At 44.9% G+C, this 288,358-nt stretch overlaps 1 protein-coding gene and 4 long non-coding RNA genes across 10 annotated transcripts; 3 read left to right on the forward strand and 2 right to left on the reverse strand.

The window, feature by feature from the left end:
* Positions 1-22,469: 22,469 nt before the first annotated feature.
* Positions 22,470-27,689, reverse strand: LOC137331257 (uncharacterized). The gene is made up of 2 exons (XR_010965407.1): positions 27,082-27,689; positions 22,470-23,574 (listed from the first exon to the last, which is right to left on the reverse strand). It is a non-coding gene; the product is annotated as an uncharacterized lncRNA (long non-coding RNA).
* Positions 27,690-41,402: 13,713 nt separating this feature from the next.
* On the forward strand, positions 41,403-68,436 carry LOC137331262 (uncharacterized). The gene is made up of 3 exons (XR_010965410.1): positions 41,403-41,503; positions 67,109-67,178; positions 67,869-68,436. It is a non-coding gene; the product is annotated as an uncharacterized lncRNA (long non-coding RNA).
* Positions 58,501-221,021, reverse strand: LOC137331258 (neprilysin-like). 3 transcript variants are annotated; one of them, XM_067994920.1, is made up of 23 exons: positions 220,702-221,021; positions 216,990-217,161; positions 212,630-212,665; positions 209,716-209,877; positions 138,926-139,006; positions 138,747-138,842; positions 136,668-136,786; positions 135,476-135,541; positions 117,584-117,718; positions 115,030-115,131; positions 106,896-107,032; positions 106,042-106,135; positions 105,194-105,322; positions 92,375-92,473; positions 89,414-89,491; positions 85,969-86,072; positions 79,612-79,670; positions 73,349-73,468; positions 73,114-73,247; positions 70,623-70,688; positions 68,326-68,421; positions 66,369-66,445; positions 58,501-65,723 (listed from the first exon to the last, which is right to left on the reverse strand). In XM_067994920.1, exons 2-23 carry the CDS (start codon positions 217,150-217,152, stop codon positions 65,624-65,626), a joined length of 2,253 nt encoding a protein of 750 aa, XP_067851021.1. In that variant the 5' UTR covers positions 217,153-217,161; positions 220,702-221,021; the 3' UTR covers positions 58,501-65,623. The 3 variants fall into 3 exon arrangements, with proteins under 3 accessions (XP_067851021.1, XP_067851019.1, XP_067851022.1); XM_067994918.1 differs by lacking the exon at positions 220,702-221,021 and adding an exon at positions 218,505-218,622; XM_067994921.1 differs by lacking the exon at positions 220,702-221,021 and adding an exon at positions 218,403-218,497.
* LOC137331263 (uncharacterized) lies at positions 69,282-88,153 on the forward strand. Of its 3 annotated transcripts, none has more exons than XR_010965412.1 (3): positions 69,282-70,253; positions 72,122-72,190; positions 72,288-72,560. It is a non-coding gene; the product is annotated as an uncharacterized lncRNA (long non-coding RNA). The 3 variants fall into 3 exon arrangements; XR_010965413.1 differs by having other exon boundaries at positions 69,282-69,557; XR_010965411.1 differs by lacking the exon at positions 69,282-70,253 and adding an exon at positions 87,603-88,153 and having other exon boundaries at positions 72,028-72,190; positions 72,288-72,434.
* Positions 218,452-225,371, forward strand: LOC137331261 (uncharacterized). 2 transcript variants are annotated; one of them, XR_010965408.1, is made up of 3 exons: positions 218,452-218,629; positions 219,328-219,372; positions 221,486-225,371. It is a non-coding gene; the product is annotated as an uncharacterized lncRNA (long non-coding RNA). The 2 variants fall into 2 exon arrangements; XR_010965409.1 differs by lacking the exons at positions 218,452-218,629; positions 219,328-219,372 and adding an exon at positions 219,392-219,839.
* The last annotated feature ends 62,987 nt before the right edge of the window (positions 225,372-288,358 follow it).

Genomic DNA, 288,358 nt, shown 5'->3' on the forward strand with positions numbered 1-288,358 from the left:
CCAGGGCTCACAGTTGCAGGATACGGGGTACGCCATTTAGAACCGAGATGAGGAGAAATTTCTTCACTCAGAGGGTGGTGAACCTGTGGAATTCTCTACCACAGAAGGCAGTGGAGGCCAAGTCATTAGATGTATTCAAGAAGGAGATAGATATATTTCTTAATGCTAAAGGGATCAAGGGATGTGGGGAAAAAGCGGGAACAGAGTACTGAGTAAGACGATCAGCCATGATCATTTTGAATGGCGGAGCAAGCCCGAAGGGCCAAATGGCCTACTCTTGCTCCTTTTTTCTATGTTTCTATGTTTCTTGCCAATAGGAGTCAGCCTACATGATACTTGACTTGTTACTTGTTATTCTTCCTCCCCTCTCCTTTTTTTGTATAATTGCATAATGCCGTTACTAATCTCGCAGTTTCCAGATAAAGATCCGGCAGCTGGAATATTAACCTATCTTTCTCTTTCAGATGCTCCTGGATCTGTTGTAGATTTCCAACATTTCCTGTTAATCCTATCAGGGTTTAACTATAAATGCATTTACAGCACCATTAACGTTTTCTCAGCCATAAAAACATGCAAACAACACACTGGGGTTCATTTCTAGAAGAATAGAATTCAAAAACAGAGAAGTTATGTTAAACTTGTATAGGACCACACTTGCAGTACCGTGAACAGTTCTGGTCTCCATATTTTAAAAAGGAAATAGAGGCTCTGGAGAAGTTGCAAAAAAAGATTTAAAAAGATGATACCAGAACTGAGAGGTTATAGCTATCAGGAAAGACTGAACAGGCCAGGGTTCTTTTCTCTCGAAAGGAGAGGCTGAGGGGTGACCTGATAGAGATGCAGAGGAGATGTTTCCACATGTGGGGGAGACCAGAACCAAGGGCTGTAAATATAAGATAGCCACTAATAAACCCACTAGGGAATTCAGGAGACACTTCTTTACCCAAAGAGTGGTAAGAATGTCGAACTCACTACCACAAGGAGTAGTTGAGGTGATTAGCATAGATGCATTTAAGGGGAAGCTAGATAAACACACGAGAGAGAAAGGAATGGAAGGATATGCTGATAGGGTGAGATGAAGTGGGGAGGGAGGAGGCTCATGTGGAGCATAAACATTGGCATGGACCAGTTGGGTCGAATGGCCTGTTTCTGTGCTGCACTTTCTGTGCAATTCTATATAGTTCACTTAACCACGGTAAATTTCACTTTTACTCAAAATTTGTAGTTAGGAGTGAGTTTAATTATGAATATATCTGAAATCACAGTAGTAACACCCTGGTCAGTGGCAATCAAGGAAGGTAAAGGCCGGGTGGGGGAGGGGGGAGGGTGATCGGGGAGGGGGTTGATCGGGGAGGGGGATGATTGAGGGGTTGATCAGTGAGGGGCAATCCGGGGTGGGGTGGGGAGGTGATTGGGGAGGGGGGTGATTGGGGAGGGGGATGATTGGGGGGTGATCAGAGGGGGTGATGGGAGGGAGGGTGATCGGGGAGGGGGTTGATCGGGGAGGGGGATGATTGAGGGGTTGATCAGGGAGGGGACGATCGGGGGTGGGGTGGGGAGGTGATTGGGGATGGGGTGATCAGGGGGGATGGGGGGTGGTGATTGCGGGGGTGGTGATCGGGGGGGGTTGGGGGATGGGGTTAGTGATTGGGGTGGTGGTGATTGGGGGGGTGGTGATTCGGGGGGTGGTGATCGGGGTGGGGTGGTGATTCGGGGGGTGGTGATTGGGAGGGGTGGTGATCGGGGGGGGGTGGTGATTCGGGGAGGGTGGTGATCGGGGGGGGTGGTGATTCGGGGGGTGGTGATTAAGAGGGGTGGTGATTGGGGGGATGGTGATTGGGGGGGTGGTGATTCGGGGGGGGTGGTGATTGGGAGGGGTGGTGATTCGGGGAGGGTGGTGATCGGGGGGGGGTGGTGATTCGGGGGGTGGTGATTAAGAGGGGTGGTGATTGGGGGGGTGGTGATTGGGGGGGTGGTGATTCGGGGGGTGGTGATTCGGGGGGTGGTGATTCGGGGGGTGGTGATCGGGCGGGTGGTGATCGGGGAGGGTGGTGATCGGGGAGGGTGGTGATTGGGGAGGGTGGTGATTGGGGGGGTGGCGATACAGGGGGTGGTGATCGGGGGGGTGGTGATTCGGGGGGTGGTGATCGGGGGGGTGGTGATTCGGGGGGTGGTGATCGGGGGGGTGGTGATTCGGGGGGTGGTGATTCGGGGGGTGGTGATTCGGGGGGTGGTGATCGGGGGGGTGGTGATTCGGGGGGTGGTGATTCGGGGGGTGGTGATCGGGGGGGTGGTGATTCGGGGGGTGGTGATTTGGGGGGTGGTGATTCGGGGGGTGGTGATTCGGGGGGGGGGGTGATTCGGGGGGGTGGTGATCGGGGGGGTGGTGATTCGGGGGGTGGTGATTCGGGGGGGGGGGTGATTCGGGGGGGTGGTGATCGGGGGGGGGTGATTCGGGGAGGGTGGTGATCGGGGAGGGTGGTGATCGGGGGGGTGGTGATCGGGGGGGTGGTGATCGGGGGGGGTGATTCGGGGGGGTGGTGATCGGGGGGGGGGTGATTCGGGGGGAAAGTGGTGATTCGGGGGGGTGGTGATCGGGGTGGGTGGTGATTCGGGGGGGTGGTGATTCGGGGGGGAGGTGGTGATTCGGGGGGGTGATGGTGATTCGGGGGGGAGGGGGTGCCGTGGTGGCCAACAGTGGCCCACCTGGTTTCAATGTGGGGTCAGGAGGAGAACACCTGCACCTCCCGGCTCCACATTCAGGTAAGTATATTTTAAACAATTACCTTGTTGGTAGAGGCCTGCAGCGGTCCCTTTAAGGACCACCTTGGACCACATGTAAACCTGGTTTCCTGAACTCTGTAGACCCTGGCACCAGTTGTGTTCAACAACAACTTGCATTTATATAGCGTATTTAACGAGGTAAAATGTCCCAAGGCGCTTCACAGGAGCGTTATCAAACAAAATTTGACACCCAGCAACATAAGGTGATATTACATAGATTGTACAGCACAGAAACAGGCCATTCGGCCCAACTGGTCTATGCCAGTGTTTATACTCCACACGAGCCTTCTCTCTCCCTACTTCATCTAATCCTATCAGCATATCCTTCTATTCCTTTCTCCCTCATGTACACATCCAGCTTCCCCTTAAATGCATGTATGCTAGTCGCCTCAATTACTCCATGTGGGACCAAGTTCCACAATCTCGCCACTCTCTGGGTAAAGAGGTTTCTCCTGAATTCCCTATTAGATTTATTATTGACTATCTTATATTTATGGTCCCTGGTTCTGGTCTCCCCCACAATTGGAAACATCTTCTCTATGTGTACCCTATCAAACCCTTTCATAATCTTAAATACCTCTATCAGGTCACTACTTAGTCTTCTCTTTTCTCGAGAAAAGAGCCCCAGCCTGCTCAATGTTTCCTGTTAGGTAGAACCTCTCAGTTCTGGTATCAGGTGACCAAAAGCTTGGTCAAAGAGGTAAGTTTTAAGGAACGTCTTAAACGAGGAGGGAGAGGTGGAGAGGCGGAGAGGGTTGGGGGGGGAATTCCAAAGCTTAAGGCCTAAACAGCTGAAGGCACGGTCACCAATGGTGGAGCGATTAAAATCGGGGATGCACAACAGGCCAGAATTGGAGGAGCGCAGAGGTCTCGGAGGGTTGTAGGGCTGGAGGAGGTTACAGAGATAGGGAGAGGGGCGAGGCCATGGAGGGATTTGAAAAACAAGGATGAGAATTTTAAAATCGAGGCGTTGCCGAACCGGGAGCCAATGTAGGTCAGCAAGCCCAGAGGTGATGGGGGAACAGGACTTGGTGTAGGTTAGGATAGGGGCAGCAGAGTTTTGGATGAGCTCAACTGCATGCAGTATGGCAAATGGGGCCGCAAACCGGCATTGGGCCCCTTGTTTGAATATACACTCCCTCATTACTGCACTGAAGTGTCAGCCTAGATTATGTGCTCAAGTCTCTGGAAAGGGGCTTGAACCCACAACCTTCTGACTCACGGGGCAAGAGTGCTCCCACTGAGCCAAGGCTGAAACCACAGCTTGTTAAATTATTCATATCTATTAAGAGCTAGGTTGCAAAAGAGCATTTAATACAGTTGTGTGTTGATGTGAAAAACATATGCACTGAAAATTTGCGAGAGAATTAACAAAAGCTTGGGCACCTTACCTCATTGAAATGCTAATTTCCTCCTCAGATGCCAATCTGAGCCCAGCTGTGACGTGATGTTATGTAAGGAATCTTACAACACCAGCCTGACGAAGGAGATAATCTCCGAAAGCTTGTGATTTTCAAATAAAACTGTTGGACTATAACCTGGTGTTGTAAGATTCCTTACATTTGTCCACCCCAGTCCATCACCGGCATCTCCACATCGTGATGTTATGTCGTGGAGCACATTCACACTTCATCCAATGAGTTCATTTGTTTTGCAGAAACGATCACATCAATAAGAATTCAAATACTTTTCCATCCCATATTCAGTCAGACATAGATCTTCATTCAAAAACAGCAAACTAATCACTATTGCTGTTTTGGATAGATGGACTGTTTGAAGTAATATGTACCCTGCATCTGGTGGTAATTGGTGCTGTTCATCAAGTGCTTTGAATATTAAAAACATGATAGTGGTTTAAATCGTTAGCTGCATAGGCTCTGTACCCTCACCACTGACTCAATCCCCCATCCCTGGCTGCTGTCTCAGGTTCAACCAGACTGTTTGCAACATTGGGACCCTGTTTGATCACAAGCTGAGTTTCTGATCCCGAATCCCCTCCATCGCAAACACAATCTACTTCTACCTCTGTAATATTGCTCACCTCTGCCCGTATCTCAGCCCATCTTCTGCTGAAACCCTCATTCAACCTCCAGACTTGGTTACTCCAATCATCTCCTCGCTGGCCTCCCATCCTCTGCCCTCCGTCCACTTCAGCTCATCCCATCCTCTATCCTACACCGAATCCCACTTGTCCATCTACTGTTTGTATTTCACAGCCTGTCTTGTTCAAAATGGGTAGCCCATCTCAAGGCATCAGAGGGAGATAGATAGATAGTGATTCAATGGATGGTTAGCAACAGACCATGACATAAAGGTAATTCCCTGACATTCAGGGAACTTGTACCTGGTCCGGTTTACAGTGCAGCAGACATGGCAGTTTGTTATTTTCTTTCTTCTGAGGAGGGACAGTTAAACTACTGAAAATCTACAGCATGTGATTGCTTTTGTTCACTTATCCATCTTCTGTTTAATAAAGCTGTCTATTGATGTACCATAGGCAATTGTGGTCCCTAGGAGCTTGTTGGACTCTACAACACTCCGATCCTCAAATTCTGGCCTCTTGCGCATCCTCGATTTTCATCGCTCCACCATTGGCGGCCGTGCCTTCAGCTGCCTAGGCCCCAAGTTCTGGAATTCCCTCCCTAAACCTCTCCGCCTGTCGACCTCTCTCCCCACCCGCCTCCCTTTAAGACGCTCCTTAAAACCTACCACTTTGACCAAGCTTTTGGTCACTTGTCCTAATATCTCCTGATGTGGCTCGGTGTCAACTTTTGTTTGATAATCGCTCCTGTGAATCACCTTGGGACATTTTACTACGTTAAAGGCGCTGTATAAATTCAATTTGTTGCTGTTACCCCCACCCCCCCCAACCCAGCAATTTGTTCTTCCTCCCCAAAAAGCTGGCATTATAAACAGTTGGTGAGGGTCGAGCACGAGGTCTAATGGTCAAGGGGAGGACTGGTGAGTTGAATGGTCTTCTCTAGCCTTCCTTTTTTGCCAGCCTCCATCCAACTGCATTTTAAACTCCCCAAATGGCCTTGACTCCAGCTGGATCATTCCAAACATTTATCAATCTTTCAGGAAATATTTTTTTCTCTCAGATCTCGTCTAAGTTTACTTTTTGTTGAATTACATTTCCTGCGCTGCTGGCCCGACTTTATATTGCAGTAATGTTTCTGACCAAAGGGAGACGAGATTATGTGAGTGAAGAAAAAAAGAGTAACAAATTACCAAAAAAACAACCTTTAAGAAAATGAAGCTATTATTTTCGATCCAACAGTGAGCTTTCGTTGACCTGCATCGACAGAAACTCCTTTGATTTACCTGAACCATATGCTGGAGTGTCGTATATGAAGGCGGATAATGAAACTATTAAACAAACAAGATTTCAAGCTCCCACTGGGGGAAAATTTCTTCCGTATGTGTGTCTGCAAATGCATTTTATAAACGTTCTTTTTTTGTACCGATTGCACAGCGATCCTCCCCCATTGTTGCTGCATGACTTTAAAAAAAATCTCAGGGTGTAAATCTTATGTCACCCGGGTGAAAAACTGGCGTTGCAGATCGGCCCCCCCCCCCATTTTCATTTCCATACAGCACCCAAATAACATCATGAGCCCATTACTGTAAAATCTAGTCGTACTTTCACACGAGTTTCTCACTGCTTCCAAACCTGAAGGTGTGAGGTGTGCAACTTGTTGGTCAATCGTGGTGCCACCTATACCCCAGTGGGTGGCATTCTCACCTCTAAGTCAGGAGGTTGTGGGTTCAAGGACCCACAGCAGAGACTTGAACACATAATCTTGACTGACTCTCCCAGTGCAATATCGAGGGAGTGCTGTACTGCCAAAGATGCCGTCTTTCGGATGAGATGCCCTGTCTTCCCTCTGGCGTGGCTGTAAAAGACCCCATGCCACAATTTTGAACAAGAGCAGGGGAGTTCTTCCATGTGTCCTGTTCAAAATTTATCCCTCAACCAACATCACTAAAACAGATAATCTGGTCATTGTCACATTGCTGTTTGTGGGACCTTGCTGTGCGCAAATTGGCTGACGCGTTCTCTACATTACAACAGTGACTACATTTCAAAAAGTACTTAATTGGCTGCACAGCACTTTGGTATGTCCTGAGGTCATGAAAGGCCAATCGTGTTTGACTAATTTCTTAGAGTTCGTTGAGGAATTAACAAGCAACGTGGATAAAGGGGATCTTGTGGATGTGGTGTACTTGGATTTCCAGAAGGCATTTGACAAGGTGCCACATCAAAGACTACTACACAAAATAAGAGCTCATGGTGTAGGGGGTAACATATTAGCATGGATAAAGGATTGGTTAGCTAACAGGAAACAGAGAGTAGGCATAAATGGGTCATTTTCAGGTTGGCAAGATGTAACGACTGGAGTGCCACAGGGATCAGTGCTGGGGCCTCAACTATTTACAATTTATATCAATGACTTGGATGAAGGGACCGAGTGTATGGTTGCTAAATTTGCTGATGACACAAAGGTAGGTAGGAAAGTAAGTTGTGAAGAGGACATAAGGGCCCTGATATTACAGTGGAGGCGGGATGGCAGTGGGGGGCGGGGGGTGATTGGGCGTGTGAGTAACCCGCCCAATAAAAAATGTTCGTTTTGCACGCCATCGCAAGTCAATTGGAACCATGGCTTCCGGGTTTGCCGTTCGAAAGCTGCGCAGCGGGCGGACTACGCAACCGCATCACAGGCTGTCAGGTGGAGGAGCTCTATTTAAAGGGGCAGTCCTCCAATGGCTTCTCCTGGAGCAAACACCCACACAGCACAGGGGCAAGGCCGCTCCAAGATTCAGTGATGTCTCACTCCAGGTGCTATTGGATGGTGTGATGAGGAGGAGGGATGTGTTTTACCTGGCAGACGGGAGGAAGTGGCCTGCCTCTGCCACCAAGAAGGCCTGGCTCAAAGTGGCAGAGGAGGTCACCAGCAGCAGCAACATTTCCCGCACCTGGATCCAGGGCAGGAAGCACTTCAATGACCTAACTAGGCCAGCCAAAGTGAGTACACTTACTGATTCTTCATCGCCGTCTTCCACATCACTGCCCCCACCCCCTCAACTCATTCTGCACTGCCAACATTACTCTATCACATCACTCCCCTCACCCAATCAAAGCTCATCCTCAACTTACCTGCACTTCATCAGCACTTCCACACCTCCCCATTAGTCACCCCACCACTACCACTCAACCCAATCCTCATACTATGTCATTGCTCTGTCTCATACTCACCCTCTGATGCATCTCTTTCACGGTCAGCCGCACCCAAACCAATGCATTCATCGGTTGGCCACATCACCATCACTCACTCACGCGTCTGTACTTTCTCCCCTTATAGGAGAAGAGAGCTCAGAATGCACAGGAGGGGGGCTAGCCTCTATTGAGCTTCAAGTATGGCTCACAAATTAGTCCATTCAGGCCCTGACAATGGCCCTTCGGACTCATGGTGAACAACATTCTGCCACCTTAAACAGGCAGGCAGATACACAAGCACTGGTCGTACAAGGCTTCACACATGTCCTCCAAACTGTTGTCCAGCAGAGTGGCAGGAGTCATCTGGGCCTGGCCCAGGAGAGGGATGGTGGTGAAAGGGGATATGGAAGTGGGGAAGCCACTCAAGGCGCTCCCACGTCTCACCCGTTGCCCCCCTCTCAACCAGTACCCACAATGCTGCCTCCTCTCCAGGTGGTACAGTCTGCCCCTGCACAAGTGCAGGTGGAGCAGTCTTTGGAGGGGTCCACACAAGCACTAAAACCCAAAGGGCAGAGGCCCAAAGCATCTAATCAGTCAGGGCATGACTAAGAGCAATCTGCCACTACCTTTGCTGCAGCTACAGGGGATGCACCGTGTAATAGTCAGAAGAGAAAGGCAAAGGTTTTATAAGCACGAAGAGTATGCACAAGGGTGTTTGACAGTTGGTCACATTTTTAATTTATATTAGCTTTTTATTAAACTCACATTAAATATTATGATTATCACCACTACTGCCACGTCTTGGTCATTCTTGACTGGCTTGTGCAATAAGTCCCTTTCATGAGGTTCACCATGAACACCCACACTTGATGCCACCCATTGGGCCACTTTACAGTGGGTGTATGTGCAGTTGCAGGACTGTTTCGAGCAGGGGGCAGGAGAGGGGGCTGGTGTGGCCGCTCCTCTGTCCAGGTGGTGCGAGGACTGGACTCTTCACACTTTTTGAAGTTAGGAACCGTTCACACATCAGTGACTCCCTGGCCTCACGGGCAGCCAGGTGAGCCGCTGCTCTGCCCGTGGTTTGCTCCTGCTCCTCCTCCTCCACCTCTTCCTCCTCAATGTGGGTGGCAGATGTGGATGGGGCCTCCTCAAGTGTACCATGTTGTGCAGGTCACAACACACGACTATAATGCGTCCCACTCTGTCTGGTGCGTATTGAAGCGCTCCCCCAGAACGATCAATGCACCTAAATCACATCTTGAGCAACGCTATAGCATGCTCAATTGTAGACCTGGTGGCGATGTGACTGTCATTATATCGATGCTGTTGCTCGGTGATGGGGTTCCTCAGAGGTGTCATAAGCCACCTGTGCAGAGGGTAGCCCTTGTCCCCAAGGAACCAGCCCTTAAGGGTGTTCGTTGCATGGAAGAGGGGCGGGATGTTGGATTCCCGGAGGATGAAGGAATTGTGGCAGCTACCAGGGAATCTGGCGCACACGTGAAGGAATCTTTTGCGATGGTCACAAACGAGCTGAATGTTGATGGAGTGATAGCCCTTCCTGTTGATAAACAGTCCTGGCTCGTGTGGAGGTGCTCGTATTGCTATGTGGGTGCAATCGATTGCACCCTGCACCCGTGGGAAGCCAGCCACGGAGTGGAATCCCACTGCCCTCTCCGTCTGGCTGAGGTCATCCATGGGGAAGTTGACGACTGTGAAGCCCTGCGAAACAAGCCGTCGGTGACCTGCCTTATGCACTTGTGTGCAGATGACTGAGAGATCCCGGCGATGTCCCCGGTGGCACCATGGAATGATCCGGAGGCAAAGAAGTTGAGGGCGGTGGTGTCTTTGACAGCTACAGGTAAGAAGATGCTGCACAGCCCAGCCGGGAGCGCTCGGTATGAAGGAGGTTGCAAGTGTCTGCAACTCCCTGATGACTGACTCTGAGCCTCCGTATGCACTGCTCCTCAGAGAGGTCCAGGAAGCTAAGCCTCGGTCTGTAGACCCTGTGGCGAGGGTAGTGCCTCCTGCGATGTCGCTCTCTCTGTTGTTGCCCTCTGTGTTCTTGTGCAGGGGCCTGCGGCGCAGCACTGTGTTGTGGAGCTCCAAGTGGCGGAGGTGGACACCGCGCCCAACAAGACTGGTGATGTTGCTCGTCCTCGGATGTCGTGGTGAAAGCAGCCATGGCGCCCCCCCCATCCTGACGGTGTGAGTTTGAGGGGGTCCGCAAAGTAGTTAAATATGTTTGAACAGAATAATTTTTGACTCCACATGAAGAGTTCCTTGAAATTGTGACGCACACCACTTTTTTGTAAAGTCATTAAAGCAGCACTGGGCAAGCAATTCAAAGGAATCTTTTATTTAGCAATTGTTTCTTAATTTTACAATGACACTGACATTTGGCTTGAAAACAGATTATGCACTGTTATCAGAAAGTCACTAGAATTCATTGTAATTTAGTATATATTTTGTAGTTTTTAATTTGCATCAGAAAAAGACAGAATTTTCAGCGAAAACACAAAGATCTTGCAGCCAAAACTTGGTCTGAAAGAACTGAGTGCCCTGCTGCAATAAGTGACCTTTTCTCCCCATCTGTCAAATAAGCATTTGATTGTCTGACTGGCTGCTGGCTGAAACACGTCTGTTGCAACATGGAGTGTTTCCCACAGCACGGGAAACACGCTGAGGACGCTTCAAAATCACACCCCTACCAAAATGTGTCGAAAATTAAAGTAGTTCAACTACTTAAACTGTCTCAACAACTGTGTAAAGTATCATCCCGCCGGCTTTAATTGCCGGTGGGACTTCCGCATTCAAGAGATGCGCCATTTGGAGCTGGGCTCCAAACCCAAACGGGATTTCACCGATTTCCGGAGCCCCACGCCCCTAACGCACCTGCAATTTCCCGGGAAAATCGAGCCCAAGGAGTCTGCAAAGGGATACAGATAGGTTAAGTGAGTGGGCAAAAGTTTGGCAGATGTGGGAAAATGTGAACTTGTCCACTTTGGCAGGAGGAATAGAAAAGCAGCATATTATTTAAATGGAGATTGCAGAACTCTGAGGTGCAGAGGGATCCAGGTGTCCTAGTAGATGAATCACAAAAAGTTAGTATGCAGGAACAGCAAGTGATTAGGAAGGCAATTGGAATGTTGTTATTTATTGCAAGGGGAATGGAATGTAAAAGTAGAGATGTTTTGCTACAGTTGTACAGGGCATTGGTGAGACCACATCTAGAATACTGTGTGCAGTTTTGGTCTCCTTATTTAAGAAAGGACTGATTGTTTTAGAGGCGGTTCAGAGAAGGTTCACTTGACTGATTCCTGGGATGAGCGGATTATCTTATGAGGAATGGTTGGACAGATTGGGCCTGTATACATTGGAGTTTAGAAGAATGAGAGGTGATCTTATTGAAACATATCAGATCCTGTTGAGACTTGAAGGTGTAGATGCTGAGAGGATGTTTCCCCTTGTGGGAGAGACTCGAACTAGGGGCCACAGTTTAAAAAAAAGGGGTTTCCCATTTAAGACGGAGATGAGGAGAAATTTCTTCTCTCAGAGGGTCGTGAGTCTGTGGAACTCCCTTCCCCAGAGAGCGGTGGAGAAAGGGTCATTGAATATTTTTAAGGCTGAGTTAGATTCCTGATTAAGAAGGGAGTCAAAGGTTATACTAGGTAGACGGGAAAGTAGGATTGAGGTCACCATCCGATCAGCCATGATCTTATCAAATGGCAGAGCAGGCTCGAGGGGCCGAATGGCCTGCTACTGCTCTTAATTCGTATGTTCGTAAGGCGCTATGTGAATGCATGTTCTTTCTTCCTTTCTTTATATCAAACAATGCAATATGCCAGATTTTATGCTAAACATCTGCAGTACACTTCAAATTTTCCATTGCTGGAATGTTCAACAAAGTTTCAAATATGATTAAAAGAATCTTTCGATTCTTGTATTTCCCTGGCAAGTGTGTGATTTGTCCACTAACTAATTTTTGCAAGTCTCAAAGCGCTTTACAGCCAATGAAGTACTTTTGAAATCTAGTCACTGTTGTAATATAGGAATCGCAGCAGCCAATTTATGCACAGCAAGCTCCCACAAACGGCAATGTGATAATGACCAGATAATCTGTTTTTATGTGTTGGTTGAGGGATAAATATTGGCCAGGATACCGGGTAGAACTCCCCTGCTATTCTTCAAAATACTGCCATGGGATCTTTTACTTCCACCTAAGAGGGCAGAGAGGGCCTCGATTTAACGTCCCATCCAAAAGTTGGCACCGTGCAGCACTCCCTCAGTATTGCACTGTGTCAGCCTGGGTTTTATGCCCAAGTCCCTGAAGTGGGACTTGAACCCACAACTTTCTGATAAAGGTAAAGCAATTACAGCACTTTATACGAAAGACACAGGTGAGACTGAAGAGGATACAAGAAAAATCTGACGATAATCTGAAGAGCATCACATTTAACAGAGCAATTTTGCGAGCTTCAAAATCTGCTGCATCATTGCTGACTTTCTCTAATTTAAGACACAACCATCGTAGCTGTTGTTTTCACGAGAGATTTCCTGTTTGCCGGCATTTTCTACACTGCAATTAGTCAAAACCCTGAGACGGCTTCAACATACTGAGATTTTTCCGATACGACTAACGATATTTATAGGTTCAAACCATTGGACCAAGATAGTTTTGACCATCACAAGGTGTGACTACAGGAGGAACATCTAGTCTTATTTACGTCATCAATTCCCAACAGCAAACCGTGATGTACTCTTCAAGAATTAAGGGGAGTTGCTTGATTTTATTGGGTACAATCAGCAGCATTGTTTGGTTGGGCGCAAGCTAAACTCAGTTCTCGTGGGGGATCAGATTTTCCATCTGTAAAATGGGACGCACCCGCAACTGGCTGATGGGCAGCAGCAGTAAGATGTTAGTTACTGGGTGTTGGTAATCTCTCAAAAAAGAAGTTAATATGTCAAATATGAGTCAGTAGTCCAGCAGCCGCCATATGGCACATATAATCTCTTCCATTCAATCACTGCACACTTTGTGCAGAACTCATTGTGCTTTGATTCTATATCTAGACAAAGTGCTTCCCAAGAGAAAAACAGTTCAAAGTAATCAACTATGAGGAGTCGTCACTGCTTATCTTTTGAATTCCAGACATTTACTAATCATTGATAGGAGCTCAGTGGCATCCTGGATGAGACTGGTGAGCGGAGAATATACACTGAAACCCTTTAGATATGGTACAAGTCCAGTGATTGGACGAGATAAGGCACAAGCAATGGGTGCGAGTGCATGTTATACTTTGTTGGGTCTACGCATTTGTACCCAATAGACCAAAGAATGTTGACGCAACGTCTTTGAAGTTCAAGGGTTCAATAATCTGTGTTTGGAACTCATGGTCTACATTATGGAACTTCTATTTCACTGCCAGTTCCTTTAGTTCCGTACAAAACTGATCAACCGTCTCTCCCACATTTAGTTGAGCCCAACAAAAGGGGACTGTTTCATGCATAATGTTTTTCTTGGCACGAAATAATTGGAAAGTGCTGTTTTGGCACCATTGCAATCATCACTCTCCCCCGTATCAGTCAAAAAAATTGTTGTAATCCCTCCCCACTATGTTATGGGAGTGCAGCCCTGTTCCGCTCAAGTGCAGCGATAGTAAATCAAATCATTGCCCCCTCTCGAACCTGTTAAGCCAGTTTGGCCAATGACTATGGATGCTAACCCTCCAGGATTGTCCCGGAGTCTCCAGGAATTAAAGATTAATCTCCAGGACACTGCTGCGAACAAAACCCGGGAGAAAAAAAAAAATCAAAGGGCCATTGAAAAAATAAATGGTGCGTTCTTCTTCATTCTCTTTGAACACTTTCATTTATTAGTTATAAAAATTTTGAAGATGGGAAAAAAGGCTATTGGACTGGGCGGGCCGGGAGGTCATGTGATGAAACCTTCAAGAGTACATCCAACTCTACCAATGAATTGCAACTGAGGAGGTATCAGAATGCGCACCAAATACAGACAGGATAAGCATAACTGATGGCATTTTGATAGAAACACAGGTAAGAACTTGCATTTATATAGCACCTTTCACAACCTCAGGACATCCTAAAGCACTTTATAACCAATGAAGTACTTTTAAAGTGAAGTCACTGTTGTAAGGTAGGAAACGTGGCAGCCAATTTGCGCACAGCAAGGTCCCACAAACAACAATGAGATAATGACCAGATAATCGTTTTTTTGTGATGTTGGTTGAGGGACACCTGGGAGAACTCCCCTGCTCTTCTTCAAAATAGTGCCCTGGGATCTTTTACGTCCACCTGGGAGGGCAGACGGGGCCTCGATTTAATGTCTTATCCAAAAGACGGCACCTCCGACAGTGCAGCACTCCCTCAGTACTGCACTGGGAGTGTCAGCCTGGGTTAAGTGCTCAAGTAATGGGATGCAGGACCTTGTGACTCCGACGCGACAGTGCTGCCATTGAGCCAGGGCTGATGGCACATATTCAAACAGAATTTTTTTCCACACGGATTTTTTTTTCTCCTCACTAATGGCAGATGCTTTTTGTCAATTCCCATCACCAAATGTTGTATGTAGAATTGGGTTTGAACAATACTAAACAGAAACCACGAGCCACCTACTTACTTGTTGATCCGCTACACTCCAGCCAGGATCTTACCATTCAATAATAGCATTAACTCCAAGATTAGGCTCCCTTTGCTGGATACACATATAATTACATAATAATGTTAAATTCCATTAAAAAGGTCACAAGTTAAATAGAGATGAAGGCAGCCTTTTGGCCTACCCTTGTTCATCCATCCATAAGAAAATAATCCTACAGTCTCCCAGTCACAGCATCCAACTGACTCTTGAATCCCTCTAAGGTTCCCACCTCCAGTAGCCGACCTGGAAGTCTACTCCAAGTGTTGATTACTCTTTGTGGGAAGAAGATCACCTTATCATCTCAACTCACCTTTCACTGGTTTGAACCTACGAACATACAAACAATGACGGACAGGAAAAGACCTCTCAGGTCCATTCAGCCTATCCCACACAACTGCCGTGCCTTGTGCATCACAATATTTACACTCCCTACCCGACCCGGAAGCCATGTGATCTCCTGGGCGAGACAAAAAAAAAACCATATAAAAACCCAGGCCAATTAAGAGGAAAAAAATCTGGAAAATTCCTCTCCGACCCCCTACCTTCGGCGATCAAAACTATTCCAGGAGACCACTCTGGGCCTGATTAATGTCATGCTGTACCTACCTCTTCTATGAGGTGATCTCCACCGCAGCCAGAAACAGGCCCAGCTCTCGCTTGAAGGAATTCAATGAATCGGTGTCCACCGCACGAGCCGGCAGCCTGTTCCACAGGTCCACTCTTCTCTGGGAAAAGCACCACCTCCTGCCATCTAAACTAGATCTGGCCTTATATAACTTGAAATTGTCCTGGTCCTTCTTAACCTATTTAGTGCCATCTGTGGCAGTGTGGTTGCTAGGGGAACATCTGTTGCTTGTCATGTAAAGGAAAGACAGTTGCTGAACCTTAAGTACTGCGTCTGTTCTGTTATGCTTTCATATGAAACAAAATAATGGCTTCTTGAATCCCATTTCTGGTGATTATAATCTCATGGACTGAACAATTCGGCCAATAGAATTTTTCGGCTTGTCATTAATCTTGATGATAGTCTTCAAAAATAGAGAATGGTGGCATTTTCAATGTGGTCAAATTACACAGAAATAAAAGTCTCTGAATAACCTTGAGGTCCTCTTTCGGTGAAACGCTTGTTAAACTAAATCTTTTAAAAGCTTTCATTAATGTCTGAGTGCCAGTATTGTAAATGGAGTGATGCGTCTGCTGCAGGGGGTAGGTATTGTAAATGGAGAGGTAGTTTCACTGACCTGGCACACAGCTTGCAAATTTAAGTTTAGAGAATTAAATGAAAAGGGTACATTCCAAGAAGTAAGAAATTGATGTGGAATGATGCTTTTAATTCCGACTTTCGGAACTCTGGCACAGTTATAGAATCATTGAAATTTCAGCACAGGAGGGGGCCGTCTGACCAATCATGTCTGTGCTAGTACCAGCTCCGAGCCCATTTCCTTGCCGTTTCCTCATACCCTTTTTTTCCTCCTTTGAGTGTTTGTCTAATTCCCTCTTCAATATTTATTTCACGATTTAAAACATTTTCCAATATTCCAAAGGGGGCAATAGTCTGACCTACGTATAATGAGCTCAGAAAACAGTTTGCGTTCAGGGAGCCACCGCAGTGGCTCAGTCGATAAATGCATAGCCCAGTAAAAAAAAAATCTAGAGGTTACAAGCCAGGAGGGCCCAGGTTTTGAACCCCTGTTCATGTTGAGTTAGCTGATCTCAACTAGGGAGGTAGTAAAGATGGTACAATAGCCCTCCATGTAAAGGTTAGTGTAAAGGTTAACATTAGCATGGTCCATGTCATCTCCTGGACTGGATTCGATCACCTGAAGGGGTCGGAGAGGAATTTTCCGTATTTTTTTTTAACCCTTAATCGCCCTGTGTTTTTCTGGTTTTTTTGCCTCTCCCAGGAGGTAACAAACCTGTGGAGTTTGGGAAGTGTCCAGTCAGGATGCACCAGCCATCGTGAGTGTGGGGCAGGCTTGATTGACCAGCTGGTCTTTCCCTGCCCAGCACTTTTGTATGTTCCTAGGAAGGAAATAAATAGACAATGCTCCCACTTTTGATTGCTATCCGGTAAGTCCTATTGTGTGAGGACAAGATTAGATCTGTCTGTGTTATCCTTCCACGGTCAAATAGTCTGCCAACAGTCATTGTCCAGGCTCATATGTGAAGAACAGTCACGCGGCCTGAGATTCCGAAAGGCGACCCATGAAACTGTACCCCAGCGTGAGTTAGCACTGGCAGAAGAGGAGCGAAGTGAACAGGCCCAATGGGCCGAAAGGCCTCCTTCCGTGCTGTATCATCCTAAATGTGGAGATGCCGGTGATGGACTGGGGTGGACAAATGGAAGGAGTCTTACAACACCAGGTTACAGTCCAACAGATTTATTTAAAATCACAAGCTTTCGGAGGCTTCCTCCTTTTTCAGGTGAGTGTGGGATTCCCTGAAAGGTACCGCATATATAGTCAGAGAACAATGCCTGGTGATTACAGATAATCTTTCCAACTGCCCGTTATCAAGGCCATCAAATGAATTGAATAGTGTTCAGACAGAGAAACATTACATACAAGACTACTGAATATACAAACGGTCAGAACCCAAAGACAGAGAGAGAGAGAGAAACATCTGAAAGGTAGAGAAAGAGAGAGAATGACCAGTTGTATTAAAAACAGATAACTTTCTTTCGCAGGTGGGGTTACGTGTAGCGTGACATGAACCCAAGATCCCGGTTGAGGCCGTCCTCATGGGTGCGGAACTTGGCTATCAATTTCTGCTCGACGATTTTGCGTTGTCGTGTGTCTCGAAGGCCGCCTTGGAGAACGCTTACCTGAAGATCGGAGGCTGAATGTCCTTGACTGCTGAAGTGTTCCCCGACTGGGAGGGAACCCTCCTGTCTGGCGATTGTTGCACGGTGTCCGTTCATCCGTTGTCGCAGCGTCTACATGGTCTCACCGATGTACCATGCCCCGGAGCGGGTGGGGAACCTGGAAAAATTTTTGTGCATGGTCCCGAGCGATCGCCAATCAATTGAAGCCGCTTAACTGAAGTTCCGGGTTTCGCGTCCTCAAGCTGCGTAGCGGGCGGTCTGCGCACCAGCATGACGCGTTTAAAGCCCATTATTTAAAGGGCCCCTCCAACAATGCATTTTGAAGGAGAAAGGAGGCAAAAATGAGTAAGGAACGTCCCAGAGCCAAGCCAGCACCCAGGTTCTCAGACACTGCCCTGGAAACATCGCTGGGCACTGTGAGAAACAGAAGGGAGGTCCTATATCCACCGGACAGGAGGAACAAACCTCCTGTCACAAAGAAGGCGTGGCTGGAGGTGGCAGACCAGGTAAACAGCAGGAGCACGGTGTCCCGGTCATGCCTGCAATGCAGGAAGAGATTTAATGACCTAACCAGGTCAGGAAAAGTGAGTACAGTTACTGATTCACCTGCATTCTGTGGTGAACATTATCTCCCCCCTCACACTGCCCTGCGAAGCCTACTCCATCACATCACTCCTAACACCCATTTAAGGCTCAGTCTCAAGTTGTCTTCACTCTCTGTGCATTTCTTCATCCCCCGATTTGTGCAAACACATCTCCCACTCACCCTAATCTTGATCCAACGTGATCAATCTGTCTAATACTCACCCTCTGATGCTGCTTCATTGTCATCATGACCCAAAGCAATGCATCCACTGGTTGACCATGTCACCCTCACTCACTCACACTGACTGAAGATGTGGACGAGGGCGATTCCTCAAAGGAGTTCCCTCTGAGGGTGCACCGTCACATCTTAATGAGCCATACACCAGCGCAGATACTCACACCTCGGTGGGTCCTTTTATTTTGTATTCGTTCATGGGATGTGGGCGTCGCTGGCGAGGCCGTCATTTATTGCCCATCCCTAATTGCCCTTGAGAAGGTGGTGGTGAGCCGCCTTAGAAAGATAGTTGGGTTGTCACCTGGTGAGTACGAGCAGACACTGGTGGCAGGGGCAGCGGTGGAGAGTCCGTGTCGGGGGGCGCAATCCTCTCCAAGCTTTGCTCAGCTTGATACAGATGCTGAACCCTCGGGCCATCCTTGAAAAGGAGAATGATAGAGGTACAGACACAACTTTGCGACGTACTGGAAGACTTTACACACTCAGTTTCCAAATTAACGCAGAGGCTGGAGGAGTCCACCTCCAGCATTAGTGGACTGGTGGCATAGGTAATTGTGCGAATATCTGCGATGAAGAGAAGGCTAGCCTCCATTGAGCTTCAAGAATGGCTCACAAATGAGTCCATTCAAGCCCTGGCAATGGCTGTGCAGACTCAGGGTGAACAACATTCTACCACCTTAAACAGACAGACAGATACGTCAGCACTGGCTTTAGAAGGCATCACACATGTCCTCAAAACTGTTGTCCAGCAGGGTGATGGAGTGATGTGGTCCTGGTCCAGGAGAGGGATGATGGCGAAAGGGGACATGGAAGTGGAGATGCCACTCAAAGCGCTCCCACGTCTCAACCGTTGCCCCTCTCTCAATGCTACTCCTCTTCAGATCGCATGTCTGCCCCTGCACAGGTGCAGGTAGAGCAGTTTTTGGAGGGGCCCTCACGGGCTCCAAAATCCAGAGGTCGTAGACTGAAAGCATCTTAGCAGTCAGGGCATGAATCTGAGCAATCTGCCACTACCTCTGCTGCAGACATAGGGGATGCACCATGTAGAAGCTGTAGAAAGAGGAAGTGGAAGGTTTTGTAATCACCGAGGGTATGACAGACTGTCATATTTTTCATTTATATTCGTTTTTTTTTGTTAAATTCACATTAAATGTTGTGATTCTCACCACCACTGCCATGTCTTGCCCATTGATGAGTCCCTTTTGTGGACGTGCCCTTCCATGTCCTTCATCATTAACGGTGAGACTAGATGCCACCCATTGGGTGCGTTTACAGTGGGTGTATGTGTGGTTGTGTGACTGTTTTGTGGAACCGGAGGGGGGGAGGGGGGGGGGGAGGGGGGTGTTGCTGTGGTCATTACAGGTGGTCTGAGTACTTGGCTGTAGTCACTTTGCAGATCTTCCAATGAGAATCTATCAAATATGAGTGACTCCTTGTTATGACGAGCAGCCAGGTGAGATGCTGCTCTGCCAATGATTCACCCATCATTGTTGTCCTCCTCCTTTTGACCCTCCTCAATATTGATGGCAGTTGCGGCTGCTTCTTGAGTGTATGGGACCTCATCCACCGGTAGCCCTCTCTGTTGAGCGATGTTGTGCAGGAAGCAACACACGAGTATTATTCTGCACACCCTCGCTGGTGAGTACTCAAGTGCTCCCCCAGATCGATCCAGGCACCTGAAGAGCATCTTCAGCATTCCTATGGCTTGTTCAATGACAGACCTGGTGGTGATGTGACTGTCGTTGTACCGCTGCTGTGCCTCACTGATAGGTTTCCTCAGAGGCGTCATGAGCCACGTCTGCAGGGGGTATCCTCTGTCTCCAAGGAGCCGGCCATTAAGTCTGTCTTGTGCGTGGAAGAGGGTCGGGATATTGGATTTGCGCAGAATGAAGGAATCATGGCGGCTGCCACGGGATTTGGCACATGCCTGCAGAAACCTCTTCCGGTGGTCGCAAACCAGCTGTGCGTTGATGGAGTGATATCCCTATCGGTTGACGAACGGTCCTGGCTCATGTGGAGGTCCTCGGATTGCTACATGTGTGCAATCAATTGCGCCCTGTACCTGTGGGAAGCCAGCCAGAGAGTGGAAACCCACTGCCCTCTCAGTCTGGCTGAAATCGTCGATTGGGAAGTTGAGGTAGTCAGATGCCTTGACAAACAAGCCGTCGCTGACCTGTCGTATACACTTATGGACAGACGACTGAGAGATCCTGGTGATGTCCCCGGTGGCACCCTGGAAAGATCCGGAGGCAAAGAAATTGAGGGCATTGGTGACTTTAACTCTGATGGGCAATGCATGGCCACCAGGCCCAGCTGGGAGCAGCTCTGCACAAAGGAGCCTGCAGGTGTCTGCGATCACCTGCCGACTCAATCCGAACCTGTGTAGGCCCTGCTCTCACAGAGAGGTCCAGGAAGCTCAACCTCTGCCTGTAGACCCTCTCACGTGGGTAGTGCCTCCTGCGACGTCGGCCCCTCCGTTGTTCCCATCTCCGCTCTTCTGCAGGTCCTTGTGGCGCACCTCTGTCTTGTGGAGCTGTAACTCTCAGAACTGCATGCCATGCCCGCCGCAAATGTCGATGTGCCTCCTGCTCAGATGTGGTGCTGAATAAATCCATTGCGTCCCCCCATCTTGATGGTGTCAGTTTGAGGGGGTCCAAAATATAGGTAAATATGTGTGAACACAAGAATTCTGAGTGCAAACAAAGCAATCTCAATCTAAACACAAAGAACTTCCAGCCAAAGGTTTGTCCGAGAGAACTGACTGCCCTGCTGCAAAAATTCACCTTTTATTCACGTGTCAATCACTAGTTTAAATGTCCAAATGAGGGCCGACTGCAACTCGCCTCTGATTCCATGGCGTGTTTCAGAGGCCACGGGAGACATGTTCACGTCGAGTTAAAATCGTTAGTCTGCCTCAATCCACAAAAATTTAATTGAGTTAACCACTGGAACGATTTTAATTACCCCTTTAAATGTCATCCACAATTGAAATGCAATTAAAGCAGGCAGGACATCCACGTTTTTGAAGACCGCGCGCGCACCCAGATGCGTCTTGGTGAAACCCGTTTTTCGGCGGGTTGGAGCTGGAATTCGTTCCCGCTGCAAACTATTACAATTTTTACTGCCCGTCCTCCCTCAACCCATCCGTTGTTCCGGGTTAAAATTTAGGCCCATGTCTGAGTAAATTAGCCGATAACTGGACTTGAATAACTGGAGTGAGCAGTCAAGCTCCCCGGGCAATACATTCAACTGAAGCTGCATTACTTATTTTTATGATATCATCAATCAACAATCAACAATTGATACAAGTTTGCATGACAGTGCTGTTTCTCTACTCTTCTAAAAAAAACAAGCAGTCATATAATTCTCTGAAGCAAAGAGGATAAATTTAGCATCTCAACATTTCTTACAAATTGTGTTCAATTATACTTAGTTGATGGCCCAGCCATCGCCAGTGTCAAGTGTAACATTTCTTCAGTTCTGCTTTCCCGGGTTTGCACACAAGTTGGCACCTAAATGCCAAAGCAAAGTATATTATGGCATCAGCTTACGCACATATCTTTTATGTATTGAATAAATTCTAGAATTACATTGAGCAAAATTTGACATCTACCTTACATTAAGACAGAGGGGAAAGAGAAAGTGTATTTAGTTTCTGCTTCTCCAAACCACAATTGGAATGAATTCCTCGTTATAGTCCACACCAATGTTCATTTCAAAAATGTTGTCCAGACATCTCAAATGGACATTAATATTAATTACAAAACATCAATTTAAATTTAATTTGGAAAGGAATATTAGGTAGTTCTTTATAGTTAATGGGGCAATGGTAAGAGCATTTAAAATTCTTTTCTCCCATTTGTTCACAAGCACACAATGGAATAGTTCAAATGAGATCAAAATCAGTTCTGCTCACTGTAACATAAATAGGTCTTCTGGGCTCTAGAGGCAGTGCATGAGGATCCTTCAGCCTCAGAAAGAGACATCCCAAAGAGGACCTTGTAAACAACAACAACAACTAGCATTTATATAGTGCCTTTAATGTAGTAAAACGTCCCAAGGCGCTTCACAGGAGGGACTATCAAACACAATTTGATACCAAGATGTTGATCTGGATTCTTTTCCCTCAGTCTGGTTCAGCAAACACTGACTCAAACACACCTTCAGAATTAAACAGATCTTTATTTTCCATGGGGCTTTACTCTAGTGAGTCCAGCAGAGAAAGGCAAAGTTACATTCAATGTGTTGCATTCTTATACATTTACAGCTAGAACATTAGCATAACAGCAGATTATCAGGAGCCAATCATAAGTGGTACATGTACACATTCTGGTAGTCATGCCCTGGTTCAAAACACTTAAAGGTCAAGGTAATCATTAACCTGTTCCAGCTGCACAATGTCCAGTAAACAACTCAACAAGACAATCATCTCCAAACCACAGAATGTTCCAGTTGCGCAATGTCTTATCAAGTCACCTGCACTGTTAGGACATAACAGGATACTTTATAATGAATGCTATTGTTCTACCCTCAGCATGCTACAATACAGTGGTCGTGAACTATTTAGCAAAGGGTAATGTCAGCATTCTTTTAGGGTCCCTAAGCCTAAGGATTCTCATTCCCCCCCTTTTATCATTCCATGATAACCAATCAGTACATCGGTCCCTGGTCCCCTCTTGGTAGGGCCTCGTACTCGGTCACATCTACTTTATTCAGTCCAATGACACGGCAGACCGCCATCTAATCGACCTCCCAACTCTAGCGTACGGTGGAGCTGCCTCAGGAGCCCGGTACATCCATCTATCCGGGTGACGTCCCACTTTCCGAATCCTTCTGGGTCACCGAAGTACGTCTCCTTGGCATAGATGGTGTATGCGTTCAGGCTGGTCCTGTCGACATGTTCTTTTTCTGGTTACTCCCAGGATCGGCAAGAGTCCAAGGCCGAAGATCCATAGCAAGGCCTTCATGGCTGGTCACGACACACCTGTATAGGGAAGATTTCTTGGAAGAAAAGAGAAGTTAGCATTTCAAGTTTTACTGATAGCTTTACAGTGGTGGAGGTGAACCCAAGCGCTCTTCCCCTCTACTTTAGCAGCAGTCGGGGTGGTGAGTAGGACTTGATAGGGCCCTTCCCAACGAGGTTCCAGTCCTTTCCTTGTCCAATTCCTGATCAATACGTACGTTCCGGGCTCGATTTTAGATGGACTGGCTATAGTAGGAAGTTCGACGTAGGCGGCTCGTACCCAGGAGTGGAGGCTTCTCAATACCTTGATTAGTGACAAAATATAGTTAGTCATTTCTGTTGTCATGTGGTGAAAGTGGACGGTTTTCGGAATGTTCTGGTTCCATGGGGTCTTGAGTGGCCTCCCATATATAATTTCAGCAGGACTTAGCCTTGCTGCACCGGCCGGGGTAGTACGTATCTGGAATAAGGCTACAGGAAGAAGTTTGAGCCAATTAGCACCCGTCTCTGCCTGCAGTTTAGCCAGTTTATTCTTTAACGTCTGATTAGCACGTTCGACCAAACCAGCAGCCTGTAGGCAAAATGTAGCTGTTGTTTGATGCCCATTTGGGTGCAGAATTCCTTGTTTACCTGACCCACAAAGTGAGGGCCATTATCTGAACTTAATTGATTTGGAATTCCATACCTAGGGATGATCTCTTTCATCAGAACTTTTACAACCGTGGAGGCTTTGTTATCCGTAGTCGGATAGGCCTCTATCCATTTACTAAATACATCAACAATGACGAGAACATATTTATAACTCTGACATCTTTCCAACTCAATGTAGTCCATCTGGAGGGTCTCAAAGAGACCTTCAGGCAAAGGGGTTTTACCCCATTCACAAGGCACTCCCTTCCCAGGGTTGTGTTGTTGACAAATGAGGCAATGACTACTGATGCCCTGAGCTAAGGCTTGCAACCTAGGATGCCACCATGTGGCCAGTAACGTGTCACTAGTAGCCTTGGCACCACAATGAGTTGCAAAGTGTACACGTTCAATAACCCAATATGTTAATTCTTCTGACATACAAGTCTGCCCCGCAGGGGTGACCCATAATTTAGATACACAGTCATAAGTACAACCAAGTTGTTTCCACAATTGTTTATCAGTCAGGAGCATCCTCCTGTAATTTAATGACATCTTGGATGGTTGGCATTGGTTTTTCTGAGGGAGACTTGCTTTGGTTTGAGCTTTTAGTCTGACTCATCATTCTAGGGACAACCACCCTCTGTTTCTGGGACACCTCCTTAGCTTCCTGATCAGCATATCTATTCCCTATATCTACTGGGGTTTGTCCTGTCGTATGTGCAGAACATTTCATGACAGAGATCTGTTTTGGTAGCATGAGGGCTTGTAATAAATCTGAGACTAGTTTCTGATGGGAAATCTGCGTGCCTGCAGAAGTCAGAAACCCTCTGTTTTTCCATAATTGTCCGAAGTCGTGAACCACTCCGAAAGCATACCTTGAATCTGTGTACACATTAACCCTTTGGTCTTTCCCAAGGACACAAGCTCTTATCAGGGCAAACAGTTCCGCCTGTTGCGCGGAATAGGGGAGCTCAAAGGCTGCTGATTCTACAGTATTGCCATCATACCCTAAAAGTCTCTCTCCTAGGGGGCCGATAGATGCACTCCCATCTATGTACATGGTTACATCCGGGTCCTTTATTGGGGTGTCAGATAGATCGTCCCTTACTGAGGCATCCTCCCTGATCAGAGATAAACAATCATGTCCTGGATCCGTTTGTTCCTGTGGTGGTTCTGTAAGAAAGCATGCTGGGTTGATGGTAGTACAATGTTTAAAATGCAGTTTTGGGTTGTTCAGTAGATAAATTTCATACTTATTTTGTCGGGCCATGGTAAGGTGTTGGGTCTGCAATTGTCCCAACAGTGCCGTTACCGAGTGCGAACTATATACCGTGATATCTTGCTCGTCCTCGATTCCCTTGCCAACCTCCCTGCTGTTGTCCTTGCATATAGCCCCCTCTTCCTTGTCTACGGGAGGGACATTCCTTGCTCCAATGGCCTTGCTGACCACAGTTGAAACAGGCGTCTGACCCTGCTTGTCTCCCTCCTCCTCTTCTAGTGTTGAAGCTATGTCTCGGGGGAGTGTACGGAGGGCCATAATTAGGGGCAGTTGGTCCGTTAGGATGTCTAACATACCCGTACCCTTGTCCATCAACCCATCCTGGGACACAATACTGGGGTTCCATTTGGTACCCTACTCTATCTGGGGTGGGTTTCCGCTCTTCCTTTTTCATCACGTACTCAGTTTTGATTTTGACATGCGGTTGATTTTCCTGATTCTTACTTTCTTTCCAGTAGTATTTTACTGCCCTAGCCATCTGGCTGGGACTGTTGTCAGACCAGTCCATATTGTTAGTCTTAATTGCTTCAGAGACCTGAGTCGGTAGGCAGCTTATCAGGATAGCACAGTATTGGGGCGAGTTTGCTCCATCCTGATAGTTTGCATCTCCTGACTGACTCCAATATACCTCGGAGAATCTTTCTAGAAATTCCTCTGCTCCCTCACCCCTCTTAGGTTTGGTATCTAGGACCTTGGATATGTCAATCGGCTTTTGTAGGGTGGTGGTTAAGGCGGTAAGTGTAGCCCGTTCGCGAGCATCATTCTGTGCATAATGGTTTGCCAATGCAGCGTGATCTGCAAACTACAAGTTAGCCAAGAATCTTGCGTGCTCAGCAGGGGTTAAAACTTGCTGTACTAATGCCGACAAGTCTCTTGATTCCGCATTATAAACGGAAATGATGGTCCGAAGGAAGTCTACAAATGAGGTAGGTGATTTCTTTCTATCCGGCATCCTGGTTAGAATGGCCATTATTTCGTTGGGTTTCCATGGGCAGTACACATCTATTGTTCGGGGGTTGCCGGCTGCCATGGCGTTAGCTGGGTTAAAAGCGGGGTTAGGCATCTGCCTCATTGGTAACTGCCGAGGGATTGCCTTAGTCCTGACTAATGACTCAGTATCAGAGTCTGGGTCCAATGAGGATAATTCTTCTTCTAAAGTCTCACTACGTCGGTCTCTATAATTGCCCGTTTCCTGATTTGGGGTCAGTTGCCTCTGATTTCTCCGTCTTCTCAGGCCAGGTGGGATGGGTGGGGGGCTAGAGGGTGGGGGTGATGGGTCTCTGGTCTTACTCCGGGTACGCCAGGCAATTGGGTCAGTGGCTTCTGTGACGTTGCCTTATTGCTGGAACAGGCGAGGGGTTGTTAACCTGAGCCGTACTGGTAGGTGCAGGGAAAATAGCCGCCGCGGTCTCGTGAGGGACCGGAGGGGGAATAAACACAGTTGGATCAGGACCTATCTGTGGGTAAATGTTAACGTACGGTGGAGGGGCAATAGGGGCTGGGGGTGCCGTCGGACGCCAACGGGTCCATTCATCTAAATCATCATCGTCTCCCTCAACCAAGGCAAGGCCAGCCATTGCACAAAGTGTCTGCAAGGCACTACCTGGCTCATTAGTGGTATCTAAACAATTACCCATCCTGTCTCTTTAAACAGTTAAACAATTAAGACCGCTGTATATGCGCAACACTTGAGCTCGCTTTTTCCCTCAGACTACGCTGACCCTCAGACTACGCTGACCCTCAGTGATGTATAATCACTGACCTACTTTCTGTTTCTTCCGGTGTTAGCCAGACTGACCTGGATCTCGTAAGGATGCCACACGAGGGTTAGCGATTGGATGATCCATCGTCAGACTTAACAGATTTAGGAAAGCCGAAGTAGTAAAAGAAAGTTTTACTCACATCGGGGCGCCCTTTACTTCCTCCGTGTCCGAGACGATCCGCCTCTTATTCCGCGAACTCTCGGTGATCGACCGTTGAGATCCCACTTCTGACACCAAATGTTGATCTGGATTCTTTTCCCTCAGTCTGGTTTAGCAAACACTGACTTGAACACACCTTCAGAATTAAACAGATCTTTATTTTCCTTGGGGCTTTACTCTAGTGAGTCCAGCAGAGAAAGGCAAAGTTACATTCAATGTGTTGCATTCTTATACATTTACAGCTAGAATATTAGCATAACAGCAGATTATCAGGAGCCAATCATAAGTGGTACATGTACACATTCTGGTAGTCATGCCCTGGTTCAAAACACTTAAAGGTCAAGGTAATCATTAACCTGTTCCAGCTGCACAATGTCCAGTAAACAACTCAACAAGACAATCATCTCCAAACCACAGAATGTTCCAGTTGCGCAATGTCTTATCAAGTCACCTGCACTGTTAGGACATAACAGGATACTTTATAATGAATGCTATTGTTCTACCCTCAGCATGTTGCAATACAGTGGTCGTGAACTGTTTAGCAAGGGGTAATGTCAGCATTCTTTTAGGGTCCCTAAGCCTAAGGATTCTCAAAGACACATAAGGAAATATTAGCTCAGGTAACTAAAATCTTGGTCAAAGAGGTAGGTTTTAAGGAGCGTCTTAAAGGAGGAGAGAGATGTGGAGAGGCAGAGAGTTTTAGGGAGGGAAGTCCAGAGCTTAGGGCCCAGGCTGCTGAATGCACGGCCGCCAATGGTGGAGCGATGAAAATTGGTAGATAAGATACTGAACAGGATAGAGAATGTAAATGTGAAACATAGCTTTCAGTTACATCAATGCAACAAATTAAGAGGTCACTGGTTCTGGGTTGAGAGGGAACACTGAGGACAAATATCAGGGCGTATTTCTATATACATAGGGTAATCAACAGTTGGAATGGATTTCTCAACAAGGGAGGAGACTGGACTAATTTAAGAGACATTAGTTGCTTCAATAGGAAAATGTTATGATTGGATACTCTGGAATGGTGACATCAGCTGGATTGAAGGGCCTTGTTCAACCAAACCTATTTTGCGACTCAATAAATTGAAGACAGTTCCTCTTTAATTATTGTGAAACGTATTTTATACACTGGGCTCCACTATTTAGTGCTTGTGATAAGACCCATGAGATACGAATCTCCTGGAATTATTTTCATTTCATATATGAGCATAACACAGCGTTCTCAAGGTTCAGATTTGTGCAGCTGTGTTCTTCTCACCCACGCGTTAGAGAAAATTGCACGCTAGACAACAAACGTTCCCTTAGCAACTGCAGTACCAGTAATGAATAGGAGAGCTACCAATTAGAATGGTTCCTGCACTCATAGCCATGACAACAGCGACAGAAAAAATAAAAAAATGAAAGAAAGAACTTGCATTTCTATGGCGCCTTTCACAAACACAGGACGTCCCAGAGCGCTTTACAGCCAATGAAGTGCATTTGAAGTGTAGTCGTTGTTGTAATGTAGGAAATGCGGCAGACAATTTGCGCACAGCAAGGTCCCACAAACATCAATGAGATAATGACCAGATAACCTGTTTTGGTGAGGTGGGTTGAGGGATAAATATTAGCCAGGACACCAGGGAGAACCTCCCTGTTCTTCTTCGAAACAATGCCATGGGATCATTTACGTACACCTGAGAGACGGGGCCTTGGCTTAACGTTCCATCCGAAAGACGGTATCTGACAGTGCAGCGCTCCTTCAGTACTGCACTCGGAGTGTCAGCCTAGACTATGTGCTCAAGTCTCTGGAGTGGGACTTGAACCCACAACTTTCTGATTCACAGGCGAGAGTGCTATCACTAAAACACAGATCATCTAGCCAATTATCTCATTGCTGTTTGTGGGACTTTGCTGTGCACAAATTGGCTGCCGCGTTTCCTACATCACAACAGTGACTACATTTCAACAGTAGCTCATTTTCTGCGCAGTGCTTTGGGATGTCCTCAGTTCGTGAAAGCTGTTGTATGAAAGTAAGTTCTTTCTATCTAGAGTTGAGGTACACATTGCCTGAGAGGTGGTATGATTTTTCATATCCTGCCTAGCAAAGAAAGAACTAGCATTTATACCTCTCATTTCCACAAGACATCCCAAAGCACTTTACAGCCAATGAATTTCTTTCAAAGTGCAGTGACTGTTAACATACGCAAACATGGCAGACAACTTACACACAGCAAAATTCCACCATCAGCGAATGACCAGTCAATCTGTTGTGGTGATGTTGGTTGAGGGATGGATTTTGGACAAATAGTGCCATGGGATCTATAACATCCACCTGAACAGCTAGAGAGAGCCTCAGTTTGACATTTTATCTGAAACACTACGACTCAGCCAATGCAGCAGCCTCTCAGCACGATACTGGAATGTCAGCCTACACTATGTGCTCAAATCCAGGACTGAGGCTGTGAGACCTTTTCGTTCAGAGGTGAAAGTGCTACCAATTCGGCCAAATGGGGGCTATATGGGCATGATGAAATGTGAGGTAATTTATTGGTCCAGAACGAAGCAAAACCTCGCTGAGGGTATAATGAATTGTTTCTTCTGGAGTAAGGCTTGAACATATACCTTCTGCAAGAGTTCTACCATCTGAGCCAAACAGGCACTCAGCGGTCAAGGAAGTACATAGGAACAGGAGTAGGCCATTCAGCCCTTGAAGCCCATTTTGCCATTCAATCAGATCATGGCTGATTTGTACCTCATCTCCATTTACCTGCCTTTGATCCCTATCCCTTGCTGCCCTTACCCAACAAAATCTGTCGACCTCAGTCTTGAAAAATTTCAATTGTCCCCCAGCAACCACAACTTTTTTGGGGGGAGAGATTTCCACTCCCCTTTGTGTGAAAAAGTGCTTTCCTGATTTCACTCCTAAATAGCCTAGCTCTAATTTTAAGATCGTGCCCTTTCGGTCTGGATTTTCCCACCAGAGGAAATAGTTCCTCGATTTTTACGCTATTGAATCCCTTTATCATTTTAAACTCTTTGATTAGGTCACCCCTCAACCTCCCTAACTCAAGGGAATGCAAGGCAAGTTTACGCAACATGCCCAAATAATTTAACCCTTTATGCTCTGGTGGATCTGCACTGTCTCCTGTCCAAGGCCGATATATAGAGCTTCTGCAGGTGCAGGGGGAGGTGGGGGGGCCAGTACTTATGCCTTAAATGTGTGTTTTTTCCCCTAACAGAAACCCCTATTCGCCAATAAATTAAGCATTGTTGGTGAAGGCAACTTTCTTGTCCACTGTTCTGATATATTGGGGATAAAATTCAACTTGGGCAGGAATGCAAAATGCCTGGTAACGGATCAGCTGTCTGTTATACATCCTGGCCTGATTTTCCTTCCCACTGACGTCGATGTCGAATTTAACCCCTATCATCTCTGCCTGATGTACTGTACTCTGCAACGACATGCTACTCAAATAAGGTTGACAAGGACTAATTAATCCCATTACAGTGTGACAATGCCCTGCTGCTGTCACCACTGTCCTATGAATTCGTTCTATGAAAGTCACTTCTGCGGAGTTTCATTTAGAAGAAAAATAACCTTTGGATGGATCTAGAGAGAGTTTTGATAATGTGAGAGTACTTTGCAGAGGAAATTAAATTAAATTAAAACAGGCAGATGGCCCATGGTGATAAATAGGATTTTTAAATAAGTTAAGATATTATTAGTTATGCCAGCTAGAAGATTCTTCTCACAAAAATGATTATAATTCAACTGTAATTATAAAACTTTCAAATGTGATAAATTGTGCAATTAGCCTAAAGTCACAGGAACTTGCAACATCATTAAAGATTAAGCTTTTTCCCCAGTTTCTCCAGAATCTTTGCACTGGTTTACATAATGGTGCAGTTGTACTTTTTAGAAGGAAAGAAAGAAAGAAAGAAAGAAAGAAAACCTCATATAAAATGAAATACTTTAGCGTGCAGTATTATGTAGCAACCACTCTGTGTACAGAAAGATCCCACAAACAGCAACGAGATGAATGACCAGTTAATCTGTTTTCAGTCTGCTGAAGACAAATGTTGGCTAGGAAACCAGGAGAGCTCCCTGTTCTTCTTTGAATGGTAACACGGGATCTTTAATATCCACCCGAATAGGCAGACAGGTCATCACCTGTGATACTGGAGTACTCCAGCAGTACTGCACTGTTCTGTCAGCCTGATATGTTAGCTAGAGGTGCGCTCATTGACACAATGGTCCAGATTTTATGTTTCCTGTTGCCCCTTGTAGCTGCGTGGGAGCAGAAAATGTGAGGAAGCACAGCCCTCCCGCCCCCCCCCACAAAAAACCCATTCGGTTTGTACCCTGACGCGGGTGGGGCCAGTGACGGAGGAACCACCTGCCTGAAACAGGCGGGCACTTCATTTAAGTAATACTTTGGTAACTCGGAAATGGTAAGCCACAGAAAAGAAAGAACTTGTATTGATAGGGAATCGTATCACATCCTCAGGGTGCCTCAAGGTGCTTCCAAAACAGTTAATCATGTTTGGAATGCAATCACTGTTGTTATGTAGGCAAAAAGAGCAACTAGTTTGCAATTGTCAGATGTGTTGGCAATTCTAAAATATGCCTTGTTGATACCAAGTATAACCTTGAATGCACCTGCTCTCTGATAGTGCCTTTCTGTGCTCAAATTATGTGTGGCATGATTTCTAATGCATATTTTATCGCTTGATTTCAGTGCTGGAACACCACACTGCTCTTATCAAAATAAAATGTTCCTTTCGTTTCCATTGCTCTTTCTATGCCTTGCCACCTCTGAATAATCAGTTCTCAATAACTGTTCCTTATTAGGTAGACTGGCTCTTATTCTCCTTCCTGTGAGTATCTGCAACCTGCTGCTAATGGGATACTGCAGGAAAGAAAGAAATAAATTAAGAAAGGATGGGAGGAAGGAAGAAGGGAAGGAAGGAAGAAATGCTTGCATTTTTATACCTATATATGATGCCATTGAATCATCTACATGCATTTTGCACAAAGAACTGTTTTTTGGAGTGCAATGATTATTATTATTATTTAGCCAAATGTGACAACCATTCTGTGCCAAGAGCATTGCAAAAATAGCAATGAGATGGCTGATCAACTATTCCATCATCTTTGCTGGAAATGGTTCAAGGAAATATGTTTGCCAGGAGACTGGGAGAATGCTCTGGTCTTATTAGAACCTAGGAGTCTTAATAGGCTTGACGCTCAGCCTGTCAGAACAGCAATCAACAAAGTTCATCTACATACTACAAGGATGTTGAACTGCAAGTCCTAGTACGAAACTGTATAAAGATCTGATCAGAACACACGTTCTGTCTGAATAGTTCCAATCTCCTCGCTACACAACTCTTTAACCTACTCTTTTATTAACTCTGCTGGCCTGCTAATCTGTAGTGGTTTATCTAATGTCAGATTTTGTTCAGCAACCTTTATCTAAGAGAGTTACGCACAAATAATTCTGTCCCTTATTAATAATTTTGCCAGACCATTAACCTCACAGGTTATACCGTGAGTCAATGGTTGAGTTCTGCTCAGTGATTTCTCTCAACTTCGGCATGTGTAAAACATCCGTGTCTTTCATTTCGGATTGCCAGGATCTTTCATTTCTTTATTATTACGACATCCATCGTTACATCAAATATCAGACGCTCTCCCTCCTCAAAACTGAAATTATTTTTTAAAATCTTAAACATCATTCATTGTAACATTTAGGAAAATTATGCTTTTATCTTCTCATCTTTTGGAAGGGACATTAAACCATGGCCTCACCTGCCTGCTCAGGCGAATGTAGAAGATCCCATGGTACTATTCAAAGAAGAGCAGGGACTTCTCCTGTCCTGACCAACATTCCTCCCTCAAGCAAAAGTTCAAATCCATGGGCAGTTTGAGAATTTTATTTCAGTTCAAAAATCAAGAAATAAAAAGATGGTATTAGTATAAGTGTCAGATTATTATAAAAACCCAACTGGTTCACTAATGCCCTTCAGGGAAGGAAACCTGTCGTCCTTACCCGGTCTGGGCCTACACGTGTGACTCCAATCTCACGCCAACGCGATTGACTCTCAACTGCCCTCTGAAGTTTCCGAACAAGCCACTCAGTTGTATCAGGGCAACAAGGGATGGGCAATAAATGCCGGCCTTGCCAGCGATTCCCACACCCCGAGAACGAATTAAAAAATAGAACCTACTGACACTCACTGTGAAGGCACGCTCAAATAATGGACACTTTAATGAGATTCCAGAAAACTGCTGGTAGCTATGGCCAGCATAAGCTGGCACCTTCAACAGATCACAGGAGGAAAGGAGAGTAAATTTGTGAGAAGGGGAAGAAGTGATCCAAGCACCATGCTGAGTTTATCTGCGATATTTTCAGCCATCTGGCACACAGACCTCTGTGGCAGAGAGATAATCATAACCTGCTCGAAAGTATATCCAACCTCATAAAACACTTCAGTGCAACCATAGTATGAAACAACAAGGAACTTAACACTTGTTTGTTTCACAGTTTAGTTTTACTTCAGTGGTGCTTTTAACATAGGAACAGGAGTAGGCCATTCAGCCCCTCGAGCCTGTTCTGCCATTCAATTAGATCTTGGCTTATCTGTACCTTAACTGCATCTACCCGCTCTCCTTCTGTAACCCTTAATACTCTTACCTAACAAAGGATATTAACCCGGGTGAAAGGCCAAGGTCCACGGCCCAGAATCCCATCAAGGTTGAAAAAAGTAGGAGTGCAGATGCACAAAAATAAAGCAGCAGTTAAGGGAAGGCAAATGTGAGTTTTAAAGGCTTTTAGATTGCAGGAGGGAGGCAAAGAACAGAAATCCTGGAAATGAATGAGCTAGCAAGAATTATCATTGCCACTTAGAATCATAGAATCATATAACACAGAAGGAAGCCATTCGGCTCATCATTTTTGACAAATCTATTTGAGTTTTTTGAGGGTGTAACTAACAGGGTAGATAAGGGGGATCGAGTAGATGTGGTATATTTGGATTTTCAAAAGGCATTCGATAAGGTGCCACACAAAAGGTTATTACACAAGATTAGGGCTCATGGGATTCAGGGTAATATAATAGCATGGATTGAGGATTGGTTAAGGAACAGAAAACAGAGAGTAGGAATAACTGGGTCTTTTTGGGATTGGCAGGTTGTAACTAGTGGGGTGCTACAAGGATCAGTGCTTGGGCCTCAGCTATTTACAATCTATATTAATGACTTAGATGAAGGGACTAAGTGTAATGTATCCCAAGTTTGCTGACGATACGAAGCTAGACGGGAAAGTAAGTTGTGAGGAGGACGCAAAGAGTCTGCAAAGGGATATAGACAGGTTAAGTGAGTGGGCGAGAAAGAGGCAGATAGAGTATAATGTGGGGAAATGTGAAATTATCCACTTCGGTAGGAAGAATAGAAAAACAGAATATTTTTTAAAAGGTGAGAAACTAAGAAATGTTGGTATTCAGGGATTTGGGTGTCCTTGTACATGAATCACAGAAAGTTAACATGCAGGTACAGCAAGCAGTTAGGACGGCAAATGATATGTTAGCCTTTATTGCAAGGAGGTTGGAGTATGAGAGTAAGGAGGTCTTGCTGAAATTATATAGGGCTCTGGTGAGATCACACCTGGAGTACTGTGTACAGTTTTGGTCTCCTTACCTAAGGAAGGATATACTTGCCTTAGAGGGGGGGTGCAACGAAGGTTCACTAGATTGATTCCTGGGATAAGAGGGTTGTCCTATGGGGAGAGATTGAGTAGAATTGGTCTACATTCTCCAGAGTTTAGAAGAATGAGAGTTGATCTCATTGAAACGTATAAAATTCTTAGAGGGCTTGACAGGGTAAATGCTGAGAGGCTGTTTCTGCTGGCTGGGGAGTCTAGAACTAGGGGTCATAGTCTCAAGATAAGAGGTCGGCCATTTCGGACCGAGATGAGGAAAAATTTCTTCACTCAGAGGGTTGTGAATCTTTGGAATTCTCTACCCCAGAGGGCTGTCGATGCTCAGTCATTGAATATACTCAAGACTGAGGTCGATAGATTTTTGGACTGTAAGGGAACCTAAGGATATGTGGATAGAATGGGAAAGTGGAGTTGAGGTAAAAGATCAGCCATGATCTTATTGAATGGCGGAGCAGGCTCGAGGAGCCATATGGCCTACTCCTGCTCCTATTTCTTATGATCTTATGTTCTATGTGTCCATGCTGGCTCTTTGAAAGAGCTATCCAATTAGTCCCACTCCCCTGCTCTTTGCCCATAGCCCTGCAAATTTTTCCTTTTCAAGTATTTATCCAATTGCCTTTTGAAAGTTAATATTGAACCTGCTTCCACCACACTTTCAGGTAGTGCATTCCAGATCATAACAACTCACTGCGTAAAAAAAATTCTGTTCATTTCCCCCCATTACAATTCTGGTAAATCTCTTCTGCATCCTCTCCAAGGCCTTAACATCCTTCCTAAAGTGTATTGCCCAGAAGTATATTGCAACAGTCTAACCAGTGATTTATAAAGGCTTAGCATAACTTCCTTGCTTTTGTATTCTATGCCTCTATTTATGAAGCCAAAGAATCCAAATGCTTTCTTAACCCCTTTCTCAACTTGTCCTGCCACCTTCAAAGATTTGTGAACATAAACCCCAAAATCTCTCTGTTCCTGCATCCCCTTTCAAATTGTACCATTCAGTTAATATTGCCTCTCCTCATTCTTCCCACCAAAATGCCTCACTTCTCTGCATTAAATTTCATCTGCCATGTGTCTGCCCCTTTTACCCTGAAGACTGCTTCCATCGTCCTCACTTAATTGAAAGCAAACTTCTCCTTGGCACACTTTCAAAGCGCATCTGGCTTCTGCTGCAATTATCCAGGATTTAGTTCTTTGGGAAACTATGTTCATTATATCAGCCATGATCTTATTGAATGGCGGAGCAGGCTCGAGGGGCCGATTGGCCTACTCCTGCTCCTATTTCTTATGTTCTTATGTTCTTATATTTACATTTAGGGCTCGATTTTTGGATGTCCGAGTCGGCTGATTCGTGGCGGGGAGGCTCCGAAAATCGGGGATTCCCGGGGCGGGTCCGGAGCCCGGCTCCAACCCGCCCACTTCCGGGTTCCCCAATGACGCGCTTAGATGCGCGCGCAGCCCCCGCATGCGGGACTCCCACCGCCAATTAAAGCAGGTGGGATCCTACTTAAAGCAATTAATGTGATAGTTCAGGTCGTTAGCAGACCTGATTTGTAGAATAATTTAGGAGGGGTGGGATTTTCATCTCAACTGAGCGTGTTTCCCGTACTAGGGGAAACACTTCCAGTTGAAGTGGACGTGTTGCAGCCACCAGCCTGTGGCAGCTGCAAAGTTCCATTTGACAGGTTGTGGGGGGAGACCCTCACTCATTGCAGGAGGCCACTCTGTCAATTTGGACAAAGTTTGGCCTCCACCACCCTCCTCCTAACAATAAAATTCACCAACTTGGAACCTCAACCCCAGTGTGCAGACACATTTACCTATCTTGTGGACCCTCTCAAACGTACATCTTCCGGATGGGGGCTGCCATAACTGCAGTCATGACCTCCTCGGAGGATGAACAGCATCACCAGCCTCGCCAGCTATGCCATCCACCTCTGACATGTGGAGCTCCACAACGCAGTACTGTAACACATCCACCTGCACAGCAGAGAGAAATGCGTCGCAGAAGGCACTACCCTCGCCACAGAGTCTACAGACCGATGCTCAGCTTCCTGGACCTCTCTGAGCAGCAGTGCACACATCTGCAGCCTGCTTCATGCCGAGCTGCTCACGGCTGGCCCGAGCACCATCTTCTTACCTGACGCTCTCAAAGTCACCACTGCCCTCAACAACTTCTCCTCCCCATCCTTTCAGGGTGCCACCGGGGACATCGCCGACGTCTCCCAGTCGTCTGCACAAAAGAGCCCTGCAAATACACCTACACCCACTCTGCAGTGACACAATGGGTGGCATCAGGTGTGGGTCTACATGGTGATCCTCAGGAAAGGGAATTATTGCACAAACCAGAGAAGATTTGCAAAGACGTGGCAGTAGTGGTGACAATATAATATGTAATGTGAATTGATCAGAAATCAAATATAAGTAAAAAGCATGACAAACCCTCAAACACCCTTGTGCATCCCCTTCATGCTCATGACACGTTTGCCTTACGCTTCCTGCTGCACATATGTGATGCATGCCCTGTGGCTGCAGCTCAGGTAGTGGCAGGTTGGGTGAGGCTGACCGTGAAAGAGATGCATGAGAGGATGAGTATGAGATGGAGCCATGAGATTGTATGAGGATTGGGTTGAGTGGTAGTGTGGGATGAGCACTGGTGAGGTGAGTAAGTGCAGGTAAGATGAGAATGAGCTTTGAGTGAGTGTGAAGAGTGATGTGATAGAGTAGTGTTGTAATGTAGGAAATGAGGCAGTCAATTTGCGCACAGCAAGATCCCACAAACAGCAATGAGATATTGGGCCAGAAATTGCTTCCGAAATAACGGAGGAGCTCAACAGCACTCTCAGTTTTTACTGGTGAATTGAAGGAGCAAGTTCCTGCGTTTGCACATGTGCAGTGAAACATGGAAATCTGGAACTTGCTCCTATTGGTTCGCCGGTGATATTTCAGCTTTGAATTAAAGGGCCATTGCGCATTGCAATCAGAGAAATCATTGATAAAACGGCAGCTTGCTTATCTACCTAGCTGTAAAGTAACTAATTACGCCACCAAACAGGTACGCTTAAAAATACCAGGTCTAAACTAAGCGTGGTTAGTCTTAATGACTGCCAATCAACTAAAAATTACCTTTTAAAAATGTGGATTCTCACATTACTCCTTATTGCAATAGTTTTTGGTCATTGAAAAAAAAAATGTTTTTAATACTTTTCCTTTCTGTCTCTTTAATTTAATTCAATTATTTCTTTGGCTTTTTATTAAAAAAAATTAAATTTTTATTTACAATGACATACAGAATACTAACTTTAATTGAATGAAGTCTGCTTGCCTGCTTGAGCAATGCAGCCTGAATCTGTAGGCGTTATTTCTCTTCCTGACAGATTTTGTCGGCATGACTTCTGTTCTCACAGACGTTTCCAGCTGCGCGGCAACTCAGGCTGCTCTGAGGCTGGGTCGATAGCGCAAAATTTGTTGAAAGTTTGAATTCAAGCAATTTGACGCCACAGAGACCGCAGTAAGGATTTTCGTTAATTAAATTCACAGGCACTGGAGTAAGTGTTGCCTCACTGCTCTGCGCGTCCGGCCCAATGTATGGATAATCTATCTTTACTGATGCTGGTTGAGGGATAAATATTAGCCAGGACACCCTGCAATTCTTTGAAATAGCGCCATGGGATCTTTTAGGTCCATCCGAGAGAGCAGGCAGGGCCTTTGTTTAACGTCTCATCCAAAAGGCAGCACCTCCGACTGTGCAGCACTCCCTCAGTACTCCACTGAAGTGTCAGCCGAGATTTTGTCCTCACATCCCTGGAGTGGGATTTGAACACATGACCTTCTGACTTAGAGTTGAGAGTGCTTCCCACTGAGCGACTGCTAACCCACAATTTCACTCTGCAATGTGCCACAGCTGAGCCCAATTAAATACTTATCCAACATCAACAAATGAAATGTGTGGGGAGGGGGAGGAACAGGATACTGACTGATTCGTCCACGCCGTTTAGCTCAGTTACTGCGTGTTTTAATTCTGCATCAGTAAGACCCCATAACATTCTTCGACAAAGAGCACGGAGTTCTTCCAGGAGTTCTGGCCAATGTTCCTTTGCCATCCACCACCCAGGAAGATAAGAAAGTGGGAATTCATCTCATCATTGTTTACAGGACTCTGCTGTGTGCAAAGGCTATGGGCCCCGACAACATCCCAGCTGTGGTGCTGAAGGCTTGTGCTCCAGAACTAGCTGCGCCTCTAGCCAAACTGTTCCAGTACAGCTACAACACTGGCATCTACCCGACAAAGTGGAAAATTGCCCAGGTATTTCGTGTCCACAAAAAGCAGGACAAATCCAATCCGGCCAATTACCGCCCCATCAGTCTACTCTCAATCATCAGCAAAGTGATGGAAGGTGTCGTCAACAGTGCTATCAAGCGGCACTTACTCACCAATAACCTGCTCACCGATGCTCAGTTTGGGTTCCACCAGGACCACTCGGCTCCAGACCTCCTTACAACCTTGGTCCAAACATGAACAAAAGAGCTGAATTCCAGAGGTGAGGTGAGAGTGACTGTCCTTGACATCAAGGCAGCATTTGACCGAGTAAAATTGAAGTCAATGGGAATCAGGGGGAAAACTCTCCAGTGGCTGCAGTCACACCTAGCACAAAGGAAGATGGTAGTGGTTGTTGGAGGCCAATCATCCCAGCCCCAGGACATTGCTGCAGGAATTCCTCAGGGCAGTGTCCTAGGCCCAACCATCTTCAGCTGCTTCATCAATGACCTTCCCTCCATCATGAGGTCAGAAATGGGGATGTTCGCTGATGATTGCACAGAGTTCAGTTCCATTCGCAACCCCTCAGATAATGAAGCAGTCCATGCCCGTATGCAGCAAGACCTGGACAACATCCAGGCTTGGGCTGATATGTGGCAAGTAACATTCGCGCCAGACAAGTGCCAGGCAATGACCATCTCTAACAAGAGAGAGTCTAACTATCTCCCATTGACATTCAACGGCATTACCATCGCCAAATCCCCCACCATCAATATCTTGGGGGTCACCATTGACCAGAAACTTAACTGGACCAGCCATACAAATACTGTGGCGACAAGAGCAGGTCAGAGGCTGGGCATTCTGCGGCGAGTGACTCACCTCCTGACTCCCCAAAGCCTTTCCACCATCTACAAGGCACAAGTCAGGAGTGTGATGGAATACTCTCCACTTGCCTGGATGAGTGCAGCTCCAAAAACACTCAAGAAGCTCGACACCATCCAGGACAAAGCAGCCCGCTTGATTGGCACCCCATCCACCACCCTAAACATTCACTCCCTTCACCACCGGCGTACCGTGGCTGCAGTGTGTACCATCCACAGGATGCACTGCAGCAACTCGCCAAGGCTTCTTCGACAGCACCTCCCAAACCCGCGACCTCTACCACCTAGAAGGACAAGGGCAGCAGGCACATGGGAACAACACCACCTGCATGTTCCCCTCCAAGTCACACACCATCCCGACTTGGAAATATATCGCCGTTCCTTCATCGTCGCTGGGTCAAAATCCTGGAACTCCCTTCCTAACAGCACTGTGGGAGCTCCTTCACCACACGGACTGCAGCGGTTCAAGAAGGCGGCTCACCACCACCTTCTCGAGGGCAATTCGGGATGGGCAATAAATGCTGGCCTTGCCAGCGATGCCCACATCCCATGAACGATTAAAAAAATAACGGTGGCTGCATTTGGCTGCATAACAGCAGTGACTGCACTTCAAAGAGCTTTGGGGGTGGGTCTGAGAGATGTGACGAGGCACTATACACATGCTAATCATTCACTAACACCATATATGTCAGCCTCTGCCGAATTTCCATCATGGTTTCCCGCTACTCCCTAGTGGCCAATAAAATAACAAATGATTTTCCGTTTCTCTGCAATTGTTTCTCCTTCTTTCCTGAAGGTTCTGGTTCATGTTGTCCATGATTGAACATATGCCGTCCTCCCTCTGATGCCTTACCCCAGTGGCTGTTCTTTATGTGTAAGCCTCTACAACAAGTTGTTGAACCAAATTTTGTCCTGTTTCCACCTGATATCTACACACATGCACTTTTCCATTAAAACTCACTATATAATGTCCAGGAGTACGAACCCGAGCTGATGGTTCTCCATCTATGTTAGCGATCAAGAGGTAGTTTAGGAATCCATCTTGTACATAAAAGATTCATTCATATTTAGTTCCATTTTATATTAAGCTCTATAGTTAAAAGTTTAAGACTGAAAGACTGTAAAAAAGGCTGACAGTCTGTCTGCACAAAGGTTAGCTACAGCCTTCTTCAAGACCAGCTTGCACATGTTTACATTTAGATTCGCTTTATCACTCCAAACTGGAGACTCAGCTCTCCTTTTTATGTCTCGCTAACCCAAAACTCTGATGTTATCTGTTCCACTGCGGAACCAAGGGCATCAGAATAGAGAGTTAAATGTTTAGGTAGCCGGGAACATCTTGATACCCACTGATACGGACCAGTACTGTAAGTGAGTAAAGGGTTATGGAATGCAGATGCCTAAGAGTGCAGCTATAAAGGGTATGAATGGGGTGAGATCATAGCCATGTGTTAGAAGGAGGAGGAGGAGAGAGAGAAAGAGAGGCAAGATGGTTGGGCTCAACCAGATGCGACATGCGTTCTTCTACAGAAAAGAATATTTATGATCTCGGTGTTGGCGGTGAGAATATTATTTAATCTTTAATAAACAAGAAAAGTGTTTGACTCCGGATCTCAAGCTCATCCTTGGCCTATAGGCACAGGAACTGTAGCCTTTGTCTATAGTATATACATATATATATATACACACAAGGGAATGTTCTCCTTAGAGCAGAGAAGGTTAAAGGGAGATTTAATAGAAGAGTTCAAAATGAAGGGATTTGATAGAGTAAATATGGATAAATTGTTTCTACTGGCAGAAGGGGCAGTAACCAGAGGACACAGATTTAAGGTAATTGGCAGAGGTGTGATGAGGAGAATTTTTTTTATGCAGCGAGTTGATATGATCTGGAACACACTGCCTGAAAGGGTGGTGGAGGCAAATTCAATGGTAACTTTCTAAAGAGAATTGGATAAATACTTGAAGGGGAGAAAATTGTAGGGCTACGGGGAAAGAGCAGGGGAATGGGATTAATTGCATAACTCTATCAAAGAGCCATGATGGGCCAAATGGCCTCCTTCTGTGCTGTAAGATTCTATGATTCTACAAGAATACACATCCCAACATCTTCATCGGCCAGTGAAGGCTCTGGCCTATTGTACTGCCCACTAATCCCCAGCCCGAGATCACCCTGAGGTGTTCCTGCTTTTTTTTTTGTGACTCAGCGGGAGTAAGTTTAACTTTTATCATCGGGCAAAAAACAGGTTTAATGCGAATTGGCCGCTCATTTTACACCAGGCCCAGTTTTATGTCCCACTGACTTCGAAAGAAAGTTGGGCGGAGTGTAAAACTAGCGACCGATCCACTATCGATCGTTTATCGCCCGGCGATCAAAGTTAAAATGACCCCCCAAGCTCGGTAAAGGTATTTACTCATAAAGCCATTGGAGACCTCCTTGTGTGAAATTCCAAAGCAGTGGATACCAATCCAAAAGCAAAAATTAGCATGCCATCACAGTTCTAGAAACTTACTGGGCTGGGTTTTCCACTGAGTGGCGCACGAACGGCCCCTGCACTTGCCCATAGACTTTCCGTGGGCTATTGTATGGCAAGTTCCTGTCACCGGGAGCTCAATACAGCGCGGCATCCTCTACAGAGCAGCTGAGCAGCGTTTGGAATCGTGCAAGAAAAGATCTGATCACATGGGACAATAAACTGCCAGGAGTCTTACAGAGAGCTGAATGGAGTCTTCAAATGACCTCTTAAATATAGAAAATTAGTTTAATTGTAAATAAACTTTTAAAAACTTTTTATAAACAGCGTGATCCCGAGTGGAAAAGGCATTTCTTTACCCCCTCTTTAAATGGGGGCAAGGCAGGCTCCTTGTGTCAGTTGAGACAAGCCCTAACTTTTTCTGGTGAGTTTAGTCTGTTCTGCAACGTCAGTGCAGCAACTTCACACTGTTCAATTCATTTGAATGGAGAGCCGGATGGTGAGGTGACATTTTCGTGCAGTTTAAGGAGGGGCAACGCATCTCCGACAGCAACTTCCCAATTTCCAAGTTTAACTGCACATCTCCGCTCTCCGGAAGCTGTTGTCCATATATAACGGTGAGCGTGTGAGCCTCACCATTAGTTTCACAGCACAATCTGGCCCACTATGTTTACAGCAACAACTTCCATTTATTTAGTGCCTTTAACATAGTAAAACGTCCCAAGGAGCTTCAGAGGAGCATTAGGAAACAAAATTTGACATCGAGCCACATAAGGAGATATTAGGACAGGTGACCAAAAGCTTGGTCAGAAGAGGTAGGTTTTAAGGTGCGCCTTAAATGAGGAGAGGTAGAGAGGTGGAGAGGTTTAGTGAGAGAATTCCAGAGCTTAGGGCCTAGGCAGCTGAAGGCACGGCTGCCAATGGTGGAGCAATGAAAATCGGGGATGCGCAAGAGGTCAGAATTTGGGAGGAGTGCAGAGCTCAGAGGATTGTAGGGCTGGAGGAGGTTACGCAGATAGGGAGGAGCGAGCCGTGTCGGGATTTGAAAACAAGAACCAGAATTTTAAAATTGAGGCTTTGCAAGACCAGGAGCCAATATAGGTCAGCGAGCAGTGGGGTGATGGGTTTACCACAAAATTACCACCATAAGAAACTTAACTGTCCATCGAGAGGCAAACACAGTGCTGTGCGCAACAGGGTAAACGCCTCATAAAAAGAGAATTCGATAGTTCCAATGGTTTCACTGCGAAATGCAAACTTATAGTTAGTCATTGAATTACCAACAATGTTCGAAGTCTTGAAATGTCCTTCAGCTCAAAATGTTTACTGCCACAGCTTTCTAATTAGTTTCTCATCAGTAAATATCAAAGGAAAAGTCTGTCTCACAGTGTCTCTGAAGCATGTAGCAGAAGAGTAATTGCTTGCATATTTATCCTTCCCTGTTTTTACAGACTGCTAATAGATGTGTTCTTAATTGTTTTTAAAGCGTAAGAAGGCATTAATGTTTTGTACAAAATGCATAATTGATCCAGTGTGCTCCTGTCAGTTAATTATGGTCTTTGTGTTGCTTCACTTATATTCCTGTGTAAGCTATTTGTTTTTAATTTCGTGTTGGTTTTCTGCCACAGCAGGAATTAGAAATGATTTATTGAATGACTGAATGAATACCAAGTAGGGAAGAGGAACTATGCTTTGTTTTCCACGACTGTCTTAAAAATTCTGTATTGAAAGATTTTTGTCAAATATCAATAAACCTGAGCTCTGTGATGGCATATTTGGTAAAATTGATGCATAGGGTTGGATAGAACTGAAGCCTACAGACCAGGGAAGTCCCAGGTTCCATCTATGCTGAGTTAGCTGAGCAGAACCAGGGTGGCCATGGGACAGCTGCAATCAGCCACGTTCCCCATAGGGAATTTGCCCGTGATTCCCTCTGCTGATAATTATCCAGTAAATCCTGCTTGAAAGTGTGTGTTTGGCTGTCCGGTCAGGAGAGGATCAGCCTTAGTTCAGATGCTCGCATGGTCAACTGACTTACCCCTGCTCAATGTGCAGGCTTGTACTAGAAGAGTGACCATTTGGGTGAAGTATTGAAGGCGGGGGGAACTGAGACCCAGAAAACTGTACCCCAGAATGAGTCAGCACCCCTCAGGAAAGGAAGGCAAAAAGATAACCTGTATCGGTGAGATGCTCAGGGAATGATCCAACTCAATTAAGCAATTTCCTCTCGTTCGCATTCAATGAATCGCGTTTTGCAGTTTCTTCTTATTACACTTCCCAATTTGCTCTTTAGTTACCTATTCATCTATGATATCATCTCATTCCAGCCTGGTTTTGTCCTCACCCAATGTCTACGACACCCATACCTTCAATGGATGACAATTAGCAATCGGAACCTTGGCTAATTTTTCCTCCCTATCCCAAGGGCTGCAGAGACCACATGTAGCTGTGACTGAGATCAGCCATCCCGGTGCAGACCAGGAATCAAACCTGGGACCTTCCCGGTCTACATGGCTCAGTTACTCACTGGATAGGTTCATTCATCCACGGTTGGAGCCTGGAGGGGTGGGGGTAAAGTCATAAGGGAGGATAGCTGTAGACTCCAAGAAGATATAAATGGGCTGGTGGAGTGGGCGGAAAAGTGGCAAATGGAGTTCAACCCGGAGAAGTGTGAGATAATGCACTTAGGGAGGGCAAATAGTAAAAGGGAATACGCAGTAAACGGGAATATATTGAGAGGGGTAGAGGAAGTGAGAGACCTTGGAGTGCATGTGCACAGGTCCCTGAAGGTGGCAGTACAGGTAGATAAGGTTGTGAAGAAAGCATACGGAATGCTCTCCGTTATTAGCCGAGGTATAGAATACAAAAGCAGGGCTGTAATCATGGAACTGTACAAAATGCTGGTAAGGCCACAGCTGGAATATTGTACGCAGTTCTGGTCACCACATTACAGGAAGGATGTAATTGCTCTGGAGAGAGTGCAGGGAAGATTTAGAAGAATGTTGCCATGGCTTGAAAATTGCAGCTATGAGGAGAGATTGGATCGGCTGGGGTTGTTTTCCTTGGAACAGAGGAGGCTGAGGTGATTGATTGAGGTGTACAAAATTATGAGGGGCCCAGATAGAGTCGACAGGAAGCACCTGTTTCCTCTAGAGGAGAGTTCAAGAACTAGAGGACATCTATTTAAGCTGATTGGTGGAAGGATTAGAGGGGACATGAGGAAAATCTTTTTTACCCAGAGGGTGGTGGGTGTATGGAATTTGCTGCCCGAATTGGTGGTAGAGGCAGGGACCCTCAACTCTTTTAAAAAGTACCTGGTCCTGCACCTAAAGTGCTGTAAGCTGCAGGGCTACGGACCGGGTGCTGGAAGGTGAGATTAGAATGGGCACCTGTTCTTCGAGCTGATGCGGACATGATGGGCCGAATGGCCCCCTTCTGTGCTGTATCTTTTCTATGGTTCTATTTACCCTGGAGCCATCCTTTAAAATTCAGATAAGGATAATAAATTATAATAACTTACCAATTGTATAATTGTGCCCCCATCCATTTACAAAAAGACAGATTGCCATTGATACTCTACCCCTTTAAACACAGTGGGGGCGAAATTGGGCCATGTAGCGCTTATTTTGTAGGTGCTACGTGGACAGCTAAGCCGTGAAAATGGTGTCCGAGATGCGCACGCACACTTCCGATGTGGAGTGCGCAGGGCGCCATCTTGGTAAAGGGGTTTGCGTGCCCGCAGCCGGCAGCATGTAGCGTAGAGAGATTATGACGCAAATCAGTGTGCAAAGCTGATTTGAAGCAGCCGGCGACATTTTGGAACTCCACACTCCAGCCAGCGCCCGGCCTTAACCTCACACGGCTGAACAGGACTTAAACGGCATGAAGGACCCCCCGCAACCCCCTCACTAGCGCTATTTAAAAAGATCAGGCAGGAGTTACAAGTTAGTTGCTGGATTATTTTTTCTGGCTGCTGGTGCGATTGTACAAGTTGTTGGAAGTTTCCTATACTTGGCTGTAGTTGCGATATTCTATAGAGACTGGTCTGGCTGGTCTTGTAGAACTGTTAGTGGCTTTTGAAATAGTGTGCTGAAAAAAGCTGCTTTCAGACACGGGTGGCCTGCTAGGGCTTCCTCTGGGAATTGAACATGTCTGGGAGAATGAAGAGAGGCCACGCAGAGCAGGACAAACTGCTAGAAGAGGGAAGAGGAGGAGGAAGAGACGGAGGAGGAAGTGGAGCAGGATGTGGAGGAAGAGGCAGGGAGGCTACAAGGATCAGATTATTAACGAGCAATACCAGTAACCTTAACAACACCTCCTCATTCACCAACAGTCCCACACTCCTTACCTTTCCTCTCTCACGTGACCATCAAATCATCCTCCTTATGATTACACATTGCTTCCTCCCTCAGCTCATGGCAGAAATAAAAACAAATACAAATTCAAATCCACATTTATAAATTAACACATGAAATGAGGCAAGCAAAATGAGACTATTGACCCTTGTGCATTCCCTTAGTGCCTATCGTTCGTGTCCCTTTAGCTATCCTAGTGCTCCTAAAAGTTGTATCCACAGTGACTGGAGCATGGGTGCTGGAAGGCTGCTGACCTTCAATTGAGGCGAATGCAAATGGCCTAGGAGGAAGTTCTCCAGCAGTTTTAGGCCGAGATGGCCCGGCTTCAGATGGCACCATCTCGGCCTGGGCTGCAGCAGTCTGGCCTGGCTAGCTGACAGGCAACAGCAAGTGCACTGGTGGAGTGGCAGGGGTGGGAGCAGGAATGCTGTCATCCTGAGAGAGGACGGCAGGTTCATCTTTCAAGGTGCCACTGCCATTGTCCTGGGGCGGCACCTCAGCAATCCTGGTGATCTTCTGGAGAACAGATTGCTGGACTGCTTTGACGCCCTTGAAACCCCTTCCAACAGTGGGACCCAGAGCCACGATAGCAGCAGTCTGAGCTCCAAATGCAGCAGTCAGACCTTTGATGGTCGAGGTTTGTGCTGCAATGGAAGCTGTGACAATCGGTCATCAGATGCTGTATCATGGTGGGTTCCACAGGGGTGCTGATGGAGGTGATCACCCATTCCATGTGGGAAAGGATGGACTCCAAGCTCTGCCCTGTGCCAAGCTGGAGCTGGACTCCTCCATGCTCCTTGACATTGTGCGCAGGCTTTCTGGCAGGCTTTCCAGTGCACCAGGCATTTGCTTGTTTATGCCCATCAGCCTTCTTCTGTAGCCTGGCCCATCGAAGTCATCATCTGACTCCTCTGCAGCAGAACTAGTGTGCTGGTGAGCTGGCACCTGCAGTATCTGTTCCCCCCGCCCCGGCTCCTGTGCACTTGTGCCCGGTGTCTCAACACAGGCAGATTCCCCCTCTAACCTAACCTCTAAACTACGCGCTGGTGGAAGCAAGTGTATCTTCATCATCACTGTCTCCTTCCTCTGCCTCTTCTGACCGGGCAGGTTCCAGTTCTTGGGCATCCGAAATGACAAGGGAACACAGGCTGAGTTGTGGTGAGAGGAGAAGAGAGAGTAAGACCTGCGTGCTCACAGCACCTGCAGCATGTGAGTCAGAAAAGATTGTGGGATGAGGGAGAAGTGGGAAGAGAAGAAGAGGATTAGGTCTGCAGAGACCCTCATCATCGATCCCTCCAGCACCGCCAGTGGCCATGGCCTCAGTGATGGCCCTTCCGATGATGTCTCCTCCATGGCCAGAGCCAAGTCCATGGCACCGCAGGTGGCTCAGCTGCACAGGCGGGGAGGAGGAGATAGATCGGGAAAGCAATAGTGATAGGGGATTTAATAGTTAGAGGAGCAGACAGACTGCAGCTCCAGACGTGAGTCCAGGATGGTATGTTGCCTCCCTGGTGTCAGGGTCAAAGATATCACTGAGTGGCTGCAGAACATTCTGAAGGGGGAGGGTGAACAGCCAGAGGTCGTGGTCCATATCAGTACCAATGATATAGGTAGAAAAAGGAATGATGTCCTGCAGGAAGATTTTAGGGAGCTAAGAAAGAGATTAATAAGCAGGACTTCAAAGGTAGTAATCTCCAGATTGCTCCTGGTGCCAAGTGCTGGTGAGTATAGAAATAGAAGGATAAAGCAGATGAATGCGTGGCTGGAGAGAAGGTGCAGGAGGGAGGGCTTCAGATTCCTGGGGCATTGGGACCAGTTCTGGGGCGGGACCTGTACAGGCCGGACGGGTGGCACCTCAACACAGCTGGGACCAATGTCCTTGCGGGGAGATTTACTATTGCTGTGGGGGAGGGTTTAAACTATTTTGGCAGGGGACGGGCACCAGGATGTAGCATTGGAAAGGAGAAACAAGGTGCACAAAGGATTGTGAGAGTCAGATAGCACTGGAGTAAGAAATAGAACGGTATTCAGTGGGATCAGACTAAGAGAGAGTACAAGAAGATCGAAGATAGGTTTACAGTGCACGTGTGTAAACGCACAAAGCGTAGTAAACAAGGTCGGTGAGCTGTAGGCGCAAATAGTCACATGGGAATATGATGTTGGGTGATAACGGAGACCTGGCTCAAAAAAGGGCGGGATTGGGTACTAAATATTCCTGAATACAAGGTGTTCAGGAAAGATAGGGAAGGAAAGAAAGGAGGTGGGTGGCAGTTTTGATTAAGGAGAATATTGCAGTGCTGGAGAGAGAGGATGTCCTGGAGGGGTCATGGACAGAATCTATTTGATTAGAGTTAAGAAACAATAGAGGTGCCATTACACTACTGGGTGTATTCTATAGGCCACCAACTAGTGGGAAGGATATAGTGGAACAAATTTGCTCGGAAATTACAGAGAGGTGCAAGAACCATAGAGTAATCTGGGATAGTAATAGTGTAAACGGCAGAGAATTTCTGAAGTGTGTTCAGGAGAATTTCCTTGATCAGTACGTTTCCGGCCCAACGAGGAAGGAGGCATTGCTGGTTCTGGTTCTGGGGAATGAGGTGGATCAAATGGAGCAAGTGTCAGTAGGGGAACATATAGGGAACAGTGATCATAATATCATTAGGTTTAGATTAGCTATGGAAAAGGACAAGGAGCGATCTAGAGTAAAAATACTTAATTAGAGGAGGGCCAATTTCAGTGGGTTGAGAACGGATCTGGCCCGGGTAAATTGGAATCAAAGATTGGCAGGCAAAACTGTAATCGAACAATAGGCGGCCTTTAATGAGGAGATGGTTTGGATACAGTCTAAGTACATTCCGGGCAACCAATGCCAGAGCTCCCTGGATGACAAAAGAGATAGAGAATAAGATGAAGAAGAAAAAGGGAGCGTATAACAGATGTCAGGTTGATAACACAAGTGAGAACCAGGCTGAATATAGAAAGCTCAGAGGGGAAGTGAAAAAGGAAATGAGAGGGGCAAAAAGAGAGTATGAGAATTGACTGGCGGCTAACATAAAAAAGAATCAAAAAGTCTTCTATAGGTATGTAAATAATAAAGGGGTAGTAAGATGAGGGGTGGGGCCGATTAGGACCAAAATGGAGATCTACTCATGGAGGCAGAGGGCATGGCTGAGGTACTAAATGAGTACTTTGCATCTGTCTTTACCAAGGAAGAAGATGCTGCCAAAGTCACAGTAAAAGAGGAGGTAGTTGAGATACCGGCTGGACCAAAAATTGATTTAAAGGAGGTACTAAAAGAGCTGGCTGTACTCAAAGTAGATAAGTCACCCGGTCCAGTTGGGATGCATCCTAGGTTGCTGAGGGAAGCAAGGGTGGAAATTGCAGAGGTGCTGGCCATAATCTTCCAATCTTCCTTAGATACAGGGGTGGTGTCAGAGGACTGGAGAATTGCAAATGTTATACCCTTGTTCAAAAAAGGGTGTAAGGATAAACCCAGCGACTACAGGCCAGTCAGTTTAACCTCAGTGGTGGGGAAACTTTTAGAAACAATAATCCTGGACAAAATTAACAGTCACTTGGACAAGTGTGGATTAATTAACGAAAACCAGCATGGATTTGTTAAAGGCAAATCGTGTTTAACTAACATAATTGAGTTTTTTGATGAGTCAACAGAAAGGGTTGATGAGGGCAATTCTTTTTTTATTCGTTCATGGGATGTGGGCGTCGCTGGCGAGGCCGGCATTTATTGCTCATCCCTAATTGCCCTTGAGAAGGTGGTGGTGAGCGGCCTTCTTGAACTGCTGCAGTCCGTGTGGTGACGGTTCTCCCACAGTGCTGTTAGGAAGGGAGTTCCAGGATTTTGACGTTGATGTGGTGAATATGGACTTCCAAAATGCGTTTGATAAAGTGTCACATAATAGGCTTATCAGCAAAATTCAAGCCCATGGAATAAAAGGGGCAGTAGCAGCAAGTATAGGAAATTGGCTAAGTGACAGGAAACAGAGGGTAGTGGTGAATGGTTGTTTCTCGGACTGGAGGGTGGTATACAGTGGTGTTCCCCATTGCTCGGTACCGGGACCACTGTTTCTCTTGATATATATTAATGACTTGGACTTGGGTGTACAGGGCACAATTTCCAAATTTGCAGATGACACAAAACTTGGAAGTGTAGTGAACAGTGAGGAGGATAATGATAGACTTTAAGAGGATATAGACAGGCTGGTGGAATGGACAGATGAAATTTAACGCAGAGAAGTGCGAAATTATACATTTTGGTAGGAAGAACGAGGAGAGGCAATATAAACTAAAGGGTACAATTCTAAAGGAGGTGCAGAAACAGAAAGACCTGGGGGTATATGTGCACAGGGCGTTGAAGGTGGGAGGGCAGGTTGAGAAAAAGGTTAAGAAAGCATACAGGGTCCTGGGTTTTATAAATAGAGGCATAGAGTACAAAAGCAAGGCAGATTCAATCGTGGCTTTCAAAAGGGAATTGGATAAGTACTTGAAGGGAAAAAATTTGCAGGGCCACACGGAAAGGGCGGGAGAGTGGGATTAGCTGGATTGCTCTTGCAGAGAGCCTACACGGGCTCAATGGGCTGAATGTCCTCCTTCCGTGCTGTAGCCATTCTATGATTCTATGATTCTATGGGAGTTAGGACGTGTAGGCTCGCTTGTCCTCTTCCAGTTCTTTCTTGCTGCCTACTGTTATGTGCCACCTTCTCCTACAAGAAAGAGGGAAGTGTGTCAGTGAGTTTCCTGCAAAGTGTTTGGGTGATTTGGGAAATTGAGTTTGATAAATCTATTAGAGTTTTTTGAGGATAGATAAAGGGGTAGATAAAGGGGAACCAGTGGGTTTAGTATATTTGGATTTTCAAAAGGCATTCGATGAGGTGCCACATAAAAAGTTGTTACACAAGGTAAGGGTTCATGGGATGGGAGTAATATATTAGCATGGATAGAGGATTGGTTAAAGGACAGAAAACAGAGAGTAGGGATAAACAGGTCATTTTCGGGTTGGCAGGTAGTAACTAGTGGGGTGCTGCAAGGATTAGTGCTTGGGCCTCAGCTATTTACTATCTATACTAATGATTTAGATGAAGGGACCGAGTGTATTGTATCCAAGTTTGCTGATGATACAAAGCTAGGTGGGAAGGTAAGCTGTGAGGAGGACACAAAGAGTCTGCAAAGAGATATAGGCAGGCTAAGTGAGTGGGCAAGAAGGTGGCAGGTGGAGTATAATGTGGCGAAATGTGAGGTTATTCACTTTGGTAGGAAGAATAGAGAAACAAAATATTTTTTAAATGGTGAGAAACTATTAAATGTTGGTGTTCAGAGAGACTTGGGTGCCCTTGTACAAGAAACACAAAAGGTTAGTATGCAGGTACAGCAAGTAATTAGGAAAGCAAATGGCATGTTGGCCTTTATTGCAAGGGGGTTGGAATACAAGAGTAAGGAAGTCTTACTACAGTTTTACAGGGCTTTAGTCAGACCACACCTGGAGTATTGTGTACAGTTTTGGTCTCCTTTTCTAAGGAAGGATATACTTGCCTTGGAGGCGGTGCCACAAAGGTTCACTGGATTAATTCCTGGGATGAGAGGGTTGTCCTATGAAGAAAGGTTGAATAGAATGGGCCCAGACTGTCTGGAGTTTAGAAGAATGAGAGGTGATTTCATTGAAACATATAAGATTATGAGGGGGCTTGACAGGGTAGACGCTGAGAATTAGGGGTGATTTTAAACCCGAACAAAGGGTGGGTTGGGGGCGGGTGGGAGTTGAAAACAGTTGTTTTTTCGGATGGCAACCACAAAACTTTTGGACTTGGTATTCCCAGTGGGAAGCCTGTACTTTTCCGCACCGATGTTAAACACGGAAATAAAGCTGGGTTGCAGTCGCAACCCAAAAAACAACTGTTTTCAACTCCCACCCGCCCCCAACCCACCCGTTCTTGGGGTTTAAAATCACCCCCATTGTTTCCTCTGGCAGGAGAGTCTAGAACTAGGGGACATAGTCGCAGAGTAAGGGGTCGGCCATACAAGACTGAGATGAGGAGGAATTTCTTCAAGCAGAGGGTTGTGAATCTTTGGAATTCTCTACCCCAGAGGGCTGTGGATGCTGAGTCATTGAGTATATTCAAGGCTGAGATAGATAGATTTTTGAACTATAGGGGAATCAAGGGATATAGGGATCGGGCGGGAAAGTGGAGTTGAGGTCGAAGATTAGCCATGATCTGATTGAATGGCGGAGCAGGCTCGAGGGGCCGTATGGCCTACTCCTGCTCCTATTTCGTATGTTCTTATGTGGATGTCATGGTTGACTAGCTGCCAGTGTGTGTGAACTGAGAGTTGAGGGTGTGTGACTTGGATCAATGGTAACGTGTGAGGGTATGATGAAGCAGCTGATTGGAATAGTTGAGTACTGACTGAAAGAGTTTGTTGTTAGGTGGGTGATGGGGGATGTAGTGCGTGGAGCAGTAGATGAGGCCAGTGGTGCAGTCGATAGGATATGCTTCTTGACAGTTGAACTCACTCACCTTGACCACTCGTGTCAAATCATTGAACTTCTTCCTGCACTGCATCCAAGCTCTTGGCCCTATGCTCCTGGCATTGACCTCGTCCGGCACTTCCTCCCACTGCCTCTTGAGCATATGTCTGGAGGTCCTCTTGCCCCACTGTGGATATAGGATGCCCCTCCTTCTGTCCATCTCTTCGACCAAGGCCTCTTGCGCATCATCCGAGAACCTTGGTGCACGCTCTCTCTCGCAGGTGCAGCCATTCCTCAATGTATTGCAGCACAGATTCACTTCAGAACTGACTTCCACCACTTCCTGCAGCCCTTTAAGAGGTGCAGGCTGCCTGTAAGTAGTGCTAGCCGCTCCCGATATTGGGGCCCCCTGCTGATGCGTGCAGCCAATTAACAGCGCAGGTAGCGCTGGCTGCACGCAGCAATCATTTAAATTATCAGGCAGCTCGAATGTTATGAGTGCAGGTTAATCGTGCACCCTGATCTCAGCCCCTGTTGAGAAAGAAAGGACTACTGTTCCCAATTGTTATGTTTACTATGGCACAATGTAATTATAAGAAAAAATTTGTTGGCATATTTAGGATACCTCTCTGAAATACTAACTGTATAAAGAAGCTTAATGATTGATCCAACGTATAATTGTTAGCAGAAATTCTCCTCCCATCTTCTATTAACTAAAAGCAGATATTCAGTACTGGAAGATAATGATATCTAGCTGGAATGTGCTTGGTTTCAAAAAGGATGTATAATATGCTGACTTGGACATACTTATTTATAAGCAGTCTAACCACAGGTCAGTGTAATCGTTCCTTCCTTCTTGGCATAATCAATCCTGGCTGATTAATGTAATCCTGCAGATTTCACTCTAAAATTAGCTTTTTTTTTTCCTTTGAGAAATCTTGGTGAAGGGCCAAGCCCCGTAATGCAGGACACCATCAAAGTCGAAATGAATAGGAAAGAGGAGAAGAGAAATCAAGAAATAATGGCTAGCTAACTCTTGGCTTGAGTTGCCAAAGTTCATAGCTTGTAGGAGGAAGGAAAGAGAGAGAGGATTTCCACAGTTTAGAATGAGCTAGAGAAAGAAATGGTATGATGATTCTTGTGACGATAGGATCTCATCACGGGATACAAGTTGAAAATTGGAAGTAAGAGGGAAGCAGGCAAAACCTATTTTATCCGAAATGGGTTGAATAAGTTACCAGGGACAGCCACTGATGTGGACACTATAGATGGTTTCAAGAACCAATTATTGTAGAGGTGATTCTGGAGGGAGAAACGACTGATGGATATGGTGAGAAGTTGGGTTGCTGGGGTTGATATCTATTACAAAGGGACAGGCTGATGTCCTTTCATATTCCAAATATTATGTCTTTATGCCTTTAATTTTAGGCAGCAACCAATTGCACACAGCAAGATCCCACAAATAGCAAATGAGGTGCATGACCAGTTAATCTGTTTTCAGTGGTGTTAATTGATGGAAGAATGTTGGCTAAGACAACTCTCTGATCTTCTTTGAATCGTGCTTTGAGACAATTAATGTCCAATGGAAACTCTGGGCACACAGGAGCTCAGTTTAACATCTCACCTAAATGATGACACTTTTCTGACTCTGAGGCAAGAGTGCTACCAACTGAGTCAAGCTGACACGATACATTATCCTTCCTATGTATGATGAATGCCTTGTACATACTTAAGCATTCTACTTTGGGCGCAAGTTTTCTATGTAGGTCTGCTCATACGTGAGGTTGCTGTTGGTGAAAGGATGAAATAAGTGGTGTGATCTTGAAGGGTTGTATGACTGGACAATAGCAGTAAGCTCCAAGAAAGGAGCTCCAATCAGGATTCCCAAAGCTATCAAAACTCAAAACAAAGGGGTCAAGACACAAGGGAAGTGATTTAAGTTCACATGGCCCTGATTTTGATGGAGTGGGGCATCTCACAGCAAGCCCCATTAGTTAAATTTTTTCCCCTTACTCTTAAGCTCAATAAGTTGCTGGAAGTGCGAGCTGATTACGACCGCTAGTGCATCATCTGAGAGCCTTGGTGCACGCTCTCTCGCAGGCACAGCCATTCCTCAATATGTTGCAGCACAGATTCACCGCACAATTGAATTCCACCACTTCCTGCAGCCACAGTGCACCTCCCCTTTAAGAGGTGCAGACTGCCTTTAGGTAGTGTTTTCCACTCCTGATATTGGGGTCCCCCTGCTGATGCATGCAGCCAATTAACAGCGCAGGTAGCACTGGCTGCACGCAGCTATCATTGAAATCTTCAGGCAGCTCGAATGTTACGTACTACCTGCATCGCAACCAATGGGTGCGGGTTAATCGTGCACCGCGATCCCAGTGCCTGTTTTCAGGGATTATTCAATATAACCCCCAGAATCTTTTGAGAAAGGATCACTATTCCCAATTGTTATGTTTACTATGGCATAATGTAATTATAAGGAAGAAATTTGTTGGCATATTTAGGATACCTCTGAAATACTAACTGTATAAAAAAGCTTACTGATTGATTCAAGGAATAATTGTTAGTAGAAATTCACCAAATTCTCCTCCCACCTTCTATTAACTAAAAGCAGATATTCAGTATTAGAAGATAATTATATCTAGCTGGAATATGCTTAGTTTCAAAAAGGATGTATAATATGCTGACTTGGATACATTTATTTATAAGTAATTATGGACGGGTAATAAATGCTGGCCTTGCCAGCAACGCCCACATCCTATGAATGAATTTTAAAAAAAGCAGTCTAACCACAGGTCAGTGTAATCACTCCTTCCTTCTTGGCATAATCAATCCTGGCTGATTAATGTAATCCTGCAGATTTCACTCTAAAATTAGCTCTTTTTTTCCTTTTGAGAAACCTTGGTGAAGGGCCAAGCCCCGTAATGCAGGACACCATCAAGGTCAAAATGAATAGGAAAGAGGAGAAGAGAAATCAAGAAATAATGGCTGGCTAACTCTTGGCTTGAGTTGCCAAAGTTCATAGCTTGTAGGAGGAAGGAAAGAGAGAGAGGATTTCCACAGTTTAGAATGAGCTAGAGAAAGAAATGGTATGATGATTCTTGTGATGATAGGATCTCATCACGGGATACAAGTTGAAAATTGGAAGTAAGAAGGGAAGCAGGCAAAATCTTTTTTTAGACCCGAAATGGGTTTAATAATTTACCAGGGACAGCCACTGATGTGGACACTATAGATGGTTTCAAGAACCAATTACTGTAGAGGTGATTCTGGAGAGAGAAATGACTGTTGGATATGGTGAGAAGTTGGGTTGCTGGGGTTGATATCTATTACAAAGGGACAGTCTTGTTGGGTCTAATGTCCTTTCATGTTCCAAATATTACATCTTTATGCTTTCAATTTTAGGCAGCAACCAATTGCACACAGCAGGATCCCACAAAGAGCAGATGATGTTTGTGGGATCTTGCTGTGTGCAGTTGGTTGCTGCAGGGTCATTGAATATTTTTAAGGCTGAGTTAGATAATTTCCTGATTAACAAGGGAGTCAAAGGTTATAGTAGGTAGATGGGAAAGTAGGGTTGAGGTCACATGATCTTATCAAATGGCAGAGCAGGCTCGAGGGGCCGAATGGCCTACTGTGCTCTTAATTCATATGTATGTTCGTATGAGGTGCATGACCAGTTAATCTGTTTTCAGTGGTGTTAATTGATGGAAGAATGTTGGCTAAGACAACTCTCTGATCTTCTTTGAATCGTGCTTTGAGACCATTAATGTCCAATGGAAACTCTGGGCACACAGGAGCTCAGTTTAACATCTCACCTAAATGATGACATATTTCTGACTCTGAGGCAAGAGTGCTACCAACTGAGTCAAGCTGACACGATACATTATCCTTCCTATATTCGATAAATGTCTTGTACATGCTTAAACATTCTACTTTGGGCACAATTTTTCTATATAGGTCTGCTCATATGTGAGGTTGCTCTTGGTGAAAGGATGAAATAAGTGGAGTGCTCTTGAAGGGTTGTATAATTGGACAATAGCAGTAAGTTCCAAGAATGCAGCTCCACTCGGGATTCCCAAAGCTATCAAAACTCAAAACAAAGGGGTCAAGGCACAAGGGAAGTGATTTAAGTTAACGTGGCCCAGATTTTGATGGAGCAGGACATCTCACAGCATGACCCGTTAGTTAGACATTTTCCTTCACCCTTAAGCTCAAATTATTTTGCCCTATAATTTGCTGGAAGTGCGAGCTGATTACGGCATGGCGAGGGCAACAGGGCAACTGGGATCTTGGCGAACGATGGGACCAACAGACTATCTCCTCAACCAATGAGATTTAGGATTGAGAAAGAGACAGAGGAACAATGGAGAAGGAGGGTGAATTAAAGTCACATCAGGTACAAAAAGAGAGGGAAAGATTGGATTAAGAGAGAGAAAAAAGAAACTCAAAGGAACAGTAACAAAAAAATTATTACATTTAAAATTTAAAAAATCTCTAACAACAATTTATTACCTGCAGGAATAAGACGCCATAGTTTAAACTGTTCCCTTTCTGGGACGGAGAGGTTGATTGGTATTGCAGGAACATAAATCTCCTCATTAAGAAGTCACTTAAGTACTGGCCCTAAATTTCTGCGGCGAGTTTAATTGGCAATTAATGCGCAAATGCAGCAACTTCATGAAACTCAGAGGTTGACGGGGCGAGCTGCCATTTTCACGAGGCAAATGGTGGAGTGGCGGAAATCGTACAGCAATTTGTGACGATTCGCAATTCACGGGGTATTGCTTCCTCACCACACAAGTTGCTGGACGATTTACATATTAATAACGGCAAATTCTGGGCCTTTAAGTGAATACATTAAATTTTGCTCTTTCCCATTGGAGCTGAAAGAGGGCTAAAAGTAGTGCACCTCTCAAATTATTTTTCTCTTATATCTGCATCCCGACAATTCTACTACATGTAGTCGGCACAAGTCAGGGTTCATGTGTTTTCACATGAACCCTAACTTACTTGGATCTTTTTCCGTCTGGAAACAGAATTGTCACAGCTTTCAGTACCCTTACCATCTGGCCTCATTTTCCAAGACAGTACTTGGAATGTCGACCTACATGGGAAATAGTCATCGCATCAGGATCTTCCGATTGGAATTCTTCAATCAAATGCTTCCATGATAGTAGTAGTAAAATAAATGATGTGATGTTAGTGTTGTAAATTGGACCAAAAAAAAAAAGAAGCAAATTACATTTTGAAGCATTTTATTGATTTCATAAACAAAACAAATTACAGAAAATGGTGGCTTAATTTTTGATTTCCAAATATTTTAGTCACAACAGGAGAAAAACTAAAAAATAACTAAATATCAAACATACAATGGAGGATTCATTATCAAACCTTTATGTACAGTCTTTTGAAATCTCTTTAATTCTTTAACCTCAGGCAATTCCCTCAATAAAGCTTCATTTTGTTCAAGACTCAGAGGCCTCTCTTTCCAAACTAGAACTGTCCCAAATAAACATGATATTTAAATCAATGTTAATACATAAAGCATGTAGTGTGAAAAAATACAGATAAAAATGATAGTCTCAATTCAAATAACTAATATCCTTTGGGCTCTTTAGGGATATTTTCAATGTATTTTGAACCAAGCATGTTATGTTCCCCAAAAATACAATTATTTAGAAACTATAAAAGTTCTTTCATGGAAATATAAGCAAACCACTCAAGAATGTTTATACAGAACAGGATAAAGGATGTTATTAACTCTCAGTTAGGGCCTCCCTAAGGCAAATGTCCATTGAGCAAAGATGTTGTCTATCCATAAGGCCTATTCTTTCCATTTGTTTTCATGCAATCACCAAATACATATGCTTCGAATTTTCTTATGGATTGGGTGAGAATTGCAACCTATCAGCTCCCTGCGCAAGGGGGGCAATCTCCAAAACTGTTTACAAAAAAAATCCTGGTGGCCTTCAGGGGTCGAGGTCATTTGCCTAACCTGGTCCTCACTGGTGGGGTACACAAATGGCCGTCAGGAGGCTGGTATGTCTCCACTCATCCAGCATACCAGCTGCCGCACAAATGTCGGGTGCCAACTGTGGATCAGGAACGGGAAGTCACCACGCCGATCCGTCATTTACCTTATCAGGAGTGGGCAGAAATCACTGAGGAAACTCCTGGAAACATCTTAAGTGGATCTGCACCGTTTCCCTGGGTGTTCCGCTGGACTGCCGTCAGAGTTAGGGCAGGAGACTAACAGCACCTCCCTGAGCCATTGAATTTCAGCCATATTGCAGTAAAATGCACATCTCCCCATTGTAGTTTCAACCAAATGCCAAACCTTAGCACACAGGCCCTTTTATGCACAGTGGCTTAAAATAGCTACTACATTATGCCACACCATTTTAGTACATTCTGATCTGGTTCTCTCAGTGTTCGGATTGAGTGGCACATTATTGAACACCATCTCAAAACCAAGTCAGATGTCTCCAGTTTCCCCTTTTGCTCGTGGAGAACAAAAATTCCACCGATATGCAAATCCATGGGTTAAAGAGTTAAGGCAGATTACAAACAAGGGTATATTTAAAGCAACATCTTTAACCCTTTCTAGCTTAGCCAAGATCCAATAATTAAATTGCCATCGGGACAAAGCATCTTTGTACCAAGTTGTCCTTCTTGAAGGAGCCAAGACTGTAAGACTGTTAGTCAAGTGATATATTAGTCTTGTCCTTTCCAGTTAGCAGGGACAGATTTCTGTTTGAAACTGGTAATGGCCAACTAATTGTTAATCTCTGGACATGGGAAGCAACAACATGGTTGTAAAGTGGAAGAATAACCTGGCACTGCCAGTATTAATGGGCAGGCTAATGACTGGAAATGGGCATAAGTTAGAAAAGATCAATGAATGATTGGCACGGCAACTGTACATAACCTAGAGGTACTCACTAGAAGTACTCAATAGTTACAGTAGATATGAAAATCTTTGGTGTAGTATATAGCAACAATTATTTAATCAATAACACAGTAGGAAACCATATCTGTTTTCCATGTATCATTTATAAGAAATGTTTAATCTAGAAAATCAGTAACATTCAACGCTTTATTTTGAAATCATTTTTATTACGACTACAAAAAAATGTCTTATTTGTAAATCAGCTAAACATTTTCAGTTTGTTTTTGTTGTAAATAAAATCTCTTAATATACAACTTTGTAGGATGTCCACTGGAACTCTGGGCCAGACTTTGGGTTGACTTTGTGCTCACTTGACTTTCTCCACTGATATGACAGAGTTGGGATTTGCAAACACCCCTGCATTGCTTTGATCTGCTAATCCGATTATTTCTCAGAGTTGGCGTGAACACACCATGTTCTACAATGACCGAAATATATGCAGAATAATCAGGTAAAATGCGAATTTGCTGTGAATTCCCTACGCCAATTGCATCTGCCAGCTGGGAGAGAGTTAAGGAAAACAGCAGAGCAAGTGGCAATTTCACGGAAATCGTGGGTGAAACTGAACATGCCAATTATTAAAAACACAGTCCGCGGAGGAGTGAAGCTACTTTGGTGCCATTCGTTGGACTGAACGGGTACTAGCTGTGAGCTCATGCTGTGAGCTGCATAATGAGTTGCGATGGGGCCAATTTTAGGGACTCCATGGGGGCTCCTATATATCTACATAGCTCAGCGGGTAACTGCATTATGTGATGTAACGCGCAGCTCGCACAGAACAGGAATGGACCCCAGATGTGACCTCTGCTTAGTCAGCCGAAGCAGTGCATTTGGTTTCAGTGGACTTTGAAGCAGGAGAAGGAAACTGAGCTAAAATAACAAAGAAAAGAAATCTGCCTGGCTTCTCACTCCCGATTGATTCTCTATTCTGGAAAGTGTCCCAAGTGTGAATGCGGTGGGGATGGGATTGGGCTTGGCTCTCATGCCCTGCCTATTCAAAAAGTTTGCCTCATTCATCAGCGAGGCTTATGCGTGAAGAACAGCCAGTTGGGCGAAGAACTAGTTGGCTGTCTTGCATTCTTCAGCCTCTAGGGGAGGAGTGTAGGGGATAAAAGCAATTTGCATTTATATAGCACCTTCAACGTAGTGCAATGTTCCAAAGCACTTCACTGGAGTATTATCAAACAAAATTTGACATTGAGCCACATAAGGAGGTATTAGAACAGGTTAAAGAGGTAGGATTTAAGGAGCGTCTTAAAGGACGAGGGAGAGGTAGAGAGGCGGAGAGGTTTAGGGAGGGAATTTCAGAGCTTAGGGCCTAGGCAGCTGAAGGCACAGGGCTAATGGCGGAGTGATGAAAATCGGGGACGCACAAGGAGCAAGAATTGGAGGAACGCAGAGATCTCGGAGGGTTGTCGGGCTGAAGGAGGTTACGGAGATAGGGAGGGGCGAGGCCATGGAGGGGTTTGAAAACACGGATGAGAATTTTAAAACAACATTGGAGAGCAGGGTATTACACTAAATTCTCTCACAGTTATGGTTTGCAGTGACTTTCATTTAATTGTGCACCAAAATGAACATCTTGCGGATGTGTCAAGCCATAGTTTTGGCGCCTCTGGAAAACAGGGCTGACAAAATGATGTATAATAATGAACAGTGGCACAAAGACCTTGAAAATCGGGTCCATAGTTCCTAGCAACAGATTCTTTGGGATCACATAGAGCAAATTCAAGTTCTAGCAAATATTTACCAAAAGGGGGCAAAAAAAAAACCTGTTTTATTTTCCTACACAGCATTAGATGACTTAAATTCAATTTATAAAATCAAATGTTCACAGGGCCCGATTGCTGTTAGTGACCCCCATCATAGAGTTTCATTGAAGAAAAAAAATGACGTTATGAATTCTTAAGGTATGAGGTACAACCCAGAAAATGTCAGCAGTCTCCATCCGTTTGCGAGCGATGGTGAATTTGGTTCGCAGCTGGTCGGGGGAAATCGCAGAATTGCTGGCGTGCTGACTGCAGCTTTCTGGGCGTTCAATTCACTGGAGGAAAAACGTGCGGGTAAAATGCACCCGCGGTTTCTTGAACCCGCCGGTCGCGTGTGAGGCCCTGCTGACGACGGGGGGCCTCCCCGAAATTTAGCCCGCGGAATACGTTGGAAAATTTATTGCCCTTTACTGACTGCATTGCTGTTCCTGTGAGATTTATTAAGAGAAAACTTTCCTCGTCTGTCCCCCCCAAATTAAATTAAATAGCTACATCAGAGAGTAGAAATGATGATCTCCGCTGCTTTTGTGCGAACACTTAACGGCTGGTAGCAAAAATCCACTCCGTGCTGTTTTTGATGCAAATGTTAGTCGGTTTCAAATACTAAACCGGTTAATACATGCACCAGGGTAGCGCAGAGAGGCACTTGGTATCAGCGCGTTAATCATTGTACAAGAACAGCATCCATTGCAATTACTGCCCTCAAACCCATACTGCATGACCCCACAAAGTCAGTGCCATTGCAAGAACAGGTATTCAGCAGAACTAACAGCTTCGAAAAAAAACCCCTATTAAAATAGAGTTTCACTCTTGGTATATTAGTATGCTGAATTTAAAGCATCTACCTTGTGATTTCTTAAATAAAAACAAAAAATGGTGCAAATGCATTTGAAAGAGAAAGAGATTAATGTTTGGGCTGGGACTCTTCATCGGAATGTCACGGTTGTGATGAGAAGTCCCGCTCAAGATATCAACGTATCTTTTTCTTTCAGAAGCTGACTGACTTGCTGTGCATTCTCTGTTTTTTCTTAATTTCAGATTTCTGGTACTTTTCTTTCTATCTATCCTTTTGATTTCTGTTCTACTCGCATCTTAGCTGGTCGGTCGCCATCTTATAGTTTACTAAGAACAGACCATTGTTACTTTTCTAAAGGGCGGAGGGAAAAGTCAAAGAACAGTTCTGGAAACAAGCACTGTGCGAACTGGTATCAGGGTAAGGAGGAGGGCAGGGAGGGGGATTGATATTTGACCCAGTTCAGAAGGTGTCACAACTAATCAAATTACATATAAAATAGACACTTTCAGTACGAAAGTAGGGAAGAGTTGGTGAGATGCAAATGTTATACTTAAATTTTGGAGGGCTTTTTATTTAAAGGCTAGCTTTGGTGAAATGTCTTTAGATTGGCTTCCCTGTAGGCTCCTTGAACAGGTAGCTTCAGGCCATGTATAGGGCAAGTGATTTGTGGTGGGGCAATATCCAGGGGCAAATCCCATGATTCTACGCTTGCCATATGTGGAGTGATTTGTCGTTCCAGGTATTACAATTTTTGCATAAAATGGTCCTGGATGTTGTAAAAATGCTGCGTTCTTAATTGATCTGAAACAGAGCAAATCACTCATTTCAAATAATCACTTGCCCAGTCTCTGGCAAATTGCTGGGGTGAAGAACAATGTTAAAGAAAGATTTGGAAAGAAAGGACTTGCATTTATATAGTGCCTTTCACAAGAAGTTCCAAAGTGCTATGCAGCCAAAGAAGTATTCTTGAAATGTAGTCACTGTTGTAATGTAAGAAACGTAGCAGCCAATTTGCGTACGGCAAGATCCCTCAAACAGCATTGAGATAAATGACCAAATCATCTGTTTTAGTGGTGCTGGCTGGTTCAAAATGGTAGTTTTAAAAAAAGTTTCTGACCATTTGGAGGAGTAGAATGAAATTCTTTCATATTGTAGGGCTAAGTTTACAAATCTCCACTGTTTGTCAGGCAGCCTCACCTGTTGGAAGCTCATGTCAGAAAGCTGTGCACAGGCTGCCCCTGATTTTCGAACCACTTAAGATGGCTATATGGTAAGAAAGGGTTCCACCAACAGTTTAACCTTCTAACATTGTGCCTAATGTATAACGGTCAGCTAACTTTATGTGATATAATACTTATACCCTGAGCTATAACGAGAATGGTTGTATTATATCTCACTAATATGACGGAAAAAAATGAGACTTAATAACAATTTCCGAAAAATTGGATGTTTTTGGCCTTTCCTATACTGAAGAGTCAGATTTAGTAAATACGATCATTCTTTATCAGTGTTTGATTGTGGTTTTCACAACACTCACATTTTTGGGTCCTGGCCAATATTTATCCCTCAACCAACATCACTAAAACAATTTATCTGGTCATTATCACATTGCTGTTTGTGGGATCTTGCTGTGTGTAAATTGGCTGCCACGTTTCCTGCACTTCAAAAGTACTTCTCATTGGCTGTAAAGCATTTTGGGATGTCCTGAAGTTGTGAAAGGCGCTATGGAAATGCAAGACTTTCTTTCTCTTTAACAGAAGCACGAACCATTCTCTCCATATATGTGGACTCTTGGTCAAATGTGACAAGAGTGGAGGAATAAAATGCCAATTGGCTTATCAAGCCCACTCCTGTCAACAGACCAACCACAATTTGCATCAAGAGAGATGAATAACAATGGGTAAAACTTTCAGGAGATCGAACTCTATAAACTTTCTCCCTGATCAGAAACTCCCACCATTACAATTTACATCATTCAGCCCAGGAGCATTGCCTTTCACAGATGCCATTTCCAAGGTCACTCTAAAACTAGCTGCACAAGTAGTTTAGGGACATCTTTCCCTCTGATTTTTCTTCCCATCATTGCAGACAAATGCGCGACCTCTGCTCTACACGTATCGCTCGACAGCACAATGAAGCTCAGGAACTGAGAGAGCACCTTCACGGTCATGTCCCATAGACTATCATCAATTCTATGTTTATCCTTATAACTTTCAATCCTGTTCTTATTCTCTCTTTATTAAAGGTGTTCATTGGCACAGCATTAATTGCTTTTGATGGGAATTCACAATAGGTCTATTACGCTCTGTGGGTGGGGGGGGCTTCTAATCTCTGGTCTTACTTTAGGCTTGTCAATTTTGCATTCATCTCCACTCACTTACCAAGTGCACCTGGTAGCTGGCTAACATTTTCAATCTTAACCAGTATCAAGTGTCAGCAGTTAAAACACGAATATTATCACTGCCTTCCCTTTACCTTCCCTAAACCACCTTTTAAGTCTGTGATTTTAGTTACGTTAGGTGCGCACAGCTAATGAACGTAAGCAATTCTTCATCTTCCATCGGGATTACGTGCTATTGAAGCCACAATGTTAAGGCAGCCAAGGCTTACGATGCGGTCGCTACACTTACCATTATGTTTTTTTTTCCAATTCCAGTTTTTGCTAATCATTTGTTGGGTGTTAGCAGTTTGGGCATTTTGATTGATACAAGGTACCAGCAGAAATGGGCATTGATCTATCCTCAATACAAAGTACAAAGTAATTCATCCCAGCTCAATGTTTCATCCACTTACGAATCCTGGAAGAAGACATTCTAAACAGTTTTAAGTACAGCAGGAACAGTTTGGCTACCAAACACGACATTTCTTTTCAGGGTTCATATACTCATTCTTTATGCAGTGAAAAGCATTACTGAACTCTTCAAAGTTCTGGAGAGATCCTAAAACTCTGTAATATAAGAGAAATAATAAAATCAAGATTTATTTCATATGAACATATAAGGAATGATGGACAGGAAAAGACCGTCTGATCCATCTAACCTGTCCCACATTTCATGGTCCATAACACTTGGATACAAAGACACTGGGGTGAAACTGATCGACGTCACTAGCGCAAAACAGGACATAGCGAATCGGTAGCCTGTCAGGAAAGAGAGGTGGAGAGACGGAGAGGTTTAGGGAGGGAATTCCAGTACTTAGGGCCTAGACAGCTGAAGGCACGGCCGCCAATGTCATGGCGAAGGAAGTCGGGGATGTGCAAGAGGCCAGAATTGGAGGAAAGCAGAGTTCTCGGAGGCTTGTAGCGCTGGAGGTGCTTACAGAGATAGGGAAGGACGAGGCCATGGTGGGGTTTGAATGCAAGGATGAGAATTTTAAATTCAAGGCATTGGTGAACCAGGAGCCACTGTAGGTCAGCAAGCACAGGGGTGATTAGTGAATGGGACTTGGTGCAAGTTAAGATATGGGCAGCAGAGTTTTGGATGAGCTCAAGTTTATGGAGGGTGGACAATGGGAGGCCGGCCAGGAGAGCCTTGGAATAGTTTATGGGTGTTTTTAACAAAATGAAGGAATTTGAAGGGTCAAAAACCCTCACCTGAATTTGCCTGGGCTGTGCACATCAGTTTTAATGGAGTTGACAGCATACTCTGGTCTATATATTCCACACCACACCTGACAAAGCAAAGGGTTATAGTCATTATTATTCACATCATCATAATAACTTTACTGACAACTACAGCACAGTATCCACATAACAATGGTCCAAACAGTGGTTCCTGAGCCTTGGCTGAAGCCCAGGCCACTCAGTCCTATTTGTGCTTATACTTCTCACTCTCATGGAATCATAGAATTAATACAGCACAGAAAGGGGCCATTCAGCCCATCATGCCTGTGCTGGCCCTTGGAAGAACTATCCAATTAGTCCCACTCCCCCCCACTCTTTCCCCATAGCCCTGCAATTTTTTGTCCTTTTCAAGTATTATCCAATTCCCTTTTGAAAATTGCTATTGAATCTGCTTCCACCGCCCTTTCAGGCAGTGAATTCCAGATCATAACAACTCGCTGCCTAAAAAATAATATTCCTCATTTCCCCTCTGGTTCTCTCTTATTCCTTTCTCTCTGATGGTATCCTGCCGAGTGGGACTTTCCCGTTAATATGGGCTTCTCAATATGAAAATAAAGAGCTATCGCAGTCTTAATTGCATGTTTGAAGATCTCTTGAAAGCTAATGAATACCGATTAAAAATGAGTTCTGCATCTTAGTGAGAAATGCAAACTGTGAGAGCTATTAGTAATTAGCTATTACCAATCCCTGTATTTATGTTTGTATTTCAGAGCATAAAGTGGATGCTGTAAATCCCGACATGGATTTTAATGGACTTCAATTTTTGGACTGCAATATGAAGTGAATTCTTAATCACTACGTGTAGATTTTTCCAACGTTGTTCCCTAACCAACAATAAAATGATTATACTGTGGACAGCAATCAGCTGAAACTGCCAGTCAAAGGGCTCTTGGGGAGAGAGGAAGAGAAATAAATATTGAAGTTAAATCCTGTTATTGTAAAGCTAGCCACAATGAAAAATAAATGTATTCTGTGGGTTAAAGTATTGCTTGAGATATAACCCCTGATAACTGAGAGCAATTAATATTCTTTTTTGCTTCGTATTTTTCCCAAGTTTTCACCTCCAAGTCACACACCATCCTGACTTGGACGTATATCGGCCGTTCCTCCATCATCGCTGGGTCAAGATCTTGGAATTCCCTCCTGACAGCACTGTGGGAGAACCTTCACCACACGGACTGCAGCGTTTTTTAAAATTCATTCTTGGGATGTGGGCGTCGCTGGCGAGGCCGGCATTTATTGCCCATCCCTAGTTGCCCTTGAGAAGGTGGTGGTGGGCCTTCTTCTTGAGCGGCTGCAGTCTGTGTGGTGAAGGTGCTCCCACAGTGCCGTTAGGTAGGGAGTAACAGAGCTTTGACCCATCGACCATGATGGAACGGCGGCATTTGTCCCAGTCAGGATGGTGTGTGACTCAGAGGGGAACTTGGAGGTGATGGTGCTCCCATACGACTGCTGCCCTTGTCCTTTCAGGTGGTGAAGTTCACGGGTTTGGGAGGCATTGTCCAAGAAGCCTTGGTGAGTTGCTGCAGCGCATCCTGCAGCCACTGTGCGCCGGCGGTGGAGGGAGTGGACGTTTAGGGCGGTGGCTGGGCTGCAGATCAAGCAGGCTGCTTTGTCCTGGATGGTGTTGAGCTTCTTGTGTGTTGTTGCAGCTGCACCCATTCCAGGCAAGTGGAGATTATTCTATCGCACTCCTGACTTGAGCCTTGTAGTTGGTGAGGCTTTGGGGAGTGAGCCACTCGTAATTAAGTTGCTCATAATTTGCTTGTAGCTGATCTCCTGACACAAGTACTGAAGAAACATAGGAACCGGAGTAGGCCATTAAGCCCCTCGAGCCTGTTCCACATAGGTTGGCACAGTTAAGTTTAAATTCTATTGAGATAGCTTCAAAGCAAAACAAAATTAAGCACAAAATAGTTGGCCTCACCTGGGCAAAGTTCAGGAAGAAGAGCTGATTGTGATTCAGGTCAATCCCAGGGAGCAGGCCGTCCTTCCCGCTTTTCTTCACATGCAATTGATAAGCCTGAAAATATACATTCAATGCAATAGATTAAAAACTGCAGCACAGATTGGGAACGCTGGAAATGCACAGCGAGCCTGTGCCTGAAAGAGAGAGAGATTGATCAAAGTTTCAGGAGAGCGAAGTGTCAGCGAAATTGGAGCCCATGGAATAAAAGTGGCAGTGGCAGCATAGATACAAAATTGGCTAAGTGACAGGAAACAGAGGCTAGTGGTGTGCGGTTGTTTTTTTGGACTGGAGGGAGGTATACAGTGGTGTTCCCCAGGGGTCAGTGCTAGGACCATTGCTTTTTTTTTGATATATATTAATGGCTTGGACTTGGGTGTACAGGGCACAATTTCAAAATTTGCAGATGACACAAAACTTGGAAGTGTAGTGAACAGTGAGGAGGATAGTGATAGACTTCAAGAGGATATAGACAGGCTGGTGGAATGGGCAGACACGTGGTAGATGAAATTTAACGCAAAGAAGTGCAAAGTGTTACATTTTGGCAGGAAGAATGAGGAGGGGCAATATAAACTAAAGGGTACTATTCTAAAGGGGGTGCAGGAACAGAGAGATATGGGGGCATATTTGTACAAATCTTTGAAGGTGGCAGGACAGGTGGAGAAAGCGGTTAAAAAAGCATATGGGATCCTAGGCTTTATAAAGAGGCATAGAGTACAAAAGCAAGGAAGTTATGATGAACCTTTATAAAACACTGGTTCGGCCACAAATGGAGTATTGTGTCCAGTTCTGGGCACTGCACTTTAGGAAGGATGTGAAGGCCTTGGAGAGAGTGCAGAAAAGATTTACTAGAATGGTTCCAGGGATGAGGGATGAGAGACTACAGGGATTTGCAGGGCTACGGGGAAAGAGCGAGGGAATGGGACTAACTGGATTGCTGTTACAAAAAGCAGGCATGGGCTCGGTGGCCGAATGGCCTCCTTCTGTGCTGTAACCATTCTATGATTCGATGAGAGTCCCTGTGACAGAACTCCCGAAAGGTTACACCTGAAACCTTAACTTATCTTTTTCTCTTTCAGCTGCTGACCAACATGGGGAAAGATTTAATTTGATCACCATGCATTACCAGCTTTGTGAACATAGTGGGGAGATAGCAGGACCGATTCCACACTCCTGTCCATTCATTTCAACGGGTGAAAAACCACGGGCTGTGTGCCCACAATTTCCTGCAATGTACTCGCTGATGGAAGTGCAAAATTCATCGACTCATTGGCCTTGATTTTTACGGGGGTGGGGGTTGTGAATTGTGCAAGGGATTCCAGGAGCGAGCAATGAACCAATTAAGGTCGGGGAAGCGGAGGCCCTGTCGATCTTAACAATTATTAACAATTAGCACTTCATTAAAAGGGCAGGGCATTTGCGTTATTAATTATAAACCCTAACTTTCTGCGGTGAGTTTAATGGGCAATTAATGTGCAAATCCAGCAAGGTCTTAAGAATAACGTGGGTGCTAAGGGCAAGATGCCGTTTGTGTGAAGCAAACAGCGAAGTGGCGTAAATCGATCAGCACGTCCTGGAGATTCACAACTCACGGCGTATCTCTTCATCCTCTAAATCTGCCGACCAATTTGCGCGTTAATAACGGCGTGTGTCATTAACACGCCGTTAATTTCAGCCCAGTTAATATTTTTGGAAAAAAAAATGTTAAATTCCCATTTCATTATCTCAAACACAAAGTGAAATGAATCCATTATTTTTTCAAGGAAGTGGCGGAGCTCAGACTGTGTCACGACATGAACGACTATACTGAATAATCCCTCGATCAGTTGACTGCAGCACTTGACAAAGCACCAGCATCCTGCACTGTTAATCAGCCAAAGGACTGCAAGGTGACACCACTGCACAAACCAAACAACTATTCCCGTTTCCACGTTAGGCTGACACAGCTTACATGATTAGCAACAGATACAAATTGAAGAGAGTAATTTAGAGGGAAATGCATTTAAAGCCCAAGGATTCACATTTAACTCCCTCCTTAAACTTCTCTGCCTCTCTCTCCTCCTTTTAGACGCTCCTTAAAACCTACATCCTTGATCAAGCTTTTGGTCACCTGTCCTAATATCTTCTTATTTGGCTCCGTATAAAATTTTGTTTGATAATCGCTCGCATGAAGTGCCTTGGGAAATTTTACCATGTTATAGGCGCTATATAAATGCAAGTTGTTGTAGTTAGAGAAGGGGAAAAAAGCTGATTCTCACCTTGTAGGCTTGTCTGATACCGCCATTATCTGCGATGTTCTCTCCCAGAGTATTGATCCCACTAAGCTGCAATTTGATAAGCAAAAAAAATAAATAAATTAGATTAGCAAATGCTGTGGGATCCAATGACTGTTCATCTCTGGGATGTTTATGAGGCTGCGTCTTTACAAATAGTTCTGCAAGTGTTTGGAGTAATGCAGTTTGCGTTCCTCGGGCGAAATTCCCCTTGACGTGAGATGGAAGCTTTCCTTGTTTGCTCCATGATTAGCGACCTGTAAGTGAATTGGTGGGCATCACACGGCATTGAAATGCACAGGTTCTGACAGCGTGGGAGTGCATTCACAATCCACCGCTGTTCCTGTATATACACCTTGTATGGTCCTCTGCACAATTAGGGGCCAGCAAAGCGGAAGACATAATGTTACAGCTGTACAGATCTCTGGTTAGACCCCATCTGGATACTGCATTCAGTTCTGGGCACCAAACCTAAGGAAAGATATATTGGCCTTGGAGGGGGTGTAGCACAGATTCACCAGAATGATACTGGGGCTAAGAGGGGTTAAATTATGAGGACAGGTTGCATAGACTAGGCTTGCATTCCCACGAGTGTAGAAGATTTAGGGGGTGATCCAATTGAGGTATTTAATATGATTAAATGATTTGATAGGGTAGATAGAGAGAAACTTTTTTCTCTGGTGGGGGGAGTCCAGAACAAGGGGGCATAATCTTAAAATAAGAGCTAGGCCGTTCAGGGGTGATGTCAGGAAGCACTTCTTCACACAAAGGGTGGTGGAAATCTGGAACTCTCTCCCCCAAAAAGCTGTTGAGGCTGGGGGTCAATTGAAAATTTCAAAACTGAGATTGATAAATTTTTGTTAGGTAAATGTATTAAGGGTTATGGAACCAAGGCAGGTAGATTGCGTTAAGATACAGATCAGCCATGATCTACTTGAATGGGGGAACAGGCTTGAGGGGCTGAATGGCCTACTCCTAAAAAAAAAATGCAGAGTAATTAAAGTAAGCGTTTCATATGGGAACAGCACTGGCGAGAAAATATTTTGTTAGCGGGTTGTTCATTACACTGTTTGGGAGGGCAGGAAATCTAGCAGGGTGGAGACTGAAATGGACCTGCCGCAGCATCTTAAAGGGGAGGGCTGAACAGAATTTTTTTTGGGTGGGTGGGCAACAAAGCAGTAGATCGAAGTGGCAGGGAAATGTAAAGAGCACACCAATCAGCTAGGAGTTGAACTTAAGGATGCCTTTAAGGCTAAAAGGCCTCAAAAACAAGGAAGAAAAAGTCATTGCCAGTTCTGTTCCAGCTCTACAACACTGCAATTTATGATCCCTTTAAGTAGCATTGCAAATGGCTGCCTTCCAATCTGTACTGCCCATGGATTGTGGGCAGGTTGAGGAAGCAGTGGTGGTGACATTGATTGACAAGGAAATAGTGTTTGGATCCCAACAACGTCACAGTACCCTCTTTTTAATACATTAATTAGGTCCTTGCTGGTTTCAAGCAGGAGCGCTGACGGCTGAAATCGAGGCCCATCCGAAAATCCCAACGGGCGGTAAGTCTGTAATTTTCATCCCGCTACTGCCGCGTTCGCACTGAGAAATGGCACAGTAGGGAGGCGAAAATCAACCTTCCGTTCACTTCACTTCCAGGGTCAGCGGTTGAGGCAGAAAGTACGGCAGGGAATTTCCTTGCAGTCACTCTGCTCCGCCACACTTCCAGTGACGTTCTGGCTCTGAGGGAATTCCTGACCTATGTCAACATTCGAGATTAGATTGGATAGGTGGACGAAGGAAAAGGTATTGAAGGGGTTTAAGAACAAGGTGGGTAAGTGTGATTAGAACATTTGCTCGCATGGAGGGCAGAAGCTGATACGGACTAGTTGGGCCGGATGGCCTGTTTTTGTGTTGTAATTTCTATGTATTTCTTTCAACACCCCTTCCCTTCTCTTTGATGATGCAGATCCTTGCTAAGATACACTTCCACAGTTGCTGACTGCCCTCTAGTACCTGACCCAAAGTGGGCCAGACATGTCAGTGTAGACAACGAGTATCAGCAGATGATTTGGTCAGTGGGGTGGGGAAGAGGGAGAATCCTGTCCCTTAACTGGTATCCATATGCAAGTAACTTGCAGGAAGAGTCACTAGACAGTGTTCCATCTTTTTCTTCTAACTGCCAGTCTCAGGATAATTGTAGCATCCTTACTGAGATCAGCTATCCCAGCACAGCCACAGAATGAAACCTAGTCCGTCTGGCTCAGTTCACTTACTATTGAGAGGGGCTGCAATTAATAGTTATTGTGTCAATAATTATTGATCCATCAACTCACTGATGCCTTTAGTTGGAATGGAAATGTGCCTTAGAGAGTCTCTGGTATTAGAGCCAACTTGTCAGTGACCTAACCTTCCTCATTTAATCAGAACATCCACTTATTAATAAGAACACAGGAATAAATACAGGAGAGGTTGGTTGACATACATGTTGTCCACCTGCCAGATCCCATGAAAAGTTTCCATACTCGTACACCACGCATTGCGAGAGGTTTTTAAAATTCTTGGCCGACTGTTGAGTCCACCAGTCCAAGAGGTTTCCATCTTTGTCAAAGTTACGACCTGCATCAGATGCACAGACAGGCCTGTTAGAATACCTGCTATGCTGTAAACCCATATTCTCTCCAGTTTATTTTCAGACAACATTAATTTTTCAGTCTTACCGTTGTCATCGAATCCATGAGTGATTTCATGGCCAATAACCATGCCAATAGCACCAAAGTTCAACGCACTCGGCTGTCCTTGTCCAAAGAAAGGGGGTTGAAGAATACCAGCTGGGAAAACTGGCATAAAAACAACATTTAATTAAATAACTGAGAAAAGATTAATTCAAAATCCTTGTCCTTGTCTCAAACTCCCTTTACCCACCTAGTCTTCGTAACCTTCAAAATCACAGCTTGCATCCTCTGCTCTTCTGAGTCTGGGCCTCTGTTTTTTTTGGCCCCACCTCTACCTTGCCAATGGCTCCTGCCCTTTTTCAAACAGTGCCACAGGATCTTTTATATCCACCTGAACAGGCAGACAGGGCCTTGGTTTAAAATCTCAACCAAAAGGTGACACCTCTGACGATGCAGCACTGCCTCTATACTGCACTGAAATATCAGCCTAGGATATGTGCTCAAGTCGTTGGAGTAGGACTCGAACCCACAACCTCCATGACTCCGAGGCAAGAGTGCTGCCAATGAATCAAGGCTGATATTAAGCTCTGGGAGATTAGCTGTCTGCTATCTCCACTGGGGAAATGTGAATTCGGAAGGAAAGAGGACGGGAGAAGAAGGGAGGGAAGCAAAGGAAAGGAAAGAGGGATGGTTGGATTCATTTTAACAACAGATGTGCTGCAATATTGGGATTCCTTTCAATAGTCAATCCAATCTAATGCACGTTACAATAAATAGTTGCTGTCTGTTAGTGGCCAAAATGCAGGTATCTCAAGACCAGAGATGATTGGAACTATAGGGTTAACCAGGAAAAATTAAGTGAGCAGGCTGATAGGGATAATATGGTATATTTTTAAAACTATTTTTCTTGTTCACAAGGAGGGGTCTGAAGTTAATTGGATTGAGGTGAGATCGTATTATAACTCACTTGATGTCTGTAAAATAAAGCATCTTAATAAATTCATACCTGGCCTCGTCTCACTAAAGTGTTTTTGGTCTGCCTGCTGCAAGATTGGAGAGGCACATGTGAACGACATCACATCCAGGGGATTACTATTCATCATGCCTCAGTTTATGCAGTCATATAATTAGATAGTGGTCAGGACAGGGTACACTCCTGAACATAAGACACTCGGACCACTTACAGGAGTGACCAGCACTGCCGAACCCAAGAAAATAACTTAGGCAGACCCGAAACACAAAGTTAGCAAATGGTGTACACTTTTGAGCAGGTCCTATATTAAAGGTTTAAAAACCCACTTGCCCATATTCATCTCCAAATACTAGAGAGATGCATTTTTAAAAAATTGGGCGATATTAGCAGCCAAACACATCTGTGTAATGGGTGCCATGGTGACTGGGATATAATAACTCAATTAGAGGCTAATCTGCTCGAACGGAGCAATTTTTCAATTATTGATTCTTGGAACTTATAGAGAGCTCACTGCAGTTCAATGTTTCACCAGCAACTTCAATTACAGCTGTCCCGTTACCATCATTTCAATAAGCTGCAAAAGACAAGATACATTCAACAGAAATGTGGATTTATTCCATAGCCCCCAGTTGAAAATGCACTTGTGACTGTTGCGTGTACAACAACAACAACTTGCATTTATATAGCGCCTTTAATGTAGTAAAACATTCCAAGGTGCTTCACAGGAGTGTTATCTGACAAAAGTTGACACTGAGCCAAAGAAGGAGACATTAGGACAGGTGACCAAACGCTTGATCAAAGAGGTAGGTTTTAAGGAGCGTCTTAAAGGAGGAGAGAGAGGTAGTCGGAGAGGTTTAGGGAGGGAATTCCAGACATTAGGGCCTAGGCAGCTGAAGGCACGGCCACCAATGGTGGGATGAAGGAAATCGGGGATGCACAAGAGGCCACAATTGGAGGAATGCAGATTCCTCGGAGGGTTGTAGGGCTGCAGGAGGTTACAGGGATGGGGAGCGGGCAAGGCCATGGAGGGATTTGAACATGAGGATAAGAATGTTATATTTGAGGCTTTGGTGGACCGGGAGCCAATGTAGGTCAGCGAGCACAGCAGTGATGGATGAACGGGATTTGGTGCGAGTTAGGATACGGGCACAAACAGGATTGAGTTCAGGTGTTATGTTCGCACCCTTCCCAACTCCTCTGCCAGTCAAATAGCTTGCTGCCTCTCACCGCCCAGGCTCGCACTTAAGAATATTTGGATAGATAGTTTTTTGGCAACCAAAGGTATTAAGGGATATGGGCCAAAGGCAGGTATATGGAGTTAGATCACAGATCAGCCATGATCTTATCAAATGGTGGAGCAGGCACGAGGGGCTGAACGGCCTACTCCTGTTCCTATGTTCCTATACGTGAGGTCAGCAAAGAGTTTAGGAGCTCCTGAACTGTCAGTGTCTACAGGGTATTGAGAGAGAAAAGACAGAAAATAATGAAAAAGAATCAAAAGAATTCCACTGGCCACTATGTGCAGCAATATGAGTGTCAGCCATGGCTCAGTGGGTAGCACTCTCACCTCTGAGGTTGTGGGTTCAAATCCCATGCTAGAAATTTGAGCTCAAAATCCAGGCTGATACTCTGGTGCTGCACTGTCGGAGGTGCCGACTTTCAGATGAGACATTATACCAAGGCTCTATCTGCCCTCTGAGGTGGATATAAAAGTTCCCATGGTGCTATTTCAAAAAAGAGCAGGGGAGTTCTCCCCAGTATCCTAGCCAATATTTATCCCTCAACCAACACCTAAATCAGTTATCTCGTTGCTGTTTCTGGGAGTTTGCTGCGTGCAAATTGGCTGCAGCATTTCCTACATTAGTGGTGACTACACTTCAAGAAATACTTAGTTGGCTGTAAAGGGCTTTGGGACATCCTGAAGTCGTGAAAGGTGTTCCTTCTTTATTTAACATTGTAAATGGGTTTGTGAAAGTTGACTCTGTTTAATCCTAGGCGCTTTCTAATGGAAAAGAACCCCTCCCCTATTGTGTCTTATTTTTTGCTTGAGATTTTGCTGGTGTTGATTCTCTTCAATCAGGCCGCCTGCCACAAAACATCTCGTCTCAGAGACAGGACGATCCAGGCTGTGGTTTTCTTTCTGACTGCCATTAGTGCAATTCCATAATTGGCCAAAAGGTGGAGCAATTTAAGAAGAATAGCCTAGAAATGACTGTTGGACGTTGACTTCAATGGAAATGAAAATGGGGAGAGGTGTAAAACGGGCTGCCAATTCTCTATCGCCCATTTTACACTATGGCCCAAAGTCAAAATTACCTCCCTAAGTGTCCACCTGTTATTGTTGCCAACAGAAATTTCTCGGTTATAAAACTGATAGGATTATACAGAATTTACAGCACAGAAATTGGCCATTCGGCCCAACTGGCCTATGCCAGCGTTTACACTCCACACGAGCCTCCTCCCTCCCTACTTCATCTAACCCTATCAGCATATCCTTCTATTCCTTTCTCCCTTGTGTACTTATCTAGCTTCTTCTAAAATGCATCTATGCTATTTGCCTCGACCACTCGATGTGGTAGCGAGTTCCACATTCTCACCCTCTCTGGATAAGTTCCTCCTGAATTCCTTATCGGGTTTATTAGTGACTATCTTATATTTGGTTTTGGATTCACCCCCACAAGTGGAAACATCATCTCTACGTCTACCCTATCAAACCTCTTCCTAATTTTAAAGAGCTCCATCAGGTCACCCCTCAACCTTCTCTTTTCTTGAGAAAAGTACCCCAGCCTGTTCAGTCTTTCCTGATGGTTATAAACTCTCAGTTCTGGTATCGCCGTTGTAACTCTAAGATAGAAGGAGGTGTAGAAGTCAATGGTAATGAAAATCAGGGGTGCGTGTGAAACGGGTGGCCATTCTGCTACTGCTGATTTTCCGCATAAAGTGAAAATTCACCCCCATGTTTTGTTAATGCAGTTGGAGTCAACAAGCTGTCAGTAACTGCCTTAGGACGTTGAAGTTAACTGCAAGCTGGCTCACAATGGATTTCTGACCAATGATATGGCACAAGTAAGAGCTCGGATAACAAGGCAGAGCTGTTCCAGTTTGATGCTGATGTAAAGGTTTATTTCTTCCACATTCCTGAGCTTAAGTAGAGTTGAGTGACCCTGGCCCCCTCACTGGCACAGGAACTCTGCATTCTGTCATGCCAATTATAAAAATTGTATTTTTGTATGCTGCTTAATAACTCCCGTGTGGCACTGAGTCACACACATTAGGAAAGCCCAAGGTTTGATGCTTGATCTGTGCTGAATTAGCTGATGCCAGATGGACAGTAATAAAGGATATGATTGGCCTTGACGTCCTTATGCTGGGGAAAGAGAAGGACAGCCAAGACTCGAGCTGAATTCCTATCCTGTAACTCCTGCTGGAGGTATGGATGGCTGGTGATTGGGCGTAGTTACTTCTCCAGCACAGAGAAGGCCTGATAGATGTCTTTAAGATTATGAAAGAGTTTGGTAGGGTAGACGTAGAGAAAATGTTTCCGTTTGTGGGGGAGACCAAAACTAGGGGCCATAAATATAAGATAGCCACAAATAAATCCAATAAGGAATTCAGGAGAAACTTCTTTACCCAAAGAGTGGTTAGAATGTGGAACTCGCTACTACAAGTAGTTGAGGCAAATAGCATAGATGCATTTAAGGGGAAGCTAGATAAACACAGGAGGGAGAAAGGAATAGAAGGTTATGATGTTAGGGTTAGATGAAGAGGGGTGGGAGGAGGCTCGTGTGGAGTATAAACACCAGCATGGATCAGTTGGGCAGAGTGGCCTGTTTCTGTGCTCTATATCTTATGTAATTCCATGTGATTCTATGTGACAATCTCCCCTACAGTTAAATGTTGCATTGACAGTCACTGTCCAGGATCACACTTCAAGCCTCTCACTTAGGGAAAGTTGGAGAGGGCCACCAGCACCTGTCGAATTATTGCCCAAGTATTCTGGGAATTACAGGGTGAGCCTTAAAAGGTAGCACCTCTGCATGGTTAAGAACCACATCTAGAAGGGTGGTTTTACGAGCAGTTGGTTCCTGATGAGTGGCTCCAAGCGCCACTCCCACGGGACCTTGCCTCGGTCAGCACGCTAAACCTAGTGAGAGTAGCCAAGGAGTAACGGGCTGTCCTTCAGGTGAGACGTTAAACCATCTGCCCTCTGAGGTGGACGTAAAAGATCCCACGGCACTGTTCGAAGAACAGGGAGAGTTTCTCCCTTGTATCCTGGCCAATATTTATCCATCAACCAACAACACTTAAAAAAACAGATGATCTGGTCATTTATTTCATTGCTGTTGTGGGATCTTACTGTGTGCAAATTGGCTGCCACGTTGCCTACCTTACAACCGTGATTACACTTCAAAAGTATTTCATTGGCTGTAAAGCGCATTGGGATGTCTTGAGGTTGTGAAAAGTGCTGTGTAAATGCAAGCCTTTCTTTCTTTACAGATGCGAAGATGGTTAAAAGATGCCTATATTTGTCACATTTCCTATTTTCTCCTACACTAGACACATTTTTTTTCAGAAAAAGCAGTGCTTATCTGACCATCTGCCCTGAAGCTAGCTACTGCCCATTATAATGCAACCTTTGCCAGAGCATTATCAACAACATATTTGCTTACCTGAGCCTTGTACTCTACCTCCAGTTCAGATTTACAATCTCTGTGTAGCCCTGAGGCAGACTGCAGTAAATCAAACCAGGCCCAGACCATAAAATAATAGTGATAAACATTCTTCACATATATCACTGGGGTGGTTGGGGGCGGTGATTAACTGCCGTAACCAAAGGGCGACATTTATCTCTTCCTTGCTTTTACGAGAGGATCCCGTTTTTACGATAGCCGTTGGGGACTATCTTCAATATCGTAACATGTGGAATTTGTTATGGGAGCGGGCGTGCGTCGGTGAAAGTTTTGAGTTCTGAATTAACCCGGCCTAGCCAGGAATCGCGTGAGCTTCAGAACTGTCGGAAAGTAAGCGAATAAAACCCTAGGATATTTTGTAATTCGGAATCCGAACGCGGACTATTGAAGGGAGAAAGTCAGGCCTGCAGATTCCCAAAAAGTCCATCGTTAAAATAAAACAAACATAATCAGCCAGCATGTTAAACTGGCACCATAGCAACCAATGTCTGGCCATGTGATTGGGTAGTTTACATTCAAATAATATCTGTAGGCATGGTTTGCAGAGGATTGCGTAACACAAATAGTAAGCAAAATATATCTTATTTTCCCTTTTAATGCTGCAAATAGGAAAGCATTATATTTTTAATGAAAAAGCGTTTTACCTATTTGGTTTCTGCTTGATGAATAGAAGGCATTTACTACAGCAGCTCCTGATATCCACCTGCGAAGCAAACCAAAGATAACAATTTACTTGACTTTTCTCCCCCTCTCCTTCGCCCTCCACTATGAACTTTAACCTCCACACAGCCTCCACCCCACTGGAAGAGAGGCCCAGTGCATCACAGGGTTCCAGTAAAGGCTCTTGACCTCAATACCGCCCCTCCCCCACAACTCCACTCACGTCACCACACGGGCTGCAGCAGTTCAAGAAGGCGGCTCACCACCACCTTCTCAAGGGCAATTAGGGATGGGCAATAAATGCCGGCCTCGCCAGCGACGCCCACATCCCATGAACGAATTTTAAAAAAACTGCAGGTAGAGCTGCTGAAGAGGGAGGTGTGGAGTGAGAAATATCAGATCAGAACGTAGGATATGTGGCAAGGCAACTATAGAATGTACAGCACAGCAGGCCATTTGGCCCAACTGGCCTATGCCAGCGTATATGCTCCACACGAGCCTCCCCCCAACCCTCTTCATCTGACCCTATCAGCATATCCATCTATTCCTTTCTCCCTCATGTACTTATCTAGTGTCCACTTAAATGCACCTATGCTATTCGCCTCAACTTCCCCTTATGGTAGCGAGTTCCACATCCTCACCACTCTCTGGGTAAAGAAGTTTCTCCTGAATTCCCTATTGGATTTATCAGTGATTATCTTATATTTATGGCCCCTAGTCTTGGACTCCCCCCCGGCAAGTGAAAACATCTTCTCTATGCCCAAATATTGTACTTGGTTTATGTAAATTTGAAGGCCGACTCCCCCATCAAGGGGGTGAGAGATGTGGTGGGTGGGTGGTAACGAACACTTCTCTCAGGGAGCACTGGTCAGGGAATTGTGGGCCCTGCAGAACCAGCCTTTCACTAGTTTAAATGGACAAAAAAAAAAGAAATCAAGGGCTGCAGGCTTGATATTTCCCACCAGCATTGCTCCTAACCAGGGGAGCCTGGCCGGGGAGTCAGCTCCTCGTTTTAAAAGATGGTAAGCGAATTGTGTTAAATATTCACCGAAACTGGAATATTTCATGTTTAATATGGGACACCAGTTTAAAAAAAGAAAATCCAATCCTCCCCCCTCTCATCTGAAGGTTGTTTGGTCACCCGGTGCAGTGCAGTACCTCAGCTTGGGTGCCCAAATTATGTCTGAGCCTAAACAGTGGGCGCCAATAGGCTACTGGAAGATGGGGGTTCTCGCAGACCTTCTTGTTGTCACTAAACTTACGCAAACACACACACACGCACTTTCTATCAGGCTTCACTGGACAGCATTCAGGAGTAGGAACCCTGGCTGTGGTGCTGCTACTAACTCATGAAAGAGCAAGGGTTGAAACTGCAATGACTCCCGGGTCAGTGCATGACAGTGCATACCCCCAACGAACCACCAAGACCACACAAAGACTGTATCTTTGATACAAATAATTGGCAGCTACTAAATTTTGAAGCTGCATTAATGCTTCAATGTCTCTTGAATACATTATAATCAACCCACAGTTTATTTTAAGCAAGCCTACAACATATTATCATTGACTTTGTAAGGGTACGGTAGCATAGTGGTTATGTTACTGGGCTAGTAATCCAGAGGCCTGGACTAAAAATCCAGAGTCATGAGTTCAAATCCCGCCACGGCAGCTGGCGAATTTAAATTCAATTAATTAATTAAAAAATTCAATTAATTAAATAAAAATCTGGAATTAAAATACTAGTATCAGTAATGATGGCCATGAAACTACTGGATTGTCGTAAAAACCCATCTGGTTCACTAATGTCCTTCAGGGAAGGAAACCTGCCGTCCTTACCCAGTCTGGCCAATATGTGACTCCAGACCCACAGCAATGTGGTTGATTCTGAAATGGCCCAGCAAGCCACTCAGTTGTAAAATCTCGCGACGAAAAGTCATAATAAGAATAAAACCGGACAGACCACCCGGCATCGGACCACTAGGCACCGGACACGACAACGGCAAAACACCAAGCCCAGTCGACCCTGCAAGGTCCTCCTTACGAACATCTGGGGACTTGTGCCAAAATTAAGAGAGCTGTCCCACAGACTAGTCAAGCAACAGCCTGACATAGCCATACTTACAGAATCATATCTTTCAGCCAACGTCCCAGACTCTTCCATCACCATCCCTGGGTATGTCCTGTCCCACCAGAGGTGGCGGTACAGTGATATACAGTCAGGAGGGAGTGGCCCTGGGAGTCCTCAACATTGACTCTGGACCCCATGAAATCTCATGGCATGGGCAAGGAAACCTCCTGCTGATTACCACCTACCGTCCTCCCTCAGCTGATGAATCAGTCCTCCTCCATGTTGAGCACCACTTGGAGGAAGCACTGAGGAAGCAAGGGCACAGAATATACTCTGGGTGGGGGACTTCAATGTCCATCACCAAGAGTGGCTCGGTAGCACCACAGCTGGCCGAGTCCTGAAGGACATAGCTGCCAGACTGGGCCTGCGGCAGGTGGTGAGCGAACCAACACGAGGGAAAAACCTCCTTGACCTCGTCCTCACCAATATACCTGTCGCAAATGCATCTGTCCATGACAGTATTGGTAGGAGTGACCACCGCACAGTCCTCATGGAGATGAAGTCCCGTCCTCGCACTGAGGACACCATCCAACGTGTTGTGTGGCACGACCACTGTGCTAAATGGGATAGATTCAGAATGGATCGAGCAGCTCAAAACTGGGCATCCATGAGGCGCTGTGGGCCATCAGCAGCAGCAGAATTGTATTCCAGCACAATCTGTAACCTCATGGCCCGGCATATTCCTCACTCTACCATTACCAACAAGCCAGGGGATCAACCCTGGTTCAATGAGGAGTGTAGAAGAGCATGCCAGGAGCAGCACCAGGCGTACCTAAAAATGAGCTGCCAACCTGGTGAAGCTACAACACAGGACTACATGCATGCTAAACAGCGGAAGCAACATGCTATAGACAGAGCTAAGCGATTCCACAACCAACGGATCAGATCAAAGTCCTGCCACATCCAGTCGTGAATGGTGGTGGACAATTAAACAACTAACGGGAGGAGGAGGCTCTGCAAACATCCCCATTCTCAATGAAGGCGGAGTCCAGCACGTGAGTGCAAAAGACAAGGCTGAAGCGTTTGCAACCATCTTCAGCCAGAAGTGCCGAGTGGATGATCCATCTCAGCCTCCTCCCGATATCCCCACCATCACGGAAGCCAGTCTTCGGCCAATTCGATTCACTCCACGTGATATCAAGAAACGGCTGAGTGCACTGGATACAGCAAAGGCTATGGGCCCCGACAACATCCCAGCTGTAGTGCTGAAGACTTGTGCTCCAGAACTAGCTGCGCCTCTAGCCAAGCTGTTCCAGTACAGCTACAACACTGGCATCTACCCGACAATGTGGAAAATTGCCCAGGTATGTCCTGTCCACAAAAAGCAGGACAAATCCAATCCGGCCAATTACCGCCCCATCAGCCTACTCTCAATCATCAGCAAAGTGATGGAAGGTGTCGTCGACAGTGCCATCAAGCGGCACTTACTCACCAATAACCTGCTCACCGATGCTCAGTTTGGGTTCCGCCAGGACCACTCGGCTCCAGACCTCATTACAGCCTTGGTCCAAACATGGACAAAAGAGCTGAATTCCAGAGGTGAGGTGAGAGTAACTGCCCTTGACATCAAGGCAGCATTTGACCGAGTGTGGCATCAAGGAGCCCTAGTAAAATTGAAGTCAATGGGAATCAGGGGGAAAACTCTCCAGTGGCTGGAGTCATACCTGGCACAAAAGAAGATGGTAGTGGTTGTTGAAGGCCAATCATCTCAGCCCCAGGGCATTGCTGCAGGAGTTCCTCAGGGCAGTGTCCTTGGCCCAACCATCTTCAGCTGCTTCATCAATGACCTTCCCTCCATCATAAGGTCAGAAATGGGGATGTTCGCTGATGACTGCACAGTGTTCAGTTCCATTCGCAACCCCTCAGATAATGAAGCAGTCCGAGCCCGCATGCAGCAAGACCTGGACAACATCCAGGCTTGGGCTCATAAGTGGCAAGTAACATTCGCGCCAGATAAGTGCCAGGCAATGACCATCTCCAACAAGAGAGAGTCTAACCACCTCCCCTTGACATTCAACGGCATTACCATCGCCGAATCCCCCACCATCAACATCCTGGGGGTCACCATTGACCAGAAACTTAACTGGACCAGCCATATAAATACTGTGGCTACGAGAGCAGGTCAGAGGCTGGGTATTCTGCGGCGAGTGACTCACCTCCTGACTCCCCAAAGCCTTTCCACCATCTACAAGGCACAAGTCAGGAGTGTGATGGAATACTCTCCACTTGCCTGGATGAGTGCAGCTCCAACAACACTCAAGAAGCTCGACACCATCCAAGATAAAGCAGCCCGCTTGATTGGCACCCCATCCACCACCCTAAACATTCACTCCCTTCACCACCGGCGCACAGTGGCTGCAGTGTGCACCATCCACAGGATGCACTGCAGCAACTCGCCAAGGCTTCTTCGACAGCATCTCCCAAACCCGCGACCTCTACCACCTAGAAGGACAAGGGCAGCAGGCGCATGGGAACAACACCACCTGCACGTTCCCCTCCAAGTCACACACCATCCCGACTTGGAAATATATCGCCGTTCCTTCATTGTCGCTGGGTCAAAATCCTGGAACTCCCTTCCTAACAGCACTGTGGGAGAACCGTCACCACACGGACTGCAGCGGTTCAAGAAGGCGGCTCACCACCACCTTCTCGAGGGCAATTAGGGATGGGCAATAAATGCTGGCCTCACCAGCGACGCCCACATCCCGTGAACGAATTTTTAAAAAAAAATCTATTTGTCACAGACTTCGGAGATTTCAATTTGAAGAAGGTCTGATAACTATAATCCTATCAACCAATTACTGATGTTATTATTCCAACAAGCTCATCCCAAATTTCTCCCTGCCATTTGAACAGGAGTGATAAAAAATAACTGGGCTAACCCCTCTGGTGAGGTAATGGGGAGAGGAATTTGACTCAAGCCCAATGGTTTCCAGGTATTTCTTTCTGGAAAGCTGGAATCGTAAATTAAATTATATTTTAATTGCTGCCCACCCTTCATTATCCAGAGATTTGCATGTCTGATGAGATAGTTTAGAGTCGATAACTGGATCTCAGATAGAAAAAGACATTTCCGAGGGGGCAATTTTAACCTAACCAGCCCGTCGGGAAACTGAACAGGATCGGGTGCAATGCTGGTTTCACCCCCTCCCCTCAGCCCCCACCTCCTCCCCCCTGATTTTACTCTCCATTGAAGTCGCGAAGAGCAATGTTGGGTGGGGTGTAAACCTTTGGCTCAGTGGTAGCATTCCTGCCTTTGAGTTAGAAGGTGGACGGTTCAAACCCTGCTCAAGACAGTTCCAGCAAGTGGAGACCAGAGCTAAGTCTCTGAATTCTGGTGTGACATCCAGCAGGATTCTGGCGTCTGGTGGCTGTAGGTGGTTTTCCCCCCCACTCATCGTATGGGTTGTGGGAGCCCATGAAACCCTCCCGCCCTATAGGCAGCCTTCCAATTTTCTCTCCATCGGGGTAAGTGGCTGGAATAAAGATGGTTACGGCCACGGAAAGAGTGTTCGTGTCACGGCCCATCACCCTGCGAATGGCCTCCTCCTCTGCTCTATGATCCTAAGAGGAAGATCCACCTCATGAGATAATCTTAACAACAGAGAGCAGGAGAAACGTCTTTACACAGAGGATTGTGAGTCTGCGGAATGCACTTCAGGAGTTAGCGATTGAAGCATTCAAGACTAGGTTAGATAGATGGTTGAAGGAAAGGGGGATAAAGGGATATGGGAACAGGGTGGGCACATGGGAATAAGACCACTGCTTGTGTCGAAGATAAACACCTCGAGGTAGAACAGCCTGTTTCTGCTTGTAATTCTATGTAAAGTAGTCACCAGGTAACACCAAGCTTGGGTTTCAAAAGCCTGAACTTCATTCTTTCCCAATATCCAATATTGGGAAACTCCTTACCTCCAATTCTGAAGTCTTGGGAGAGAATGAATTTGAGTAGGAGAGTGCGCAACACGGAAGAGGATATAGGAAAACTTGTTAGCATGAGTGGAAAGTTCAAAGGGGCACCGACCATTGCAGTATCGATAGAGCAGAGAATGGGACGGAGACAGGTCGGGAGCTACCCAGACCGGGGGAAGGTTCTTTCTTCAAGAATAACCTCGTTCTGGTCACTTGTGTAAAAATATATGTTATAAGACAGCAAACGTTAGTGCTTAGAAAGAGCTAAAAATGCAGGAGAAAATAATAAAGAACAACTTACACTTCTTTGTTAACCTTTTCTCTGAGTTTTTGCAGATTCTTCTTTTGTCCCCATTGCATATTTTGAAGAATGTTCTCAAAGTATTCGTCAATGATGAAATGCAACTGAATGGAAAAATCGCAGATCAATTATCCTGCAGCTTTATTACACTCCAGATACCACCTTCAGATATACTTAGAACAAGTTCTCTATTTACACAGCAGATAGGAGGCTGTTTTGCTGCTAATGGTCTCCAATACAGAATCAGCACTTTCATATGGCAGCTTTATAGTTTAGTCACAACAACAATTTCCATTGATGTGGGAGGAGAGAGGCGGAGAGGTTGAGGGAGGAAATTCCAGAGCTTAAGGCCTAGGCAGCTAAAGGCATGGCCGCCAATGATGGGGCAATGGAAGTAGAACCAAAGAAGTTTATGGCACGTAAAGAAGCAACAATTAACAACCGGCATTGATATAGCGTGTTTAACATAGGAAAGTTTCAAAAAATTGGCACCGAGATATTGGGATGGGTGACTAAAATCTTGGTCGAAGAGGTAGGTTTTAAGGAGGGTCTTAAAGGAGGAGAGAGGTGGAGAGACGGAGAGGTTTAGGGAGGGAATTCCAGAGCTTAGGGCCTCGACGGCTGAAGTCACTGCCGCCAATGGTGGGGCGAAGAGAATGGGGGATGCATAAGAGGCTAGAGTTGGAGGAACGCAGAGTTCTCAGAGGGTTGCAGGGCTGGAGAAGGAAAAATATCAGCCTCAGTTCCAGTCCTGATTACTATCGAATGATTTCTGCCAGGTGTCGGGTGAGGATAGGAGCACACTTGGCTGTGATGCCTCCACAGTCAAATAGCCTGTCGATATCCACTTACACATGAAGACTGGCCATTGGTGAGATACAAGGTGCCAACTCCCATGTGGTAGTCGCCCATGAGTCAACACTTCCTACTGCAGTCTATCTAATCTTTCAGGTTTCAACTGAATTTAACATATAACACCCTTGGCTCAATCTCAACTAAGATCAGCTAACTCAACACAAACCAGGGATTGATGAAAGCCAGTGTAATCATTATGGAGTTAATAGCAGTAAATAAATCAGTGTTATCTTATGGTACCATTAGATTATGAAATAAAGAGGACACCATACCCTGAGTCATTCACAAGGTCGCAAGACAGGTTCAGATGGAAAGCCCTTTGGCTTTTATTAGATCTCATTCTTCCAGATTACCAATCCTATCGGCTTCTCATTACAGCATCTACCTGTTAACTAAAAGTAGGCTGGTGTCCTGGCATCAACTACCCTCCTTGTCAATCCGTTTGAGCTGTAGATTACCCTCTGTGTAAAAAAAATATTGCCTGGCATCTGTTCTAAACTAGCCCTTCACAAACCTAAACCAGTGGTACCTTTCTCCACCACCTTTGCATATCTCAGATTACTGCCCCTGGTTTATTTCTCTATCCTGTTAAGCATCCTGTATACCTACACGGTGTCAGCCGTGACTCAGTTAGTAGCAATCTCGCCTCTGAGTCAGAATGGCTGTGGGTTCAAGTCTCACCCCAGAGACTTAATGTGGAGATGCCGGTGATGGACTGGGGTTGACAAATGTAAACAATCTTACAACATCAAGTTATAGTCCAACAATTTTGCATGCAGACACTGCGACAACGGATGAACGGACACCGCGCAACAATCACCAGACAGGAGGGTTCCCTCCCAGTCGGGGAACACTTCAGCAGTCAAGGACATTCAGCCACCGATCTTCGGGTAAGCGTACTCCAAGGTGGCCTTCGAGACACCCGACAACGCAAAATCGTCGAGCAGAAATTGATAGCCAAGTTCCGCACCCATGAGGACGGCCTCAACCGGGATCTTGGGTTCATGTCACGCTACACGTAACCCCACCAGCGGATAAAAGTTATCTGTTTTTAATTCAACGGGTCATTTTCTGTCTTTCTCTTCCTTTCGGATGTTTCTCCCTCTCTCTCTCTGTTTTGTGTTCTGGCCGTTTGTATATTCGGTGGTCCTGTAGGTAACACCTCTCTGTCTGAACACCTTGATTGCCTTGACAACGGGCAGTTGGAATGATTATCTGTAATCACCAGGTATTGTTCTCTGAATATAAATGCAAAACGTTCAAGGATTTCCTGACATTCACCTGACGAAGGAGGAAGCCTCCGAAAGCTTGTGATTTTCAAATAAAATTGTTGGACTATAACTTGGTGTTGTAAGATTGTTTACATCCAGAGACTTAAGCGCATAATCCAGGCTGACATGTTAGTGTAGTACTGAGGGAGTGCTGCACTGTCGGAGGTGCTGTCATTTGGATGAGATGGTAAACCAAGGCCTGTCTGCCCTCTCAGATGGACATAAAAGATCCCATGACACTAAAAGCAGGGGCATTCTCCCCGAAGTCCTGGCCAATATTTATCCCTCAACCAACATAGTTAAAATAGATTATCTGATCATTATCTCATTGCTGTCTGTGGGACCTTGCTGTGCGCAAATTGGTTGCTGCGTTTCCTACATTACAATGGTAACTACACTTTACAAGTACTTCATTGGCCGTAAAGCGGTTTGGGACATCCCAAAATTGTGAAAGACGCGATATAAATGCAAGCTTTACTCCAGGTGCAGCTTGACAGGATGATTTCAGCTCAACTGATTCGCAACCGTAGACCAGGAAATGAATATCAATGTGATCTTTTCATTTCTGCTGAGCTTTATTATTTGAATGCAAGGACAGAATTCATTGTATATGTTCGGGGGGTGGGGGTGCAAGAGTGGGAAGGATATTCCAGTGCCTCACAGTGCCCCTCACAATCAGAAACTGGGTGCTACTCATCACAGAAGTTTTGATCCACTAAACCCAGGACCTCACCTGCAACTACCTTGTCGTACCATATGGGCTGTGTTAAACTGATGGCTGATCCCTGTGGATCCCATACCTGCAGATGTCCAGCAGTCTGAATGACATCTTCCGTTCACCTACTTGCAACTCCAGTGTGCTTGAGCAAAGTTCTAAGCGGGGCTCCTAGAAATTTCCCACAGGCCCATCTCGAACAATATGACCTGACGATACCATCCCTGGTCCACCATTCCACCCTTTGGGTCTGCACACTTCATAGCTTTCCAGCCTCTCCTCCCATAGGGCAGCCAGCTGGGTACGTTGCTGCTGGGATTCCACATTGTGTTCCACTCAGGTCAAACTCTGAAGGGCCTCCGGCTCCCAAGAGAATTGGGATAGATTTTCAACTTGCCATCTGGGCGTGAGACTAGCTATACGTCTCTGCCGCCCATTATCGAAACGCTCTGATTTTTATTTCCACTGCAGAAATCGAAGTAGAAAATCTACCCCAATATTATAACTTTGTATCGAAGAGATGAGAGGGAGGAATTCAACCTCCACGAGTTTGCTAACAAAATTATTTACACACAAATAAACTGAAACTGCTGTAATTACTCACATCCTTGTATTCAGCATCCAGTTTGGCGTTATCCTTGAGGTCAGGTGGGTATCCAATTCTCTGTCTGATAGCTCGAGCCTAGAAACAAACAGTTTGTGTTAATCCATCTCGAGTGTAATATGTGACCAGCGTATTCATGCAATTGATGATATGAATTGCATGTTCTATAGTTAATACTGGGTTAGTACTGAGGGAGTGCTGCACTGTCGGAGGTGCCATCTTTTGGATGAGACGTTCAATCCGAGGCCCCGCCTGCCCTCTCAGATGGACATAAAAGGTCCAAAGAAGGGGAGGGAGGGCGTTTCCTTGGTGTCCCGGCCAATATTTATCCCTCACCCAACATCACTAAAAACAGATTATCTGGTCAATATCTCACTGCTGTTTGTGGGATCTTGCTGTGTAGAATTTGGCTGCCGCATTTCCTACATTACAACAGTGACTACACTTCAAAAAGTACTTCATTGGCTGTAAAGCGCTTTGGGAAGTCCGGAGGTTGTGAAAGGCACTATATAAATGCAAGTTCTTTCTTTGATAGGAGAATTTCTATAGAAATATGTCTGTGTTTCACTTTAGGAGTTGAAAGAGTACGGGGGCGGTGGGGAGAGGTAAATTTCACCATCATCGCTCAGGCAGTAATATGGCGGAGCAGATCGCCCGCCAGCTATAGAAAGCACCCCTTTTGCATTCCATTAATTTCAATGGTAATGAAAATCAGGCGGTCTCTACAACAAGCGGCCAATCTGCAAGGCCAGCTTAAGTTGAAAATTTACCCCGACATTTTCTGCTGTTCCTGTATGAACAATTAAAACACCCGTGTTAAACTTCTCTGTCTGCTTTTTTAATGGAACATTGACTCAAACGAAAGGATTTAATGTGTACGTGTTAAGTGATCACACAGGAACAAACACTGCCCCCAAGGTTTATTCACTGTACAAGACGGGACAGGTAAGAGGAGGAAGAGACAGCGAATAACATTTTTAAATGTTCAGAAAAGGAACAAGTTAGGAAGCTATCTATAAAAATAGGCTGAGGAATGCCAAGAAACTGATAAGGGCTTCAAAGAGGGATCATGAGGAAAACATAGCTGGAAACTAAAAGCAGAACAGTGAAGTATTCTTCTTGTATGCCAGGGTGCTGAGAGGGGCTGGCCCACTAAAACATGAGGAATGGGGAGTAGTGTTTGAAGATAGAGAAATTGTTGAAGTACTTCACTGTTATTTTTTCAAAAGCGTACGTGGAAATAAAATAGGGGACAAATGCCAAAATTGAGGGTACAGTTTAACAGTGAATGTATAGGTGAATTTGAGTTTAGAAGGTTTGAGTTTGGAAACTTGGCTTCCATTACAGCCACCTCAATTCAATGTGTTCAGCAAAGAGTGTCAGAGTTTAATTCTTTTTAAAGAGTGCGGCTATCAAATCCTTTTAACATTTTAAACAGCTCAATAAGATCACCCCTCAATCTGCTGTACTCAAGGGAATACAAGCCAAGTTTATGCAACCTGTCCTCATAATTTAACCTTCTGGTATCATTTCTGTCCATCTGAGAGGGCAGGCGGGGCCTCGGATTTAACGTCTCATCCAAAAGATGGCACCTCCGACAGTGCAGCACTCCCTCAGTACTAACTCAGTATTAACTATAGAACATGCAATTCATATCTGGTAACCTGGTATCATTCTGATGAATCTGTGCTGCACCCCCTCCAAGGCCAATATATCCTTATATGAATAGCTCTTTCAAAGAGCGGGCACAGGCTCGATGGCCTCCTTCTGCACTGTATGATTCCAAAAAAAGGATCTTACTCTTTTATTTCTATCCACGTGGATTGTACAAAATCATTTATAAGAACTAGCTCCCTTCAACGCATAAACGTCCTGTAATACCATGGGCTCAATTTTACCATGGTGACGGGATGGCAGCGTGGTGAAGGAAGTGCGTGGCAATCCCGCATGAACCAAACTTACCGTTTCCGATGCGATCGCATGTTGATTGATAGTGGTTAACGTCCTCTCCGGGTTTCGCGCCCGGCAGCTAGCCTGATTGACAGGTCGGCTGCCGTCAGGAGCTGCAATGCGAGGGGTGGGGGGTGGCGGGAAAGAGAAAAGAGAGAGAGCGAGACGTCATCCGGCACTGGACTGGAGGGCTGGGACGGGGGTGGAAGATCTGGCACTGGACTGCAGGACTGGGGCGGTGGGGGTGGAAGATCTGGCACTGGACTCGAGGACTGGGGGGGGGGGAAAGAGGGGAAGGTCGGGGGGGACATCGGGGGTAGATCAGGGGGACATCGGAGAGTGAAGAGGGGGACATCAGAGTGGGAGGCAACGGAGCAGGTTTCAAAAGTAGGTTCATTTAGTGTTTTCACTTCCTTCCATGGTTTTTTATTTAATTTATTTAGTTTCTTTTTCTCTGATCCAGCCCTTCAGAAGCGGTGGGCAAGCCGCCCAGATAAGTTAAAAAATCTTTCTAATCCCTTCATCTGCCACAGGTAAAGTTCCTTAAATACCTCCATGAGGTACATTTGGCTCTTTAACTGTCATCCCGCCGGCTTTAATTACCGGTGGGACTTCTGTTTTCGGGTCGCCCGCGCGCACACAGGTGGGTCCCTGGGAAACTCGGAGGTTGGCGGGTTGGAGCCGGCTTCCGAACCCGAACCGGATTTCCGCGATTTTCGGAGCCCCTCTGCCCCCAACGCCCCCGCAGTTGCCTCCTAAAATCACCCGCCCCGCCCCCCCACCATGTGTTTGCCTCTCCAGCTACTGAGCTTGGAAAATAATTTGAGTTCCCTTTCTATTTACAAGATCAGAAGTAGATATGGATGACTAGAGCCTTTCATCCTATCTTAGCTCAATCGTCCAAAAAAAAAACCCTCCAGTTTCCCCTCAGAGCATCTAATTGTTTCCTAAACAACCCAGGAATTTGGCCTCAAAGTCTTGATAATGGTACAGATGACGATGTAATCTTACTTTGTCTTCTGCTTTCACTTTGGTCTCCTGATCCATCCAACTCAGCTCATGTAAATTCTGTACGAAAACTTCACGGATCTGCTCTATCAGTTCTTCAACCTTGCAGGAGAGAAAGGATAAATAATCGTGTTCTCCATTAAAGGAACCGTTTTATTAAAAAAACATGTGTTGGCTGCCATATTGTTACTTCAAAGGATAATTCTTTTATTCAAAATAAAATATACACTAGTGACTTTGTTTTCTCTGAATCCTTGAACACCTATAATTCCATCATTTGGAAATATATCGTCGTTCCTTCATCGTCGCTGGGTCAAAATCCTGGAACTCCCTTCCTAACAGCACTGTGGGAGAACTGTCACCACACGGACTGCAGCGGTTCAAGAAGGCGTCTCACCACCACCACCTTCTCAAGGGCAATTAGAGATGGGCAATAAATGCCGGCCTTGGCAGCGACGTCCAGATCCCATGAACGAATAAAAAACAATATTTACTCGGTGGTGTCTCCATTCATTTTAGAATATTATAAACTGTTCTCTCCCCATTTCTCATTGCAGTATTGAAATTTCTCAGTTCGTAATCCTGGATTATGCTGGAATACCAACAACAACTTGCATTTATATAGCGCTTTTGATGTATTAAAACGTCCCCAAGGTGATTCACAGGACCGTGATCAGACAAAACTTGACACTGAGCCACATAAGGAGCTATTAGGACAGGTGACCAAAAGCTTGGTCAAAGAGGTAGGTTTTAAAAGGAGGAGAGAGAGGTAGAGAGGTGGAGAGGTTTAGGGAGGGAATTCCAGAGCTTGGGGCCTGGGTAGCTGAAGGCAGGGCCGCCGATGGCGGAGCGATGGAAATCGGGGATGCGTAAGACGCCCAGAATTGGAGCAGCACGGAGATCGCGGAGGGTTGTAAGGGCTGGAGGAGGTTACAGAGATAGACAGAGATAGCGGTATCACACCCGACTGTGCCCTCCAACACTGACCGCGCTGGAGTTTGCAGGAGCAGCGGGTGGGCGCCTCACCTGCATGGTCCAAGGAGGGTACAAGTTCCACTGCGGGCACATCTCCGGCACCAGCCCAGGCATCCACCCAACGGTCCTGCTAATCTGCTTCAACTTAAAAGATATATATAAAATTCTTCGGGATTCAGGCCAGTTGCTGGGCCAGGCCCTCACTGGTGTGGTCCACACATGCCCTTGGAGAGACAGGTATCCTCCACTCACTTGGCATACCAGCTACCACTGATACACTGGTCCCACTTAGACTCATAGGCCCCGATATTACCAGGGAGGCGGGATGGCAACGGGGTGGGGGGCGACTGGGCATGTGGGTAACCCTTCCAGTGAAATTGGTCCGTTCCCCACCTGATCACGGGTAAATTGAAGGCACTTACCTTGGCTTCCGGGTTTCCCGTCGTCTACCTGTGCAGCGGGCTGTCAGCTGGAGGAGCCCTATTTAAAGGGGCAGTCCTCCAATGCTGCTCCTGCAGCAAACAACCAAAAGTACAGAATGGAGCAGACTGGGGAAAGGCTGCTCCCAGATTTAACGATGCCTCACTCCAGGTCCTACTGGATGGGATGAGGAGGAGGAGGGATATTTTCTACCCAGCAGACGGGAGGAAGTGGCCTGCCTCTGCCACCAAGAAGGCGTGGCTCGAGGTGGCAGAGGAGGTCACCAGCAGCAGCAACGTCTCCCGCACCTGGATCCAGTGCAGGAAGTGCTTCAATTACCTAACTAGGTCAGCCAAAGTGAGTAAACTTACTCATTCTCCTAAATTCCGTCTTCCACATCACCGCCCCCACTCCACAACTCCTTCTGCACTGCCAACACTACTCTATCACATCACTCCTCATACCCACTCAAACCTCATCGTCAACTTACCTGCACTTACTCACCTCCCCAGTACTCATCCCACCACTACCACTCAACCTAATCCTCATACAATGTCATGGCTCTGTCTCATACTCACCCTCTGATGCATCTCTTTCACGGTCAGCCTCACCCAAACCAATGCATTCAGATGTTGGCCACGTCACCATCCCTCACTCACGCCTCTCTACTTTCTCCCCTTACAGAAGAGAGCCCAGAATGCGCGGGAGAGGGCAAAGACCGGAAGGGGGGGGCCGCAACATCAGGTTGTCCTCACGGACGCGGAGCAGGAGGCTCTTGAACTGAGCCACACCCTCGAGACGCCGAGACTGTCACCCGACAAACAGCTGGTGACAGCACTTTAACATTCAGCACTCACAATAGCAAATGATGTTAACATGCCTTGCCATCTTCAGCACCTCAAAATCTGTCATCATGCTTAATATTGCCTTCTGTTCTCTTACAGGGCCTCCAGCGACCGCCGTGATGGCAGAGGGCGATTCCTCAGAGGACCTGCCGGCCTCTGAGGGGGCACCGTCACATCTGAGCAAGCCATCCACCAGCGCAGATACACACACCTCGGTGGGTCCCCGTCCTCACTTAGTTGGGGTTGTACATGGTGAGTCACCACACACGTGAGCACGAGCAGATGCTGATGGCAGGGGCAGCTGTGGAGAGTCCGCATCAGTGGGAGCATTCTTCTCCAGGCTCTGCTCAGCTGGACACAGATGCTCAACCCTGGGGGCCATCCTTTAAAAGGAGAATGATTGAGTGGCAGCAGCACATTTGCGAGGTGCTGGAACATGTGCCACGCGCACTCTCCACAATCACGGAGAAGATGGAGGAGTCCAACTCCTGCATGAGTGGAATGGTGGCACCGGTACAGGAGAGGATCGCCGAGATACTGTCACAGGGACGTGAGGGCATCTCTGAGATAGTGTCGTGGTAAGTGCGGGAATGTCTGTGATGAGGGAAGGCTAGCCTCCATCGAGCTTCAAGCACGGCTCACCAATGAGTCCATTGAGGCCCTGACAAAAGTCCTTTGGACTCAGGGTGAGCAATTTTCTGCCGCCTGAAACAGGCAGGCAGATAGATACACTAGCACTGGCCTTACGAGGCTTCACACGTCGTCCAAACTGTCATCCAGCAGGTTGTTGGAGTGAAGTGGGCCTGGCCTAGGAGAGGGATGATGGCGAAAGGGAACATGGAAGTGGGGACGCCACTCAAAGCGCCCCCACGTCTCACCCGTTGACCCCCCCTCAACAAGTACCCGCAATGCTGCCTCCTCTCCAGGTGGTCGAGTCTGCCCCTGCACAGGTGCAGGTGGAGCAGTCTTTGGAGGGGCCCTCACGGGCACCGAAACCCAGAGGGCATTGGCCCAAAGCACCTAATCGGTCAGGACATGAACAAGAGCAACCTGTCACTACCTCTGCTGCAGCCACAGGGGAAGCACCACGTAGAAGTAGTCGGAAGCGTACGGCAAAGGTTTTGTGAGCACAAAGGGGATTCACAAGGGTGTTTGACAGTTTGTCATGTTTTTTATTTACATTTGATTTTTGTTAAGGGCACATTAAATATTATTATTGTCACCACTACTGCCATGTCTTGGCCATTCTTGACTGGCTTGTGTAATAAGTCCCTTTCATGAGGTTCACCATAAACACCCACACTTGATGCCACCCATTGGGTCACTCTATAGTGGGTGTATGTGTAGTTGCACGACTATTTTGTGCAGGGGGCGGGGGAGGGGGCTGGTGTGGCCGCTCCTCTGTCCAGGTGGTGAGGACTGGACTCTTCATAATGTCTGATGTTAGAAGAACCGTTCACATATATCAGTGACTCCCTGGCCTCATGAGCAGCCAGGTGAGCCGCTGTTCTGCCCATGGGTTGCTCCTCCTCCTCAATATGGGTGGCAGATGTGGATGGGGCCTCCTCCAGTGGCACCCTCTCTGTTGTGCCATGTTGTGCAGGGCACAACAGGCGACTATAATGCGTCCCACTCTGTCAGGTGCGTATTGAAGCGTTCCCCCAGAACGATCAGGGCACCTGATGTGCATCTAGAGCAGCCCTATAGCATGCTCAATTGTACACCTGGTGGCTGTCGTTATATCAACGCTGTTGCTCGGTGGCAGGGTTCCTCAGAAGTGTCATGAGCTATGTGTGCAGGGGGTATCCCTTGTCCCTGAGGAGCCAGCCCTTGCGGGTGTTCGGTGCGTGGAAGAGGGGCGGGATGTTGGACTCCTGGAGGATGGTGGAATCGTGGCGGCTGCCAGGGTATCTGGCGCACACGTGAAGGAATCTCTTGCGGTGGTCACAGGTGAGCTGAGTGTTGATGGAGTGATAGCCCTTCCTGTTGATAACAGTCCTGGCTCACGTGGAGATGCTCGTATTGCTATATGGGTGCAATCGATTACACCCTGCACCCGTGGGAAGCCAGCCACAGCGTGGAATCCCACTGCCCTCTCCGTCTGACTGTGGTCGTCCATGGGGAAGTTGATGTAGTGCGAGGCCCTGCGAAACAAGCCGTCGGTGACCTGCCTTATGCAATTGCGTGCAGACACTGAGAGACCCCGGCGATGTCCCCAGTGGTACCCTGGAACGATCCGGCGGCGAAGAAGTTGAGGGCAGTGGTGACTTTGACAGCGACAGCTGCTCGGGTCAGCAGGGAGCAGCTAGGCATGAAGGAGGCTGCAGATCTCCGCGGCTACCTGGTGACTGACTCTGAGCCTCCGTATGCACTGCTCCTCAGAGAGGTCCAGGAAGCTGCCCTCAGTCTGTAGACCCTGTGGCGAGGTTAGTGCCTCCTGCGACGCCACTCTCTCTGCGGTTGCCCTCCCTGCTGGTGTGCAGGTGTCTGTGGCGCAGCACTGTGTTGTGGAGCTGCACGTGGCAGAGGTGGACGGCGTGCCTGGCGAGGCTGGTGATGTTGCTCGTCCTCGGATGAAGTGGTGAATGCAGCTATGGTGCCCCCCCATCCTGATGGTGTGAGTTTGAGGGGGTCTGCAAAGTAGGTAAATGTGTTTGCACAGCAGAGTTTAGGGTATAAATTAAGAATTTTGAGTGGAAAGACAAAGGTGTTGCAGCCAAAACTTTGTCTGAAGTGACAGAGTGCCCTGCTGCAATAAATGAGGTTTTCCCCCCACTTGTCAAATAATCCTTTGCATCTCCCACTGGCTGCTGGCTGAAACACGTCTGCTCCAACAGGGAGTGTTTCCCACAGCACGGGAAACACGCTGAGGATCCTTCAAAATTGCACCCCTGCCAAAATCTCCAGTCAATGAGGTCTGTCAAGTACCTCAAGTAGCTAAATAACTATGTAAAGTAGCATCCCGCCAGCTTTAATTGTCGGTGGGAGTCCCGCATGCGGGAGCTGCGCGCGCACCCGAACGCATCATTGGGGAACCCGGAGGTCAGCGGGCTGGAGCCGGGCTCCGAACCCACTCCGGGATTCCCCTATTTTAGGAGCCCCCCCCACCCCGCCCCCAATGCACCCGCTTGGCCATCTGAAAATCGGCCCCATAGAATCATACAGCACAGAAGGAGGAGGCCATTCACTCCATCGTGCCTGTGCCGGCTCTTTGAAAGAGCTATCCAATTAGTCCCCAGCCCCCTGCCCTTTCCTCATAGCCTTGAAAGTTTTTCTTTTTCAAGTATTTATCCAATTCGCTTTTGAATGTGACTGTTGAATCTGTTTCCACTGCCCTTTCAGATCATAACAACTTGCTGCATAAAAACGTATCTCCCCTCTGTTTTTTTTGCCAATGATCTTAAACCTGTGTCCTCTGATAACCCTCCTGTCAGTGGAAACAGTTTCTCCTTATTTACTCTATCAAAATCCATCATAATTTTGAACACCTCTATTAAATCTCCCCTTAATCTTCTCTGCTCTGAGGAGAACAACCCCACCTTCTCCAGTCTCCTCATATAAGTGAAGTCCCTCATCCCTGGTACTTGAGAAGTAGGAACTCCCACCTTGGGGAATTCCCTACCCCTGGCTCCACCACCCCCTGGTTGTTACTGGCCTTGTCAGGTGTGGACAGAAGTTCCAACTCTTCCAAGGCAAAGAGGGAACATCTGGAAACTACTGGCGTAACATTTCCCTGGGAGTTCCACTGGTCTTCTGCTGGATTAAGACATGATGTGGAGATGCCGGTGATGGACTGGGGTGGACAAATGTAAGGAATCTTACAACACCAGGTTATAGTCCAACAGTTGGACTATAACCTGGTGTTGTAAGATTCCTTGGATTATGACAGGCAGAAACTTGCAGAAACTCAGGACTTTGAACCTTTCTTATGTTGTTCCATCAAATTTCCCACGTGGCTTGGTGAGTAAAGGGTTTGGTGAAGACTCCACTAGAAAAAGGTTAAGTCGTCATTCATCCCATTGTTGCTTATGGGATCTTGCGCATGGAATGGCTGTCACACCTGCCTATGTAACAACAATCATTGAAATTCAAAGTAAATCATTGTGTGTGAAGGGTTTTGAGATATTTCGGAGAGATGCGTTGCAATGCAGTGTAAACCCAAGTCTTTCTTTGAACACCATATCATTGCGCAATATAATCAATTAACCTGTGGGGTCGGCATGTGCTGCGAGGGATAATAAATGCTTTATCAAATCTGTATAAAATTCCTAATGGTTTATGGCCTTAAGAAAACAAACAGAGGAATTCCTACAAGTGGATTAGCGTGTTGATAACTGTTATCATACGCACTGGAATGCGCTACCTGAAAAGTCGGTGAAAGCAGATTCAATAATAACTTTCAAAGGGGAATTGGATAAATACTTGAAAAGGAAAAATTTGCACGGCTATAGGGAAAGAGCAGGTGGGAGTGGGACTAATTGGATGGCTCTTTCAAAGAGCCAGCACAGGCACGATGGGCTGAATGGCCTCCTTCTGTGCTGTATGATTCTAAGGTAATTTCAATCCTCATATTATGCAGGTGATCATCTCAGTAATTTTTGCCTCTTCTAAAGAGGCAAATGCTGCAACAGCGATGAAATATTGGGGTAGATTTTTGTCTTTCCCTCTTGGGTGTTAAGCAATGCCTGGGCGGAGAGCAGAGAGAGAATTCTCGCTGTTATTACAATTATCTCATGAGGAAGTCAGAAAATTATAAGAAACTTTTGAGAAGAGAAGAGAGACCCTTTGGGTGTGCCTGTAATAGGTATAGCATCTGTCAATCGACTACCGGCATGCATTAGGTTTTAATTGCACTATGGCGCTGAAAGTAGCTCTAATATTACAGTAATAAAGATCTTCAAACGTCATGATTAGCTTTTATTACTGCAATATTAATCATGAACGACTAAATTAAATACCTAAAACACGTTACCTAGAAATAAAAAAATTACTCTTTGCCTGTGCTCAAACATTTGTCCTATCTTCCTCCTATTCCCTCTTCTTTCTCTCTCTTTCCTTTTCTTTTAACTTCACTCTTTTATTTCCGCTCTATTGTACCTCTTTAATCTTTTAAGTTTAAATTCTTTCACCTACCTTTTTTGACTGCCTTCCTATTTGAAAGGTGACAGTATTGTTTAAATGTGGTTTCATGGGCTGCAAACTGGCTTTAAAGGCTGGTTTCACAACCAGTGGAAAGCCCGACATCTTGTAGGTTGACCTAGCCGCGTCATAACTGTCACCAGTTCGATCAGATCCAAACAAGCCCCCTCATCCCACAGCCCAATATCATCCGGATAAGGAGATGGAGAAAGAGGAGGAGCAGGAGGAGAACAAGAACAAGAGAGAGCACTGCTAATGTCAAAGATGTCTCAAAGATCAGAGAATGAAATGGACATTGAGCGGGAGCAAAGAATATAGAGTAAATGGAAAGAATAGTTGATATTTGACTTTTGAAAGCAGGAGGAAACAAATAAAGCACCTTGGGATGCTTTTGTGCATTAATTGTGCCGGGGGAGAGAGTTCCAGAGGGTCGAGTGGCTGGGACAGTAGCTGCCCATGGTGGAGTGAAAAGAACATAGGCCTAGGCCAGTACTAGAGGAGATTAGAGTGTAAACAGGGATGTTGGGTTGAAAGAGCTCACTGAAGTAGGGTGGGACAGAGATGGGATTGAATGGGAACATTAAACATCATGAAAACTAAACATTAAACATGATAAGAGTAGATAGGGAGAAACTGTTTCCAATGGCAGAAGGGTCAATAACCATAGAACCATAGAAAAGATACAGCACAGAAGGGGGCCATTCGGCCCATCATGTCCGCGCCGGCTCGAAGAACAACCAGGTGCCCATTCTAATCCCACCTTCCAGCACCCGGTCCGTAGCCCTGCAGCTTACAGCACTTTAGGTGCAGGTCCAGGTACTTTTTAAAAGAGTTGAGGGTCCCTGCCTCTACCACCAATTCGGACAGCAAATTCCATACACCCACCACCCTATGGGTAAAAAGGTTTTCCTCATGTCCCCTCTAATCCTTCCGCCAATCAGCTTAAATAGATGTCCTCTAGTTCTTGAACTCTCCACTAGGGGAAACAGGTACTTTCTGTCTACTCTATCTGGGCCCCTCATAATTTTGTACACCTCAATCAAGTCTCCCCTCAGCCTCCTCTGCTCCAAGGAAAACAACCCCAGCCGATCCATTCTCTCCTCATAGCTGCAATTTTCAAGCCCTGGCAACATTCTTCTAAATCTTCTCTGCAATCTCTCCAGAGCAATTACGTCCTTCCTGTAATGTGGTGACCAGAACTGTGCACAATACTCCAGCTGTGGCCTTACCAGCATTTTATATAGTTCCATCATTACATCCCTGCTTTTGTATTCTATACCTCGGCTAATAACGGAGAACATTCCGTATGACTTCTTCACAACCTTATCTACCTGTACTGCCACCTTCAGGGACCTGCGCACATACACTCCAAGGTCTCTCACTTCCTCTACCCCTCTCAATGTATTCCCGTTTGCTGCGTATTCCCTTTTACTGTTTGCCCTCCCTAAGTGTATAACCGCACACTTCTCCGGGTTGAACTCCATTTGGCACTTTTCCGCCCACTCCACCAACCCATTGATATCTTCTTAGAGTCCACAGCTATCTTCTTCCCTATCAACTACATGGCCAATTTTTGTGTTTAACCAGAGGATACAGATTTAAAATAAATGTTGAAAAAGTCAGAGGGGAGATGAGGAGAATTTTTTTTTAACGCAGCGATCTGTTATGATCCGGAATGCACTGCCTGAAAGGGCGATGGAAGCAGATTCAATAGTAATTTTCAAAAAGCAGGACAAATCCAATCCGGCCAATTACCGCCCCATCAGTCTACTTTCAATCATCAGCAAAGTGATGGAAGGAGTCATCAATAGTGCTATCAAGCGGCACTTACTCACCAATAACCTGCTCACCGATGCTCAGTTTGCGTTCCGCCAGGACCACTCGGCTCCAGACCTCATTACAGCCTTGGTCCAAACATGGACAAAGGAGCTGAATTCCAGAGGTGAGGTGAGAGTGACTGCCATTGACATCAAGGCAGCATTTGACCGAGTGTGGCACCAAGGAGCCCTAGTAAAATTGAAGTCAATGGGAATCAGGGGGAAAACTCTCCAGTGGCTGGAGTCATACCTAGCACAAAGGAAGATGGTAGTGGTTGTTGGAGGCCAATCATCTCAGCCCCAGGACATTGCTGCAGGAGTTCCTCAGGGCAGTGTCCTAGGCCCAACTATCTTCAGCTGCTTCATCAATGACCTTCCCTCCATCATAAGGTCGGAAATGGGGATATTCGCTAATGATTGCACAGTGTTCAGTTCCATTCACAACCCGTCAGATAATGAAGCAGTCCATGCCCGCATGCAGCAAGACCCAGACAACATCCAGGCTTGGGCTGATATATGGCAAGTAACATTTGCGCCACACAAGTGCCAGGCAATGACCATCTCCAACAACAGAGAGTCCAACAATCTCCCCTTAACATTCAACGGCATTACCATTGCCAAATCCTCCACTATCAACATCCAGGGGGTCACCATTGACCAGAAACTTAACTGGACCAGCCACATAAATACTGTGGCTACAAGAGCAGGTCAGAGGCTGGGTATTCTGTGGCGAGTGACTCACCTCCTGACTCCCCAAAGCCTTTCCACCATCTACAAGACACAAATCAGGAGTGTGATGGAATATTCTCCACTTGCCTGGATGAGTGCAACATCACTCAAGAAGCTCGACACCATCCAAGATAAAGCAGCCCGCTTGATTGCCACCCATCCACCACCCTAAACATTCACTCCCTTCACCACCGGCGCACAGTGGCTGCAGTGTGTACCATCCACAGGATGCACTGCAGCAACTCGCCAAGGCTTCTTCGACAGCACCTCCCAAACCCGCGACCTCTACCACCTAGAAAGACAAGGGCCGCAGGCACATGGGAACAACATCACCTGCATGTTCCTCTCCAAGTCACACACCATCCCGACTTGGAAATATATCGCCGTTCCTTCATCGTCGCTGGGTCAAAATCCTGGAACTCCCTTCCTAACAGCACTGTGGGAGAACCTTCACCACACGGACTGCAGCGGTTCAAGAAGGCGGCTCACCACCACCTTCTCAAGGGCAATTAGGAATGGGCAATAAATGCTGGCCTTGCCAGCGATGCCCACATCCCATGAATGAATTTATAAAAAAAAGGGAATTGGATATACACTTAAAAAGGAAAAATATTCAGGGGTACGGGGAAAGAGCAGGGGAGTGGGGCTAATTGTGTAGAATTGGATAATTCAAAGAGCTGGCACAGGCACGATGGGCCAAATGGCCTCCTTCTGAGCTGTATGATTCTATGATCAGAGAATGAGAGAGCGGGTGAGGAAATGCTGAGAATATCGGGATAGATTTTACAAAGTAGTGCTCCAGGCATAGGCAAAGGTTAGCAGATGGAAAATCATGTGGGATGCAACGACTTTGTGCTGAATTACCAGTAAATGCTTCTGTCATGTGAAACTCTGCACCAGGAGTGCGACTTGTAAAGCCCTAGTCCATTTTCTCTCCAGGAACTGATACATTGGAGATCATGGAGAAAATGGAGGCTGTCCTCTCCCCATTAATGAAATCACTGGAATGTGTTACAAAAAGACAAGTATAGAGCATGTAGGATCATTCTACAACCGAGTGGTGTATAACCTCTATTCTAAACAAGTTTGAAGTGTGGGGGCAATTTTAACTTTTACCGATGGTGTACACGATTAATAAGCTAAAGCAGAAGACACGATAAAAACTTCTCAGGACGTTTCTGCCCACACCTACCCCAAATCCACCAAACAATTGGTGGGGGTGCGGCAAAACGAATAGAAAATCTAACCCACTGATCAGAAAATTGGGAGCGCCACGTATCGGGCACAACGACCACCATGCCTGATTCTGTGATCTACGCTCCCGCTGGGCGAAACTCCAAACCAGGAGTGCAGTCTCGCAGCTTTGGTTGATTATGCGCGTCAAGTTCAAATTGCCCATCATTTCGAGCCGAAGTCACGTCAGAAAGGTTGGAATGAAGGAGAACTATTAGTGTGAAGGTGAGGGGTAAACAAATACTTGGGAGAACATTTCATTCAAATATTGTTCGACTGGCTCAGAATTTATCTGATGGGCAGCAAGTTTTGTACTCTGGTGTACTTTCGCTGCTGTATCGCCCCATACCCAGACAGGCAGGCAGGCAAAATATAATTAAACTTTAACTAACTGTACCGGCTATTATGAAGATGCCATGGATCAGTCACTTGTGGGTTGCTAAATCACAATGAAATCATTGATGTGTTTTTTTCCTCTTTCAAATTTACGTATGAGCTCATTATTAGTTATTAAAATACATATTTGCCCAAAGGCTTGTTTGTATCTTTGCAGTTCACAAAGACAGTACGGTGCCTGTAAATTTGTCTTTTTTTTCTGTCCAATCATGCTTCTGTTCCTATTCTAACGTTCCAACAATAACCTTATCGGTCGCTTAATGAGAAATAAAAAGGTCACATTTGAAAGTGTAAGTGGTTCTTCAACTTCTCGAACCTGGGCCTGAACAGCTGTTAAATTATCAGCTTTCAATGATTCTTCAACAGTGGGTCACTTTGCATGATTTTCTCAAGAGACGCCTTCACTGTTTTTACCTACATTTTCACTAAAGTTCCTTAATTCATTTTTTGACCTGGATAACTGTTCAAAGAAGTGCTAAACATTGGCATATAGTCCATCTCCCCACATATTTCAGCAATTTTTTTTTACACAATACATTTATTGACAAAAGGAATGAGCATCCCTAAATTGGCAATCTCACTCCAAGAAGATGGTTTGTGTGGGAAATGGAATTGTCACACTGTTCTAGTAGGGGCTGCTCTTCTGAGGCTTCGGTAGTATGGAAGGAGCTTCACTCTGAATCTGCCAATCTCAGCCAGCGCTCACTGGTATCACTCTCAGCTCTGAGGCAGAAGGTCGTGGGTCCAAGTTCCACTCTAGAGACCTGAGCATGTAATCCACGCTGCCACCCCTGAGGGAGTGCTGCAGTATCAGAGGTGCCGTCTTTCAGATGAGACATTAAACCAAGGCCTTGTCTGCCCTCTCAGGTGGACGTACAAGATTCCATGGCACTATTTAGAAGAACAGCTGGCCAGTATGTATCTCTCAACCAACATCACCAAAAACAGATTATCTGGTCATTATCACATTGATTTTATGGGGCCTTGCTGTGTGCAAATTGGCTGCCGCATTTCCTACATTACAGCAAAGACTATACTTCAAAAGTACTCTCTTGGTTGTTAAGCGCTTTGGGGCATTATGAAAAGCGCTTATATAAATGCTAGTCTTTCTTTCTTTCTATGCTATTGCATGACCTTGGAATGCTTGAGGCCAACACAGGGCCCTTAACATTGGAAAGTGTTGCGTTTCCCAATAGCAAACCCATCACCTTCACATAAGCATAAAAATTCACAACTCTCTTAAAAATATTCTGAATGATAATATTTACCATTTGTTTGCTCTCCCCAGCAAAAGCGGTGTCTACGTAAAGTCGTCCAACAGCTTTATCCATGTTGTTATTGACGTAATTTGCGCACTTTCTCCACACTGTGCTCTCTGATGTGGTGCCATAAAGTGCCTGTGTGAAACAAAACAACAAATCTAAGAGAACTAGCACATTTGAAGGGCTGATTACTTGAGGCCGGGACTGACCTCAACAAAATGGCTGCCAACTCGGCGTAAGAGACCCAAAATGGAGGAGAAATAGATTGAATTTTTAATCACCTTTTTCAGAGTAGTTAGTTGTGTGAAATGCTTTCAGTATAATTTTTCATTTTAAACTCATTGGGGTAGATTTTGACTTTCTGTGATAGCATAAAACAGGTGATAGCAAATCGGCGGCCCACTTTACATCTCTCCCGATTTTTATTTCTGTCCAAAAATTACCTCACACATCTAAATATTATTAAAATATCTTGCTTAGAACGTGCATTTCCTGCCTTCAAAATTTACTTCCTGCTGTCATGATTTTTGGTTACAGTTTTTACGCTGTTAACACTTACCACTATAAATTACTATGTCAACAATTCCATTCTATCCCTATGTTCTTATATGGATAGATTTTTGGACTCTAGCAGAATCAAGGGATATGGGGATCGGGCGGGAAAGTGGAGTTGAGTCGAAGATCAGCCGTGAGCTGATTGAATGGCGGAGTAGACTCGAGGGGCAGTATGGCCTACTTCTGCTCCTATATCTAATGTACTCATTCAGTTTTGTAATGTCAACTGTCATGGTGTAATTGCAGACTCTGGCCAATAGATGGCACTTATGAGTATTTAAAAGAAATATACGACTCACCTTACGGAAAGCTGCTCTTGTCTCCTTGTAGGCAGAGCTCAGACTACCCACGAGATCCATTACTTGTCTCCATATGATATAGTTTTGAATATCCCTGCAGATCACGTAAGCAAATTATGTTATGAGCCAGTTGCTTTAACTTTTTTTCATTATCTTCAATTTTCTCCCCTCCTTTCCTGACCCCTGGCTGGAGTACTGTTCCATAAGTGTCAATAGTCCGTCAGTGCCTCACTCAAGTGGCTTTTCTCCATGTGTGAGCTTAGGCAACGAGTGCTGGCAGGTTATTTTGTGGGGCAAGGCATCACAAATGACCATCACAAAGGAATCCTGTCCTCAAATGACATCCATGCACCACAACACTTTCTGATAGGAGTCCCTACCTCTGTAACCTCCTCCAGCCCTACAACCCTCCAAGAACTCTGCGTTCCTTCAACTCTGGCCTCTAATGCATTTCCCACTTCCTTCGACTCGCCATTGGTGGCCGTGCCTTCAGGTGTCTGAGCCCTGAGCCTCTCTGCCTTTAACATGCTCCTTAAAACCTATCTCTTTGACCAAGCTTTTAGTCACCTGTCCTCATGTCTCCTTTGGCTCAGTGTCAATTTTTGTCTTATTACCCTCCTGTGAAGCGTCTTGGGACCTTTTAACTACTTTAAAGGCGCTATATAAATGCAAGTTGTTGCTGTTGAATAGAAATCAGGAGTGGCTTTTCCTCACTCCTTTAGCCGAGTATCCTGGCCTATTATCTGAAGCCAACTGTAGCACTCCAAGTGCTAAGCCAGTTGAGAAAGGTTCAGTTCCATTAGTGCTCTTTCTCACACATACACTGAGCCAATCATTGCTTTTTCCATACATACCTGGGCTTATATTTAGCGAGAATAGGTGCCAGTTTCTTAAGATAATCTGGTGCATAAACAATGACTGGTTCTGAACCCGTCACCTCCAGAGACACAGTGGAGAGGATTTGATTGACGAAACCAATCCAGTTGAATAGCTAAATCAAGAAAAAAAATTGTAAACATAACTTGTCATGCACAAATTTGTTAGAAAAATATTACAACTGCATCCTTTCACTCAGCACAGACTTAACAAACCTTTACACTCTAACATTTTTTCTAAAGATTGGATGTCAAGTGAAAAAAAAAAATCAGGAAATAAAAAGCCGGTGTCAGTAAAAGTGACCACGAAGCTGTCGGATTGTCGTAAATAAACCCCAACTGGTTCACTAATGTCCTTTAGGGAAGGAAACCTGCCTTCCTTACCCGGTCTGGCCTAACGTGGTTGACTCTTAACTGCCCTCTGAAGTGGCCTTGCAAACATTCTCACCAACACCTTCTCAGGGCTTGTAGTGATGGGGCAATAAGTGTTGGCCTAGCCCACGACGCCAATATCCCGAGAACGAATAGAGAAAAAAAAAGGCTGACCCAAACTCCAAGTTTACAGCTCTTTGCACTTTTTATGGGTTCCTGTTACTTACAGACTACAATAACCTGAATTCACATCTTATAATTTCCTTGGAATAATTCCAGTCCTAATAAACATTATACACAAAACAGTATGTATTCCCATAAAGGCAACAATGAGAAATGTTTTGAAAAGAAAAGATAGAATTGAAAAGCAAAGAAGTTATGTTAAACTTGTATAGAACCTTGGTTAGACCACACTTGGAGTACTGTGAACAGTTCTGGTCTCCATATTATAGAAAGGATGTAGAGGCACTGGAGAGGGTGCAAAAAAGATTCACAAGGATGATACTAGAACTGAGAAGATATCCTTATCAGGAAAGGCTGAACAGGTTGGGGCTCTTTTCTCTAGAAAAGGGAAGGCTGAGGGGTGACCTGATAGAAGTCTTTAAGATGATGAAAGGGTTTGATAGGGTAGACGTAGAGAAAATGTTTCCACTTGCGGGGGAGACCAAAACTAGAGGTCACAAATATAAAATAGTCGCTAATAAATCCAATAGGGAATTCAGGAGAAAGTTCTTTACCTAAAGAGTGGTAAGAATGTGGAACTCGCTACCGCAAGGGGTAGTTGAGGCAAACAGCATGGATGCATTTAAGAGGAAGCTAGACAAGCAAATGAGGAAGAAAGGATTAGAAAGATATGCTGATAGGGTTAGATGAAATAGGGAGGGAGGAGGCTCATGTGGAGCATAAACAATGGCATGGGTCAGTTGGGCCGAATGGCCTGTTTCCATGTTGTATTTTCGATATAAATCCATGTTTTGTAAATATACTGGGCGGGGGTGGAGGGAGCAAGAGGGTAAATATCTATTGGCCAGAAGTTACTATTGGTAGCATATAACTATAAGATTGTCTGTCCATTATTTTAACGCAAGTGTTCAGCCATTTACTGCAAACAGGTCAACAAAAGCTAAGAGGTAAATTGAAGCCAATAGAAATGAAAATAGGGAGAAATGTAACAGTGTAGTTGCAGGCTCTATCCAGAGGGTGTTGGTGTGGAGCAAGTTGATTGAGTCTCTCTCCCAATTTTGTCGCCATCTTGTATACAAAGAAACTTATATTCATCAAGTGACCGTAGGCGACATCATAGGCAATTTACCAGTAGAATCACAGAATTTTACAGCATGGAAGGATACCATTTAGCCCATCGTGGCTGTGCTGGCTCTTCGAAAGAACTATCCACTTAGTCTCCTTCTACTGTCCTTTTTACATTTTTCTTTTCCAATTATTATCCTCTTCCTTTGAAAAAATGATTCTGGATTCTGGTAAGCCATTCCATGTCCTAACACTCCTCTGCATAAAAAAAACCTCCTAATCTCTCCCTTTGTTGCAATTGGTGATAATCTTTAAATGTATATTAGCATACAGACATTAAAGCTTAAATTGATTACTGCCTTTCTTAAAATGTTGTCTACAGAATATCATATTAAGTGTTTGGCTACTAATATCGCACATTGAAATTTTGAGGTCAGACATCTATGACAAATTATGACAAAAAAATCCTTTTCTTTCGCTTCATTTCAATATTATTTGAATACTTCTATGGAAACAACGAGTATTGGACGGGTTGAAATTTCTACTCACACTATTTTGTAGTAGGTTCAAAATGTTAAAATAACACACACACAGAAATTTGACTTGAGTATGTTAATTGGTCTGCCAAAAGTAGCACACAGAGGAATTTCAACCTCCCAGGGGTGTTGGCTTGGAATTATTAATTAAACGCAACAACAGGAGCTAATTAACAGCCACAGTTTCAATTTTTAACCCGGAATACTCCAGTACAACCTTGTAATTTCAACCATGCAATGCACATTAAAGTTGGTTACGCTGCTGAGCAGTTTAAAAAGTTAATCTCAATTCTTTGCTAGCTTTTCATTTTTAAATGGAGTCACGTCTTTTAAAAACATAGAATTACATAGAATGTACAGCACAGAAATAGGCCATTCGGCCCAACATACAAGTCATTAATGCTGGCCAACACTGATCAGTGCACAGATACAGCATGCTGCTTTCGCCAATGCATCTGGTAAACTTTTCAACTTCCTCGGGACAACATAGTCTCTGGAATTACTGGTTGGCGATGTTAGCTCAATATGTTTGTAGGACATTCCTTTGTCTGATTTTTTAAACAGACATAAAGGGGGCAATTTTAACCTAACTCGACTGTTGGGATCGGGTGGAATGCCGGTTTTACACACACCCAGTGACTTCAACGGATAATAAAATTGGGCGGGGTGTAAATCTCGCATTGTACCCGATCCTGTCAGTTTCCCGACGGGTGGGTTAGGTTAAGATTGCCCCCAATAATTCATCTAAAACAAACAGACTATTGCCTGCACTATAATAGCAATGTCGTGCGAACTCCTTAAATGTTCATCTGCTAAAATTGCCAGTAGCAATTTTTAAGGCTCAAATCTGCATTTCATGCATTAGGCGGTCAAGTGAGATGCAGCATTATTCGAAACGCGGACCTTGCTGACTAATGGGACGATCCCAGAGAGCTCTGTGACATCGGAATCCGAACGGGCTGATCCAATGCACTCGTGCCCTCTGACAATGGAACATTTCCGCTCCGTCACTTTCCCCTGTGCTACCCCTGCCCGTGGCACAGCTGGATTGCTGCAGCGGGAAGCCATGAGGTCACCAGCTGATGGAGGCCTCCTGCCAATTGTGGGGCTCCTGCAGCCATGTAGTTCACTGGCCCCTCAAAACTGAAACTTTTCTGACACCTTTCCCTCTCACAGACTCTCGTAGGCTCCATAAAAGTCCTTAACAGGATTGAGTCTGAACTGTACTGTACTGCATTCAGTTCTGGGCACCGCACCTCAGGAAGGATATATTGGCCTTGGAGGGGGTGCAGCACAGATTCGCCAAAATAATACCGATGATAAAAGGAGTAAGTTATAAGGACAGGTTGCATAAACTAGGCTTGTATTCCCTTGAATATAGAAGATTAAGGGGTGATCTAATTGAGGTGTTTAAGATGATTAAAGGCGTTGATAGGGTAGATAGAGAGAAACTATTTCCTCTGGTGGGGGAGTCCAGAACAAGGGGGCTAAAATTAGAGCTAGGTCATTCAGGGGTGATGTCAGGAAGCACTTCTTCACACAAAGGGGAGTGGAAATCTGGAACTCCCCCTTCCCAAAAAGCTCTTGAGGCTGGGGGGTCATAGAAATATAGAAAACAGGAGCAGGAGTAGGCCATTCGGCCCTTCGAGCCTGCTCCGCCATTCAATATGATCATGGCTGATCCTCTATCTCAATACCATATTCCCGCTCTCTCCCCATTCCCCTTGATGCCTTTTGTGTCTAGAAATCTATCGAGCTCCTTCTTAAATATATTCAGTGACTTGGCCTCCACAGCCTTCTGTGGTAGAGAATTCCACAGGTTCACCACCCTCTGAGTGAAGAAACTTCTCCTCATCTCAGTCCTAAATGTCCTACCCCGTATCCTGAGACTGTGACCCCTCGTTCTGGACCCCCCAGCCGGGGAAACATCCTCCCTGCATCCAAGTCTGTCTATCCTTATCAGAATTTTATATGTTTCAATGAGATCCCCTCTCATTCTTCTAAACTCCAGTGAATACAGGCCGAGTTGACCCAATCTCTCCTCACACGACAATATGTCAATTGAAAATTTCAAAACTGAGACTGATAGATTTTTGTTAGGCAAGGGTATTAAGGGTTACAGAAGCAAGGCGGGTAGATGGAGTTAAGATACAGATCAGCCATGATCTCATTGAATGACAGAACAGGCTCAAGGGACTGAATGGCCTACTCCTGTTCCTATTTTCCTACGAACAGACTCAATATGGTTCCAAGAGCGTTTAAGTCCACAGCACAAAACTGATTGAGAAAGAATTTGGCAGTCTTACTGAATGAGACAAGAGCACAAACCCTGTAGGCTGTGGTTAGAGAGGTGCAGTCCAGTCAGTGTTAAATGCTGGTTTTAGCCGAAAGCGTATATTGGGACTGGAAGTGCTGAGTTACTTTCGCGTTGTAAAACCTCAGCTAATAGCAAACGCACGGTTAGTTCGCCATTGGCTGCATTTGAAATATCTTCTCAGCAGGAAAGGAATCCCACATTTTCAAGAGTGTTGTGAACTGTTGTTTTTCAATTTTTTTTTAGTTTTCCTGATGGACAAAAGCCATTGGATAGAAAGATAAATGAGGGAGAACGTAGGAATTGCTAGACGAAATGAGACCAAGGTCCATCTAGTTCATCTTCGACCATCCTGCTAGTCGCATAATACAATGATAATGGAGTTGTTGACTAATCATAGCAATCTTGTTACGCAAGATAAGGGCTCACGAGGTTGGGGGTAATATATTAGCATGGATAAAGGATTGGTTAGCAGAGAGAAAACAGAGAGTAGGAATAAACAAGTCATTTTCATGTTGGCAGACTGTAACTAGGGGAGTGCCGCAAGTATCAGTGCTTGGGCCTCAGCTATTTACAATCTATATTAACGACTTAGATGAAGAGATTGAGAGTAATGGAGCCAAGTTTGCTGATGATACAAAGCTAGTTGGGAAAGTAAGCTGTGAGGAGGACACAAAGGCCCCGATAATACCAGGGAGGCGGGTTGGCAGCGGGGGGTCGACTGGGCGCGTGGGTAACCCGCCCAGTAAAATGGCGGGTTCCCAATGCGATTGCGAATAAATTGAAGTTACTTACCTTGGCTTCTGGGTTTCCCATTGGAGACCTGCGCAGTGGGTGGACTGTGCACCCGCATCACAGGCTGTCAGCTGGAGGAGCCCTATTTAAAGGGGCAGTCCTCCAATGCTGCTCCTGCAGCAAACAGCCAAAATTACAGCATGGAGCAGCCCAGGGGAAAGGCTGCTCCCAGGTATAATGATGCCCCAACTCCAGGTCTTACTGGATGGGGTGAGGAGGAGGAGGGTGATCTTCTATCCGGCGGACAGGAGGAAGTGGCCTGCCTCTGCCACCAAGAAGGCCTGGCTCGAGGTGGCAGAAGAGGTCAGCAGCACCAGCAACATATCCTGCACCTGGATACGGTGCAGGAAGTGCTTCAATTACCTAACTAGGTCAGCCACAGTGATCACACTTACTCATTCTCCTACACTCTGTCTTCCACATTCCCGCCCCCACCCCACAACTCCTTCTGCGCTGCCAACACTACTCTATCACATCACTCCTCACGCCCACTCAAACCTCATCCTCAACTTACCTGCACTTACTCACCTCCCCAGTACTCATCCCACCACTACCACTCAACCCAATCCTCATATAATCTCATGGCTCTGTCTCATACTCACCCTCTGATGCATCTCTTTCACGGTCACCCTCACCCAACCTGCCACTACCTCTGCTGCAGCCACAGGGGATGAATCACGTATGAGTAGTAGGAAGTGTAAGGCAAAGGTTGTGAGCACAAAAGGGATGCACAAGGGTGTTTGACGGTTTGTCATGTTTTTTATTTATATTTGATTTTGGTTCAACTCACATTAAATATTATGTTGTCACCACTACTGCCACGTCTTGGCCATTCTTGACTGGCTTGTGCAATAAATCCCTTTCATGAGTTTCTCCATGAGCATCCACACTTGATGCCGCCCATTGGATCACCCTACAGTGAGTGTATGTGTAGTTGCACGATTATGTTGTGCAGGTGCCTGTGGCGCAGCACTGTGTTCTGGAGCTCCACGTGGCGGAGGTGGACGGCATGCCTGGCGAGGCTGGTGATGTTGCTCATCCTCAGATGAAGTGATGAATACAGCCTTGGCACCCCCCTATCCTGACGGTGTGAGTTTGAGGGGGTCCACAAAGTAGGTAAATGTGTTTGCACAGCAGAGTTTAGGGTATAAATTAATACTTTTCAGTGAAGAGACAAAGGTGCTGCAGCCAAAACTTTGTCTGAAGTGACAGAGTGCCCTGCTGCAATAAATGAGGTATTCCCCCCAACTGTTGAAAAATCCTTTGCATCGCCCACTGGCTGCTGACTGAAACACGTCTGCTCCAACAGGGAGTGTTTCCCACATCACGGGAAACACGCTGAGGATCCATGAAAATTGTACCCCTGCCAAAATCTCCAGTCAATGAGGTCTGTCAAGTACCTCAACTAGGTAAGCAAGTATTTAAATTGTCATCCCGCCGGCTTTAATTGCCGGTGAGAGTCCCGCATATGGGAGCTGTGCGCGCACCCAAACGTGTCACTGGGGAACCCGGAAGTGGGCGAGTTGGAGCCGGGCTCCGGACCCGCTCCGGGATTCCCCGATTTTACAAGCCACCCCGCCCCCAACGCACCCGCTCGGCCATCCTAAAATCGACCCCAAAGAATCTGCAAAGGGATATAGACAGGTAAAGTGATGGACAAGAAGGTGGCAGATGGAGTATAATGTGGGGAAATCTGAGGTTATTCACTTTGGTAGGAAGAATAGAAAAACAAAATATTTTTTAAATGGTGAGAAACTATTAAATGTTAGTGTTCAGGGAGATTTGGGTGTCCTTGTTCAAGAAACACAATAAGTTAGCATGCAGGTACAGTAAGCAATTAGGAAGGCAAATAGCATGTTGGCCTTTATTGCAAGGGGGTTGGAGTACAAGAGTAAGGAAGTCTTACTACAATTGTACAGGACTTTGGTAAGACCTCACCTGGAGTACTGTGTACAGTTTTGGTCTCCTTATCTGAGAAAGAATTTACTTGCCTTAGAGGCGGTGTAAAAAAAGGTTCACTAGATTGATTCCTGGGATGTGAGGATTGTCCTATGAGGAGAGAGATTGAGTAGAATGGGCCTATACTCTCTGGAGTTTAGAAGAATGATCTCATTGAAACATACAAGATCTTCTGAGGGGGCTTAACAGGGTAGATTCTGAGAGGTTGTTTCCTCTGGCTGAAGAGTCTAGGACTAGGAGTCATAGTCTCATGATAAGGGGTCGGCCATTTAAGCCTGAGACGAGGAGGAATTTCTTCACTCAGACAGTTGTGAACCTTTGGAATTCTCTACCCCAGAGGGCTGTGACTTCTGAGTAGTTGAGTATGTTCAAGGTTGAGATGGAGAGATTTTTGGGGTCTAGAGGAATCAAGGGATATGGTGATAGGGCTGGAAAGTGGAGTTGAGGTCGAAGATCAGCCATGACCTTATTGAATGTTGGAGCAGGCTTGACGGGGCCGTAGGACCTACTCCGAAACCTATTTCTTGTGTTCTTATCAATCTCTATCAATCAGTCTACAACAGATCCAGACATGACGCAAGGAAAACCCCCAGTCCTGGACAGCTTTGGGAACCACAAGTCCAAAGTCCCCTTTTTCCTCCCAAGCATGTCACACTTACCACATGTCATGTCTCAAATAACTCAGATACTGTATCCCGAAATGTTATTTTCTGAAAGAAATCTTAACTAATTTACATTAGAAAGCGATACCAGGATGCTGGTCTAACGCAGCATAAAAGCACCTCTTGATGCTGACACTGGGTACCAATGTGGGAAAGTCTATACTCCCTACCCACTGGCATCTGTGACTTTGACAAAGCACACAATTTCATTCAAGAAAGCAACTTACCGTAGCATTGACTTCTAGAGAGAAGTTATTGGCCACTTGGGACAAAATCATTTTGTTGTAGAGTTGATTGGGATCAGTTCTGTCTTCAGATTTAGTTGTTGCCTATCAAATAAAATATTTAAGTATGAATATTCCTTTTATTCACTTTCAAAATTACCATCAATCTTGGAGTATAATACTCATTTTCTTCAACCAATAATTGTCCAAAAGTGGACAGTGCCTATTATTGGATGTCAGCTGTGGCTCACTGTGTAGCACTCTCACCTCTGAGTCAGAAGGTTGTGGGTTCAAGTCCAACTCCAGAGACTTGAACACATAATCTGACAAAGACAGCGCAGTACCGAGGGAGTGCTGCACTGTTGGAGGTACTGTCTTTCGGATAAAACGTTCAATCGAGGTCCCATCTGCCCTCTCAAGTGGATATAAAAGATCCCATGGCACTATTTCGAAGAAGAGCAGGGGAGTTCTCCTCAGTGTCCTGGGCAATAGTTATCCCTCCACCAACATCACTAAAACAGATTATCTGATCATTACCTCATTGCTGTTTGTGGGATTTGCTATGCGCAAACTGGCAGCTGGGTTCCCTACATTCCAATAGTGACTACACTTCAAAAGTACTTAATTGGCTGTAAAGCGCTTTCAGACATTCTGAGGTCATGAAAGGTGCTATACAAATGCAAGTCTTTTTTTCTTAAAAATGGACATTTGCAAGAGATTCAAGTACAGAATGATGTACCGATTTTTTTTCGGAACACCCCCAAAACTTTCACAGTAGCTTCATTCATCTGGAACTCTATTGCCTACAGCTCACTCAACCAGCTGAAGCCTCTCTGTTACTCCATATCTCTTGTGGGGGCACACAGCTGAGTACTTTATGCTAACAGTTCGGTAGGCAAAGGTGGGCGGCGTATTATACACCGATGCATTTTTCCTCAAATTTGTGGTCGCAATTATAAACAAAGACTAATGGTAATCAAACCTGCAGGTCATTTCATTTTACAAATTCTATCTTGAGCATGCAGAGCACTGTTGAGAAATTGTACTACAGAGCTGAAGTACACTTAAGGGATGCCTTTATCACAGATCGATTGAAGAGGCTTTCCGTATTTTAAAAATTTAATTTCACCCCTCCGTCGCTGTAGCAACGCTGGGTGCCAGGAATGAAACAGGCAAAACCCGTCGGGTAACACATGTCTCTCATTCGAATATCATTTCAATATGCCCGTCCCAATGTGGTACTAAAGGCCACCTGTCCCCTCTGGGTGTGGAAATGGGGTGGGGATGTGTTGGAGTGCACTCTTCACCCCATCCACCCCAGCTCCGCTCAGAAACCTGCGGAGAGAGGACAAAAAATCACAGCCATGGTTTATACATACAACATACCACCAGGGGTTTATATGATATGTGCTACCGTAAAAGAATTATCAACATATTTAAATTAATTAATATTTTACAGGCATATCATTGCATTTAATGAACTTCTACTAGCCACTCCAAGGTTTCATTGTTGAGTCATGATAAACCTCTACTAACCTTTCATAAAACCGCCTTAGAAAATTCCTTTGTTTATCACCTACAATGATTTTAGGTGCCAGGCATAATGATCAGATAATCTGTTTTAGCAATGTTGGTTGATGGATAAATATTGACAAAGGCACCAGGGAGAACTCCCACGCTCTTTTCCAAATAGTGCCATGGGATCTTTTACATCCACCTGAGAGGGCAGACGGAGCCTCAGTTTAACATCTCATCCAAAAGACAGCACCTCCAACATTGCAGCCCTCCCTCAGTACTGCACTGCAGGGTCAGCTTTGATTTTGTGCTCAAGTCTCTGGAGTAAGGAATTGAACCCACAACCTTCTGACTCAGAAGCAAGAGTGCTACCCACTACGCCACAGGATCAGGAGTATAGACCTTATTTTTCCTCCTTCCCAGCCTAGAAGTTAAGGCCGATAACAGCAACGCTACCACCCCCTATCCCCTGCCTCCCCCTAACTCAGGTCTGTTGGCTTCTTGCTTTGTATGGCTTCGTTGCCCACTGGGGAATGCACTTGCAGCCCAGGGTTTCTTATCTGGATGTGTGAGGAGCATAATCACTAGAGTCCTATATTTACTAGAGTTTAGAAGAATAAGAGGTGATCTCATCGAAACATATAAAATTCTAACAGGACTAGACAGACTAGATGCAGGGAGGATGTTCCTGATGGATGGGGAGTCCAGAACCAGGGGTCACAGTCTCAGGATACGGGGAATGCCATTTAGAACCGAGATGAGGAGAAATTTCTTCACTCAGAGGGTGGTGAACCTGTGGAATTCTCTACCACAGAAGGCAGTGGAGGCCAAGTCATTAAATATATTCAAGAAGGAGATAGATATATTTCTTAATGCTAAAGGGATCAAGGGATATGGGGAAAAAACAGGAACAGGGTACTGAGTTAGACGATCAGCCATGATCACTCTGAATGGCGTGGCAGGCCCGAAGGGCCGAATGGCCTACTCTTGCTCCTATTTTCTATGATTCTATAAGTGACAGTAAAAAAATAACAGAACTTACATTGGCTATATCTTTCTCCAGCTGCAGGACGGTATTCATTTCATTCTTGATTTCGGTATGAGACACGTTCAAACCTCTGTCCTTACGAACCAATGTAACCACATTGGCCATGAACACGGTGTAAGCTTCACATGCCTGTAGGGAAACAAAAGAAACAAATGAATACGGTCTTCCCTTCAAAAAATCCCGGGATCCTATCAGCTTTGTTAAAATAGTGGATCGTAATGCCTCGTAGTCTTTTCTTTTCTAGAGCAAACAGCCCCAGTCTGTTCAGTCTTTCCTGATAGTTATAATCTCTCAGTACTGGTGTCATCCTGATAAATCTTCTTTGCACCTTCTCCAGTGCCTCTATATCCTTTTCATAATATGGAGACCAGAGCTGTACATGGCACTCCAAGTGTGATCTATCCAAGCTTCTATATAAGTTTTAACATAACTTCTCTGGTTTTAAATTCCATCCCTCTAAAGAAATCAACCCTAGTGCTTTGTTTGCATTTCTTATGACTTTGTTAACCTACATTGCTACTTTTAATGATTTGTGTACCTCTAGATACCTTTGCTTTTCTACCCCATTTAAACTCTTATTTTCCAAGGAGTAGGAGGCCTCCTTTGTCCTCCTACCAAAATGCACCATCTCACACTTATATTGAAATTCATTTGCCATTTACACGACCATTCTGCAAGTGAGTTAATGTCTTCTTGTATTTTGTCACAGTGTTCCACATGATTAATATACTCCCCAATTTGGTGTCATCCACAAATTTTGATATTGTACTTCCGATACATGAGGGAGAAAGGAATAAAAGGATATGTTGATAGGGTGAGATGAAGTAAGGCAGGAGGAGGCTTGTGTGGAGCATAAATATAGAGGCGTTGGGGCAAATGGCCTTTCTCCGTGCTGTAAAGTTCTACGTAAACCTATGGATAGGAAGCTCACACAACCCCTGATTTCATCTCCTACGGAAACGGCTTAAAGTAATTTTATGAGCATTTTCTTTCCACAAACTGGATTCTCAACGCCATCTCTCGACATCCTGAACTCTTCCTTCTCATTTGTCCTTTTGATCACTGAATGCTTTCTAAATTGATTGCTTGCTGAATTTATGTGCTCATCAAGGTGAGGCACGAGAAAACTTTCCCACTTTAGGCACCCAGTGTCAGGTCTGGCACATTTCGATGCCGAGTAAAGCTTCTTCTGCTCTGGTCCAGCAATGTGCCTCGGCCCCAATGTAGAAATGCATAAAGAGATACTTGACCATATTAATGTAGAAATGCATGAACAGTTACTTGACCACAGTAAAGAAGAAATGCATGATGGATATTTGACCATGTTAACTCCTTGGCTCACATAATGGGGTAGCTACAGCACACACACACAGAAAGACACAGTTGTGTAATTATGTTTAAGCCATGGTATGTTGATAATTAAGTTGGCTGTGCAGGTGCTTAGTACTGTCTGGCCCCCCAGGCAGATAAGGGTATTGCTGACTATAAAATATAATGAGAATACAGTTTCTTGAGAGGCCATGTGGCCTTGAGACTGACTTCAGTCCTACTGATATCCTCCCTACATTCTTGAGCTGGTTAAGTGTGCTCAGGCCTACGAGGCATACGTGCCAATATAGGAATGAGCTATGGATGTCCAGAGGGGGCAGGCTCACTACTTGATTGACCAACTACCTGAACCAATAAAGAATGTACATGTACGCCCATATTCTATGACAACTGGGCATTGCTAATTAAACTGTATAAATGTGAACTGTTTCCTTTGTTCAGTGAAGAGGTTGTTCTGACCATGTTTTCAGAATACAGCTTCCCTTGTATACAAGTCAATTAAAGTAAAACTTTTCCCTTTGTGATACTGGTCTGAGTGTGTTAGTGCATTGATATAGTGTTAAATTTCGACACCAACTTCAGGAGAGCACCACTTGCTGAATGCGCCCACTGGGAACCAGGTTGACGCTGCATGAAGTTACTTCATGGACAGCCAACAGGTAGGGAAGGCTTCTTTCCCATCAGTCAGAGGTGGATTTAAACTTAGGTGCAAATATCTGGTGTCACCACTGCTTAATATCTCATCCTTTGTGCGTGTTTCAAAAAATGTATTATGTCAATTTGAAAGCAGCCTCCTACGCACTCAGATATCAGGATAATGTTGTGCGATAGAAAGTGCTAACTAGCCACAGATGTGGACAATGGTGACGCTGTGTTAGCCGCCTGCACTAATCTTAGTAGAAAACACCTTACATACAATACACGTGAAAGGACTTCACACGTGTATATTGATTTAACATTCTCCACCATACAGTGACCAAGGAAGTAAAGCACTTACAGCCATCAAAAAAAACACTCACACTCTGCTTTTCATCGTGACATTTCACCAACAAACGCACAGAAAAGGTTATAGTTCACACGCACAAGCTGTGCAAATACGAGTATTGAGATTACATTCCCAACGATGGTGTCCGTTATTCACTTGTTATTTGGGGACCAGTCGGGCAATTAGACACATCTGGAGTCCCATACGGCTAGCGTATTGGGCAACGCTGCATTAGGAGTGGTAGCAGCCTTGGGGAAAAGTGAAGATAGCGGGGGAGAAATTCGATAGGGCCTATTATTGGGCATAGGTAGCGCGTGATCCGCTATTGACCCGTGCCAAATGGCCCTTGCGCAGGCAGGACGAGAACTTCCTCCTGCCTCAGTACTCTACTGCAAACTGCATTCAAATCCAGGCCTTGCATGTCGATTCAATGCAATTTGCACTTTCAACCAGCAATCTCTTAAAGGCAGGCTGTCTCTTAAAATCTCTTAAAGGTAGCTGGTACTTGTTATTTGCTAAAAGTAACAGACTGCTGTCTGCACGAAGTCTGAACAGAAATCAGACATCACACACGTGAAACACAGATGCAGGTCGCATCCCTATGTTTAAACACTGATAATTTATATTAAAACATTGAATAAAGGTTGTGCACTACTAAATCACACATCCTCCAATCTGCATGCCAGACCTCACCAATCTGCTGATCTGAGTTTGTACCAGGCCTGCAAGAATATGTGCACCAAGATTCTCTGATAATGCACTAGAGGCCTTGGTGCAAGAGGTGGACAGAAGGACGGACATTTTATATCCGCCAAGGGGGGGTGGGGGGAGGGGGGGGGCAAGAAGCCCTCCAGACATATGCCCAAAAGGCAGTGGGAGGCAGTAGAGGACGAAGCTAATGCCAGACGCATAGCACCACGAACATGGATGCAGTGCATGCACTACACGCCCATCACCCACATACCAACAAACTCTTTCCATCAGTACTCACTCTTCCAATCAGGTGCTTCCTCTCATCCTTACACATTACCATTGTTTCAAGCTGCCCACCCACAACTCACAGGCCACACACACTGGCAGCTATTCAACCATGACAGGCACATCACCCAGACACACGCCCTCTTTCTCGCAGGAGAAGGTGGCGCATATCAGGAGGCAGCAAGTGACAGTGGCATTTAGCCCCTCAAGTCTGTTCCGCCATTCAATGAGATCATGGCAGACCTGTGACCTAACTTCATATACCTGCCTTAGACCCATATCCTTTAATACCCTTGGTTCACAGAAATCTATCAATCTCAGATTTAGAATTCACAATTGAGCTAGCATCAATTGCCATTTTCAGACGAGCGTTCCTTTTGCGTGTAGAAGCATTTCCCAAATTCAGTCCTGCACATCCTGGCTCTAAATTACATAGACGTTACATAGAATGAACAGCACAGAAACGGGCCATTCTGCCCAATTGGTCTATGCTGATGTTTATGCTCCACATGAGCCTCCTCCCACCCCTCTTCATCTCACCCTATCAGCATGTCCTTCTATTCCTTTCTCACTCATGTATTTATCTAGCTTCCCCTTAAATGCATCTATGCTATTTGCCTCAACTATTCCTTATGGTAGTGAGTTCCACATTCTAACCACTCTGAGTAAAAACATTTCTCCTGAAATCCCTATTGGATTTATTAGTGACTATCTTATATTTATGGCCTCTAGTTTTGGATTCCTTCACAAATGGAAACATCTTCTCTACGTCTACTCTATCAAACCCTTTCATAATTTTAAAGACCTCTATTAGGTCACCCCTCAGCCTTCTCTTTTTGAGAGAAAAGAGCCCCAGCCTGTTCAGCCTTTCCTGATAGTTATAACCTCTCAGTTCTGGTATCAGCCTTGTAAATCTTTATTGCATCTTCTCCAGTGCCTCTATATCCTTTCTATAATATAGAGACCAGAGTGCTGGCATATTCTCCCTTTCCCCATTACTGTACCTGGTGCTGTTTAGCCTGACTCAGTGACACTGTGCTACATACACTGACACTTAGTGTAGCAATGGGGGTGGGGAGTGTAGCAGCGGGGGTGGGGAGTGTTGCTGTGCGACCGAATCCTGCCATCACTGGGTGTGTACACGGAGTGACTGTGGTTTCCCATCGCTCCGGTGGTTTCTAGCTGGCTGCATCCCTAAGGATGGAAAATAGTGGACTTTCAGCCTGGAATAGCTCCACTGGCTCGATTCCTTCCCAACTGGTTTATATTTATTGCGCCAGAACAGGAAATGAGCTAAAAGACACAATGGAATTCCAGCGATTCCCATAATCTTATCACTTGAGATTGGTCTGCAGTTAACATTTGACAGATATTTGTTTAGCTAGTTTGCAGCAAGTAAGATCACTATACAACTCAACGGAAATCTGAACCCAATTCATTGGCTGTTAATGCAGAACCGAAGTGGTTAAACTAATCTTATCAGGATAAATCAAGGGGCAAACAGCTGGAGAGTTCTTCAGCAAAGCACACATAAACCTCCTGTGCTTCACTGAGTGACACTTCAAACCTGCTTGTTGCGTTTCGAGTTCAGTTTTTTCAGATAAAATCTTAAGGCTATGTTAGGCTATGTCCCCCCCATCTTAGTATTCAAGTATAGGGGACCTCCAAAAATAATTACAAATGTCTCGGCAGCCAGAAGCAATAATCCAGCCACTAACCTGTAAATCCTGCATGGTCCCTTTAAATAGCCCTGGTGGGGGGGTCCTCCAGGCACACTAAGACATGTTCAGATGGTCGGGGTTAAGACTGTGCGTTGAGTTGAGCGTTAAGTGCCAAAATGGTGTCTATCATTTTAAATCAGCATTGCACACTGATTGTATCCATTTTCTCCTTACTTTACATGCAGCTGGCGTTCGGTATTTGCGCACGCACTAACTCCTTTACCAAGATGGCGTCCGGCGCAGGTCAAGCTGGAAACATGCATGCGCAGCCAAGACGCCATCTTGGGACCTCGAGAGGCCACGTAGTGCCGAAACACCAGGCGCTACACGGCCCAATTTAGCGCTCAGCGACTTTAAAATAACTGCTCCCGCATTGATGCGGTGCTGTAGAGATTGCTGAATAAAACAGGAAGTTACTTCAGATCGAGGAGCCTGCAGCTAGCACTGCAGAATCATGTGATCAACCAGCTTGGGCAGAAAAATGCACTGCGCCCAGTTTAGTGTTTACCGTTTGCTGTCAGCAATCAAAGAATTAATAAGCCCTTCCAAATTGCCCAACATCTGGAGTGCTTATGAAGCCAGGAACCCTGATTACTAATCCAGAGATAATAGGAAATAGTGCCAGTTATCAGAATCAATATTAATAAAAATAATGTTAACACTGATGAGGCTGCTACGGTTAGCCAGCTCCCCCTGGGACCCGTGCTGGATCTCTTGTCATTTGTAAGCTTAAATAACATCACAGAAGATACTGCAACTGCAATGTTTACCGTTTCAGATCATACAAAGCACTGTAGAAAAGAGAGAACTTGTATTTATAAAGCACCTGATCGGTTCAAGTCCTACTCCAGAGACTTGAGCACACAATCTAAACTGACACTTCAATGCAGTACTGAGGGAGTGCTGCACTGTCAGAGGCGCCCTCTTTTGGGTGAGAGGTTAAAACGAGGCCCCGTCTGTCCCCTCGGGTGGATGTAAAAGATTCCATGGCACTATTTCAAAGAAGAGCAGGGGAGTTCTCCCCGGTGTCCTGGCCAATAATTATCCCTCAACCAACATCACCAAAACAAATTATCTGGTCATTATCACATTGCTGTTTGTGGGAGCTTGCTGTGCGCAAATTGGCTGCTGCGTTTCCTACATTACAACAGTGACTACACTTCAAAAGTACTTCATTGGCTGCAAAGCACTTTGGGATATCCTGAGATCGTGAAAGGCACCATATAAATGCAAGTTCTTTCATTCTTTCTTATTGCATTCTCAGGACATCCAAAAGTGCTGCAGAACCGATGATTTACTTTTTGAAATGTAGTCACAGTTGTTCTGTAGGTAAACCTGCCCACCAATTTGCGCAGCAGGTTCCCAGGAAGCAGCAATATGATGAATGACGAACCTTTCCTTCCTTTGGTGGTGATGGTTGAGGGAGCAATGTCGGTTTCAGGACACTGGGAGAACTTCCTCCCCCTCTTTGAATGGTGCCATGGGATCCAACTGAACCACCTCAACAGGTGGACTGGGACTGAGTTTGATAATCCACCTGAACGGTGTCACCTCTGACAACACTGCAGTATCTCAACAGATGATAAGATGTGGCCCAGCTCGTCACAATGTTATTTTTCCTTTTCTCTTTGCTCTCCCTCAAAAAAAATAAGCTCTACTTTCCCCTTTGGTGACCACGTTCCCATTTTATTTCTCTCACTCCTGAAGTGCCTCAATAGCCCCGAATTTGCTCATATTTTTCGGCACAGTGTGAGTATGGCGTAATGACGATTTTTGTCAGTGCAAACGATCGAGGAAATTCTCTCGTGACGTGATTTACGCTGGTTTTCATGTTACGCCCAAGTCTCCTCAATCTTTTGCGTTGATTCAGTGAAACCCCCCCAAAGCCCTATCCCGCTCATTAACATAGCTCCGTCCTACACAAAAGACCAGAGATTGCGAGTTTCCTGCATTTATGCCAGTTCTGAATGGGCTGTAAATTTACTCCCAGATTCTTAGGCACAGTCGGAACCAAAGTCATATTTCTGGTGTTTTATGGTGATTTTTTAAGCAAGTTTTTTTTTTATATTGCTCCTCATTGAGATCTGCACTGTACCTTTGAATGCATCTTCATGGCATCAGTGTGAGTTACATCAAAAATTAAAAATCTTCCATGATTACATTTTCATCACGATAAATGGTGGTTTGATGACATCAAACTTTAATTTTCATACATAATTATTATTTCTGTAACCTTCTCCAATCCTCCAAGATCTTTGCGTTCCTCCAATTCTGTCCTCTTGTGCGTCCCTGACTTTCATCGCTCTATCATTGCCGATTGTGCCCTCAGCTCTGGAATTTCCCCCCAAACCTCTCCGCCTCCCTACCTCTCTCTCCTCATTTAAGACGCTCCTTAAAATCTACTTCTTCGATCAAGCTTTTAGTCACCTTTCCTAATATTTCTATGTTGCTCGGTGTCAAATTTTTGTCCTGTGAAATGCCTTGGGATGTTTTACTATGTTAAAGGCACTATATAAATTGTTGTTGTTGTTAAAGAAACAAGATGTTGTAAGTTGGAATCTGTCTTTACCAAGGAAGAAGATACTGCCAAAGTCACAGTAAAAGAGGAGGTAATTGAGATACTGGATAGGCTAGAAATTGATACAGAGAAGGTACTAGAAAGGTAGGCTGCACTTAGAGTAGATAAGTCACCCAGTCTGGATGGGATGCATCCTAGGTTGCTGAGGGAAGTAAGGATGGAAATTGCAGAGGTGCTGGCCATAATCTTCCAATCTTCCTTAGATATGAGGGTGGTGCTAGAGGACTGGAGAATTGCAAATGTTACTCCCTTTTTCAAAAAAGGGTGTAAAGATAAACCCGGCAACTACAGGCCAGAAAGTTTAACCTCGGTGTTGGGGAAGCTTTTAGAAACGATAATCTGGGACAAAGTTAACAGTCACTTGGACAAGTGTGGATTAATAAAGGAAAGCCAGCAAGGATTTGTTAAAAGCAAATTGTGTTTAATTAACTTGATTGAGTTTTTTGATGAGGTGACAGAGAGAGTTGATGAGGGCAATACGGTTGATGTGGTGTATATGGAATTTCAAAGGGTGTTTGATGATAAAGTGCCCCATAATAGGCTTGTCAGCAAAATTGAAGCCCATGGAATAAAAGTGGCAGTAGCAACATGGATACAAAATTGGCTAAGTGACAGGAAACAGAGAGCAGTGGAGAACGGTTGTTTGTCGGACTGGAGGGAGGTGTACAGTGGTGTTCCCCAGGGGTCGGTACTGGGACCACTGCTTTTTTTTATATATATTAATGACTTGGACTTGGGTGTACAGGGCACAATTTCAAAATTTGCTGATGACACAAAACTTGGAAGTGTAGTGAACAGTGAGGAGGATAGTGATAGACTTCAAGAGGATATAGACAGGCTGGTAGAATGGATGGACACATGGCAGATGAAATTTAACACAGAGAAGTGAGAAGTGATACATTTTGGCAGGAAGAATGAGGCGAGGCAATATAAACTAAATGGTGCAATTCTAAAGAGACCTGGGGGTATCTGTGCACAAATCTTTGAAGGTGGCAGGACAGGTTGAAAAAGCGGTTAAAAAAACATACGGGATCCTGGGCTTTATAACTAGAGGCACAGAGTACAAAAGCAAGGAAGTTATGATGAACCTTTATAAAACACTTGTTCGGCCACAACTGGAATATTGTGTCCAACCCTGGGCACCGCACTTTTGGAGGGGTGTGATGGCCTTAAAGAGGGTGCAGAAAAGATTTACTAGAATTGATCCAGGGATGAGGGACTTCAGTTATCTGGATAGACTGGAGAAGTTTGGGTTGTTCTCCTTAGAGCAGAGAAGGTTAAGAGGAGATTTGATAGAGGTGTTCAAAATTATGAAGGGTTTAGGTAAAGTAAATAAAGGGAAATTGTTCCCTTTGGCAGAAGGGTCGAGAACCAAATGACACAGATTTAAGGTGATCGGCAAAAGAACCAAAGGTGACATGGGGAAAAACTATTTTATGCAGCGAGCAGTTATGATCTGGAATGCGCTGCCTGAAAGGGTGGTGGAAGCAAATTCACTCGGGGCCTTTAATAAGGAATTGGATAAATACTTGAAGGGAAAAAATTTGCAGGTTTGTGAGGAAAGAGCGGGGGAATTGGACTAACTGGATTGCTCGTACAAAGGGCTTAATGGGCCGAATGGCCTCCTTCTGTGCTGTAACCGTTCTATGATTCTATGTCGAAGTGCTTTTTCAGGTCTCCAAATCCATAGTATTCTCATTGCTTTCATTTTGCTTTTGTTGTGCTATGCATATCAAGTCAATATCCCACTCCCTCCACTCCACCATCTCTGCTGGTCCATCAGTCACATTGCTGCTGCTCTCAGGAGCTATTTTCTTATGGTGACCTCCCCACTTCTTTCAGTTCTGCATTAAAAAAAACTCTGCTGTAGTTTCGTTCACGAGTACGGAGACTCTGTTTGCAGTAGTTCATGAGTAAATTAAAGCCACACGTGCAACCTCACCTCCAACTCATTGGCTGATACAGCGGTGTTAATATTCACTCTGATAATCATGATTTCTGTCATTCCTCCCCCCTTACTTTCTCCCATTTCCCATCAATGTCCTTTTTCTCCTCATTGTTTATTGCTTCAAGATGTTGTCCTACACAACGGGGCATTATACAAATGTAAATCGTAAAACTGGGACAGATTCCATCCTGGATTTCAGGGACAATGAGGTTAGGAAAGAAGTCAAAAAAACAATTAGGAAAAGCAAAGAGGAATGACAAAATTAAACCATCAAGGAATATAACAAAAATTCGTAAAGTATTGTACAGACACTGAAGGGTATGCTGATAGTGTTAGATGAAGTAGGGTGGAAGGAGGGTCATGAGGAGCATAAACACCAGCACAGACCAGTTGGGTCAAGGGGCCTGTTTCTGTGCTGTAAATTCTATGTAACTCTCTCTCTAGACTCACACACAAAGATGTCCACTTGGGTGAGATACTGGAGGGCTGCCAGTGGCTGTGGAACGTTACCGCAACAAAGGATCAGCATCTTCAGGACAGGAGGGGAGCAAAGAGAAGAATATTAGAGGAGAAAGGATTCTTACTAGCTGCCCATCTCACTGCCTCCCCACCCGCCATCGTAAAAAAAAAATTTTAATTCATCTTTCTCAGAGTGGAAATTTGCACACTAGCCCAATATTACATATGGTGATTCCATCCGTAGGGGTTTTTAAAAATACATATCCACATTTCAACAAAGAGACCACAATGGGAAAAAGACTTTCTTGCTCATAAGGTTATAATTTGGCAATGTTTAGAATGTTATGAAATCTAGATGATATCATTTGTCTTTCAACGTAGCCAATGAGTTCACTAAAGAAATAAACATTTCGTGCATCTCAAGAACACCATGGATACAGTTCTCAGCGGGAACATACAGCTCTTTGTGTTAAAGCGAACATAGCCTTAAGATTGTTGTTTGTGATAGTATACAAACACGTTCATATCATATTCTCATCCTTGTGTTCAAATCCCTCCATGGCCTCGCCTCTCCCTATCTCTGTAACCTCCTCTAGCCCTACAACCCTCCGAGATCTCTGCATTCCTCCAATTCTGGCCTTTTGCGCATCCTCGATTTTCAGCGCTCCATCATTGACAGCCGTGCCTTCAGCTACCTAGGTCCTAAGTTCTGGAATCCCCTCGCTAAACCTCTCCACCTCTCTACCTCTCTCTCCTCCTTTAAGACGCTCCTTAAAATCTATCTCTTTGACCAAGCTTTTGTTCACCTTTCCTAATATCTCCTTCTTTGGCTCTTACTACATGAAGTGTGCCATACGAATTCAAGTTGTTGTTGACATTACTTGGAGTGGCTTGAAACCGTTGTTAAGATAGCGACAAAGCAATGGTATTCAAACACAAGAAGTGTTTGAGCCCCGCTCTCACTTGTACATTTAAGCTTTACATTTTAGGTTTCTGAGTGCGATGGTTCTGATAGGTCAACCATTCTACGCTCTCCACAACTTGACCAAGTGCAAATTTGGTAGAGCTTTGCCTGCAAGCAGGGTGTATCGTGAATTTACCATTTTTTGGGACAGAAAAATCACGGGGTGCAAAAGCACGCAGTTGCCCATTTCGTGTTCTCAATGGGTGAGGCTCCAAGTCTGGAGAGCGCAGTTGTAATTTTTGGCCTCATGTGTAGACTAACTCAGGTTGTTTGACTGACGCTGCTTCATAGTTTGCCAGTGGCGTAGACCACCTGATGGAGAGAGCCCCACAGATCTACAGTCCCGCAACCCCACGCGTGTATCACTACAACTGGTGCGAAGCAAAGTTTGAAAGTGTTTTGGTCACACTTTTAAAACTTCCATTTTTATCTGCCACTAAAAATGCAGTCAATATTTGGATGCCAATGGAGAAGATCTGTGTGATCAAAAAGCAACATGGAACGAACAGTGGGACCTCGCTCGGTGCAAATTGACAAATTATAACAGTGACGTCAGTTCAAAAGCTTTTTTTAAAAAAAACTTTGGATGATAGTGTAAAACAGGCGATATTGGATCAGCCGCCCATTATACATCTCTCCCAGTTTTTGTTTCCATTGATGTGATTTCACCCCAAAGAACTTTTGCGAACAGGAAATGGCCCCTCAGCTCTAGAAACCCAATGCTTTCTGATAGGTCTCAACCCGATTACCTGACGTCCCATCATATCACTCAAATTTTCTCTCTAATTGAGGGTAATCTTGACGTTGTGCTACGAAGACGATGGAAATTTTTTAAAAGTGGGCTGCCGATTGGCTATCACCCATTTTACAGTATCACACAAAGTCAAAATTACCACCATTGTCTCTTGAATCCAAGAATGGGGAGGGGTAAAATTCAACTCTGGGGGTGCGTAACATAGACAGTGGAGGTGTCTTTCGGTGATACGTTAAACAAAGGCCCTGTCTACCCTCTCAAGTAAAAGATCCCATGGCACTATTTGAAGAAGAGCAGGAGAGTTCTCCCCAGTGTCCTGCGTCAATATTTATCCCTCAGCCAACATCAGTAAAATTAGATGAGCTGGTCATTATCAACACTGCAGTTTGTGGAACCTTGCTGTGTGCAAATAAACTGTCACATTTCCTACATTACAACAGCGACTACACTTCAAAAAGTACTTCATTGGTTGTGAAGCACTTTGGGATGTCCTGAGATCGTAAAAGGCTCTATTGAAATGCAAGTCTTTCTTTTTCTTTTCATTGTGGAAAGGAAAATCAGGGCGGGTTGTATAACAGGCGGCCATTCCGCTACCACCCATTTTGCGCTCCCACCAAAGTTGACTTTCATGACAACATAAAAAATAGTAGCAAGAGTAGGCCATACAGCCCCTCGAGCCTGCTCTGCATTCAAGAAGATCGTGGCTGATCTTCTACCTCAGCTCCACTTTCCTGCCCGATCCCCATATCATTTCATTCCCTTAGTGTCCAAACATTCATCGATCTCAGTCTTGAATATACTCAATGACTCAGCATCCATAGCCATCTGGGGTACAGAATTCCAACGATTTACAACCCTCTGAGTGAAGAAATTTTTCTTCATCTCAATCCTAAATGGCCGACCTCTTATCTTGAGATTATGACCCCTAATTCTAAACTCTCCAGCCAGGGGAAATAACCTCTCAGCATTTACCCTGTCAAGCCCTGAAAGAATTTTATATGTTTCAAAGAGATCACTTCTCATTCTTCTAAACTCCAGAGAGTATAGGCACATTCTACACAAGCTCTCCGCATAGGGTAACCTTCTCATTCCAGGAATCAATCTAGTGAACCTTCATTGCACTAAGGCAAGTATATCCTTCCTTAGGTAAGGAGACCAAAACTGTACACAGTCCTCCAGGCATGGTCTCACCAGAGCCCTATATAAGTGCAGCAAGACCTATTTAATCTTATACTCCAACCCCCTTGCAATAAAGGCTAACATACCATTTGCTTTCCTAATTGCTTTTTGTGATTCGTGTACAAGGACACCTAAATCCCCCTGAATACCAACATTTCTTAGTCTCTCACCTTTTAAAAAATATTCTGCTTTTCTATTCTTCCAACCAAAGTGGATATTTTCACATTTTCCCACAGTATACTCCATCTGTCACCCTCTCGCCCATCCCTTTACAGCCTCTTTGCATCCTCCTCACAGCTTACTTTCCCACGTAGCTTTGTATCGTCAGCAAACTTGGATACATTACACTCGGTCCCTTCATCTAAGTCATTAATATAGATTGTCAATAGCTGAGGCCCAAGCACTGATCCTCGCGGCATCCCACTAGTTAGAACCCGCCAACCTGAAAATGAATCGTTTATTCCTAGTCTCTGTATTCTGTCTGATAACCAATCCTCAATCCATATTAATACATAACCTCCAATCCCATGAGCCCTAATCTTGTGTAACAACCTCTTGTGTGGCACCTTATTAAATGCCTTGTGAAAATCCAAATATACTACATCTACTGGTTCCCCCTTATCTACTCTGCTGGTTACGCCCTCCAAACCTTCTAATAGGTTTGTCAAACAACTAAGGGGTGTGACAAATAAAGGGATAGAACAGCAGTGGGAAATAATTTAAAAGGTGATCAATAGAGTTCAAGAGAAATATATTCTGCTAGGAAAAGTGAACAAACTAGCCAATAATGAAACACCGTGGATGAATAAAGAGATAAGGGCAAAATTGAAACTAAAGAAAAAGGCATACACTGAGTACAGAGATAATAAAGGAGAGGATGACAAATGTGAATAGGAAGAGTTAGGAAAGAAGTCAAAAAATCAATTAGGAGAAACACAGAGGAATGACAAAATTAAACTATCAAGAAATATATAAAGAATTAGTAAAGTATTCTACAGACACAGAAGGGCATGCAGATAATGTTAGATGCAGTAGGGTGGAAGGAGGGTCATGAGGAGCATAAACACTGGCACAGACCAGTTGGGTCGAGTGGCCTGTTTCTGTGCTGTAAATTCTATGTAACTCTCTCTCTAGGCTCACACACAAAGATGTCCACTTGGGTGAGATACTGGAGGGCTGCCAGTGGCTGTGGAACGTTACCGCAACAAAGGATCAGCATCTTTGGGACAGGAGGGGAGCAAAGAGAAGAATACTGGAGGAGAAAGAAAAAGCTGGCACGTACTGCAGTGTTCTCACGGCCTCCCCACCCATTGTTTCAAAAAAAAAACAATTTTAATTCATCTTTTTAAAAGCTGAAATTTGCACACTAGCCCATTATTAGATGTGGCGATTCCATCCGTAGGAGTTTTTAAAAATACATGTCTACATTTCAACAAAGAGTCAACAATGGGAAAAAGACTTTCTTGCTCATAAGGTTATAATTTGGCAAAGGTTAGAGTGTTATGAAATCAAGATGATATCATTTGTCTTTCAACGTAGCCAATGAGTTCACTAAATAAATAAACATTCCGTGGATCTCAAGAGTTCCTGATTGTCTTCAATTGCCCTTGGTTACATTTTGAACATAACATAATTAGTAAGCTAATATTTTCCCATTATTCTGCAATACTTGCTACAGATACATTTTACATGAGTTAAAAGCTCACACATTGTAACATCTGCAAATACAGAACAAATGATCTCCAGTGATTGCATTCATTAGAAACGATTAATGGGCCTTCAATCAACAAAAATTGTTCATTTAGTATCAATGAATCAAGCTCCATATGTTAAGCCAGTGCCTTTTATCAAAGCAGGTTCCAAATTTAATAACAAACAGCTTGCAGCAGAAGGTAGTCCTGATGAGTTTAACCATAGAAAATGTTATGTATTTTAGCACTGAATCCTGAAGAATTGTCAGATCTATGATTGAGAATTACTTTTCAACGGAGGACTCCCAGGTAAGTACAAAGGTCTCGCAGGTAAGTACAAGTCTGTGCTGCACTATCTACGTATCACTTGGAGAGCTGTGAACAGTTCTGGTCTCCATATTGTAAAAGGGATATAGAGGCACTGGAAAAGGTGGAAAGAAGATTTACTAGGATGATACCAGAACTGAGAGGTTATACCTATCAGGAAAGATTGAGCAGGCTGGGGCTCTTCACTCTAGAAAAGAAAAGATGGAAGGGTTACCTGATAGAGATCTTTAAGATTATGGAAGCATTTGATAGGGTACACATAGAGAAGATGTTTCCACTTGTGGGGGAGACCAGAACTAGTGGCCATAAAGATAAGATAGTCACTATAAATCCAATGGGGAATTCAGGAGAAACTTCTTTACCCAGAGAGCATTTAGAATGTGGAACTCGCTACCAAAAGGAGTAGTTGAGGTGACTAGCATAGATTCATTTAAGGGGAAGCTAGATAAACACATGAGGGAGAAAGGAATGGCAGGAAACGCTAATAGAGTTAGATGAAGTAAGGAGGGAGGCATAAACACTGGCATGGACCTGTTGGGCCAAATGGCCTGTTTCTGTGCTGTACATTCTATGTAATTCTGTATAATTCTATGAAATATTTAACTGCCGTCCTGTTCTTTATGTAGCCGCGGTTCAGTTATCCTTACTACATTTGGCTCATCGCTATGAACTATTGCCTCCAGTTCCCCCATTCTTTTTTGGATGCTGTGCACATTGCTGTACAGGCAACTCAATTTGTTTTTAATAATTTTTAATTTTTAACAGTCATTTTGTACTTATGTTCTATAACAGTATTTGTTCCTTGACCTTTTATGTTACCCTTATTCCTTACCTTGGTCTGACCTTTACACTCATCTCCTATTTCTTTTATCATCAGACTTATGTTATTTTCACCAGATGCCTCCCCCCGTCTTAATAGTTTAAAGTCCTATCCACTGCCATATTAGCCCTTGACAGCTCATTCCTTTCCCAGTACTGGTGCCAGTGTCCCATGAGATGGAACCCCTCCTTCCCATACCAGTCTTTCAACCAGGCATTCATCTTCCTCATCTGCCTATCCCTGTGCCAATTAGCATGTGGCTCAGGTAGTAATCCCGAGATTACCACCCGTGAGGTCCTGTTCTTTTAATTTAGTTCCTAACTTCTGACATTCTCTTAGCAGGACCTCCTCCCTTTTCTTCCCTATGGCATTGGTCCCAACGTGGATCACGACAACTGAATCTTCCCCCTCCCTTTCCAAGTTCCTCTCCAGTTGCTCCGAGATATCCTTTACCATTGCATCAGGTAGGCAACATACCCTCCTGGACTCTCGGTCGCGAGTGCAGAGGACGCTATCTATCCATCTAATTATTGAATCCCCTATCACTACAACCTTTCTATTCTGCTCCTCCCTCCCTTGGACTGCCTCCTGCTCCACGGTGCCATGGTTAGCATTCTGGCTGTCCACCCCACAGCCTACATTCCTTATCCTCACAGGTAACAAGTACATTGTACCCATTGGATAGGACCAATGTCTGCAGGACCTCCTTCTCTACCACTCCTTGATTCCCCTTACCCTGCTGACTAACAATCACACTCTTTCCTTCCTGTCGCTGTGTTTTCAGCAGCTCCTTGAACTATTTGTTCCCCCTAAGATCTAAACATGCCGTCCTACACACTCTTAAAACTCCCTGTCTTTTCATTAGGTTGAAATCAAGACTCATTGTACAATCTCCTGCTCTAACCCATTCTTCCCCCCCTCAAAACTGTGGAACTCTTTGTCTCTCTGTGTCTTCCCTTCCTAACACTAATTAGGCCACAGCTAGAGTACTGTGTACAGTTCTGGTCACCACATTACAGGAAAGATGTGATTGCACCAGAGAGGGTACAGAGGAGATTTACAAGGATGTTGCCAGGGCTGGAGAATTTTAGCTATGAGGAAAGATTGGATAGGCTGAGGTTGTTTTCTTTGGAACAAAGGAGGCTGAGGGGAAATTTAATTGAGGTGAATAAAATTATGAGGGGCCCAGATAGAGTGGATAAGAAGGACCTATTTCCCTTAGCAGAGAGGCCAATAACCAGTGGGCATAGATTTAAAGTAATTGGAAGAAAGACTAGAGGGGAATTGAGGAGAATTTTTTTCACCCAGAGGGTGGTGGGGGTCTGGAACTCACTGCCTGAATGGGTGGTAGAGGCAGAAACCCTCATCACATTTAAAAAGAACTTGGATGTGCACCTGAAGTGACATAATCTACATGGCTACAGACCAAGTGCTGGAAAGTGGGATTAGGCTGGAAAACTCTTTTTCGGCTGGCACAGACACAAACACAATGTGCCGAATGGCCTCCTTCTGTGCTATAAATTTCTATGATTCCTCCTACAGTCTACAGGCATTTAAAACCCAAACTTGGCATTACCAAACCATTGCTTTCCGATTAGCTAATCTTTGAACATTGGTGTGTACCCATGGCCTTGGCCTTTCACTGAAGCTTCTCAATATTAAAGATTACAATTAACAGTCCCAGTGTGACCAAAGCAGTGACACTACCATTTCAGATACTGGCTGCAGGGTTACCAGTGAGATAGACAGCAGTTTCATAGAAACATACAGCTCAGAAGGAAGCCATTCAGCCCACCGTGCCTGAAACAGCTATCCAATTAGTCACATTCCCCTGCCCTTTCCCCGTAGCCCTGCAATTTTTTTCCTTTTTAAGTATTTATCCAATTCCCTTTTGAAAGTTATTATTGAATCTGCTTCCACCGCCCTTTCAGGCAGCGCATTCCTGATCATAACAACTCGCTCCATAAAAAAATGTCTCCTCATCTCACCACTGGCTCTGTTGCCAATTATCTTAAATCCAACCCTCATGCCAGTGGAAGCAGTTTCTCCCTACTTACTCTATCAAGACCCTTCATAAATTAAACTATGATTAACTTGATAGTCTTTGTAGAAAATTAAAAACCATTTGAAATATAAAACGGTTTACTACATACCTCCTTGTAAGCACCTGTGCATTCATAGTAATCACGGGAAGGCAGGCCAAGACCGGGCTGGTCAATCTGTTAATTCGTCAAAAATTAAAATAAGTTTAATGTTATATCGATTCCAGCTTTTTTTTCTCATCTTGGGCTGGATCTTCCTGTAAAAATAATGGCATGTTAACGACGCACGCCTTAATTAATGTGCAAATCAGCCAGCAGGTTCGGGGGATTAAGAGATACGCCGCGAGTTGCAAATCTCCCGAACGTGCTGGTCGATTTATGCCGCTCCGCCGTTTGCTTCGCACTAACGGTATCTCACCCTCAACCTCCCCATTATTTTTAAGAACTTGCTGGATTTGCACATTGATTGCCCATTAAACTCGCCACTGGAAGTTGTCTGGTAATTAACAGGTAACTAACCTTTTTAACGATGTGATAATTGTTAATACAATGCCAATCAACATCTCTGGCCCAGAAATTGAACAATTTAAACTGTGGAATCTCTTTCCTTTAAGTGGTAAATTGTTCTTAGACATTTTATAAATGCCAATTTTTGAATTTTAAATTTTTTCTCACTTTTCCTTTCTGTCTCTTTTTTCTCTCTCTCTTAATCCAATCTTTCTTTCCCTCTCTTTATTTTTCTTTCTGTACCTGATTTGACTCTAATTCACCCTATTTCCTTCTCCGTCATTCCTCTGTTTCTTTCTCACTCCTTAAATTTTGTTGGTTAAGGAGATACATTGTTGGTCCCGCCGTTCACTGAGGTCCCAGATGCCCTGTTGCCCGTTATCAGCTCGCACTTCCAGCAACTTACAGGGCGAAAACCTTTTGAGCTGAAGGGTGCAGGAAAAAGTCGAACTAACCGGGCGCGCGACGAGATGCCCCACTCCAGCGAGATTAGAGATGGAAATCCAGCTGAGGAGACTCCCAGGTCTATTACTGAACCTGCCCAATTTGCCTCCCATTAATTTAAAATGGAAGGAAAGTCAGATGGGCTCTGTTCCCATCGTGCAATCCTCCCCTCCAGATTTTCCGCTCTGCATTCCGCACAGGAGAAGCTTGAAGACCAAAATCTACCCCAAAGTGTCCTTTTCAACTGAGCAAAAATATGCTGAAATTTAGGCTGCACACAACAGCGACATTTTGCAAATAAGTGAATATAAATGGTAACTTAACAATAATGAGTCTTATATAAAACACGCACGTGGATTATGTGAACATTGGAGTTTTTGTCATCTGTCCCAACAAAAAAGTCTATGACGACTCGCTTTCCATATTTGGCGTTCAGTTTCCCAATGACGTCCTCAAGTGTCCAGTTGCCACCTAGACGAAAGCAAACATAAAACATGACGACCTACAGTTCAAAGAATATTCCCTTACCCAACCCAAAAAAAACGCTCTTGAGCTGGTTAACAGAAGTCAGCCATTTTTCCTTGGCAACGAGGAGACTACAAGGCGACAAAGGTGACTCAGGCAAACTGTTCATCATTGCGAAGAGTTCATATAGCAAGGGGCTAGCAGTGTGAAATGAAACCAGGTGAGACCTCTTGAACCAAAGGGCAATGAGAGCTGGGGAATACATTATCACTGAAGTCAGTTAAATTGGAAGAATGGTTCTGAAATTCAACTATGGGGAGGGCGCAAACCAGATGGTGACGGATTGGACACTCGTTATACATCCAGCCTAATTATCCTTTCCATTGACTTTGTTAGGGGAATCTGTCATATTTCACTTTATTTAAGCTTAGCAGCTATTGTGAACGATATTAGAGGTAAGAACACTCAATGCATTCATGTGACATCACTTTGTCTACTATCATAATGAAGGCATTAACTTTTTTTTTCAAACAGGTTAACACTGCCACTAAAATAACAAATTAATGTCTTGTTTGTATACAGTAACTTTATTGGCTAAAGTATTTCCAAAGTGAGTCTCTTGCAAAGGGAGATTCATTTAGAGGATTGTCAAGTGTACCTATGTGTGTGTGAGAGTATGTGTGACATAGTGTGGGTTGGCGTGTAGATCAGTCCTAGTCATTCTGTCAGTGTGAAAAACAAGAGCTAAGTCTAATGCTTAGTTGACAGGTACATACTGAGGCATTGATAACCCAGTTAACATTTGCTGCATTTTTACATAGAATTACATAGAACCTACAGCATAGAAACAGGCCATTCTGCCCAACTGGTCTATGCTGGTGTTTATACTCCACACAAGCCTCCTCCCACTCTAATTGCCTCTTCCCACCCTATCCCTGTGTCCCTCTATTCCCTTCTCTCATGTACGCACCAAGCCGCTCCTTAAATGTATCAATATCATTTGCTTCAACCACTCCACATTTTCACCACTCTCCGTGTAAAGGGATTCCTCCTAAATTCTTTATTTGATCTGTTAGTGGCCATCTTATATCTATACCCCCCTGTTCTGGACTCACCCACAAGTAGAAACAATTTCTTCACGTTCATCCTATCGAACCCCTTCATAACGTAAATGATCTCGACCAAGTCTCCTCTTAGTCCTCTCTTTAAAAGAATAAAACCCCAGCCTGCTTAGCCTTTCCTGACAGTTGCATCCTCTCAATTTTGGTAACATCCTTGTAAACCTATTCAGCATTTTCTCCAGTGCTTCAATATTCTTTTCATGGTATGTAGACCAGGACTGCGCACGGTACGTCAAGTATGATCTAATTAAGGTTCTGTGTAAATTTAACATTACCTGCTATTGTATTCTGTTCCTCGAGAAATGAACCCCAGTACTTTGTAGCACTCCTTCTGGCCTCTTCAACTTGTGTTGCTACTTTTAGCGATTTATATCTGTATTCCCAGATCTCTTTGCTCCTCTACCCCAATTAGTTTCTTACAGTCCAAGTGGCCTCCTTATTCTTCCTACCACCTCACACTTTGCTATACTCAATTTATCATATTTGTCATTTATCTACTCAAACTGCGAGTCTGTTGATATCTCCCAGTATTTTGCTGCAATCCTCCACATTAATAGTTAAAGCTCTGCTTCCCACGCCCCCCCACACACCAATTTCGTCTGCAAATTTCGAATCTACACCTCCAATCTCTGAGTCCACATCATTTATGTACATCGTGGACAACAGTGGTCCCAGCACGGAGCATCAGCAGCTGATGGACGCTAGCACAGCTGGTGCATGTTCACTGCTCAATGCGTGCTCTTGTACTGTTCATCTTAACCTGGTGGCTTCCACTTTTTCAGCTTGGCAGTTTCAATGAAACATAAAAATGCATCAAAGGTGGTAAAGCCAGGTTTTGATCTTACCGTATGTCTTGTCCCAGTTGTCTGTTGCAACAGGCCACTCAAATATATCCGCCAGCATGCTAATTAATGGCTCCCCACCTTTATTTTCAATTGCGGCTGAGGTAAAAACAGGGAGAAGCATTAGCGGATGTCAAGGCCACCGTGAAAACTGTTGGATTAGTCTTGAGATCACCACTCACTTTGATTCGTGCATGACTTGTACAGTGACTTTGCTTTCTGAATCGCTTCAGGGTCTCCGTTATCTGGCTTTTCAAGGACATCTAGAATCAGAGTAGAGAAAGAACAAAGCATCAAGGTACAATGGGCAGCCAAGACAGGTAAGATGCGTTTCTGGTAAATTGCTGTAAGAATTTTCCCACATCCACTTCATCACATGAAAGTATTTCATCCAACATAGCAACAGGAGTAGGCCGTTCAGCCTCTCGGGCCTGCTCTGCCATTCAATCAGATCACAACTCCATTTATCTGCCTTTGCTCCATATCACCTTGATACCCTTCCTAGGGCTGCCTGGAGTGTTTCTTTTAAGAGCGTTCCTTCCCTTTGAACCATTTTGGTTTAGAGGTTGTCAGAACATCAATTAAGACTGTAAAATCGTACAGCACAGAAGGAGGCCTTTTGGCCCATCGTGCCTGTGCCGGCTCACTGAAAAAAATTCCAATTCAGTCCCACTCCACCGCTCTTTCCATATAACCCTGCAAATTTTAGTCAGAATACAAGATGAGCCGGGTTGCATTGGTCTCTTCACACCAGCTGCTAATACCACAGCAATGAGTCCAATCATGCTTAACAACAGTACAACAGGCTTTAAGTATGCTCACTGCATTCCAGTACTGGATGCAGATACCAAGCTATAAAACACATGGCTGCTGACAGATGGAATTTACAAGTACGTGAGCTCCCAACAAGCTACAAGCTAACAGGTTTCAAGTGAGTGACCTTCAACTCCACTCCCTCTCAGGTCAATCCATCCTTTCAACACAAAGTGCAACGGCATTTTAGAGGGACTGTGTTATCTTCCACAGTCATCTCGAAAGACAAGAATGCTACAGAGCCACAGTCGGTACTTCTGACATGGCAGCAGTCCATTTTCGTAAAGTTGTTGCAAGGACGCAATTTGGACTAACACGAGCACAAAACATTTATGTGGTGTCAGCTGTGGTTCAGCTGATAGCATTCTTGACTCTGAGTCAGCCGGTCATGGGTTCAAGTCTCACTTCACAAAATCCAGGCTGACACTTCCAGCACAGTACTGAGGGAGTGCTGCACTGTCGAAGGTGTCGTCTTTTGGATGAGATGTTAAACCAAGACCCCGTCTGCCCACTCAGGTGGATTTAAAAGATCCCACAGCACTATTCGAGGATTAGAGAAACTCTCCTGGTGTCCTGGCCAATATTTATCCCTCAACCAATGTCACTAAAACAGATGATCTGGCCATTATCAAATTGCTGTTTGTGTGATCTTGCTATGTGCAAATTGGCTGTCGCGTTTCTAACATTCTAACAATGACTACACTTCAAAAGTACTTCATTGGCTGTAAAGCGCTTTGAGATGCCCTGAGGTCATGAAAGGGGCTATAATAAATGCAAGTCTTTCTATTTGTCATTCCCTCAAGGAAGGATTGTGGGACCGAATTTTTTTCTCCCTGTCCCTATCTGGGCATAAGTTGGACAGAACGCACCTAAAGTGTGCTCTGCTTCAAGGAACCTGAGCCCTCCTGTATTTGCCATGACCACCAATGTTCCCCCGGTGAAGTAACAGCCTTCCAAACAGGCTTGTGTTCAAAACTGGGAGAGGTGAGTGGAACCTAGATGTTCTCCTAATGGAGATTTGGAGCAGGAGGGACAAACTGGAGTTGGGGCATGAAATCCATGTCCATGGAGTGAGGTCGCAGTGGCAGTGAGTACCACCTCCTTGGCTTCTAGGACTCCTTGGTACGGCAGGAAGAAATTTAATGACCTCACCAGAGTAGCCAAGGTAAGCTACCCGCTTCTGCCTCACCCTTCCTTGCAGACTCTTCATCTTTGGTGCTCCTTCATTCAGTACTCTAGGACTGTCCTCTAAATCTCTGCTCCCTTCTCTCGTCCCTTTGTCCCCTGCTACCTACAAATGCACTTCCCCTCATGGTATGCCATGCATGAGGAAGTCTCCCTAACACACCCAGCGGTCTAGTTGAAAAGCATGATGGCAACCAGCTTCCAAGAGAATTGGGGCAGAAGTTCAACAACTTCAGATCATAACCACTGCTCTTATTTTCTCAGACACCTGGTGCTGGTAATGGTTCTGCTGTAAGCATTTACACCTCGTCTGGACCCATCTTTTGTTTCTTTACTTGTTCCATTGCCATCCCCTTTTGCCTTGCACCATCATCCCTTTTGTCATTTAATCACCTCTGCCTACCACCCTATCACAGGCCTTTCCCTTTTGTTCTTTCCCTTCCCCCTGCCTTTCCCCTGGCTCTGCACTTGCTAAAAAAAACTGTTAATTCTCTAACATCTTCCAGTTCTGATGAAAGGTCAATGACCCGAAACGTTAACTCTGTTTCTGTCTCCAATGATGCCGCCTGACCTGCTGACTGTTTCCAGCATTTTCGGTTTTTAATTTCGGATTTCCAGCATCTGCAATATTTTGCTTTTGTAAGAGAATTGGGGTGCCATCTCTCAGGTCTGCCCCTAACCCCTCCCTCCAACACCCACCCCCAATCTCAATGATCAGTGGATATTCAGCATCAAGACCCAGCACAAGTGGGGTGGCGAGAATCCACCTATATTATGCCATCCTCTCTCCTGGACCTTTCAGGCTAATCTCCTCAGATGCCCTCCCATGTAGTTGTCATGAAACAGAATATGCTCAAGAGTATTTACCGGTGATACGGAACCGTGTTCGCTGCCAGCACGTGTTGGACAATCGCAAGGATAGGGCCTACAATTTTACGGTATGTGCCGACAGCAAGCCAGGTTCTCCGCTGCCAACAAGTACTCGACAAACGATCCTCACAATTTATTGCTGTAATTGGAATCACTTCAGAATTTGGTTTATACATAGGAGTAGAATATTTTTTTGGACTTAGCGCTACTGGTGGAGAGCTTAGTGAGTTAAGGAACAGAAAATTGTGCAGGCCTCAAAAAGGACGCACTAATCTTCCAAATTGCACGGGTCTCAAAATGGACGCACTAATCTTCCAAATTGTGCAGGTCTCAAATGGGCACATTAATCTCCCCGTTCGTGCGGGCCTCAAAATGGACGCACTGCACACATGGGTTCTGAATTAGAAGGAATCAATTGTGGACTGTGCAGATGCCTAGAAAGCTATCCTTCTTACTGGAAAAACCTTGCAAGTTTCAACACCAGTTTAAAAAAAAAATCTCTCAAGCTTAAGATGATTATTTTCACAAAAAGCTCAAAAAGGTTCCAATGCTAACAAAAAGCTTCATTTCAATTTGACGTTTTAATCACCCATATTTCCAAATGCCTCAGTTACAGCCACAATTTCCATAGATTAAAATAGGCACAAAGCTATTGCGGGCAAAGAAGTTTGCACAGCCTATTTATGGTTTCCATAGCAACAACAAAAACTGGCAATACATAGGAACTTATGACTGTTATTAGTGCAAAAATTTCAAATATTGTTCTGATATATTTGCAGTTTAATCATGAAACCCATTTTTATAATGTACCCTCCCTATAATTAGCCTCCGATGATGAGGGTTTTCCATGAACAGTCTTGAAATGTTGTGTGCATTCACTATAAAGGAAAGATTTATGAAATCATCCCTTTAAAGAAAGAAGAAAGAATTTGCATTTGTACAGGACCTTTCTCGTCCTCGGGACATCCTATCCCGCTTTGCAGCCAGTGAAGTACTTATGAAGTGTAGTCACTGTTGTAATGTAGGGAGCCAATTTGAGCACAGCAAGGTCCCACAAACAGCAATGAGATAATGACCAGATAATCTGTTTTACTGATGTTGTTTGAAGGATAAATTTCGGCCAGGACACCGGGGAGAACTTCCCTGCTCTTCTTCAAAATAGAGCCATGGGATTTTTATATCCACCGGAGAGGCAGACAGGTCCCTCGGTTTAACATTTCATCGGAAAGATGGCACCTCCCTCGGTATCGCACTGGGAGTGTCAGCCTAGATTATGCGCTCAAGTCTCTGCAGTAGATCTTGAACCCACGACCTTCTGACTCAGAGGTGAGAGTACTACCCACTGAGCAATGGCTGAAACCCTTAAGAAATGATAGCACGCATAGCACGTGCTGTGAGTTGCAGGGCAACGGACCGGGTGCTGGAAGGTGGGATTAGAATGGGCACCTGGTTGGTCTTCGAGCCGGCGTGTACACGATGGGCCGAATGGTCCCCCCTTCTGTGCTGTATCTTTTCTATGGTTCTATGGTTCTATTTCCCTTTGACCAGGCAAGAGTCAGGTGACGCGTAACGAACTCGATCTTTGATTATGGCGACGATGCTGCCGGAACTCCTGAGGAGCAGCCTCAGCTACATGGGTTCAGTGAGCTCCCACCATCAAGAACTCCTGTCATTGCAAGCTTGCTGTTCTGCTGCTGGGAAATTGGGTGCTGCTGCAGCATTTAAAGGACCGCAGCAACTTAAAGGCAAGACCATTTTCTGGCACTGATCTTTAACATTAGGAGCATCAGGCAAATTATGCAACGCCTGGAAGAAGAGAGCTACCCCAATTGGGGGCCACTGAAATGGTGGCAAGGAATCTGCTGGGCCATGGCGTCATAGCAATAAAAGTAACGGCAATTGCCATTACTGTCGCCACTATAATCCCAGGAAATAACGCCACTGTTATGCCAACACCATAATTCACCGGGACTTTAACAGTGCTCAGCAGGAACTTTCGATGAAACCTGAAAAGGATCGTAACGCAAGCTCCGGCCCCCCATTGCAAACTTCGGCCAGGGTCAAATAGCGGCATTAAGGACAGTTTTATTCCCTCTAGCAGGAATGTATTTCAGAGGAGTGCAGGACAGTCGGGCTCAATACATCCCTTACTATTGGGACGATTATGAGATAGACAACTGATAAAAGATGCAGAGAAGATGTTTCCACTCGTGGGGAAGTCCAAAACTAGGCGACATAAATGTAAGATGGACACTAATGAATCAAATAAAGAATTCAAAAGAAGCTTCTTTACCCAGAGAGTGGTGAGAATGTGGAACTCGCTACCACAAGGAGTAGTTGAGGCTAGCAGCATAGATGCATTTAAAGGGAAGCTGGATAAGTACATGAGGGAGAAAGGAACAGAAGGTGATGGTGATAGGGTTAAATGAAGTAGGGGAGAGGAGGCTCATGTGGAGCATAAACATCAGCATAGACCAGTTGGGCCGAATGGCCTGTTTCTTTGCTGGAAATTCTATGTAATGAAATTTAACACATAATGATGCCTCAGCAACACTACACAGTTCTCTCAATGAGAGTAAAGTGTCCACATTGTCTAAAAGAAAAATAATGCATTCTCCGTGGGCTGTTTTTAAAAGTTAGGGATAAATTTATTTAGACAATGGCCAACCAAGTCACTGCAAGCAGTGGGCTTTGCTGAGGAATCACTGCTACGGTTTCAGAATTTGCTGGAGTGGGGCATCTCGCGGTGTGCGCCCTTAGTTAGACTTTGTTCCTGCACCCTTCAGCTCAAAAATATTTTGCCCTGTAAGTTGCTGGAAGTTTGAGCTGATAATGGGGCATTTGGGACCTTGGTAAATGACAGGACCAAATCTCCTTAATGAATGAGATTTAAGGATTGAGAATGAAACAGAGGAAGGACTGAGAAGGAGGATGAATTAGAGTCAAATCAGATACTGAAAGATAAATAAAGAGAGGTAAAGATTGGATTAAGAGGGACAGAAAAAAAGAGACAGAAAGGGAAAGTAAGAAGAATAAATTAAAAACTAAAAATTTGACATTTTTAAAATCTCCAACAACAATTTACTACCTGAAGGAATGAGGCTCCACGCTTTTGATTGTTCACTTTCTGGGCAAGGGAGGTTGATTGGCCATCATTAGCAATTATCACATCGTTAAAAGGGTACTTATGCTGTTAATTACCGGACTTAACTTTCTGCAGTGAGTTTCTTGGGCCATTAATGTGCAAATACAGCACTTTCATGAAACTCACGGGGAGGTTGAAGGCGAGATAATGTTTTCATGAGGCTAATGGCGGAGCGGCGTAATTCGTCCAGCAACTTGTGGCGAGTCGCGATTCACGGGGTAGCTCTTCCTCGCCACAAGTTGCTGGCTGATTTGCATATTAATAATGGCGCGCGTCGTTCACACGCCGTTATTTTTCCAGGAAGGTTTGGCCCATTATTGCACCATTCATTTCTAGCCTATTTAGATCAGCTTTTAATAGTATAGAAATTTCCGAAGGAAAAAAAAATCACTTTAGGAAGATGTTGGGTGGTTGTTTTAAATTAGAGTTATAATTTGATTTTGATGAGAAAGGTTTCCCACAGTGCGGTAACCCTACTATAGGCCCACCTTGCCAATGGGGATATTAAAGAAATGTGTTTGTACTTTACAAGGCCGCCTGATGGACAAGTCAATGTAGTGCTGTCATGGTATTAGCAACCTGGAACAAATTTTCCTGCTGATGCTCAGAACAGCCAATTTGAAAGATTAGCCTCTAACAGTTACCAGCAAGTCAAAAAAAATGTCCCATCAATGTTTAAATGCTGGAGCTGTTCCTTTCCCATGACTGGGATAAGCTGCACCGATTCCAGGTACTTAGGAATGCCTCTCAGAACGAATAACTCTAAATAAAATTGCTGCAAATCTAACAGTTGTTCCTTGGGAAAATCGTTGAATTTGACATTGTGGATTTAATTAAACATGTGTCTATAATTACAGTTCATGGTGGCAATCAAAGTCTGTCAAAATTTGCAGATGCCACCAAATTAGGAGGGGTATAATTAATACTGAGGAGGAGGGTGACAAAATATAAGAGATTAATAAACTTGCAGAATTGGCGTGTAATTTGCAAATGTATTTCAATAAAAATAAGTGTGAGGTGGCGCATTTTGGTAGGAAGAATAAGGAGGCCACATACTCCTTGGAAAATAAGAGTCTAAATGGGGTGGAGGAACAAAGGGATCTTGGGGTACAGATACTCAAATCACTAAAAGTAATGACGCAGGTTAATAAGGCCATAAAAAAGCCATCAGAGCTTGGGTTCATTTCTAGAAGGATAGAATTGAAAAGCAGAGAAGTTATGTTAAAGTTGTATCGACCCTTGATTAGACTACACTTGGAGTATTGTGCACAGTTCTGGACTCCATACTATAGAAAGGATATAGAGGCAATGGAGAAGTTGCAAAAAAGATTTCTGCAGATACTATCAAAACTGAGATGTTATACCTATCAGGAGAGAATAAACAGACTGGGTCTCTTTTCTCTAGAAAAGAGAAAGCTGAGGGGTTACCTGATAGAGGTCTTTAAGATGATGAAAGGGTTTGATAGGGTAGATGTAGAGATGATGTTTCCACTTGTGGGGGAGACCAGAACTAGGGGCCATAATTATAAGATAGTCACTAATAAATCCAATATGGAATTCAGGAGAAGCTTCTTTACTCAGAGAGTGGTTAGAATGTGGAACTCGCTACCACAAGGAGTAGTTGCGGTGGATAATATTGATCCATTTAAAGGGAAGCTGGATAAGTACATGAGGGAGAAAGGAATAGAAGGCTATGGTGATAAAGTTAGTTGAAGAGGGGTGGGATGAGGCTCATGTGGAGCATAAACACCGGCATGGACAGGTTGGGCCGAATGTCCTGTTTCTGTGCTGTACATTCTCTGTAATTCCATGTAAAATTCAGCCAGAGACTCATCCATATGTATATGTACTTGCATGCACGTGTGCATATATGGTACTACTTCATGCCATTCATGGCTCATTCCTAACATTGGATGTCAACATTGACCAGAACAGGATGGTGGCAGTGTTAAGAAACACTCCTTTTCTTTTGAACATTTTATACAATGGTCCTAATAGCGTCACTTTTCTCAGGGATGCCTAAGGCGGATGAACGAAGGATCCAGAGAGGGCAAGATTTCCTCCCCGTGTTTTGTGTAACAATTTGTAACTGTGTTCTTTAGAAATGGGTTGATGATTTTGTAGCATAGTGCTCACATTTTTTTTTATTCGTTCATGGGATGTGGGCATCGCTGGCGAGGCCGGCATTTATTGCCCATCCCTAATTGCCCTTGAGAAGGTGGTGGTAAGCCGCCTTCTTGAACCGCTGCAGTCCGTGTGGTGACGGTTCTCCCACAGTGCTGTTAGGAAGGGAGTTACAGGATTTTGACCCAGCGACGATGAAGGAACGGCGATATATTTCCAAGTCGGGATGGTGTGTGACTTGGAGGGGAACATGCAGGTGGTGTTGTTCCCATGTGCCTGCTGCTCTTGTCCTTCTAGGTGGTAGAGGTCGCGGGTTTGGGAGGTGCTGTCGAAGAAGCCTTGGCGAGTTGCTGCAGTGCATCCTGTGGATGGTACACACTGCAGCCACAGTGCGCCGGTGGTGAAGGGAGTGAATGTTTAGAGTCATGGATGGAGTGTCAATCAAGCGGGCTGCTTTATCTTGGATGGTGTCGAGCTTCTTGAGTGTTGTTGGAGCAACAGTCATCCAAGCAAGTGGAGAGTATTCCATCACACTCCTGACTTGTGCCTTGTAGATGGTGGAAAGGCTTTGGGGAGTCAGAATACCCAGCCTCTGACCTGCTCTCGTAGCCACAGTATTTATATGGCTGGTCCAGTTAAGTTTCTGGTCAATGGTGACCCCCAGGATGTTGATGGTGGGGGAATTTGGCGATGGTAATGCCGTTGAATGTCAAGGGGAGGTGGTTAGACTCTCTCTTGTTGGAGATGGTCATTGCCTGGCACTTATCTGGCGCGAATGTTACTTGCCACTTATGAGCCCAAGCCTGGACATAGGAACTCCTCCCTTCCTCGTTCTCACGTATGAACCATAACTCCATGTTAAACATTGTACTCAATGGGTGGTCTTCGCTAAAGAATAATAAAAATAACAAACGATGTGCTAATCATTCAGTAAGAGCCAGTCTCCGTGGATCCTGTGAAGACAATGAACTCTGACCAATGGTCCTGTGGAAAGTGTACAACAGCCTCAGCATTGACTGAGTGGCAAACAGGTGGTTTGGTGAATTCACAGCCTATTTTAGAATTTCTACTCATAGAAAACCAGACGGAATAAGGTCACTGAGAATCATAGAATCGTAGAATGGCTACAGCACAGAAGGAGGCCATTCGGCCTGTCGAGCCTGTGTCGGCTCTCTGCAAGAGCAATCCAGCTAGTCCCACTGCACCAGCCTTTCCCCATAGTTCTGCAAATTTTTTCCTTTCAAGTACTTATCCAATTCCCTTTTGAAAGCCACGATTGAATCTGCCTCCACCACCCCCTCAGGCAGTGCATTCCAGATCCTAACCACTCGCAGCGTAAAAATGCTTTTAGTCCTTTTGAAAAATCACCTTAAATCCTCTGGTTCTTGACCCTTCCACCAATGGGAACAGTTTCTCTCTATCTATTATGTCTAAACCCTTCATGATTTTAAACACCTCTATCAAATCTCCTCTCAACCTTCTCTGCCCTAAGGAGAAAAATACCCAACTTTTCCAGTCTATCCACGTAACTGAAGTCCTTCATCCCTGGAACCAATCGAGTAAATCTTTTCTGCACCCTCTCTAAGGCCTTCACATCCTTCCTAACATGCGGTGCCCAGAACTGGACACAATACTCCAGTTGTGGCCAAACCAGTGTTTTATAAAGGTTCATCATAACCTCCTTGCTTTTGTACTCCATGCCTCTATTTATAAAGCCCAGGATCCCATATGTTTTTTTAACTGCTTTCTCAACCTGCCCTGCCACCTTCAATGATTTGTGGACATATACCCCCAGGTCTCTCTGTTTCTGCACCCCCTTTAGAATTGTATTCTTTAGTTTATATTGCCTCTCCTCATTCTTCCTACCAAAATGTATCACTTCTCACATCTCTGCATTAAATTTCATCTGCCACTTTTCCTCCTATTACAACAGCCTGTCTATGTCCTCTTGAAGTCTGTCACTATCCTCCTCACTGTTTACTACACTTCCAAGTTTTGTGTCATCTGCAAATTTTGAAATTGTGCCCTGTACACCCAAGTCCAAGTCATTAATATATATCAAGAGAAGCAGCGGTCCCAGTACCGGCCCCTGGGGAACACCACTGTACACCTTCCTTCAGTCCGAAAAACAACTGTTCACCACTACTCTCTGTTTCCTGTCACTTAGCCAATTTCATATCCATGCTGCCACAGCCCCTTTTATTCCATGGGCTTCAACTTTGCTGACAAGTCTATTATGTGGCACTTTATCAAATGCCTTTTGGAAGTCCATACACATAACATTGGCCTAGGTTCTGTTCTGCTCTGTGTTATTTTTTTAAATGGCTGCTCTTTTATCCTTATTTGGCTATAGGGACTATCACAGCTATTCATGACCCTCTCCTCACTCACCATCCACACATTCACACAAACACACAGCAGGAGTCACTGGACAGTAATCAAGACTGAGAAACTTGGCTAAACTTTGACTATCCCAAGGTCTGTTAGGTCAGTATTAGTGACCTGCTACTGCTTTGGCAGAGATCAGCTAACTCACCACAGCTTAGGGATCAAATCTGAGACCTTCCTGCTATGTACAGTTCCATGTATTGGCTCATTGAGTCATTAAGAGTTAGGCTGTGCTTTACGAATTCAGGATTACCTTGAACTGACTGTAAATGTAAAAGCAAATATATATAAATACTATATTGCCCTTTAGTATTTCACGACAGAATAGAGGGCCCAAATCTTGCTTCAGTGTACAGATGATATGTGTGCTTGACGTAAATAATTTGATACCTGATTCCACTAACTAAAATTACATTTTCCTTGAAGATGGTCACACTAGCCAAATGTTTCCACTAACCGGGTAACACATTAACCAGCTCCTAGTCGATGTGTAAATGAATGCTAAAAATAATCCGAATGGATTGCAACACCTGCCACCTCATCGGATTTATGATTCGGGGTCAAACACTGGAATGTGCAGATTACGTAGGAGTTAAAACAGCAGAGTTGCAGCAAATGCAACAGGGACTGAAAACAGAACAAAATTTGACCAACGCGAACCCGGAGAAAATGATCATTAACCCTCTTAGAAAAGCAATATGAGGAGAGTTTTATTTGTAAATTAAATATTCGATCCTAGAAATATTTGCTTGATGAATTTTAAAGGAGCAATCTCCTCATGAAAAGTGTTTGGAAAACATTGGTACCCCCAACCAATGATATGACTCTAAACAAGTCATTGAATCACTTGTGCATGGCATCGGTGAAATGAGATCACGGGACAATTTTTTTTGTGTCTGTTCTCATCTATGCCACACTTCAAAGCATCACAATTATTTAAATAAAGAGCACGAAAGGCTGTCATTTCGTACTTTGTTTTTCTGACCTGGAGCCAGAAATTTACCCCACTTTCCAATCTGCAAATATGTCCCAGCAAGCAGTAATTGAACCCGGGTTGATCTCAGGCTATTGTATACTTTCAGCAATTGGACTTTGTGGCCTTAAAGGGACAGGCCACTTAAACAATGCTTCACCTATTCAACAGCAGAATAATATATTGCATGTTAAATGGGATAACACTTCTCTCATCTGACTTAGCATCTTTAGAATTACTTCTTCGTGCAGGTTTATACTGCCAGACTATTAAACTTAGGATTTTCCCTTTAATTTATTATTTTGTATCATTAGCTTTTCAAAATGAACTAAAAATAAAGTCATACATTCCATCGCTACATTGTTACAAACATATAGCCACGCTACCATTGAACCTATGATTAATCACCCCGATTTATAATTGATTCAATTTTTTAATCTTTCTTCCACCCTCCTTTCCTTTAAATCAATGCTGTCAACCATTCCAATCCCATCCTAAAAATCACCGATATAGTAAAAGTCTTCCATGTATCAAGCACTTCCTCTACCTATCACACTTACTTCCTGTAACACTTTATCCATCATGTTTTTCCTGGTGCTATAAAACAATATGTCCTCTGATATACTGTCAACATCAGGGGAGATATGAAAGTTTTGAGATGTGTCAGTTATACTTAGTCACACGATTATGAGGACAGGTTGCATTAACTTGGTTTGTATTCCCTTGTGCTTAGAAGGTTGAGGGACGATCTAATCAAAAGGGATTCGTTGGGGAAGATACAGAGAATCTATTTCCTTTGGTTGGGGAATCCAGGACAAGGGGACATAACCTTAAAATTAGAGCTAGTCCGTTCAAAGGTGAAATCAGGAAGCAGCTTTTCACACAAAGGGTAGTGGTAATCTGGAACTCTATCCCCCAAAAAGGCTGTAGATGCTGGGACAATTGGAGCTTTCAAGACTGAGATCAATAGAATTTTGTTAAGGGTATCAAGGGACATGGAGCAAAGGCGGGTAAATGGAATTGAGGTACAGATCAGCCATGAGCTGATTGAATGGTGGAGCTGGCCCGAGGGGCTGAATGGCCTACTCCTGTTCCTATGTTCCTGATGCAAATTTCCAGATGACATTTCAAATAAAATATGTAAAAAGGAAAAGAAGGCCTATTGATGTCTCCCTGGCCCTCCAGCATCTTTCATGACCTCAGCATGCCCAAAGCGCTTTGCAGCCAATTAAGTACTTTTTGAAGTGTAGTCACTATTGTAATGTAGAAAATACAGCAGCTAAGTTGCACAAAGCAAGGTCCCACAAACAGCAATGTGATAATCACCAGATAATCTGTTTTTTTAAGTGATGTTGGTTGAGGGATAAATATTGGCCCAGGACACTTGGGAGATCTTCCTTGCTCCTCTTTGAATAATGCCATGGGATCTGAGAGGGCAGACGAGGCCTTGGTTTAACGTCTCAGCAAAAAGACGGCACCTCCAACAGTACTTTGTTGGAGGGTCAGTCGTTGATTTTGTGCTCAAGTCTCTGGAGTGGGGCTTTAACCCATAATCTTCCAATTCAGAGGCAACAGTGCGTCCAACTGAGCCGCAGCTGACAGCTGCAAGGTGTGGTATTTTTGGAACGCCCAGATGGAGCACAATGGTCTTTACTGGTCCTTTCCATTCCTATGCTCCTATCGAATACTCCACAATGCGTGATGGCTCTTGATCTGCTAGGATCATGAAAATACATCTGTGGAAAGCAACTGAATAATGGAGTTTTAATCAATATAAATATTGCAGAGTTTTTTTCTCCCAGAACTTGTTTTTTCAGTAGGCTTAAATATGAAGAGAAAATGCCATAATAAAATAGATTGTAACTAGTCAGTGGAGGAGTGGGTTTGATGATATTTACTCAGCCCAATGCTTTATCTATATATCTATTTAAACCTCATCACTTCTCTATCTCTCTCTCATCCTTTAAGATGCTCCTTAAAATCTGCCTCTTTGACCAAGCTTTTGGTCACCTGTCCTAATAACTCCTCATGTTGCTCGGAATCAAATTTTGTTTGTTAACGCTCCTGTGAAGCGTCTTGGGTCATTTTACTACATTAAAGGCGCTGTATAAATGCAAGTTGTTGTTATACTATAAAAAATTGTGCATATTCCTGTCCATCGCACTTCAAAGGTCTATCACATTTCAGACATTGCATATTGTTTAATGCAAATTTCTGTGCTGCCCTTGGGAAAAAAAAGATGATGAAAGAAAAGCAGTCATTCGGAACGTACAAAGACTCCAGGAACTTCTCTGGGAACACAATATCCTGGAACCAGAATGTCTGTGGTCTCCTAATCGATGTCAGCATGAAGCCACCCAGTGTTTACATAGCAGCAGCTAAGTAATTGAAATCTGTATGAGCGCAGTGTTTCCTCGGTCAAAGTCATAACGCGACGACAGCCTTAAATGAGCACACACCTGCATTTTCCATGGTATGATGTTCCTGAACCTATAAATTCAGGAAGATAAACCTCCACTGGCAGGAGGGTCAGTAGCCAGAGGACACGGATTTACAGTATTTGGCAAAAGAACGAGCGGCGAGGTGAGGAGAGATTTATTTTCACGCAGTGAGTTGTTATAATCTGGGATGCACTGCCTGAAATGATGGCGGGAGCAGATTCAATAATAACTTTCAAAAGGCAATCAGATTTATAATTGAAAAGGTGAAAATTTGAAGAGCTACAAGGTAAGAGTGGGGCAGTGGGACTAATTGGATAGCTCTTTCAAAGAGGTGGCACAGGCCAATTGGCCTCCTTCTGTGCTGCATGATTCTATGATTCTATAAAGCAGCACATACACTGACCACAGGTGATTTCCCAATAAAAGTTTTGAGACATATCTGTCACATTAGAGATGTCACACTTTGTCGCACATGTCAAAATCTTAGAGAAAAATATAAAAAGAGAGAAAGAAAATCTGTCACGTCCTGATTGTTTGATTTGACTTCTGGGAGGAAGCAAAGGTTTACAGATTTAACTGCCACTCTGGGAACATAGGAAAAGGATTAGGCCATTTAGCCCCTCGAGCCTATTCCGCCATTCAATTAGATCATGGCTAATCTGTGACCTAACTCCATATACCCACCTTAGCCCCATATCCCTTAATACCTTTAGTTAACAAAATTCTATCAATCTCAGATTTAAAATTAACAATTGAGCTAGCATCAACTGGCGTTAGTGCAAGAGAGTTCCAAACTTCTACCACCCTTTGCGTTTAGAAGTGTTTCCTAACTTCACTCCTGATCTAATTTTTAGGCTATGTCCCCTAGTCCTAGACTCCCCAACCAGCGGAAATAGTTTCTCTTTGTCTACCCTATCAGTTTCCCTTAATATCTTGAAAACTTCAATCAAATCGTCCCTTAATCTTCTAAATTCCAGGGAATACAACCCTAATTTGTGTAATCTCTCCTCGTAATTTAATCCTTGGAGTCCAGGTATCATTTTAGTAAATCTACGCTGCACTCCCTCCAAGGCCAATTTTTCCTTCCTAAGGTGTGGTGCCCAGAACTGAACACAGTACTCCAGGGGTGGTCTAACCAGGGCTTTGTATAGCTGTAGCATAACTTCTACCCCCTTGTATTCTAATCCTCTAGGTATAAAGGCAAGATATAAAGCATTCCATTAGCCTTTTTGATTATTTTCTGCACCTATCCATTACATTTCAATGACCTATGTACATGGACCCCCTAAGTCTCTTTGGACCTCCAATGTTTCGAGCTTTTCACCATTTAGAAAGTACTATGATCTATCTATTTTAGGTCCAAAGTGGATGACCTCACACTTGCCTACATTGAAATCCATTTGCCACAGTTTTACCCATTCACTTAATCTATTAATATCTCTCTGTAATTTTATGCTTCCATCTGCACTGCTTACAATGCTGCCTATTGTGTCATCAACAAACTTGGATCTATGGCTCTCTATCCCGTCATCTAAATTGTTAATAAATACTGGTAAAGAATGCCTTAGGGTGTGGCTATTTTCACCAATTAATAACCTACAGCCTAAAAGGACACGTAAGGATACACATGACTTCATCTTAGCAGCAGCATAATACTTTGTGTGTTATATGAAGCAATATTCCTGGTGACGCATTCTCTGAATTATTATGCACAAGGCAAAGGGAGATCCTAGAGAAGGGGGATTCTAGAAAAAGTTTACCAAGTACCCTTTTTCTTGAAGGCACCTTCCCTTGAAATTGCACTAGACTTTTAAAAAATTTAATTCTCTTCTCGGGGAGGACGATCAATGTTGACCAATGAAACATGCTCCATTTTTGGTGCTCAAGCTCTTAATTCGCCTGCTCCCTTTACTGTTTTATAAACATTTGTTCTTGAGATGTGGGTGTCGCTGGCAAGGCCACCTTTATAACCCGTACCTAGTTACCCTGAGAAGGTGGTGGTGGGCCTTCTCCTTGAACGGCTGCAATCCTTGTGTTGAAGGTGCGCCCACAATAGTGTTAGGTAGGGATATTGACCCAACAATGTGCTTAACATGACACTCACAAGAGTAACCCTTGTGAGTAGTAATGCAAGGGCAGGGGCAGCCAGTTACCAGGGGAGTGCCACAAGTTTCAGTGTTGGTCTCTCAGTTGTTCATAATTTTTATTAATGATTTAGAAAGAATTGCGTTCAAGGTGTCAAAATTTACAGACAATTACCAAACTGGGAGCAGTGGCAAATGAAGAACATCATTGCGCACATATTTAATTCTCTTAGCAAGCTCGATCATTGGGCAGATCTAATTTATTACAAGGAAATATAAGGTTCTGAGGTTTGACAGAGGGACGGTTGATGTTGATTATGTGCTAAATGGGAATGTACTTGAGTTACCGGAGCAGGAGAGTGATCTTGGGGTTTTAGTGGACAGGTCACGAAAACCATCAGCACAATGTTCCCAGGCTGCTTCCAAAAGGAAACAGAATGTTCGGATGCGTGGTAAGGGGTTTAACATATTTTTTTTTATTCGTTCATGGGATGTGGGCGTCGCTGGCGAGGCCGGCATTTATTGCCCATCCCTAATTGCCCTTGAGAAGGTGGTGGTGAGCCGCCTTCTTGAACCGCTGCAGTCCGTGTGGTGACGGTTCTCCCACAGTGCTGTTAGGTAGGGAGTTCCAGGATTTTGACCCAGCGACGATGAAGGAACGGCGATATATTTCCAAGTCGGGATGGTGTGTGACTTGGAGGGGAACGTGCAGGTGGTGTTGTTCCCATGTGCCTGCTGCTCTTGTCCTTCTAGGTGGTAGAGGTCGCGGGTTTGGGAGGTGCTGTCGAAGAAGCCTTGGCGAGTTGCTGCAGTGCATCCTGTGGATGGTCCACACTGCAGCCACAGTGCCCCAGTGGTGAAGGGAGTGAATGCTTAGGGTGGTAGATGGGGTGCCAATCAAGCGGGCTGCTTTATCTTGGATGGTGTCGAGCTTCTTGAGTGTTGTTGGAGCAGCACTCATCCAAGCAAGTGGAGAGTATTCCATCACACTCCTGACTTGTGCCTTGTAGATGTTAGAAAGGCTTTGGGAAATCAGGTGGTGAGTCACTCGCCGCAGAATACCCACCCTCTGACCTGCTCTCATAGCAACAGTATTTATATGGCTGGTCCAGTTAAGTTCCTGGTCAATGGTGACCCCCAGGATGTTGATGGTGGGGGATTCGGCGATGGTAATGCCGTTGAATGTCAAGGGGAGATGGTTATACTCTCTCTTGTTGGAGATGGTCATTGCCTGGCACTTATCTGGTGCGAATGTTACTTGCCACTTATGAGCCCAAGCCTGGATGTTGTCCAGGTCTTGCTGCATGCGGGCTCGGACTGCTTCATTATTTGAGGGGTTGCGAATGGAACTGAACACTGTGCAATCATCGACGAACATCCCCATTTCTGACCTTATGATGGAGGGAAGGTCATTGACGAAGCAGCTGAAGATGGTTGGGCCTAGGACACTGCCCAGAGAGGTCATTTTAAAACTATATTTGACCCTGGTGAGACCATACATGGAGTACTGTGTGCAGTTTTGGTCTCCTTGTTTCAAAAAGGATATTCAGTTATTGAAGGGAGTACAGAGAAGGTCTACAGAGCTGATCGCAGAACTTAAGGGGATGGTGTTTGAGGAAAGATTGACTACATTGGGTCTTTACTCTCTTAAAAAGAGAAAACTGAAAGGAGATACGATAGAAATATTTAAAATTATGGAATGTTTGGATAAATTGGATCCATGTAAACTTTTCGGCAGTGGACAGAATTTAAGCACGAGGGGTCATATTTACAAATTAAGGACAACAAAAGAAAATAGAAAATTCAGGAGGATCTTTTTTACTAAGAGAGTGGTAAATATGTGGAACAGATTATCGGCACTGGTGGTGGGACAAGAAACCTTAATTGGTTTCAAGAAGGAACTAGACGGGTTCTTGTCAACAAATAGGATTCAGCGTTATTAGAAAGGCACCAAGAGAATACTGTGGATAGGAGGGCTAGATGGACTGAAGGTCTTCTCCTGCCTGAAACTGTTCCAATGTTACTATGTCACTTACATAGAAATAGGCCATTTGGCCCAACAGGTCCATGCCGGGGTTTATGCTCCACACAAGCCTCCTCCTTCCCTATTTCATCTAACCCTGTCAGCTGTTCATACTTACATCTGTTCATATGCTCAACTGGATCGAAATTATCCCTTAAAAGCTTCTCTGGCATCCCAAGAGTCAAATCAAACTTTTATCAATGTTTTAAGAAATTCCTTTGCTCCATCCTTCTAAGTAGTCCCCTGCTCCAAGTTGAATGTAGAATAATCAGCATGTTATAACATTAGCAATAACAGCACTGAGTTGGGTCAAATAGAGGTCTTCTTGTCTCCAAGATAATCAAATAAAACAGCATCCCAAAACCATTTCCCTGTCCCCGATCCTTCAAGCAACTTATTCACGTCAACTTGGCAAGGATCATTTTAAACTTCAGGGCAATTATAACAGAAACATGCAGTGTTCATTAGTGAACAATTATCTGATCAAACGCAATCAATAACGTTACTAAAGCTAAAATAAATGATCTTCTTTCCAAAATCTGTAATTATGATAAATCAGCTTTTATATTTCTGTTGGCAGTGACTATTACAGATTATTTAAACATATGGAAACAGTGCCCGATAATAAAGCAGAGACGGGTTTCGAGCAGGAGGGGTGGGCGATAGCCAGCGCAAAGCCCAAATGCAGTTTTGGCATGTTGGAATGTCCAATTTCAACATGGCTGCATATTTATAATTTTACTTGCCCGTTTTGCGTCACTAATGCGTGACAGCAGGCGTGACGCACACCCACATGATGCGGCCTCTACCTGACTATTTAAAAGGCCAATCCAAAGATGGAATTTGGAGGAGTTAAGAGTTTATACAAAGAGGGGGCGAAGTTTCATCATAGGATGATCGAGGGCTGTGTCTTGATTTAATGACACATCACTTGATGTACTGCTGGGTGCAGTAAGGAGCAGGAAGGAAATAATCTTCCTCAGCAACTGGAGGAAGAAACCTGCTGCTGTCACCAAGAAGGCGTGGTTGGAGGTGACTGAAGAGGTCAGCAGCAGGTCCATTATGGCCCATTCCTGGATCCAATGCAGGAAGCACTTTAATGACCTAATCAGGTCAGGAAAGGTGAGTACAGTTGCAGACTCACCTACATCCTGTAGTGCACAACAGCCCCCCTCACTCTGTCTTGTCAAGCCCACTCCATCACATCATACCTCACACCCACTTCAGTTTCACGAGCACCCATTGTTCACTTTCTATGCTTCACTTCCTCACCTCCACATTTATCCATCCATCACTGCCACTCACCCCAGTCTTTATTCAATGTGATACATCTGCCTTATAGTCACCCCCACTGAAGGCACTGGATCTATGGGGTAAACACAAGCCTTACAGTCACTCATAGATCTGTTGCTTCCCTGGTGCAGAAGAAGAGAGCACAAAACAGAAGGGAGAGGGAGAGGAACGGAGGTGGCCCACCACAGATAGTGCAGCTGACAGATGCAGAGGAAGAGGCTACGGAGATCAGTGGCATCTCTGTGTCCCTGACCATCGGACATGGAGGGACTGGGACTTTGCAGCTACCTGGTGACAGAATTAAAAATATCTCTGACCCACATCTCATGTAAGACACTAGTCATGTTGACTTGATTTCAGCAACCAGTGAACTATGATAAGCTAATTATGCTATGGGGCAACATTTTTACATTACCAGTACTAATTCATAACTATTTCTTCTCCCCTCCAGGGTCTTCACGCGAAGAGCAGCAGTTTTACGACTTTTCTGAGGATGATAGCTCAGAGGACATGATTCCTTCCGAGAGTGCACCATCACAGGACACATTACCAGGCACCAGTGCAGATACTCGCACTGCGGGGTCCAGTTAGACATTTAGTTGGGTTTTCACCTAGTGAGTCACAGTTCACAAGTGAGCATGAGCAGAGCGTGGTGGCAGGGACAGCTGTGGAGAGTCCGTGTCGGGGTGGGGGTGCACTCATCTCCCAGCTCTGCTCGGCTGGACACAGATGCTGAACCTCAGGGGCCATCAATAATGAGGAGAATTATAGAGGGACAGCAGCAAATTTGCGAGGTACTGGCAGACGTGCCACGCACACTCTCCACAATAGCAGAGCGGATGGAGGAGTCCAGCTCCAACATTTGTGGAGTGAGGTCGCAGGCCATTGCGAGAATATCTGCCATGGAGAGAGTGGCCGCCTCTGCGGAATTTCAATCGCGGTTGTCAAACCAGTCCACGCAGACCATGACCTCGGCTGTGCAGACTTTGGATGCCAGCATGTCTGCTGTCTTAAGCAGGATGGCAGATACTTTATCCATGGCCTTACAAGGCGTCCCTGATCTGCACCAAGCTGCTCTCCCGCACTGTGGTGGGAGTGATGTGCCGCTGACCCAGGAGAGGGATGATGGCGAAAGGGGTCATAGAAGTGGGAACTCCACTCAAGGCGCTCCCATGTCTCACCCGTCGTCCCCCTCCCAGCCAGTACCTGACGTGCTGCCTCATCTCCCGATGGCCGAGTCTGTCCCTAAACAGGTGCCGATGGAGCAGTCTTTGGAGGGGCCCTCCCGGGCTCCAACACCCAGAGGTCATCGGCCAAGAGTCAGAGCAGGGATCTGAGCAGCCTGTCTCTACCTCTGCTGAAGCCACAGGGGTCGCACTTCGTAGGAATGGTAGGCAAACTAAGAAAAATAAATTTTAATTCACAAAGGGTGTTTGTGAGAATGTTCTGTCATTAAGTTTCCTTTTGTTATTATCTCACATAAAATTTATTACTTTGCACCACTTCCCCGTGTTGCCCTCTCTTGCCTGCCGAGTGCTAACTGGCCTTTTCAGTTGCTTGATGATGAACGTGAAAACATGAATTGATGGCACCAGTTGAGGGATGTGCAACGGGTGGATGGTTGGTTCCAGGACTGCTTTGTGTCCGTGGTTGGGGGGGTGGGGGAGCCGGGGGATGTGATACCTACTTTGGTCCAGTGTGAGTGACTAACTGAACCTTCGAGCTATTAGGGCATCCCTGGCATCCTGAGTGAGCGGCTGGCCTGGCGTTGGGTGTCCCATCTTCATCTTCCTCCTCATCCTCCTCTTCTTCATTGGAATCGTCATCAGATGATGAGTGATGAGCTCCTTCTTCCTCCTCCACCTCTAATCATCGCTGCTGCGCAATGTTGTGCAGAACACAGTACGCCACGATAATTCTAGACACCCTCGCTGGCGAGTACTGAAGGGAGCCTCCAGACCTGTCCAGGCACCTGAAGTGCATCTTGAACATGCCAATGGCTTGCTCGATGACACATCTGGTGGTGATATGGCTCTTGGGCTTCATCGGTGGGCTTCCTCACAGGTGTTATCAGCCAGGTGTGAAGGGGGTATCCTTTGTCTTAAGTCTTCTTCCAGGTATGAACAGTCGGGGATGTTGGATTTCTGCAGGATGAAAGCATCCTGGCAGCTCCCAGGGAATCTGGAGCAGACCTGCATGAACCTTTTCCTGTGGTTGAACACCGGCTGAACACTGATGGAATGAAATCTCTTGCGGTCGCCAAATGCTCCTGGTTGATCTGGTGGTCCTCGAATTGCCACATAGGTGCAATCGATGACACCCTGTACCTGTGGGAAACCAGCTTTTTCTGGCTATTGTCAGCACAGGGGAAGTTTACATACGTCCCAGCCCTGGAAAACAACTCATCCGTCACCTGCCTTATGTGTTTATGTGCAGCCGACTGGGAGATCCTCAATACGAGTCCTGGAAGGAGCTAAATGCAAAGAAATTGAGGGCAGTGGTGACTTTCACAACGACTGGTAATGCGTGAGCACCAGGTCCAGCAGGGAGCAGCTCTTCTTCTAGGAGACTGCAGATGTCTGCGACCACCTGACGTGTCAATCTGAGCCTCTGGAAGCACTGCTCTTCCGAGAGGTCAAGGAAGCTGAGCCTCTGTCTGTACACTCTGTTAGGTGGGTAGTGCATCCTGTGAACTCGGCCCCTCTATTGCTCCTCTCTCTGTTGGTCCCCTCTCTGTTGTCCTCCCCTCTCTGTCGTCCACCTGCAGTTTCCCACCTCAGCAGACCTCACTGCTGTGCATGATGATTGTCTTCCTCATCCGAGGTCCAATCTAAAGCAGCCTTGGTGCTACCCATCTTGGTGTTCTCTGTTTGAAAACCTCCAAAGCTCTCCAATGCGTCTGTCACACAAGATCTTTCTACAAACCGTACAGCAGAGGGTTCTGAGAAAGCAACTGTGAGCACCGAGCCTTTATTCATATTGGGACATCTGACCTTTAACCATCCCCGTGAAGTGCATTCGTTTTGTTGCCGAGTTTCCCGAATCCTGCGGCCAAAATCTCATCAGAGTACCCTCATTAACATATTATAATGAAGGACCCGCCTCTCGAGAGCGTGTTACTCAGCCACACCCAAACCCGCCTCCATTAAAACTGGAAGTGGGCGGGTTGGAGGTGGGTTGTGGTCGGGTTTGCCATTTTTGAAATTTTAACCCCCTCCCCCCATCCTGGGGGGTTAAAATTACTCCCCTAATATCTGAAGTTTGATTCAGTTCTCACAGGTGCACATCTTCCAGCAATGGTTTTTGAAGAGCAATCAGGAGCAAGAGCTCCAGTAGATTCTCCTCTCCCAGCCCAGCCACACTGAATCTCATAACAGCGTCGCCAGTGAGGCCTTTGGCTGATAACAGGCCAGTGACCAGCTCCACACTGCAACTCATGGGCGTAGGTTTTCAAATTCCTGCCTGGCCGCCTGTTATAGAAACTGCCCGGTTTTTACTTCCACTGATCTTGGCTTTGATAACGGGAGCGGGGTCGGGGTGGGGGGTCAGTGGGTGGCAGGCAGATCCATCGATGGGTGTTAAGTTGGAAATCTACTCCATTCCCTCTTACTACACAGAATTGCAAAGAACTTACAGCACAGAATCAGGCTGTTCAGTCCAACTGGTCTATGCCAGCGTTTATACTCCACATGAGCCTCCTCCCACTCATCATCTGACCCTATATAGAATCAGTATTGTGACTCCACATACATGCACTTCTAATCGTGATGAATTGGCACGATAATAATTATTATTCTATCTACTCTGTTTGCATTTTGTCCATCTGGGTGACCAAATAGAGGTCTTTAAAATTATGAAGGGGTTCAATAGGGCAGATCTAGAGAAGATGTTTCCAATTGTGAGGGAGACCAGAACTAGGGGTCATAAATGTAAGGTAGTCACTAATAAATCTAATAGGGAATTCAGGAGAAACTTCTTTACCCAGAAAGTGGTTAGAACGTGGAACTCGCTACCACAAGGAGTGGTTGAGGCGAATAGCATAGATTCATTTAAGGGGAAGCTCGAAAAGCACATGAGGGAGAAAAGAATAAAAGGATAAGCTAATAGGGTTAGATGAAGAGGGGTGTCAGTACAGTGGGATTTCCCATTGTGGGTCAGTATTTACAATGGGATTTCCTGGAATGTTAAAGTATTTACAGTGATATCTCCTGGAGTGCGTAAGTATTTGCAGTGGGAGTTCTTGGAGAGTTTCAGTATTTACAATGGGATTTCCTGGAATGCGTCAGTATATTAACTGGAGTGTGTAAGTATTTACAGTGGGGTTTCTTGGAGTGTATCAGTATTTACAGTGCAATTTACTGTAGTTAGTCAATATTTACAGTGGGAATTCTTAGAATGTGTCAGTATTTACAGTTGAATCTCCTGGTGTGTGTCAAATTTACAGTGCGATTTCCTGGATTTTGTTAGTATTTACAGTGGATTTGCCAGAGTGTGTCAGTATTTATAATGGTATTTCCTGGAATGTTTCAGCATTTACAATGGGATTTCCTGGAGTGTGTCATATTTACAATGTGATTTCCTGTAGTTAGTCAGTATTTACAGTGGGATTTCCTGGAATCTGTCAGTATTTACACTGGAACCCCCTGACGTGTGTCAGTGTTTTCAATGAGATTTCCTGGAATGTGTCAAAATTTGTCATAACTGTCTGTTATCACCAAGCATTGTTCTGTGAATTATAAATGCGACTTCATTTCGAGGATTTCATTTCCACATCGTTCACCTGAGGAAGGAGGTAGCCTCCGAAAGCTTGTGAATTTAAAATAAAATTGCTGGACTATAACTTGGTGTTGTAAAATTGTTTACAATTGTCAACCCCAGTCCATCACCGGCATCTCCACATCATGACTAGTATTTATTGTAGAATCTCCTGGATTTGTCAGTATTTACAATGGGAATTCCTGTAGTTAATCAGTATTTACAGTGGGAATTCCTACAATGCGTCAATATTTATAGTAGAATATCCTGGTGCATGTCAAATTTAGAATGGGATTTCCTGGAGCGTCAGTATTTAAAGTGCGATTTCTTGGAACGTGTTAGCATTTACGATGGAATGTCCTGGAATGTGTCAGTATTTGCAGTGGGATCCCCAGGAGTGTTTCAGTATTTACAGTAGGAATTCCTGGAATGTTGTTAGTGTTTAGAGCTTGGGCACAGAGCTTGGTGAGGACAGAATTGGGTGAAGCTGCTAAATGGAGTGAATTGCAAAAAGAGTGAAGACTTTAAAACGAGAAATTGGTGAGAGTGGGAATTCGTTAGTAAGTGGTAGGTGAGTCGTACAGAACATGTGTTAAAGAAAGAAAGACTTGCATTTATATAGCGCTTTTCACGACCTCAGGACATCCCAAAGCACTTTATAGCCAATTAAGTATTTTTTTTGAAGTGTAGTCACTGTTGTAATGTAGGAAACGCAGCAGCCAATTTGTGCACAGCAAGATCCCACAAACAGCAATGTGATAATGACCAGGTAATCTGTTTTTAGTGATGTTGGTTGAGAGATAAATATTGGCCAGGAAACCAGGGATAATTCTGCTGATCTTCTTCGAAGTAGTCCCATGGGATCTTTTACGTCCACCTGACAGGGCAGACGGGGCCTTGGTTTAACATCTCATCTGAAATATGACACCTCCAAAAATGCAGCACTCCATCAGTACTGCACTGGAGCGTCAGCCTAGATTTTGTGCTCAAGTCTCTGGAGTGGGACTAAGAACCTACGACATTCTGACCCAGAGGTGAGAGTGCTACCAACAGAGCCACAGCTGACACTGTGTTGTTATCAAACAAAAATTTAGCTTAGTTTCCTAACTTTAAATAAACTGCAAGCTTGGAGCACTGCTGACCAATAGGTTTTGAAGTCACTTCACGGACCCCCAGGCCGCCTATGACTTTTGCAGCCTGGATGAGTCCGTGTTTCATGGTTACATGGAGTGTGAGAGGTTGCAGGCCCTCTGCCACTGTTTGAAGGGGCTGCTCAACTTCTGGCTGCACTTCAGTTCCACGCTCCTGATGGCTGCCCGATGCGGAAGGGGGGCGGGACAGTCAGAGGACTTCCTGGTGGGCCTGCACCTGGGCCTGGCCAAGGTGGTCATCCGCAAGTTCAGGTGGACGCAGCCCGTGGTTGGGGGGGGGGGGGTCGTCGCTCTGGCTGCCTGCATCTCTTCCACGGCCTTGTCTGCGTCCAAGTGGAAGAAAAGGAGAAAGAGAATGCAGTGTCTCTTCCGTGACCCATGGGCTCTGCAGGGACTGGAGTGAATAGTGGATAATAGTAATAACATTATGATTTAATTTGATAAGTCTCCTTTGTCATTTTTTATGATTTGGGTTTTATTAGTTGTCCCCCTAAAAAGGGGGCACTTTGGTTATGTTTATTTGGGTTGATGACACTGGGACAACCCAATGTCTCTTAATGGGTTAAATTAAAAGAGGAACAGGTGTAAATGGGTCCCTGACTAGGTGCTAATTATTGTTGCTGGAAGTTGACTGACCAGTTGTAACTAGTGCGTTCTGAAAGGTATATATTAGAGGGATAACTGCAAAGGCAAAAAGTTTGGGCACAGTGCTTGGTGAGGACAGAGTTGGGTGAATCTGTTAAAAGGAGTCTGTATTAACAGTGGGATTTCCTGCAGTGAGTTACTATTTATAGTGGAATCTCATGGAGTATTTCATATTTACAGTGGGATTTCCTGGATTGTATCAGTATTCACAAAGGGATTTTGTGGAGTGTGTCACTATTTATCGTGATGTGGAGATGCCGGTGATGGACTGGGGTTGACAATTGTAAACAATTTTACAACACCAAGTTATAGTCCAACAATTTTATTTTTAATTCCACAAGCTTTCGGAGGCTTCCTCCTTCCTCAGGTGGTGTGGAAGGAGGAAGCCTCCGAAAGCTTGTGGAATTAAAAATAAAATTGTTGGACTATAACTTGGTGTTGTAAAATTGTTTACAACTATTTATCGTGGCATCTTCCAGAGTGTGTCATTTTTACAGTGAGAATTCCTGGAGTGAGTCACTATTTATAATGGAATCTCATGGAGTATTTCATATTCACAGTGAGATTTCCTGGATTGTGTCATATTTACAGTGGGATTCCCAGGAGTGCATCACCATTTACAATGGAATCTCCTGGCATATGCCAGTATTTACAGAAGAATCTCCTAGATTGTGTCAGTATTTACAGTAGGATCTCCTGGAGTGTGCCAGTATTACAAAGGGATTTCCTGGAGTGTGTCAGTATTTAAAGTAGCATTTCCTGGAGTGTGTTACTAATTACAGTGCGATTTCTTGGAGTTTGTCGCTATTTATGGTGGAATCTCCTGGAGTGTATCATATTTGCAGTGGTAATTCCTGAAATGTAACACTATTTATAGTGGAATCTCCTGGAGCATGTCTGTATTTACAGTGGTACCTCCGGGAATGTGTCAGTATTTATAGTGGGATTTCCTGGAGTGTGTCAGTATTTACAGTGGGATTTCCTGGAGAGTGCTAGCATTTACTGAAGTATCTCCAAGAGTGTGTTAGTATTTACAGTGGGATTCCCTACAGTGAGTCAACATTTCAATGGGATTTCCTGGAGTTTATCAGTATTTACAAAGAGATTTCCTCGTGTTACAAGAATATTGGAAGTAGGGAAGAATTGACATCTTCTTTCTAAAGCTACTAACCATCATGCTCTGCAGGCTGTGCTGCGTATTTTGCTGAGCCTGCGGCTTATTTTGCTGAATTGTAAACTGTTTACCTTTGACAAGTGACTGCCTCTTGTCACCCTCCTTGCTAGACAAGGCAGTTATGCGATAAAAGAGGAACAATGACCCAAAAAAGCAGAATAATAATCAAAGATAGCAATAAGACCAGGACCTTGACGAGATAGCTAGACAATGTTACCTTAAAGCATCTTGTGGTTAAACGAGTAATGTTAAAACAAGCTGACCAACTGGAATCCTTTGAAAAATAACTTCATTAATCTATGAGTCTTATGAGCGTTCTTCCATTTATGGTGAAAGTTTCCTACTTGGGGGGGGCGGGGCATACGTCTTTTGAGTTAAGGGCAGAGGAATCAGTGAAGACCACCCAAATGTCGAAAGAACACTTAGCTGTCTGAAGATGACACCACAGTCAGAAGATCACCTGACTATCAGAAGATTACCTCACTGTGGGGAAAAATTGAAACAACCGCATCACCAACTTAATTATGACCTCTGCCCAGAGATCAAATGGGGTAACATTGTTTGATCTTTGTTGTCTAAATATTTGAGGAAACTAAGACAGTCAGATGAGAAAGGCAGGGAGATTAAGGAACAGGGAAATTAAGAGACAGTCAGACAAAAATAAGAGGTTGAAAGAATGTCTGACTGATGTCCTTATGATGCTGGAGAGCTCGCATTTGGTGGCTAAGATTGTGACAGCACAGAGACTGCACAGTCAGAAAATATTACAAGAGAGAGATAGGCTTATAGAGAAAAATGGGAGATTAGAGTCAGCTGTAGAGGGGCTTTAAGGGAGATTGTCAACCCATCAATTCGGTAGACCACACACGATGTAAGTTAATGATTCAGGAGTTACAGGGCAAATTGAGCCGACAAGGGGCTGTGGTGGCTGCTATAACACGAGGAGTTAGCAGAGGAACAGAAGGGGCATATTGGAACCCAGGCGGAGAAGATGAGGTAGATTGGAATAATCTGGCTGGGGCAATGGGGAATGAGGATTGCCAAGGTTGGGACTATAACAGTCCTGACTACGGACGGCCACCCATACCTGTGAATGTGATTACCACCAATCCCCAGGCGTAATGGGCAGGTTAACATGACTAGTACAGTTCAGGAGGAGAAATCAATTTCCCCTCTCGAGACAGAGGCTCCTTCTCCGGAGCTAGGATCCATTAAGGAGGGGAATGATCCGATAGGTGTCTCGCTGGATTAACTCTTTTAATACGGCCCACCAGGAATTGTCCGAAATAGATCAAAAAAGGGTAATATGGACTGCCTGCCAACAAACAATTAAGGTCTACCTGAACCCCAATATCCATGTTCCTGCCACCCCTTTGCAGGAGGTTAAACTCGATATTATGCGTATATTGGGTATGGATCAAATTAATGTCATTAGTCAATGTGGACAAACCACTCAGGGTCCATAAGAACACCCAGAAGCCTTTGGAAATAGGTTATGGGACCTGTTTGAGCTGACTCAACCAGAGGGGCAAGGGCTCCAACCAGAGACTCCAAGGTGTTTAAACAGGTTTTCATAGAATCATAGAAGTTTACAACATGGAAACAGGCCCTTCGGCCCAACATGTCCATGTCGCCCAGTTTATACCACTGAGCTAGTCCCAATTGCCTGCACTTGGCCCATATCCCTCTATACCCATCTTACCAATGTAACTGTCCAAATGCTTTTTAAAAGACAAAATTGTACCGGCCTCTACTACTGTCTCTGGCAGCTCGTTCCAGACACTCACCACCCTTTGAGTGAAAAAATTGCCCCTCTGGACCCTTTTGTATCTCTCCCCTCTCACCTTAAATCTATGCCCCCTCGTTATAGACTCCCCTACCTTTGGGAAAAGATTTTGACTATCTACCTTATCTATGCCCCTCATTATTTTATAGACTTCTATAAGATCACCCCTAAACCTCCTACTCTCCAGGGAAAAAAGTCCCAGTCTATCCAACCTCTCCCTATAAGTCAAACCATCAAGTCCTGGTAGCATCCTAGTAAATCTTTTCTGTACTCTTTCTAGTTTAATAATATCCTTTCTATAATAGGGTGACCAGAACTGTACACAGTATTCCAAGTGTGGCCTTACTAATGTCTTGTACAACTTCAATAAGACATCCCAACTCCTGTATTCAATGTTCTGACCAATGAAACCAAGCATGCTGAATGCCTTCTTCACCACCCTATCCACCTGTGACTCCACTTTCAAGGAGCTATGAACCTGTACTCCCAGATCTCTTTGTTCTATAACTCTCCCCAACGCCCTACCATTAATGGAGTAGGTCCTGGCCCGATTCGATCTACCAAAATGCATCACCTCACATTTATCTAAATTAAACTCCATCTGCCATTCATCGGCCCACTGGCCCAATTTATCAAGATCCCGTTGCAATCCTAGATAACCTTCTTCACTGTCCACAATGCCACCAATCTTGGTGTCATCTGCAAACTTACTAACCATGCCTCCACAATTCTCATCCAAATCATTAATATAAATAACAAATAACAGCGGACCCAGCACCGATCCCTGAGGCACACCGCTGGTCACAGGCCTCCAGTTTGAAAAACAACCCTCTACAACCACCCTCTGTCTTCTGTCGTCAATCCAATTTTGTATCCAATTGGCTACCTCACCTTGGATCCCATGAGATTTAACCTTATGTAACAACCTACCATGCGGTACCTTGTCAAAGGCTTTGCTAAAGTCCATGTAGACCACATCTACTGCACAGCCCTCATCTATCTTCTTGGTTACCCCTTCAAAAAACTCAATCAAATTCGTGAGACATGATTTTCCACTCACAAAACCATGCTGACTGTTCCTAATCAGTCCCTGCCTCTCCAAATGCCTGTAGATCCTGTCTCTCAGAATACCCTCTAACAACTTACCCACTACAGATGTCAGGCTCACCGGTCTGTAGTTCCCAGGCTTTTCCCTGCCGCCCTTCTTAAACAAAGGCACAACATTTGCTACCCTCCAATCTTCAGGCACCTCACCTGTAGCTGTCGATGATTCAAATATCTCTGCTAGGGGACCCGCAATTTCGTCCCTAACCTCCCATTACGTCCTGGGATACATTTCATCAGATCCCGGGGATTTATCTACCTTGATGCGCGTTAAGACTTCCAGCGCCTCCCTCTCTATAATATGTACACTCCTCAAGACATCACTATTTATTTCCCCAAGTTCCCTAACATCCATGCCTTTCTCAACCGTAAATACCGATGTGAAATATTCATTTAGGATCTCACCCATCTCTTGTGGCTCTGCACATAGATGACCTTGTTGATCCTTAAGAGGCCCTACTCTCTCCCTAGTTACTCTTTTGCCCTTTATGTATTTGTAGAAGCTCTTTGGATTCTCCTTTGCCTGATCTGCCAAAGCAATCTCATGTCCCCTTTTTGCCCTCCTGATTTCTCTCCTAACTCTACTCCGGCAATCTCTATACTCTTCAAGGAATCCACTTGACCCCAGCTGCCTATGCATGTCATATGCCTCCTTCTTCTTTTTGAAGAGGGCCTCAATCTCCCGAGTCATCCAAGGTTCCCTACTTCTACCAGCCTTGCCCTTCACTTTATAAGGAATGTGCTTACCCTGAACCCTGGTTAACACACTTTTGAAAGCCTCCCACTTACCAGACGTCCCTTTGCCTGCCAACAGACTCTCCCAATCAACTTCTGAAAGTTCCTGTCTAATACCATCAAAATTCCTGTCTCATGTTACACCCACTGGTGAAGACCGCCTTTGGTGTAATTGCCAATAAAATGATGCAATTGATGATTCTCTGTGGCAATTCAGGCCTGGGGAAACCTAAGAGACCCCCATGGCCAAAGCTCCACAGAAAAAAAACGATATCTGCCGTAGAGGACCGAGCGGTTGTGGTAATAGTGGGGGGAATATAGTAAACAATAGGGACAGTGGCATGTATTTCCGATGTCCGAAAATGGGTCGCTACGCCATGGACTGACAGAGTAATGTAGCATCCCCTTGGCGGAGAAACAATGAGGGAAATCGGACCATGACTCTCCAAAAGCCGGGAGAGATGGAACAAAAATTAAATAAATTAATGGCCCTCCTGACTACTCATCAACTGAAACAGACACAACGGTTCCAAGAACAGTTGAGATAGTATATTTACAACGACCCAAGCAGGTGGTGATGGAGACAGGGGAGGGCGGGCAGAGGAGGCTGTGAACTATCGCTCCCCAGACAACACAATGACACAAGGAGCCGATGATGAGAATAAAGTAAATTCACAAGCTTTCGGAGGCTTCCCCCTTCGTCAGGTGAACGATGTTCACCTGACGAAGGGGGAAGCCTCCGAAAGCTTGTGAATTTAAAATAAAATTGCTGGACTATAACTTGGTGTTGTAAAATTGTTTACAATTGTCAACCCCAGTCCATCACCGGCATCTCCACATCGAGAATAAAGTAGATTGGGAAGGCTTAGACGAGGACTGCGAAATGGAAGTCGCAGAAGTCAAAGAATCATTTAAGAAAACCCAAAGCACGTTAGAGTAAAAGACCAGAAGGGGGAGAGGCAGTCGTAGAGGTTCTGGAAAGTGAACCGAGAAAGAGACTGGAACTCCTGGCCGGTTCCCCAGTACCCCCTGCTCATTCGCTATAACCCATCCTTCCAGCAAATGAGAAGAAGAAGAAAACTTTTAAACGGGAGAGCCAATATAAGCCTGATAAATGGTCTTTCCCACATGAGATTTTAAATTGGTACAAAATTAAGTCGGAAACATCAGAGATTAAAAATTCAGATGAGAGATAAAGGATAGATGATTCAAAACAGGGGGAAAAGGTGAAAAGGGAAGATATTGACTCTCCCACTGTTACAAGCTACTGGATTTTTCTTTAGTTTTTAGTGTCCTGTCTCTTTAAGTGTGTTGCACTCTGCAGTGTGCAGGCTGCAGCTGGCTCCATTTCCTCTTTTTTCACAGAACTGAAGCAGCGTTAGGAACATAGGAACAGGAGTCGGCCATTCAGCCCCTCGAGCCCGCTCCCCCATTTGATAAGATCATGGCTGATCCGTGATCTAAAGCGTTAACCCTTTATAGTCCCGGTCCTTTTAATATAAGCATTTCAAATTGTTGTGTTTTCTAAGCATAGTACCACTGTTAAATGTACAAGAAGAAGTCAAGAGTTTGGAGAATTAATATACAATTACGGAGTTTACTTCCTATTTTGTGTCTGAGATTGTTTTCTTTTCAATTCAGCAAAAGTTTCTTTAAATTTAGTTGAATTCTGCCTGAGTATGGAGCTGTTGTGATTGAACTGGCTCCACCTTCTCTTCAGTCAGCACTGCAAAGAAGTTTTAAAATCATATTGCCTTACACAGTTAGTTCCACATTTGGGGTGACTTTCTCCCTATGGGTCTACAGCAGTCCAATGGGAGAAGTTAGTCGGTAGCAAAGTACAGAGCGTCTAAGACCACAGACAGTTGAGACATCAGGTTACGATTGTGTTGGGCGTTCTACTCCAAGTCTCCAAAGAAATTGGAGGCGGAAGAAATAATTCTTTGTGCTTTCTTCACAGATGATGCGAAATGGACAATGATATTAATTACATTTATTGTTGGGGAGTATAATATGACAGGGACTTCGAGACGGTAAAATGTGCCAGAAGTGAAAAACGTCCAATTTACGTCCAATTTGTGGTAAATGCCCACAAGAGACATGCAGATAAAATGGGAACGAGAAATAGAGAGTGATAGATAACACAACAGGGGTAGAAATTAGACCAGAGGAGAGCACCTTCAGGACGAGACAATTACGGTCGGATGCTGTGGGATGGGTAGATGCGATAATGGGGTATTTGGAACAGGAATGTCAATTTGGAATCTGGTAGATGTTGAGACTATAAGAAGCATGCGCCTCATTATGAACATACCTGGGCCAAACTGGTCGACGCACCAATCCTAAGCGGAATCTGTGAGCTAGCACAGGAAGAACAATATACTGTCTATAACATGCAAAACATTGCCAAGCTTTTCACTCAGACACAGGATAAAATAAATTGTGATGATATAAAAGGGAAACGAGCGAGTAGAAGGAATAGGACAGGCAACCATTTGTACGGCATACGGAGCATGTGTGCTTTTGTTTATTGATCAAACACTGGGATTTTTGATGCGAGTTGAAGTCTTGGATATGTTAAGGGACTACGACCTTGTCCGTTGGTATTCTAAGGGAAATGGTGAAACAATCGGGAGTCCAGAGCGAACGCAGAACTGCGAGAGTCCAGGGGTGGAACATCGGAGCAGATAAAAAACCTAAAGTGATGTCAGCACAAGTGATGGAGCTGATTGATTGGTGAGTGCTTTTTTTAGACTTTAACTTATTTCTGTTAAGTTGAGTAGTAAACTAATAAATCGAGGCATAGTGGGACAACTCAGACCTGTCAAATTCACGGCCTGTGCCATGTAGGAACTCCAGGATGTCTCCCGTATCCTGGACAACCACATGTGCAGGAAGTATCGCCAACTGGAGGAGCTCGAGCTACGGATTTTGGAGCTTGAACAACAGCTGGCGTCACTGCAGCACATCCGCCAAGCTGAGAGTTTCGTGGATAGCGCGTTTCAGGAGGTGGTCACCACGCAGCTTAAGAAAGTGCAGGCAGAGAGGGACTGGGTGACCGCCAGGCAGACAAGGCGGACCAGGCAGGTAGTGCAGGAGTCCTCTAAGTGCATCTCACTCTCTAACCAGTAGTGAATACTGGTGAAGGAGAGGGTTCCTCTGGGGAGTGCAGCCAGAGTCAAGTCCACAGCACCATGGATGACTCAGCTGCAAGGTGGCGGGGGAGAAAGATAGTGATAGGGGATTCTATAGTTAGGGGAACAGACAGGCGTTTCTGCAGCTGCAGACATGAGTCCAGGATGGTATGTTGCCTACCCGGTGCCAGGGCCAAGGATGTCACTGAGCAGCTGCAGAACGTTCTGAAGTGGAGGGAGAACAGCCAGAGGTCGTGGTCCATATCGGTACCAACGACATAGGTAGAAAAAGGGATGAGGTCCTGCAGGAAGATCTTGGGGAATTAGAAAGTGATTAATGAGCAGGATCTCAGAGGTAATAATCTCCAGATTACTCCCGGTGCCACGCGCTAGTGAATATAGAAATAGGGGGATAGAGCCGATGAATACATGGCCGGAGAGATGGTGCAGGAGGGAGGGCTTTAGATTCCTGGGGCATTGGGACCAGTTCTGGGGGAACTAGGACCTGTACAAGCCGGACGGGTGGCACCTCAACACAGCTGGGACCAAAGTCCTCGCGGGAAGGTTTGCTAGTGCTGTGGGGGAGGGTTTAAACTAATTTGGAAGGGGGATGAGCACCAGGATGTAACACTGGAAAGGAGAAACAAGGTGCATTGAGGTTTGGGAGAGACAGATAGCACCAGTGTAAGAAATAATATGGTATTAGGTGGGATCAAATTAAGAGAGAATACAAGAAAGTCTAAGACTGGTTTACAGTGCATGTGTATAAATGCATGAAGCATGGTAAACAAGGTTGGTGAGCTGCAGGCACAAATAGTCACATGGGAAATGATGTTGTGGCGATAACGGAGACCTGGTTCAAAAAAGGGCAGGATTGGGTACTAAATATTCCTGGATACAAGGTGTTCTGGAAAGATAGGGAAGGAAAGAAAGTGTGGGGGTGGTGGGGTGGTGAGGGTTGGCAGTATTGATTAAGGAGAATATTGCAGTGCTGGAGAGACAGGATGTCCTGGAGGGGTCACAAAGGAATCTATTTGGTTAGAGTTAAGAAACCACAGAGGTGCCATTACACTACTGGGTGTATTCTATAGGCCACCAACTAGTGGGAAGAATAAAGAGGAGCAAATTTGCAGGGAAATTAGAGATATGCAAGAGCCATAGAGTAGTGATAATGAGGGACTTCAACTATCCTAATATATCCCTATAATATAGGGATAGTAATAGTGTAAGGGGCATAGAGGGGGAGGAATTTTTGAAGTGTGTTCAGGAGAACTTTCTTAATCAGTACGTTTCCAGCCCAACGAGGAAGGAGGCATTGCTGGGTCTGGTTCTGGGGAATGAGGTGGGCCAAGAGGAGCAAGTGTCAGTGGGGGAACATTAGGGACAGCGATCAAAGCATCATAAGGTTTAGATTAGCTATGGAAAAGGACTGGGCCACTCCAAACGAAAAATATTCAATTGGAGGAGGGTCAATTTCAGTGCGATGAGAACAGATCTGGCCCGCGTAAATTGGAATCAAAGAGCGGCAGGCAAAACTGTAATTGAACAATGGGCTGCTTTTAAAGAGGAGTTGGTTCAGGTACAGTCTTGGTACATTCCTACAAGGGAGAAAGGTAGGGAGGGCAACTAAAGCCAGAGCTCCCTGGAAGACAAAAGAGATAGAGAGTAAGAGAAGAAGAAAAAAGGGGCGTATGACAGCTGTCAAGTTGATAACACAAGTGAGAACCAGGCTGAATATAGAAAGTTCAGAGGGGAAGCAAAAGAGTAAATGAGGGGCAGAGAGAGAACATGAGAACAGACTGGTGGCTAACGTAAATGGGAATCCAAAAGTCTTCTATAGGCATGTAATCAGTAAACGGGTAGCAAGAGGAAGAGTAGGAACAATTAGGGACCAAAAAGGAGATCTACGCTTGTAGGCAGAGGGCATGGCCAAAGTGCTAAATGAGTACTTTGCATCTGTCTTTACCAAGGAAGAAGATGCTGCCAAAGTCACAATAAAAGAGGAGGTAGTTGAGATACCAGTTAGACTAAAAATTGGTAGAGGAGATACTAGAAAGGCTGGCTGTACTTAAAGTAGATAAGTCACTCGGTCCAGATGGGATGCATCCTAGGTTGCTGAGCGTGGAAATTGTGGAGATACTGGCCATTATCTTCCAACCGTCCTTAGATACGGGGGTGGTGCCAGGGGACTGGAGAATCGCAAATGTTACACCCTTGTTCAAAAAAGGGTGTAGGGATAAACCCGGCAACTACTGGCCAGTCAGTTTAACCTCGGTGGTGGGGAAACCGTTAGAAACGATAATCCGGGACAGAATTAACAGTCACTTGGACAAGTGTGGATTAATAAAGGAAAGCCAGCACGGATTTGTTAAAGGCAAATTGTGTTTATCTAACTTGAGAGTTTTTTGATGAGGTAGCAGAGAGGGTTGATGAGGGTGATGCCATTGATGTGGTGTCTATGGACTTCCAAAAGACTTTTGATAAAGTGCTGCATAATAGGCTTGTCAGCAAAGTTGAAGCCCATGGAATAAAAGGGGCAGTGGCAGCATGGATACGAAATTGGCTAAGTAACAGGAAACAGAGTGCAGTGGTGAACGGTTGTTTTTTGGACTGGAGGGAGATGTACAGTGATGTTCCCCAGGGGTTGGTACTAGGACTGTTGCTTTTCTTGATATATATTAATGATTTGGACTTGGGTGTACAGGGCACAATTTCAAAATTTGCAGATGAAAACTTGGAAGGGCAGTGAACAGTGAGGAAGATAGTGATAGACTTCAAGAGGATATAGACAGGTTGGTGGAATGGGCGGACACGTGGCGGATGAAATTTAATGCAGAAAAATGTGAAGTGATACATTTTGGTAGGAAGAACGAGGAGAGGCAATATAAACTAGAGGGCACAATTCTAAAGGGGGTGTAGGAACAGAGAGATCTGGGGGTATATGTGCACAAATCGTTGAAGGTGGCAGGGCAGGTTGAGAAAGCGGTTAAGAAAGCATACTGGATTCTCTGCTTTATAAATAAATGTGAACAATTTTACAACACCAAGTTATAGTCCAACAAATTTATTTTAAATTCCACAAGCTTTCGGAGGCTTCCTCCTTCCTCAGGTGAACGGTGTGGAAATGGGAACAGTTTCTCTATCTGCTCTGTCTAGACCCTTTGTTCCACACTGTTCTGTTGAACTGTTCCACACCATTCACCTGAGGAAGGAGGAAGCCTCCGAAAGCTTGTGGAATTTAAAATAAATTTGTTGAATTATAACTTGGTGTTGTAAAATTGTTTACAATTGCCAACCCCAGTCCATCACCGGCATCTCCACATCATTTATAAATAAAGGCAGAGAGTAAAAAAGCAAGGAAGTTATGTTGAACCTTTTTATAAAACACTGGTTTGGCCACAACTGGAGTATTGTGTCCAGTTCTGGGCACTGCACTTTAGGAAAGATGTGAAGGCCTTAGAGAGGGTGCAAAAGAGATTTACTAGAATGATTCCAGGAATGAGAGACTTCAGTTAAGCTTATAGACTGGAGAAGCTCAGCTTGTTCTCCTTAGAGCAGAGACAGTTGCGAGGAGATTTGATAGAGGTATTCAAAATCATAAAGGGTCTAGACAGAGTAGATAGAGAGAAACTGTTCCCATTGGCGGAAGGGTCAAGAACCAGAGGACATAGATTTAAGGTGATTGGCAAAAGAACGGTGACATGAGAAAAAAACTTTTTTTTTTACACAGCAAGTGGTTAGGATCTGGAATGCACTGCCCGAAGAGGATGGTGGAGGCAGATTCAATCATGGCTTTCAAAAGGGAACTGGATAAGTACTTGAACGGAAAAAATTTGCATGGTTTTGGGGCTAGGGCAGTGGGCGTGGGACTAGCTGGATTGCTCTGAGAACCGGCACGGACTCGATGGGTCAAATGGCCTCCTTCTGTGCTGTAACCAGTCTATGATTCTACAAAAGTAAGGGTTGAAGTTCCACCTGTATTAACAATCCGCAATCTTTGGTACAGTCGTGTTCACCTAATGTGCTAAGTTAGGGATAAAAATAAACCTCGATTTTTACTCTAATCCTTATCTATTGTGGATGCTACGACTCAAGTATTTAGTAAATTGGCAGAACCACATTCTGTGGGATATTCAGAGGGAGAAGTGTAAAAGCAAAGGGTAAACTCGCCTAAGTTAACGGTGTATGGCAGGAAAGCTGCATCATTAAAAGGTGCCCAATTAGGATTGTTGTGTCAAGCAGGGGAACCGATAGCTGGGCCCATGTGACTGTTTACCTGCCTGAGTGCAGATGGTGTAGACGTGATCTAAAATTGAGACTAAAACTTTAAAATGGGAGGCACAGGAAAAGATGCATGAACGAACTTGTAGTGTGCAAACACAAGAAGGTTGTTATAATTTGCAGTTAAAGATTATTCCTGCTCTCTTAAATTTTTCCTTCTAAATCTTTTGTCTTCTGATTTCTGTAATTGAATGTATATAGATGTTTGATCATGCTAAGAGGAATGGTGCACAGATTTACAAAGCACAGTCGGGAAGGGATTAAGGTGAACTCATATGGAGATAATGGGAACATGATAAAACAATGTGCACAAGCAAATAGAGGGATTACTTAAAGGAATGAATAGGCAGACGGGGGATGTTACATCAGAACAAGGGATGTCCCAGGTTTTAATAGAACGACTGGCAGAGAGACAGGTTAGGGATATTGGCAATCATCCAGAATAACAAAGACTAAGGAACAATTGATCTTAAAGGCAATTATGTCTGGAGGGTTTTTACAATGTTCAGATTCAAAAAGGGGTTAAATGCTAAAGAAAACAATTGGATCCCAAATTTTATGTTGGACAAACAAGCGAAAATCTGGAAATCAGATGGGAATATGGATTGGTGTATTATACCATGAAGCCTTGCAAGCAGTGACATTTCACGACTGATTCCCGTGGTAGTGGCAATACCATCGCTATTTGCTGATGTAAAACCGATGAATGTATTTAAAGTGGAATCGATGGGCTTGATAGAGAATGGTACACATGAGGAATTTGTAAATCATCCAAAGGTCGAAGACATCAAAGGGGAAAAGAAGTGTTCTGGATTGCACCAAACACTTCACACCATTCCAGGAAAAGTAGATCCAGGTTGTGCAGATGTGACATTTTACCAAGTACACTGCCAGCTTGTGGTTTCAGTCTGGGTGAAGAATTCCCTAATTGGCCCTTTTCAAATTCAATAGTACATTGTTGTTTATTCAGAGAATTGTAAACAATTTTACAACACCAAGTTATAGTCCAGCAATTTTATTTTAAATTCACAAGCTTTCGGAGGCTACCTCCTTCCTCAGGTGAACGATGTGGAATTTATTCAGAGAGAGGAAGGTATTGCATTACAACTAACAAGAAACACTGCACGTAAGGCAAAACCATATGTCCAGTTTGGCTGTTAACATCTTGCATTACACCAACCAGAATTACGAAATTGGGGCTAAGATATTGGTGCCTGTTATGGCCACAATGATACAAAATGCAAGTAAACATTACCCTCCAGACAGAAAGCTTACCAGTGGTTGTAAACTTTGGCCGCAAAAGCATTAAGTGTACTTAAACCTGCTATCAGGAACATTAGTTGGAGGCAGGACTACTTAGGACTGACAGGGCAACTTAAGAAGTTCCTGATCATGCACGTCCTGGTTACCATATCCCTCATAGTGTTTACCTGCTGGGTCCGCAGGTGGGTCTCCAAGTTAAAACAGAATGAGCGTCATTCCAAACCATTCCCCCATTGGACTAGATTGATTAAATAAGTGAGGTTGAAGACTTAGTCTTCTCTCCCTCAAGATGGGGAATGTGTAAGAATATTAGAAATAGGGAAAAATTGACATCTTTTTCTAAAGCTACTAACCATCATGCTCTGCAGGCTTTGCTGCGTATTTTGCTGAGCCTGCGGTTTATTTTGCTGAATTGTAAACTGTTAACCTTTGACCAGTGACTAACCCTAATCAAGCTCCTTGCTAGACAAGGCAGTTATGTGATAAAAGAAGAACCATGACCCAAAAAAAGTGGAACAATAATCCAAAGATAGCAATAAGACCAGGACCTTGACGAGATAGCTAGTCAGTGTTACTTTGAAAAGGGTCTCGTGGTTAAATGAGTAATGTTAAAACAAACGGCCCATCTGGAATTCTTTGACAATGGACTTTGCAAAAGGGTCTCGTGGTTAAATGAGTAATGTTAAAACAAGCTGACCATCTGGAGTTCTTTGAAAAACAATTTCATTAATCTAGAAGAGTCTTATGAGTGTTCTTCCACATATGATGTGAGTTTCCTGCCTGGGTGGGGGGGGCATAAAAACCCAACATCTTTTGAGCTAAGGGCAGAGGAATCAGCGAAGATCACCCTACTGTGAAAGAACACTTAGCTGTCTCAATACAACACTGCAGTCAGAAGAACACCTGATTATCTGAAGATTACCTCACTGCGGGAAAACCTGAAAAATTGAAACAACCACGTCGCCAACTTAATTAGGACCTCTACCCAGAGATCAAACAGGGTAATATTGTTTGATCTTTGTCATTTAAATATGATATTTTTACATGTTTGATTTGACTTATTAATAAATGAGGTATTGATTACCAAAAAAAGTCACAAGAATAAAACTGGACAGACCACCCGGCATCGGACCACTAGGCACTGGACACGACAAAGGCAAACTGAGCCCAGTCGACCCTGCAAAGTCCTCCTCACAAACATCTGAGGACTTGTGCCAAAATTGGGAGAGCTGTCCAACAGACTAGTCAAGCAACAGCCTGACATAGCCATACTCACAGAATCATACCTTTCAGCCAACGTCCCAGACTCTTCCATCACCATCCCTGGGTACGTCCTGTCCCACTGGCAGGACAGACCGACCAGAGGTGGCAGTACAGTGATATACAGTCAGGAGGGAGTGGCCCTGGGAGTCCTCAACATTGACTCCGGACCCCATGATATCTCATGGCATCAGGTCAAACATGGGCATGGAAACCTCCTGCTGATTAGCACCTACCACCCTCTCTCAGCTGATGAATCAGTCCTCCTCCATGTTGAACACCACTTGGAGGAAGCACTGAGGGTAGCAAGGGCACAGAATGTACTCTGGGTGGGGGGCTTCAATGTCCATCACCAAGAGTGGCACGGTAGCACCACTACTGACCGAGCTGGCCGAGTCCTGAAGGACATAGCTGCCAGACTGGGCCTGCGGCAGGTGGTGAGCGAACCAAGACGAGGGAAAAACTTACTTGACCTCATCCTCACCAATCTACCTGTCGCAAATGCATCTGTCCATGACAGTATTGGTAGGAGTGACCACCGCACAGTCCTCATGGAGATGAAGTCCCGTCTTTGCACTGAGGACACCATCCAACGTGTTGTGTGGCACTACCACCTTGCTAAATGGGATAGATTCAGAACAGATCTAGCAGCTCAAAACTGGGCATCCATGAGGTGCTGTGGGCCATCAGCAGCAGCAGAATTGTATTCCAGCACAATCTGTAACCTCATGGCCCGGCATATTCCTCACTGTACCATTACCAACAACCCTGGTTCAATGAGGAGTGTCGAAGAGCATGCACCAAGCATACCTAAAAATGAGGTGCCAACCTGGTGAAGCTATAACTCAGGACTACATGCATGCTAAACAGCGGAAGCAACATGCTATAGACAGAGCTAAGCGATTCCACAACCAATGGATCAGATCAAAACTCTGCAGTCCTGCCACATCCAGTCATGAATGGTGGTGGACAATTAAACAACTAACGGGAGGAGGGTCTTCAAACATCCCCATCCTCAATGATGGTGGAGTCCAGCACGTGAGTGCAAAAGACAAGGCTGAATCGTTTGCAACCATCTTCAGCCAGAAGTGCTGAGTAGATGATCCATCTCGGCCTCCTCCCGATATCCCCACCAGCACAGAAGCCAGTCTTCAGCCAATTCGATTCACTCCACGTGATATCAAGAAACGGCTGAGTGCACTGGATACAGCAAAGGATAAGGGCCCCGACAACATCCCGACAGTGATGATGAAGTTTGTGCTCCAGAATTAGCTGCGCCTCTAGCCAAGCTGTTTCCAGTACAGCTACAACTGTACTGCATCTACCCGACAATGTGGAAAATTGCCCAGCTATGTCCTGTCCACAAAAAGCAGGACAAATCCAATCCGGCCAATTACCGCCCCATCAGTCTACTCGCAATCATCAGCAAAGTGATGGAAGGTGTCGTCGACAGTGCTATCAAGCGGCACTTACTCACCAATAACCTGCTCACCGATGCTCAGTTTGGGTTCCGCCAGGACCACTCGGCTCCAGACCTCATTACAGCCTTGGTCCAAACATGGACAAAGGAGCTGAATTCCAGAGGTGAGGTGAGAGTGACTGCCCTTGACATCAAGGCAGCATTTGACCGAGTGTGGCACCAAGGAGCCCTAGTAAAATTGAAGTCAATGGGAATCAGTGGAAAACTCTCCAGTGGCTGGAGTCATACCTAGCACAAAGGAGGATGGTAGTGGTTATTGGAGGCCAATCACCTCAGCCCCAGGACATTGCTGCAGGAGTTCCTCAGGGCAGTGTCCTTGGCCCAACCATCTTCAGCTGCTTCATCAATGACCTTCCCTCCACCATAAGGTCAGAAATGGGGATGTTCGCTGATGATTGCACAGTGTTCAGTTCCATTCGCAACCCCTCAAATAATGAAGCAGTCCGAGCCCGCATGCAGCAAGACCTGGATAACATCCAGGCTTGGGCTCATAAGTGGCAAGTAACATTCGTGCCAGGCAATGACCATCTCCAACAAGAGAGAGTCTAACTACCTCCCCATGACATTCAACAGCATTATCATCGCCAAATCCCCCACCATCAACATCCTGGGGGTCACCATTGACCAGAAACTTAACTGGACCAGCCATATATATATTGTGGCTACAAGAGCAGGTCAGAGGCTGGGTATTCTGCGGCGAGTGACTCACCTCCTGACTCCCCAAAGCCTTTCCACCATCTACAAGGCACAAGTCAGGAGTGTGATGGAATAATCTCCACTTGCTTGGATGAGTGCAGCTCCAACAACACTCAAGAGGCTCGACACCATCCAGGACAAAGCAGCATGCTTGATTGGTACCCCATCCACCACCCTAAACATTCACTCCCTTCACCACCGGTGCACTGTGGCTGCAGTGTGTACCATCCACAGGATGCACTGCAGCAACTCGCCAAGGCTTCTTCGACAGCACCTCCCAAACCCACGATCTCTACCACAGTGGTAATTTACAGTGGGAATTCACGCACTGTGTCTCTATAGTGGAATCTCCTGGAGTGTGTCATATTTACAATGGCAATATCATTATTTATTTTGGAATCATCTGGAGTGTGTCAATATTTATAGTGGGATTTCCTGGAGAGTGTCATAATTACAACGGGATTTCCTACAGTGTGTCAGTATTTACAGTTAGATTTCCTGGGCTATATCACTATTTATCGTGCAATGTCTTTACGGTGAGATTTCCTGGAGTGTGGGAGCATTTACAGAAGAATCTGAGGGTATGTCAGTATTTACAGTGTGATCTCCTGGAGTGTGACAGCATTTACATTGGGATTTCCTGGAGTGTGCCAGCATTTATAGAAAGCTCTCTGAGAGTGTGTCATATTAACAGTGGGATTTGCTGGCATGTGCCAGCATTTATAGATGAATCTCCAAGAGGTTGACAGTATTTACAGTGGGATGTCTCTGATTGAGACAGTATTTATCGTGCGATTTCCTGGAGTCTCAGTATTAAAGTGGGATTTCCTAAAATGTGTTAATATTTCAATGGGATTTCCTAGAGGTTTCATGAGGTGTGCTGTAGGTAGTCAGTACTTTTCATTGGGATTTCCTAGAGTGAGTCAATATTTACACTGGGATTTCCTGGAGTCTGTCTGTATCAACACAGGGATTTCCTGGATTGTGTCGCTATTGATCGTGGAAACTTCTGTGCGTTTCATATTTATGGTGGAATGTCCTGGAGTGTGTCATTATTTACAGTGGGATTTCCTGGAGATTGTCACTATTTATAGTGGGATCTCCCGGAGTCTGTCAGTATTTACAAAGGGATTTCCTAGGGTGTGTCACTAATTACAGTGGGGTTTCCTTGAGTTTTTCACTATTAATAGTGGAATTTCCAGGAGCATGTCACATTAAGAGTGGAATTTCCTGGAGTCCGGAATGTGTCAATAATTAAAGTTGGATTTCCTGGCATGTGCCGGCACCGACAGAAGAATCTCCAAAAGTGTGTCAGTATTTACAGTCGGATTTCCTGGAGTGCGTCATACGTTCCAGGAATTTCCACTGCAAATATATCATTTATAGTGAAATCTCCTGGAGTGAGTATTTACAAAGGGATTTCCTGGAGTGTATCACTATTTTTATAGTGGAATCTCAAGGAGCGTGTCATGTTAACAGTGGGATTTCCTGGAATCTGTCAGTATTTACAGAAGAACCTCCAAGACAGTATCAATATTTATAGTGGAATCTCCTGAAGCATGTCATATTTACAGCAGGAATTCCTGGAGTCTGTCAGTATTTATAGTGGAATCTTCTGGAATGTGCCAAAAGAACATAAAAAATAGGAGCAGGAGTAGGCCATACGACCCCTCGAGCCTACTCCGCCATTCAATAAGATCATGGCTGATCTTCGATCTCAATGCCACTTTCCCTCCCAATCCCCATATTCCTTGTTTCCCTTAATATCCAAAAATCTAATCGATCTCAATCTCGAATATACTCAATGACTGAGCATCCACAGCCCTCTAGGATAGAGATTTCCAAAGATTCACAACCCTCTGAGTGAAGAAATTTTTCCTCATCTAGGTCCCAAATGGCCGACCTGTTATCTTGAGACTATGACCCCTGGACTTAGACTTTCCAGCCAGGGGAAGCAGCCTCTCAGCATCTACCCTGTCAAGCCCTCTAAGAATTTTATACATTTCAATGAGATCACCTCTCATTCTTCTAAACTCCAGAGAATATAGGCCCATTCTACTCAATAGGACAATGCTCTCATCACAGTAATCAATCTAGTGAACCTTTGCTGCACCCCTCTAAGGCAAGTATGCTTTCCTTAGGTAAGGAGACCAAAACTGTACACATTACTCCAGTTATGGTCTCACCAGAACCCTATATAATTGCAGCAAAACCTCCTTACTCTTGTACTCCAACCCCCTTGCAATAAAGGCTAACATACCAGTTGCTTTCCTAGTTGCTTGCTGTACCTGCATGTTAACTTTCTGTGATTCATGTACAAGGACATCCAAATCCTTCTGAATACCAATATTTTTGTCTCTTACCTTTTAAAAAATATTCTGCTTTTCTGTTCTTCCCACTAAAGTGGATAATTTCACATTTCTCCGTATTTAAAGTTGGGTTTCCTGGAGTGTGCCAGCATTGACATAAGGATCTCCAAGGGTGTCAGTATTTAAAGTGGGATTTCCGACAGTGAGTCAGTATTTACAATGGGATTTTGTGGAGTGTGCCACTATTTATAGTGGCATCTTCTGGAATGTGTCAGTATTTAAAGTTTGATTTCCTGGCAAGTCCTAACATCGACTGAAGAATCTCCTGGAGTGTGTCAGTATTTTCAGTGGGATTTCCTGAAATGTGTCAATGTTTCACTGGGATTTCCCAGAATGTGTCATATTTACTGTGGGAATTATTGTGGTTAGTCACTATTTACAGTGGAATCTTCTGAAGTGTCATATTTACAGTGGGATTTCCTAGAGTGTGTCAGTATTTGCAGTGGGAATTCCTGGAGTATGTCACTATTTCTAGTGGAATCTTCTAGAGTGTATAAATATTTATAACGGATTCTCCTAGAGCTTGTCATATTTACAGTGCAAATTCCTGGAGTGTGTCAATATATTCAATGGGATTTCCTGGAGTGTTTTAGTATTTATAGTGGAATCTCCTGGAGTGTGTCACCAATTACAGTTCAATTTCCCGGAGTGTGTCACTATTTATTAATAATGGAATCATCTGGAGTGAGAGATATTTACAGTGGGAATTCCTGGAGTCTCAGTCAATTTTCCTGGAGTGTATCAGTATTTACAGTAGAATATCCTGGACGGTGTCAGTAATTAAAATGGGATTTTCTGCAGGATGTCAGTATTTTCAGTTGAATCTCCTGGGATGTGTCAGTATTTACAGTAGAATGTTGTGGAAGGTATCATTATTTAGAATGGGATTTCCTGTTGTGTGACATTGTTTGCAGTGGGATTTCCTGGAGTGGATGACTAAAGATGTAGAAATTAAAATGAAACATCATAAGCCTCCTATTTCTAAGTGTGAGACTCATAGTTGAGAAGCAGGCTGAATACAGAAAGTACAGAGGAGATCTAAAAAAGGAAATTAGAGGGGCAAAGAGAGAGTATGCGAATAGATTAGCAGCTAATATAAAGGGCAACCCAAAAGTTTTTTATAAACATATAAATAGTGGAAGGGTGGGCTGATTAGGGACAAAAACAGAAATCTTCTTGTGGAGGCAGAGGGCATGGCCGAGGTAATAAATGAATACTTCACATCAGTCTTCACTAGAGAAGAGGATGCTGTCAATGTAGCAGTAAAGGAGGAGATATTTGCGATATTGGAGGGGATAAAAACAGATAAAGAGGAGGTACTTAAAAGGTTGGCAGTACTCAAAGTAGAAAAGTCACCCAGCCCAGATGAAATGCATCCTAGATTACCGAGGGATGCAAGGGTGGAAATTGCAGAGGCTCTGGCCACAATCTTCCAATCCTCCTTAGATATGGGAGTTGTGCCAGAGGACTGGAGGATTGCAAATGTTAAACCGCTGTTTGCAAAAGGGGAGAGGGATAAACCCGACAATTACAGGCCAGTCAGTGTCGGTGGTGGGGAAACTCTTAAGAGGCAATAATCTGGGACAAAATTAATTGGCACTTGGAAAAGTATGGGCTAATAAATGAAAATCAGCACAGATTTGTTAAAGGAAAATTGTGTTTGACTAACTTATATAAGAACATTAGAAATAGGAGTAGGAGTAGGCCATACGACCCCTCAAACTTGCTCCACCATTCAATAAGATCATGGCTGATCTTCTACCTCAACTCCACTTTCCCGCCCTATCCCCATATCCCGTGATTCCCTTGGTGTCCAAAAATCTATCGATCTTGAATATACTCAAAGGTGGAGGCAGATTCAATCATGGCTTTCAAAAAGGAATTGGATAAGTACACGAAGGGAAAAAATTTGCAGGGCTACGGGGAAAGGACGGGGCAGTGGGACTAGCTGCATTGCTCTTGCAGAGAGCCAGCATGGGCTCGACGGGCCGGATAGCCGCCTGCTGTGCTATAACCGTTCTGATTCACAACCCTCTGAGTGAAGAAATATTTCCTCATCTCAGTCCTAAATGGCCGACCACTTATTCTGAGACTATGACCCCTAGATCTAGACTCTTCAGCCAGGGGAAACAGATGCTCCTCAGCATCTACCCTGTAAAGCCCTCTAGGAATTTTAAACGTTTCAAAGAGATCACCTCTCATTCTTCTAAACTTCAGAGAATATAGGCCCATTCTACTCAATTTCTTCTCAAAGATCAACCCTCTCATCCCAGGAATCAATTCATTGATTGAGTTCTTTGATGAGGTAATGGAGAGGATTGATGAGGGTAGTGCGGATGATGTTGTGTATATGGACTTTCAAAAGGCGTTAGATAAAATACCACATAATAATAGGCTTGTTAGCAAAATTGAAGCTCCTGGGATTAAAGCAACAGTGGTAGCGTTGATACAAAATTGGCTAAGGGGTAGGAAGCAGAGAGCAATGATGAACAGTTGTTTTTCAGAGTGGAGGGAAGTATACAGTGGTGTTCCCCAGGGGTCAGTATTAGGACCATTGCTCTTTTCGATATATATTAATGACCTGGACTCGAGTACACGGTATAAATTTCAAAGTTTACAGATGACACGAAACTCTGAAATGTAGTAAACAATGTGGATGATAGTAACAGACTTCAGGAGGACAAAGATAGACTGGTGAAAGGGGCAGACGAAATTTAACAGAGAAGTGTGAAGTGATACATTTTGGATGGAAGAATGAGGAGAGACAATATAAACTAAATGGTACAATTTTAAATGGGGTACAGGAACAGAGACCTGGGGGTGTATGTACATAAATCTTTGAAGGTGGCAGGACAAGTTGGGAAGACTGTTTTTTAAAAAAAAGGGATCTTGGGCTTTATAAAATAAATGCACAAACTACAGAAGCAAGGAGATTATGATAAACCTTTATAAAAATCTGGTAAGGCCTCAGCTGGAGTATTGTGTTCAATTGTGAACACAACATTTTAGGAAGATGTCAAGGCATTAGAGAGGGTGCAGAAGAGATTTACTAGAATGGGACCAGGGATGAGGGACTTCAGTTATGTGGGGAGACTAGAGAAGCTGGGATTGTCCTCCTTAGAGGAAAGGAGATTTGATAGCAGTGTTCATTATCATGAATGGTTTTGATAGGTCTAGGCAGAGTAGATAGAGAGAATCTGTTCCCCTTGGCGGAAGGGTCAAGAACCAGAGGAGATAGATTTAAGGTGATTGACAAAAGAACTAAAGGAGTCATGAGGAAAAACTTTTTTACCCAGAGAGAAACTGTTTCCAGTGGCAGAAGGGTCAGGAACCAGAGGACACAGATTTAAAGTGATTGGCAAAAGAGCTAGAGGTGTCATGAGGAAACTTTTTTTTTTACGCACCTGAAACGGTGCTGGAAGCAGATTCAATAGTAACTTTCAAAAAGGAATTGGAAAAATACTTGAAGGGAAAAAATTTACAAGAGTGTAGGGAAAGAGCAAGAGAGTGGGTCTAACTGGATAGCTCTTTCAAAGAGCCAGCATAGGCATGATGGGCCAAATGGCTGCCTTCTGTGCTGTACCATAATACTACTATGATACTATGATACTACTATGATACTGCTGATACTATAATACTACTATGATACTGCTGATACTATAATACTACTATGATACTATAATGATTTACAGTAGAATCTCCTGGAATCTGTCAGCATTTCAGTAGAATCTCAAGGAGTGTGTCAGTATTTAGAATGGGATTTCCTAGAGTGTCAATATTTACTATAGAATCATAGAAAGGTTATAGCACGGAAGGAAGCCACTCGGCCCATCGAGTCCACGCCGGCTCTATGCAAGAGCAAGCCAGCCAATCCCACTCCCTCCCCCGCCCTATCCCCATAGCCCTGCAAATTTTTTCACTTTCAAGTACTTATCCAGTTCCCTTTTTGAAGGCCATGATTGAATCTGCCTCCACCACCCCCTCGGGCAGTGCATTCCAGATCCTAACCACTCGCTGGGTAAAAAAGTTTTTCCTCATGACTCCTTTAGTTCTTTTGCCAATCACTTTAAATCTATCTCCTCTGTTTCTTGACTCTTCCGCCAATGGGAACAGTTTCTCTCTATCTACTCTGCCTAGACCTTTCATGATTTTGAATACCTCTATCAAATCTCCTCACAACCTTCTCTGTTCCAAGGAGAACAACTCCAGCTTCTCCAGTCTATCCACATAACTAAAGTCCCTCATCCCTGGAATCATTCCAGTAAATCTCTTCTGCACCCTCTCGAAGGTCTTCACATCTTTCCTAAAGTGCGGTGCCCAGAACTGGACACAATACTCCAGTTGTGGCCTAACCAGCGTTTTATAAAGATCCATCATGACTTCCATACTTTTGTATTCTATGCCTCTATTTATAAAGCCCAGGATCCCGTATGCTTTTTTTAACCGCTTTCTCAACCTGCCCTGCAACCTTCAATGATTTGTGCACATATACCCCCAGATCTCTCTGTTCCTGTACCTCTTTTAGAGTTGTGCCCTTTAGTTTGTATCGCCTCTCCTCGTTCTTCCTAATGAAATATATCACTTTGCAAACTTCTGCATTAAATTTCATCTGCCACGTGTCAGCCCATGCCACCAGCCTGTCTATATCCTCTTGAAGTCTATCACTATCCTCCTCACTGTTTACTACACTTCCAAGTTTTGTGTCAACAGCAAAATTTTGAAATTGTGTCCTGTACACCGAAGTCCAAGTCATTAATATATATCAAGAAAAGCAGTGGTCCTGGAATATCAGTCGAATCTAATGGAATGCCAGTATTTACAGTAGAATCTAATGGAATGCCAGTATTTACAGTAGATTCTCCTGGAGTCTGTTAGTATTTATCGTAGAATCTCCTAGATTGTGTCAGTAATTAGAATGGTATTTCCTATGGTGTGTCAGTAATTAGAATGGTATTTCCTGTGGTGTGTCAGTAATTAGAATGGTAACTCCTGAAGTGTGCCAGTATTTAGAGTAGAAACATCTGGAGTGTGCCAATATTTAGAATGGTATTTCCTGAAGTGCGTCAGTAGTTACATTAGAATATCTTGGATTGTGACAGTATTTAAAATTGTATTTCTTGAAGTGTATCAGTGTTTACAGAGAACCCCTTGGAATGTGTCAGCATTTAGAGCAGAATCTCTGTGTTGGGGGTAATATACTGGCATGGATAGAGGATTGGCTAACTAACAGAAAACAAAGAGTTGGGATAAAAGGGTCATTTTTAAAATGGCAATCTGTAACTAGTGGGGTGCTGCAGGGATCAGTGCTGGGGCCTCAACTATTTACAATATATATCAATGACTTGGATGAAGGAACAGAATGTCTTGTGGTCAAATTTGCTGATGATACAAAGATAGGTGGAAAAGCAAGTTACGATGAGGACACAAAGTGTCTGCAAAGGGATATTGACAGGTTAAGCGAATGGGCAAAAATTTGGCAGATGGAATATAATGTGGGAAAATGTGAAGTCATCCACTTTGGGAGGAAAAATAAAAAAGCAAAATATTATTTGAATGGAGAAATACTACAAAATGCTACGGTACAGAGGGATCTGGGTGTCCTTGTACCTGAAACACAAAAAGTCAACATACAGGTGCAGCAGGTAATCCGGAAGGCAAACGGAATATTGGCCTTTATTTCCAGGGAGATGGAGTATAAAAGCAGGGAAGTCATGCTACAACTGTACAGGGTGCTGGTGAGACCGCACCTGGAGTACTGCGCACAGTTCTGGTGCCCTTATTTAAGGAAGGACATACTTGAATTGGAGGCAGTTCAGAAAAGGTTCACTAGGTTGATTCCGGGTATGGAAGGGTTGTCTTATGAGGAAAGATTGAACAGGTTGGGTCTCTACTCATTGGAGTTTAGAAGAATGGGAGGAGATCTTATTGAAACATAGAAACATAGAAAATAGGAGCAAGAGTAGGCCATTCAGCCTTTCGGGCCTGCTCCGCCATTCAAAATGATCATGGCTGATCGTCTAACTCAGTACCCTGTTCCCGCTGTTTCCCCATATCCCTTGATCCCTTCAGCATTAAGAAATATATCTATCTCCTTCTTGAATACATCTAATGACTTGGCCTCCACTGCCTTCTGTGGTAGAGAATTCCACAGGTTCACCACCCTCTGAGTGAAGAAATTTCTCCTCATCGCAGTTCTAAATGGCATACCCCGTATCCTGAGACTGTGACCCCTGGTTCTGGACTCCCCAGCCATCGGGAACATCCTCCCTGCATCTAGTCTGTCTAGTTCTGTTAGAATTTTATATGTTTCGATGAGATCACTTCTCATTCTTCTAAACTCTAGTGAATATAGACCTAGTCGACCCAATCTCTCCTCATACGTCAGTCCTGCCATCCCAGGAATCAGTCTGGTAAATCTTCATTGTACTCCCTCCATGGCAAGGACATCCTTCCTCAGATAAGGAGATCAAAACTGCACACAATACTCCAGATGTGGTCTCACCAAGGCACTGTATAACTGCAGTAGGACATCCCTGCTCCTGTACTCAAATCCTTTTGCAATGAAGACCAACATACCATTCGCCTTCCTAACTGCTTGCTGCACCTGAATGTTCACTTTCAGTGACCGGTGTACAAGGACACCCAGGTCTCGTTGCACCTCCTCTTTTCCCAATCTATCACCATTCAGATAATAATCTGCCTTTCTGTTTTTACAACCAAAGTGGATAACCTCACATTTATCCACGTTCTACTGCATCTGCCATGTTCTTGCCCACTCACCCAGCTTGTCTAAATCACATTGGAGCCTCTTTGCATCCTCCTCACAGCTCACATTCCACCCCAGCTTTGTGTCATCTGCAAACTTGGAAATGTTACATTTAGTTCCCTCATCCAAATCATTGATATATATTGTGAATAGCTGGGGCCCAAGCACTGATCCCTGCGATACCCCACTAGTCACTGCCTGCCACCCAGAAAAAGACCCGTTTATTCCTACTCGCTGTTTCCAGTCTGTCAACCAATTCTCAATCCATGCCAGTATATTCCCCCCAATCCCATGTGCTTTAATTTGCACACTAACCTCTTGTGTGGGACCTTATCAAAAGCCTTCTGAAAATCCAAGTACATCACATCCACTGGTTCTCCCCTATCTATTCTACTAGTTACCTCCTCAAAAAACTCTAGTAGATTTGTTAAGCTGTCCAATCCCGTTAATGCCTTCCAAGTGTTCTGTTATCACATCTTTTATAATAGACTCTAGCATTTTCCCCACTACTGATGTTAGGCTAACTGGTCCATAATTCCCTATTTTTTTCTCCCTCCTTTTTTAAATAATGGGGTTACATTTGCCACCCTCCAATCTGTGGAAACTGTTCCAGAGTCTATAGAATTTTGGAAGATATTCACCAATGCATCCGTTATTTCCAGGGCCACTTCCTTTAGTACTCTGGGATGTAGATTATCAGGTCCCGGGGATTTGTCAGCCCTTAGCCCCATTAATTTCCCTAGCACTATTTTTCTACTAATACTGATTTCCTTCAGTTCCTCCCTCTCTCTAGACCCTTGGTTCCCTAACATTTCTGGGAGGTTATTTGTGCCCTCCTTTGTGCTGAGAGGATGTTACCCCTCATGGGGGAATCTAAAACTAGGGGGCATAGTCTCAGAATAAGGGGTCACCCGTTTAAGATGGAAATGAGGAGGAATTTTTTCTCGCAGAGGGTCATGAATCTTTGGAATTCTTTACCCCAAAAAGCTGTGGAGGCTGAGTCATTGAATACATTCAAGGCTGAGTTAGACAAATTTTTGAGCAGCAAGGGAGTCAAAGGATATGGGGAAAAGGCGGGAAAGTGAAGTTGAGGTAAAAATCAGATCAGCCATGATCTCATTAAATGGCGGAGCAGGCACGAGGGGCCGAATGGCCGACTCCTATCTCTTATGGTCTTATGCTCTTGGAGTGTGTCAGTGATTACAGTGGGATGTCCTGGATTGTGTCAGTATTTACAGTAGAATCTCCAGGATTGACAGTATTTACAGTAGAATCTCCTGGTGTATGTTAGTATTCACAGTGGAATTTCCTGGAAATGTGTCAGTATTAGCACTGGAAACTCTTGGAGTGTGTCAGATATACACTGGAATTTCCTGGAGTGTTTCAGATTAGCAGGTGATATCTGCAGTATGTCAATTGTGTAGCTGGTCGCCAACAATAAAAAGGTTGAAAACCACTGCTTTAAATTATTTAGGTGTTTTTTGCCTTCCTGTGAACTGGCATCGTTCCAGAGTCATCAAAATAAATTAAATGTAAGATTTTGTTTCGTCTGTTGCGCAGCTATGGAGAATCATAGAATTATAAAGCACAGAAGGAGGCCATTCGGCCCATCGTGCCTGTGCCGGCTCTTTGGAAGAGCTATCCAATTAGTACCACTCCCCTGCTCTTTCCCCTTTGGCCTGCAAATTTTTCTTGCAAATTTATATTAAACAAAAACATTTGATGTGGTGAGGCATTAATCTGTGATCACAATATTTTAAAAAGGAACTGGGATATTTCAGTATGATTTACAATGTGTGACACTATGCAAATACCATCGATGCGTTTCAATTATGTTCACAAAGCGTGGCCAGGAATTTCTTAGGAGCAGCTCCTGCTGGTAATTTCACAAAATCATGGCGAACCCTTGTTTACGGACATCAATGGGATTTCCGCTGCACTTCCGGCAGTGTTACGGCGACACAAAGGGAATTGTGAAGGAATTCCCGGCCCATGCTCACTGCAAACCTCCAATATTTCTCTTCCAGTTTCTTCTGCTAAAGGTGCTGGCTGTGAAATTCTGCCGGGGCTTTCTCCCCGTCTCCCATCGTAACTGTGACGGGACCCCCAATTTTTACCCATTGATGCCATTTCTCGAGGAGGGGAAAAGGTGGGGGGAGGGGAGGTGGGGAAGAGGTGGCCGACGGTCTCTGACTGGAGTTACGACAGGAGGCAGGAAGTACCCCCGTGGGAATGTCAGGGCTGCTGTTGGATCTTCAGGCACACCTGTTGCCCTTTGCACACACAATTGTAAACAATTTTACAACACCAAGTTATAGTCCAGCAATTTTATTTTAAATTCACAAGCTTTCGGAGGCTTCCTCCTTCCTCAGGTGAACGATGCGGAAATGAATTTCCGCATCATTTCCGCATCATTTCCGCATCGTTCACCTGAGGAAGGAGGAAGCCTCCGAAAGCTTGTGAATTTAAAATAAAATTGCTGGACTATAACTTGGTGTTGTAAAATTGTTTACAATTGTCAACCCCAGTCCATCACCGGCATCTCCACATCATGACTACCATTTGCACACACAGACATTCACCATTTGCTAGCCGAGAGAGTGAGTGTCAGCAGGCTATTCAGCTCTGGGGAGCATCGCTTTCCAGCAGGAAAAACAATCGGTTTAAGGGCACTGAGGTGAATTGTCGCACTTTCACCATGGGCTCAGTTAAGATCACTTAATTCAGCATTGGCCAGGATGGGTCCTTGGGAACCTCTTGTTATTTGTGATTGATTCCAACACTCACCACTGCATTCACCCTTCGAACCAGCTAAGGAGTCTGTAACTTTTGATTGTTTGTTAGTTCAGTGACAAACGAACATAGGAACAGGGATAGATCATTCAGCCCCTCGAGCCTGTTCCACCATTCAATTAAATCATGGCTGATCTGTATCTTAACTCCATCTACCTGCCTTGGTTCCATATCCCCTAATTCCCTTGCCTAACAAAAATCTCTCAATCTCAGTTTTGAAATTTTCAATTGACCCCCAGCCTCAACAGCTGTTTGAGGGAAAAGAGAGTTCCAGATTTCCACTCCCCTTTGTGTGAAGAAGTGCTTCCTGACGTCACCCCTGTACAGCCTAGCTCTAATTTTATGGTTATGCCCCCTTGTTCTGGACACCAGAGTTAATAGTTTCTGTCTATCTACACTATCAAATCCTTTAAACATCTTAAACACTTCAATTAGATCACCCCTTAATCTTCTATACTCGTGGGAATACAAGACTACTCTGTTCTCATGCAACCTGTCCTCATAATTTAACCCTTTTAGCCCCGGTATCGTTCTGGTGGGACAGTTAACGAAGTTAGGTATAGAGCAAGGAATAGATTTTTTTTTGCTGCTTTTGACACTGAACCTTGCATGCTAGGAACACGCATTGGCAATTTGGGCACATGCCCATTTCTCCGCTCCCAGCAGGCAGAGCCCTGTGCCGGAAGCCTTTCAAAGAAAAATGCACTCCAAAAGAAAACAAGCAAGGAGATCTGTAAGGTATTAACAAACAGGCAGATCATTAAATGCGGGACTGCATGCCCTGAATCCACGTGAGCCGATGATTAGTATAAATCACTGGCTCAAAATGAATTTAGTAAACGTTGGAACGTACAAGTTTGACTAAGTGAAAGATGAGTGCTACTTAGACATGCGGCTAGGGAAAACTTGACACTTCAAAATACGTGTGGGGTCTTTAATTGGAGTGGGGGAGGGGGAAGCATTCTAATTCAGCTTGACCTTCTCACTCATCAGAAGTGACATGGCTACGGACCAGGTGATCTGGTTTCTATTTGTGTCAGCGATGTGATAAACAGCAGGGCAAATGCCTCCACAGTATGGAGGAACGTACAGCTCACTGTGTTGGAGGCCACGGGAAGGTTTTATTGCTAGAGAGTAACTGAGAGTTGTTAATGGAGGTTTCTGTGTTTTGGGGAAAAAAAACTTGGAAAGAGCTCGGGCTCTTTTCTCTAGAAAAGAGAAGGAGGACCTGGTTGAGGTCTTTAAGATTATGAAAGGGTTTGATAGGGTACACATAGAGGAGATGTTTCCACTTGCGGAGGAGACCAGAACTAGGGGCCATAAATATAAGATAGTCACTAATAAATAATAGGGAATTCAGGAGAAACTTCTTTAATCAGAGAGTGGTTAGAATGTGGAACTCGCTACCACAAGGAGTAGTTGAGGTGACTAGCATAGGTGCATTTAAGGTGAAGCTAGATAAGTATATGAGGGAGAAAGGAATAGAACTTTATGCTGATAGGGTCAGATGAAGAGGGGTGGAAGAAGGCTCATGTGGAGCATAAACACCGGCATGGACCTGTTGATCAGAATGACCTGTTTCTGTGCTGTCCATTCCATGTTTTTTTTTATTCGTTCACGGGATGTGGGCGTCGCTGGCGAGGCCGGCATTTATTGCCCATCCCTAATTGCCCTCGAGAAGGTGGTGGTGAGCCGCCTTCTTGAACCGCTGCAGTCCGTGTGGTGAAGGTTCTCCCACAGTGCTGTTAGGAAGGGAGTTCCAGGATTTTGACCCAGCGACGATGAAGGAACGGCGATATATTTCCAAGTCGGGATGGTGTGTGACTTGGAGGGGAACGTGCAGGTGGTGTTGTTCCCATGTGCCTGCTGCTCTTGTCCTTCTAGGTGGTAGAGGTCGCGGGTTTGGGAGGTGCTGTCGAAGAAGCCTTGGCGAGTTGCTGCAGTGCATCCTGTGGATGGTCCACACTGCAGCCACAGTGCGCCGGTGGTGAAGGGAGTGAATGTTTAGGGTGGTGGATGGGGTGCCAATCAAGCAGGCTGCTTTATCTTGGATGGTGTCGAGCTTCTTGAGTGTTGTTGGAGCTGCACTCATCCAAGCAAGTGGAGAGTATTCCATCACTCTCCTGACTTGTGCCTTGTAGATGGTGGAAAGGCTTTGGGGAGTCAGGAGGTGAGTCACTCGCCGCAGAATACCCAGCCTCTGACCTGCTCTCATAGCCACAGTATTTATATGGCTGGTCCAGTTAAGTTTCTGGTCAATGGTGACCCCCAGGATGTTGATGATGGGGAATTTGGTGATGGTAATGCCGTTGAATGTCAAGGGGAGGTGGTTAGACACTCTCTTGTTGGAGATGGTCATTGCCTGGCGCGAATGTTACTTGCCACTTATGAGCCCAAGCCTGGATGTTATCCAGGTCTTGCTGCATGCGGGCTCGGACTGCTTCATTATTTGAGGGGTTGCGAATGGAACTGAACACTGTGCAATCATCAGCGAACATCCCCATTTCTGACCTTATGATGGAGGGAAGGTCATTGATGAAGCAGCTGTAGATGGTTGGGCCTAGGACACTGCCCTGAGGAACTCCTGCAGCAATGTCCTGGGGCTGAGATGATTGGCCTCCAACAACAACTACCATCTTCCTTTGTGCTAGGTATGGCTCCAGCCACTGGAGAGTTTTCCACTGATTCCCATTCACTTCAATTTTACTAGGGCTCCTTGGTGCCACACTCGGTCAAATGCTGCCTTGATGTCAAGGGCAGTCACTCTCACCTCACCTCTGGAATTCAGCTCTTTTGTCCATGTTTGGACCAAGGCTGTAAAGAAGTCTGGAGCCGAGTGGTCCTGGCGGAACCCAAACTGAGCATCGGTGAGCAGGTTATTGGTGAGTAAGTGCCGCTTGATAGCACTGTCGACGACACCTTCCATCACTTTGCTGATGATTGAGAGTAGACTGATGGGGCGGTAATTGGCCGGATTGGATTTGTCCTGCTTTTTGTGGACAGGACATACCTGGGCAATTTTCCACATTGTCGGGTAGATGCCAGTGTTGTAGCGGTACTGGAACAGCTTGGCTAGAGGCGCGGCTAGTTCTGGAGCACAAGTCTTCAGCACTGCAGCTGGGATGTTGTCGGGGCCCATAGTCTTTGCTGTAAAATTGCTCTGCCGTGACAATTTACACTGATAAAGAATTTGTGCTTACACATCCTCAGAATGTCCCAAAGCACTTCGCAGCCAACTAATTCCTTTTTATGATATTAGGGTACTGTACTTATGCAGCTAAATGCAACAGCCAGTTTTCACACTATAAGATACCATGAGCTGCAAATGAGATGAACGACCTGCTAATCTGATTTGGTAGCGTTGCTTAAGGGAGAACACTGTGCCCCCTTCCTGCTTTTCAACCTCTCCTCCCCACTGCCCCCTGGGACTTACCTGAGGCCTTTGCTGGCAAGGCAAGCAAAACCAAAATTCAATCCTCCTGGAGGTTGAGCTGCCTGTGGAGGCACAACAGGCACTGGCTGCTCACCCTGAATATTTACATGAGGCCGAGGTTTTGGGCTGGCCTCGGGCCTCTCGGTGGGCGCGTGCTAATTTCACAACCCCATTTATCATGTTCCTTTCTTTTGCTCTCCCGAAGGTCTCATGATCTTATGTCAATTGTAAACAATTTTACAACACCAAGTTATAGTCCAGCAATTTTATTTTAAATTCACAAGCTTTCGGAGATTTTCTCCTTCCTCAGGCAAATGTTTTGCCTGAGGAAGGAGAAACATTTGCCTGAGGAAGGAGAAAATCTCCGAAAGCTTGTGAATTTAAAATAAAATTGCTGGACTATAACTTGGTGTTGTAAAATTGTTTACAATTGTCAACCCCAGTCCATCACCGGCATCTCCACATCACGATCTTATGTCAGGTTTAGAAATGTGAAATCAGCATGTCGTTCCTCTGCACATCATTATCTCAATAGCTGTCTTCTTCAAAGGCCAACCAGCAAGAAGCCCCAAAACTTTGCTGGGACAGCTGCACCCCACATCTCAGAAATTCCTTCTACCTGTTCTGCAGGGAAGCACTTCCCACATGTGTTGCTCCTGCCCGCTCTTCACTTCCTCCAAGTTCTTGTCTCTTTCCAATTTGCACAAAATCATCGGACCACTGAAGCATTGCTTGTGCAGGTTACAGAGTGATCGTTACTGGTGGAATCTCTCAATTCAGTTGGATTTACATCTGCCTATCAGGTACTTCTATCTATGTTGCAGTAACTCATCACGTGATGTTTGATATCCAGATTGAAAGGTGGCCTCTGATGGAGACTGGTCTTCCCCCTCAAATATTCCCCTGTTTCCTCCCCTCCTCTCTTTAAAGCACTCTGGTACCTCAACCAAGTGGCCAATCATTGTCTTTGAAGAAAGAAAGAACTTACATTTCTATAGCACCTTTCACATCCCCAGGATGTCCCAAAGTGCTTTTCAGCCAATGAAGTACTTTTGAAGTGTAGTCACTGTTGTAATGTAGGAAACACAGCAGCCAATTTGCACACAGCAAGATCACACAAACAGCAATGTGATAATTACCAAATGTTAGTGATGTTGGTTGAGGGATAAATATTGGTCAGGACACCAGGGAGAGCTCCTCTGCTCCTCTTCGAAATAGTGCCATGGGGTCTTTCATATCCACTGGCCGTTCTATCATGGGGGACATTACAACCAAGGTCCAATTCTATTGTTGTTCGACATCCACAAACATACACCTTTCCAGCACTGGTTACAGGATATAAATCAGAAGGAGGAATTCAATAGTTTTTTTTTCTCACCCCCTACCCCAGGAGTATTGTGGCCAATTATACACCTTACCTTCACCCTGGCTGCAATCAATTAACTCAGCACAGGCCAGATGTTAGATTGTGCAGGTCTGTGCTAAAAGTGTAACAAATACCAAAGAATTGCTTTTACGTAATGTATGTATTAAGAAATACATTTAGTATGTAACCACACACCTTGCACAAATTATAAGTCTGTAGCAGGGACTTTTACTGGGGATAGCCACAGACACTCAGTATATTAAAGTGATCAACAGGAGAGATGTATATTCTAGAGACACAGCTCACTCTTGGTTTGAGAAGACTGGGAACGCCTTATCGGCCAGAGAGATGAAGTGCCTTGCCATTATCTCAGCTCCCAGAGAGATGAAGTCCTCAGCAAGGTAGCAGCACTAGCCCAGCCATATTGATGAGGGTAGATGTCTTGACATTGTCTCAGCAATTCGATGATATCAGGTCGGGTGCCGGACCATCTGGGTCCCTTTTGTCAAGCTGATGGACTACATCTGGCATCATCAGCTGTGCGGAGGATGTTGAGTCAGCTCACCACAGGACTTCCTGCTAAACAGTGTATAAAACACAGTTCAAACAAGGGCTCAGCATCGAGGATCCCTCCAGAGGCAGCAGGGTAGGTTTGTTAAGGCAGACGTGCTGGCAGGAGCCCACACCCGTATCGGAAGAAGGAAAGAAGTCTGCAGTAGGCAGGATCTAAGGGATCCAAGAGGGTGGGGCTGTGAGGACTGCGAGGCCAAGGTGCAAGCTCTACCCAGAGTGGAAGCGGGTAATATACCTCCAGTTTCCATCCTGTAAACTGCTGCTTAAATACCGAGTGTGGTAAACTGTTCTTCGTAATGAAGCACGTGCCACCATGACCAATTGGGGTCCACTCAAATCTTTTGGAACCGGGAAGTGATTAGCGGAGCAGGAGCTCCCAAGCGATCACGTAGACCGTGTATCTATTCCCAATACAGGGATCATTCCTTCGACATCCTACCTTTTATGCCATTATACAGATCAGCTTATTAAGCCATTTGTACCTTCCCTGATGGAGCTTATGTGGTATATAGAATTCTGACACTAAGCAGATCGAATTGGAATATTGTTAGAAGAGTTTATGCAGAATGGTCCCATGTTGTCACGTTACCACTGAGCATTGAGAAGTCACTGTGCAGGAGTAGGCCATCTAGTTAGATCATGGCTTAACTGTACCTCAACTCCATTTACCTGCCTTTGCTCCATATCCCAACAAAAATCTATTTATCTCAATCTTGAAAATTTCAATTGACCCCCAGCATCCACAGCCTTTTGGGTGAGAGAGTTCCAGATGTCCACTACCCTTTGTGTGAAGAAATTATTCCTGAATGGCCGAGCTCTAATTTTAAGGTTATGCCCACCAGAGGAAATAGTTTCTCTTTATCTACCCTATCAACTGCTTTAATCATTCTAAACACCTCAATTAGATCAGCGCTTAATCTTCTAAACTCAAGGGAATACAAGCCGCGTTTATGCAACCTGTCCTCATAATTTAACCTTGTAAGCCCTGGTATCATTCTGGTGAATCTGCACTGTACTCCTTCCAAGGCTAATATATCTTTCCTGAAGTTCGGTGCCCAAAATTGAATGCAGTACTCCAGATGGGATCTCACCAAGTTCTCTGCACAACTGAAGCATCACCTCCTCACTTTTGAATCCCAACCTGTTGAGATAAAAGCTAGTGGAATGTTGGCCTTTATGATTACTTTTTGTATCTATTCACTAGTTTTTAATGATTTATGTACGCGGACACCGAAATCCCTTTGCTCCTCCACAGCGCTCACCATTAAGAAAATATTCTGATTTGTCTTTCTCAGATCCAAAGTGAATGATGTCGCATTTCCCCACATTGAACTCCATCTGCCATAGTTTTGCTCTCTTACTTAATACGCTATGTCCCATTATAACTCCCTGCTCCCATCCTCACAACTTATTGTGCCTCCTAACTTACTATTACCTGCAAACTTGGATATACAACTCTCTATTGCTTCATCCAAGTCACTAATATATAAGGTGAAAAGCTGAGGCCCCAGTAGAGATCCCTGGGTAACACCACTTGTCATATCCTACATATTAGAGAACAAACTCTTGGGGCTCGATTTTACAATGGTGGCGGGTGAGCGAGAGGGGTGAAGGTGCGCGTGGCAAACCCACATGAACAAAACTTACCGTTTCTGACGTGATCGCATGTTGTTTGCTGATGATTAACGTCCTCTCCGGGTTTTGCGCCCGGCAGCCAGTCTGATTGACAGGCTGTCGTCAGGAGCTGCAACCCGAGGGGGGGGCGGGGAGGGGGCGAGAAAGAGAGAGCGAGCAAGACGTCATCCGGCGCTGGACTGGAAGACCTGGGTGGGGGGGGAAAAGAGGGGAAGATCGGGGGACATCAGAGCGGGAGATATCGGACATCAGAAAAGGATGCAAAGGCCGGTTTTCTTGTGTTTTCACTTCCTTCCATGGTTTTTTATTTAATTTCTTTAGTTTCTTGTTCCCTGATCCGGCCCTTCATGCCTCATTTCAGGTGTGATTCAAAAGCGGTGGGCAAGCTCCCCAGGTAAGTTAAAAATCTTTCTAAGTGCTTAATCTGTCACAGGTAAAATGCCTTAAGTACCTCAATGAGGTAAATTTGGCTCTTTAGCTGTTCAGTTTTCGGGTCGCCCACACGCACACAGTTGGGTCCCTGGGAAACTCAGAAGTTGATGGGTTGGAGCTGGCTTCCGAACCCAAACGGGATTTCTGTGATTTTCGGAGCCCCCAATGCACCCACAATTGCCTCCTAAAATCACCTCCCTTATCCCTACTCTCTGACTCCTACCTCCCAACCGATAACTGACCCCTGTCACAAGGTTACCTCCAATTCCGTGCGCTTTAATTCCCTTGTGTGGAACTTCATCACATGCCTTCTGGAAGTCCATATAGCCAACATCCATAGACACTCTCCTATCCACCATGCCAGTGGATTACTCAGACATGACCGACCCTTCACAAATTCCATGCTGACTCTCTTTGATCAGCTCAGTGCAAGTACTCAGTTGCTCTATCCCTGATGACTCATCACCGGGACAAGTATAAACTAATCAAAGACATCAATAAGTGTAATTTAGAGCAAAGTACAATCTTGATGTCCGTGTAATAGTATCCAGATGAAATGAAAAAGACTGAGGAAAAACACTGAAACTCATCATCAGATACCTGTGTTGATGTCCTAATTTCCAGCTCCAATTATAAGAATTGCAGAAGAGAAAAAACAATTTGGGAGAAACTCCTTCTAAGAAAAATGTAATCCTTTTTCCTCCCACTTAAACCTATGGAATAGTTAAGACTAGTTGGCATACACACATTGTTTATAGAAGCGTTTTCCATAACTGCAAGTTAACACACGGTTGAGAATTCACGCCTTCTACTCTCCCCAATCTAGCATTCATTGGAAGTGACACAGGTCCAAGAGACCAAAACCAAACAACAACTTGCATTTATACAGCATCTTTAATGTAGTCAAATGTCCCGAGGGACTTCAAAAGAGTGATTATCAAACAAAATTTGACAACGAGCCACATAAGGAGGTATTAGGACAGGTGACCAAAAGCTTGGTCAAAGAGGTAGTTTAAAGGAGGAGAGAGTTAGAGAGATGGAGACATTTAGGGAGGGAATTCCAGAGCTCAGGGCCTAGGCAGCTGAAGGCACGGTCGCCAATGGTGCAGCGATTAAAATCGGGGATACGCAAGAGGCCAGAATTGGAAAAGCGCAGAGATCTCGGTGGGTTGTAGGGCTGGAGGAGGTTACAGAGATAGGGAGGGGCGAGGCCATGGAGGGATTTGAAAACAAGGATGAGAATTTTAAAACTGTGGCATTGCCGGATTGGGAGCCGATGCAGATCAGCGAGCACAGGGGTGATGGGTGAATGGGACTTGGTGCGAGTTAGGATACGGGCAGCAGAGTTATGGATGAGCTCAAGTTTATGAAGGGTGGAAGATGGGAGGCCGGCCAGGAGAGCACTGGAATAGTCAAGTCTAGCAGTGAGAAAGGAATGCACGAGGGTTTCAGCAGCAGATGAGCTGAGGTGGGGGGGTGGGGGAAGATGGGCATTGTTACGGAGGTGGAAATAGGTGGTCTTGGTGATGGAGCGGATATGTGGTCGGAAGCTCATCTCGGTCAAATAGGATGCCAAGGTTATGAATGGTATGAATGGTCTGGTTCAGCCTCAGACAGTGGCCAGGGAGATGGATGGAGTCAGTGGCTAGGAAACAGAGTGTGTGGCAGGGATCGAAGACAACGGCTTCGGTCTTCCCAATATTTAGTTGGAGGAAATTTTTGCTCATCGTCAGACAAGCAGTGTGACAATCAGAGACAGCAGAGGGGTTGAGGGAGATGGTGATGAGGTAGAGCTGGGTAGCGTCAACGTACATGCGGAACCTGACATTTGATAAGATCATGGCTGATCTGTGATCTAACTCCATATACCTGCCTTTGGCCCTTTTCCCTTAATACCTTTGGTTGCCAAAAAGCTATCTATCTCACATTTAAATTTAGCCATTGAGCTAGTATCAATTGCCGTTTGCGGAAGTGAGTTCCAAACTTCTACCACCCTTTGTGTGTAGAAATGTTTTCTAAACTCACTCCTGAAAGGTCTGGCTCTAATTTTTAGACTGTGCCCCCTCCTCCTAGAATCCCCAACCCGCGGAAATAGTTTCTCTCTATCCACCCTATCTGTTCCCTTTAATATCTTATAAACTTCGATCAGATCACCCCTTAACCTTCTAAACTCTAGAGAATACAACCCCAATTTGTGTAATTTCTCCTCGTAACTTAACCCTTGAAGTCCAAGTATCATTCTAGTAAACCTACGCTGCACTCCCTCCAAGGCCAATATGTCCTTCCGAAGGTGCGGTGCCCAGAACTGCTCACAGTACTCCACGTGCGGTCTAACCAGGGTTTTGTATAGCTGCAGCATAACTACTGCCCCCTTGTACTCTAGTCCTCTAGATATAAAGGCCAGCATTCCATTAGCCTTATTGATTATTTTCTGCACCTGTTCATGACACTTCAATGATCTTTGTACCTGAACCCCTAAGTCCCTTTGGACATCCATTGTTTTTAACTTTTTACCATTTAGAAAGTACCCTGTTCTATCCTTTTTGGATCCAAAGTGGACGACCTCACATTTGCCTACATTGAATTCCATTTGCCACAGTTTTTCCCATTCACCTAATCAATATCCCTTTGTAATTTTATGTTTTCATCTACACAGCTTACAATGCCACCAATCTTTGTGTCATCGGCAAACTTAGATATGAGACTTTCTATGCCTTCATCTAAGTCGTTAATAAATATTGTGAATAATTGAGGCCCCAAGACAGATCCCTGCGGGACTCCACTAGTCACATCCTGCCAATGTGAGTACCTTTTTTTAAAATTCGTTCATGGGATGTGAGCGTCACTGGCGAGGCTGGCATTTATTGCCCATCCCTAATTGCCCTTGAGAAGGTGGTGGTGAGCCGCCTTCTTGAACTGCTGCAGTCCGTGTGGTGAAGGTTCTCCCACAGTGCTGTTAATAAGGGAGTTCCAGGATTTTGACCCAGCGACGATGAAGGAACGGCGATATATTTCCAAGTCGGGATGGTGTGTGACTTGGAGGGGAACGTGCAGGTGGTGTTGTTCCCATGTACCTGCTGCTCTTGTCCTTCTAGGTGGTAGAGATCACGGGTTCGGGAGGTGCTGTCGAAGAAGCCTTGGCGAGTTGCTGCAGTGCATCCTGTGGATGGTACACACTGTAGCCACGGTGCGCCGGTGGTGAAGGGAGTGAATGTTTAGGGTGGTGGATGGGGTGCCAATCAAGCGGGCTGCTTTGTCCTGGATGGTGTTGAGCTTCTTGAGTTTTGTTGGAGCTGCACTCATCCAGGCAAGTGGAGAGTATTCCATCACACTCCTGACTTGTGCCTTGTAGATGGTGGAAAATCTTTGGGGAATCAGGTGGTGAGTCACTCGCCACAGAATACCCAGCCTCTGACCTGCTCTTGTAGCCACAGTATTTATATGGCTGGTCCAGTTAAGTTTCTGGTCAATGGTGACCCTCAGGATGTTGATGGTGGGGGATTCGGCGATGGTAATGCCATTGAATGTCAGGGGGAGGTGGTTGGACTCTCTCTTGTTGGAGATGATCATTGCCTGGCACTTGTCTGGCGCCAATGTTACTTGCCACTTATGAGCCCAAGCCTGGATGTTGTCCAGGTCTTGCTGCATGCGGGCTCGGACTGCTTCATTATTTGAGGGGTTGCGAATGGAACTGAACACTGTGCAATCATCAGCGAACATCCCCATTTCTGACCTTTCGATGGAGGGAAGATCATTGATGAAGCAGCTGAAGATGGTTCGGCCTAGGACACTGCCCATTATCCCTACTCTCTGTCGCCTTTCGCTCAGCCAACTTCCGAATCAAGTCCATACTTTTCCGTCGATTCCATGGGCTTCTATCTTAGCTAACAGTCTCTTATGTGGGACTTTATCAAATGCCTTCTGGAAGTCCATATAAATAACATCCATTGACATTCCCCTGTCCACTACATTAGTCACCTCTTCAAAGAATTCTCTCGCTCCAACTAGATAGGTAAGAATGGAACCAGGCGAGTGCAGTCCCACCCAGCTGGATGACAGAGGAGAGGTGTTGGAGGAGAATGGTAAGGTCAACCTTGACCTCAGAACGTCCCAAGGGGCTTTACAGCCAATGAAGTACATTTGAAGTTTAGTCACTGTTGTAATGTTGGAAACGCGGCAGCCAATTTGCATGCAGAAAGCTCCCACAAACAGTAATGTGCTGGTGACCAGATAGCCTGTTTTTAGGTGTTAGTTGAGGGATAAATATTGGCCAGGACACCGGGGAGAACTCCCCGCTTTCTTCGAAGTAGTGTCATGGGATCTGTTAAGTCCACCTGAGAGTGCAGACAGGGCCTTGGTTTAACATCTCATCAGAAAGATAGCACCTCCGACAGCGCACTGGGAGTGTCAGCCTGGATTATGTGCTCAAGTCTCTGGAGTGTGACTTGAACCCACAACTTACTGACACAGAGGCAAGAGTGCTACCCACTGAACCCATGGCTGACACCTAATGGGATTGGAGATACTCGGGATAAAATACGGAGCCAGCTCAACGGGAGAAATGACCTGCTCCTTTTCCTACACATAGACTGAAATACTCACCAGAACATGAAAGTTCCTTTTCCGATACTGCTGAGACCAATTTAACAAGGAAGGAGGGTGGGGGAAGGCTGATGGATGGGCACTCTGGCATTTTGTTTGATTACTTTTTGTTGATCAGGTGCCATTTATGCAAAACATTCCCCCAGGAGGTTAAACAGGTGGGGTGGAGTCCACAGTAGGGCAGTCTGTGATTGCAATGGGCTTGTTAATGAGACAGTTTCTCCTTCCATGCCTCATGTTCTTGCCACTGTGAAATTAAGCAGCACTGTACAAGGTGCTACTGTAATTGATAGATCTTTGAACCTGAGAGGTCTATCTTTCAGTTCATGAAGCAGATATTCTCGTGTGCACGGTGCAAAGTAATCTGACAAAGATAATGAGACGCATTTAACTTAATTGGTAATAAGCAAGGGTGACTTGCATCAGATTGGAATTAGACCAGTTTTGATCAGCCTCATTTATTTCCTCTGCATTCTTCTCTCTATCTCCCTATTTATACATTTTCATGCAGCTAAGATTACAATCTCATTCCTTCATCTCATTGCCCCGAGGGTAGACCTTTTATCCCGTCTATTCATAGTCGATGGTTGGAAAAGCATTCCAACAAAAGAAACTATCTATTGGATTATCCATGTGCAATGACTCAGTTAATCCTCCCATTGTGACAATACTGTCATTACAAAAATGCAAGTTGTGCATGATTTGCTCAGTAATTGGAATCCAGGTGATGTTGGATCATCCCATTCCTGTCACCGAAAGCAACATTTCTCAGACTACCTAGAACGACATAAAATGACATAGAATTTACAGCACAGAAACAGGCCATTTGGCCCAACTGGTCTATGTCAGTGTTTAAGCTCCACATGAGCCTTCTCCCACCCTACTTCATCTAACGCCATAAAATGTTTAGGACCATTAGGTACAAGATTGGCAGAGTCTGCAGTCCCTCTTTGGCTGGTCTCAAAACCCAATACGCCCTAATTGCCCACTCCGAAATATCTACTCGATTCTTCCTTAGATCCTCCCACACTATGTGCCTCCACTAGCTCCCTGAACAGCCAATTCCCAGGGTTCACCGACCTCAGTGTAAAACAGTTAAATGTAAACTGTCAGCACACTTTCCCTCTCCTAATCATGAGCCCATGTCCGCTTGTGCTAGAGTTTGTGGCAATCTTGATCATATTATCAGGGTTCGTTTTATCCATTCCCTTAAAGGAACTTGAACAATATCTTCCCTGAATCTTCTCTTCATCGGAGTAAACAATCCCGGTCTCTTCTCCTCTCCTCAGAGCTCACATATCTTAAGCGAGGTATATTTTTCAGAATCGGTTGCTGCTCTTTCTCCTCACGTTTGTTATTTAGCTTGTTGTTTTATGTTTAATTATGAAATACATTCAAGATGTTAAAAAGAAACCTCTGAGATCCTATTTCAGCGACTGAGTAAGAAACTACTGGAGTTTGAACAGCACAAAATATCTTAGCTCGTGTGAAGGATAAGCTTAGGGCAAACATCAGAAGTATCTCTATTTTGATCAACAGCTGTTCAGGAGTGTCAGGACACTGGACCATTTAAGAAACAGCTGGACATTGTCATGGGAAGATGGTAAAGGTTGATATTTTAAAGGATGAGCTCAATGGGACAAAGGGGCCTTCTTCATTCAAAACTATCTTGTGCGGTGGAAGTACAGGTTCTTTCAAAGTTATAGCACGTTTTCAAGAATAGTTGACATTTCAAAAGGTTTTTTTTTAAAATCACAGATACTCATACAGGATATTCACTTTCTCAAAGAAAAAGGCAACATTAGTCTGTTTTTAGTTCCCAAACTTACACTCCCACCCTCCTCACTATCATTTTTTTCCATTTGATACTTCTTTATTTCTCCATCTTCAGTACTCTGTCTCTATGCTGTCCTCGTACAACCAGGACAAGATAGGCTACATACAGTGTAACTCATAATTAAGATAAACTGTATAATTTAAAATAATGAGAAAAATTATGATGACCCTATAAGGTTAGTCAGAAAGGTGATAACAGCAACTTTATAGACTTCAGTTTACAAAATGTATTTTTCCACTGATGTAGCAAAAGTTACTGAGCTATTCTTATCAGGTAACGGATAGTCAGCATTTATGAATGACCTTTAGAACAGTGCCACAATAAACACTGTAGAAAAACACTTCAGGGTCCACTGCCTGTTGAGCAGTGCCTCGATTCCCAGGGCACACTCACCACATCATTTGTGATTAAAAACATGTATCTGCATAACACAATATGCAGCTCCAGCGAAAAAACAAACACAGCACCATCTTCAGGAACGGCAGGTCTCATTCCCCAATTGGGCACTCTCAACGAGGAGTGACACCCACAGGGATCATTGGTCTGGAGGTCACTGGCCAGTAGCCCCCAGCACCACCCCCCACCCCGATATTCCATCTCTTCAAACGAATGGACAGGGGCAGAAAATCAGGGGCGGTAGTCCTGCAATTTGCCAACCAGCGTCCTCTGAAACTGCCACACTTTGCTAGGAGCGTACGATCCAGGAATCAGCGCCGCCATGCCCATCTTCCTCCTGGACACTCTTGCATCTATTCGCCTCAATCACTCCTTGTGGTAGCGGGTTCCACATTCTCGCCACTCTGAGTAGAGAAGTTTCTCCTGAATTCCTTATTAGTGACTATCTTATATTTATGGACCCTAGTTTGGACTGCCCAAGTGGAAACATCTTCTCTACATCTCTTTTTTCTAGAGAAAAATACCCCAACCGGTTCAAGCCTTTCCAGATAGTTCTACTCTCTCAGTTCTGATATCATCCTTGTAAATCTTTTTTGCAATTTCTCCAGTGCTTCTATATCCTGGAGTTGGGAGTCCCTCTCCCAGTCCCGAACTTACCTGTGCCAATGGCCTTGTTTGGGGCAAGCAGAAGCTCTGCCCCCAACAAACAGCATAGGAAACTTCCGGGCAAGGTTGAGACGCATCATATCTGGGTCCCAGTCTAGTTTGCGGCCCTTCCACCACACTCCCATTAGAGTGTGAGAAGGTCCGTGTATTTTCAACCCTTCTTTGTCCGGTTAAGTATCTCATGTACCACAATAAGATCGCAGCTGGTATGTCTCTTTCTGTGCATAATCTTACACAGCATATTTTTCCTGCAAGTGTTTGGCTCTTCAGGGTCCAAACTGGGGGCGGGGGGAATGAATTTCCTCCGAGCCTATCCTAGCTCCGCCTCCATAATTTCAGCCGACGTTCGGTGGAAGCTCCGTTTTCGCTAATGAATGGGGTTCGCCCTGAAGTTACAACGTTGGGGCGGGAGAAGGTCCGAGGGAATTGTCGCCCTAGATGTTTACGCTCGTACATTCCATAAGAGGATCGAGACTAAGTTGTTGGAGAAGTTTGTGTTCAACAAGGTGACGAACTTTGGGGGTCAAATTGGTCTTGGCCGCAGCGCAAGAATGGACGATAGCGAATCGGCGGCCTGCTTTACACCCCCGCCCTTTTCCATTGTGGAAGAGAAAATCGGACAGAGTACAAAACGGGCGGCTAATTCACTATCGCTCGTTTTGCGCTACCAGCCGAAGACCAGTTGCACCTCTTGTAGATTGGACATTTCTCTCATTTTAGGCACCCGGGCATCAAGCACTCTCCCCAGTCAAGTGTAGCATAGTTGCAGACAGAATAAAACTCCCGCTACTTTACTCCAACGGCATGCCTGAACTTTAACTTCAGAAAACTATTGTACCCGTGTGACGTGTTTCTATTTCCCACACCAGCCGTCTTCTCAGAGAGAGATTACAAACTTAGTGCCAACTCGGGAACAGTTGTGTTCTGTGGGCTTGTGCACATAGGAATTGAATTGACACTGCCCAACCTCTTCACATTGGACCGTCACACCTTATGGACAGGCGGAAATTTTCATCCCATCGGTCTGGCCTGGATTTTAGCTGGAAAAGCCACTGTCTAATCCACAGCAACTTTCTCTCCCTTCCCCCATCCAAATTTATCAGCTTTTAATGGGACTGAAAATGTCTTTCATTATATTTTAAAAGGTGAAATTGTTCAATGTCGTGCATTAATTACTGTAATATCACAGGTGCGGGCTCCAGATAACAAAAGCATATCTCATAATGTGGCCTGAAAAGATTGTTTAAGGCAATTCAACACTTCCAACTCCTTTTATTAGGTGTATAAAAACAAGGACTGACCTTTCAAGATGACTTCCAATTCATCCCTTAGAATGTCAAAAGTACTGTAGCGGGAGCTGGTCTCAGGGATGATGTGCTTCTTTAACCATCCTCCACAGGCATACTCGTAAAAATTGTTACAAGGATCCACAGCTTGGTCCATATTCCCAATGATACGGGCGGCTGGGAGGGGAAGGGAAGAAAGGTTAAAATGGATGTTGAATTTTGCTTGAAGACTGAGCAGTGTATAAAGCACGATAGGCTAAGGATTCCTTAGGTCGCTATGTGTAGCAAAGTCATTAATGATTCCTTTTAGAACATGTGTACTATTATGCTAGAAGTATTAATGCCTTTAGGAACATAGGAAAAGGTGTAGGCCATTCAGCCCCTCGAGCCTGTTTCGCCATTCAATTAGATCATGGTTGATCTGTATCTTAACTCCATCTCCCCGTCTCCCCGCCTTGGTTTCATAAGCCTTAATAACCTAACAAAAGTCTGTCAATCTCAGCTTTGAAATTTTCAATTGATCCCCAGCCTCAATCAGGTCAATGTCACTACAAACAGGAGTCAAAAGAATACACACCCCAGGTGTTTAGCTAGTTCAATCCAATTAATAACTGGACTCAATGGTACCCAGGGGAAGCAATGTGACTTATTTGAGCACATAATCCAGGTTGACACACCAGTGCAGTGCTGAGGGAGTGCTACACTGTTGGAAGTGCCATCTTTCGGATGAGATGTTAAACCAAGGACTCCGTCTGCCTTCTCAGATGAATGCCCTTTTCATGTCACGCTACACGTAAGCCCACCAGCGAACAAAAGCTATCTGTTTTTAATATAATGGGTCATTTGCTGGCTTTCTCTGCCTTTCGGATGTTTCTGCCTCTCTCTCTCTCTCTGTTTTTTTTCCTGTTTGTTTTTTTTTGTTGAATGTATATTCGGGGGTTCTGTAGGTAACACCTCTCTGTCTGAACACAGTGATTGCCTTGGCAACGGGCAGTTGCAAAGGCTGTCTGTAATCACCATGTATTGTTCTGTGATTTATAAATGCGTAGGCTTCGAGGAGTTCCTGACATTTACCTGAGGAAGGAGGAAGCCTCCGAAAGCTTGTAGATTTCAAATAAAATCGTTGGACTATAACTTGGTGTTGTAAAATTGTTTACAATTCTCAGATGAATGTAAAAGATCCCAAGGCACTATTTCAAAGAAGAGCAGGGGAGTTCTCCCCCAATGTCCTGGCCAATATTTATCCCTCAACCAACATCACTAAAAAGTCTATCTGGTCATTATCACGTTACTGATGGTGGGACCTTGCTGTGCCCTAATTGGCTGTCGCATCTCCTACAATACAATAGTGACTACACTTTAAAAACTACTTAATTGACTATAAAGCGTTTTGGGATATCCTGAGGTCGTGAAAGATGCTGTATAAATGCAAGTCTTTATTTTATTTATAAAAGCTGTTTGGAGATTTCAGGACATTATTTCTCACACCTGTGAGGCACAAACACATTTTGTGTTCTAGTGTTAATATAGGCCAATATACAAAGGCCTGGCTTTGGCCAAACATAACCTTACTAGTCAAATTTTTATCAGTTTGTTTCTCAGACCTAGACAATGGTGTAAACTCAATATGTAGGTATTATAGATACACATGAATTGTACATATCCCTACAAAGTTCCTCTTTCTGCTATTTTAACATAGGCACTAATTAATTTATTTTAAACAGGTTATCTCCTTCATTAAAAGTAATTTCATATGAATGTATTAATTTGCAGGTTATTAATGTCACACAGTGTGATTTTAATCCAGAGGTGTGCTAGATTTGCTGAATATGACAATCGAATGCATTTAAAATCTATGGACATTGAGATAGATTTTCCTGAAAATTAGAGCTAGGCCATTAAGGAGTGAAATTAGGCAGCACATTATCACACAAAAGGTAGTGAAATTCTGGAACACTCTTCTCCAAAAGGCTGTGGATGTTGGGGGACAATTGAGACTTTCAAGACTGAGACCGATAGATTTTTGTTGGGTAAGGGTATCAAGGGATATGGAGCTAAGGCGAGTAAATGTAGTTGAGGTAGAGATCAGCCATGATCAAATTGAATGGCAGAGCAGGCTCAAGGGGCTGAAAGACCTATTCTTCTTTATCCAACTTGTCCTTGTAATTTAACCCTTTAAAACCTGGTGGTGAATCTGCCAGGCAGACAGCTATGAGTAGCTAGCAGAGGGGAAAGCACAATGGTGAGGTGTTGTGATAAGAAAGAAGAAAGAACTTGCATTTATGTAGTGCCTTTCACAAGCTCAGAATGTCCCAAAGCGCTTTACAGTCAATTAAGCACTTTTTGAAGTGTAGTCACTGTTGTAATATCTATTGTAAACAATTTTACAACACCAAGTTATAGTCCAACAATTTTTATTTGAAATCTGCAAGCTTTCGGAGGCTTCCTCCTTCGTCAGGTAAACATTTACCTGACGAAGGAGGAAGCCTCCGAAAGCTTGTAGATTTCAAATAAAAATTGTTGGACTATAACTTGGTGTTGTAAAATTGTTTACAATTGTCAACCCCAGTCCATCACCGGCATCTCCACACCGTAATATCTATCACATGCTTCGCTTTGACTGACTGACTCACTGGCAAGACATGTCAATACACTATTAACGTACTTCGAATTGTTCACATATAAAGGGACTTTTTCCTAAGATTCATTAACAGTGGATAACGTGGTTTAGATTAGAAGACATCACTGTGTCATAAAAACCTCGCCATATTGTTTGAGAAGGAGAATGACACTGCTCTTTTAGGTTGTTTGCTTCCTGTTAACTTGGGATTTTGCACAGTGTTTGATAACATGCTGTACAACATCTTTAGAGGTGGGCTGACAGGACAGATTGATACCACTTTACTCTTTCTTTTAGAAGTGGGCTCACCTGCTGATACACATGATGGCGTTGTACATGTTTGATCTGTGGAGAAATAGAAAGAAAACAATCAAAAGAGGTCCCATAATCCACCAGAACTGCAATTAATGTGACAGCACAACCTCTGTTATCTGCACGCCACCTTCCCAATTATCCACCATAATTTTCACAGGGCAAAATCTTGCCTGTGATGTTGTCCCCAAGGTACAGCCTCCTATAGGACAGAAATCAACTTCACAGCCTGAGATTACTTCAACTTATAAATATTAAATTCAGCTTATTACTTTTACCCTCATTCCTGCACCTAAGGTACTAATGTACCGCACGTGTAGAATAAGTCTCTTGACAATCTAACAATGTCCATTAGCCATGGGGGGAGATCCTCTCCATGATAATGGTTAATGGAGGTTCCATTGTACATTGCAATCAGGAATTTCAACCTCAAAAATATTCAACAGCACCCAGCGTCAAGTATCCAGTAGAAATATTACATCGAGTTGCATTGAGTCTACAGCAGAGAAACAGGCCATTCAGCCCAACTGGTCTATGCTGGTGTTTATGCTCTACATGAGCCTCCTCCCACCCCTCTTCATCTAACCCGATCAGCATAGCCTTCTAATCCTTTATCCCTCATTTGCTTATCCAGCTTCCCCTTAAATGCATCGATAGTATTTGCCTCAACCACTCCTTGTGGTAGCAAGTTCCACATTCTTAATGCTCTTTGGGTAAAGAAGTTTCTCCTGAATTCCCTATTGGATTTATTAGTGACTTTCTTTATGACCACTAGTTTTGGACTCCCCCGCGAATGAAAACATTTTCTCTACGTCGACCCTATCAAACCCTTTCATTATATTAAAGACCTCCATCAGGTCACCCCTCAGCCTTCTCTTTTCTAGAGAAAAGAGCACCAGCCTGTTTGGCCTTTCCTGATAAGCCTACCCTCTCAGTTCTGGTATTACCTGGTATATTGGTCCAGCATTTATTTCAGGCTGCATATAATGACACCACATGTCCAGGCCAGAATGTAGATGATTGGGTAATTCCAGCTCAATTACCATCCTATCTGAAATCAGCTTACTCAATACAGACCAAGGTCAAAACCTGGAACTTCCTGGTCTGTGTGGATCAGCTACTCAGTGTCTCCATCATCTGGGCCTTCAGTAGAGCTTATATTTTTACCATTCTACGATAAAATTACTGTTCACTATAACTGGGGTAGCTTTATAATCCAGGGGAAGAGCAAAAATACCAAATTTACTGATTCTTGAAGCTCTGTATTATAACAGAAATACAAATAATTATTCGATTGCAGAACATATTTCAGTAAAGTGGGTGTGAGGGAGCTGCTTTGCACTGGTTGATGTGCTATAAATCTCTGTGCCCAGTCCTTAATTTCATTTGTAACTAAACCATTAAGGCAATCATTTAGAATGCTTTTACTGGAAGTACTGAACAGGGGAAATTTTCACTGCACATAGTGACGAGGATTTCTTCCTCTAGTATTGGAGCAGGGTGGAAGGAGCTTTAATGTGCATTTAACCATCTGGAAGTGCTGGGTTAATATACTGGGTGCCCAAAATGGCAACATTAAAATCCCTCAAGTTGGTGAGGGCAAAATTTAAATAAAAATGTGCAAAATTCACTGCTTCCTTCCCACTGCCCCATTCTGTCATTCTCTGCTGCCTTTCCCACTGCCCCATTCTGTCATTCTCTGCTGCCTTTCCCCTGCCCCATTCTGTCATTCACTGCTGCCTTTTCCCACTGCCCCATTCTGTCATTCTCCGCTGCCTTTCCCACTGCCCCATTCTGTCATTCACCGCTGCCTTTCCCACTGCCCCATTCTGTCATTCACCGCTGCCTTTCCCACTGCCCCATTCTGTCATTCACCGCTGCCTTTCCCACTGCCCCATTCTGTCATTCACCGCTGCCTTTCCACTGCCCCATTCTGTCATTCATCACTGCCTTTCCCACTGCCCCATTCTGTCATTCACCGCTGCCTTTTCCCACTGCCCCATTCTGTCATTCACCGCTGCCTTTTCCCACTGCCCCATTCTGTCATTCACTGCTGCCAAGCTAGTGCCTGAAGGTTCAAATGCTTGATATAAAAACTATTTTCTAGCAGTACTGAGTCACTGCTGCGAATGTGACAATATTTCAGCCTATGTTTCTAGATTACAGAGGTTAATTAGTTCACTCCATGCTATCTTTTCTATCAGCTCTGTTCAGTTAATCTACTGGTGCCATTTTGGAGCTGAGTTATACTGCTGGCTCCATACTGCTCTCTAGCCAAGGAAAATGCATGTGTACAGAGATCCACTCACCAGTGTCCAACTGCTGATTCAATTTTAATGTTTACACAAGGTAGACAGGTCAGTCAGTTCTTTGTTAATAAAAAGCCGAAAAGCTGGACCTCTTTGGAAGTTTTTAAAGTTTGTTTTGCAGTTATTGCATTTACACTAAAGCTCACATGGAACTGAAATGTGTGAGACCACTTCCATAATGTGACCTCTCATATCAATTGCCCAAATTTGGTTCAGATGACTACACCATGAATGATATCACACACTTTGCATTGGTGCAGAACCAAAACTTCTTTACATCGACACAGAGAGGTTGAAATTGCACTGTGCATTTAAAATGGGCTAACGACCTTTGTTAAAAGTCAGTAGAGGAATTTTATATGAGTGCATTAACATAATACTGCACAGTGCCATTTCAACCCCGAAGTATGGTATAACTGGACTAGTAATCATCTCAGTTAGAATGGGAGATGTGATTGTAATATTAAGATCAATCACTTAAGGAAGTGTGGTGGTTTTTTTAAAAAAAGCTTGTGATGCTACTCGCCAATTTGCAACTTGTAAGTTATGATGGGACTGTGCCAGTTCAGGCACAAAAATACCTTCAAAACAGCAGGTGTAGGGCCACAAATAACTTTCTGGTGGTGATTTATATATAGTATAACAACATAAGAAATAGGAGCAGGAGTAGGCCATACGGCCCCTCGAGCCTGCTCCACCATTCAATAAGATCATGGCTGATCTTCGACCTCAACTCTACTTTCCCACTAGATCCCTTGAATCCCTTAGAGTCCAAACATCTATCTATCTCAGCCTTGAACGTACTCAACTAAGGAAAGTTGGAGCAAAGGAAAAGGGCCATTGGAGCTCTCCACCTCCTAGTTCATGCAAGGGTACCTTAATCATGGACTCCCCCACCCCACCTAAAACAGCCATATTCCCTTGTCTAACCCCACATCAGTCAATAGGGGTAACTGTAACTTTGGGTGATATCGAATTAGCATCCCATTATACAACACGCCCGATTTTCTATCCAATTGATGGCAGTGGAAAAGGAAAATCTGGGGGGGGGGGGGACCTATAATGGACGGACAATTTGATTATTGCCCATTTTACACTATGGCCCAAAGTTAAAATTACCCCCATTATTACTCTGAGCCCGTATAGATCCAGTTCCGTTTTAGAAGTACCAATTGACCCAGAATTAATTGCCTGTTCTGTTTTGAAAAATAAATCCCAAGGTCGAAATTTGTTCTAAGGGCTGGGAATTTTGTAATTGCGTCTTTCTGGTTTGTGCTGACTGCTCACAGCCTGTTTCTCTTTACCGTATTGGGTACATTGAATTAACATTCCAAGAGCAGAGCTTCACAGGACGGGGAAACATATCGGGGAATTCTGACATAATGGGGAGTGCCCCCTTCATCCATTCACTTTAATGGACTGGAAATTCCGCAAGATCCACTTACTCCACCCTCAAAAAGAAATCCAATAATTGCGCTCCAGTTGCGCAAAGTTTCGCCGCTGCAGGTGCGTTGATTCGTTAAAGCCACCCCCTATCTCTAAAGTCTAATCCGTCCAAATTACCCACCCCCGCTGTCGCAAAGGATTGTCCTATACCACAGAGACGGAATTACCTGAACTCTGATCCTGGACCATGGTATTGAATTCTAGGTTACGTCTGGCGAGCTCTAACTGGGGAGTTGTGTGCGTGAGGTGGATGCCGAGTTACAGCCTGTGTACACTGATCCCCAGAGATTGCCCTGCACTTGTCGGCGTAATCACTGGGATTCTTACAGCACTTCAATCATTCATTAACAATCTACATACCATTTAACACTCGTTATCAAGGCTAGGGAGTTTTTGCAACTCTTCAGAAAATTAAGGACTTGCGAAAAGTCACTTCTGTGGCACTTCAATTGACAAGTTTGTGAAAATCCCTGAAATTCTAAGAAGCGATTTTCTCCTCTTGTAATTCAATTCATTAGATTGAGAGATTCACACACAGAGAGATGCACATCAGACGCGAACACACCTTCCAGTATTAACAGCATGTCGTTTGTCCCACTCACCCTTGCGTGTTGCATACAAAGCGATCAAAGCGACGACTACAATGAGCAGTAAAACCACAATGGTGGTCAGTCCAATCTCCAGAGAGGTCCATGATTGCCACGACTTCTTCGGTTTTGGTGGGTTCCTTTCAACCATATCCATTTGGCTTTCAGACTTGCCCATAACAACAAACTGAAGAGCAAAGTCATAGCACAGCGTTAGACTGAGTACCGGTATATTAAATCATATTCATAGCACAGCGTTAGACTGAGTACCGGTATATTAAATCATATTCATAGCACAGCGTTAGACTGAGTACCGGTATATTAAATCATATTCATAGCACAGCGTTAGACTGAGTACCGGTATATTAAATCATATTCATAGCACAGCGTTAGACTGAGTACCGGTATATTAAATCATATCCATAGCACAGCGTTAGACTGAGTACCGGTATATTAATTCATATCCATAGTACACCGTTAGACTGAGTACCGGTATATTAATTCATATCCATAGTACACCGTTAGACTGAGTACCGGTATATTAATTCATATCCATAGTACACCGTTAGACTGAGTACCGGTATATTAAATCATATTCATAGCACAGCGTTAGACTGAGTACCGGTATATTAATTCATATCCATAGTACACCGTTAGACTGAGTACCGGTATATTAATTCATATCCATAGTACACCGTTAGACTGAGTACCGGTATATTAAATCATATTCATAGCACAGCGTTAGATTGAGTACTGGTATATTAATTCATATTCATAGCACAGCGTTAGACCGAGTACTGGTATATTAATTCATATCGATAGGGTACCACCAAATAATTCACATAAGTGATCATACATATAATTTCAAAGTGGCCATTTGTATTAAAGCGCATCGAAGTCTGTGCTTCAGCTGCAAAAGATAAAAACCATCTCCCTTTTTGGTTTTGAGATGATTACAGTGCCAGTACAGTTGTAATAAAATGTATAATTTGCAAAGTTTAGAACTATCAGTATGTGTGTTATGCTCTGTACACAGACACGGACCTAAACTCACTGCAACCCAGGCTATGCGACCTAAACGATCCGCTAGCGACCATTCTCATTCCCAGCTAACCAACAGGATAACTTTGCAATTAATAATTTCCCCATATCAGATTCCCCTCTATAATTGGCATTAACAGAATACAGGAAGATTTTAGCTTTAAAAAAATCACCTTATTTTGAATTAAAATTGCAAATTAAATGAAAAGCCTTTTCGACCTAGAACCTAAACTACCTGAAATTAATAATTTATCTGAATATATCTTACTAAGTACATTATGTCCCATTTTGCACAAAATAATCTCATAGAAGTACATAGAATCTCCCTCCGATTAGCTTTCTAATAAATTCGTTTCATGTGTTCGCGGCTTGCAAGGTTAAATAAACCTTTAAAAAGCTTGCGGCGATTCCCGTAGTCTTAAAAGTTTAGGTATTAGAAGGCAAGTAACTCCGAGGCATGGGGAGTAGTGTATCATATCGTGTACTTACACCGTACAGAGAAATCAGGTTAAAAGCGGGAGCGGAAAGAGCTGGGATGAGCGGAGGAGGCAATTAATTCCTCAACAAATTGAACCCTGGTGTGATCATTCAGCCCACGGAATCGAGGAAACAAAGTAAAACAATCAGTCATTAAGCTTTTTTTAATGTGCTGTTGTGCCCAAGATCGGGGTTAAAGATCGGTCAGTGTTGGCGCTGAGATGTGCCCGATCAGCGTTTAAATGGCGCTGCAATAAACTTGCGTAAAAGTGCGCTGGCCGCTCGCTCAGCACAAAACGCTAATTGAACTGACCGCAAGAAGCGAGTTTAACAGTGGGGGGGGGGGGGTGGAGAAATTACTAAACCAGCTCGGGGGATTGTGAAAAGAAGAAAATAGATCCGAAATTCCCGAGGGTGGGGTCGATTATTTAAAATATCAATTATCTTGTCACGTATGAGTGAAAAGAAATCGAGCTGGAATAATAATAAAAAAATACATTTTGAACATGAAATGTGTTTATTCGGAGGGGGGGGGGGGGAGGAAAAGAATAAGGAAATGGGTGAATTGATCTGATTGGGCCGTGCGTGAAACAATATTTTAACATTCTTGTGAAAAGTTCTGATGAAGATTCGCAAAGATTATTTGACGTGTTGTTCCGGGCCCCCTGGTTCTAAATCCAGCCAGGCTGGTTTCCGATCGATGAAATAAACTTGATATTGACATTTTTTTTGTACCAATAATTGCTATTGGTTGGATCTACGTGGAAACTGTTATTTTTTTAGGGGGGGGGAGGAGGTAGAATTATTGTTAACACGTTTTATCTTTTATTTAAAGGTATCCCAAGACATAAAAAAGAGAGAGGGGGCGCGTCAACTACAGGTACTACGGTAGTGACCCCATCCCACTTTTACAATCTTCCCTGTGGGATAAAAGTTTTAGATTCAGCGAACTGCCTCCTCCGGTTACAGGAGCGAGCAGAGATCTCTTATAAACGTGCCCTAATTTAGGTGTATGTTTTTTTTTTGCTTTTTAACTCGCTGTCTGGTTATCCTTATCCGAGCAAAGGCGGGAGGGGCGAACGGGGACTTGGTTAGACCTTTAGCATCGAGCATTAAAAAAAAAACCCCTCCAGAGAACTGGCGAAGGTTCCCGACCACGAGATCGCTGCTCACCGACAGCAGTCTGACCCACCGATCCAATGGAAAGTCCCAGCGGTCAAACGATCCGTCTCGTTGATCAATTTCACGATTGGGTTGTCAATTTCAGATCAAGTTCAGAGAGCGAGAAATTAACTGTGCACCCACCAGTTGACCAGAAGGCGTCGACAAGAGATTATTAAGACCTAAGTAAGGATAACCTTCAGATCTGAGGGTCAAAAGTTCGCTCTTTTTTTTTGCGCCATGTGTGGTGGATTTGTAAACATGTCTTTTTATTGCTGCTGAGATTTTCGCCTTCCCGAGCTCAGCGATTAAGCCATGTCGAATTGCTCTTGTCGTCCGCTTACATTCACTCGTCAGATGGACTTTGCAGCGGGAAGCACCGAGCGACCTCGCCGACAAAGACCGGGGGGCAAGCACCGCGGCTCCAAAGAGAGTTCAGGGCTGCTCGTTATAGGGGTACTACACCCCCCCAAACCTCACCCCAACTGCCGACAAAAACACAGTTGGTTTCAGTGAACCTGCCTGCAGGAATCAGTTTAGAGAGGGACCGCAAACGTTACGCCCCCCTCCCCAGTCTATCCAGGGCGATGTCAGGGGTCCCAATAGGAGGAAGTGCAGTTTGATTGATGCACAGGTAAAATCTTCGGCACATTGAACCCCATTTCAGTACAAGGTTCAGTTCACGTCACCGCCCCCTTTTGCATATGGATATGGTGTAAATATAATCAAATACTTGACAAACTGTTATACATTAACCAAATCCCTGTCAAGCTGCTATAGATTAACGCTTCCGAGACTGAGATGATGTATCTTTGCATGTTAATTAACAAGTGGAATCCTTATTAAATATTTAGTACACTTAATTCCATATATTGTGCAACAAGTCCCCACAGAAATGGTGATATTAATGTACTGGGGTCTCTGAAACACAAATGTCACGGCTCAGAATTCGGACATATTAGTAATATAGGTCCTTATTTGTAAAATGTATGTAGAATTAATATTTCTCTGTTCCCTTCATTAAGACAAACACACATGCAGAACTTACCAGGTATCTGTTGTGTAGCTTGCGCCAGTGTCATTGGACTTCACTGGCCAATCAAACCCAGGACAAAGGCAAGAGCCGACATTCTGATCTTTCCCAGGTGATGCCAGTCCCCAAATCCCAACGAGATATAAAGAGAGCGTTTCACACACCACCATTAAACCTTGGCCCAGAAGCCCCCCTCTCCCTCTCTCTCTCTCTGTATATTCACACAGGAGCTTGCGATCGTCCAGTACTCGTCAAACGAAATTCATTTCCCAACGACAATCTGACACTATTTCCCCAGCAGTGCCTCATGCTGAATGTGGTTAATATGATCGTGGAATCGTAAAGGAGGAGGAGGGAGGGAGGGGAAGGAGGAGGAGGAGGAGGGGGCTGCCTTCAAGAATCCGAGAACAGCACGTGAGTGGATGACCTGTAGGTTTCAATTCGTGAAGGCCGAGCCGTGATCCAACTGTGCTGACTCCATTAGCTCTGGTCGTTTGTAAAATGACGATCTGCAGCCTGTTATCTAGGTACGAACAGGCAGGCTGTGAAGAGTCCTTTGACAGTAATGCATACTACCTTATTTGCATCTGTGCATAATTCTCTCTCTCTCTCTCTCTCTCCCGTCCTTGTGCTTTCGAACCATTACTAATGAATTAAGTGGGGGTTGGTTTGGTTTGGTGCACAATGCTTTTCAATTTATGGCAGACACTTTCTGCCATTGGCAAAGGTGAAACTTACATAGAGTCACATTTTTCCAGCATTTGCTTTTCTCACTGGTTGTGGATCATTCATTTTGCAGGGACACTGCATATGACGGGCAGGAAAAGATCAGCTGGTCCATCGAGCCTGCCCCACACTTCATGATGGCTGGAGCACCAGGACCAGATACTCCTCCCCACCACCCCCCAGCCATATAATCTCCTGGGAGAGGCAAAAAAAAACAGGACCAATAATGGGGAAAAAAAATTGGAAATTGCTCTCCAACTCCTACAGAAGATCAAAATCAGTCCAGGAGATCACATTGGCCATGCATACATTATCTGTTAATCCACTTACCTTCTATATGATGCCATCTCTGCCCCGAGCAAGAATGGGTCCAGCTCCTTTTTGAAAGCATGCAGAGTCAGTGCCCACCACATCTTTCAGCAACACATTCCAGAGACTCACTACTCTCATGGAAAAGAAGAACTGCCAAACTTCCCGTCTATTCCTACTTTTGTGTAGTTTATCTCATGTCCCCTGATCCTCCCCAATCCGTCAAACTGAAATAATCTATCAATAGGCCCACCATCCAGCCCTTTCATTGTTTTATATACCTCTCTCAAGTCACCTCTAAGTCTATGTTGCTCTAGTTCATAGTGACTGAATAAGTCAAATTCTGCTTCTATTATATGGGATTCCTGGAATTTTTCCCAGGGTTTCGGGGATCGCAATTCACGATTCCATCCATTTAAGATGAGTGTGTCATCCTTGGCTCAGTGCTAGCACTCTCCCCTCTGAGTCAGAAGGTTCAAGCCCCGCTCCAGAGGCTTAAACACAAAATCCAGGCTGACATTCCAGTGCAGGACTGAAGGAGTGCTCCACTGTCAGAGGTGCTGTCTTTCGGATGATATGTTAAACCGAGGCCCTGTCTGTCCTCTCCCATGGCACTATTTCGAAAAAGAGCAGGGAAGTTCTCCCTGGTGTTCTGGCCAACATTTATCCTTCAACCAAAGTCATTAAACAGATTATCTGATTATAAACCTCATTGCTGTTTGTGGGACCTTGCTGTGTGCAAAATTGGCTCTCATGTTTCCTGCAATACAACAGTGACTACACTTAACAAAAGTGCTTAATTGGCTATAAAACACTTTGCGAGGCCTGAGGTGATGAAGGGCCCTATTTCAATGCAAATCCAAGTCCAAGGGTGTCTGATTTTTGGCAACTGAATAATCTAATTCTGTTTTTATTACTTGTAATTTCTATCCCAAATTTTAGGGATTATCCCCCACGATTCCATCCATTTTTCTGTGAAAAGTGTAATTTGGTGGCATTTCCTGTTTAGTTGCTTCTGGATTCCACTAAAGTGGGATAAAGTGATATCCCAGTTAAAGGGACACGGCCATCCATTTAACTTGCTTGAGAAAGTTTCTTCTCCATCTTTACAAACAAACCAAGCAACAGTTTGGCTTGTAGTGCAAGATGGGATTTGGTGTTGCAGAAACAAATGAACACAGAGGAAACACCATGGCATTGTTTGCATTGATATCACTGTGATGCCCCAGCAACGAATGCTATAATTATAATGGTATTGACTCGTTCAAACTCGTGCAGCATCTATTCGGCTGAGTAAATAATCAGTGCAAGCTGGTTCCTGAGTTAGAACGGTAGTACTCACCCTTTTCTGTGTGGGGTGGGAGGGGGGTAATTATTAGCACACTCCCAGAGACCCTCTGCAAATTGAGACACACTTTGAGGTGCCACTGTCAGAATGATAGCTACCCAAAACCAAGCAACTCTGTTAGTGCAGTAAACATTCTTATCAGTATATAGCATCAGAAATAAGAAAGAAAGAACTTGAACTTATACAGCTCTTTTCATGACCTCAGGACTTCTCAAAGTGCTTTACAGCTGATGAAGTACTTTTGAAATTATGTCACTGTTGTAATGTAGAAAATGTGGCAGCTAGTTTGTGTACAGCAATGTGATAATGACTAGATCATCTGTTTTAGTGATGTTGGTTGAGGGATAAATATTGGGAGAACTCCCATGCTCTTCTTCAAAATAGTGCCATGGGATCTTTTATGGGACCTAAGAGGGAAGACGGGATCTCAGTTTAACACCTCATCCGAAAGACGGCACCTCTGACAATGCACGCTCCCTCAGTACTGTACTAGAGTGTTAGCCTAAATTTTGTGCTCAAGTCTCTAGAGTGGGACCACAAACCTACAACCTTCTGTGTCAAAGGCGAAACTGCTACCTACTGATCCACAGCTGACAACTAGTAGGTCACAAATACAGAACATAGAATTCTTAAAAAAGCATGGAGCATAGGGACAGGAATCGGCCAGTCAGCTGCTCGAGCTTTGCTCCATATCTCTAGATGCCGTTACCTAACATGGCATGATGTGTAGTATGTCCCGTCCATACAAACAGAAAGCTGGTGACTTCAAAGACCCCCTGAGATCCCCGTCTGGACCCCAGTTTGAGCTAGAGAAAGAGAAGGAAGGAGCTGCTGTGCAGGAATATTCATTGGCTGCACTCTTGTCTCTGAGTTACAACAACAACTTGCATTTATACAGCGCCTTTAATGTAGTAAAATGTCCCAAGGCGCTTCACAGGAGCGATTATCAAACCAAATTTGACACCAAGACACATAAGGATATATTAGGACAGGTGACTAAAAGCTTGGTCAAAGAGATAGGTTTTAAGGAGCATCTTAAAGGAGGATAGAGAGGTAGACAGACGGAGAGCATAAGGGAGGGATTTCCAGAATTTAGGGCCTAGGCAGCTGAAGGCACAGCCGTCAATGGAGGAGCAAAGAAAATCGGGGATGCACAAGAGGCCAGAATTGGAGGATGTGGGTTTAAGCCCCACTCGAAGATCTGAGCAATGTGATCTAGGCTGACACCTCAGTGTAGTACTGAAGGAGTGCAACACAGTTGGAGGTACCACCTTTCGAAAGACCTCATCCATCTATCTATTGGGTGACCGTTAAAGATCCCAGGACATTGAAGGAAAAGCAGGAATTTCTCCTGGTGTCTTTGTCAACATTCTCCCCTCGACCAGTACCATCAAAATCAGATTAACTGGTCATTCATCTCATTGCTATTTGTGGGATCCTTCTGTGTACAAAACGACTCTTGAGTTTGCCTACAACACAACAGCCATTGTAACCCACTGTACCGTGAAGTGCCATAAGATGTTTCTGGGAGATGTGACAAAGTGCTATTTAAATGCAAGTGTTTCTATTCAAAGAAGGCAGATATCGAACTGTAGCCTGTGATAAAGATTGTAGCAAATTAACCGTATAAGTTTGTTTTTAATCTGAGCTTTCCAACTTAATTTCTCTTTTCAAAACGATGGCAATTTCCCTTTTAGATGAGAATTCTCCACACCCTGAACTATTTCCATTTACTGCAGTGATCTCTGTGATAAAATACTCCTTATACACTTTAGAACAACATTTCACCAACATAAACACATGTTTGTGTTTAATATAAAATTCCCTGCTTTCCTCTCTGTACCGCAATGATATAATCAAGTCACAGTGTGAACGGGGTTTTTGTGGCTGTGATTCAAGTGTTTAACAGTTCTAATTAGTTAGCAGTGGCAAAACAAGCATTAGCTAGCACACCACTAATCGTTTGTTTGGAGGAGTGCTACAGGCAGAGTGCCTTATTGTTAAAAGAACCCTTCATCTTTTTGTATAATTGTAGATAGAAAGTGCAGATGCAGCAAAACCTGTTTGGTGCAGGGTCCTGAAATCATCTAATGTTGCATCGAATCAATGTGAGTTACATAACAGTTATGCAACTGGAATGGTCAGAGCAAAAAGGTAATTCTTGTGACTGTAAAGACTTTGCCTAACAAGGGAAAATGAAACGTTTTAATCCTGAATTTCGTAGAAAAATATAATAAAGTGGAAGTCAATGGTAATTCGCCCACCCTCACAAAATGGGAATAAACGCCTTTCATGTTGTAAAGCATGGTCCTGCACAGTGTTGGTTAATTTGCAAACATATTCACGTCTTGATAGCAATATGAGCCTGCCTGTGTATCACTGTGGCATTGCTCATGGTAAGAGGACCTGCTGTTTTACAAGGACCATAGCTGCACATCCTGAAATTCCCACCAAATTGGTGTCTCCTGCTAACTTAGACAACTTTCTTTTCCTGCCCAGCTCCAAGTCATTCATATACATTGTAAACAGCAATGGCCCCAGCACCCCATTCAAAAACCCTTGCCTTGTCAATAAAACTCCATTCACAGCTTTCACCGTCTTTCGGGTACATAAGAACATAAGAAATAGGAGCAGGAGTAGGCCAATCGGCCCCTCGAGCCTGCTCCGCGAAGACATTAAACCAAGGCCCTGTCTGCCCTCTCTGGTGGATGTAAAGGATCCCATGGCACTATTCGAAGAAGAGTAGGAGACTTCCGGCCGGGAATGAAGGAATGGTCACTGACATTCAGGTCAGTCATGGGTAGAGGGTTTTGGGAGGGTCTGACATTCAGGAAGAGGGGGTGGGAGTGAGAGCCCAGGGCGAGGGAGGCCTTAGCTTTCCTTGTGGGGTCCGGAGGAATTTATGTGTTCAATTCTCTGGAGTGAGAACTTGAACTCACAACCTTCTGACTCAGAGGTGAGAGTGCAACCAGCTTCTTCGGGGGTGAATTGCTCTCCAGCTTTGGTTGCCTAAAGATCAAATGGACTGAATGACCTGCTCAATATTGAGTGGGAGACTCATACTGCCCTCAATGCTGCTCGAAATAACCAGCTCAAAATGCCACTGCTGAAGATCAGGAGCAGGACGACCCTTCCCCTCTCAGCTGTCGTTGGTGCATAACCAGGTATAAAGAGGGAATGGAGAGAGAAATAGAGATAGTTTTGTCTATGTAAGAGTAGGAATAGACTGGATGTTAGGTGGTTCTTCTTTTCCTGATAGTAGTGAGCCTCTGGATTGCATTGTCGGGGTGCTGACTCTCTGCTTTCAAGAGGGAGCTGGACTGCTTCTTGATTGGGGCAGAGATCGCATCATATAGAAGAGAAATGTCTTTATAGATAACACTTAGAATCATAGAAGTTTACAACATGGAAACAGACCCTTCGGCCCAACATGTCCATGTCGCCCAGTTTATACCACTAAGCTAGTCCCAATTGCCTGCACTTGGCCCATCTCACCCATGTAACTGTCCAAATGCTTTTTAAAAGACAAAATTGTACCCGCCTCTACTACTGCCTCTGGCATGTGATCTCCTGGATTTGGTTTTGATTGCCTGAGGGGGTCGGAGAGGAATTTTCCAGGTTGTTTTTTTCCCCTTATTGGCCCTGGAATTTTTTCTCTCTTTTTGCCTCTCCCAGAAGATTACATGGCTGCAAGGATGGGTGGGAGATGAAGGGGGGGGGGGAGGGGGGGAGGGGGGAGGAGGGAAGAAGTGTTTTAGTCATGAAGCTCCACCACCTTGATGGACCAGCTGGTCTTTTCCTACCCATCAATTTCGTATGTTCTTATCTTTATCACCTGAGAAAATCAGTGTTGACAGCGCTGCAGCAGACATCCCACACTTGTCCATCAAGCCGAGTATCTAATTTGTATTTGAGTTACGTCTGTCAGTTCAGATTGGTGGTGTTCCCCCTATATGCACCATGCTACAAAGCAGTGGTTAGTGGCTAATAGGTTTTTACACAGGCCCGTGAATGCAGACTCCCCAAATCCACACAAGGGGGCTAGACAAACTGGATCCGTGCAGTTATGTTCTGCTGTTTCTTTGCCGGAAATGTTTTAATTTAAAAAAAAAGAATTTTAAAATTTCCATTTCCTGTTCGGTAACAAGAAGTCACCAGACTTCACCAGGAACTCATTGTGTGAAGCATTTTGAGACATTTCGATGAGATAAGTCACTGAGCTGTCCCAAAAATGAGGTGACAAGTCATCCGTTTGAGGTGGCAGTTTAAAGTCAATTTTAGTTATCAGCGATGGAGAAACTGCCCAGACCACAAATTAAGCTGGAAGTAATTTACATCAATGCAAACAGTGTGCAGTATAACTGGCTTATCTTAGTCGAATAACATAACAAACTCTAATCTTTGTATTGAATGTGTTTCCATAATACATGCAGGAAAGGTTCTCTTTCTCCAGCACCTGGGAAGTATTGGCAATGGTTTAAGATAATCGGCAAAAAAGCCAGGGGGGAGATGAGGACATTTTTTTTTAAGCAGCGAGTTGTTATGATTTGGAATACACTGCCTGAAAAGGCGGTGGAAGCAGATTCAGTGGTAACTTTCAAAAGGGAATCGGATAAAAGGCAAGATTTGCAGGACTACGAGGAAAGAGCAGGAGAGTGGGACTAATTGGATAGCTCTTTCAGAGAGCCGGTACAGGCATGATGGGCCGAATGGCCTCCTTCTGTGCTGTATGATTCTATGCAGTGAGTGGAAAAAAACAGGCAGGCAGGATTGCACCCTTGTAAGGGAGCCTGTCTAATTTACTATCCATTCAGGTTATCAGACAGAAATTCATATCGTCAACTGATTTTCCTCTCTTTGCTGTGCTCAGGCAATCTTAACTCACCCAAGTACAAACCTATCCCCTAATCTCCTGGGTTGTTAATCAATGAATGATGTGTAGAAGTAGATTAGGCACAGTCCTGGCCCCTACTGGTGATAAGTAATCTCTCTTTCCGTTTCTCTGAAGTCCTGATGTGAATACCTTTTAAGCTCCCATGATAGCTCACTTCATAAAAGCAACGTGCAACCGAAGCTTTGAGTCCCGGTCTTGTGTTGTAAAGGAACGAGGTGTTAGTTTGGACAAAAAAAAAACTAAGGAGGAAGGAGTAGCTTTAAAAAGGAACAAAAGAAAGACCGCAATGCTCAGAGTGTGGGAAGCAAACTGGGGGAATTAGAAGCAATTATGTCACAGGAAGATATAGATTTAATAACACTAGCAGAAAATTGACTGAAAACCAGGCAGGAGTGGAAAGTACACACATCGGGTTATAATACTCTTAGGAGTGAAATAATAGTTGTGAAAGGAGGAGGAGTGGTAATATTGGTAAAGGAGGGAATACCTGCTGTGGAAAGGACTGATGTACACATAAAAAACGAGGTTGAGACAGAGTCGATATGTTTGGAGATAAAATTTTTTTAAAAAGGAATGGTTACATTAATGGGGTTTTATTACCGACCCTCGAATTGTGGGAGGGAAATGGAGGAGGAAATCTGTAGATTGCTCAGGGAGAGGAATAGGAATAACAAAATTGTCATTCCAGGAGATTTTAATGACCTGCTCATTGACTGGGACAGGGAGGGAATAAACAGGAAAAAGGGAATGGAATTCCTAAAATGTGTGCAGGACTTCTTCCTCAAGCAGTATGTTGGTGCGTTTACAGGGAGAGAGGCATTGCTAGATCTAGTTCTAAGTAACAAAATATGTCAGGTAGATGAGATAAATGTAGGTGAGCACCTCAGGAGTAGTGACTGTAATATGAGACGGTTTAAGGACCAAATCGAAAGGGAAACAGTTAGCACAAAAAACAGAACATCAGACTGAAAAAGTGCAGATTTTAGAAATACGATTGGAGGGGGGCGAAACTCAACTTCAGCAGGGTCGCCAAAAAGGCTGTTGAGGATCAGGCGTCCGTTATACACCCGCCCGTTATACACCCACCCGTTATACACCATGTCCTTTATACACCCGCCCGTTATACACCCGCCCGTTATACACCCGCCTGTTATACACCTGTCCGTTATACACACCGCCCATTATACACCCGCCCGTTATACACCCGCCCGTTATACACCCGCCCGTTATACACCCGCCCGTTATACACCCGTCCGTTATACACCATGTCCTTTATACACCCGCCTGTTATACACCCCACCCATTATACATCCATCCGTTATACACCTGTCCGTTATACACACCGCCCATTATACACCCGCCCGTTATACATCCACCCGTTATACATCCGCCCGTTATGCACCCCGTCCGTTATAGTCGCTGCCCGATATACACCCGGCCCTTTATACACCTGTCCATTATACACCTCGCCCGTTATACACCTGTCCGTTATACACCCCGCCCATTATACACCCGCCCGTTATACACCCGCCCGTTATACACCATGTCCTTTATACACCCGTCTGTTATACACCTCACCCATTATACACCCGCCCGTTATACACCATGTCCTTTATACACCCGCCCATTATACACCTCACCCATTATACACCCGCCCATTATACACCCACCTGTTATACATCCGCCCTTTATACACTCGCCCGTTATACACCAGCCCGTTATACTCCCCACCCGTTATACTCCCCGCCCGTTATACACCCGGCCGTCATACTCCCCACCCGTTTTACACCCGCCCGTTATACACCCATCCGTTATACACCCGCCCGTTATACACCCATCCGTTATACACCCGCCCGTGATACACCGTGTCCTTTATACACCCCGCCCATTACACACCCCACCCGTTACACACCCCACCCGTTACACACCCCACCCGTTATACACCTGCCCATTATACTCCCCGCCCGATATACTCCCCGCCCGTTATACATCCGCCCGCTATACACCCGCCCGTTATATACTCGCCCATTATACACCCGCCCGTTATACACCCGCCCGTTGTACATCCGCCCGTTATACCCCCGCCCGTTATACACCAGTCCGTTATACACCCGCCCGTTATACACTCGCCCATTATACACCCGCCCATTATACATCCACCCGATATACACCCATCCGTTATACACCCCGCCCGTTATACACCCCTCCCGTTATACACCCGCCTGTTATACACCCCGCCCGTTATACACCAGTCCATTATACACCCGCCCATTATACATCCACCCGATATACACCCATCTGTTATACACCCCGCCCGTTATACACCCGCCCGTTATACACTCGCCCATTATACACCCGCCCATTATACATCCACCCGATATACACCCATCCGTTATACACCCCGCCCGTTATACACCCCGCCCGTTATACACCAGTCCATTATACACCCGCCCATTATACATCCACCCGATATACACCCATCCGTTATACACCCCGCCCGTTATACATCCGCCCGTTATACACCCACCTGTTATACACCCGTCCGTTATACACCCGTCCGTTATACATCCCTCCGTTATACACCCCTCCCGTTATACACCCGCCTGTTATACACCCCGCCCGTTATACACCAGTCCATTATACACCCACCCATTATATACCCGCCCGTTATATTTTCTGCCCGTTATACACCCCGCCCGTTATACATTCGCCCGTTATACACCCGCCCGTTATACACCCACCCGTTATACACCCGCCCGTTATACACCCGTCCATTATACACCTAGCCTGTTATATACCCGCCCGTTATACACCCGTCCGTTATACACATTGCCTGTTATATACCCTCCCATTATACATCCACCCGTTATACACCCGGCCCTTTATACACCCGCCCATTATACACCCGCCCGTTATACACCCTCCCGTTATACTCCCCACCCATTATACACTCCGCCCGTTATACATTTGGCCGTTATCCACCCCGCCCGTTATCCACCCGCCCGATATACACCCCGCCCGTTATACACCCGCCCGTTATACACCCGCCCGTTATACACCCGCCCGTCATACACCCGCCCGATATACACCCATCCGTTATACACCACGCCCGTTATACACCAGTCCGTGATACACCCGTCCATTATATACCCACCCGTTATATTTCCTGCCCGTTATACACCCATCCGTTATACACTCTGCCCGTTTTACACCCGCCCGTTATACACCCGCCCGTTATACACCCGCCCGTTATACACCCGTCCGTTATACACATTGCCTGTTATATACCCTCCCATTATACATCCACCCGTTATACACTCCGCCCGTTTTACACCCGGCCCTTTATACACCTGCCCATTATACACCTCGCCTGTTATAAGCCTGTTATATGCCCGGTATGCACCTGCCATTTAGACACCCCGACTGTTATACACCTCACCTGTTATACACCCGCTCGTTATCCACCCCGCCTGTTATACACCCGCCCGTTATACTCCCCGCCCATTATACACCCGCCCGTTATACACCCGCCCATCATACACCCGCCCGTTATATTTCCTGCCCAGTATACACCCATCCGTTATACACCCGCCCAATATACATCCGCCCGATATACACCCATCCGTTATACACCCGCCCGTTATATACTCGCCCGTTTTACACTCGCCCATTATACACCTGCCCGTTATACTCCCCGCCCGTTATACACCCACCAGTTATACACCCGCCTGTTATACACCCGCCCGTTATACACCCGTCCGTCAAACATCCGCCCGTTATACACCCGCCCAATACACACCCGCCCGATATACACCCCGCCCGTTATACACCCCGCCCGTTATACACCAGTCCATTATACACCCACCCATTATATACACGCCCATTATATTTTCTGCCCGTTAAACACCCCGCCCGTTATACACCCGCCCGTTATACACCTTGCCCGTTATACAACCGTCCGTTATACAACCGTCCATTGTACACCTTGCCTGTTATATACCCGCCCGTTATACACCCGTCCGTTATACACATTGCCTGTTATATACCCGCCCGTTATACATCCACCCGTTATACACCCGACCCTTTATACATCTGCCCGTTATACACCTGCCCGTTATACACCCGTCCATTATACACTCGCCCGATATCCACCCGCCCGTTATACTCCCCGCCCGTTATACATCCACCCGTTATACACCCGCCCGTTATACACCCGTCCATTATACACCCGGCCGATATGCACCCGCCCGTTATACTCCCCGCCCGTTATACACCTGTCCGTTATACACCCGCCCGATATACACCAGCCCATTATACATCCGCCCGTTATACACCCGCCCGTTGTACACCCGCCCGTTATACACCCGCCCGTTATACACCCGCCCAATATACACCCGTCCGTTATACACCACGCCTGTTATACACCAGTCCGTGATACACCCGCCCATTATATATCCGCCCGTTATATTTCCTGCCCGTTATACACCCATCCGTTATACACCCCGCCTGTTATACACCCATCCGTTATACACCCCGCCCATTATACACCCCAGCCGTTATACATCCGCCCGTTATATACCCACCCGTTATATACCCGCCCATTATATTTTCTTCCCGTTATACACCCCGCCTGTTATACATCCGCCCGATATACACCCATCCGTTATACACCCCAGCCGTTATACACCCGCCCGTTATATACCCGCCCATTATATTTTCTTCCCATTATACACCCCGCCTGTTATACATCCGCCCGATATACACCCATCCGTTATACACCCCGCCCGTTATACACCACGCCCGTTATACACCCGCCCGTTATACACCCACCCGTTATACACCCGCCTGTTATATACTCGCCTGTTTTACACTCGCCCGTTATACACCCCACCCGTTATACACCTGCCCGTTATACACCCCACCCGTTATACACCCGCCCGTTATACACCCGCCCGTTAAACACCCGTCCGTTATGCACCCGTCCGTTATACACCCGCCCGTTATACACCCGCCAGTTATACATCCGCCCGTTATACACCTGCCCGTTATACACCTTGCCCGTTATACACCCGCCCGTTATTCACCTTGCCCGTTATACAACCGTCCATTATACACCCGTCCATTGTACACCTTGCCTGTTATATACCCGCCCCGTATACACCCGTCCGTTAAACACATTGCCTGTTATATACCCGCCCGTTATACACCCGTCCGTTATACACCCGCCCGTTATACACCCGCCAGTTATACATCCGCCCGTTATACACCTGCCCGTTATACACCTTGCCCGTCATACACCCGCCCGTTATTCACCTTGCCCGTTATACAACCGTCCATTATACACCCGTCCATTGTACACCTTGCCTGTTATATACCCGCCCCGTATACACCCGTCCGTTAAACACATTGCCTGTTATATACCCGCCCGTTATACACCCCGCCTGTTATACACTCGCCTGTTATACACCCTGCCCATTATACTCCCCGCCCGTTATACACCCCGCCTGTTATACACTCGCCTGTTATACACCCCGCCCATTACACACCCGCCCGTTATACACCCGCCCGTTATACACCCCCCCGTTATACACCCGCCCGATATACATCCGCCCGATATACACCACGCCCGTTATACACCAGTCCGTTATACACCCGCCCATTATATACCCGCCCGTTATATTTCCTGCCCGATATACACCCATCCGTTATACACCCCGCCCGTTATACACCACGCCCGTTATACACCAGTCCGTTATACACCCGCCCATTATATACTCGCCCGTTATATTTCCTGCCCGATATACACTCCACCCGTTTTACACTCCGCCCATTATACACCACGCCCGTTATACACCAGTCCGTTATACACCCGCCCATTATATACTCGCCCGTTATATTTCCTGCCCGATATACACTCCACCCGTTTTACACTCCGCCCATTATACACTCCGCCCATTATACACCACGCCCGTTATACATCCACCCGTTATACACCCGGCACTTTATACACCTGCCCATTATCCACCTCGCCTGTTATACGCCTGCCCGGTATGCACCTGCCATTTAGACACCCCGTCTGTTATACACCTCACCTGTTATACTCCCCGCCCGTTATACATCCACCCATTATACTCCCCGCCCGTTATACTCCCCGCCCGTTATATACTCGCCCGTTATACACCCGCCCATTATACACACCGCCCGTTATACACCCGCCCGTTATACACTCGCCCGTTATACACCCGCCCGTTATACACACCGCCCGTTATACACCCGCCCGTTATACACCCGCCCGTTATACACTCGCCCGTTATACTCCCCACCCATTATACATCTGCCCGTTATACACCCGCCCGTTATAAACCCGCCCGTTATACACCAGTCTGTTATACACTCCGCCCGTTATACACTCGCCTGTTATACACCCGCCCGTTATACACCAGTCCGTTATACACTCCGCCCGTTATACACTCGCCTGTTATACACCCGCCAGTTATACTCCCCGCCTGTTATACACCAGCCCGTTATACATCCACCCGTTATACACCCGCCCATTATACACCCACCTGTTATACATCCAGCCGATTATACACCCACCTGTTATACACCCCGCCCATTATACACCCGCCCGTTATACACCCGCCCGTTATACAACACGCCCATTATACACCCGCCCGTTATACACCTCACCTGTTATACACCTGCCCAGTATGCACCTGCCCGTTAGATACCCCGTCTGTTATACACCTCACCCATTATACACCCCACCCATTATACACCCCGCCAGAAATACACCCGGTCCTTTATACACCTGCCCATTATACACCTCGCCTGTTATACATCTGCCCACTATGCACCCGCCCATTAGACACCACGTCTGTTATACACCTCACCTGTTATACACCCTGCCAGTTATACAGCCCACCCATTATACACCCTGCCAGATATACACCTCACCCATTATACACGCTGCCCATTATTCCCCACACCCATTATGCAACCCACCCGTTATACACCCCATCCATGATACACCCCGCCCGTTATGCCGTTATACACCTCACCCATTATACACCCCGCCCGTTATACACCTCACCCATTATACACCCCGCCCGTTATACACCTCACCCATTATACACCCTGCCCATAATATATCTCACCCATTATGCAACCCGCCCATTATACACCCCACCCAATAAACCCCCACCCCTCCCGATTTCCCTTTCCATTGAAGTCAAAGCAAACTAAATTGAAAGAAGAGGACATATGGGGCCTATAGGTACGATAAAAATAAGAGCAAAAAAATTAGAAAATAAGGAAGCAGTTTAAAAAAGGGATAATGAAAACAAGGAGGGAGTATAAGAAGAGAATCTCTAAATATAATAAAAAGGGCATGAAATATTTCACAAATATATCAGCAAAAAGAAAATAGTTAAATGCGCAGTGGGACCCCTGGGAGGAAAGGGTAGTGAGTTAGCAGATGATAAATGGAAATTGGTGCGGATATTAACGAGTAATTCACCTCAACGTTTACAAAAGAGAGGATATTGGAAAAGAGGTCATTCCTGGATTGGTTAAAGGCATAAAGCTGACACAGTCTTTCCACTTCTTCCCCGGCCCTGGTCCAATAGCAGCATGCTAGGATGTTTGAGATTGTTAGCTATCTGCTACCAATCAATCGTGTCATTAATTGAGTGCATCCTTTCTCACCCCTTGGAACATCTAAGATTGTCAAATTGCTTTATTTCCCATAATGGATTCCTACCACCAGAAGTCAAAACTCCCCCCTTATTTGGGACTGTTTGGCAACAGATTGGCACTCCCATTCGGAGAGGCCAGAGAAAGAAAGAAAGAAAGACTAGCATTTATCCAACACCTTTTACGACCTCAGGATGCCCTAAAGCACATAACATCCACTGACGTGCTTTGTTTGAAGTGTAATCACTGTTATAGTGTAGGAAAAGCAGCAGATTTATGCACAGCAAGCTCCCACAAACAGCAATGTGACAATCTGTTTTTAATAATGTTGGTTGAGGATTAAATATTGGCTGGGACACCAGGGAGAACTCCCCTGCTCTTCTTCGAGCTATAGTTGGCAGGGTATGTAATGAAAAACATTGTCTTGGGATCTTTTACGTCCACAAGAGGGCAAACAGGGTTTCGGTTTAACATCTCAGCACCTCCAACACTGTCGCACTACCTCAGTACTGCACTGGGAGTGTCAGCCTAGATTTAACACTGGAGTGGGATTTGAACCTGCAGCTTTTTAACTCAGAGGTGAGAGTGCTCCTCACTGAGCCACTGCTGGAAGGTATACATGTGAAGTTAGTGCCAAGCAACATTGTTGTGATAGAGTGGAGACAGATTTGCTCCAAATCTAACGCGTGCTGTACTTGAACGGGGCAGTCCTTGAGTGGATTCTCAACTTGCCGACTGGGCGTTAAACGAACGATGGGGATCGGCTGTCTGTTCTAGCCACACCCAATTTTCCTCTACATTGATATATCAGTGGAAATGAAAACAGGGCAGTTTCAATCACGGGTAGACAATTCCCAACACCAGTTTTAAGCCCAAGTTTAAAATCTATCCCCTTGGTACTGATGCTGAGTGCCTGAAAAGGAAAGTGTTCCATTCTCAAGCTCTAGTACTTATGAAGCCCACGGGATCTAGGGCTTTATAAATAGAAGCATAGAGTACAAAAGCAAGGAAGTTATGGTAAACCTTTATAAGTCACTGGTTAGGCCTCAGCTAGAGTATTGTGTCCGATTCTGGGTCTCACACTTTAGAAAGGATGTCAAGGCCTTGGAGAGGGTGCAAAGGAGATTTACCAGAATGGTACCAGGAATGTGGGACTTCAGTTAGTGGAGAGAAGCTGGGATGTTCTCCTTAGAGCAGAGAAGTTTAAGGGGAGAAAAACTAATGAGGGCTATTGATAGAGTAGATAGGGAGAAACTGTTTCCACTGGTAGGAGGGTCAGTAACCAGAGGACTGGTTTATGCTAATTGGCAAAAACTCCAGGGGGAGATGAGGAGAATTTTTAACACAGCGAGTTGTTATGATCTGGAATACATTTCCTGAGAGGGCGGTGGAAGCAGATTCAATAGTAACTTTCAAAAAGGGAATTGGATAAGTACTTAAAAAGGAGAAATTTGCAGGGCTATGGGGAAAGAGCAGGGGGAGTGGAACTAATTGGATAGCTCTCTCAAAGAGCCAGCACAGACACAATGGGCCGAATAGCCTCCTTCTGTGCTGTATCATTCTATGATCTCTCTTCTTCATAAGCACAAAATAGTTAGTACTTATTAATTCCAATCTACGTAAAGCTTTTTTGGACGTCCCTGGTAGGCAACTGAACTCCCAGAGATTTTATTTGGCAGCGAAATGTTGTTGTGTAATGCAAGGCTTAAATCTTCATTCCTAATTATCAGTGATGGATGCCCACGAGTCTCGTGTTTCAAATGATAGCTCCCCCTTTGATCATGAGATGTGTCCTTGGCTCTAACCATTCTTGCGGACTGTGATGAGCCAGTAACATTTTAGCACTGATTTCTGCTCCATTGCTGGTTGTCAAATTATGTTTCAGTTCTGTTTCTGGGTTTAAAAAAAAGTTGTTCTAACTTGATGAGTGCTGTATGAACTGTCAACAAAAACATTTGACGAAAGAGATTTGCAAAACAGTACAGCTACAAAACTGGCATCTACCCAACAATATGGTAAATTGCCCAGGTATGCCTTACCTACAAAAGGCAGGACAAATCCAACCCAGTCAATTACCACCCCATCAGCCGACTCTCAATCATCAGCAAAGTGATGGAAGGTGTCGTCGGCAGTGCTATCAAGCGGCACTTACTCACCAATAACCTGCTCACCGATGCTCAGTTTGGGTTCCGTCAGGAATGCTCTGCTCCAGAGCTCATTGCAACCTACCTCCAACCATAGACACAAGAGATGAATTGTAGAGGTGAGGTGAGAGTGACTGCAGTATTTGACCAAGTGTAGCACCAAGGAGCACTTGTAAAACTGACATTAGTGGGGATTAGGAAAAAAAAACTCACCACTGGCGATAGTCATACCTGGCACAACGGAAGATGGGTGTGATTGTTGGAGGCTGATCATCTCATCCCCAGGACATCACTGCAGAAGTTCGTCAGTTTAGCGTCCTAGGCCCAATTCTCTTCAGCTGATTCTGCAATGACCTTTCCTCCACCAAAAGGTCAGGGTAGGGCTGTTCATCGATGATTACACAGTGTTCAGCTCCATTCGTAATTCCTCAGATAATGAAGCAGTCCGTGCCCACATGCAGCAAAACCTGGACAACAACCAGGCTTGGGCTGATAAGTGAAAAGTAACATTCGCACCAGACAAATGCTAAACAATGATCATCTCCAACAAGAGGGAGCCTAACCGCCTTCCCTTGACATCCAATGGCATTACCGTCACCGAGTCAGAACAAGGAATCCACTTAGTCAGCACTTCATCCATTAGCCTAAACACCCACTCCCTCCACCATCGGCGTACCGTGACTGCAGTGTGTACTATTTACAAGGTGCATTGTAGCAACTCACCAAGGCTTCTTCAGCAGTACCTCTCAAACCCACGGCCTCCATCACCTAGAAGGACAAGGGCAGCAGGAGCTTGGGAAACACTATCACCTCCATGTTCCCCTCCAAGTCACACACCATCCTGACTTGGACCTATATCGCCATTTCTTCCTTCATCATTGCTGGGTCAAAATCCTGCTAATCCCTATCTAACAGCACTGTGGGAGCATCTTCACCAGAGGGACTGCAAGAAGAAGGCCCACCACCACCTTCTCAAGGGGCAACTAAGAATGGGCAATAAATGACAGCCTTTCCAGCGGTGTCCACATTCCGAGAATGAATAAGAAAAAAATTGTTGGTTTGCGGAGGCCACTGTTGTGGTTTCATTTCCAGTAGTGGAATATTATTCTGACTTGGAGACTGATTAGAATAGACATTCTTATAAAAGAACTATGCCTACTCTTTGGAGACTTATGTCAGGAGAATGCAAAGCGATCCTCCCAAACTACCACAATGTTGTGGTTCCAACGTCATTTATTTATTGGAAACCCTGCTTAAATCAGGAGCCGTTTTCTGTTAGTTGGCGAAGGGGATTTGTAATGTGAGTGAACCACTTCATGCACGACTACTAATAGGAACATAATCTACAAAACCTTCTTGCTTCAGAAGCTGTTTCCAGTGTTCACCATTCTCTCACACCGACCATTAGTGTTGCAATCATTTTTCCATTACTTGATTGCAAGTTAACACAGCTGCCAAAACTGATAACCCTTTTAACTTAAGCTCGATACAATTTCCCATACCTTTAAGAGCCATGGAACTGCACAGCTAAAATCCCTTGTCTAAACATTGATGTTATCTAACTATGCTTCGCATGTTTTCCAAGAAAGACCTTTCACCGGTTGGTTCTGAGGCACTCGAAAGGCTTTGATACATTACAGAGGCTTAAAAGTTAACAATGAACCGTTAGGGACTATTTCAAACGGTTAAAGAAGCTGTCAGTCAATCTCTCAGCAACTCCCACTTGCTCGGCTCCCCTGTCTAACATACAGTTGGAAATCAGCAAGAACTGCCCAAAGACGCATTAATTTTAGGAAATAAACATGATCACTTCACTGTTAAACTGCTATGCTCCACTCCAAAGACTTGAGCACAAAATCTAGGCTGACACTTCCATTGCAGTACTGAGGGAGTGCTGCACTGCCAGAGGTGCCGTCTTTCGGATGAGATGTAAAACCGAGCCCCCGTCTGCCCTCTCAGATGAACATAAAAGATCCCATGGCCACTATTTCAAAGAAGAGCAGGGGCGTTCTCCTGGGCCAATATTTATCCCTCAACCGACAACACCAAAAAACAGACTATCTGGTCATTTCTCATTGCTGTTTGTGGGACCTTGCTGTGTGCAAATTGGCTGCTGAGTTTGCCCACATTACAACAGTGACGACACTTCAAAAAGTACTTCGTTGGCTGTAAACCGCTTTCGGACATCCTGCGGGTGTGAAAAACACTATATCAATGCAAGTCTTTCTTTCTTTCTTTCAGTCAACAGAAGATCTTGCTGACTTTTCTTTTTGTAAAACAAAGGATTATCCTAAAGGACTTATTGATGCCTTCTCTTTCTCCAGCATTCATATCCTGGTCTCAGTCTTAGTGACAAAGGAGTTCATGAGCTCCTCAGACTTGTTGTTGGGGGTGAGAGTGGAGGGGCAGGGGAGAAGGGTTTAAGGAGATGGTTGGTAGTGGAGAAAAGAAGCCGGGGGTTATCTTTGCATTCCAGGATAACCCTGGAGTAGTAAGCAATTTTGGTAGAGGAGAGCGTGGTCCAGCCAGATCTGGCGATGAATGGCTAAACCGGTTGTGCATTCAAATCTACGTCCCTTGGACTTAAGAGAGCGAAGATGGGGGCTGAACAATCCTTAGGAGATTATAAGCGTTTTGCTGGGGCAAGTGTGTCAAAAGTAGAGGCAAGGGTGTGATTGAGCTGCAGAAATATCATGGCGAATGGAGGGGTCAAAGGTTAGACTGTTGGGAGTTTGAAAGTGCCTTTTTAATTGACTTGAGGGAGGAGTCTGTTTCCAGGGCCTGTACCGGAACAGCAGCAATGAGATAAATGACCAGATTGTGTTTTAGTGATGTTGGTTGAGGGATCAATATTGACCAGGACATCGGGGAGATCTCCCTTACTCGTCTTCAAATAGTGCCATGGGAAATTTTATAGCCACCTGAGAGGGCAGACGGTTGGCACCTCCAACAGGCAGCACTCCCTCAGTAAAGCACTGAAGGCTAGATTATGTGTTCATGTCTCTGGAATGAGACTTGAACCCATGACCTATAAACCATATAAACATGGTTGGAGATTGTCCACGCACAATGCACTTTCTCCCTTTTCTACCATCCATTCCTGAGGAAGCTACATTGTGCTGTGGAAACACTTCCATTGGTATCGGTGCCTCACCCGAGCAGACATTCATTAACGTTTGAGGCTGGACAGTGAGAGGTGCCAGGCTTTTCAACCAAGGAAGGCCTCTGAGCTGAATCTGAACCTGATGGTGCTGGCAAATTCGGGAGCAAATTGGATAGATCTTTGACAGAGAAACCAATTGAGGGCTATAAGAGATAGGGGCAGTCTGTAGCACTATTTTCAAAATTTAGGACCAGAAAGTCCAAAATAATGGTTTCTCCCTGCTCTAGGTTCCTGCATTATCAGTCAATGTTGGCACATGTCCACTCACCAGCAGCACTCACTCTTTGTCCGGAGAAGATACCCCGGTTGATTTTTCCTTTACCTAACTGAGCGGTACTTGCACAGAATTAAATAGAGTCTACAGCACAGTACAGACCATTCAGCCCAACTGGTCCATGCCAGCGTTTATGCTGCATAGGAGCCTCCTCCCACCCCTCTTCATCTAACCCTATCAGCATATCCTTCTATTAATATGTCCTTCATGTCCGAATATAGCTTCCTCTTAAATACATCTATGCTATTCGCCTCAACTATTCCATGTGGTAGCGAGTTCCACATTCTTATCATTCTTTCGGTAAAGAAGTTTCTCCTGAAATTCCCCGTTGGATTTATCGGGTGGAGGGGGGGTTACTGGCATACGAATGTTTAACACATTAGTCTGCAACTTCTCTCCCTGCTGTTTTAGTAAAGGTGTTAACTCATTTCTTTTTAACGGGCTAGGCCCTCCACTGAAATAGCAGAGATAAGAATCTCAGGTGATTGGTGTCAGCCATGGCTCAGTGGGTAGCACTCTTACTTCTGAGTCAGAAGGTTGTGGGCTTGAGTCTCACTCCAGGCTGACAATCCCAGAGCAGTACTGAGGGAGTGCTGCACTGTCAGTATAGTTCAGATGAGACATTAAACTGAGGCCCCTTTCAGGTGGGTGTAAAAGATCCCATGGCACCATTTCAAAGAAGAGCAAGGGCGTCCTTTAACCAACATCACTAAAACAGATTGTTTGGTCGTTGATAGGGTGAGATGAACTAAGGTGGGAGGAGGCTTGTGTGGAATATAAACACTGGCATAGAACTGTTGGGCCGAATGGCCTGGTTCCATGCTGTATATTTCTATGTAGTTATCTTGTTGCTGTTTGTGGGAGCTTGCTGCTGCGTTTCCTTATGTTACCACAATGCTTACACTTCAAAAGTACTTCACTGGTTGTAAAGTGCTTTTGGATTTTCTAAGGTTGTGAAAGACACTATATAAATGCAAGTTCTTTTTTCCTTTGAGTTTGTTAAGCCTTCGCTCTCTTGCACTCCATTTATGTTCCGAGAGGCTCGCCATTTTATCCTGGCTGAGGCTAGAGCTGAGCGCTCTACATCTGTCCATGTAATGAGATTTTCACTTTACTGGTCTGTAGCACGTTTCCTTGCGGAGAAGCATAGGTCTGTGGCTGATAGCTTGGTTCTCCACCCCTGCCTCAGCCCATCTGCTGCTGAAACCCTCATCCATGGTTTTGTCACTTCCAGACTCAACTATTCCAATGCTCACCTGTCTGGCCTCCCAAATTCCACCCTCCGTAAACTTCAGCTCATCCAAAACTCTGCTGGCCCGTATCCTAACTCGCACCAAGTCCCGCTCACCCATCACCCCTGTTAGCCAGACAGATAAGCAATGGCCTACGTTCAATCCCCTGGACTGTGCTGAGTTGGCCGATCTCAGCTAGGCAGGTGGTAGACAAGCTACAATTGGCCGCTTTGCTCCTAAATGATGGAAGGCAAAGAAAATCAGCCAGGATTCCTGTGTCTGCCCACTAACCAATGACTCCTGCTGAAAGGTGAGGATGTTGGTTGATTCCATAATGGGGCTCAGTTATAGTGCCCCAACCCCGGTCCCAAAGCCTGTTAACAGCCACCGCCTAGACTCGTACTTGGAGAATGGTCTCTTGGACAAAAAAACAGAGATTAACTGGCGTCTTGAAACCAAACTCACCATGAGTCAGAGTCTTGAGTTTGGAGAGAGCTAAGCTGTTTCCAGTTTCTCTTGGTGGTTTGTGCTTGTACTTGCTTCATGTTTTATCATGTAGGTATGTCAATATTGAGTTACATTGAGTCTTCAGCACAGAAACAAGCCATTCGGAACAACTGGTCTATGGCGGCTTTTATGCTCCAAACGAATCTCCATCTACCCCTCTTCATCTAACCCTATCCACATATCCTTCTATTCCTTTCTCCCTCTTGTGTTTATCCAGCTTCCCCTTAAATGCATCTATGCTATTTGACTCAACCACTCCTTGTGGTAGCGAGTTCCACATTCCTTTCATTCTTTGGGTAGAGACGTTTCTCCTCAATTTCCTTGTTGGATTTATGGGTGACTATCGTATGATTATGGCCCCTACTTAGGCCAATCGTTGTATTTGCATTATTTACCTAACACCATTGCAGGAGCTCCATCCCCACAAGGACCACAGCAGGTCGAGTAGAAGCCCCCCTCCATCTTCTCAAGGGGGAAATGGAGATGGGCAACAACTGTAGTCTTTCCAACATTGCCCCAACTTTCCGTGAGCAAACAAATAAACAATGCCCCAAATTAGCACCACGGCCGAGCTCAGCCTACTGATTGCAGGCGAGCAATGGTGCCAGGGGACTCTGTATCTGCGTGGCGGGATAATTCACTAACCGGTGCCTCTCTCTTCCGGAGGATGAAACAGAACCGGTTTCAGAACATGTTTCTGCGGAAATTGTGGCTGAAAAATGCGAGCTATGAAAGTATACTTTTCACTTGAACTTTTTCAGTGGAAAGCAAAATAAAAAAACAACCGGCATTAACTGGAACATATGTAGCTGTGAACCCTGATTATAACTTGGCCCCTGCTGACAGGTATGTTATTTCAAGCTAGTAAATTTTTTTTTATAGAAATGCACACTGGATGTATTTTTCCGCCTCGGGCACACTGACTGAGTTACAGAAAGGTGTTGCCATTGTCCTGTCCGATGTTTGCGCGATTTAAAGGAAGACCAACAGCAGTCTTGTTTGCGCAGGATCATGTTGATACTGGCAACGCATCGCATCCGAACAGGCTCCTTATGAAAGCTTTAGGGAAAACGTGGTTGCATTTCTGCACCGCAGCGACCCAATGTAACAAGGTTGAGATATTAGTGATTATTCAAATAACACGGTTCGTGATAAAATGCTGTGTCGTCCGAACGCCACTATAATGGATGGTTCACGGGCTGTTTTTTTACATTTGAAAGTGGGATTGGAATGTGTGCTATACATTAACAGCAATCAAAAAAAAATGTTTTCAACTGCAATAATGGCAAGTTATTTACTGTCATTATCCTTTCTTTTCTTGCTAATCTTCTAGTGTACATTCCAGGAACAGAGCCATCTCCCAACGGGGAATTCGAATTTGTCCAATCCACATTCATTAATATCTCAATTTGCCAAAATTTGGGTTAGTTTGGATTTGCGCAACTGAGTTTACAGTGCATGTGTGTGTCATTATTTTATTGTTCCCACCATCTGTACATGATTTAAAGAATTAAAACATTTCTCCATCCATGTCTGGTTAATATCTCAAATGTTAGCTTTTGTTTCCTTCTCCAGCTACAGCCACAATAACAAAGGTGGGTTCCATCTCTTGATGCTCCTGGCCTGGTCGCTGTGGATCAGCGGTACAGCTCAGGCTGTGCTTGGTCATGGTGGGGTGGGAGAGAAGGGAACTCGGTGCGTAACTGTACCTTGAAAGAAAGAAGAACCTGCAAAGATACGGCGCCTTTCACGACCACAGGACCCCCCCCCCCCCAAAACGCTTTACAGCCAATTGTGCTTTTTTTTTTAATGAAGTCGTAATGTAAGAGACGCGGCAGCTAATTTACGCATTGCACTTTCAAGGGACGAACCTTTTCGGAGGAGTGGCGTCCTTCTCCCGAGGATCTGCTTGTGATTCTGTTGGCATTTACGGATCGTGATGGGCCGGCCTGCATGCCAGGGATAGCATCGCCTATTCCTGCGTTGGGTGCTCCCATCTTTACGATTGCCTCTCCGAGGCTTGATGTGCATTTACACGAGGGACCTCTCTGAAGGTTGTCCTGATTCTGGCCAGAGACATCTGTGTTTAGAGACCATCACACTTGCGCAATGCCTCTGAATCCCTCTCACGGTAGCCCCCAGTTTGTATCTAAAGGCATTGAAGCTGCCCTTCATCGTGTCATGCAATTTAGACCTCAGTGCCTCACCACCGTACGTGGCAGGATTGTCAAGAGACTTTGCCGTCTTCCCTGTCTATATAGCTGTGGAGTACAGTGCAGGGGCCAGTACTGCATACAAATCCATGGCAAGCTGCAAATGTGCGAACTATTGCTGCAATAACACCGGCCAACTGATTGATAGCTGTGTAAGATTATGTAAATTACACAGACCAGCTCACATTGTCTTTTACATTGGGACAAGTGACTTGTTTAACGGTGGCCCTCTGAGCTTGGAGTCATGGTGCGACTCTGCAGGACCCATTGACATGGGGAACCTGTGCTCAAATCGCAGGAACAGGTCCACTTCAGCCGCCACCTCTGCCTCTTCCTCACCCCTTTCTCGCTTTGGCGTGTTACCTCACTCTGTGTTCCTCCTTCCAAATCACAAATGCCCTCTGGGAACCAATACCTTAGCCGATGCATAACGGAAAGATAGAAAGGACTTGCATTTATATAGCGTCTTTCATGACCTCAGGATGTCCCAAACTGCTTTACAGCCAGCGAAGCACTTTTGAAGTGTAGTTACTGTTGAAGGGAAACTTGGGGCAGCCAATTTGTGCACAGCAAGGTCCCACAAACAGCAATGTGATAATGCTCAGATAATCTGTTTTTTAGTGATGTTGGCTGAGGGATAAATATTGGCCCCGGACACCAGGGAGAACTCCCCTGCTCTTCTTTGAAATAATTGTTATAATGGGTGGCCAATCCAAGCGCCTGTTTTACTCCCGAGTGGCAAATTGATAATCTACCCCGATTTGGGCACAGCAAACTCCCACAAACAGCAAATGAATGAATGGCCAGTTAACTGTTTTCTGGTGGTGTTGACTGAGGAAAGAATATTGACCAGGACATGAGGACAATTCCTTGCTCGCTCTTCTCCAAATACTACTATGGGATTTCTTTTACATCCTCCTGAACAGGCCTTGGTTTAGAAGGATATGCTGATAGGGTTAGATGAAGTAGGGTGAGAGGAGGCTCGTGTGGAGCATAAACACCGGCATAGACCAGTTTTTTTTTATTCGTTCATGGGCGTCGCTGGCAAGGCCGGCATTTATTGCCCATCCCTAATTGACCTTGAGAAGGTGGGTGGTGAGCCGCCTTCTTGAACCGCTGCAGTCCGTGTGTTGAAGGTTCTCCCACAGTGCTGTTAGGAAGGGAGTTCCAGGATTTTGACCCAGCAAAGAACAGCCTCTTGCTGTGCTGTAAATTCTATGTAATTCTATCGAAGAGCTCATCTGAAAGAGAATGGGTTGAAATCTGTCTCGGGCGTTAGCGCAAAACTGGTGAGAATGGAATCAGCGGCCTGATTTACACCCCAGCTGATTTTCTTTTCCATTGATTCAATGGGCGGGGCGTATAATGGGTGGCCGATTTACTATTCCCTGTCTTGCGCCCCAGCTGGAGACCAATTTCGCCCCCCAATACTTCCAGCAATGCAAGTCTCCCTCACTACTGCATTGAGTGTCAACCCAGATTATGAGTTCAAGCCTGGAGTGGGGCCTGAATGCACAACCTTTCAGAGTGCTACCAGATGAACTGAACTTATACTGGAGCATCGGTCTAGTTCACATTGAAACATTGAGTCATATCCGCATTGTAAATTTCTGCCTGATTAAAATTTTGTAGTAAACAGATTTTATAGGCATTGACACTGTGTGAGGGACATCACACCCTTAGTGCTTGGGACTGCTGCTGTGCACTCTCAACATTAGACAGGGATACAGTCTCGAACTGAACATTACAACCGATAACACCATCCGCCCCACGCCAGAGGGCTGAATGGCCTAGATTCGCCAAGGTCGCTTGTTTACTTCATGACGGATGTGACCGAACCCTGTCTTGTGCGCTCTGCGTGCATTTGGAACAGCAAGAAAGAAAATAGGCCAGTTTGAAGAAATAAACACAATGATTAGTGAAACCCTCTGGGCAAGTATTATAAAGAATCCATGTGTTTTGACTTTTGTTGAATTAAATTGTATTTCCAGGGGATCAACTCAATCCCAGCAGGATCCAAGTTTCCATCATTCCCCAGTCCGGTACCTTTCTCTTATGCTGTTTTGCAGACTTACTTTATATCATTGTTAAAAAAGAAATGATCATGTTAGTACAGCCAAAGACCTGACATCGGGTGGGGGGTTACTGGCAAGCGAATGTTTAACATGTTCGTCTGCAACTTCTCTCCCTGCTGTTTTAGTGAAGGTGTTAACTCATTTCTTTTTAACGGGCTAGCTGAAATAGCAGAGATAGGAATCCCAGGTGATTGGTGTCAGCCATGGATCAGTGGGTGGCACTTTTGCCTCTGAGTCAGAAGGTCGTGGGTTTGAGTCTCATTTCCAGGCTGGTCAATCCCAGTGTCAGTGCTGAGGGAGTGCTGCACTGTCAGAGGTGCCATCTTTCAGATGAGACATTAAACTGAGGCCCCTTTCAGGTGGGTGTAAAAGATCCCATGGCACTATTTTAAAGATGACCAGGGGAGATCTCCCCGGTGTCTGGCCAATATTTACCCTTCAACCAACATTACTAAAACAGATTGTTTGGTCGTTGATAGGGTGAGATGAACTAAGGTGGGAGGAGGCTTGTGTGGAGCATAAACACCGGCATAGACCTGTTGGGCCGAATGGCCTGTTTTTGTGCTGTATAATTCTATGTAATTATCTCATTGCTGTTTGTGGGAACTTGCTGTGCACAAATTGGCTGCCACGTTTCTCTAATTACAATGACGCTTACACTTCAAAAGTACTTAATTGGCTGTAAAGTGCTTTCGGACTTCCTGAGGTCGTGAAAGTTGCTATATGAATGCAAGTTATAAATGCAAGATCAGCAATGGCCCACGTTCAATCTCCTGGTGTGTGCTGAGTTGGCCGATCTCAGCTAGGCTGGTGGTAGACAAGCTACAATTGGGCCCAGTGCTCCTAAACGATGGAAGGCAAAGAAACGAAGCAGTCCGTGACCGTATGCAGCAAGACCTCGACAACATTCAGGCTTGGGCTGATAAGTGGCAAGTAACATTTGTGCCACACGAGTGCCAGGCAATGACCATCTCCAACAAGAGAGAGTCTAAACACCTCCCCTTGACATTCAACGGCATTACCATCGCCGAATCCCCCACCATCAACATCCTGGGGGTCACCATTGACCAGAAACTTAACTGGACCAGCCATATAAATACTGTGGGTACAAGAGCAGGTCAGAGGCTGGGTATTCTGCGGAGAGTGACTCACCTCCTGACTCCCCAAAGCCTTTCCACCATCTACAAGGCACAAGTCAGGAGTGTGATGGAATACTCTCCACTTGCTTGGAAGAGTGCAGCTCCAACAACACTCAAGAAGCTCAACACAATCCAGGACAAAGCAGCCCGCTTGATTGGGACCCCATCCACCACCTTAAACATTCACTCCCTCCACCACCAATGCACATGACTGCAATGTGTACTATCTACTGCAGCAACTTGTCAAGGCTTCTTCGACAGCACCTCCCAAACCCGCGACCTCTAATACCTAGAAGGACAAGAGCAGCAGGCACATGGGAACACCATCACCTGCACGTTCCCCTCCAATTTACATACCATCTTGACTTGGAAATTTATCGCCGTTCCTTCATCGTCACTGGGTCAAAATCTGGAACTCCCTACCTAACAGCACTGTGGGAGTACCTTCAATACAGGGACTGCAGCGGTTCAAGAAGGCGGCTCACCACCACCTTCTCAAGGGCAATTAGGGATGGGCAATAAATGCTGGCCTCGCCAGTGACGCCCATATCCCATGATTGAAAAAGAAAAATCAGCCAGGATTCCTGCATCTGCTCACTAACCAATGACTCCTGCTGAAAGGTGTTGGTTGATTCCATAATGGGGCTCAGTCATAGTGCCCCAACCCCGGTCCCAAAGCCTGTTAACAGCCACCGCCTAGACTCGTACTTGGAGAATACTTGGAGACACAGGAGATTAACTGGCATTTTGAGACCAAACTCACTATGAGTCAGAGCCTTGAGGTTGGAGAGAACTCTAAGCTGTTTCCAGTTTCTCTTGGTGGTTTGCGCTTGTACCTTCTTCATGTTTTATCATGTAGGTATATCAACATCGAGTTACATCGAGTCTACAACACAGAAACAGGCCATTCGGAACAATTGGTCTATGGCGGTGCTTATGCTCCAGTTGAACCGTCATTCACCCCTTTTCATCTAACCCATCAGCATATCCTTCTATTCCTTTCTCCCTCATTTGTTTATCTAGCTTCCCCATAAATGCATCTATGCTATTCACTTTATCTACTCCTTGTGGTAGTGAGTTCCACATTTTTACCACTCTCTGGGTAAAGAAGTTTCTCCTGAATTCCCTGAATTTCCAAATTAGTGACTATCTCATATTTATGACCTCTGGTTTTGGACTCCTCACTAGTGGAAACATTTTCTCTACGTCTACCCAATCAAACTCTTTCATTATCTCAAAGACCTCTATCAGGTCACCCCTCAGCCTTCTCTTTTCCAGAGAAAAGAGCCCCAACCTGTTCAGCCTTTCCTGATAGGTATCACCTCTCAGTTCTGGTATCATCCTTGTGAATCTTTTTTGCACCTTCTCCAATTCCTCCAAATCCTTTTCGTAATATGGAGACCAGAACTGTGCTCAATACTCCAAGTGTGATGTAACCAAGGTTCTATACAAGTTTAAAATAACTTCTCTGTTTTTTAATTCTATCCCTCTAGAAATGAACCCGAGAGCTTGGTTTGCCTTTTTTTATGGCCTTATTAACCTGCGTCTCTACTTTTAGTGATTTGTGTATCTGTACCCCCAGATCCCTCTGCTCCTCCACCCCTTTTAGACTCTTATTAGCCAAGCAGTATGTGGCCTCCTTATTCTTCCTACCAAAATGCACCACCTCACACTTATCTATACTGAAATTCATTTGCCAATTACACGCCCATGCTCCAAATTTCTTAATGTCTTTTTGCATTTTGATGTATTCTTCCTTTGTATTAACTACACCCCCCAATTTGGCGTCATCTGCAAATTTTGAAATTGTGCTTCCGATTCCCGAGTCCAAATCATTAATGTTATTGTGAATTGGGAGGCAGTAGAAGTCTCCCACGTGGGGAGTACGTGGGATGAGAGTGCGTAGGATGCTTTGAAGGTCTGGATCGAAGGTCTTGATCAGTTTGTTGAGCTGGTGGGTGTGTTCTTTGGTCGGATCTGCGGGTAACCGTCTGTAGTGTTCCTGGTTGTCCAGTTGTCGGTATGCTTCTTTGCAATAGTCCGTTCTGTTCTGTATGACAATGGCCACACCCTTCAACCAGACGAAATCGAAGTTCTCAGCCGAGGGCTCAATTTCTGCCCCACTACCAAAATGGACCCCATTGGTCTCGCGGCGGACACAGAGGAATTCATCAGGAGAATGAGGCTCCGGGAATTCTTCCACAAATCCCAAGATTTCAGCAGTGAACCCAATGAGACAATCAATGATTTGGAACAGCAGACAGAGGGATCCGCAGTACAGCAACCGAAGAAGAAAGAGTCAAACTGGACTCCTCCGGAGGGTCGCTGCCCTAAGCTTGACATGTATGCTCAAGCTGTCAGGAAATGCGTCAATGCCAGATTCATCAGCCGCACTCACAAGACAGTCCAGAATGTCACCCGAGCACAACGCAACGCCATCAACGCTCTCAAGACCAACCCCAACATCGTCATCAAACCAGCGGATAAAGGAGGAGCCATTGTCATACAGAACAGAACGGACTATTGCAAAGAAGCATACCGACAACTGGACAACCAGGAACACTACAGACGGTTACCCGCAGATCCGACCAAAGAACACACCCACCAGCTCAACAAACTGATCAAGACCTTCGATCCAGACCTTCAAAGCATCCTACGTGCTCTCATCCCATGCACTCCCTGCGTGGGAGACTTCTACTGCCTCCCAAAGATACACAAAGCCAACACACCCGGACGTCCTATCGTATTAGGCAACGGAACCCTGAGTGAGAACCTCTCTGGATACGTCGAGGGCATCCTGAAACCCATCGTACAGGGAACCCCCAGTTTCTGTCGCGACACTACAGACTTCCTACAAAAACTCAGTACCCACGGACCAGTTGCACCAGGAACACTTCTCACCACGATGGACGTCTCGGCACTCTACACCAGTATCCCCCACGATTACGGCATCGCTGCAACAGCATCAATACTCAACACCAACAACAGCCAATCTCCAGACACCATCCTACAACTCATCCGCTTCATCCTGGATCACAATGTCTTCACCTTCAATAACCAGTTCTCCACCCAAACACACGGAACAGCCATGGGGACCAAATTCGCACCCCAATACGCCAACATTTTCATGCACAAGTTCGAGCAGGACTTCTTCACTGCACAGGACCTCCAACCAATGCTATACACCAGATACATCGAAGACATTTTCTTTCTATGGACCCACGGCGAAGAATCACTGAAGAGACTACACGATAACATCAACAAGTTCCATCCCACCATCAAGCTCACCATGGACTACACCTCAGAATCGGTTTCTTTCTTGGACACACGAATCTCCATCAAAGACGGGCACCTCAGCACCTCACTCTACTGCAAGCCCACGGACAACCTCACGATGCTCCACTTCTCCAGCTTCCACCCTAACCACGTCAAAGAGGCCATCCCCTATGGACAGGCCCTGCGAATACACAGGAACTGCTCAGACGAGGAGGAACGCGATGGACACCTACAGACGCTGAAAGATGCCCTCGTAAGAACGGGATATGACGCTCGACTCGTCAATCAACAGTTCCGACGGGCCACAGCGAAAAATCGCATAGACCTCCTCAGAAGACTAACACAGGACGCAACCAACAGAGTACCCTTCGTCGTCCAGTACTTCCCCAGAGCAGAGAAACTACGCCATGTTCTCCGCAGCCTTCAACATGTCATCGATGACGACGAACACCTTGCTAAGGCCATCCCCACACCTCCACTACTCACCTTCAAACAGCCACCCAACCTCAAACAGACCATCGTTCACAGCAAATTACCCAGCTTTCAGGAGAACAGCATCCACGACACCACACAACCCTGCCACGGCAACCTCTGCAAGACATGCCAAATCTTCGACACAGATACCACCATCACACGAGAGGACACCACTCACCAGGTACATGGTTCATACTCCTGTGACTCGGCCAACGTTGTCTCCCTCATACGTTGCAGGAAAGGATGCCCCGGAGCATGGTACATTGGCGAGACCATGCAGACACTGCGACAACGGATGAACGGACACCGCGCAACAATCGCCAGACAGGAGGGTTCCCTCCCAGTCGGGGAACACTTCAGCAGTCAAGGACATTCAGCCACCGATCTTCGGGTAAGTGTTCTCCAAGGCGGCCTTCGAGACACACGACAAAATCGTCGAGCAGAAATTGATAGCCAAGTTCCGCACCCATGAGGACAGCCTCAACCGGGATCTTGGGTTCATGTCACGCTACACGTAACCCCACCAGCGAATAAAGGTTATCTGTTTTTAATACAACGGGTCATTCTCTGTCTTTCTCTTCCTTTCGGATGTTTCTCCCTCTCTCTCTCTGTCTTGTGTTCTGGCCGTTTGTATATTCGGTGGTCCTGTAGGTAACACCTCTCTGTCTGAACACTTTGATTGCCTTGACAACGGGCAGTTGGAAAGATTATCTGTAATCATCAGGTATTGTTCTCTGACTATAAATGCGAAACGTTCAAGGAGTCCCACACTCACCTGACGAAGGAGATAATCTCCGAAAGCTTGTGATTGTCAAATAAAATTGTTGGTCTATAACCTGGTGTTGTAAGATTCTTTACAGTTATTGTGAATAACAGTGGTCCCAGCACCGATCCCTGTGGAACACTGCTTCCCACCTTTTGCTAGTCTGGGTAGCTACCCTTAACCCCTACTGTCTCTTTTCTGTTTTGTAGCCAGCTTGGGCTCCATTCTGCTACCTGTCCCCTTACACCACATGCTCTGACCTTAGTCATGAGTCTACAATGCGGTACCTTATCGAAGGCCTCTTGAAAATCTAAATAGATTACATCTACGACATTACCCTTGTCTGCTCTTTCTGTTACTTCTTCAAACAATTCAATACAGTTCTGGTCACCCTATTATCGAAAGGATATTATTAAACTAGAAAGAGTGCAGAAAAGATTTACTAGGATGCTACCGGGACTTGATGGTTTGTCTTATAGGGAAAGGTTGGATAGACTGAGACTTTTTTCCCTGGAGAGTAGGAGGTTTAGGGGTGATCTTATAGAAGTCTATAAAATAATGAGGGGCATAGATAAGGTAGATAGTCAAAATCTTTTCCCAAAGGTAGGGGAGTCTATAACGAGGGGGCATAGATTTAAGGTGAGAGGGGAGAGATAAAAAAGGGTCCAGAGGGGCAATTTTTTCACTCAAAGGGTGGTGAGTGTCTGGAACGAGCTGCCAGAGGCAGTAGTAGAGGCGGGTACAATTTTGTCTTTTAAAAAGCATTTGGACAGTTACATGGGTAAGATGGGTATAGAGGGATATGGGCCAAGTGCAGGAAATTGGGACTAGCTTAGTGGTATAAACTGGGCGACATGGACATGTTGGGCCGAAGGGTCTGTTTCCATGTTGTAAACTTCTATGATTCTGTGATTCTATAATAAGTTTGGTCAAGCATGACTTTCCCTTCAACAATGACAACTTGCATTTATATAGCGCCTTTAACGTAGTAAAACGTCCCAAGGTGCTTCACAAACAAAATTTGACACCAAGCCACACAAGGAGATATTAGGACAGGTGACCAAAAGCTTGGTCAAAGAGGTAGGTTTTAAGGAGTGTCTTAAAGGAGGAGAGAGAGGTAGAGAGGAGGAGAGGTTTAGGAATGGAATTTCAGAGTTTAGCGCCCAGACGGCTGAAGGCACGGCCGCCAGTGGTGGGACGAAGGAAGTGGGGGATGCACAAGAGGCCAGAATTGGAGGAGCGTGGAGATCTCGGAGGGTTGTAGGGCTGGAGGAGGTTACAGTGATAGGGAGGAGTGAGGCCATGGAGGGATTTGAACACAAGAATGAGAACTTTTAATTTGAGGCGTTGGTGTTCTGGGAGCCAATGTAGGTCAACAAACATCGGGGTAATGGGTGAACGGGAACGGTTGAGATCAATTTGTGAGTTTATTTTTAAAGCAGAAAGACCACAGAAAACGAAGGCAAGATGGTTTGAACAAATGCCCATTGTATAAGAAATTGCTTTTATCCTTGTTGCTAAAAAATGAAATGCTGACTGATGAGAAGGTGTCTGTGTTTATTCACATAATAGGAGCAGTCACAGGGGATTAACTGTTGCGACTAATCTCTAGGTGCAGGGAAGGGAGTGTTTCTCCCATGTCTGTGATTACCTGTTGTTTTGCTGAAGAAAGAATGGTACAGAATAAACAATCAAAATAAAATTTATGAGTCTAGAAATTACTGTGTGCGATATTGATATACGAGCACTCAACAGATTCTTATCAAATTCTTCCGCCTGCTATTTTAATGGAGTAACTGGCCCATTCCAAGTAAACAGGTGAACAGGGAAGTTAGGTATGAACCTTGTCAGCTGTCTTATGATAATATTTCACACAATTATTTTCAGGCTATGATATTTTGTATTCTGCGGTAAACGTATAATTTGTTTGGGCACTTTTTTTCCAAATACATCCCTTCTTAAGCTAAGATGTTTACATTGGATTATGCTACTGGAGCTACTTTGGCTCCTCCACTATTTCTAGACTGACCCTGTGGTCTCAGATGCTAACATGAGAAGCATAAAATGCTTATTGGGATCTTGGTTCGTTTAGGTCCATTTCAATGCCTCTTGTGACTCCTCTATGAGATCCCCCTTTGATCCTGGAACAGGCTACTAAATTACTTATCTGTAGGTGTCAGCCATGGCTCAGTGGTATCACTCTTGCCTCTGATTCAGAAGGTTGTGGGTTTAAGTCCCACTCCAGAGATTTGAATACATAATCTAGGCTGACACTTCAATACAATACTGAGAAAGCACTCCCTCAGTACTGCATTGGAGTATCAGCCTAGATTATGTGCTCAAGCATCTGGAGTGGAACCTGAACCCACCAACCTTCTGAGTCAGAGGCCAGAGTGCTACCCACTGAGCCATGGCTGACACCAAGAAGAGTGCACCTCACCAATGCGGCAATACTACAGCTCAGTCACCTATTGCTTTAGATGCTGCAGCCATGATCATCTCCTCGTGCTGCTCTCTCTGTGGCTATGAAAGTGACCACCGGTCTCAATTTTTATGGCACTGGCTCCTTTCAGGCAGCCACAGGCACTCTCTGTAATATCAGCCAGGATTTTGTCCCATCATTTTACAGGAGAGCTAGTAAATTCACCATCTTTCGCATCACATCAAAGCAGCGGCGAGACAAAGCCATGCAGTTTCACAGGTTTTCTGGCTTTCCCAGGTCCAGGGTGCACTCACTGGCACCCACGTTGTTTTGCGTGCTCCTTTTCAATTACCTCAACAGCAAAGAAGCACTACAACCGGGCACATGCCTCTACAATATTGGTCATCGAGAAGACCATCGGGGTCTTAAAGGCACACTTTCGCTGCCTGGACAGGTTGGGAGGGGCTCTACAGTGTGCCCCAGATCATGTGTCATGCAAAGTTGTGACCTGCTGTGCCCTTCACAACTTTATCATACTAAAAGGGCTGGACTTTGACATTGCTGGTGAGGAGGTTCTACCTCCATTGGAACCAGAACTACATGGAGGAGAACGTCTTGATGACCTGTCCTTTAGAGGACTCCTCAGTGATTGATGCAAGGGGCACCAGTGGACTGAAGTCTTCTCTTCTGTGTCACAGGTTACTTTTGACACCGGAGCCTTACCTCTTTCAAATAAAGAGACGTTCCCTCAATCCACTACCCATTCTACAACATGACAACACATCAGCCCTATTTGGCTCTATATGACCATATCAAATCACCATCACATGAGTGAATCAGTCAGTACCAAATAAGTGCATCCTTTCATGTATGACTAATCACCATTGATAACAAAGCACGACATCAGTGCACATTCTATTTTATTGCAACAAAGTCCAAACTAAACACAAGCAAACCTGCTTGTTCCTGATACCGTGCTTCCCCTGAATAGCTACACCTGCTTTATTTCACCTATTCTAGTGATTCTCCCGTGTGCGACCTGAGGGCCAGTATCACGAGAAGTGGCTGGCTCCTCATGCTCTACAAAGGGTCATGGGACTCAGGTGACCCTCCTCTCACGGAAGTTTGTTCCCAGCAGGGAGCTGCTGTTGCATCTCTGGAGCTTGTTCCTGGGACGCCTGGTGTCACTTCACATACTCCAATGACATGGGGCAACGAGGCTGAAGGCCAGAGGCCTGGCGCAGTGTTGCTGTCCCGAGAGACGGCGGTATCAGGCAGGTGGACACCAGCCGTTGCTACACCCCCACCTTGATGCCTGCAACGAAGAAAAAGCTGCCCTCATTTTCCCACAAATGAGAACTGTAGAATGAAGACTCACATCCTCAGAGACAGACCTTAGAGCTTGCACGTAAGTACGTTGGGTGGAATTGTTGTAAAACGGGCAATAGCGAATTTTGAAGGTGATGAACATCATGTCTTAAGACGTTTATGGTGCATTTCTTGTCGTGCAAGGTCACTTACTCGCTTTATATTGAAGGCCACAGACTCTCTTTTTCTCTCTCAATGCTGGCAATGAAGGGACATCCTCACACCCCCTGTAGGCCAACGAGTGATGGGGATCTGGGCCATTATTGGTTTCCACACAGTGCCTTTTATTTTGTAGCCCCTGACATTGTAACAGATAAAATTAATGAACATAACCCTTATTTATCATTTCAGACCCAGTATCGCCTGCTGTCACAAATAATCAAAAGTATTATTTTTATACACTTGCTGGAGTCCCGTTCACCCATCACTTCTGTGCTCGCTGACCATTTACTCCGGTCCAGCAATGCCTCAGTTTTAAAAATCTCATCCTCATGTTCAAATCCCTCATGGCCTCGCCCCTTCCCTATCTCTGTAACCTCCTCCACCCCCTACAACACTCCAAGAACTCTGCGTTCCTCGAATTCTGGCCTCTTGCGTCTCCCCCGATTTTCTTTGCTCCACCATTGGCGGCTGTGGCTTCAGTTGCCTCGGTCCTAAACTCTGGCATTCCCTCCCTAAACCTCTCCGCCTCTCTCCTCCTCCTTTAAGATGCTCCTCAAAACCTACTTCTTTGACCAAGCTTTTGGTCACCTGCCCTAACATCTCCTTACGTGGCTCGGCGTCAAATTTTGTTTGATGACATTCTTGTGAAGCGCCTCGGGACGTTTTACTACATTAAAGGTGTTATATAAGTGCAAGTTTTTGTTGTTGCTGTCAGTCAGTCAGTAAAGATGTTCCCTGATACCAATCTGTGAAATGGTAACTGGAGTCACACAGTCAAAGTACCGATGATGATGTAAGTACATTCACAGTTTTGGTTGTGCAAAATAGCTTTCCCATCAATGGCACTTTTATTTTTTAAAATGTTTAGGTAATTAATATTACAAGGCTTTCGCTCTTTTTGGTTTAGCTTACTAAAACTTCAGGATACAATTCATTACTTGTGTAACTTTACGCAAGAGAACTATGGAATAAGAAACTCTAATTAGCCAGTAATAGCTAGTTTATAACAGTTTGCAAAGCTTTTTTAAAACAAGCCTCCAAATTCCTTTCTGGAGGTTGTTGACTGATGCTGAGGGTATAGGTCGACAGGTGACAGAGGCCAATTGTCGAATTCCAACAGGTGCTTCAACTGACAACAACAGATCACGGATGGAACTTAGGCGTTCTGGCACTGGAAGGATATATTGGCCTTTGAGGGGGTACAGCGTAGATTCACCAGAATGATACCGGGGTTAAAAGGGTTAAGTTATGAGGACAGGTTGCATAGACTAGGTTTGTATTCCCACGAGTACAGAAGATTAAGGGGTGATCTAAAAGATGTGTGAAGGATTTGGTAGGGTAGATAGAGAGAAACTATTTCCTCTGGTGGGGGGAGTCCAGAACAAGGGGGCATAACCTTAAAATTAGAGCCAGGCCATTCACAGGATGTCAGGAAGCACTTCTTCACACAAAGGGTGGTGGAAATCTGTAACTCTCTCCCCTAAAAAGCTGTTGAGGCTGGGGGTCAATTGAAAATGTCAAAATTGAGATTGATGGATTTTTGTTGGGTTAGGGTATTAAGGGATATGGAACCAAGGCGGGTAGATGGAGGTAAGACACAGATCAGCCATCATCTAATTGAATGGTTCGAGGGGCTGAATGGCCTTCTCTAGTTCCTTTGTTCGTATGTTCCTATGATCTAAATGCAGGATTCCAACCCAAACTTAGACAGTCACTACAAACAACTCCATGTCCCATTGCGAGGTCTGGACAATGCTTTATTAATAGAGGAAGCTCTGGACATTTTTTCATTTTGGAAGTAATTCATTCCAATCATGAATTGCAGAAAACAGGCCCACTTTTCTTCCTCTGAGTCTTAATAGAAGCCAGGTGACAATTTTGATTCAGTACAGCTCCAAACCTGGTTCAGTGCTGGTTTTAATGGTCTTTGCTAAGATTTCGAATGGAGTCTGTGGACAGCCAATCTTACACAAGTGAAGGAGTCTAACTGTACTTCAAAAAATAATCGCATCTATTTGATATCAAAGAGCTGGAACTCCACTTGAAAAATAATTGCAGTAATTCCATGGTATACATTTACTTTCTTTTAGAGGCCGTTTTGGATGATTTGGCTCCAAACTGAGATATGGCCCATCAAATTTTGGAAAACCAAGAAACTAATCAGAAGGATTAATGCACTCTGTGTGGATAAGCATCTCTTAATAATAGTTCTGAGTCATTTTGCTAATGGCTCAGTATATGATCCTTGAAACTTAACCTGGTCAGATTATTATTCAAAGAATTTTTATGATTTTGTCTTGTTCAGCAACCACATTTATAATTATTATTTCACGCACATGATTAACAAGGTGATTATGGTGACTATCCAGTTTATTTTCCCTATTGTTGAAGAGAGATGATTTTTTGTCCTGATAGTTAATGGCCCGGAAATGGCTGGAAAAGTAACAGCGTGTTCACGGTTCCCGCCATTGTTAGTCCGCAAAGGTGAGGAAGAGATACGCCATGAGTTCCGATTCTGTACAAATTGTCGGACGATTTGCGCCTATCCACCATTAGCCTCAACAAAACCGGAAAATACCACAGCGTCACTGTGAGCCTCCTCATTGAAACTAATTGCATGTCATGAAATTGCTGGATTTGCGCCGTACGTGCGAATGAATCTCACTGCTGCCATTTAGGGCCGTTAATTCATGTTGTAAGGACCCTGTTTACGACGTGATTTATGGTCCTGACATGAAACTCAACCTTGGAGGCCCAGAAAGGGAACAAATGAAGCTGTGGAGTCTCACTCCAGCAGCTAGTGAATTGTTCTAAGAAGTTTTTTAAAACTTTTTTGTTATCTGTCCTGGCAGTATTTTTGTGCCAGTCTTGTCGTCCGCACCCCTGTTAGTGTCGGAAGGCAATAATTTTCAGGATGGAAAGATGTTTTCACTCTCAGAAATGCAAATTAGATAGATTTTTTTCAGAAAATAATTTTGTGATACAGTATATTTGTACATTTTGCACATCTCCCCTGCCATTCACTCATAACATCTCAAGGATCAATATAACAATTTCAAAACACAACTGGATTACGGTGTCCTCATCTTCTACTTGTTCTTTTTAATTCTTTTCTTACTTTTCCTTTCTGTTTTTTTTTCTTTCTCTCCAAATCCACTCTCTCTCTTCCCCTTCCTGAATCTAATTTGACTCTAATTTGCCCTATTTCCTTCTCCGCTGTTCGCTCTGTTCCTTTCATTGGTTAAGGAGATAGACCATTGGACCCGATGTTCATGAAGTTCCAGATGTGATGTTGACATCATTGCCCCATTATCAACTCACATTTCCAGCAATTCGCGGTGCAGAGATAGCATGATCTGACGGGTGAGATTAAAAGTCCCATTCATGATTATGCTACTAGATTAGTAATTCAGGGGCCGAGACTAATAATCCAGGACAACGTGAGTTAAAATCCCACCATGGCAGTTTGAGAATTTGAATTCAGTTTTAAAAAAAAACTGGAAATAAAAAGCTAGTATCAGTAAAAGTGACCATGAAGCTGTCAGATTGGTGTAAAAACCCAACTGGTTCACCAATGACCTTTAGGGAAGGAAACCTGCCGTCCTCACCCGGCCTGGGTATCTATGTGACTCCAGTCCCACTCCAATGTGGTTGACTCTTAACTGCCCTCTGAAGTGCCCTATTAAGCCACTCAGTCAAATCAGACCGCTATGGTTCAAGAAGAAGGCCCACCACCACCTTCACAGGGCAGCTAGAGACGGGCAATATATGCCGGCCTTGCCAGCGACGCCCACATCCCGAGAATGTACGTTAAAAATATATATTTTTCACGTTTTGCCAAATCCAAGTTGTTAAATAACATTTTTACAAATTTGGAAGTCAGATATCAGAAAGTGGAATGCTCTTGTCTCTCATTTGTAACTGCTGTTCAGATGTGACACTGTGCAGAGATTGAAAGAGACTAAAAGGGCAGTGGCTTAACTTAATTTGAGCTGAGGCTGCTTCACCTCAATGCAAATGGTGTGTCATTATCAGCTCGTTAATGAACAGTCATACATGCCAGGTATGGAGAGAGAGAGAGAGAGAGAGGCTTTTTTTTGGTGCAATTGTAAATGGCAAGGGTTCGTCAGGAATCATTAAGTGCAATCTTTGTAATGTTCTCCAATATTGATTTATGTCTTGAAATAATTAGCACTTTCAATAAACCAGTACACAGAGTTCTCATTTCTGCCACAGAGCAAAGTGACTTCCATTCATGCAAGGCCACAAACCATCCTCAAGACTCTTACACGACCACAAAATAAAAATAGGGGACATGTCATACTGAAGACTTACAAAGTTCCAAATGACTATGCAGCTTCATGTTATAATCAGCGCTAAGTTATTATAGAGAGGCTTCTAACAAGGAGCTCATTGTGGTACAAGCAGCATTTTACATGCTGTTTCTGGATACCCAGAGGTGCTGGGGGAGGTGGGGGGGGGGGAAACAAAACAGACCTGGTATTCTCAAATTCAAACTTAACCTTAGCAGAGGAGTGTTTTCAATTTGTAAACAAACTCTGCGCGTTCAAACATCGGAGGACCCAGGAAGAGTCATGGTGGCCCATCTGGCAAGCCGCAGGGTGGTGGTTCTTCTCCATTATCTGAGCCCCGCTGGCTCCATTGGTAAATGTACTACCGAGTGTGGAACTGAGCCATCCAGATCAGGTTCAGTCCCCCGGTCTGCGCAGAGTTATCTGATCTCAGTCAGGATGGCAGTAAGAGACACTACAGTTTTGCCTCAGTGCCACTGTGGTAGAGTCGTAGTGTCATACAGCACAGAAGGAGGCCATTCGGCCCATTGTGCCTGTGCCAACTCTTTCGAAAAAGCTATACAATTAGTCCCACTCCCTCTGCTCTTTCCCCATAGCCCTGCAAATGTTTCTTTTCAAGTATATATCCAATTCCCTTTTGAATCTGCTTCCACCAACTATTCAGGCAGTGCATTCCAGATCATAACAACTCGCTGCGTAAAAAAATTTCTCCTCATCTCCCCTCTGGTTCTTTTGCCAATTATCTTAAATCTGTGTCCTCTGGTTACCGACCCTCCTCCCAGTTTCTCCCTATCTACTCTATCAAAACCCGTCACAATTTTGAACGCCGCTATCAAATCTTGCCTTAAGGAGAACAATCCCAGCTTCTCCAGTCTCTCCACATTACTGAAGTCTCTCATCCCTGTTACCGTGCTGGTAAATCTCCTCTGCACCCACTCCAAGGCCTTGACATCCTTCCTAAAGTGTGATGCCCAGATTTTACGCAGCGAGTTGTTATGATCTGGAATGCACTGCCTGAAAGGGTGGAGGAAGCAGATTCAATCGTAACTTTCACAGGGGAATTGGATATATAGATGAAGGAAAAAAAAATTACAGAGCTATGGGAAAAGAGCAGGGGAATGGGATTAATTGGATAGCTCTGTCAAAGAGCTGGCACAGGCATAATAGGCCGAATGGCCTCCTCCTGTGCTGTACCTGCCACGATACTATGAAGTTATTGTTGTTGGTTATTCAGCTGTAAATTGGAAACCAAACAAAAGGGAATAAACCATCATCCAATCTGAAGATTGGCGCAATGGGGCAATGCCAAGAAACCAAACATGGCCAAAAAACAGGACTAACCTCATCAAAAGATCACACCTTACAGTTTTAAAACTATCTTCTGCTGAGTCCCTGTAGGGGTGTGTTTTGCACCAACTTTTAAAGGCACGCAGCATTGGTCTACCATCGATGGGGCAACCCACTGGAAGTCCCGGGACAGGTAGGACACACCTCCAAATGACTGCTGCAACGAGTCAGGTGTCACGGAGCAGGGCGAGCCTTCACCCCAGCAAAAGCCCATTGGAAAACATCTGGGACAAGAGCAAATCACTGACTCCGACCCCGGTTTTCCACTCACTTTGTCCCCGGATCGTGAACTCGTGCTGGCGCACAGGCGCCGGGATTCTGGCTGAAGCCTGCCTGCGGCCAGAAAAATGGCAGTGGGGAGCTGCTTGTGCCACTAGTACCAGCTGTTTACATTGCTGCAGCTGCCCTGTTGTCTCTTTAAGTGGTTCTCTGTGCCACCTCATTCGATGGTGAAGCCAGAGCTGGTGGCATTGGTAGGTAAGTAAAGTATTAGTGCAAGAATTAGTATTAGGGAAAGGTCCAGGACCTCCTGGGATCTGGAGCCCATCTGAAGGTGTAACAGATTTTAAGTAGCCTTGTCCTGGGCAGTAGCCCCAGGGACTGAGAGGAGAGGGAAAGTCCTAGGGTCAGTCAGAATCCATTCCTGGACACGATGTGACTGATTTTCAGCATGTTCGGTGTCAAGTGGGCCCTGACTGTAAATTAGCAGGTAAGAGGAGAAAAGTGGGGACAAAATTACAGATAAGAAACAAAGGAAGAACGACAGCAAAGAAGGGAGGCAAATAGTGAAGTAGAGTGTTGGAACGCTAATCTAAAGATAAATAAAGAGCAAAGTGGAAGGAGATAAGCATAGGGTAAATGAATAGTAAATGGGGAATGCGTCCTAATCAGTGAGATCAGACATGCACTAAACTAGCTGTTTTGGCTTCAGGAATGCCTTAGTTGTTTTCAATGACCCAGTGACATAGAATCATAGAAAGGTTACAGCACAGAAGGAGGCCATTTGACCCATCGAGCTCATGCCAGTGCTCTGCAAGAGCAATCCAGCTAGTCCCACTCCCCCGCCCTTTCTCAGTAGCCCTGCAAATTTTTCCCTTCAAGTACTTATCCAATTCCAGTTTAAAAGCCATGATTGAATCTGCCTCCACCACCCATTCCAGATCATAACCACTCGCTGCGTAAAAATGTTTTTCCTCATGTCGCCTTTGGTTCTTTTGCCAATCACCATAAATCTGTGTCCACTGGTTCTTGACCCTTCTGCCAATTGGAACAATTTATCTCTATACTCTGTCTAGTCCCTTCATGATTTCGAACACCTATATTAAATCTCCTCTCAACCTTCTCTGCTCTAAGGAGAACAACCCCAGCTTCTCCAGTCTATCCACGTAACTGAAGTCACTCATCCCTGGAACCATTCTAATAAATCTTTTCTGCACCCTCTCTAAGGCCATCACATCCCTCCTAAAGTGTGGTGCCCAGAATTGGACACAATACTCTAGTTGTGGCCGAACCAGTGTTTCATAAAGGTTCAAATAACTTCCTTGCCTTTGTACTCTATGCCTCTATTTATAAAGTCCAGAATCCCTTATGCTTTTTTAACTATTTTCTCAACCTGCCCTGCCACCTTCAACGACCTGTACAAATATACCCTGCAGCCCCTTTAGAATTGTACCCTCTAGTTCATATTGCCTCTCCTCATTCTTCATGCCAAAATGTATCACTTCGCACTTCTCTGCGTTAAATTTCATCTGCCATGTGTCTGCCTATTCCACCAGCCTGTCTATGTCCTCTTGAAGTCTTTTAATATCCTCCTCACTGTTCAGCACACTTCCAAGTTTTGTGTCATCTGCAAATTTTAAAATTGTGCCCTGTACACCCAAGTCCAAATCATTAATATATATAGCAAGAAAAGCAATGGTCCTAGTACCGACTCCTGGGAACACCACTGTATAACTCCCTCCAGTCCGAGAAACAACCATTCACTGCTATTCTGTTTCCTGTCACTAAATCAATTTTGTATCCATGCTGCCAATGCCCCTTTTATTCCATGTGCTTCAATTTTGCTGACAAGCTTATTTTGTGGCACTTTATCAAATGCCTTTTGAAAGTCCATATACACCACATCAACCACATTGCCCTCATCAACTCTCTCTGTTACTCGTCAAAAAACTCAATCAAGTTGGTGAAACACAATTTACCTTTAACAAATCCATGCCGGCTTTCCTTAATTAATCCACACTTGTCCAAGTGACTGTTAATTTTGTCCCGGATTATCATTTCTAAAAGTTTCCCCACCACTGAGGTTAAACTGACTGGCCTGCAATTGCTGGGTTTATCCTTACACCCTTTTTTGAACAAGGGTGTAACATTTGCAATTCTCCAGTCCCCGAGCATCACCCCCGCATCTGAGGATGTTTGGAAGATTATGGCCAGTACCTCCGCAATTTCAACCCTTACTTCCCTCAGCAACCTAGGATGCATCCCATCCGGACCGGGTGACTTATCTACTTTAAGTACATTCAGCCTTTCCAGTACCACTTCTATCAATTTTTAGTCCATCCAGTATCTCAACTACCTCCTCTTTTATTGTGACGCTGGCAGCATTTTCTTCCTTGGTAAAGACAGATACAAAGTACTCATTTAGTACCTCAGCCATGCCCTCTGCCTCCATGAGTAGATCTCCTTTTTGGTCCCTAATCAGCCCCATCCCTCCTCTTACTATCCATTTACTATTTACATGCCTACAGGAGAGTTTTGGATTCTCCTTTATGTTAGTTGCCAGTCTTTTCTCATACTCTCTGTTTGCCCGTCTTATTTCCTTTTTCACTTCCCCACTGAGCTTTCTATATTCAGCCTGTTTCTCACTTGTGTTATCAACCTGACATCTGTCATACGCTCCCTTTTTCTTCTTCGTCTTACTCTCTATCTCTTTCGTCATCCAGGGAGCTCTGGCTTTGGTTGCCCTACCTTTCCCCGGAATGTACCTAGACTGTATCCTAACCATCTCCTCTTTAAATGCCGCTCATTGTTTGATTACAGTTTTGCCTGCCAATCTTTGATTCCAATTTACCAGGGCCAGATCCGTTCTCAACCCACTGAAATTGGCCCTCCTCCAATTTAGTACTTTTACTCTGGATCGCTCCTTGTCCTTTCCCATAACTAATCTAAACCCCATGATACTATGATCACCATTCCCTAAATGTTCCCCCACTGACACTTGCTCCACTTGACCCACCTCATTCCCCAGAACCAGTGATGCCTCCTTCTTTGTTGGGCTGGGAACGTACTGATCAAGGAAGTTCTCCTGAATACACTTCAGAAATACTTTCCCCGCTCTGCCCTTTACGCTATTACTATCCCAATCTATATTAGGATAATTGAAGTCCCCCATTATCACTACTCTATGGTTCTTGCACCTCATTGTAATTTCCCTGCAAATTTGTTCCTCTGTGTCATTCCCACTAGTTGGTGGCCTATAGAATACACCCAGTAGTGTAATGGCACCTCTATTGTTTCTTATCTCTAATCAAATAGATTCTGTCCATGACCCCTCCAGGACATCCTCTCTCTCCAGCACTGCAATATTCTCCTTAATCAAAACTGCCACCCCCCTCCTTTCTTTCCTTCCCTATCTTTCCTGAACACCTTGTATCCAGGAATATTTAGTACCCAATCCTGCCCTTTTTTGAGCCAGGTCTCCGTTATCGTCACAACATCACATTCTCATGGCCTATTTGCGCCTGCAGCTCACCAACCTTATTTACCATGCTTCATGCTTTTACATACATGCACTGTAAACCTATCTTAGACCTTGTTGTATTCTCTCTTAGTCGGATCCCACCTAATATAGGGTACTATTTCTTACTCTAGTCCTGTCAGTCTCTCCCAATCCTTTGTGCACCTTGTTTCTCCTTTCCAATGCTACATCCTGGTGCCCATCCCCCTGCCAAATTAGTTTAAACCCTCCCCCACAGCACTAGTGAACCTCCCCACGAGGACATTGGTCCCAGCTTTGTTGAGGTGCAAACCGTCCGGCCTGTACAGGTCCGACCTCCACCAGAACCAGTCCCAATGACCCAGAAATCTATAGCCGTCGCTCCTGCACCATCTCTTCAGTCACGCATTCATCTGCTCTATCCTTCTATTTCTATACTCACCAGCGTGTGGCACTGGGAGTAATCTGGAGATTACTACCTTTGAGGTCCTGCTTATTAATTTTTTTCCTAGAACCAGGCAGAATATAGAAAGTTCAGAGGAGAAGTGAAAAAGGAAATAAGAGGGGCAAAGAGAGAGTATGAGAATAGACTGGCGGCCAACATAAAAGGGAATCCAAAAGTCTTCTCCAGGCAGGTAAACAGTAAACAGGTAGTAAGAGGAGGGGTGCAGCCAATTAGGGACCATAAAGGAGATCTACTCATGGAGGCAGAGGGGATGGCCGAGGTACTAAATGAGTACTTTGCATCTGTCTTTACCAAGGAAGAATATGCTGCCAGAATTTTTTTTATTCGTTCATGGGATGTGGGCGTCGCTGGCGAGGCCAACATTTATTGCCCATCCCTAATTGCCCTTGAGAAGGTGGTGGTGAGCCGCCTTCTTGAAGCGCTGCAGTCCGTGTGGTGAAGGTTCTCCCACAGTGCTGTTAGGAAGGGAGTTCCAGGATTTTGACCCAGCGACGATGAAGGAACGGCGATATATTTCCAAGTCGGGATGGTGTGTGACTTGGGGGGGAATGTGCAGGTGGTGTTGTTCCCGTGTGCCTGCTGCTCTTGTCCTTCTCAGTAAAGGAAGATACAGTTGAGATACTGGATGGGCTAAAAATTGATAAGGAAGAGGTACTTGAAAGGCTAGCTGTACTTAAAGTAGATAAGTCACCCAGTCCGGATGGGATGCATCCTAGGTTGCTGAGGAAATTGCAGAGGTGCTGGCCATAATCTTCCAAACATCTGTAGATATGGGGGTGGTGCCAGAGGACTGGAGAATTGCAAATGTTACACCCTTGTTCAAAAAAGGGTGTAAGGATAAACCCAGCAACTACAGGCCAGTCAGTTTAACCTCGGTGATGGGGAAACTTTGAGAAACAATAATCCTGGACAGAATTAACAATCACTTGGACGAGTGTGGATTGATTAGGGAAAGCCAGCATGGATTTGTTAAAAGCAAATCATGTTTAACTAACCCAATAGTGTTTTCTGATGAGGTAACAGAGAGGGTAGATGAGGGCAATGCAGTTGATGTGGTGTATATGGACTTTCAAAAGGCATTTGATAAATTGCCGCATGGTAGGCTTATCAAGATTATGGCCCATGGAATAAAAGGGGCAGTAGCAGCATGGATACAGAATTGGTTAAGTGACAGGAAACAGAGAGTATTGGTGAACGGTTGTTTTTCGGACTGGAGGGAGGTGTACAGTAGTGTTCCCCAGGGGTCAGTGCTGGGACGACTGCTTTTCTTTTATATTAATGACTCGGATTTGGATGTACAGGGCACAATTTCAAAATTTGCCCATGACACAAAACTTGGAAGGGTAGTAAACAGTGAGGAGGATAGTGATAGACTTCAAGAGTATATAGACAGGCTGGTGGCATGGGCGGACATATGGCGGATGAAATTTAACGCAGAAAAATGCGAAGTGATACATTTCGGCAGGAAGAACGAGGAGAGGCAATATAAACTAGAGGGCACAACTCTAAAAGGGGTACAGGAACAGGGAGATCTGGGGGTATATGTGCACAAATCATTGAAGGTGGCAGGGCAGGTTGAGAAAGCGGTTAAAAAAGCATATGGGAACCTGGGCTTTATAAATAGAGGCAAAGAATATATAAGTATGGAAGTCATAATCCACCTTTATAAAACACTGGTTCGACCACAACTGGAGTATTGTGTCCAGTTCTGGGCACCGCACATTAGGAAAGATGTGAAGGCCTTAGAGAGGATGCAGAAGAGATTTACTGGAATGATTCCAGGGATGAGGGACTTTAGTTACGTGGATATACTGGAGAAGCTGGGGTTGTTCTCCTTGGAACTGAGACAGTTGTGAGGAGATTTGATAGAGGTATTCAAAATCATGAAGAGTCTAGACAGAGTAGATAGAGAGAAACTGTTCCCATTTGCGGAAGGATCAAGAACCAGAGGACATAGATTTAAGGTGATTGGCAAAAGAACCAAAGGTGACATGAGGAAAAACTTTTTTACACAGTGAGTGGTTAGGATCTGGAATGCACTGCCCGAGGGGGAGGTGGAGGCAGATTCAATCATGGCCTTCAAAAGGGAACTGGATAAGTACTTGAAAGGAAAAAATTTGCAGGGCCACAGGGATAGGGTGGGGGAGTGGGACTAGCTGGATTGCTCTTGCATATAGCCGGCACAGACTCGATGGGCCGAATGGCCTCCTTCCATGCTGTAACCTTTCTATGATTCTATGATTCCCTAAAATCTGCCTGCAGGACCTCATCCCTCTTTCCACCTATGTCGTTGGTACCGATATGGACCACCACCTGTGGCTGTTCACCCTCCCCCTTCAGAAAGTTCTGCAGCCGCTCAGTGACATCCTTGACCTTGGCACCAGGGAGGCAACATACCATCCTGGACTCATGTCTGCGGCCGCAGAAACACCCGTCTGTTCCCCTAACTATTGAATTCCCGATCACTATTGCTTTCCCGATCTTCCTCCTCCCCCCCCCACCTATAGAGCTGAGCCACCAGTCGTGCCGTAGACTTGGCTCTGGCTGTACTCCCCAGAAGAATCATCGCCCTCACCAGTACATTAATAAAATTAAAGGCATAAGAGGTGAATGTTATAGTTAGTTCAATTATCAAACTTAATATTATTTTGCAAACAAATTTTTTTTTTACCTGCTTTCGAGATGAGTTTCTGCTTTTAACAGTGCAAAATGTAGGAAAGATGATAGCTCAATCTGGAATCAACAGGTAAAATGGGAATAATGAGCCAAAATTGCTTGCCAGGAACAGGAGCCAATAAGGAACAATGCGTCCACTGAAAAGGCAACACCCACCCATAAAAGTGCATTAAAAATTGTGGGGTTTTTTTACATTTTCTTTGAACACTTTTGTTTATTAGTTATAACAATATTGGACATGAGGAAAAGTGGCTGTTTGACTGACAGTCAAGAATCATCCAATCGGGTAATGAAGAATCTATTCGCTTTCCAATTGGCTGTGGGAAGGCGGAGCGCCGCAAGGATGGGCGTGTTGGGTGACCAATAGCAGGAACGTGGGGGTGGGGCGGTTGGCGGTCATGTGATGACACCTCCAGGAATATGTCCAACCAGAGTTGGCAACCTTACTCCCTAGTGGAAGTGTGAAGTCAGAAAATGAGCCCTCTATAAGGTTAATTTAATGAAAGTTAGAATGGCCACAAAGGCAGGCGAGGTTAGCTTGTAAGATTGGGCACGTTGCAGCCCTCTGGCCTTAATAACTTCAGAATTCATCTTCAGATCTTTCTCTTTGGCTGGAAGTGCTGGCAGTGTGAGATGGGTTTGCTGGCGTTTCTGGGGGGAAGAGGGGAAGGGAGAGGGAGGGAACGAGTTGTTACTTGGGGTGGGGACCCTCCATTGGAAAGCTTTGCTGGCACCCTGGTGTTGACTTGCTTTTTTCTTCCCTTAGGCATCTGGGTTGGTGGAGCCTTCTCCGCTTTGCTGGACTTTCAAGCTTCCATTTCTATCTGGCTCATCCCCCATCTCCTTCAGCTATTCACACGTTCTTTGTGTATCATAAATGCCTTTAATTTCTTTGATTTCTCTCCTTATGCCTCCTATTATCTCATGTTCAAATCACTTTAACCATCTCCTCTTTTCCACTTTGCAGGTCATTCTGTCTCTTCTCCTGCGTGTGCCTATATGGATTTTCTCTCTCCTTTTTCTCTTTGTTCCCTTCCTTTTTAGATGCTGTTCATCTATAACATTGTCAAGTTTCGATGAAGGGTCCACGCCCAAAATCTTGACTCCTCTGTTCTCCCCGCAGATACTGCCTGACCTGCTGAGTGTTTCCAGCATTTTCTGTTTATCTTTGAGGATGGCTTCTGTTGCTTTTAATCAACCTTCTAACATTCATTCACGTATGAGTTAATTTTCATTTGCGGTTTACAAGATTCAAAGTCAATTAGCCATATAAGAACATTGAGTTAATTTGCGAAGTGAGAATCTATAGCTGTAAATGTAAATTACAGACAGGAATTCATTATATGATTCGACACGCAAGATAAAATATTGGTCAGCAATTATATGAAGAAATTAATTCGTTTTAAACCTCTATCTCCTAATCTAACACTTCAGTGGGGTGTATAGCTGCCCAGTCAAATGCTTTTTCTATGCTTAGTGTTAGACCAAAGTCGTGTGGTCCTAGAATGAAATGACCGAGAAAAGTCAAATGTAACGTTTACTCCTTGTACGACCATACACGCCTCTTGTGTGCAATAGGCAACGAGATAAGATTAAAGGAAAAAAGAAAGAACTTGCATTTATATAGCGCCTTTCACAACCTTTGGATGTCCCAAAGCACTTTACAGCCAATGAAGTACTTTTTGAAGTGTAGTCACTGTTGTAATGTAGGAAATGCAGCAGCCAATTTGCGCACAGCAAGATCCCACAAACAGCATTGTGGTAATGACCAGATAATCTGTTTTAGTGATGTTGTTTGAGGGATAAATGTTGGCCAGGGCACCAGGGAGAACTCCCCTGCTAATCTTTGAATAGTGCCACGGGATCTTTTACATCCACCTGAGAGGGCAGATGGGGCCTCGGTTTAATGTCTCGTTCGAAAAACGGCACCTCCGACAGGGTAGCACTCCCTCAGTATCACACTGGAGTGTCAGCTTGGATGTTGTGCTCAAGTCTCTGGAGTGAAGCACTGACTTGAATTACGGGGAAGTGACAGATCCGTGCACATATCAAACTTTTTTTTTATTATTAAGGAACCTAAGTGATGATCAAGGCACATAGCACAAGACAACACCAAGAGTAGGAAAGGAGGGAGGATCAATCCAGTAGTAGTGGGTTAGGTGACATTGGGGTAGATTTTCAATTTGTCTCCCGGGCGTTGTGAATCGACCGCTGATTATTGAATCTGCCTGATTTTCACTTCCATTTGAATCAATAGAAATGAAAATCAGGCGGCTTTTTATAACGGGCGGCCGATCCGCATCACGTTTTACACTCGGGCGACTAGTCGAAAATCTACTCCAATAAATTTAGATTTTCAAAGTCTGTAGATTGTGGGAGGAAGGCAGACTGAAGGAGGTAAGTAGTTGGGTGATCACTCTGGACTTGTTCTCAGGATGTGGGTGACGCTGGAAAGATGACATTTATTGCCCATCCCTAGTCGCCCTGAAGCAATGGTTTTCACGACTGAGTGGCTTGCTCGGCCATTTCAGAGGGTGTTAAGAGTCAACCATTGGAGGCATATGTAGGCCAGACTGAGTAGTGAGTGGCAGCATCCCTTCCTTGAAGGACATTGGCTAACCAGTTATGTTTTTGCAGTCAAGATTTTTTGTCCCACTAGCTGCCAGTCCATAAATCATCAAATCTATTGGGTAGCACAGAAGGCTATTCAGCCCATCATGCCTGTGCTGGCTCTATAACCTCCCCCGCTACATCTCCTCCCCCGAATTCTCCGTTCCTCTGCCATCTATTGCATCCCTCACTCCAGTTGTCCCATCATTAGTGGCTGTGCCTTCAGCCGTCTAGGTCCCGCCCTCTGGAAATCCTTCCTTAATCCGTTCCACCTCTCCACCTTCTTCTCAGCCTTTAAGATCCTCCTTAAAGCCCACCTCTTTGACCAAGTTTTTAAATTGCCCCATCTACCAACTCCTTTGGCTTGGCATCCATTTTAGTCCGAGTTCACCTTGGTGAGGTATCTTGGAACTTCATAAGAAAGGTGCTATAAAAATGAAAGTAGTTGTTGATCTTTGTTAGCTAATCTTTTGCAAGTTCAATCTGACCTTATATGAACAATACAACATAAGCAGAAACGTAACTGGACCAGCCACACAACTGGCTACAAGAGCAGGTCAAAGGCTGGGTATTCTGCGGTGAGTGATTCACCTCCTGACTCCCCAAAGCGTTTCCGCCATCTACAAGGTAGAAGTCAGGAGTATGATGGAATACTCTCCACTTGCCTGGATGAGTGCAGCTCCAACAACACACAAGAAGCTCGACACCATCCAGGACAAAGCAGCCCACTTGATTGGTACCCCATCCATCTGCAGTGGCTGCAGTGTGTACCATCTACAAGATGCACTGCAGGCTTCATTTTTATTCGTTCATGGAATTTGTGCATCGCTAGCGAGGCCAACATTTATTGCCCATCCCTAATTGACCTCGAGAAGGTGGTGGTGAGCCGCCTTCTTGAACCGCTGCAGTCCATGTGGTGAAAGTTCTCCCACAGTGCTGTTAGGAAGGGACTTCCAGGATTTTGACCCAGCGATGATGAAGGAACGGCGATATATTTCCAGGTCGGGACGGTGTGTGAATTGGAGGGGAATGTGCAAGTGGTGTTGTTCCCATGTGCCTGCTGCCCTTGTCCTTCTAGGGGTAGAGGTCGCGGGTTTGGGAGGTGCTGTCGAAGATGCCTTGGCGAGTTGCTGCAGTGCATCCTGTGGATGGTACACACTGCAGCCACAGTGCGCCGGTGGTGAAGGGAGTGAATGTTTAGGGTGATGGACGGGGTGCCAATCAAGCGGGCTGCTTTGTCCTGGATGGTGTTGAGCTTCTTGAGTGTTGTTGGAGCTGCAGTCATCCAGGCAAGTGGAGAGTATTCCATCACACTCCTGACTTGTGCCTTGTAGATGGCGGAAAGGCTTTGGGGAGTCAGGAAGTGAGTCACTCGCCGCAGAATACCCAGCCTCTGACCGGTTCTTTTAGCCACCGTATTTATATGGCTGGTCCAATTAAGTTTCTGGTCAATGATGACCCCCAGGATGTTGATGGTGGGGGATTTGGCGATGGTAATGCCGTTGAATGTCAAGGTGAGGTGGTTAGACTCTCTCTTGTTGGAGATGGTCATTGCCTGGCACTTGTCTGGCGCGAATGTTACTTGCCACTTATGAGCCCAAACCTGGATGTTGTCCAGATCTTGCTGCATGTGGGCACGGACTGCTTCATTATCTGAGGGGTTGCGTATGGAACTGAACACTGTGCAATCATCAGCGAACATCCCCATTTCTGACCTTATGATGGAGGGAAGGTCATTGATGAAGCAGCACCTCCCAAACCCGCAACCTCTACTACCTAGAAGGACAAGGGCTGCTTGCGCATGGGAACACCACCACCTGCACGTTCCCCTCCACGTCACTCACCATCTTGACTTGGAAATATATCGCCGTTCCTTCATCATCGCTGGGTCAAAATCCTGGAACTCCCTACCTAACTGTACTGTGGGAGAACCTTCACCACATGGACTGCAGCGCTTCACCACCACCTTTTCAATGGCAATTAGGGACGGGCAATAAATGCTGGCCTCACCAGCGACTCCCACATCCCATGAATGAATAAAAAAAACCAAGAACTTGCATTTATACAGCGCCATTAATGTAGTAAAAACTCCCAGGACGCTTCACAGGAGCGATTATCAAACAAAATTTAACACTGAACCACTTAAGGAGAAATTAGGACAGGTGACCAAAAGCTTGGTCAAAGAGTTAGGTTTAAAGGATCATCTTAAAAAGGAGGAGAGAGAGGTAGTGAGGTAGAGAGGTGGAGAGGTTTATGGAGGGAATTCCAGAGCTTAGGGCCTAGGCACGGCCACCAATGGTGGAGCAATGAACATTGGGGATGTGCAAGAGGCTGTAATTGGAGGAGTGCAGAGATCTCAGAGGGTTGTAGGGCTGGAGGAGGTTACAGAGAAAGGGAGGGGTGAGGTCGTGGGGGCTTTGAAAACAAGGATGATAATTTTTTTTAAATCGAGGCTCTGCTGGACCAGGAGCCAATGTAGATCAGCAAGCACAGGGCTGATGGGTGATCGGGACTTGGTGCAAGTTAGGTTACATAATTCAAAACTAAATCCCTTCCAGGCCAAATAGGTAAATAGCCCAAAATGCTACACTGGTCTTTAATAGGGACATATAAGTGCACCACAAATCATGGGCAAACACATCCAAAAGGTTAACTGGGCTTGATCTTTCCAAATATCCGGTCTCACTATCAGCACTGCAAAGTATTTAACTGACTTATGATTACTTTTTACATTCCTGTACTGGAAGGGAAAGGATGAGAGGAGAACAATTTGTTGCTGAAGAACACAGAAATGTATCGGAGAAATCTGATGGTTGGAAAAGACCAGATTGGGGCACCACATCGACAGCTTTCAAATGGGATCTGAGAGTCACATTTCAGCCTATATAATTTGACTCAATAGGCAGAATGGTGGTGGATTGTATTGCACACCAATATACAACCATGGGCTCTGAGATTCCACCCGGGTTCTGCGGGCGTCCCACCATAGCACCAGCGGGCAACCAACAGAACCAGCAAGGAAACCGCGCAAATGGCGGGTTTTCACCCACATACTCTATTTCCACGGGGACAGAATTACTGAGGGAGATGAAGACAACTCCTGCAGAATTTCAGGGCCATAACATTTTTCAGAACAGACCATAGGAACAGGAGTAAGCCATTCAGCCCTTCGAGCCTGTTCCACCACTTGACCTGTACCTCAATTCAACTCACCCGCCTTGATATACTTAACTAATAAAAATCTATTGATCTCAGTCATTCCAATTGACTCCCGGCATTTTGGGGGGGGGGGCGGAGGGGAAGTTCCAGATTTCCACCATTGTGTGAAAAAGTGCTTTCTGATTTCATTCCTGAATGGCCTCGCTCTAATTTTAAGATTGCGCCCTCTTGTTCTGGTTTCCCCACCAGAGGAAGTAGTTTCTCTGTATCTACCTTATTGAGTCTCAATCATTTTAAATACCTCAATTAGATCACTCCTCAATCTTCTAAATGCAAGGCAATATAAAGCAGGTTTCTGCAACCTGGCCTCATAATTTAACCATTTAAGCCCTGGTATCATTCCGATGAATTTGGTTTTCCCCCCTCCAAGGCCAACATATCTTTCCTGAGGTTCAATGCCCAAAACTGAATGCAGTACTCCAGATGAGCGTAAATTGAGAACTGAAACATAAATTCCTCCCCTTTGTATTCCAGCCCCCTTGAGATAAAGGCCAACATGCCATTAGCCTTTTTGATTACCTTTTGTAAATATGCACTAGGTTTTAGTGATTTTTGTACATGGACACCCAAATCCCTTTGCTCCTCCACAGTTCCTAGTCTCTCAGCATTAATTCCACATTTCAAATTGTCTTAGATCCAAAGTGGATGACATCACACTTCCCCATACTGAGTTCCATCGTCCACAGCTTTGCCCAGTCACTTAGTCTGTCTCTGCCCCTTTGTAACTTCCTGTTCCCATCTACACAACTTGCTGTGCTTCCTAACTTAGTGTCATCTACAAACTTGGATAAACACTCATTTATCCAAGTCGTTGATGTATATGGTGAAAAGCTTAAGTTCCAGTACAAATCCCTGGAGAACACCACTGATCACACCCTGCCAATCAGAGTACATTCTCTTTACCCCTAACCTCTGTCTCATACCTCCTCAACCAATTACCACCCATGTTGCAAAGTTATCTCCAATTCCGTGCGTTTTCATTTTTGCGAATAATCTCTTGTGCAGAACCTTATCAAATGCCTCTTGAAGACCACATAGACAACATCCATAGACCCTCCACCACCCATCATCTTAGTAAACTCCTCAAAAACAAATTCAATTAGATTAGTCAGACACAACCTACCCATCACAAGTCCCTGCTGACTCTCTTTGATCAGCTCTTTTAATGTGGTCACCTGAACAAATGCTTTTTCTCTGGTTGAGTGAGAAACCATAGTGATGAAGTCATGGGGCAGAACGACCCGAACCAATCAAACATAAAATTCGCTGCTTGAAGCTCTGATTACCCCTGAGTGTAACAAGCAACCGGACTTATTTAAAGGAAACCACCAACATGAATTATTGAGGAATAGCAGCTCAGTGCACATTTTCAACAACAGCTTGCAATAACCACCAAAAACACTAGCCAATGAACTAAATTCTTACTGACTTACCCTCGGCACTGCTCCTTGTCTTGTGACTTCACTTTTTGACTTTTTCTTGATTTTTGATTCCTCGCACAGCTCCCCTAACGCTCCGCTCCGTCTTAGTCTGTAGTTCTTTGGTTTAAGTCACTCAGCACCTCCTTCCCCCTTTGCATCTAATTTCCACGTTTAACAAATTCCCAATTGAAAGTCTTCACTCATTTAACAGTTCAATCTCTTTCCCAACCTCTGTGCTTTTGAAAAGATCCTTGTACTATATATACCTTTCTGACACACCCTAGTTACAATTGGTTAGTCAACTTTCATAGATTCATAGAATCATGGAAAGGTTACAGCATGGAAGGTGGCCGGCTCCATGCACGAGCAATCCAGCTAGTCCAACTCTCCCACCCCATCCCCGTACCCCTGCAAATTTTTTACTTTCAAGTACTTATCCAGTTCCCTTTTGAAGGCCATGATTGAATCTGCCTCCACCACCCCTTTGGGCAGTGCATTCCAGATCCTAACCACTTGCTGTGTAAGAAAGTTTTTCCTCATGTCACCTTTGGTTCTTTTGCCAACCACCTTAAATCTATGCCCTCTGGTTCTTGACCCTTCCACCAATGGGAACAGTTTCTCTCTATCTACTCTGTCTAGACCCTTCATGATTTTGAATACCTCTATCAAATCTCCTCACAACTTTCTCTGTTCCAAGGAGAACAACTCCAGCTTCTCCAGTCTATCCACATAACTAAAGTCCCTCATCCCTGGAATCATTCCAGTAAATCTCTTCTACACCCTCTCTAAAACCTTCACATCTTTCCTAATGTGCGGAGCCCAGAACTGGAAACAATACTTCAGTTGTGGCCAAACTGATGTTTTATAAAGGTTCATCATGACTTCCTTACTTTTGTACTCTATGCCTCTATTTATAAAGCCCAGAATCCCGTGTGATTTTTCAATCGCTTTCTCAACCTGCCCTGCCACTTTCAACGATTTCTGTACATATACCCCCAGATCTCTGTTCCTGTACCCCTTTTAGAGTTGTGCCCTCTAGTTTATATTGCCTCTCCTCGTTCTTCCTACTGAAATGTAATACTGCATTTTTCTGCATTAAATTTCATCTGCCACGTGTCCGCCCATGCCACCAGCCTGTCTAAATCCTCTTGAAGTCTATCAGAATCCTCCTCACTGTTCACTACCCTTCCAAGTTTTGTGTCATCTGCAAATTTGGAAATTGTGCCCTGTACACCCAAGTCCAAGTCATTAATATATATCAAGAAAAGCAGTGGTCCCAGCACCACCCCCTGGGGAACACCACTGTACACATCCCTCCAGTCCGAAAAACAACCGTTCACCACTACTCTCCATTTCCTGTCACTTAGCCAATTCTGTATCCATGTTGCTACTGCCCCTTTTATTCCATGGGCCGCAACATTGATAATAAGCCTACCATGCGGTACTTTATCAAACGCCTTTTGAAAGTCCATATACATCACATCAACTACATTGCCCTCATTTACCCTCTCTGTTACCTCATCAAAAAACTCAGCTTAGTTAATCACGATTTGCCTTTAACAAATCCATGCTGGCTTTCCCTAATCAATCCACACTCGTCCAAGTGACTGTTAATTCTGTCCCGGATTAAGAACATAAGAACATAAGAAATAGGAGCAGGAGTAGGCCATCCGGCCCCTCGAGTCTGCTCCGCTATTCAACAAGATCATGGCTGATCTTCTACCTCAACGCCATTTTCCTGCACCATCCCCAAATCCCTTGATGCCTTTAATATCCAGAAATCTATTGATTTCTGTTTTGAATGTAATCAACGACTGAGCTTCCACAGCCCTCTGGGGTAGAGAATTCCAAAGATTCACCTCCCTCTGAGTGAAGAAATTTCTCCTCATCTCGGTCCTAAATGGCCTCCCCCTTATTCTGAGACTGTGACCCCTGGTTCTAGACTCCCCAGCCAGGGGAAACATCCTCCCTGCATCGACTCTGTCGATGAAATTTTGTACGTTTCAATGAGATCACCTCTCATTCTTCTAAACTCTAGAGAATACAGGCCTAGTCTACTCAATCTCTCCTCATACGACAATCCTGCCATCCCAGAAATCAGTCTGGTGAACCTTCATTGCACTCCCTCTATGGCAAGTATATCCTTTCTTAGATAAGGAGACCAAAATTGTACACAATTCTCCAGGTGCAGTCTTACCAAAGCCCTATACAATTGCAGTAAGACATCTTTATTCCTGTACTCAAATCCTCTTGTAATAAAGGCCAACATACCATTTGCCTTCCTAATTGCTTGCTGCACCTGCATGTTAGCTTTCAGTGACTCATGTACAAGGATACCCAGGTCCCTTTGAACATCTCTCACCATTTAAAAAATACTCTGCATTTCTGTTTTTCCTACCAAAGTGGATAACTTCACATTTTTCCACATTATACTCCATCTGCCATGTTCTTGCCCACTCACTTAGCCTGACTATATCCCCTTGAAGCCTCTTTGCATCCTCCTCACAACTCACATTTCCACCTAGTTTTGTGTCATCAGCAAACTTGGAAATATTACATTTGGTCTCCTCATCCAAATCATTGATATAGATTGTGAATAGCTGGGGCCCAAGCACCGATCCCTGCAGTACCCCACTAGTCACAGTCTGCCAACCTGAAAAAGACCTGTTTATTCCTACTCTCTGTTTTCTGTCTGTTAACCAATTCTCAATCCATGCCAGTATATTACCCCCAATTCCATGTGCTCTAACTTTGTTCACCAACCTCCTGTGTGGGACCTTATTGAAAGCCTTTGAAAATCCAAATACACCACATCCTCTCGTTCCCCCTTATCTATTCTACTAGTTACACCCTCAAAGAACTCCAATAGGTTTGTCAAACATGATTTTCCTTTCATAAATCCATGTTGACTCTGCCAAATCCTATTATTATTTTCTAGATGTCCTATTATCACATCCTTTAGAATAGATTCTAGCATTTTCCCTACTACTGATGTCAGGCTAACAGGTCTGTAGTTCCCTGTTTTCTCTCTCCCTCCTTTCTTAAATAATGGGGTTACATTTGCTACCCTCCAATCTGCAGGAACCATTCCAGAATCTATTGAATTTTGGAAGATGACAACCAATGTATCCACTATCTCTCTAGCCACCTCTTTCAAAACCCTGGGATGTAGATCATCAGATCCTTGGGATTTATCGTCTTTCAGTCCCATTAATTTCACTAGTACTATTTTTTATACTACTACTAATTTCTTTCAGTTCCTCATTCTCACCAGACCCTTGATTCTCTAGTATTTCTGGGAGGTTTTTTGTGTCTTCTTCCGAGAAGACAGACACAAAGGGCTCGATTTTTGGACGTCCGAGCCGGCGGGTTTGTGGCAGGGGGCTCTGAAAATCGGGGATTCCCGGGGTGGGTCCGGAGCCCGGCTCCAATCCGCCCACTTCCGGGTTCCCCTGTAACATGCCTAGATGCGCGCGCAGCCCCCGCATGCAGGACACTCGCCAGCAATTAAAGCCAGTGGGATCCCACTTAAGGCAATTAATTACATAGTTCAGGTCGTTAGCAGACCTGATTTGTAGGATATTTTAGGATGGGTGGAATTTTCATCTCAACTGAGCGAGTTTCCCCAACTGGGGGAAACACTCCCAGTTGAAATGGACAGGTTGCAGCCATCAGCCTGTGGCAGCTGCAAAGGTCCATTTGACAGGTGGGGTGAGGGGAGACCCTCACTCATTGCAGGAGGCCTTTCTGTCACTTTGGACAAAGTTTGGCCTCCACCACCCTCCCCCTAACAATAAAATTCACCAACTTGGAACCTCAACCCCAATGTGCAGACACATTTACCTACCTTGCGGACCCTCTCAAATGTACATCTTCAGGGTGGGGGCTGCCATAGCTGCAGTCATGACTTCCTCGGAGGACGAACAGCATCACCAGCCTCGTCGGCCATGCCATCCACCTCTGACACGTGGAGCTCCACAACAGAGTGCTGTGACACATCCACCTGAACAGCAGGAGGGAGGGCAGCCGCAGAGAGAGATGCGTCGCAGGGGGCACTACCCTCGCCACAGGGTCTACAGACCGAGGCTCAGCTTCCTGGACCTCTCTGAGCAGCAGTGCACACGGAGGCTCAGAGTCACTCGACATGTAGTCGTGGCCATCTGCAGCCTCCTTCATGCCGAGCTGCTCCTGGCTGGCCTGAGCACCATTTTCTTACCTGTCGCTGTCAAAGTCACCACTGCCCTCAAAAACTTCTCCTCTGCATCCTTCCAGGGTGCCACCGGGGACATCGCCGACGTCTCTCAGCCGTCTGCACAAAAGAGCCCTGCAAATACACCTATACCCACTCTGCAGTGACACAATGGGTGGCATCAGGTGTGGGTCTTCATGGTGATCCTCAGGAAAGGGCATTATTGCACAAACCAGACAAGATTTGCAAAGACGTGGCAGTAGTGGTGACAATATAATATGTGATGTGAGTTGGTCAGAAATTAAATCTAATTAAAAACCATGACAAACCCTCAAACACCCTTGTGCATCCGCTTCATGCTCATGACACATTGCCTTACGCTTCCTACTGCACATATGTGATGCATGCCCTCTGGCTGCAGCACAGGTAGTGGCAGGTTGAGTGAGGCTGACCGTGAAAGAGATGCATGAGAGGGTGAGTATGAGACGGAACTATGAGATTGTATGAGGATTGGGTTGAGTGGTAGTGGTGGGATGAGCACTGGCGAGGTGAGTAAGTGCAGGTAAGATGAGGACGAGCTTTGAGTGGGTGTGAGGATTGATGTGATAGAGTAGTGTTGGCAGTGCAGAAGGAGATGTGGGGTGGGGGCAGTGATGTGGCAGACAGAGTGTAGGGGAATGAGTAAGTGTACTCAATTTGGCTGACCTACTTAGGTCATTGAAGCGCCTCCTGCACTGTATGCAGGTGCGTGATATGTTAGTGGTGCAGGTGACCTCCTCTGCCACCTCGAGCCAGGCCTTCGTGGTGGCAGAGGCAGGCCACTTTCTCCCGTCTGCTGGGGAGAAGATCTCTGTTCTCCTCCTCCTCCTCCTCACCCCATCCAGTAGGAACTGGAGTGAGGCATCATTAAAACTGGGAGCAGCCTTCCCCCGGGGCTGCTCCATGCTGTAATTTTGGCTCCTTTCTGCAGCATCAGTCAGTGGATGACTGCCCCTTTAAATAGGGCTCCTCCAGCTGACAGCCTATGATGCGGGTGCGCAGCTTTCCAGCGCGAAACCCGGAAGCCAAGGTAAGTGCCTTCAATTAGGCTGCGATCGCGTGTGGAGCACCCCGAATTCACTGGGCGCGTTACCCACGCGCCCATTTGACCCCCCACTGCCAACCCACCTCCCTCCTAATATCGAGCCCAAAGTATTTGTTTAATTTATCTGCCATTTCCTTATTCCCCATTATAAATTCTCCCGTCTGTGTCTGTAAGGGACCCACATTTGCCTTTGCCGGTCTTTTCCTTTTTACATAGAAGCTTTTACAGTCCGGTTTTGTGTTTCTCGCTAGTTTACTCTCATATGCTATTTTCCCTTTCTTTATCAATTTCTTGGTCCTGCTTTGCTGAATTCTAAAATGCTCCCAACCCTCAGGCTTACTGCTTTTTCTGGTAACTTTATATGCTTCTTTCTTTGGTTTAATACTGTAATTTCTCTTGTCAGCCACGGTTGGACCACTTTTCCTGTTAGGTTTTTGTGCCTTAAAGGAATATATATTTATTGCAAATTATGTATTAATTCTTTGAATGCTAGCCATTGCCTGTCTACCGTCATACCTTTTAATGGAGTTCCCCAATCAACCACAGCCAACTTGCACCTCATACCTTCGTAGATTCCTTTGTTTAGATTTAAGACCCTAGTTTCGGATTGAATTACATCACTTTCAAACTTAATGAAGAATTCTATCATATTATGGTCACTCTTCCCCAAGGGCTTCTTTACAACAAGATTATTAATTGCACAATACTAGATCTAAAATAGTCTGTTCCCTAGTTGGTTCCCCAACAAACTGATCTAGAAAACCATCTCGTATACATTCCAGGAATTCGTCTTCCACAGTATTAGTGCTAATTTGGTTTGCCCAATCTATATTTAGATTAAAGTCCCCCATGATTACTATATTACTCTTGTTATATGCACTTCTGGTTTCCTGCTTTATACCGTGCCCTACATTACCACTACTGTTTGGTGGCCTATAAACAACTCCCACCAATGTTTTCTGCCCCTTGCTGTTTCTTAGCTCCACCCAAACTGATTCTACATCTTGATCTTCTGAGTCAAGATCCTTTCTCTCTATTGTACTGATCTCATCCTTTATTAACAGCGCTCTCCCACCTCCTTTCCCCTTTTTGCCCTTCCTTCCTAAATGTTGAATATCCTTGAATATTCAGTTCCCAACCTTGGTCACCCTGCAGCCACGTCTCTGTGATGGCAATTAGATCAGACCCATTTACTTCTATTTGTGCCGTCAATTCATCTCCCTTGTTGTGAATACTGCGGCATTCAGATAAAGTGCCTTTAATTTTGCCTTTTTAACATTTTTTCCTATTTTGACTTTATTTGCTGCTGACCTTTGTTTCCGCTGCCTTCCAAATTCACTTACTACTTTTCTGCCTTCCACTTCCAGCTTTGTTACTGTCCCTCCTGAATCTCCTCTCAGGTTCCCGTTCCCCTGCCAGTTTAGTTCAAACCCTCCCCAACAGCACTAGCAAACCTCTCCACAAAGATATTGGTCCTGGCCCTGTTGAGGTGCAACCCATCTGGCTTGTACAGGTTCCACCTCCCCCAGAACCAGTCCCAATGCCCCAGGAATCTAAAGCCCTCCCTCCTGCACCATCTCTCCAGCCACACATTCATCTGCTCTATCCTCCTATTTCTATACTCACTAGCGCGTGGCACTGGGAGTAATCCGGAGATTACTACCCTTGAGGTCCTGCTTGTTAATCTCTTTCCTAACTCCTTAAACTCTGCCTGCAGGACCTCATCCCTCTTTTTACCTACATCGTTGGTACCGATATGGACCACGACCTCTGGCTGTTCATCTCCATCCCCCCCGACCCCAGAATGTTCTGCAGCTGCTCAGTGACATCCATGACCCTGGCACCAGGGAGGCAACATACCATCCTGGAATCACGTCCACAGAAACGCCTGTCTGCTCCCCTAACTATGGAATCTCCTATCACTATTGCTGATATCCATGGTGCTGTGGACTTGGCTCTGGCTGCACTCCTCAGAGGAACCCTCTCCCTCACCAGTATTCAGAACTGAATACTGGTTAGAGAGCGAGATGCACTCAGAGGACTCCTGCACTACCTGCCTGGTCCCCCTTGTCTGCCTGGCGGTCACCCAATCCCTCTCTGCCTGCACTTTCTTAAGCTGCGGGGTGACCACTTCCTGAAATGTGCTATCCACGTGGCTCTAAACCTCGCGGATACACTGCAGTGACGCCAGCCGCTGCTCACGCTCTGAAATCCGGAGCTCGAGTTCCTCCAGCTGGCGACACTTTCAGCACCTGTGGTTGTCCAGGACACGGGAAGCGCCCTTGAGTTCCCACATGGCACATGATGTGCATTTGATGGGTGTGAGCTGCCCTGCCATGCCTCGAATTATTTGATTGTTTATTAAACTTAACAAAAATAAATTAAAGCCTTAAAAAAAACACTCAACTGAAAAAGAATTCTCAAGAAAAAGGATTATCATTTCTAAAAGTTTCCCCACCACTGAGGTTAAACTGACTGGCCTATATTTGCTGGGTTTATCCTTACACCCTTTTTCACTTGTGTTATTAACCTGACACCTGTCATACGCCCCTTTTATCCGCTTCATCTTACTCACTATCTCTTTTGTCATCCAGGGAGCTCTGGCTTTACTTGCCCTACTTTTCTCCCTCGTAGGAATGCACCTGGACTGTACCTGAACCAACTCCTCTTTAAAGGTTCAATTACAGTTTTGCCTGCCAATCTTTGATTCCAATTCACCCGGGCCAGATCTGTTCCCATCTCACTTTAAACTTTAAGCCACAATAATTAACATCTAGTCAGGAACCTGCTTATAGCTGATTGTCTGTTAACTACTAACTACCACTGTTTGCAGCACTGACTTACAGCTTTTTAAAGTTATTAAACTAAGTTTAAACTAAGTTAAATTTCAGTTTAAAATAAAACACACTTACTACTTACCAGTGAATTTTCACACTCACCAAATTCCCAGTTGAAAGTCCTCACTCTGTTAGGACTTCACTCCATTAGACATTCATTCTTTGTCTTTCCCAACCTCTTTGCTAAAGATTCCTTGTTCCCCCACTTACCGTTTGTATGCTATTTACTATTGTATATACCTCTGTAAGGTAATTTCTCAGTCGTCCCATCTCAAAGTTGCAAAGCCTAAGTTTCTCCAGTCTTTTCTCACAACTTAGTCCTCTGATCAGACTCATGGTTTTCGCTGCACTACTTCCAATATTTGAATGCCTCCCTTCCGTCCCCGTGACCAGAACTGGAGAAGGCCCGAGCACTGCACAGTTTAGGCATGACCTCCTCTCTTGTACTTTACTGTTTTGGCTCTGTTGCTTCGTTGATTATGGCTGCAGAACGATTTTGCATATTGAGTGCTGCAGAACGATTTTGCATATTGAGTGCTGCAGAACCATTTTGCATATTGAATGCTGCGGAATGATTTTGTATATTGAGTGCCAAATCGACTAATTTTTTCAACTTCACCCTTAGCTGTTTCAGCAACCACTCGTGGCATGCGTTATAGAATGTCACCCATTGTTTCTTGTGAGCTGCATGGCTTGACATTTATCCACATCACATGCCCTCTGCCATCGTTCCACCCAGGTACATACTTTATGTAATTTGTCTTGTAGCCCTCAGGTTGTCTCCTCGGATTCAGCTGCCCCGTCCAGTTTAGGAGCCTTTGCGGATTTGACCAGCTTGCACTGAGCTCCTGGGTCGAGGTGTCAATCTGCCCAGTAGCTGGTAACTGTTAGTGAAGTGTGCAGAATAGCATTGTGTATATCAGGTGGAACATTGTGTCCTTATGTGAATAAGTTGTACCTTTTATTTTTAATATGTGTAAGAGCATTAAGTCATGTGTAGTCATCCAAAACTGGTTCTGAATGACTGCATTTGCAATTGGCAAATTCAGGCCTCTTTGTATTTAGAGTTTGGTTCCTATCAACCCAGTTAATGATGAGATTTGGCTAAAATCTAAGGAAGAGTTTTGCATGAGTGAAATAACATAGAATTACATAGAATTTACAGCACAAAAACAGGCCACACGAGCTTCCTCCCACCACTCTTCATCTAACCCGAAACAATGTTCATAGACATAGTCCCAATTCCATCATTTGTATTATCAATGGGAGATTGATATTTAAACCGATGATATCTAAGGTTCTTTTCCTTTCATAGATGGTGTCGGGGCCAAATATGCAATTCTACCGCCAATGGGCAGATAAACGGTTCAACGGCTAGCTGGCTTTGCCAGGCCCAGACTTAAGGCGCCCCCTCCTGTCCGGACCCTTAAACACACTGAGCCAGTTCCACGTGCCAGCGGATTTGTGCCCGAGCTACACCCTGCAACATGGAGCAAGCATGTGGGTGCACAGAACCAGCTCCTCCTCAATCCCCAGGACCGGTCTGAAGAAAAACGAGATTACATCGTGCAGGTCAATGATCGAGGATCCGGTCTCCTCCATCTATCTCCTCTCCCGCCACTCCTCCTGCGGGCCTATTGGAAGCTGGTTCATGAAACAGAGATTCACAACCGTACCACTGCAATGACACGTTGGTCCTTGAGAGTCTCCATCTTACTGTACAAGTATTGGAGGGCAAAAAGGCAATATAGGTTTGGGAGAGTGCATTGTGCTTAACTGTTGCTCTTTCTGGGACATTGACAGTAAGGTAAAAGTGCCTTTAACGAAGCCCTTTAAAAAGAAAAGAAAGACTTGCATTTATATAGCGTCTTTCACAACCTCAGGACATCCCAGAGCGCTTTGCAGCAGATGAAGTACTTTAGAAGTGTAGTCACTGTTGTAATGTAGGAAACACGGCAGCCAATTTGCACACAGCAAGGTCCCATTTGTGATAATGACCGGATAATCTGTTTTAGTTATGTTGGTTGAGGGATAAATATTGTCCAGAACATCGGGGAGAACTACTCTCCCCCGAAGTAGTGTCAAGGGATCTTTCACACCACTTGAGAGGACAGACGGGGCCTCAGTTTAATGCCTTTACTCTCCAGACTGTGTAATGCAGGAACAGGCTTTTACTGAATTATGAGGCTATCCAGTGACAGCAAGAAAGAGAAAGAACTTGTATTTATTCTGCACCCCACCCGAAATACACCCCACCCGTTATACACCCCGCCCGAAATACACCCCGCCTGTTATACACCCCGCCCGAAATACACCCCACCCGTTACACAGCCCGCCCAAAATACACCCCACCCGAAATACACCCCACCCGAAATACACCCCACCCGAAATACACCCCACCCGAAATACACCCCACCCAAAATACACCCCACCCATTATACACCCCGCCTGTTATACACCCCACCCGATATACACCCCACCCGAAATACACCCCACCCGAAATACACCCCACCTGTTATACACCCCGCCTTTTATACACCCCACCCGTTATACACCCCGCCTGTTATACACCCCGCCTTTTATACACCCCGCCCGCCCGAAATACACCCCGCCCGTTATACACCCCGCCCATTACACACCCCACCTGTTATACACCCCGCCCGAAATACACCCCACCCATTATACACCCTGCCCGATATACACCCCGCCTGTTATACACCCCACCCGATATACACCCCACCCTATATACACCCCGCCCGATATACACCCTGTCCGATATACACCCCGCCCATTATACACCCCACCCAATATACACCCTGCCTGATATACACCATGTCCGATATACACCACACCCATTATACACCCCACCCGATATACACCCTGCCTGATATACACCCTGTCCGATATACACTCCACCCGACAGATATTGCGCCCGATTTTCCCTTCCATTGGCACCCCCCCACATAGGTTGAATTTCCCCGCCCTATGAGTCGATCACTTAGTGCCAGACTGGATTCACATGTCGGCCAAACCAAATAGGATTGATTGATCCAGTTGGGTTTTTGCAACAAACCAGCAGCTTTCATGATCATTTTCTGATACCAGCCCACAAATCAATTAATTCAATTTCACAATTGCTGTGGCGGGATTTAAACTCATGGGGGTAAATTTTAACTCCCAGCTGGAAAGGGAGCCGGGATGGGGGGGGAGGTGGAATATTTCCGGGTGTGAAACCCGGAAGGTAAGTGGGCGGGTCACCATCAGCGATCGCTTCCCTAATGAGGCTCATCAATGGCATTTCTGGGCTTCGCGCCCGGCATCTCTCTGATTGACAGGCTGGCTGGCTGTAGGCCAGGAAGATCTGTTGTAGCAGGCCGCAGCCAGGGATCGGAGGGAGGGATCATGGGCCGGGGAGAAGATCGGGGCGGGGGGGGGGGAGAAGATCGGGGTGGGGGGGTGCTGCTGGGGAGAAGATTGGGGTGGCGGGCTGGGGAGAAGATTGGTGGGGGATGTGGAGAAGTTCAGGGTGGTGGGCCTGGGAGAAGATCGGGGTCGGGGGAGAGTCAGGGAGAAGGTCGGTGGGGGTTGGGGGGGTGGGGGAGAGTTCGGGG

Source organism: Heptranchias perlo, chromosome 13 (assembly GCF_035084215.1).
Source record: "Heptranchias perlo isolate sHepPer1 chromosome 13, sHepPer1.hap1, whole genome shotgun sequence".
NCBI classification, from domain to species: Eukaryota; Metazoa; Chordata; class Chondrichthyes; order Hexanchiformes; family Hexanchidae; genus Heptranchias; species Heptranchias perlo.

Bases quoted from the DNA above. Each gene is read 5' to 3' on its own strand.
- LOC137331258 (XM_067994920.1), bottom strand. From the start codon at position 217,152: ATGGGCAAGTCTGAAAGCCAAATGGATATGGTTGAAAGGAACCCACCA. The intron at 115,132-117,583 runs GTAAGTTCTGTT...TTTATTTGATAG, and splicing joins TGGAGAAAGATATAGCCAAT to GCAACAACTAAATCTGAAGA. The intron at 79,671-85,968 runs GTAAGTTGTTCT...TTTGCTTCGCAG, and splicing joins GAAAAGGTTAACAAAGAAGT to GTGGATATCAGGAGCTGCTG.